Raw genomic sequence first — 281,489 nt, forward strand, 5'->3', positions numbered from 1 at the left:
TACTTCTGAGTTGTCTTGAACGTAAATTTATTTTCGATGCGAACTCGCGTTTCCACAGAGTTTGCGTTCAACCCCGTAATCTACGTAGCTGCAGGCAACACCATTGCGCAACAACTGCGGACTGGCTGCGTAGCTTGCGTAGAGTAGGCTATGAGTCAGGATCGCTTGTTCTATTCAGTTTTATTTAATTAATTCATCTGTAAAAGTCATCAATCCTACACTTTATTGATTGTTGTGTAAAAATACATTCAATTATAAAAGATTTCAATACAATTTAAACTGCTTATTTCTGATGTCTATGGAAACAAAGCAGTTCAAACCATGTGAACCACTGGCCTATGAGGGGGGAGGCGATTTTTAAATGGAAGTTGGCATCACTACATTTCACTGAAAATCAAACTGTTTGTCAGAAAATAAATGTCCATTAATTTACCTTTATAAGATACGTGGCTTTCCCTCTTTTAAAACTGCTGTTTGTTTTAAAACACTGAGATTATTATTTATATATATATATATATATCATATATTATATATTATATTATAAATATATTATTTTTCATTCGCACAGCCTGAAATGAACAGTCAGTTACCTGATTTGCAACGCGATGGCACCGTTCCCTGTTAATGTTCTGTTGAAATTAATTGTTTTCAAAGGCCTCCATAACGGAACCATTGTGACTTTTAAAGCTTAGATGTAATTTAAATTTATCATGAAACACATAACCAGCAGGCTGCTATTGGAGCACTCTGACAACGGCACACACACTCACACCAGCGGCGAGGAAACTTCAATACCGAGTGCAATGACGTCCCGCAGAGTGACGGCGGCTCTCTGTTTGCCGAAGGCAGGCTGACAGCCATTGTGCGGCGGCCGGTCGAGGACGTCGCTCACTCACGGAGTTCTCATTAAGCCTCTGTGTCGCTGCACCGCACGCTAAGCTAAGACACTGACGGCTGGGCAAACACTGACCTGAGGACCGTCCACAGGGCAAACACGATGAGTCAGTCAGTCAGTCAACTTCAGCAGGCGGAAGTGTTGATGATGATGATGATTGGCTGCTGGTGCTGCTGCTGCTGCTTTTGGTTCACCTGAAGCAGCAACTGTCAACTGAACTTGACTTAAACTCTCTCATCAAACATTTGGGTAGCCTCTCTGTTCCAAATGTCGTCTGCAGACCGTAGATTTGCAAGATTTTCAATGTTCAGTCAGTCTTGACTCATGCTTGGGAAAGAGGACATTCAAGCATATTCAAGGAATGATGAAAAAAAAGGTTGAATAACAATTGCTGCACACTGCTGAAAGAGTTTAGGGCCTCCATATGAGATGGATAGCTACAAGAAAATATTTTGCGACACTGATCTGGAGACAAGACCAAAAACTTGCTCAAGCCTCCATATTAAAAGCTCACTCCTAGAGGACTCATATTTTCAGATTTCAGTTTGCATCCTGTTTGTCGCTGTGGGGGCTTGAAATTTTCACCTGCCCTCCACATCCGGACGACACGGCCAAATTCTGAATGACGGGTGAAAGTGACCACGGCTGCGGGGAGGAGACACCTTTTTGTGTTTGCTCAGAGAGCTGGTGAGGCCGGTGACCCGCGTCCTCCTGCCTGCCGACGGGATCATCTGCCCGAGGGCTCGCCGCCTGCCTGCATCCTTAACACGCCCTCCAACCAGCACCTTAACGTGTCAGCCAACACCGCCCCCCCCGACTCCTGACGAGTTAGAGCCCTGAACTCTCCGCTCGATCTAATCTCCATCTGAACCACGTGTGTAGCAAACGGGATAAACAGCCTCACCTAAACGCCGCTCACCTGCTGGTAACACAAGGCCTCTGTTGTCTGTAACGCATCCCCAACAGACCAATCAAACAGCTGCGCAGCTCAGTCACAGCTCTCACAGCTCCTCATCAAATCTGCCGGTTTGATGGATCTGAATATCAGGGCTGAATATATCAGCACATGAGAAGGAGAGAAAGAAAGAAAAAGAGAATTAATTTAAATTTTTTACAACGTTACAACTTGACACTTTCACAAAATAACATGAAAATTATCACGAAATAACATGATAGTCTCACTTTAAAGCATGATTGATGATACTGAGCCCTGTTTTTTTTCTAGGGTGGCAGCAATGCGCTTCCGTATAGAAGAAAGGGAAACTTTGTTAAAGCAGAAAAGTAAATTCTGCATAAATATTTAGAATCTTAGACTCTCAGGCTCCAAATGACCTCATTTGACTTCTTATGGATGCAAAAGACCCCAGATGACCCTAACAGTCCGCAGACAAGAAGCAGAAGCTGGGCGCAGTGACCTACTTTCAAACATTCTACTGGCGCTTTTTAGCTGGATTGTCTGAAAGAAAAAAAAAGAAAAGAGAAAGAGAAAGTCTCCTCTTCATAAGAGCATCATCTCTGTCTGGCTCCCTGGTGGAGATCCTGGGAGAGTTCCTGTCAGGGCCACGTGTAGCTGAGGGAAGGGGAGGGCAGGAGGGCGGGAGGGGGACCCGGGTGACTTTCCGGGGTGTAAAATTCAATTAACCAGCGGGTGAGTGTGTCTGAGCGTGGCCGTTGTGATTGGTGGGTGGATGGCTGCCCGTTCCCAGCGTGCGACGGGGGAGGTTAAGGACCACAGAGTGGGCCTCCATTATCCCGAGTGAGAACGGCCCATGTGGCTGGCCGCGCTGCCTCCACGCTCATTCACTCACAGCCTGGCAGGCTCATTCTCCTTTCTCTGGCCTCACTCCTCCTCCTCCTCCTCCTCCTCCTCTACAGCAGAAAGAGCGGCCCGCTCTCCACAATGCGGCCCGCGAGGCTGAAGTGAATTCTTGGGCTCCCCTGCGGACGGCGCACATGTGGACAACATTCACGGGACGTCCGTGAACTCACCCATTAATCACCGGCGTCTCATGAACGCACAATTAAGAAGCGGAGCGGCTCTAAATGTTGATTATCATCTCTTAGCACCCCTGTGACTCCTCCTGTATAGCAATGCTCTGCAGTCGGTCCAACACGTGCAACTGTGCCTTTTCCCAAGAATCAGCCAGGAAAAAAATGAAGTTGCATAATCAAGAAAAAAGGGACTTTTATTACGCCAATGACAGCTGCAGTGAGCGAGAAAAAAAGAAAAGAAAAAGAAAAAGTTCAACACTCACAGAAAATGACTCGTATCTGGCTGATCATTAGTGCCAGAATGGATCTTCAGAGTGTGAATGGGGCCGAGGGCCCATGCAGAAGCCCATTGTGGACACACACACTGTACCACTTCTGCTGATAAATGAGCAATTGTCTCCGTCGCCATGAATTGCAGCAAAATGACGCAGTAGGGAGCACTCCATCCGCCGCACAAAGATTGGAGAGGACACTGAGGAACCTTCACGTCCCGGCGACAAATTCACTGACCGCCGCCTAGAGACGAGCAGACGACACATGAAGTGGCCCATTATGAGCGCTCTGCCGGGACAAAGCGTGCGCTCCAGCATGTTTGCGGGTATTCCAATTAGGACCGGCAGCGAGAAGGCAGAGCAACAAGTAGAATTCAACCTGATGTGCCTTAGGCAAAAAGATAGACAGTTCATCTACTGTGAAATAGATTAATGGAATTTTAAGACAGCGATAATTTGTTTATTTATGCTTATCAGGAGGAGGGAAATGAATTTTTTTGGCAGTCACATATTATTCAAGTTTACAAATTAAACCCTAGCTCACTCTCATTAAATGTCCTACATTTTTCCTTCACATGCTCGCTGCACCAGGTTTGTTGAGGTTGCGCATGATCAGTCCTACACTGCCCCCGTGTGGCACTTTTGGGTTCCACCCCTGCTTCGATGAAATTTTCTCCCTTCATCAAAAGGAAAACCGTGTGATTCTTTGAACGCGCGTTGTGACTCCCGTTAGTTCGCTTTGACGTTTTCACCCTTAGCAAACCAAAATTGACATGAAATTGTGTAATGAGCGTTTTATCAGTGGAACAATGTGCTTCGAGAATCATGTGAACTGCTTCTTCAGGTCACAATCCTTCAGTTTGCTCATCATCTGAACGACGTCCTTTAAAAACAGCAATGGAATACATTTGTAGTTGGATTATGCTGTTTGATAAGAAAACGATACAACGGGGGTGGGGGCGTGGGGGGGAAATAACAAATAACGTAAGGGAAAGGTGTTTAATTAGTAATGTCATAAATAATGTAATTATTGCGAAAATGTTTATCTAAAAATGTCTTGGGGTCAATTTACGTCATTATTTATGCACACTATGCAACAGCGAAAATGTTTGATTTTTCGTTAGCAGATTAAAGCAAATTCTGAACAGGACACTATTTTTATTTTTTTTTAATTTTTTTAATTTTTTTGTTAAACGGTGATTTGCTAACTTCGATCGAGCTTCGTGTGCTCCTCATGTGTGGGGTGGAAGGTAATGCTAATTGTTGTTTCCTACCTGAAGAACAAACCGACAAGATAACGAGCACTTCGGGGAATTGGCAGCTGGCGTGGGATTAACTACAGACTGACTAACAAGAGCTTCAATTAATAACTACGCCATAAGCAAACTCAGGAGCAAAAGCTTCCGGGGGTTAAAAACAAAAAGTCCGGTCGCTATGCCAAGCTATAACTTTCGAGAGGTAATTTTCTGCTTACGTCATTACATTATATAGTTATCAATCATATCAAATGTCATTTGCACACACTTCTTCCAAAGTTTGTGGGTTTGTTTTTGCACAGACGCCTTGTTGACTGCAGTCACATTATTATTTATGGATGTATTTTTTATTTTTATTTATTTATTTATTTATTTTTTAAAGCAGATGCCCGCCTTCTTTGGACCCCAAGCGGCTCCAGCTGCGTGTAACCAGAACCAGATGTGCCACGAGAATTGTGTTTCACAACAGCGGTCCCGTGACATACCGATGCAGACTAAAGTGTATGTGTCACGTGGTGGGACGTGCGGAGGTCCTTTTAAAGAGACGCGCGCCGGCGTACTGCACCGCAGACCCGCATCAGCGCGCAGGTAGAAACTTCACCTGGACGACAGCCGACCGACCGACCGACCAGAGCCGGGATGGACGCAGCGTACAAGACTGTGAATGGACAGCACCAGACCGAGGAGAAAAAGGAGGATCTCGGCCGCAGGGTAATCTTCACACCACGACCTGCACCAAAAATAATCATTATAATAATAATCATTAAAAAAAAAAAAAAAAAGAAAAAAAAAAGAAGCACGTTTTGATCTCAACAAGCTCTAAGCGAGAACCTGAAATCATTTTTGTTTTCAACTATATTGGGGGCCAAATGAGCAGGTTACCATGCGTGAAAGCCCAAAGCCGCCAGTTTATTTCAAGCGTGGCAGGAATATTCCAGGTAGTTCTGCTCACAAAGGCAGCAGCAAAGTTGAATAGAGCTGCTTGAACAGCTGATGTGCTGTCAGTTTGAGGGAGGGAAAGGGGAAGATGTGGGGGGAAAAGTGAGATTAAATACGAGCTTTTGATGATTTATTCTAAAATAATAAACCGTTGACATTGAATCGCATGACATTGAATATCATTTCCCTCTTTCAACGTTGCTTGGTCAAAACTGAAATAGGCATTGCAATGAACCACCTGTTTTGTGCACCGAAATCGAAGCAAAAGAAATAAGGAGCTTTGTTCAGGCTTGAAAAGGTTTGAATGAGGCAGAACGTATGCTTTTTGCACACTGTATTCTAACACGGCACAAGGCACATGTGCTTAGGTTTGTTTTTGAGAAAAAAAAAAATCTGCTCGGTGCGTTACGGTGGCAGAGGTCAGCAGATCAGAGGCGAGTCAGAAATGCGGAGAGTCACGGCTTTAAACTGGATTCCACACACATGTGGCTGCGTTTATACGCAGTCATAAATTGGGAGTCGTGATGAGCTGTGATCGGGGGATTTGAGGACGCCAGGTCAGGCACATGTTTGTGACTTTTGCACCATGTTCTGCCTGTGACGTCACGCGTTAAAGTCTTCAGCGTGTGTGTGTGTCTCGTGTGAACAGGGGAGACGGGGCTCCATGTACCTGGAGGAGGAGAGGTCGGAGGTCATCTCCTGCATCTTCTCCCTGAAGGAGGAGGTCGGCGCCCTGGCCAAGGCCTTGAGGCTCTTTGAGGTAACTCTCACATGGAACATCACACCTCCAGGGACACAACTCATTTTCAGTCATTTTCTGGTCGGATTTTACCCACACTCGCTGGCTCATCCGCCGCCACAGTTGTTCCAGTTAATGATTAACTTCAAGCAAAACAAGGCTGCAATTTCACCCCCCAACAAGCACCAAAATTCCAGCAACACCCAGGAATATTTAATAACAACATTATTATCAAATGTGATAAGACCAGTACGGCAGGCGACGTGGAGCAGGTCACAGCCAAATTCTAAACACTCGCAGTTCGCGGGAAGCTAAACAAACTCAGCTTATCTGGTGTTTGTGTATCATATGCCGGCAAACATCAGGGTTGGATCTTTGATCGACTAACACGCCACCTCCCTCACCTGCAATCGTGCAATAGTCAAACAGACCAAAGGGGGGTGGGGGGGGGATGAGGTGGGGGAGAGAAAAAAAATGTATTTCAATCAAAATCATCACACTTTTAAGCAACAATCTAGCTGATAGTTTTGCTGTCATTCACCAAAAGGGTCTTAAAATATTTTTTTTTGACTTGGAAATTCTCATTATCTCGTCGTCCGACTTTTGCAACCATTGTCATTGATTGATGCTGCGCTGCTGTTGATCTATTGATCAAAAACCTTGTGTGTGCGTGTGTGTGTGTGTGTGTGTACGTGATCTTTGCCACGAATTCTTCAACTTGACCCGCCTATGACAACTTTTTGTTTTTTTGTATTGTGGGAGGTCCTTTAATTGGACAGTCTGTTTGATTGGATAAAGATTTGTTGTGCGTTGATGGTCAGGATGTGACTAATAGTAAGACCATTGACGAGGACCCTCTGCGGACCTATGAGCAGGCACGTCCCTGATCCTCCCCCTGCTCCACCTCCTGCTCTCCTCCCAGCCTCTGTGTTGCACTGATTTTTTTTTTTTTTTTTTTTTTTTATCTTTCGCCAAGCCAAATAACCCGACCGTCTCCGAAACGTCACCCTTGATCCCGTTTTCTCCGCAGCCAATCGCGTTGCTTCTCTTTGAAAAAACTGACGGGCCGCTCGTTGTGTTCCGACTGCTGATACACGTTCAGCTCTTTAATCCCCTGAAAGAAAGAAAGAAAGAAAGAAAGAAGGGAAAAAAAAAACAGTGCACATGAAACAAACGCCACGCACGCTGCCCTTCAGCCGCCTCGCAGTCATGTGACGCAGCAGCGTGGCCGTCATGTGACGAATCGGAGCCTCCGTGAACTCGCCAATCACCTGGCTACTGTCGGTGCGATGGCTCAGAGGGGTACAGAAATCGGACCACAAGACCCCACACCCATGTGCTGCTGCTGCTGCTGCTGCTGCGTTGGGATTTAGGCTGGGCCATGTTAATCTGGACTAACAGGGTTTCTGTCGAGTTTGAATGCAGACACACAATTTACACACACGTTTTCTGGCTGTGCTAAATAATTTAGAAGAAATGTTATGAAAAAATGCACATAACCAACAGAAAAACATGTGTAAGCTGCCGCCGGGGGGAGGGTTTGCATGTGGACATGGCACCGTTGAAGGCCTTTAAATGCAGAATGGGATCCAGATGGAGGCCTCGCTGCATACGCCTCCCTCATCATCCTATAAGGATGGAGAGCAACACACTCCCTCTTCCGCCTCCCTCGAGGTTCACAAACCGCAACACATTTCTGAGGCATAGATCTTCTTTTTTTCTTTTTTTTTTTAAAGATAATTAAGGGCAGTCAAAGATTTTCTGGCAAGATGTTGTTGCCTCTTGGATTTTTAAATTTTGCAATTGCCAAGCAATTACTGTGTAACATTTTGTTTTTGAATGCTTTTCATTGTGAAAGTCCCGTGTGTGTGACTTCAACACCAACCTTGACCGCCAAACAGGACACTGACTACTGCGAGTGAGCTCGCAATGTTTTGCGTATTATCACCCTCTAGTGGTGCACCTTGCGCATTGCTGCATGCCTGCAGCAACAGGCAGTGGTTTCATTGCATGTGTGCTATAAAATGCAATAACCCAGTCTGGCCGCCTGGTTTCCATTTTTCCCCCTTCAGGAAAAGGGCATCAACCTCACCCACATCGAGTCCCGCACGGCGCGCACAAACCAGTCCCAGTACGAGTTCTTCATCAACGTGGACTCCACCTGCTCGCAGGCCCTGGACGAGGTCATCGACGGCCTGCGCACACAGATCAGTGGCCAAGTGCACGAGCTGTCACGCAACAAAGAGAAGAACACAGGTTTGTGTGCGCAAAAAAACTAAACAAAAAATCCGACCGCTTTAGAAAAACCATACCACCGGTTGGACCAAACAAATACATCCATCTATTCATATTCCTGAGCTCGGGGTTCTGCTGGAGCCTCTCCCAGCTGTCAAAGGGAGCCGGAGAACCCGGAGAGAACCCACGCAGACACAGGCAGAATAGGCAGACTCCACACAGAAAGGCCCCAGGCGTGGAATCGAACCTACAACCTTCTTGCTGTGAGGCGGCAGTGCTGACCGCTGCGCCACTGTGTCGCCCGTCAAACAAATCACAATTCGCGGGCGAGAGCCACACAGCCTGTGAGACCCAAAAATGCAATAACTTGACGATGAGCGATGTTGACAAGGCCCATTTATCACCAGTGCTGCTGCCAAGCCAGCCAGCCAGCCAGCCAGCCAGCCAGCCAGACAGACAGACAACGTCGCAGAGGAGACTGATGCTTCTCAGCCCCCTGGTTTTATTAGTTATTTCCACAATGACATCAGTTTAGTCACTGAGGGGCAACAGGCTTGGCGGGAACAGAGGTCCCCTGTGTCAGGGCCCCCAGGGGGCCCGGGGGGGATGAGGGGGGAAGGACACGTCAAGCAGAGACGGACGGGGCCACCGGGGATCCGACCCTGGTGTCCGCGCTGCAGCCCGCCGCTCTGGGTCAAGCGGACAGCGGGATATTTATGGGCTGTTTGGGAGCCTGTTTACGGAGGAGCCTGGCAGGGGGCCAGACGTCGAGCCACTGGGGAAGGGGGTGGGGAAGGTGGGAGGACCCTCGGGCTGGACCACACTGGGCAAATGTAGATTAATGATCAGGGCCTCCAGTGTTTCTGAGCTTCATGAATCAATATGATGATTCTGTTCAGAGTCACGGTGCCTCGGCGCTGAAAATAAAAGCTTTGACAGCAGCGACGGTGATTAAAGATGTTTTGCTCATTGAATGGGGGACGAAAAACAAATTGAGACAAAGGATAATACTTTACTTTTCAATAGTTAATAAATAAGTAAGTAAATGTGAAAATGAAAATTAATTCTATTAAATACAACAATTGCACTATTTAAATGATTCAAATATATAAAATTAAATGTACTCTTTTAGTTTGGAACCGTTATATATATAATATTGTTTCGTGACAGTTTTAGATGACAAATAAGGATTGATTTTTTTTTTTAAAACTGTCTAAACAGTTTCACTTCTAAGAATGAGTGGACCGGTCATCAGTCGAAAGCCAACTGACGGAATCGTAAAGTTATATTGGAGCATGTCATCGTCCTCGTTTGCCTATTTTGTTGTAATGTGCCGCGTCAATTTTTTTTCCTGCCAGTTAATCAACTTACCTCAGCTGAGGTTTGTTAATGTGACTTAATCTTGATAATACGCTGAGGCAAGCCTAATTCACAGTGCAGACAAGAGTACCAAGCCAAACGAAAATTAAATAAAAAAAATACAGATCAACACAATAAAATACAGTAAAAATACAGTGATGGAGATGATCAGAGAAAAAAACACGTACGATTGGAAGACAGGAGAGCAGCGATTAATGATTTAAAGTGAGCGAATGGGACGAGTGAATTTAACTTGCGAGTTTGCTGAAGGTGATTCCAAATGTACGGAATAAATAAAAAACATGTGGACGTCACGTCTTTGAGCTAAGGAGCTCCACCCTGCGAGACTACACACAGTATACAGGGATGAGTGGAATAGGCAGCTCCAGTGATAAATCCAAGGGCAGACTGGTAGATGGCATTCTAAAAGGTTTAAGAGGAGTAGTGGCAGAGACATGCATGTAAATGATGTCACCATAGTCTAGGACAGACATTAAAACAGCTTCCATTATTTTTTCTGCCACATAGAGGGAAATTAAATTTGTTTCGATAGAGGAAACCAATTTTTACGATCAAGTTTTTTTTTTTTAAGTTGATCAATATGGGAGCTGAATGTAAGTTTATTGCTGATCCAAATGCCAAGATATTTATATTTGGAGACTCTTTTGATTTTGGAACCATTTTTTTCAAATTTGAACATGTATTATCAGAATTTGAGAAGAGCGTCCATTTAATTTTCCGTGTGTTGAGGGTGAGTTTCAGATGAATAAACGCTGTCTGAAGAGTATCGAAAGAGGCTTGCTGGTTTGTTGCAGCATGACTGATTCATTCTTTTGAATTAGGAACTGAAAACGCACACTATTTGTCCTCGACAACTGTTGTCAACATTTTCATCATGATAATAATAATTCATTTATTACTACCACTCCTCCTCAGTGCCGTGGTTCCCCAACGACATCCAGGACCTGGACCGCTTTGCCAACCAGATCCTGAGCTACGGCTCTGAGCTGGAGGCCGACCACCCTGTAAGAACTGACTCACCTATGTGTACCTGTGTGTGTGTGTGTGAGAGTGTGCGCACGGGTGTAGATGCGCACTTGTGCGTGCCCACTCACGCCCCTGGTCGCCGTGGAGATGACGGGCCACACTCGGCCGACCATTGTGATGGAAAGTACGTCCGCGCACAAATTGATGTCAGCGCTTTAATCGAGTCCCCGGTAATTATAGATAATTGCTCCCTTTTGCCACCGCCATTAAAGCGAGACGTATTCGCGGTGAGAGCAGAGGCGTCGTCCTCTACAAAGGCCTCCTCTGAATATGGATCCGGACTGGATGCGCACTTTGATTCGCCACCCATGATGCACCGTACAAGCGGGCGGAGCCCCCGGCCCGCCAGGGTTTCCACACTTTGATTTAACGGCAAGGAGCCAACGTGAGCTCTCATATGGCCTCTTTGTGTGTGTGTGTGTGTGTGTGTGTGTGTGTGTGTCAGGGTTTTACAGATCCAGTGTACCGACTTCGCCGGAAGGAGTTTGCCGACATCGCTTACAACTACAGACAGTAACTGCCTCCCTCACATTTCTACTTGATGCATTCTATGTCCCTCTATGAAGTAAAAACAAACTCTCAAAAGGCAAATCTGCCTAATAATAAAAAAATAAATAAAAAAAACGCTGGGTGATTGAGTGGTAGTACAGCTGAGGTGACACCGACACTGGGGGTGGGACTAACAGAGAGGTCATGTGACCCAGTGGCCAGCCCATCCCGCGGGTGGAGTACACAGAGGAGGAGCGGGCCACGTGGGGGAAGGTGTTCACCGAGCTGAAGACCCTCTACCCGAGCCACGCCTGCCGCGAACACAACCGGGTCTTCCCCCTGCTGGAGAAGTACTGCGGCTACAAGTCGGACAACATCCCGCAGCTGGAGGACGTGTCCCGCTTCCTGCAGTGTAAGAGGCCGCTGACGTCACCCCCCTGGACGGGGCTAATGTCACATCTTCTCACCTGCTCCTCCTCCTCCTCCTTCTTCTTCTCCTCCTCCTCCTCTTCCTCACTGCAGCGTCCACAGGCTTCAGGCTCCGCCCCGTGGCCGGCCTCCTGTCCTCTCGTGACTTCCTGGCTGGGCTGGCCTTCCGCGTCTTCCATTCCACGCAGTACATCCGCCACAGCTCCCGGCCCACGTACACACCTGAGCCGTGAGTGTCGACCGTGATGGAGAAAAAAAAAGTTTGAAACTTTATCGTTCAGTCAACACAGGAACATTTTTTCCTTCTTCAAAATGTCTAATGTAGGGACATCTGCCACGAGCTGCTGGGACATGTTCCCCTGTTTGCCGATTCCAGTTTTGCCCAGTTCTCACAGGTACAATAAAGAAACAATTACACGATTATTCCTATAATAAAAACAAATTCTTACGTTATTTGTAATTACTGTTCAATTTCTTTGGTGTTTCATGTAATAAAGTGGAGACTAATTATGAATGTTCTGAAAACTAAATTCTCCCAGTGCCAAAAAAAAGTCCATGCTCTGAGTACCTAATGTGACTACTGAGAAAAAGGATGAGGGCCACAAGCAAAGAAAAAAACATTACAGGACGGAGTTTTCTTTTTGAGTTTTAAGTTGAAATTTCGTGAAAAAAGTCGATGTAAAAAAGATGAAATTTCGTGAATAATGTCGAAATTTTGCGAATAAAGTCAACATTAAAAAAAGACAAAATTTCAAAAAAAGTTGAAAGTGGAAATTGGCCAGTAAACTGGATGGATGGTGATTAACCCAGTTACCCACAGTTAAAACTGCCAAAAAAGTATCCCACAAATTTCACCCACAGTAACCAGGAAACTCGCAAAAATGGAAGCACTCCACTGGACTTGTGCGCAGAGCCTTTCGAATATTATTCTCGACATTTTTACTATCTTGACATTAATTGCAAAATTTTAACTTTATTCTCAAAATTTCAATTTTATTCTCAAAATTTCAATTTTATTCTCGAATTGGAAACTTAAAAAAAAATTCTTTCTTAATTTTTTTTCTCTTCTTGTGGCCCAGCGAATCAAAACACAAACTAATACAAAGGTTAATGTAGATTGTTTTTTGTAGTTTATTTTCCAAGTATCATGCGGAGACTGTGTTCTTTTGTAGGAAATCGGCCTGGCTTCCCTCGGAGCTCCTGACGAGTACATTGAGAAACTGGCCACAGTGAGTCGCGTTGGCTTCAGAAATTGACCGTTTTACCTGATTAATCCACCCCTCAGGTTGTGATTGTGTTTCTTTACGCCTCATGTCGATGCGTCTTCAGGTGTACTGGTTCACTGTGGAGTTCGGCCTTTGCAAGCAGGGCTCTGAGATCAAAGCTTACGGAGCCGGGCTCCTCTCATCTTTTGGGGAACTACAGGTAAGAGTGCGGGTTCGACTCCCTTGACAGGAAGGTGGGGGGACAAACTCCTTGCCTGCTTCTGGCTGCTCTGCTGCACAGCAGTGGTGGTGGTGGTGCAGGCAGTGGGTTAGTGGTTCACTGTGACTCAGGTTTAATGTGTCACTGGGGGAGTCGGCCTCTGTGGCCCAGCGGGGGGCGCCGGTAAAAAGGGTTCAGTGGGTAAGCAGAGGCGGCGGGAGGGATGAGCCGTCCTGTGATTAAGGTCACGAGTTACATGAGGGGAGGAAGTTCAGTCAATGAGGCTGCACTTCCTGCTTAGCGTTTGCAGCCGAGACGGTCATTGAAAAAAAAATCCTGTGTGGCTTTGCACGTCGCAAACTGTATTTTCTCGTATGAGAGGTACCATGCAAAAAAAAATAAACATTTGATCACTATTTTGTTTTTTTCCTTTCTTTCCTGACAGTACTGCCTGACAGACAAACCCCAAGTGCTGCCCTTTGACCCCAGCAAGACCAGCCTGCAGAAGTACCCAATCACAGAGTACCAACCCATCTACTTTGTGGCTGAGAGCTTTGAAGATGCCAAAGAGAAAGTGAGGTGAGAGCAGTCGGAAGCCCTCCCAGGAATGCCCACGCAGCCAACAATCCAATATTAAAATAAAATGTAAAAAAATAAATATAAAAAATGAATATAATTGTCTGTGCTGCAGGAAATTTGCAGCCACCATCCCCAGACCCTTCACGGTGCGCTACAACCCCTACACACAGAGCATCGAGGTGCTGGACAACACCCAGCAGCTGCGCAACCTGGCCGACAGCATCAACAGTACGTCTCATTTATCCTCCTCACCTATTTCACAACATGTTCATGTTAAGGCAAAAATGAGCAGATTTTTCATGCTTACCAATACGTTAAAATAAAATAAAAATCAATAAAATGCATCACAATTTATGTTTTAGGTAAATATTAAAAATAGCAGCAAGCAAAAAATACATCTGCACATTTCACTTCGCAAAAGAAGTAAAATAGCTAGGGCTGCGCAATTAATCGATTTTAAATCGAAATCCGATTTATTAGTCAAGAAGATGTAAAAAAAAAAAAGAAAAAAAAAGAAAAATCTTAATATTGGTTTTCCTATCGCATATGTCCGGACTGCATCAACAACAGTATCTTTCAGTAGCACTTCCATCCCAAAAGGGAAATTTGTTTGTTATTTTTCTTTAAAAATAATGCTAAAATATTTGAAATAATTTATTACATTGTCTTTTGTAGTCTTACTAAAAATCTTAATTGAAAATCGAGTTTTTAGAGAAAAAAAGAATCTGGATTTAATTTTTAATTTTAATTTTTTATTTTTTATCGCTCATCCCTAAAATTATCACAATTTAAAATTTCAGCCACAAGGCACAAATCTACCATTTTCCAAAACAATTCCCTCTTGTGAGCCAGTCTGGAGCTTTGGAGTCTTAGGTTACATCACGGTTAGATGGATCTTATGACACTGAGCTGCAGGGAGCTGCTGTTTTCAAAGGACAGCCCTGCTGCATGTTACGCAGCAGATTACGACGACGCAGCAACTCACGACAACAATTTCTCAAGTGTTTCTGTCATGTTACTCACTGTTAAACCACAGGAAAATTTGTAAATTTGATTTGATTTGCTAATTTGATTTCTCCCCTCTTATTCCAGGCGAGATGGGGAAACTGTGCGAAGCCCTGCGCAAGCTGGACTGAGCGCACGTGCGGAGGGATCCACAATCAAGCTTCCTTTGTTTTAAAAAGCAAATATATTAAAGGCCGAGGAGAAGATGTAGTTTAGCCTCCTTCGTAGGAAAGCTAACAGCGAAAACATTAGTTGGAATGCAGCAGCAGTAATGTGAACTCTTGCATGTACTTGCATATACGTGGAAAAACGTGGAGAAAGTCTTTTCAAAGTAAGAGCGTCTATTCTGCATCTTTCATGACTTCACAGATTCTCGACGTGTGTACGTTCAATTATATTGCTTCTTTATAGGTTTAATAAAATGTTTTTTTCTTTTCCTGCTTTTTAAAGCGCAAAATTGTGTCAAGAGATAGTTGCATTGTGTGTGCATTAAATATCTTAATACTAAAGGTTTCTCCCCTCTCCTTGTTGTTGCTCGCTCATGCTGCTCATTTTCAAACAAACAAACAAACAAACAAACTAATCCAAGAATGAAGAAAAAACTGGTAGCATGCCGACAATCAACACAACAGAACATAATTCTGCAGAGGACTGGCTTCACCGTGACGGATCTGAAACTACAATGAAACTGTGTTGCTGCCTGCTGTTAGAATTCAGTTATGAAAAAAAAAACATTACGTTGCTTTTTTTATTAGTTTCCACATTTTAAAGAAAGAAATTTGCAATCTGACATTTAAAGCCCTCAAAGCATCCAAAGTCTCTCTTCCCAAGGGGGGACTTTCATAATATGTTATATCACGTCACCTGGTTTGGTTGAGTGGGTTATTATTTTTTTTTAAAGGCTGATTTTAGAAGCAATGTGTTATTGTGCCCTTCAAAAAGATCTATTTTTGCACCGCAGACACAGGGAGGTATATCTTGACGTAAAAGGGGCCTTCAAAAAAAAAAGAGAGAAAAAAAGGGGGGGACGCCCTCTACGTATTTGCGCAACTCATCTCCATAACCGGCTCACACTAGAAGGTATTTAAGGCCGAGGTGGCGCTGACGCACCGACACACACTCCCCACTCTGTGTCTGAAACACACCTGCACGCACACACTTTGCCGCGGAAATGAAGACGGACAGCCCGGCGCAGGCGGCGCCGTTCGCCGGCAGGAAGCAGAGTCTGATCGAGGACGCACGGCGCGAGCGCAGCAGCGGCTCCTCGGGCTCCCCGGGGCCCTCCGGAGGCCCCCGGCACGGGGACTGCGTGGTGTTCGAGGAGAAGGACGGGCGAGTCACCCTGAACGTGCTGTTCACGCTCAGCGGCGGCAAGAACGCAGGATTCTTCAAAGCCGGAAAAATATTTGAGGTATATTTTTTTTCAAAGAAATTTCAAAATTTGAGTCAGAAGATTTGCATTGGCCAAATAAACAGTAAGTGCTACTGCTAAACATAAATAACAGCTGTGTTTTAATTTTGATGCGTCTTGGAGGCAACAGAAGAAGATATTTATTTTCCTCCACTTTTTGAGCAGTGCAGAATACGCAAGTTGGTGGCATTATAACCTCGAGAAATATATTAAAGACAAATAACAGTTACTGAAATTTTCTGAAAAAATGCCAGGCACTGGATCCAAATGACCAGAAAAATTAATTGTGATAAATAAATGTAGAAACCACCACAAACGGGGGAGATTGAATAAAATTGTCACAAAAAATAAAGACAAAATAATAGTTTGGACCAGGTTAATGTGAGCTTTATGTAAATGTGTGATCATGCTGCGCGGTAGCTTTGACTGAAACAAAAGCAAAAATAATCTGGCTTTCATATACAAAGAACTGAGCCAGCCGGTTTAAATTAGAATAGATTATGTGGGTTTCTTTGCCACTAAAACAAACAAACAAAACAAAAAAAAACACCCAAGCTATCAATAATAAACACTTGAAATGGTCATCGTACAGACCTTTGAGGCGAAACTCCTCCACATTGAGAGTCGTCTGGGGAGGAAGTCCAAGAACAGCGCCGCGGACCTGGAGTTCTTCATGAGGTGTGAAGTCCACAGCTCCGACCTGGACGTCTTCATCAACTCGCTCAAGAGGGTCGCCGACGACGTTCGTTCTGTTCCTGACGAAAAAGGCAAACAGACCCCCCCCCCACGCCCCTCTCTCTCTCTCTCTCTCTCACACACACACACACACACACACACACACACACACACACACACACACACACACACACACACACACACACACACACACACACACACACACACACACACACACACACACACACACACCCTGTCTGATGGCGCTTCGCGAGCAGAATTACGACAATTTGCATGCGCCGACAAAAGCAATAATTAGCTCCTTTCTCCCGTCCCCAGTTCCCTGGTTCCCCAGGCAGATAAAAGAGCTGGACAGATGCAACATGCTGATCACCAAATTTGATCCGGACATGGACCAGGAGCACCCAGTGAGTGTCTGCTGCCGAAATGATTTGATTAGTTGTTTAGTTAGTTTTGCGGTGCTCTGACGGCATCTTCTGCAGGGATACAGCGACCCGGAGTACAGGAAGAGGCGGGCCTTCATCTCCGAGCTGGCCTCCAGACACAAACAGTAGGTCTGGGACGATGTGCGTCTCTCGCTCCCACTGCACTGGGACTCATTTAAAGAGACTCTTCCCTGTGTAACAGGGGGGACCCGCTGCCCGTGGTGGAGTACACGGCGGAGGAGGTGTCCACATGGTGAGCGCCGCTGTCAAAGATGCAGGAAAGGCTGATGACGGGCAGGGTGGAGGTGGTGGCTGATTTTCTGTGTGTGTGTGTGGGCAGGAGGGAGGTCTACCGTCAGCTGAGGAGCATCTACCCCCATCTGGCCTGCAGGCAGTTCCTGGAGGCTCTGCAGCAGCTGGAGAAGGAGTGCGGCTACGGCGAGGAGCGCATCCCTCAGCTCCGGGAGGTGTCCGCCTTCCTCGGAGGTGAGGCTGTTTCTGCAGAGACAAGCACAGGAATCAGGTCGTCATTTCTGAGTGTCGGGGTTTTTGCATCGTCCTGCAGAGAGAACAGGTTTCCAGTTACGTCCGGTGTCCGGCTTGCTGTCGGCCAGAGACTTCCTCAGCAGTTTGGCCTTCCGGGTGTTTCAGTGCACGCAGTACATCCGCCACCCCTCTGCTCCCATGCACTCCCCCGAGCCGTAAGCCCCACAGTTTCTTCTTTCCTTGTTCCTTGATTCCAGAATGATTTTTTTTTTTTGGCCCGGCACTGACTCTGTTTACTGGACAGAGACTGCTGCCACGAGCTGCTGGGACACATTCCAATGCTGGCAGATAAAGAGTTTGCACAGTTCTCACAGGTAGGACACAACTCCATGGTCTGGTGTAAGTCACTACACTTGAGGGATATAACACAAAATGATCATCCACTCTGTTTCAGGAAATTGGACTTGCGTCTCTGGGAGCTTCAGAAGAAGACATTGAGAAACTGTCGACGGTAATTCAGATTCTACACATTAAATCAAACCGCTGGGTGGATATTTTTGAAACAAAAAAATTCCTTTCAACCTTTGGATGTGAAACTGCAACTTAAACAGTTCATTTAACCTCAGAGGGATGACTTCCGGCCTCCTTTGCTTTAGCGGATATTTCCCGCCACCTAGTGGCTGAACTTACTAACTACAAGCAATCCTTCTCCATGGTGACCAAGCTGTATGTCTCTGTGTGCAGTTGTACTGGTTCACTGTGGAGTTCGGCCTCTGCAAACAGAATGGGGCAGTGAAGGCCTACGGCGCCGGCTTGCTATCGTCTTATGGGGAACTTGTGGTGAGTCTGTGACTCCCTTTTTTGTTCACACATCAAAATGGGGCTGTTGGTAAATGTCTCGCCTGCTGATCTGTCTCCAGTACGCGCTGTCTAACCAGCCAGAGTACCGGCCGTTTGTTCCCGAAGAGTGTGCCGTGCAGCCGTACCAGGACCAAACCTACCAGCCCGTCTACTTTGTGTCCGAGAGCTTCGAGGACGCCAAGCTTAAGTTGAGGTATCACCTCAGTCGTTCACTGCGACAGTGGTGCTGAAACTGCTGCTGCCTACCTTCAGTTTTTTATTTTTTTATTTATTTTTTTTAACTCTACCAGGAGATACTCGGCGACCATTAAGCGGCCCTTTGCGGTCCGCTATGACCCCTTCACCTGCAGCGTGGAGGTTCTGGATCAGCCGAAGAAGATTCAGAATGCCTTGAGCCAGATGAGGGAAGAGCTGAAGACCCTTCACAGCGCCCTGGAGAAGCTCAGCTCATCCTGAGGACTGGAAAAGATTGTCTGAAAAAGGGAGGAGAGGCATTCATGTACAGAAAGCTGGCTATTATTATCATTCTATATTATTATGAAAAAAGAAAATAACCCTGTTAGTGTTTGCTTGGTTCAGCACTATAATGCTTTGAGCCAACATCACGTGAGGAAAATAAATGTCTATTTTCATGAAGGAACATCGTCAAAATTTTTCATTTTTAGAGGGGACAAGTAGATAGACTGGGACAAAACAAATACAAAGGCATTTTAACAGATTAAATGCCTGCAGTTCTTTAACTCCAAAACCCAATATTTCAATTTTGGGTGAAAAAAAACAAATCTTGCTTTACATGTGTTTAAAAGCAGAGGAAAGAAGCTAATTGTGAATGATTCAAGTATCGCGTTCCCTCGGTTGGACAGGGCCGGGGCCAATGCTGAGGCGAGGTGCCAGGTCAACGGGACCCGGCGGTTGACCGCAGCGTGGGCCGCAGGACAGCGGCGCTGACAGACGCTCTTCTAGCTTTATTTGTCTTTTGGCTCTCGGCGGACGTCCAAGGCTTTGATCACCGCACGGGCAATGAGGCGTGTCAGAGCCCCGTACGTCACAGTTTCTCCCCGGGGACGAAGCATCGTGGCCTGCAGGCCTCATCGAGAACCACCACCATCAACACGGTGGATGGCTCCCAAAGCCACCTTATGTAGTCTAAGCTTTCCCTTCTCATAATTCCACAGTGCAGTAAATCAAGCCCAGCTTAGGCTTTTCTTGAAAATAAACCCCCATGTTTGTGGAGCAGAAAGAAAAAAAAATAGTGTGCGAAAGCAGAACGACGGTGCAAGGGAAGGGAAAGAGTGATCTAGTGCCTGACAAGTGCGTAGGGACACGTCCTCACACACACTCCGAGTTCGAGTCAAACACGTTATATTTCCTTGTATCTCACTCCTGAGTCCAGTGCCCTTAAATCCCCCAAATCACCCGCTGCCAGAATCTAAGTCTGCTGAGCGTCAAACAAAAGCAGGTTGCCACAGAAACCAGGCGACCGGTCGGGAATGAGCCAGATTCTTGTATCATCTGCACTGCAGTTTTTCTGTGCTGATGTCAGAGCCTTCCCATTGCAGGGTTGGCTCCCTGGAAGGATTGGAAACAAAGGGTCACGAGGTTCACTCTGCCCTCGAGTCTGGGAACGCTACATGTGATAAACTACAGTTTCAGCGGTGTGCAGTGTATGATCTGTGTAGCACTGCTTCCAAGTACGTCGCGGTGTCCAGACACAACACAGTACAAACAACTGACGCTGGTAAATCAGATGCGACAGCACATTTGTTGTAGAGGCCAACGTGGAAAGAATGCACACACAGTGACATTTTCTTTTCTCTCGGAAAAACGAGAGCAAAATTTTGACAGCCAAAAATAATAACAATAGTGACTTAGCTTTAGATTGTGGGAAAACAAATTCTGGAGGAAGTGACGGACAAAATAGACAAATTGCTAGAAGATCACAGAGGCTGAAACTGGCGAGCCAACAACCAAAACTATATTTATTAGGGCGTGATTTGAACCCTTTAAACGTAACTTGGGAAAAAATAAAATAAAATAATAAATTATAAATTCCAATCCAGTCCTACAATTTTACCAAGGAACATGTGTTAAGAAAAAGTCAGCTCTTACCTTACCTGCCTGAAGAATGAAGAGAAAATGAACCGAGCTAGTCAACCACGCTAGCTAATTTGGTAGGGCGCGTTCATGTTTTAGTTGCTCTGGCTCTTTGTCAATTGTTATTTTTTTGCCAACATGAACAATCCTCGTCGTGACTGCTTTATTTAGCTATGTAGGTTGGATTAATTAATGGCGAGCTCCTCACTTTCTGGATGCGAACGTCGACTAAATGTAACTTCTCTATATGCAAACTCGTTATCAAGCTCGGAGTTCAGAATCAGGGGCTTGCGAATTCATGGAATAAGAGAGTTAATGAGAAGAAAAATAACTGAACTTTTTCCTCTGTGGCAGACGCTCATTTGTGGCTACACTTTGAATGCATAACCAAATCTACAGACTCCAACTGAACTCACCTTATTATCGAGATCAGCATAATTGCTCCGTTCTGAAGGAAACCCGACAAACCAGCCGTGAGATTAAATCAAACCCCAGCTTCAAAGGCCTCTAAATCTCTTCCGTCTCCCTCCTTCACATTTTGCTCGTTATCTTGACTTTTCCCTCGCTCCTCGTTGAGCGCAGGATTTAAGATTTGGAAGACACACAGAGGAGTTATCGAAGGCAGGAGATTAGATAAGAGCAGGACAGCGTTTTCTTCTTCTTCTTCTTCTTCTTCTTCTTCTTCTTCAGGCTATCAATCAATCCAATCTCTCTGCATCATTCTGACAGTTTATTTTCCCCCTGCTGCGGATGAGTTTAAAATGTTCACGATAGCATCAAAGGTGCCTCATGACAGATGGACTTGCAAGAATTAAACTGCTTAATTAATGAACAACATTTCCACGATGGATGTCATTTAGAGGCTTTCTTCTCATCGGCCACGAGATGGCAGCCGCAAGTCATTAGGCTTTGCAAAGCCAAGTCTCATGACTCATCCTTTAGAGAGGTGGTCCAGAGAAAAACCACAGTGAGTCTTCAACTTTAAATTTAAAATAAAATAAAATAATAATGATACAAATAATAAAATGAAAGTAAACTACCTCATCATCTTGTACTTTGCAATACAACATCTAAAATCCATCGAAAAGCATTACTGTACAAACAAGTTGGCCGCCTGTGAGACATTCAAGTTCAATGTCTCACAATCATATGAACAGAGCCTCACAACCATCTTTGTCTTCTCTGTCCCATTAATAAATGAAACCAGTGTAAACCAAATGTTCAAATTCCAGAATGTTTTCTTCTGTATCTCGTGGAGTTGACCTGAAATGATCCTTCGGTCCCCCCTCTGTTCCCAACATGTTTCCCAGTGTTACTATTCTTATTGTTATTAAATCAAAACCTTGACAGCTGCCTCCGACTGGGGCTGTGAAGCGGCTGGAGTGCAACCAGACCATTCTATTTCCCTCATCTCCACTTTCCTGCAACTTTTCTCCACGCCACAGCAGGTGGACGTGGCCTTCACTGGGTCATATTCACCGATACAAGTCTGGAGGTGAGCCACGGCTACAGAGAAAAACTGACAGAGAAACACCTGTGGCACGATGTTCATATTGAAAACAAATGGAATGTTGGCAGCAATCCCACATCGCTTTCCTCCAAACTGTGGCTCCCTTTGGCGAGAAGAAACAACAGCGCTAATGTACTTTCTGGCCACGTTTGTTTGCCTTCACTTGAAGGGGGAGTCGAAAGAGAAGTTATGGGGAAAACAAAACAAAACAAACTGCTCAGAAAAAAAACATTTTATTGAACAATCACACACATTCTACATTTCAGTCATCCAAAAGCAAAGTTTCCTGTCGCCGCCGATCACGCAAAGAGGCAGCGTCCGGTGCCAGCTGAGGCCGGAACCGACGGTGGCCGATCCCATCGTCACCGGCTGCAAAGACATCGGTGTGTGCATAAGTGTGTGGGTGTATGCGTGTGAGTGAGAAATCTGAGGCTGAGGGAGCTGTGGAGCTCATTAAGAGGGATCGTGTTCTGGAAGGTGGAAGAGAAAAGCCTGCTGACCTGTGGGTGGCCAAGATGGTGGATGAGGAGCTGACTGCAGATCTTCCCTGGACATCCGGTGGTGGCAAAGAGGTTTTCGTTTGCTCGGGACCACCTGAGGAAGAGGAAATGTCTCTTTGAATCTCGTCAAAACAAGTCAGAGGGCGTCAAATTCAAGTAAGACGCAAACAAGACCCTTACTTAAAGAACCGGGCTTTGTCGATGTGCGCTGGTCTTTTTTCCTGAGGGTAACTGCCGAGAACACAAAGAAACACAAGTGTCATCCAGCAACTGCTGCAGCATCAGCAACTTTGACGACACCCACAATCCCCTCTGCTCGCCTGGACCGGGTGATGTCCCAGATGAGCCAGTCGTTGCCAGCCACAGCGCCCACTTTGATGGTGTTGGTGAGGCACCAGTCGGCCGACATGAGCGGCGACTGGCCGCAGTCCAGCGACAGGATTGCCTGTTGCGTCAGCAGATCGTAGAAGCGGATGGTCCCCTTTTTCTCTGCCACCATCAACTGGGAGGAGACATCGGATAATCCAGAAATAAAAAAATGATAATAATTTTCAGTTTGCCATGTGTTTGCGACGGGCAGCTTGGCTTCGGCGAGGTAAAACAACCAGTGACTGTGAGTGATCTAGTGTTTTCTGTGATTCCAGACAAGCAGTGCCGGTGTTGAAGACTTAGAGAACACCACGGTCACCTTTAAAGCCTCCTCTGGGTGCCAGCACACGCTGATGCCTGGGGAGCGAAGTCTGAGAGTGACGCTTTCATTCCCGTCCAGATCCCAAACCCTGTTGGCCAGAGATCAAAAGGACAACATTTCAACATTGGACTCTCTCCTTTGCCAGTACATTGCAGAGATAAGGCATCACGTCCATAAAAACATTAAAATACAGAATTTAAGTAGATGTGCTTGCCTCTCTCCTCCACCTCTTGATTTTCTTAACATTTTTCCCCTTTATTTGACTATGAAAGTTTCAGACAAATTGCCTTGTGTACAACAGCTGGAGCTGGTTTCTCCCTGAAAAAGTCAGTGAAGTGACCCTGTTGTGAGGAAAAACAGCTCTCAGGTCGGAACTTGCAATCACCGCTCATTAGCAAAATCAGTTATGATCCGAGTCGATATGTGAACCTCCCCAACCCTCAAAAAAAAAAAAAGAGAGAGAAAATCCCAACCCAACTCCACTGCTTCCTAATTAACAACAACAACTGACAACAGGGTTTTTTAGGGCAGTTTCCCCAAAATAGCATCAGCTGCACTTGCATAATGTCTGGAGAAGCTCACCTTCACAAGGTTTATTTGCAAGCAAAAAGTGTTTGCTTGGTCACCAACGGGGCCTCAGTTTACGAGGCGTGCCGACACTTCGTCAATTGTATAGGGGGAAGATTCCATTTCCCACACACAGAGTCTCCCAGTGGCAGAACCCGAGTTTTCCAAGAGCCTACGGCTCGTAAAGAGACGAGTCACCGGGCTTTAATGGAACACAGCGTCGGGACATGATAGACAGCGTGCGTTTTCATCCAAGCTTTGCTCCCCGAACTCCGACCTCATTGGGGGGAAAATGCCAGCCTGGCATTACCCTCCACCCCGACTGCAACAATAGCGGACAGGGAGACGGAGGGGGAAAACATCATCCAGTGGACCCGGTCGGCGTCACGCTTCACTTGCATTACAGCCAAAGAGCTTCACCGTGGGCGGCGAGCCCCGGGCGTGGTACACGTCAGCTGAGGAAGACCAGCGCACTGGAGCTGAAGCGCATCCTGGTTGTTTTGTTTTTTTTGCACGCGAGCAAGAAGCCAACTCCTTGATGGAGGCCTGTGCGAGCACTGTGCCCAGTCCTCATTTCAATAATGGCTAAATTAGATCTTTGATAGCCAAAACAACGGGGAAAACGCTGAGGACGCGGTGGACCGTGACGAGAACGGCAAGTCCAAGACTCGGTTAACCACATCTGCACGGTTTTTTCTGAGCTGGACCAGAGAGGTGGGAATTGGCGTAATAGGGGTCTTTCTCAGAGTACTGAAAAGGAGCGACGTCAACGAGGCCTTTGGCCCAAGGGGACCGTGCGAAGGACGTGACGATCTGAAGAGAGGAGCGACCAGGTGCCAAGAGCTCAGTCTCAACTTTTGCTGCCCTGTCTCGCCTGCAGCAGGACCGAACCGCGTCTCAAGTCAGTCCACCTCCTCTCCTCTCTCACCCATGTGAAGATCCAGCCAGAGGCTCCACCAGCGAGGACGAGAGAGCAGAAAAAAAGAGGGGCGGTTGGTGGGTGGGGAGGGAGGAGGAGAGCGAGAACCTCCCGACCACAGCACGAAAACATGGATCCGAGCCGACTCCTTTAAACCGCCGGCCAAACAGCGCTCAGCTGCACGCTACGCCACCAGCGGCCAAACTGTGGTCAACCGCTCTGCCCTTCACACGGCGAGGGCCTGCTCCCTCACCAGGGGGGAAAAAGAAACACAACCCTTTCCAATCGGGGTCAAAGACGGACATGAAAGCCTGAGACCGCCTTTGATAAAACGCAGAGGAATTGCATAACACTGAGACGCAGGAATCGATTTACATGTCCGACCTCAGAAGTTCTACATGTTGCATTTTCTTTTCACCGGTAGAGCGAGCAGGAAGTGTCGAGACGTAGGTAGTAAATATTTCAAGGGAACTAATGGAGCAATCGGATTCACTTCACACCGACAGTTCAACATGTGAACTGCAATGATTGAAGACACTACTTTACTCAAATATTGAAGCACATTGTCAGCTACTTTTGACGGAAAAAAAAAAAGCAGCGGTCTGAATATGTGAAAACAGATATTTTGCCTTCAGGTCTTGTGGCGAATGGCTGAACTAAATGAAATAGGATGATATTTAATAAATGCCTGCAACAGATTGCTGGCACGTCTCGTTCTATCAACACTGGCTAATATAAGATAATGGCAAGTAACAGTGTGTAAATGGTTACGCAAGTGGCACAGTAATGAAGAGTAATGAAGTAGGGAAACGTTTTGCTGGGACAAAGGGTTCAGATGGCTCAAATAAATACAACAGAAAATAGAACTCTTATTCTTCCTAGAAAAAAAGCAGAAAAAAGGGAATAAACGGGTTGAAAAGAAATTACATTAATTTGAAAAATAAGAACACAATTTATCAGCAGGTTATCAGCATTGGAACATTTCTGATCAACAGAGTGAAACTTGATTTCTGGCTTTATTTGAACGGGCAGCTGGCAAGTTAAAAAAAAAAAAAAAAAAAAAAAAAAAAAAAAAACAGGCAAAAGAGGATCCGAGGCAGAGAGCAGGGGTGACGCATCAAGCCGTATTAATTTGCTTCCCCTCACACAGCGTTCAGAGTTTGAGAGAAACCCAAACGGATTATCACGAGGAACAGGACAAAATGATTTAAAGCAACATACATAACGAAGCAGGTGTGAGCCGTCCCTGGCCGAGTTCATCTGCGAACTCACTCAACCCCAAAGCGCCCCTCCCTCCTTCCTACCGAGTGCAGTGCGCACCGGCGGCCTACAGGTGGCACTTTTCCCCTCTGCAGATTGCAGGCCCTCCGCTGCACCCCATTGGGCCGTTTAGAGTGAGCTCCCGGGCCAAATGTGAGCTCCCTGGTGGCAGATAAGGAGGAGGAGGAGGAGGAGGAGGAGGAGGAAGAGGAAGAGGAAGAAGTGGTTCCCCACCTGGATGCCGCTGCATCGGGTTGCAGCGGCTGGTGTTTCCCGCCGCAGCAGGGGACCGCCATGACAAAGCTGAGCCAGCTCGTACTGGGGCTGGCGGCGCTGCCAAAGGCAACAGAGTGGCGGGCGGGGTCACGGGTCTATATACAGGCAGCCAAACACTTCCTCCCCGGTTGTCTGTGTGGGCCGACGGGAAGGTGCTCTCCCGTTAACTTGATCTCGCCCCGCGTTCCGCCCGCCCGCCCGTCCGTCCCTCAGTCCGTCCGTCCATCCTCCCCCCACGTACCATATTTTCTCAACATGACAGAATTTAAATCTTTCAACAGATGGAGCACTCGGCTGTTTTCTCTGGCCGGTCAGCAGAGGGCCTGGGGGAGGTGGAGCGTGGGGGAGGGGCAGGGGGGAGAGGAGGGGGAGGAGGGCGGGACTGGTTGCACCTCGGTGTGAGCTCGGGCCGGACGCTTCGCAAACCCCTTTTACATCCAGGAACCCTTTTTCACATGACAGCCAGCCCGGTTTGACCGAACCTGGCAACCCGAAAAGGTGGGAACGTTTCCCTGAACCCGCTGCATTCATTTCATCTTGTCCATCAGGGAGGGAGATCCCACGGGAAACTGTCAGGAGGAGCGGAATAAAACTCAGAAGGTGTCCGAGCAAACCTCTTCTGTGTGTTTTCTTCACCACGGACGGGAGCGGTGAAGCCTCCTGTTGGTGCCATGTGGCCACATGCGATGTGCTGAGAGAAACCTCTTGTTCCCTTTGCTGCTCTGATGCGCCATGAAGCCAGGAGCCATTGTTTACAAGCGCACCTTTTTTCTGACTTTTCTGTAGGTTGCGATCAGGGCCCCCAGACTCAATGACGGCGGCCCATTCATTTTAATGAAGTTCCTCACCCAGCGCACATGCCAAGGATAGAGTTTTGGACTTACGCATTAATGGACCCTTAGAGCATGGGCAGTGCTGTCACTTCCTATCGTGCCTCTGTGACTCACATGATCTATTTGGCCAATCAGAATGATCCTGGAGAAGGTCACTTACAGACACTAATCAGAACGAGCTGAGGCCCAACAGTACATATGGCGGTTCAGGTCACAGTCGTCCTGTCAGCCGTTTTGAAGGCGTTTATTTTTGTATTGCAGTCTATGGGAAAAATTACTTTTGGGCCCATGGGATTTTTTTGCTGCAGTACCTCAAGTGGCCACAGGGTTAAAAAAAAAATCGGCACGCCGCCTTATTGCTACTCCAGTGTCCAGTTCTTATAATACATCCATGGTTGTGATCTAAATCTCGTGAAAGCTCCTCCCTCTTTCTTCGCTTGGGGCACCAACAGGTGTTGAAATACGAGGATGCAGGATACAGTTCATCCCGCTCACTGAATGCATCAGGGATGGTGACAATGGCAACTGACAAAGTTTTTCCCTCCACCTGATTCCCTCCCCAGGAAAAGGAAAATCTCCCTCCACCAAGTCGGGTTTCCACATTCGACCAATTAGCTAGAATACCTGCAAAAGCAGCTCCCTTAAGGTCTGATTACACCACACATATACACACACACCTGCATGTGTGGTCGTCGCTGACAGAGGCAATCTGCTTCCCCTCCGTAGGCTCGAACACCAGGTGGTTGATGTAGCTGGTATGACCCTCCATCACCTCAGAGACAGGAAAGGAAAAGCACGTCACCAAAACAGCGAACCAGACGAAGCAGCGCTCCGCAGAGTTAATTCAACAGCCCATTCATCAGCCCAGTGCGACGTCACAAAGACACTGAGCTCATGACCAGCCAGGTGCTGGCTCCGCCCTCTAAGACCACCTTGTCAAACACGTGCGGACGGAAAGAAAAAACAAGTTTTAGCAGGACACTCAAAACTCAGCCATTTAGCTGGAGGCTGTAAACAGCGGGCTAAACATTGCCATTTCCCGCAGCTCCAGAGAAGATTTTTGGATGATAGAAATCATATGAAGCTGCACCACCTCCAGTCCGGGACGGGAAAAAACACTGGTTTAAAACCTTGTATAAAAACATGGGACCGGCTCAGCTCTTCAGAATTATTGCTAAAAACGCTCCAGATGTTGCTCTACCTTGACCTCGTGCTTATCCTGAAGATCGGAAGTCAGCAGGCGTAGCCGTCTGTCGGCGGCAGCGGTGCAGAACCTGCAGAGACGGCAGCAGGAAGTGGAGGAGAGACATGAAAACAAACGGCAGGGAGGGCATCAAAATACAGTGACGGAGGGAGAACCTCTCGGCCCCCCCGACGACACCTCAGCATCACAGTGTGTGTGTGTGTGTGCGTGCGTGTGCGTGTGTTGTGCTGCCAGGGGATTTCTAATTGCGAGCTAAGACAAATAAAGAGACGGAGGATTTGACCCCTCACACCATCCAGGCAGCGCCCAGGGAGGACTTTCCCTCTAATCAGGTGCACACCAGCACCTGCAATTATTCACACAATTACACTAAGTCACTTATGACAAGAAAAAACACACACACACATTAACACACAGATCGCAGAACAGCAGGATACAGACGGCGGTTCGCGGGCTGGTAGACGCAGGCGTCACGGGAGGAACCTGCAGCGGGACGGGCCGTTCAGAACTGGAGAATTCGTGTTGGACTTTGCAGTAAAAGCAGGCAAACTTTCTTTTTATGACGTATATTGAGAAAAAAATAAATCTTCTGCAACCTTGCGCAACACAATCAGAGTTTCAGATTTGAAAACTAAAAAACAAAAAAAAGGCTTGGAGCTCTGTGATTAGAATTTCAATGACATGGAAATGAGAGACAAGACTGTTGTTGGAAGGGCTGATGTGGCAGTAATATTGATATTTTCTCCCTCCTCCAGCTGCTTTTATCCAAGCGGCCAATCAAAACCTTCTGTTTTTTTTTTTTTACTGTACATATGGCCCGGTCACAGTCCACTCACTACGCACTCTGGTTTAAAACTAACAAGACTTTTTTTTTTTCTTTTTCACCCCCAAACCACTATTTTAAGTGAGGCGTCCATGTTGTTGCTCCGAATTACTATGAACAAGAACCCAGACACTTCCAATTAGCAGACGTCACATTCTCTTCCCACAAAAACTCATATTTACTTAGGTTTTTCCACTGTGTGCTGCGCCGACGGTGCTGTAAGAAACGTGGTTGTGGCGGTGTTGCTGTTGGATGTTGACATGTGTTTATTGCTACACGCAGAATTTCAACGTCTGGGTTTAATCCCGGGCTTTAAAGAGCACAGAGTCTCATTATTTCTCCCCATCCATTTTTTTTTTGCTCTTATTTTTCCCAAATAAAGGCTTTTTAATCATCACTCTGGTTCAGTTTTTTTTTCACTCTGGCCTTTTCCTCACAGTAAAGATTTGGTGGAAGCCTGGCGCTCTGGAGGTCTTTACAGGACTCATTAATCTTCACATTTTCGTGTTACGAGCCGCTGTGGCGGATGGTGGCAGCGCTGCAGTTCTGCCGCCGCTCTCTCCTCTCCACCTCCCCCATCGCCTTTCTCTCCCGCTCTCTCTCTCTCCCTGGACCTCGACATGAGGCAAGCCCGTGAGAAAGTTGTACTTTTCCTGGAAGGCTCGGCTACGTGCGGATCTGAGAGAGGGATGGAACCCGAGTCGGGAGTCATCAGCGCAATAACATGTGCGCACGTCACAGGGCTGGATGGAGGGGCCCCGTGGAGCCGACCACAGCGGGCCGGGAATTATCGCTGCCTTTCCCTTTCAATTACGGACAGCTTAAACACCTCCGGTGGGAGCTGTGAACCCTCCCGTCCACGGCTCCAATTAGGAGGAGAACTCGCTTGCTTTCTAACAATCTGCTCTCGGGCCACCTGAAACAACTTGGCTCGCCTTCGGGCAGCTGCAGAGTGACAACGAGCACGCAGTTTTTATTGTTGTTTCAACACGGCTAACCCGTTTGTTTGGGGCTAACCCGTTTGCTTTCCCGCCCCATCTCCCATCTCCTCTCTGTGTCTCCTACTAGTCTGCTCCAAGTTCTGGGTGGCAAAATACAGCACAGAATGGCATTCATTTGTCTGGTGACATTATGTTGAATCAAGGACGCCAAAACGCTGATGAGTTATTTCCACAAATCCTCAATAAAGGTCGCAAACGCAAGTTCAACTTTTCGTGTGCTTGAATCACAAAAAAGCAGAGGGGGTTTTTAGCCCACTAGATGGTGCTAAGTGCTCAAGCGTACATTGAGGAAAGTTGCGACTCCTGCCAGATCAGTCAGGTGTACCATAACACTCAGCATATTGCGATGACATCATTTTGTGAGCTTCATGTTTCATCATGGAATATGAAGCGCTCACGTCTGTTGGCTGCACGACAGTACTTTATTTAAATCAGGGTGGTACGATGCTGCCGATAAAGCAAATTTATAATTCTGGTGGTATTTATTTTTTTATATTCACGTTAACTCATCAAAATATTAGCATGTGTCAAAGGTGATGTTCTTTAGCTGCAGCTACCTGCACTGCACACGGAGTAGTCATGTGACCCTGCACTGCAGTAGTTTTGTCCTCCAAACAGAGAATGCACAGCTATTTACAGTAGGTGCCAGCCAAAAAATACATTTTTTAGGTTGTTGTTGATTTTTTTATTTACGTAAATCTGCATGCAGTCAATTGCTCTAAAACAACCGCCCAAGGTGACTTGCAGTTCGGGTTAACAGCACAGCACGAACACCAACACATGGTGCTTATTTCCCATTCTAAAATATGACGTACAAGTTATATGGGGTTTCCTTTCTTTCGTTGTGCAGGAGTTGATTTACAGCGTGAACAGCCTTTATGGGTCCAGCGGTCCGGCTTTTTTTTTTTTTTTTTTAATGACCTGCAGTGCCTGCCAAAGGGCGGCGGGGCGAACAGCTGGTGTGAAGAGGGTGTTAGCGGGCTTTTAGCGTGTTCGCCACTCTGGAGAGGCAGCACGTGTGGAGGATCTCCTCAGCCGAGGGCAGAGGGCAGCTGATCCTAATACTTGTGGTGCATTTATGAGCCTCTGAAGAGGCTTTTAGGACCGACGCCGAGCCGCTGACACACCACAACGCATGCTCTCCCACATTAAAGTGCTTTCTTTTCTCTCCATTCAGGGTGCTGCTCCATTAGTGCAGAAATCTGCAAAAACTGTTCTCTTTGAGAGGCCTTCGATGTCAGGTTGCTTTGGACGTACGTCCAGGAGAAAAATAGACAAGGTGACGATGAAGAAAGGGCCAAAGAGAAACACGTGTGATTTCGGCAAAGAGAAACACACGTGATTGTGCAGGATAGATTGTACTTGGACACCTGAAATGCAAAATATCACCTCACGACAAGCTGGAAACAAACACCCGTCCCTACCTGATCGTGGGAATCCGGTCCAGCCGGGACTCTGGGCTCCAGGCAAGAGCGTCAACGCGTAACTCATGATGGAAAGCTCGAAGGATGTTAAATTCGACTCCCTCGATCTCCATGTCCTCCTCCTGCGGTTGGACAAACAGGCATGATGAGTCCAAGAAGGGACAGGGAGTTTGATTCTTAATTCCAGTCAAGGTCGCAGTTGCTGCGTTTCTCACCTGGAACAGACAGGCGCCGACAACAACATACTGGTTCCCACCATAGGCCAGCAGAGAGGCGGGGGTGCCAGAGCTGAAGGGACTGAACTCCACCACATGGACGTAACCCTCACACGGCACCGTGTACGTGGGGCTGCGGCTCGAATCCTCCTGCATGCTGTGAACCCTTGGTGGACAGAGGAGGGGTTACGCCCGCCCAGTAGTTTGGAGTCACAAATAACCATTGGAGTCAAGTGTTTTTCTTTGTTGTTTGTAACAAGATTCAGATTGTGAAGTTGTAAAAGGGTCATTTAAGTTCTATTGATCACTATGAATGTAACATCATCATATGAATGACATATTGAAGTTGCATCAAGTTACGCATCAAATAAGATTTTTTTTTTCTGATCAGGTGTCCCAAAGGCATGATGGCTTCCTGCCTGCTGCACATCCTTTAAACAACAACCACAATGAACAACTTCTTTAGTTTTCAGTGAAAGGAGGACCAAACGTCATTCATTATTTAGTCAGTGATAGCTTGGATTCAGAAATGCACAGCTACCTGAGCACAGTTTTTCTAGTTCTGATTAAAAACAGTTGGTCTGCTCTTCTTCTAAAAGCATCACTCACACGGAGAACATTTTTTATCCCCCCCTCCCCCCGAGATAGAAAAATACACATAATTGAAATCAGAAACATCTGCAGCATTTAGCATACGACTCTGATTTTATAATTCACAACAACCTACATTGAATACACACGGGGATAAAAACAAAGTACCGGAGCGGCTTGCACATTTATAAAAACTAAACAAAACTAAGGCGCGACTTCGGTTTCTCCTGTGTTTAATTCACATATTTGTTACACATAACGGGGTCATGTGTCACCTGTCAGAGATTGAAACGTGTGCTGGCTGGCTAGCCAGTAAGCAGTTAGCAGGATCAAAGAAAAAAAATGAGTGAAACCACTGATTTAAGAAGGATTACGTGAACTGCTTGAATAAAAACATGTTGGGTCCGAGTCGACGTTTGGCTTCGGAATAAAATGCTGAGGTTTTTTGAGTTCCTACCGTGGCGTGAGAGGTCTGCAGAGTTGAATGGTGCGCGCCTTTGCAGGGTTTAGAGGCTATTTCCGGGTTCGACACGAACCGTACCATTTTCCCAAAATGCCGAGGGGGGGGAACTGGGTCTTACCAAATAAGACAACGCCCCCAAGGGCGTTAACATTTCAAATAAAGATCAAATATAATTGTCGATCACACAAGAAACATTAGCGCTAACTAAACAAAGCGTTGTATTTTAGCCTCACAATCCAAAATATAACGAACGTTGGAAAGAGGCATAAAACAAGCGAAATTGGTTTGTGCCGCTGCGACGTGATTGGTCAAAAACAGCGACGTCACCGGGAATTTAAAACATTCAAAACAACCGTTTCTTCTTGCCACCGGTGTCGCGCTGTGGTGGGAGAATTGTCGGCGCTTGCTACAATATTAAGACATTTGCCTTTCCGTAAGTATTGATTACGTGTCGTGTAAATACTTGTTGAGTTACCGTGTTATTACTGTGTCACCTTTCACGTGGAAATGTAGCGGTTTGATTGCGGTACAGGTTCAGCCGTTAACAGTTAAACTTAATTAACTCTTTTAAGCAAATACGTTATTTGCATTGTAATGTAACGTCCCCGTCCACACCCGAAACACGGCTCGGAAACGTCAGCCAGTGACTTATTGCTGAACTGTGAAACAGGCAACTGTGGGCTGTTGCCAGTACTAGTGATGATGGCAAGTGTGTTGCCTTCACGGACCAACGTTTACCAACACCATAACAACAATTAAAACAGAGGACAGGACATAACTCCGAGAACACAGTCCAGTCCAACCGACCGTCACAGTATAATCTTGTCTATACCTCAACATGTGTCATCCCACATTTTTGCAGGGAAATATGGAGCCCATGGTGGCGGAGCGCCTGAAGCTGATGGTCAAAATATTCAGGAGAGAATGCCACAGGGTCTTACCGTCCGAGAGGACCACCATCCATGGAGCAGACAGCATGCTGCGGGTGCTACAGCTGGCCATGGCTGAAGTCAACAAGCAGGTGATGAAGACTTCCGTTACAATGTTGCTAATGTGGCAGGTGGAAGGGGAAAAGTGTTGAAACCGACAACGCCACCTGGGGGATTTCGCCCCAAGGAGATATTGAGTTAAAGGAAGGTAATTAAATACTCTTAGACCAGATACAGGTAGACACAGTGCAGCGAGAACAATCAGAACACACACGGCACGTTAGTGGAAAGAAGAGGCAGCAGTGCACATTACTGCGCCTTACCCGTGTGCTGCAAGAAACAGCGTGCGCCCTTACGGCTGACAGGATGCTCCAGAGCCAGTGTGTATTTTGGCCGACACCCCAATAAGCAGTACGGCCACGACAGACACAACGGAACCAGGTGGAAGTGGACTCCTACATAGAGATGCGTTCCCTGCCCACCAATCAAGGCATCAGGAAACCACAGCGCAGGTGCAGAGGAGTAAGCCGTGCCCACTTGTGCACACTAAGAACAGTTACACTTGCACCTATCAAGGGATGTCACGTCAGAGTGGGCTTGTTTTGCTTTGTGAATTCTCTGTCTAATTGATGACAGAAAGAGAGTGAAGGCGGTGTCAATATTCTAAGGTGCGAGACTTGGATGCAAGAGTAGTTGGAGACAGGAGCAGCAGTACGCTCAAATGCCAAAACAACCAACCATAGTTAAAATTTGAGCTTCCGTGGCCATAATTTAGCTCCGACGCTGTGTGAGGGGTCTCCGTCCCCCTTCAGCAAAATCTCTTGTTCACTGCCTCACAAATAGCAAGCATAAATAAATAAAAGGTAGGGAAGTCATAACATACAGAACACATAACTCTCGCAGTGATTCATCCAGCAGCCTGAAAAACAAGGCCTACAGGAGCCCAGTTCACATCATCACAGGTCAATTGAACCATCAGGCTGACTGTCATCACCTCGGCAGCTGATGATATTAGCACAGACTCCCGGCTGCGACCGCTCATGCTGTGTTCTTTTCCTTCCCCCGATGGGGTCTGATTGGTTCCAGGCCCAATAATTATGGCCGCCTGCTGCTCTCTCTATTCCTTTTTTAAAATAACTGATTGATCTTTGCTCTGTGCACTGTTGACAGCACTGCGGAGAGTTCAAAGTGGCTCTGAGTGACGTCCTGATGGCCTGGAAGTACTTACTGAGGCACAGACTGTGCCTGCCGCACGACGGCCCCGCGCGGCCGGAGAACCATGACCTCATCGTGGAGACGTACGCCTCCTTCCTGGCGCGCTCCAACACTGTGGACGTGCTCGATGTCCTCTCCATGTACGCGCAGCTGAGACTGACCGACTCCGACCCTGGGGAGCAAGTCGACCCGGTGAGCTGCTGCTCAATAAAAACAGACTCGTGGCCGTAATGGCGAGGGATGATCAGATTGGCCGCTGATCTTATCGGCTTAAACACTTGGTTTTTATTCTTCCTTCTCTTCCAAGGTCCAGCTGTTTGACTTCTTATCTGCTAACGGTGAACTCTCAAAGCCACTGCAGTCCTCAGTCCCGTCGACTCCCTCCGGCAGGAGCAGGTCCTCCAACCCGCAGGTAGGCCAACACCTGCCCAAAGATCTCTCTGAAGTCGGCACAACTTAGCCCTCTGTTTGCATCCTTCCTGGTAAAACTGGACAGCTTTGCTGGATCTTCCACATGTTTGGAAAAGGGAACAAAAGCAATGGGGGTTTCGGAGCCAACACCCTGCCTGGGAGAGTGTATCACTGAACCTGGGAGTGGTATCAGTGCCCCTTTTGACATCACAGAGGGTGTTTCTGAAAAAGAGGGGCCTATGACGAGAGAACCAGTAGGATCTCAGACATTATGCACCGACATCCGCCCATGCACTCAGCCTACCAGTTCCACTGAAAAGACACAGCCCGCAGTTCTCGGACCTCTCGGTTCACTTTTCCCGTCAGGCCTCATGTGCAGTTTTTCCTCAGAAAAAACCAAAACGCTCCCTCTCACCCTGCTGGCAGCCGTCCCGCCGTTTACTTTCCCAGTCCTCGGCCGCGCTTGGGTTTCTGTCTGGAGTCCATCCTGCTCTCACTGACAGGAACTCTATATCACATCACTTAGACGGTGGAGCGCAGTGTGAATTCAATTACCGGACAGATGTTTAAAACACAACACGATGCCTTGGCCGGACAGGAGCGGCCCGCTGCTGTAAGCGAGCACCCTTCCCTTCCGCGGCTCGCACATTGCTTTGTTGAAATTTATGAGCTTTTAGTGGCAGCTCGTTTAGTGCAGCGCTACCGGCACAGTGATGTAATTTTTTGGGGGGGAGTTTAATTCGGGAGGCTGTCAGCTGCTGCCTTCAAGCGTTTTCTCTTTTTTTTTTTTTGTCTCCCTGTAAAGCTTGATGATATTTTTTTTCTCAGCTGTAGTTTAGACACAAAAACTTGGCCGAGCCTCCGTCTCAAAGCAAACGGAATTACTTTGGCGAAAACGCTCGTAATTCAGACGTGAAAACCGATATTCCTGACTGTCAAAAATTAAGATCAGCGCAAAGATTTAGACCCGGTTCCAACATCCAGACTGTCTCGGTCATAAAGTAACGATATTAGAAAAACATTTTTAGAAAAATATTGACGTTCTGCTTATAAAGTTCACATGATAATATCATCTTAGTGGTCCAGCACAGATGGTAGCCATCTTAGATTTTTTTTTTTCCACTGTCCATGTGGTTGCCTTTTCATCTCTTATTACCATCAACTGGTTGTTATGATTCCATGCTGTTATTGTCATCATTAATTCCCACCTCCCCAAAAAACAGGACAAAAAAAATAAAACATTAATATGTAAAAAAGAAAAAAAGAAAAAGAAAGATGCTTTCATGAATTTCCAAAGAATATTTTTTTGAATTTAACTTGAAGAAAAATAAATGTAAAATGTCATAAGACATAATGCCTCACCACCAGATATGCTTGAATGCACTTGTTCATGAATAAGCATCTGCAGCCTCCTATCCACAGTTTAAGATGGCGGTGAGAAAGGTTTTCTGCTCCTACCTGAACTTGCTGGTGAATGTGAAGGACGACCTGGCAGTAGCACTCACGCTTGATGTCCCCAGTCGAGCACTTGGCCGGCAGGCATTCACAGACCTGAAACGAGCCGCGCGCAACAGCAAAACTTCGCTCTTCTTGGTAACTGCCAAACACGTCATTGTTTTTTTTGTTTGTTTTTTTGTTTTTTTAAAAATGACAAATTAAGTCTTTTGCTTGTTCGAAAACCTAAAGACGCTAATTAGCTTTGGCGGGTTTTTTTTGTTGTTGTTGATTTCTGTAGGCTGCAACATCTTTCGTGAGGGCCATCCAGCTGGGTGGGAAGGGCTACGCTCCAGCCGAGTCGGACCCGCTGAGGAAACACATCAAAGGCCTGTCCGACTTTGTCCAGTTCCTGGACAACCTCGAGGAAATTCTGGGGGAGGTTCCTGACCCGTGGTACGCAGCCCAGTTGACGGCAGAATGTGTCAAAAGCAGTTTTTGTCTCCATTGAGGTGTTGAATGTTGAACGAAACTTTTTTTCTGATATCTGATTGAGTTTTTTGTGGAGTTTAATACAGCATGTGCAAGCTAAAAAAATAATCCACTGACAGGCAATGATTATCTTAGCAGCCACGATAACGAAGCTAACTCCGTTTTCTTTTTTGTTTAGTTTTAAATCAAAGCTCAACACCACACTTTGCTGTCCATTTGGTATAAAGCTGACCAGACCATTAGCTTGGCAGAAATCTAGACCGGAGCTCTGTCAATGACAGATTAACATGCAAATGTTATTCCCGTCATAAAGCAACAACATATTAGCCTTCCAAATGCAGATTAAGATGGGGCCTTTGAAATTTATTAGTTACACCATCTTAGTTGCCTGCGATGAATTATATATTTGTGACTGCTAATCCTGCGCATGCTAGCTCAAATAGCTTTCCACTGGAAAAATGCTCCATCATCACGAAAAGGCTGCCCTTTTATTTACCGCAGTCTCACCCCGTGCAAACAAACTGTAGCTCCCGAGAAATCTTACCAGGCAGATTATGGGAATTTGGGATTCCCAGAAAAGCAAAGAGCACTCGCGTACCTGGCACCAACCGAGGAGAAATTTACGACTCACTGGGCTTCTCTTGCTTCAGTTGCTTGACCTTTTCCAGTGCACAACAAAATCAGCTGAATTGAGACATGCCCCTGTCATGAAAAGTTCTGTCTCTGTGTTGGATGGACTATACTCCACACCCAAATAATGTTTCTGATGCCTGTGCCCTGAAAATCCACCTGCGATCATTAAAATCCACCTGTCTCGTGGCAGCCTGTTATTATTCCCCACCTTCCAAACCCCCCCCCCCCCCCCCAAAAAAAAAACAACAAAAAAAAACGACTTCTATCTAAGCATCTCATGATAACATTCGGATTGCTAAAGCATGTCGGTCTCAGCTCACTTCAAAGCCCCGCTTGGCTTAAATAACCTGCTCCCTCCTTGGAGCTTTTACTTTGGGGAATTAATATCAAAACAAAAAACACCCAACTCCATGAGCTCTGCTCTCTGATTGTCTGCGCTGTAACAGATTATTACGAATGTCAAAGAACTTGGCACCACAACACAAGTGTTTATCAGAAATGATTTAAGCCTCTTCAATTGTGTCAACATGGAGCTCTTGAGCCACTGACGGCATCCAGAGGAATCAGACGAACGAAAGCAGCCTGTCAGAATGTTTTCTGCAGGAGCGGACTTTAACAGGAGTTCTCACTCGCAGAGCAGGCTGACGATACTCTGGCAAAACTGGCCAATGTGTGTCTTTCAACAGGCAGTGCCTTTACTCTCTCAGCGAAGTACCATGTTTCTTCCCCAAAAATCTCCTGTGGAAGGCCCAGGCTACCTGTACAAGCCCACATCTGTTTTCCTAAATTCTGTTAGTGAGCTCCGTGCGGCTCGCACCAGACCAGGGTTGGACCACCACCTTGCCGCCATTCTGTGGGTCTTTTATTGCGAGCTTTGGTGCACCCTCAAAAACCCGACAAAGGTTATATGTGGCTATGATTTTTGGACAAGCAGGCCGGCCAGTGCATTAAAAATCCCCACCAGAGGAAAATCCTGGACTTTCTCCACTGACAGTCGGGGGACATGCCCAGTGGGGGCTATAACAGGGACTTGGAGCGCCCCTTGCCCCCAATTGTAAGCACTGGCAAAGTTGTTTTTGCAGTGCAATATCAGGCTCAAATATATGGTAAAAACCAAAACCAGTTCTGGTTCTCCCAAAGTTGTGGGAGCCGAGATCTGTTTTCTTGAGCTCGGGTCTGAGTCCAGGAAGTCCGGGCCCAATTTATAATTTATCAAATGTGGAACTGCCCTATATCTTTTAAAGACATTCAAGCAAAGGCTCCTGGCTTCTATGGGCTTTTTGATTTTCAGATGTGATGTTATTCATGTTGGCCGAACTCGTTGAGGAATAGGTGCTCTACAGAAGTACATGAGTTACTCGCCAAGACAAATCCTTATTTTCGGTGACCTTCCCCTCAGATCTGACTGTCACTGTGCTCTTAAATTCTCAGTGCTTGCGGGGCCCGACTGGTGGCCGCCATCAGGGCAGCGCTGGTTAAAGGACGCAGCAGTGGCGACGAGGTGTACGCCGCGGCAGACGAGTCGGCTCAGGAGCTGAAGGAGCAGATCCGCCGGCTCCACCAAAGCCAGAAGCAAACAGCCAGTGAAGGCAGGACAGGAATAAGCCCTGCCAGGGTAACGTACAGCAGCTTCAGCTTTCAGCCCCTCAGTTTGAGGGGCTTTGGACAGAATGTTCAAATGTCCAATTCTATCGATGTGTTGTGCAGTCCGCTGATTGGCATTCCCTGTTGCCCTCAAAGCCAAAGGCACACGCAATCAATCATGCCACCGCCTACGGAGGCCGGGACACCTTGAAGGTTCTGGTGGCCCTCCTGGATGAAGAAGCGCTGAGTCCATTGTGTCAGAACGTGGCAGACCTTCTCTCTGAGGACCAGCCTGTCCTCGGTGGAGAAGAGGGCACGTCTGTCTTCACAATGTTCAGGTAAAGTACCAGTGACACCCAGTTTGTTACCCGACTTTGACCTTTGTGTTACCCATCAGGGCTCGTGTCAATCATGATGGCATCACTAGTGGGGTCTGATACATGGGATCTTTGACTGTTCTTTTCAACAAGTGAGGATTGATATCTGCTTGAGCTCAGGTCTTGCTCTCGTGCCCATCCTGATATACCTCTAGGGCTTTTTAGGGTTTGTGTTCTAAAGTAACTCAAAGCAGAAGTTCAACTCTCGTTTATCCACACCGTTTTTTTCACGAGCCATCTTTTTTTTCTGTCATCTGTGGTGCTAATGTTGTGAGCAAGCTTCTGCTTCTTTAAACACGTGGAGCTTCAGGTGTTCTTCTTCCGTCTTCAGCGAGTAAACTTGGAGTGCTACACAAGGCCGGACATAAGTACGACATTGTTTTCAGTTGTTTCCGACATATCCGTGTAAGCGGCTTCGTGTAAACATTTATTTTTGAGTGTGGTTTCGAAAATGTGCGGTTTCAAAAAAATCTGTCTCCATGTAAACGGCCCCTTAGTATTTGAAGCTTCTAGATCAGACTAAATATGTAAAAAAATATTGCGATTAGCTATTGTGACATACATTTCCAAATTTTTATCGTGTCGTTTTTTTAACCTTCACCAAAAGCCAAAACACTGTAAATAACGATTAGCTTTCGGCACACAGCCCTTCCCTACGTGGCACTAGTTTTACTAATAGTAAATTCATATTATTTTACAATTTTTGTGCAGGAATTTCACTGCACTCTAAATTAGATTTGAGTATTTCCATGGCCACAGGATTGGGAAAGCCCCACATGACACTCCGCAAGTCTTTCCTGAAACCATATGGAGGAAAATCCTCCCACCACACTGGAACAATTCTTCTGGTCAAACATCTGAAATGAAAATACTGGTGTTAAAATAATAACGGAGTAGGGGGTGGCTGAGGGGAGAGGGGGAAGTCAGCCACTGGTTGTGGTCAGGGAGTGCATTATGCCTGAGGTGGATGACATTAAATGTTATCCAGCAGAGACATCGTTTGCATGTAGAGCAAGAAATTAGGCAGGAGGGTGTTTTTGGAAAGTGCTGTCACATGGCGAGAATCTAACTTGATAAACCTCACCTCACCTCACCTCCCTCCCTAGATCCCCTGAAGTGGCCACCGGATCTTCTCCAGAACCTCTGAGGAACCGAGTCCAGAGCCGGCTACACCTGCTTAAGCCCAAGGTAATGTCGGGGCCACCTTTCCTTTCAGAAGACCTCAGAATCCAGAAACTGTTGGATACCTCAAATTGAATCAGAAGAACAAACACTGGGAGGGAGGACAAAAAAAAAGTCTTTTACATCTTGTAATTTCTGCCTCAGTATTGTTTCATTTATTTCCTCACTTCGAGTGCACATCTCGACCGACTTCCACCGCGTTCCCCGTTTGCACAGCTGCGTCTCGGCTTCTCGCCGCCTCGGTTTTTGAGGCTGGCTGCAGCTCGGGGTGCCTGGAATTGTTCTACTGTAGGGGGATTCGAGTAGTCGCGCCACTCCATCCAGGCAGCCGTATCTTGCAAGTCAGAAAAGCCCAAAGCCCAGACTGGTGTCACGTCGAACACCTTGGAACGGCGCAGACAGGGCGTCGCATCCTTCTGCGCTCCACGACATTGAATAGAATACAGTAAAATAGAATGCCTTTATTTATCCCACATTGGGGAAATTGCATAATTACAGCAGCATATACAGTGCAAAGAGAAGAAGAAAAAATATACAAATTAAAAGGTAATGAAAATATTTATAGAGTAAGAAAGTTAAAAACAAACATTTACATCTATATGGACAGTTGCAGCATAGGTAATCAATAAAACCTTTGATAGGAGCACATCAGACGTTGTGACTTTGAATTTTGAGCAGCACTGCAGTCCTTTCACTGCTGCGCCCACCCAATAATCGCTTAGTCACAAAAAAGAAGAAGAAGGGGGAAAAAAACAACTCACAGCCGGCTTTGGCTGAGCAGGTAGGACTTGACCTTTTCACACGAGGAAGCTCCGCTCGGTGAACTCTCTCCCTCCCTCCCTCATGCTAAACACATTGGGGCGAAATGGCTCCTTTATTTGATTGCGCTAGCAGATGTCATTTCAGCTCCCCACAATCTGGCTGCCTTCCTGTGTGAGTACGCAGTAATGGTCCCTGGGCAGCTCACCGCTTCCTGAACTCCCGGGCGGAAGCTTTCTGCATCAGTTTTCACTTTGAAGATGCCATATCAGTCGACTGGCAGGGTAGAGGGCAGGAGGGGGAGGTGGGAGAAGGGGGAGGAGGAGGAGGAAGGAGGGGATAATGTGGGGGGGGGGGTGCTCGAAAGGTTATTGTTTCCTGTTGTTCCCTTGGAGCCAGGATCTCTGCGGCGGGCTCCATCGCGCAACTGACGTCAGCTGGCACGCATGCATGCAGACCGGCAGATTTAGTTTCTGCAGCTCCGGGGAGGGAGCCAGCTCTCCGTCCGAGTGCCACGGAAGCCGGGGAAGACTCGGTCAGCTCGTCTCCACTTGCACAATATGGAATGTTTGATCGCGTCGAGCTCGGCGGCGGTCGCTCTGGCACCTGTTAACACCCGCAAGGCCGGGCTGGGGATGGGGTGGGGGTGCAGTGCGTTTGCACCTGGCCGCCAGGGGGCGCCCTCCTTGCTCAGGTGCTGTGGGGTTATTCCGGGACAGGTCTTCTCGCCTGACGTAACTGGATTAGTTGCTTGAAGTTTGCCCCCCCCCCCCCCCCCCCCAGCTCACTCCCAGCGTCACTGCGCTTGTTTGCAGATGATGTTTTATTAGTGCGTGTATTTTTAGCTCGCCATTTCCGAGAGGGTCACTGATTTTTTTTTTTTTTTTTTTTTTTTGCGAGAAGTTCTCCTTGATGAGCACAAAGGCCTTGATCCACTGGCTTTGTTCCTCCCCGCTGTGGCCCACTGGCCCAAAGGGTGAAATCCTTGGATTTTGATAATCCCGTAGATCAAACGGCCGGATGAAAAGCCGCAGATCTGTGAGTAGGATTTGGGGGCTTGAGGATCGTTCACTTTGTTTTTTCACGAACCAAGTTGTCAGAAAAACTTTTTTTTTTCGTTGTAAGGAGGAAGAGCTGCTTGTTACAGTGCAAATATTGAGCCGGGCTATGATCGACCCACACCAAATATATTGGCCAGTCATGTGATCCACGATGGAAATAAGTTGTACGATCAAATTTTGCATAAGTATATCCAAAATTAACACAGTGACTGATTTGAGTTCTTACTTTTTCCTTTCTTGAGTGAATTCATTTTCCATCAACCATCACCATATTTAACCAAGGAAGGCAGTCAAAGTGCAGGTTTTACTTTAAAATAGTTCATTTAAAGATGAAAAACTAAAGGTTTTTCTGAAAGGGAAGCGCGGTAGCGAGAACAGGAAGTGCACTGACTAACTAAAGCAGGTGTGACGCAGGCTGGGGAACCTTCAAAATAAAAGGGGTAAGAATACACCGTGTGACCGACCAAACCCCCTTCCCCCGCCACCCCAAAAGACCACTGGGTAGGAAGGGGGCCGCTATCATGACCCTGGATGTGATCCCACAGGAGCCCAGCGGGGGGAACAGTGAGTACGCTGGCTTTGATGTCAAAGCTGGCTCCAAGTTCAACGCTTTTACTTGTTGGCCCGTCACGCCTAGGCCTCGACGGCTGCTCTCCTCCAGGGGTGCGGGAAGCACTCCTTGAACCCTGAGCCGCGATCGGTGTGAAAACAACAGCGGCGGCAGCGGTGGCGGCGGCGGCCAAGGAGTATAATCCAGGGGCCAAGGGCCTGACAGCACCTGCCGACGAGCTGTTGATACTGATCAGACACCGGCATCGCGTATCGCATCAAATTGGATTATAGAACTCTTCCAAATTTCTAACCCCTTCCCTCCTCCCTTCGTCCCCCCCGCAGGCCAAGGAGCCAGTCATCCGATCCCAGTTCTCCTGCACCTACGGCGACGAGGGGGCGGAGTCACCACTGAACCGTGTGCTGGACTTCCCCAGCCTCAGCCAGGTGCCCACCTGCGTGCACCCGGCACCCAAATGCCGCCAGGCAGAGGTGGCAGCGGTTGAAGAGGAGGAGAAGGAGGAGTCAGACAAAGGTACCAGTTCTACTTTTAGCCACGCCCCGTTCACAGAGGTGCCCGTAGGGGAGGAGTTGCACCGGCTGAGAGGAGAGAGAGAAAGGGGAGGGGGAAAGGAGAGAAAAAAAGCCCTCACCCTGCACACATGCGGTGTAGCGTTCACTTTCCGCTGGGACGGATCTCCGCTTCCTCTGACGCCACGCGCCTGGACGTAGGCCCGGCCACGCCCCTCCGCCTCCGGCCCTGAACCCGTCTTCGCAGCGCTCAGCGCCCCAGGACCCGCGCTCGCCATCAGCTGTTAAACGTATTCCCCCATCCATAAAACCTACTCACGCCCTCATCTGTAGTAAAAATCAAAATAAAAAAAAGCACACATGCTAGTACAGACATCCTGCCTTTTGTTCTGTGGGAACCCGGCTTGGGTTAGCTGACGCGACAGTTTCACCTCGGCAGCAGTATCGTCGGTATCGTTTTCTCTGTCTCTTTCCTTTTTCTTTTTTTTTTGTCCTCCCAGCTCATCACGTTTCACTTTATTTGATTTGTGATGTATATATTTTTTTCTTTCAGCCAAGTCTTCCTGTGGTCGCCCAAATGTCACGGAGCAGAGGGCAAAGCTGAGGCCCGAGAACGGCAACAGCATAAGTGACCGGGTGGGCGACGACAAGGACAAAAAGGACAAAAGCGGTGTTCAGATGCAGAACAAGAGCAAAAAGAGGAAGCAGGCCGACTGCAAGCAGCAGGGTGACCTGGAGAACCAGCCACCTCAGAAGAAAAGCATCTCGGCTAAAGGGCCCGAGAAGTCGCTCAGCAAGGGTGCGAGCAAGAAGAAGCTAATTGCCGGTCAGGGGAAGCTAACCAGCTTCTTCAGAGTGTAACAACTTATCCACGGCGGTGTGACAGACTTCCTGCCAAGTCGAGCGGCCGTTTGTCAAAGATAATGCATCTGGATGGAATAGACTTTTAACTCTGTTATTGATGAGCTTCATACTATCGTGCTAACTTGGCAACAAGAAGAATAAGCCTTTATTAATCCCACATTGGGGACATTTGCAGGTATCATTTCAGGTAAGAAATGATACCCTGTTTTGTCAAGTCAGGGCCTGGCTAACAGCTCTTAGCTTAGTTTAGCACAATCACGAACATGCTAAGAGAACCAGTTTTGAAGAGACACAGGTTTTTCAATCTAGCAAAAATATTTTTTTCCCCCCTAATACTAAGGTGAGCTAAATTGCGAACAAACTTGGTTCCGCATGGGTTGACTGTAATCACAAGTATTGTTCAGACATCAAACTAATTAACCACCTTTGGTTCCTCGTCTTTACCAAAACTGTTGGCCAAAATTTGAATAATGCTAATGCTAAATGGAAGGTAGCTCAAGCTACATGGGTGTGGCTAAAGACAGGCTGTTTTCATATTTTGTCCCTTTTTATTTTTCTGTATTATCAAGAGTACAGACAGTTCTTTATATTTAATAAACTTTTAAAGTTCTTCAGTGCTTCCATTTTTTTTTTTTTTTTTAATTTTCAAGAAAATGCATCTTGACTTGAAACATACATACTTTTTTTTTTTTTACAACACATCGAAGGACATCTTTTCCTCGCACACCAAATTACAAAAATAGACGAGACGCTGCGTAACCTGCAAACAACAAAGCACAATGCGACGCTGGTCGCTCTTTCCTCGTCTTCTTATGTTCAGGAGATGGACAGGCATTCTGATTGGCCGCCGGCAGAGCGCGGCGCCGTCAGGCCACGACCTCCCAGCAGGGTCGGTACACTCTTCCCACCATGCATCGCAGCACTGAAAAGACACACACACAAAAAGACAGTGTTAATGTGTTGCAGCGTAACGTGTCTCCGTCCAATCGCCGGGAATTTTCTCACTGTCCAGGTCGATGTTCCTGCGCTCCAGTTTCAGACTCCGCTCAGCCGGAGTCAACTGGCTCAGGTTCTGGTCGGCGAGCAGACTGGCGCCCCGGAGAAGAGCCGAGTTCAGGCCGTGAAAACCTCTGAGCCGCGTATCCTGAAACGACAGCAGCGTCGTCATCATCCTCATCATCATCATCATCATCGGGGATTAGACGCGTCCCAAAGGCGTGATGCCGAGCCGGTGGAGAGCTGCTGCTGCACAGGTGCTGGAACTGTCGGCCACCAGCTGGTCCAAGCCGCAGGAACCCCAGATGGAAGAAGTGTGCTTCCCAGTTTTTTTTTATTTTTTTTATTATCATTATTTTTTTTTTTTTTTTTTTTTTTACTGCGGACCAGTGGCCTGTTTCCTTCCACTGCACCGGTTCACCCATCTGGGTTTGTTCTCTCCAACCTCGCCGCCTGTTCCCCATTACCGCAGAGATAACCACCGCCGTCTTCACTGCACGTCCGAGACCCGCCTGTCGCATAATAAAAAAAAAAAGAACCCGGCAAAGCGTTCACCGTTCTTCCCGCTGTGAGTTCAATAAATCTTTATAGGTTTACGATTGTTTGACCTTTTTCGGCTAACGACGTTTTTGCTCGAGTGTGTGTATTATTTTTTTCCCCCCGACGTAGCTGCGAATAGCAAAATGCACAAAGTTCCACAACGCAAAGACGCATAAATGACGAGCAGGCTGAGAGTCAGGATTCTTTTGAATTTCGCATCTTTCTTCGGAATTATTTACAGCTGGAATAAAAACAAAGTTGCTCATATTGGTTGACCGGAGCGGCATTGAAATGCTCTGGATGTGCCGTAAAGCAAGTGAACAGCGTGTCCTGCTGCATGGTTGCACGCGACGGCTCAGTGAGTGGTTTTGGTTTTGGTTTTTTGGTTTTTCTTATTTTGTTTTTTTTCTTCCCTTGACCCCGATAGCTTGACGCCTGTGCCAGGGAGCAACAGCATCCAATCAGATTATTTATCACTCATCTGGTGAGGTCTTTCCAAAAACTGCGATTAATTATCTGCGCGCTCTGGCCCCGGACGCCCCCATTGTTTTTCCCGCGGACGTGGTGACGTGAAGGGGAGATTCTCCTCATGCAAGTCTGCCCCTGTCAGCGAGAGCCTCGCCGCCCTCTGCCTCCATCTGTGTGCCTGAGTAAATAATAATCCAGCGGCGCCGTCCAGCAGTTTGTGATTTTGTTTTTTTTTTATTTCTTGCTCCTGAGGATTCTTCACCCCTTGCACACATCAAAACTCGAGCCCCCCCGATTTATTACTTAGCTCAAAGTATTAAAGTACTGGATTCAAAAAATTAGGTAGCAAAAAAAAAAAAAAAGGAAAACGGAGCGTTTCCAGAAACAATCTCCCCATTATGTGTAATCCAGGGGCCTCACTATGAGCTGTTTTCACTGGAACCTCTGTCCATCTAATGCGTAGACCAAATGAAAACTGTTCACGGTGCACTCTGTGGATTAGGACATTGCATCTGGAAAGACATACTTTCACTTCTTAATGTAATTTTCCAATGCTGCCCCCAAGCTGCGGAGCACAAGTCTAGCCTTCGCGCTTATCTTGCAAAAAAAACTTCGACGGCCTCGACGTGCAGCGGTGTGTCATTTTGCCAGCTGATTCCGAGCTAAGAGCTAATTTGCTAGCGCTCTGGGCCGCGACCTTCGGACGTGACTTACCGACACGATGATGATTTTCGCCCTTTGGTCCTCATTCTTGAGGCTGTTGCTTCGTCTGTATGACAGCGGGGCCGCAGCGGCCTCGACCGCTGCCTCGTTTCCCAGGATCAACCCCAGACCGTCTTCCTCCATCGCTCCATCGTCGTTGGCGTCCTTCGTGGTGGGCATGGCCACGGTGAGCAGGTGGCCGCTCAGCTCGGAGAGCAGAACCAGGGTGGAGATGAAGGAACAGGCGGAGATCATGGTGCCTTTGGGACTCGAGTGGTCAATTTCTCTCCTGACTGGTGCAAGAGGACCACTGGCCATCGGCTATATATAGGGAGGGGGACACTTTGTTTAAAATACTAATTATTAAACTGTATTAGGAGGGTCCTTTATCCCCACAGGTGTGTGTCATCTTTTCAGGAGGTCGATTCCATCAGGAGATGAATGGCTCTATTTTGTCTCTTCTGACACGACGCCTCCAAATTAGATAAAGAGATGAAACTGGTCGCGCTGCCCGCATCCCACCGCGACACAGATTAGTGTGGAGAGGGCTCGCACGGGGTCAAAGGTCTCCAATTAAGTGCAGCCCTTCCCTCTTTAAAATCCAAAACAGCGGATATAAGGCCAGCGGGTGAGAGGACCAAGTCGTGGTGTTTTTCTGAATAGTGCTGACAGCTGAGTGAAAATCCATCTGCAGAGGTTGCGAACCTCCACGCGTCCATACAGGAGCTACTGACGACAGCGATTGTAGGAAAAGATTAAAAGTCTGCTCAATGGCAAAGCCCCTTTGAGAGCGTCTAAGCATGAAGGACTAAAGGAGTTAAGCAAACAAACTAGCTTGACGTCGTCTGACTAGAAAAAAAAACCTCCGGCCAGCAGCGCTGTTAACATATTAGCATGGTTTATATTCAACTCTTCTGCAGGCAGTCACGATTTCTGATCAAGAAGTCGCAGCCTAATTAAGTAGGAGTATTTGAAATTTGGAGATATTGTATAAAAAAAAAAATGTAGATGTAACGTTGCCAATTTTCATTCATTCATCTTCCATACCCGCTTCTTCCCCAGCTCAGGGTCACGGGGGTCTGCTGGAGCCTATCCCAGCTGTCACAGGACAAAGGCAGGGTGACACCCTGGACAAGTCACCAGTTCATCGCAGGGCCACATAGAAACAAACAACCATTCACACTCACATGCACACACCATTTTAGAGCGTTCGATTGACCTCACATGCATGTTTTTGGGCTGTGGGAGGAAGCCGGAGAACCCGGAGAGAACCCACGCAAACTCCACCCAGAAAGGCCCCAGGCCCAGAATCGAACCCACGACCTTCTTGCTGCGAGGCAGCAGTGCTAACCACTGCGCCACTGTGGTTGCCAACTTTCATTCAGAAAAATAAAGGACGTCTCCCGCAGTGCTTGGGGCCATCACAGGGCAGTGGTAAATCATAACTTAAAATAAGGTTTAAAAAAAAGTATATGGCTCACATAGTTTGAACTGCTTTGTTCCCAATAGACATTAGAAATAAGCTGAATGTTTTAATTGTATTGAAACCTTTTAATTAAACTTATTTTTACCCAACAATCAATAAAGTGCATGATTTATGGCTTTCACATCAATTTGAATAGAACAAACGATCCTGATCCTGATTCATAGCCTACGCTACACAAGCTACGCAGCCAGTACACAGTTGTTAATAATAATAATAATAATAATGGATTGGAATTATATAGTGCCTTTGAAGGACCCCTGAGCCACAGTCGCCCAATGTGAATGTGAATGTTGTGAATGGGTTGTGCAATGTAGATTACGCAATGTAGATTAAGCAAACTCTATCGAAACGAACCTGAGTTTGCATCGAAAATAAATCTGCAACCAAGACAAGTCAGAAATACAGGACAAATCCCATCCCGTAACAATTCAAAACAGGACTCACCATTTCATTGTCAAATACGGGACAATTTTGTATTTTAAGGGATGGTTGGCAACTCTAAATGACAGGAATAAATCACAGCCAAATTTGTTGTGGCTTCCTATCACATTTCCAAGACTAACATGCCGTCATTAGCACAGCTAATAGCCTGCTAAAAACAACACAAAAGTGCACTTAGTTAACATCGACATGTTCATTTGTCTGGCTGCTGGTATGTCAGCATTTAGCATTTCAAAGCTCCGAGTGTGACCTTTCACTATATCACCTCTAGCATGTTTTACCTAGCACTAGAGAAAACAGGCAGGCTTTGACTTGTGAACGAGGCATCTACGTAGTCCGTGCGTACGAGGACGGCATCAACCTTCCCACATAACTCTGAATAAGCAAGTAATCACTCGGAGGAGAACTCAATACTGTGTGTGATTAAGCGTGGGGAGTCTAGATGGACAAGGACACACACCGTGGTGGGAATCACCGTGTGATGCTAAAAGGCGGAGGCCGTCCGAAAAAACCAAAGCGCCTCGGTGTTGACACAGCTCCTCGTGGGCCTGCCTTATTAACATCACAGGAGCCGTTGCGTTGCAGCGGACCGAGGGGCCCCGGAATGGTGAATGATAGCTATTGAACTGGGCCGAAGTGATTTTGCTTGGAGCGGCAGCCTTTATTTTGTCGGTGTTATTGTTGGAGGGCGGGAGGACTTTCTGCCGACGGCCTCGGCTCCTCCGCAGGGGCCGCCGCCGTTCCAGCAGAAGCACAAGTGAACTTGTGAGCTCGGCCACTCTGTTGTCCTAACCTTTCTCTCTGCCTTTTCTCCCCTCTTGATAATCCTTCCACTCCCTTCTACACATAGCCCCCCGCCCCCTCCGCCAACCCCAACCCCAACCCACCCCACAAGAAACAGGCCGCACCAACGAAAAACCGACCCGCGCAAACCAGCCGACACGCTGCAAATCAGTACACCTGATCCGAGGCCTTGCGGCTCCCCTCTGCCTGACACCTGCCGGCGGGGCCAAGCAAAAACCCTCGGCGGTGGAAGTCTTTATCTTGTCACGGTGGGATTTCTAAGAAATCATTACCATAACAAAGAGCGTTAGCGATAAAAGCCAAATCAACTTTTATGAGGACCAGATGGTATCGAACACCGTGTTCTAAATCATCAAGTTCTGCACAACACAGTTTACGGTGTCCTTGGCCGGAGTCAGTGAGAAATCCACTCAACTTCTTCTTCTTCTTCTTTGTGTTGTTGTTGTTTACAATTGCTCGTGTTTGCAAAAGGGAAGCCAGGTTGGGGAATGGGGGGAGGGAGGGTGTGTGTGTGTGCTGGGGGGGTTGTTCCGTCCGCACTGGATTTGGCCTGGTGTTGTGGGGGCTGTTAAATGTCGAGAGAAGCTGCAGTGAGCTCGTTTTCATCGGCATCAGCTGCCAGTCGGCCCAAAAGCCAGTGGCGGCGGGATCAAAAAGAAGAAAAGCGCCCACCGCCAACTTGCTGTGCGTAAGACGACCTCAAGTCAGAAAGTCTCAAGGGCCCCCATGACATCAGCAAAAAAAGCGAGCGTTGCTTCACGACGGGGGCGACGTCTTGTTTCCTGGTCCCGTATTAACGCGCCGCCTTTCATCACTGACGCGATTAGAGAGCACAGAAGAAAGAAAGGAAAACAAACAGTGCGGTGGCGGCGGCGGCGGCGGGCGAGAGGCGCTTCCAGGGAAATGTGATGCACCCATGCTCCTCGGCCCAGCAGCTCAAAGTCCTTTTTGTATGTGTGTGTGTTGCGAGTCGGTGCCAGAGGCCAGTCGGTCGGGCGCAAAAAAGCCCCTTGGTGGGAGGGAGGTGGGGAAGACCACCACACCACTTTTTTCACTTTTTTTTTTTTTTTTTCAATTCAAGGGGTTTAGGTTGCCCAGAGAACAGACCATGGTTTCCTGGAACAATGCAGCTGATGAGAACGTCTCCAAGGAAAATAAGACTCTGACATCATGGGTTCTTAAAGTGCGCAGCTGAGCCAACAACTCCCGCCTGCTGCAATCAAGCCTCAGTGAATTTCCACTGCGAAAAGAAAAAGGAAGAGAATCTCTTTTCCGATTTTTTTATTTATTTTTTTTTTATTCCGCTAACGCGCTAGCCGAAGGGCGCACGTTTTTGGACGCCCACCGGTTAGCCAGGACTAGCCTGCCTCTCGAGGTATTTCTCGGGGGTAGTCGACTTTGACAAAAACCCAGCACGGCAAAGTCAAATCCTGGAAGAACTTTCGCTTTTTCTTCTCCCCCCGCCCCCCTCCCTGAAGCGGTGAAAGTACTTCTCCAATAAAACAAGCAGTCCCAATTTGCAACTTGCAAAAATCCGAGCGAGAATAGTAAAACGCACCGCAAGGTCGCTGAAAAAGACAATTGTGTGTTTAGCGCGAAGAGTACGAGGACTGGTGGGCGGATTGTGTTTCAAGGGCCCCCGGGGGCCCCACAGAGTTGGCGTCCTCGGATGAACCCGACCGCCCAAACACACGCAGATCAACGGGCGCAGGATCGGGTTCCTTCCAGGATCGTCCCGCTTCCTTCCTCCCGTCCGAAGGCGAAGGACGGCGGTGTTTTTGCAGGATTTTGTTTGTTCCTCATAACTACAAGTGGGTATATGTTTATTTTGTGCCGCTAGTGTGTTTAGTTTGATAACTGGGTTGTTCCTCGTGGTTGTGGATGGTGCCCAGACCTCCCTGCACCGCAACTCTCCTCTCCCAGAAAAAATGCCTGCAAGCAGAGCATCAGGGTGAGATGATTGATTCTGAATTAGAGCAACAAGTGAGGATGAAATAACAGCCCGACCGGCCTGGAGGACCTCGCCGACCTCTGCTGCTGATGCTGAGCTCCAGCTAGACACGTCAGTCACACAAACACGCCACCGGGCAGGCAGCTCCCGGCCTTTGGGGGGCGCACCACGGCCATCTCTGCTCAATGCTACGCTGGACACTTTCAGTATGCACGACTCGCAAACATCTTAGCTTCATTGTAAAGATTTGTGACCATTTGCATTTTCAACCTTTGCAGGACGACCAAATACTTTATGCATTTAATGCATTTATATATATGTAAATAAATAAATATATACATATCTAAAAAAGAGAAACTCCAGCCCTCGTTGTGATGTTGACAAGTGGTTTATTCAGCAGGAATAGTGAAAAATTTGTCAGTACATTTGTCTTTGTTTTCTACAGAAGGCAATCAAGCACCATAAATAACAGCGCTATAATCAGTTTCTTGGACCGTGAGCTTCGGAAGAACATCTCACTGACTCCCACGTTGACTTTTTCCCGGGTGAGACGTGTTTGTTTATTTGTGAATGTTCCCAGTGAAGTGAAGCCGACGCTGCTGCTGCGGGCGACGACGTCCGCCTGAAGGTTGTACTTGGGGAGAGGCTGGGGGGGAACCAGAGACAGCGTGCGGAGGGTTCTACTGTCGCTGTGGTGCAGTTCAAACCAGGATGACGTTGATGGATAATTAACGATGTGGGTTTGGGTTCATGATATAATAATGTCGACTGAGGCGTTGTTCTCATTAAAAAGTCTTTGGTTTTGCACTGTTAATCTGAGCATCTGGACTCAACGCCACTCTTCCTCTTTGAGCTTTTCAACAAAACAAATAATAAAGTTTTTCAGCCGCCGGGGTTGACTGATGTGTTTCTGGAAGGAACAGACTGCTAGGCTCACGTTCCACCTTTGAGACATGGATAATTACAATGATCGTTTGAAAAAAAAAAAAAAAAAATCAATCAAATTAATCATTTAAAACGGGCTTTAATCCAGAGAATGCATGGAAAAAAGTATTGAAATAAATTAAAGTTTTCATTTAGTTTAAACTGTGCAACATTTGGCAAACCGCAACCTTTAAAAATAAAAAATGCAATGAGTCACCACTCAGCATTAGCTTATACAAGCTAAAATCAACCATCAACATTTCCCAAAAATTGGACCTTTATCGCAAACAATTGAGTGCAAACATTGAAAAACGCTTCGATTTGGAGACGAAACAAAAAAGATTTTGGCTAAAAGTGTGCAGAGATACGCACCAGTCACCTGAATGGGATTGCGTCTTTAAAGTGTCTGGATAGAGCCAATAAAAACGATCTGATTCCTTTGCAGCTACCGCCTGCAGCCACAGGGGTTGCTGTTCAGTAAAGGTTGCACAGTCTGGCGGGCAGGAAGTGTTTTTAATCACAGATAGGTTGGTTTTCCAGTCAAGTGCATGTACACACACATTTCAGGAAAGAGAAAAGAACCACAAGCATGATTATTACTATTATTATTACTATCATTTTTGTTTTTACAAGTGGAAGAAATCGGACATCACAGTACTTCTGTCAAGTCATTTGGCATAAGGGATCTATGTTAAGGAAAATAATAATAAAAAAACAGTAGAAAAAATAGCATCTTTGCCTTTATCGAGACCGCAACACGATATTTTCTGATTTTTTCCTTGTTGTTTTTTTTCTGACTCCATGCATTCGCAGATTTCACACAGATACATGTACTCGCAGACTTTAACTATGTTGCAGAAACGGCTGAAAAACGAACGGAAACACTGTTACACCCATGTGGCCACTAGGCTGTGCAAAAGGGAAGCCCTCCGATTGTGAAGCCCTGCCAGCTGTCTGCGGGGGTCGATCTGCCTCGGCCGTCTCTTTTGCAAGTAACAAATACAAAATAGCACCATTATACAGTGGATAGGATTCTGAAACACGGTTCTTCGGCTTATATGAAACCGTCACGACGTACGATGAACGATAGCGATGCGTAGGTTAACATAAGTGGGAATACTGCTCGGTTATACGCAGGCAGGCAGTGCAGGCCGTGCAGGCAGGCGGGTGGGCAGAGGAGGGCGAGGAGGAGGAGGAGGAGGAGGAAGGAAGGAAGAGGAGGAGGGAGGAGGACGCGGAGCCAGAGGTGATATGTCTTGGGCAGGGGTTTTGAGATTCGAAAAGGGAAACAAGAAACAGGTCAAAATAAAAATGAAAGAGAGGGTGAGTCCAGTCAGCAGCAAACAGCCGTAACTTCCCAGAACTGTTGTTGATGATGTGCTTGATCCTTGCTCGCTGTTACACAACTCTCATTTACACTGGGTGAGTGTGTGTGCGCTTGGCATGTGGGTTTGTGTACTGTATCATGTGTGCGTTTGTGTGTATGCCCTACTTCATGCCCGGAGAGGGACATTTTTTTTTCTATTTTTTTTCAGGGGGCTGTCTTGCAAATCAGGGTGACCGTCTCGGAGATGGATGGAAGTTTGGTGTTCCCAACTACAGCTGAACCCCAGACCGATGGGTGGTGGGTGGGCGCGTACTTTCAAATTGGACGGTCACAGAGAGTAGAATAACTTTTTTTGTTTTTCGACTCGCTGCAGTTGAACCTGAACCTCGCCGACCTTGAGGCCTTTGATTTCGGCGGTTGGTGACATGTGAAAGCGAGGTCGACGGCAAACATTTTATGTTTGATTTTTATTCCGGTCGGTTGGAGCCAAGTGCACTTTGAATGAGCGGAGCGAGTGTCCTAATTGTGACAGACTGAAGTCCATCCAAATTGGAGGCCTGTTTTATCTATTTGTACAAAATTTTGGGGGCTAAAGCTGCTGAAGAAGTTTTCTCTTTTCTCTCCCTCTCGCAGTTTAATTTGCTCATCTGACACTTGATCTGCTGGTAAAGTGGAAGTTTAGGGTTGCAGATTTAAAACCTCAGCTTCTCAACGCTTCCTGATAGTTCACGGGTGGGGAACTCTCACAGCTTCGTGGGACTTTGGTGAGACGGCGAGAAATTGGGATTTTGAATTTTCGGGATTACGGCAAAATAAACAAACAAACAGCGACCAAAGCCAAAGAATGAACCCGAGTGATCTTTGTGCGTCGAAGCTCGTTGGATACGTCCACCTGGTGGACGTGCGGTGCGTGAAAACTATTTCTGAAGGTGGATGGAACCAGACTCTGATGTCACAGCTTAGACAGCCAATCCCGCCTAATCTATCAACCTCCTCTTGACAAAAAATAGAAAGTTCAAGGGACCACTCATTTGTGAATACAACCTGGAACTCTCTGATTAGCTTAAGCCCAGGTCTGCTCCCCTCCCGCCCCCAGTCACCATATATTCCCGGAGCCAGGGGGCGCCGCGGCTCACACACGGAGGTACAATGAAGCTCTTGTTCGTGTCTCAGCAGCTAAACTAGTCTCGCTACGTTGCGCTAGCGAAGGATCCCTCCCGATATGGAATGGTGCAGTGTATAAAAGTAAATCAATCGCAAGATCCCTCATCCCAAACCGGCAGCGCCACCCAGCTTCCGGGAGGGCCGCTGAACGCCTCTTGTTTTACAGTGAACCATTCCACAGGGGTACCGGGTAAGGCCAATCTCTTCTTCTCACGTCTCAAATCGCTGGCCGTCGGTCTGGTCGCTCGGCGCCGCCTACATCCTGTAGTTCCTGCCACCGGCGTTGCCTCGGCTGGAGTTCTTCTGATGCACCTCCTGCAACACAAGACAGAAAATGTGAATATTTGGACTTCAGCCACTCGGAGTATTTCTCTCTCTCTCTCTCTCTTTCTCTCTGTCTTTCTCTTCATTTTTTTGTGTTTCCTCTTCATCCCAACCACTCAGAGCAGATGGCTCCGCCCCCCCCAAAGTCCGGGGGTCTACTCTCTGTTTCTTCCAACTGGCAGTTTTCCCGCTCTGGAGGGATCAGCTGGTTCTCTCTCTGATTGTGCAAAGAGCTTTGAGACACCTTTGTATGTGATTTAGCGCTTTACAAATAAAAGTTAATTGATTGATTGATTGATTGACAGGACAAACACGAGCAGGCGGCCTTTAGGCCTTTTTACTTTACAAAGACAACAACTCTTTCCAGTTTCCAGCGCCCACCGCCGCCATGCGTGGCGGTTCATAATTGGACTAATTCAGCCGGCAGATGGCCGATGACGAAGCAAGTGCGCACGCAGCAGCGCCCGCTTAATCCCAGCGACTTTGCATGTGTCAGTCGGCCTGTGTGCTGCGCTGCCAGGGATCTCAGCACGTAATGCGCAGTGGCAGGAGTGGAGCTCCTGCCTGGGGAGAGGGAGTGCCACTGGGTTGACCACGAAAACCACTTAGTTCCATCTCCCGCTAATGGTTTCTTTTTTTTTTTCTCTCTCTCTCTCTTTTTTCAGAGTTGAAAGGAGAAAAAAAAAACTTAAAGAAAAAGGCACGTCCCCCTTCCCCTCCTCAGGCTTGTTGGCAAGTCAAGGATGAAAGAGTCAGGATTTAGAGCGTTCCAAAAGATTGAAGATGTCCGGGGGTGAGATAAGTGACGTAACGGTTGAAAACGAGGGATGTTCTGCAGCAAGTTTCAGACAGAACACAAGGAAAATTCAGGTGTCCGATGGCTAGCGTACCTTGAAGGAGGAATGACTGTGGCCGGGTGAAGTTCTCTGTGGGAGAAAAACAATGTCACTTCAGGTTGTCTTTGCGCCTGACAATAGGCCAATAAAAATGACATCTCAGGATTCAGTGCTCACCTTCTTGTTCTTTGTCTTGTCTTGCTGCTGCTGCTGCTGCTGCGACGTCCTGCGCTCGGTGCCCCGGTCAGCCCGGTGCCCTCCGCCGGCGTTGCCGCCCGCCTTGGTCACTCGTGGCACGTCGGTGTGCCGCTGGGCGCGCACCGAGCGTGCCGGTTTACTGGTTTTGGCGGGCGCGCAGTACATCTCCAGGCGCCTTAGCTCGCAGCTCTGGAAGCAGCACTCGTCCACGATGCCGCGCGACCGCCGCGCGCTCGAACCATAGCCTGGTTTACCTGTGTTGACGGTGCGAGAAGGAGGCAAGGTTCACAGAGGGGAAAAAAATGATACAATTGGCTAAATTTGACATGCGGCCGTCGGCTGAGCTTTACACCCTCAAAGACGTTCAAGGCCTTGAGACGTAATTAGCTGAATAAGGAAGCTGCAACCACGTTGCCTCTGATTGGCTTAAGTGAGGCCAATCAAATACAAGCAGGGTCATAGCTAAGTGGATACGGTCCTCTCAGCGTACACTTCCGCTTTAAGAGAACCAAACTCCTCCTGCTCTTGGTCCCCTTAAAGTGGACCAAGAGCAAACAGGAAAAGTCTGAGTTAGTCCGAGGCGTTGCAACGCCGATCTGCTAATTGAAACATCACGGAGGAGGAGATGTTATGTAAAGGTGTGGCACATGGAGCCGCGGTGACGCACTCCCTCCACCTCCACCCCTCAACCTCCTCCTCCCCCTAAAAACTAGCCCTCGTTTGGTGGCACTCGCCACTCCACCCCCCACCCACCCGCAGGCCTCCTGCTGCTTAGCCCTGATGGGCTTTTCCCAGTTACCAAATAAAATAATAATAATTTAATATGGCATTTACAAGGAGGAAATGCCTTTCCCTCTCACAGTTAATAGCTCTTGGCCGGGAGGCCCGCCAGCGCTGACAAAGTGCATTAACTTCGGCTCCCTTTGTCCTGATAATGTTGTTTTGGAGTGAGAGCGGCTTTCATTCAGAAACACAGGCTCAAACACATCTCACTCACTTCCACAGCACCCCCCACCCACCACCCCCACCCCCCGACTGGGGAAGGTGGTCAAGGTGTGAATGAAGAGGGAGACATGGTGGTGGGGGTGGGGGTGGGGGTGGGGAGGGCTGGTGGTGGAGAGGTTTTCGTGTTGCTCGTCAGGTGCAGCGATGCTAAAAATATGCGGCGCACCTGCATTATTCAAAGAGCGGAGGAGAGAGGAAGCCCGGGGACTCAAACCGCAACAAAAAAAAGAAAAAAGAACGTATTACAGAAAAAATGCATGCAAATTTAGCATTCGGAAATTTGTTTGGGTTTAAAACATGATTCTCAGTCGTCTGACTGCACCAGTGGCTGGCATGTCGTCCTCGCACCTGGCATCAGCACCCAACATGACATGAAGGCCTGCACGGCAGTTATATAAGGGCTGCTGAGAGCCAAAAACCTGAGGGCCATGTCTCTCTCTCTCTCTCTCTCTTTTTTCAATCTCTTCCAATAAAGTCTCTTGCAAGTTAACATCCGCTTTTACTCTGAAAATAGCTTGCAAACAGCTGGATGGGGGAGAGAAAAAAAGCAACTGGCACTGCTCGCAAACATGTGGGATAATCAGCTCTGGCGTGTTGGAGGGGAGGGGGGGTCCTGGTGGTGGGGGTGGTCGGTGGGGGTGCACACATGCAATAATCAGGTCTAAAAGCTTTTCGCTCCATGGATATCTGCCCTAATCCCTCGTAAATAAAGGGTCGTTTTCTCCCACTGTTGTTAAACAAACCAGGCTAAACAACGTTTCATGCCAGCGCGTCCTGACTGTTGACCTTCTGCAGATCTGATTTCAGGGATAGGGGGGAAAATCACGCACACTGATCGAGGTCAGATTAGAAAGCATGTGTCAGCACCTCGGTCCATCTGTCTGTCCGTACGTTGTCTGTCCGTCCTGTTTGTCGGCCGAGTCTTCTGCAGTGCGCTAATGGCCGATAATGGTCTGCCGCCATGTCAAGCTAGTTGGTGTTTTTTGGGGGTAGGGGTGGAGGGGTGGAGGGCTGCGAGACAATTCTCTTGTGTTTTATATATATTACACCTCCCTAAAGGTGGACTAAAGGAAAGGGGACTCAGCTCTTTATGCATTCACACTGTCAGCTCATCTGAAAGAGGTCTCAGTTCTCTTTCTGGTCCCCTTCAGCTCCCATTGGGGTCTCATTTCTGTTTCTGTTCACGCTACCATAGTTTTTCCAAGAACTCAAACCTTTGTGCTGTGGATTATGGGTAATTTTCTTTTCTGCTTTGTGAGGTAGCACGTCATCTATCCACAGCAAGCAAACAGGGCTAAAATACAATGGGCCAAAGGCGAATTGTACCTGGAGCACTTTGTGTTCACAATGCACAATTAAAGTAAAGCACAACAAAGAAAAGAGTTGGGTTTACTCCAGAGGGGTCCAAGTTGGGTTGGAGTGTTCACATATGCACAAAAAATGCTGAGTCATCAGTATGAGTTTGCTTTGAGGGCTGAAAGGGACCAAGTTTGATCTTGGTCAGAACAAACGGTGCGGTATGTTTTGGTCCTTGGCTGCTGCTGTACTTTGTCTTCCATGGGTTCAAGCAGGCCCCCGTCCCATTCAGAGATGAACTCAACAACTGTGCCAGTAAAGGACCACATGATCCAGCCACTCCATCCCCTGAGAGACTGAGGGTGAGTTTTGGTACCCGAGGCCCACGGTCCCTCCTCTGGGAAGACATCGTCCTCATTCCTTGGAGGATCGGCCCCCGGCTGGCTCCGTACGCTCCCAGAGTGGCGCAGAGAGCATCTGAGTTTTACAGCTCGGTCATGCTCAATAAAAGGCAGCGGATTCTTGGAGCCCGTGCGCTGAACTTCCTGCAGAGTGTCAGGCAGTTAATGGCTGCACCGGGACCATCAGGGCTGCTGAAGTACTGGAAACCGTGTCTTGATCGCTGGCACCACGGAGAGTTTACAGCCAGAGTGACGTGTTCGGCACCGTGTCGTTAAAATGTATCCATTTCACTGGAGCCATAATTGTGGCTTTAACTTTTTAGTTGTGTTTTTTTTTTTTAACATTAAAATTCTGGGGGGGATAATTGTTTTGGTAGTAGTTTCTATGGGACCTGATCTTCAACCCAAGATGTTGGGTATATTTACCAAAGCTGATCACAAACAATGTAGGTTGAGTGAGTGCTTCCAAAAACAAAAAAGTGTGATACAAAATATTTTTATTTTATTTTTAAGGGGGTTGCAAAAGTAGCGAGTCTGTAAATACTAGCAAGTTAGTCAAGATTAGTTAAGTGCAACAATGTTGCACTTGACATCCTGCACATTGTTGTTTTATGTCTGTTGGCAATGACGCTAAAGTCTTAAATGTGCAGGACTGGAATGGAGTTGATCAGCTGTTGAAACATTTGAATCTGCTCTGATATCACACTGCAGTACTGCAGTTGCCTTGATGGTACCTCAGACAGTTGGTACTTACATCACGCTCAGCTCGAGGCCAACTTGATGGAGTCCAAGACTCACAAAAATGGTTATGAAACGTGACAGGATGTTACCGATTCCCAAAGTAGGTTAAGCTCCCTCGCAGTAACTGGGGTATCAGTGAAGTAAGAACTCTTTGGCTGTTGACGGTGTTTAGGATTCTTTCAAAGTACTGTTGCCATGCCGAAGGATGAGGACGGCAAGAATACGCAAAACATTCAGAACAATGCAGACGATCCCTTGCTCTCGCTTGTCTTGTCTTTCGGTGATACATAATCACCCTTTGCATTGCCGCTTGACTAAACTCAACTAAACCAACCACAGAACATCGGCGTCTCAACCTCCTCTGCAAGAGGACGAGTACAATTCCTTTTTTCTTGAGAGGCCTCCTTTTCCTCATTGGCTGCTCGGTTTAAAAGAGGGTTGGTGACCTGAAGTTCAGGTCCGAGCGGGGGGAAAAAAATGACACTTCTTCAGGGATGCTGAGGACACTGGGGTGGGGGGGTGGAGGGGTCTTTCTTGGCCTCGGCTATGTGTTCAGTTCTGTTGTACAAAGAGGGAGGGAGGAGGGAGGGAGGGCCAGCGGTGTCCTGATCATCCTGTAATCCACATAATCCCCTGCTGCTGCTGCTGCTGCTGCTGCTGCTTCTGCTGCTGCTGCTGCTGCTGCTGCTGCTGTTGGACCAGGCCTGGCTGTGTGTGTGTGTGGCGTGCTGCTACTGGCACAGTCTACCTCTTTTCTCCAGCAAGTCTGGTTGAATGCTGCACAAAAAACCCTGCAATTTCCTCCTCGGTTTCACCATTAACACACCACATGATCAACCTAGCCATAAAACCACCCCTTGCAGAAATGCATTTCTGCAAAAGAAAAAGGATTTGAAATTGTGTAAATAATGGATTGTGGAGTCTTGGTAGAGCTGAACATCTATCACTGGGCAGGATCCAGCGGAGGGATCCCACACTTGCAGTAGAATAACTGTGAATATTTTAGGATGAACTGATAAAATATTCAATTCGGTTTAGGGAGCTGCTCACCGCTCACAGTTTAGCTCCCAACGCCAAAAAAAAGGAGTCCCACAATAGAGCTGATTCATGGAATGAACATGGCAGCGGAACCACCTCATGGTGTGACAAGTGAGGATTTCTAGGTCAGGCTAATAATTGGAAAAAGTGACTACGTTTGTGGATTCTTTTTCTTTTCTTTTTTTTTCTCTCTCCCTGTTTTATAGAAGCAGTTTGTTTCGCGGGCAGAATTTCCACCAGCAAGTACTCGGGATTTCTGTTGGGGTTGGAAATTTGTCGTCTTGAATTGCAAGTGTACTTTCTTTATTGGTGACATGCGTAAGGTGGATTGGCAAAAAAAAGAAGAAAAAAAAAGAAAAGAAAAACTTGAGGAACCAAACCGCAGCAAGCACAGAGATTCTTTTTTTTTTTTTTCTGGGCACACTATCAATCATGGGGCTGCCAAGGTCAACATGGCGAGAGGGGGAGCGGAGCCCCGATAGGTCGACTTAACGCACATGTGGTGACGAGCAAGAGCAAGAGAAGAAGTTTGGCATTTAGGGGGGAAGCGGAAGATGTCAGGGAGCAGCACATTTTCCGAACCCAAAGACTCAAACTTCATATTATTCTCCTCAAACCTGAAACGTGGCTTTACAATCGATGGATCCAATGCATACCTGCACGGTATACTGTAAGTTAGGTAGTTTGCATGTGAGTGCAAAGCCAGAGTCTTTGCATCGCAAAAAACTGTAACCTGTTCCAACTCGGGGAACAACGTGGGAGACTCTCGTTGACTTCCCTCTGCAGCAGAGCTGCTGTGCAGCAACCGGTAGCCAACACTTCCAATCTCTGGACACTCTCAGAACGTTGTCAAAATCTTTAACATTTCATCAGCTTCAGGCCGCAGCTGCAGACACTTCTGGGGAGTCTCTCTCTCGCTCTCTTTCTATCTCTCTCTGTCTCTCTCGAAAGGCAGGCCGAACCATGAATCACCCGCATGGAATTCACCCATGAGCTTGATTTAAAAAAAAAAGAAAAAGAAAAAGAAAAGAAAATTGCAATCACCTTCTGAGCAGAGGCTGCCAAGACCTTGTTAAAAGTTTACCCGCCCCCACCCGGCATCACACGGCGTGATTTCCTAGTAATCTGTTCCTGGTCATGCAGTTCAAATCTTTTCCCTCAAATTAGGAAAACAGGATCATTTGTACGAGTAAAGTGCCGTCACGGTGGTGATCCAAGAACTAAAAAAAAAAAAAAGTGTTAAATGGCAGAAAACTGGCGATTGAGCGGCGCTGTCATGAGCACTTGACGGCGTGCCGGCGCTGCCAGCAGCATCTGGACGGATGACGCTGGCAGCTTGTCTGGCTGCAGGCTAGTGTCTCTCCAGCAAAACTCTCTCTCTGGCAAAACAGAGGGACTAGAAGAAGAAGAAGAAGAAGAAGAAGAAGGTCCCCGGTGCAGAGCACCACGTGGAGCAGAGCACCCTGGAGAAGCAGCAAGAGCAGCAGCCACAGTAAGGTGCATGAAGGGACTCCACTGCCAGACACAATGTTAACATTGGGTGACTGTGCAAAAAGTGGGGGGAGGGGGGGGGGGAGCGTGGTTTTGGAACCCATGCTTGCTGTCGCTTTTCGTTTCGAGCTGCTGTTCAATATCTGAATCAGTGGGTGCCAGAACAGGTGGGGCCGCCGTCCGTCTGACCATCCGTCCGCCACTCCCAGGAAGTCACATCCTCAGCGGAGCGCACTGACAGAACTGTGAAGCTCTGCAACTGCGAATCGTTGATCCTGAATCCTCAACTTCCCCTGTTGATCTTTGGGCCTCTGGCCCGCGTCCCTCTCTTTGGTCGTTAACATCGCTGGGATAATGTAGCTTAAGCTAGGAGCTACAAAAGAAATTGAGCAAAACAATGTTGTACAAGGGGCGGCGCTGAAAGATCAACTCAACAAGTCACTACAAAGGGCCAGACGCTCCCGTTTTGAATTGGAGAAAGATTTTCTCAGTCACACGAATGCTTTTTTTTTTTTTTTTTTTTTTTAAATCAACTTCGGAAAAAAAGAGACATTTTCATTCACGTCCTCTTGTAGTTTGACATTCTCATTCTATTACAATAGTGAGCATCAATCGGAAGCCAATTAGCCACGAGACCGTTGGCTAGCTTAGTCAAGTATTACGTACTTTGTGTGTCCTATCATTTACACAAACAGCTGGCGCGTTATTGCACATGTAGAAAGTCTCTTGTGCGAGGTGGAGCCATAATAAAGTTTTTGTTATTACAGCGACAATCAGTTTGTTTAAGAAAAAAAAAAAAAAAAACAGGGAAAAGGCCGAAGAGTGGAGCCGATACGGGGGCTCCGTCGTTCACGTGCGGTTCGTGGAAATTGGCTTAACTGGTGGCCGGCGGCCAGAGACACGTTGAGTAATGAGGTTCCAAACCGCGGCTCTGTCAGCAGCGCGCCAGCTATACTCGCTAATGTACAGTCTGACAGCAGCGCCGTGTGCCGGGGAACTCTGGGAACTCTCCCCTCACCTTCACCAGCACCATATATCCTGCGTCGCTCTGGACTTTGTTTGTCCCCCAAATGGAAAAAAAATGGGGGAGATTTAAGTCCTTGATTCTCCCTGGAAGGTTTTCTTTGGGTCACGCCACCCCCCCACCCCTCTACCCACCCCGCCTCTGTTGGAAAAAAAAAAATGCCTAGCCCCCCGCCTCCTGATTTTGGAGATGTTTCCAGCTAGCTTCCACTTGGAGGGGAACCTCCCCTCATGTGATTCTGCAGAGGTAAAACTTTACTCCCTGGAGGTGCAGGCACAGAACTTGGGACGTGACAGCAGAGGGAATGAATGAAAGGATGGGAAAAGAAGGTGGTGGTGAGGGGGCATTAACGCGAGTCAAGACGAGATGTCAAACTGGCTGCTCTTTTATTTATGAGCGTCAGCCTGGAAGGTGGAGAGCTCTGGGATACCGGGATACAGCCAACCTTGATGAATAAATAAAGAGGTGCACTTACTGAAATAAAAGCCTCGGTCTCCACACACAAACTGCAGCGTGTCGACCAGCTCCGCCCCGCACAGCGTCTCTGGCCCCGCCCCTGTTGCCGTCGGAGTCAGGGTGAGGATGCACAGCAGTAGTGAGAGGGTGTGGCCACAGGAGATGCAGCACATCGCGCTCTGCAGCAGCACAGGGAGAGGCAGAGCGTCAGCATCATCATCACCATCATCATTGGGGCGCGCGCGCGCACACACACACACACACACACACACACACACACACACACACACACACACAGGGGTTGGCACGTAAGCACCGGCTGCTGCGATGTCAAAAGTGTGCTGAGCGGCAGCAACAGCACATTTCTGCATCACGGCGGCCGCCCGGTTTACGCAGCTCAAATTGGGAATGGATTAGAAATTAAAAGTGCGCGGCATCGGGAATATCGGGTTTTACACTTGCTTTAGGTAAATGTGGGAGAACAGATTCATTTAAGGTCATCACCAAAAGCATAAAGCAGGTTGAGGCTGAAACTCCGGAGCGCCTGTGCCCAAAAACAAACAAAACCCAAAGCGAACCGAGGAGCGCATCCAAGAGGAGAAAGTCGCGTACGTCAAAGTCACCAAACAACCACGACGGCTCGACTCATCTCCGGTTTAATCATTAACAGCGACCGACTGACGAAGCCACGGAGCTTTTCTCTCTCTCTCACCCCCGCCCCTCCCTCTAGCCTCTCGGTGCCAGTGAGCATTTGCCGGCGCGCTATTACGCACGCAGTTGCACCGAGAGCGCAGTTTAAAAAAATGAGAAAGGGAGAAGAAGAAGAAGAAGAAGAAGAAGAAGAAGAAGAAGAAGAAGAAGACGTTTTAAAGAAGCAGAATAAGAGATGCGGGCAGCGCCAGGGATCTTTCCCATCCCAACTGTGAGATGGAAAACGGATGGCCGGCCAAACACAGCCGGAGAAGCTGCGCGGGTCAAATGTACATAATAATAATAATAATAATAATAATAATAATAATAATAATAATAATAATATAATAAACACGAACACGCGACGGTATGCATTTCACCCTCTCCTCTGCAACCTCGCAGCACCGGGGGTTGATTTTTAGCTCTTCCCAATGCACACTCAGCAATAATTCTAAGTCTGAAAGTTGCTTTCGGACTTTCTGCTGTTGCCTGCAGAGGAGCAGAGCGTAGGGGGGCGACGGACTCATCCATCCGCGCGCTAAAACTCGCGCACAATTCAAGGAAAAGTCTATGAAATAGCCGACGTGAAGCGTGACAGGGCAAAAAAAAAAAAAAAAAGAAGAAGCACAAGTTAAAACAAATCACATAAGCAAGACATGCAGGCGAAAAGTGCACAAAATGGCGATAAAGGAATGGATAAATCAGCATCTCATGTATCCCAAAGCAGAAATGGAGGGGGAAAAAACTGCTAAAGAAAAAAAAAAAACTAAAAAAAGAAAAAAAGAAAAGGAGCTAGGAAAAATGCCCCCGCATCGTGTCCTCTGAAGCCGGGCAGGGATGCTGTGTGCAGGCGGGGAGCAAGTGGAGGCGATCATCTGCGAGGAGCGAGCGAGCGAGCGAGCGAGCCGGAGAGGAAATCAGGTAAGTTTACCTTGAAGGCATCACATAAATGCCGGTGGAAGGAGAGAGCGCCAGACATCCCCGCGGGTCTCCGCAAGACAAAATCCGGCGAAAAAGCAACTTGTTTGAAGTCATTAAAAACCGCGGGCGAAAGAAAGAAAGAGGACGAGATGCGGCCAATGTCACATCTCAATATTCCCACTTTGTTCCATTGCGCAGGCTCGTTTTGGAGAAGTGAGATTTAGCGAACAGGAGACGGATTTAGAGAGAAAATCCCTCACATTTATCTACATTACACAGACATTTTCAACAGGAAACAGCTGGGGCAGCATTTGCCTCCTACTCGTCCTAAGTTATTCATTAAGGATTTTGGGCACATATTCAAATAACGTCATTACACCCTTCTCTTTTTTTTTTTCTTTCTCCGAACGGGAATGAATTTTGATCTCTCTCTAAGACTTGGTTAGTAGTTCACATCAAGACAGGAGGGGGGAGGAGGAGCGCGCGAGCTGCTGCCTCACCAGCTGCAGCAGCAGCAGCAGCAGCAGCAACACGCACCGTGCGTGCACAGTGCTGTGTTTAATGCGCCAGAGGCTGATGGAGGAGAAGTTTACAGGCTGCTGGGACCGCCGCGCGTCCCCTGGCACCTGCCACAGCCTCACGCACCCGGAAGTGCACACTTGAGTCGACGTGTGCAATTTAGAAACAGCGGAAAAAGAAAAATCGACTAATAAGTAAAATAAATAGAACAAATAGGTGTGTGTGTGCGCGCGCGCGCAAAACTCAAAGAGCACCTAAACTTGCTGAATTTGCAGATTTTCACTGACTGCCTGGTTTTATGTGCACCTAACTTTGACAAATAAACATTTTCTTTTCTTTCTTTTCTTTTCTTTTCTTTTTTCTTTTTTAGTATTTCTGACCCCACTGGTGCAGCCTCATCCCTCTCAAAGCCAGAGTTCCCAGTGTGTCACCATGAGGAAGAACCAGTGCAGGGCGGCTTACAGAGCGGCTCGATGTCAGCCGGCATCATCAGCACCGCTGATCTCCTCACCGAGCACGAGAGATCAGTGCCGTGGCCCAATCACAAAACAGGACATCGCCCGCGCCCTGCAGCATCACCTTCCTCCTCCTCCTCCTCTTCCTCCTCCTCAGCCTCAGATCCCAGGACTGGCAGAAGACACGCAACAGTGTCGCACGGCTTGGTGGGACAAAGTGGGTCAAAACAGAAACACTGACGGCTACTAATGACCTGGGATGACACACAGGCTCAATCCACACCTCATCACCGGTGGCCAACATGAGGCCAGGGGTTTGCAAAGGGGGCCGGGCCGACGCTGACCAGGTTTTCTTGGATTCTTGGGGCAGCAAGACACGTCTTGGTTGAGTTTGCTGCGTCCTCAGTGAAACCGTCCCGTCCTCGTTGTTCTGCAACAGTGGCGTTTTTTTTTAAAGGGAGACTTTTCTTTACCTTTATTCCCTCCATTCTTCATTTAACGTCACAATGTTTGCTCTTCAATCATCTTCATTCTCATTAATTCTGACCTAACTCATTCCGAAACCATCTCTTGCTACTCCAACTTCCCCAAAAACAGTTGCAGACTCACAGGAAGTGAAAGGTTTCTCAACTTCTGTTCCGTGACACACTCCTGGTCTCAGGTGGGATCACACGGAGAGCGGCTGGTGGCTTAATTGATGCCTGATTGGCGACGACATTCACAGGGCGGGTCTGTACTTGCAGCGTCACAAAAGACTATTTGGGCCAAGATACTTAAATGAAATCCATTGAGAAAGTAAACGTGCTCTTTGTGCGGGAGTCTTGGGTCGATACGGCGCGTTATCGGCTAAAAAAAACTTTGGCATCGCGTCGTCGACAACGACAACCAGCTGCATCAGCAGCTGCTTCTTCAGATTTCCAGCCGCGGTTGTGGTGAAAGGGGATCTTGTTTTAATAAAGATCCGATTTCACGCAGCACGCACGGGGTGCGAGCAGGATTTTCCAGAAGCCAGCAGGACACAATCTGTTGGCATGAGTGCCCGAATGGGTGAGGGAGGGGTGATGGTGATGGTGGTGGTGGTGGTGGTGGGGGGGCTTTTAAGGTCATTCGGCCTTGGAGAGTTTGAGGCTGAACGCGGCGAAAAAAAACCAAACAAATTAAAAAAACAAAACCACACAATAAAGTTGCGATTCCTGGAGTGGCTGGTTGCCACCGGGTGGATCAGCTGCGCAGGTGCGAGGCTACGGATCCAAACCCGGTCCAGCAGGGCCAGGACTCGGGCCTGTGAACTCCGCCTCGTTGAGCGCGACGTGACGAAGCGTCGCTATCGATGTCGACACTCAACAGGCTGTCTCAGGCGACAACAAAGTGATGATGGCGGTCTCGCAAAAAAACAGCCGTCGGCACCCGATCAGAGCCAAGGAGCTGCGGTGGCGGAGGTCTGGCCGTATCGACCAGACGTTTGCTGATACAGTGCTATGAGGAGGACGAAGCGGGGGGAGGTGGATGTGGGCGGGGCTGACCTTCCCGTGTTCTCCCCCTCCGGTGCCCGCTGCTGCTCTGCACCGTCTGGGCGGTGCCAGGTTTCTGTCTCCCCCTCCGGCACTCCGTCTCTTTTCTCTTTGGCTTGAAGACTTTCAACACCCTCCCCCCCGCCCGACCCCTCCCACCCCCACCTCCCCAATAACCACCGCCCCTCCCATCCCCCTGGCCTGGCCCAAGGAGGCGTCCGCCCCGGTGAACTCATTGACCAGGACTTTGTTTGCACTCCGGTGCAGGAAGGAGAGAGCGTCCGCTGTAAAAAGTGAAAAAGTGTCCGTCCGTCTATCCTCTTCTCCTCCTCCCCGCCTCCCCCCTCACACACCCTCAGTGCGAGAGGCTGTGTGGACCCACCGCCGGGAGCTTTTCAAGTCACATTTTCCCTCCAAGGAGGCGTCATAAAGTCATGGCAGCAGGATTCGTCCCCGTGTTATTTTTTTTTTCTTTCCTTTAATGCGTTCACACTTTCTGAGGGTCTTTTTTTTCTTTCTTTCTTTCGTCTTTGAACTTGGGTGGGGGGCGGGGGGGGGGGTTCTGTGACGACTTGAGCAATCGCCCTGGTCAATATCACGAGTCGCACTTCCAGAAAAGGAAGATTTATGTGCCGTATCAGGTTGCGCCAGGAGCGATTTCAGCGCTTCGACCGTTTAAGGGGAGCGGTAACAACATGCATGAGGGACGAGGCCCGAGGAGCACAAAAATAATAATAACGAAAAAAAAAAGGAGAAAAAAGAAACACGTAAGAAAAAGTCTTTTTGCAGCGTTAGCAGCGTCCCGCCTGCCAAACAAACGTCTGAGTCAGAAAGATACACACATACGGACAAGCGTGCAGAATGCAAATGGATGAAGGCGAAGAGAGGAAGAAGTAGTGAGGGTGGATGAACGAGCCCAGATTAAGAGGGGGGTGGTGGGGGGCATGGGTTCAGAGGGGGACGTGGACACACGCACACACATTCACACTCATACATATTAACATGCAATTTACTCTCTTAAATAATCTCTCTGTGTTCCACATCTTGCCCGACATCAATCAGCGAGACGCCGCCGCCGACAGAACTGCTGCGTAAATGCAAAAGCAACACGAGCGCACTCGGAGCCGACGCTGTTATCAGAGCCTGCGGGCTGAAGGCAGTGGATGGAGGTGCGTCATGGAGCAAAAAAGCAAGAAAAGAAAAGCAAAAGAAAAAAGAAAAAAAAAAGTGGAGGGGCGCTTGTTTTCGAGCGGCGCCGTTTCCGTAGAAACTCGCAGGGGTCAGTGTGTTGGCCAGGACGGGCCAGGAAAATCCTGGAAAATCTGCTGTGCCTGCCTGCCTGACTGCCGACAATCAATTCCCAACTTACGTCTGTGGCACACTGGTCTCTCTCTGACTGGCTTTGTTCTTACAGCGGACGGCTGTGACCTGTTAACCTGCCAGGTGGAAGCCAAGAGGACGAGCTGGAGGCGCCGATGGTGCCCTTGAGGGTGAGCTACGCGAGTCTAATGTTGTGTTGCGAGTCGGCATTGAAGCACAGCATGGTGTTCGAACACAACACGCACGTACAGCAGCAACAACAAGGAGAGCAACGCTGCTGCACTCGGGGCTGGACGACGGCCTGCAGTAAGTGACTGCACGGCTCGTTAATGCCGTGACGAGGACGATGAGGAGTTTTGATTCTGCTGTGGGTTGAGGCTATCACCTGTCACGTATCAATCAATCAATCAAATATGACGGCCTAGAAATCCAAAACTGTGCTTTTCTCTGCAGACTTTGACCCAGGACGGGAGAAATCTGCCTGCAGAGGGGGCACGAGCAGGACCAGGAACGGGCCAATCAAGTGTCAGGTGGTGCTAAAGCAGCCAGTGGGAGAGCAGAGGACAGAAACAGCTTCCAATTCGCGCAGGATTTAAGTATATTGACTTTAGATCGCAGTATTTTAACAAAGTGGGATTAAACACAGGTGGAGGTTTCAGTTCTCACTCAGGACGTTTAACACAGACCGGCCACAAGGGGCCGTGCGGAACAGCTTCGAGAAATTCATCGCTACAATGCTGCCACCATGTGGTAGAAAAGGGGCAGTGTCACAATTCAAAAGCAATTCACCGAACTGACTTAAAAGAAAAACAACCCCAAACAAAACAAGGAAAACTCTTAATTATTATGGCCCGTTTGCAATTAAGAATTTTTTAAAGATTTATTTCATCTTCATTGTCAGAGAAACAACAGAATTATGTTTAGAGCATCGTCACTGCAAAGTTCATTAAACATAAATTGCCACAGGAGCCAGAGGATGTTGAGTTCTTAATTATCCTGCATTTAAAACATTTATTTTCACAGGTGTCATGTTTGTTTTAGCAGCAACGTCATGTGACAAAGCTGCCCTAGATTTGTGATTTTTTTTATTTCTGTGTTTTTCTTCTATTTAGAAATGCTTGAAGTGTGTGTTTCGGTTTCTGGCTGGAATCACCAATGTCTGTAAATTAGTCTGAGGGTGTTTGCTGATAAGAGACAGACAATCCATCACACACATATAACAGATACATATTTTTGGAGTTTCCAATTCAGAACCCGGGAGAGAACCCATGCAGACACGGGGAGATCAAGCAAACTCCACAAAGAAAGGTCCCAGGCCGGGAATTGAACCCACGACTTCTTGCTGTGAGGCGGCAGTGCTAACCACTGTACCACCATGCAGTCAGACAATAACCAACATTAACCTCGAGTACCTCGAATGATGTCCTACAGTCAAAACCCAAACAGATTTCCATTTGAGGAATATTTTATTTCCAAAGAGCCGAGCAAATGTGAGCGGAAGCAAATTCACTGGCCATGAGAAACAAAACCAGAATCACAAAGTCTTGGTGGCGTGCGGGACTTTCACAAGTTGGTCAAATCAAGAAGTCAATCAAAGTGAGTACCAAAAACAGAAATGGAAAAAAAAGGGAACTATTTTTTGGCAAACAGCTGATAAAACCCTGATGAGGATCCTTCCTGCTCCTCCTCCTGCTCCTCCTCCTCCTCCTGCTGCTCCTCCTACTGCTGCTCCTCCTACTGCTGCTCCTCCTACTGCTGCTCCTCCTACTGGAACTCCAGCTTGACTTCGTCCGGGAACGACGGCTCCACCTTCACGCAGTGCGTCAGTGCGTGCGTGCCCAGCAACTTCTTGCCCAGGAAGCCCAGGCCGCAGTCCTTGGAGTTGTAGGCCTTGGCGGTGGCACCTGCCGCTGCTGCCGTGGCAGCTGCCGCCGCCGCGTGCGTCCGCCGGTGCTTCTTCATGTGGTAGGAGAGGCGGAAGCCCTTGTCGCACACGTCGCACTTGAAGGGCTTCTCACCCGTGTGAATGCGCATGTGTGACTTGAGGTAGCCCGACTGGATGAAGGCCTTGCCGCACTGCTCGCACTTGTACGGCCGCTCGCCCGTGTGGTAGCGGTTGTGCAGCCGCAGCTCGTTGGCCGTGAGGAAGGTCTTGCCGCACACGGGGCACTGGTGCGGCCGCTCGCCCGTGTGCGTCAGCTGGTGCCGCTTGAGCGACGTCTCCTTCATGAACTGCTTGCCGCAGGCGCGGCACGGGTAGCGCACGCCCACGTGCACCTGCTCCACGTGGCTGCTCAGCTGCAGCTTGGTGCGGTAGGCGGCGGCGCACTGGCCGCACGCCCACGGCCGCGCCTCCGAGTGCGTGCCCACGTGCACCGTCAGCTCCGAGGCCGAGCGGTAGCGCTTGCCGCACTGCCAGCACAGGAAGGGCTTCTCGCCCGTGTGCTTGCGCAGGTGCACCTTCAGGCAGTTGGACGAGCGGAACTTGTCCGGGCACAGGTGGCAGCCGTAGGGGAAGTCGCCCTGGTGGATGCGCTGGTGCACGGCCAGGTAGGAGAGCTGCGCGAAGCGCTTGCCGCACTGGCCGCACGGGTACGGCCCGGCGAAGTCGTGCTGCCGCTGGTAGTGCTCGCGCAGGCGCCGCAGCAGCGTGAAGCTGCGGCCGCACATGCCGCACGCCATGGGCCGGTGCATCAGCTTGTGGCGCTCGAAGGCCGCCTCGCTGGCCAGGATCTTGCCGCACTCCTGGCAGTAGAGCGGGTCGTGGATGCGGCGGTGCACCTTGAGCAGCGTCACGCTCTTGAACTCCTTGCCGCAGTCGGTGCAGCACGGCGCCTCGCCGGCCGCCACCGCCTCCTCGCACGTCTCCTCCTGGTGCTGCTTGAGCGCAGACGGGCTCTCGAACTGCTGCCCGCAGTTGGAGCACCACACGGGGACCTTGGTCTGCACCCCCTGCTGGTCGTCGGCCGGGTCGACGGCGGCGGCGCCCGCCCTCCCCTCCCTCTTCCAGGGGAAGCGCGGCGCCTTCTTGTGGCAGACAGCGTAGATCTGGTGGCGCTTGAGGCCGTGCACGTGCTTGAAGCGCTTCTTGCAGTGGACGCAGTGGTATGGCCGCTCCTCCGTGTGGCACTGCACGTGGCGGTTGAGCGTCTTCACGCTGTCGAACGAGCGGGCGCACACCGGGCACACCTTGGGCCCCCTCCTGGGGGCGCTCTGGGCAGTTGACGGCGGCGAGGAGGAAGAGGAGGGCGGCTCCTCCTCCTCCGCCGCCGTCGCCGACTTGTTGGCATCTCCGCCGCTGCCGGCCTCGGCCAGGATCTGCTCCACCGTCTTGCTCTGCTCCTCCTTGACGCCCTCGTGGCCGTGGATGATCTGGTGCTTCTTCAGCGTGTCGCGGTACTTGAAGCCCTTCTCGCAGGCCAGGCAGACGAACGGCCGCTCCTCCGTGTGCGAGCGCAGGTGCTTGGCGATGTCGGCCGAGTACGGCAGCACACGGCTGCAGATGGGGCACACCTTGCCCTCTGCCGGGCCCTCGGAGTGAGGGTGGGGCTGCTGCTGCTGCTGCTGCTGCTGCTGCGACCCCGCCCCCGCCCCCTCCTTCCGCCCCGCCCTCTTCAGCTCGCGGCTCTTGCAGATCTCCTTCTGGTGCCTCTTGAGTACGTACAGGTTCTTGAACTTCTTCTGGCAGTAGGCGCAGCTGTACGGCCGCTCCTCCGAGTGCGACTTCATGTGCCGCTCCATGTCCATGTGGCGGGCGAAGTACTTCCCGCACAGGCAGCAGTTCTTGGTGTCCGCCGCCGCCTCCTCCTCGTCGGCGCCCCCTGCCGGCTCCTCTTCCTTGAAGCCGTTGTTGGCCTCGTCCTTCTCGTGGACGCGCATGTTGTGCCGCCTCATGTCGTAGTGGTCCCGGAAGCGCTTGTCGCAGTTCTCGCACTTGTACTTGAGGTCGCGGTTGGCCGAGTGCGTCTCCATGTGGCGCCGCATGGCCGCCGCCCGCAGGAAGGCCTTGCGGCACACGGGACACGTCTTGTCACCGGGGTATTTCTTGCGCTGCCTCTTGGGTTTGCACTCTTTCTCCTCCTCATCCTCCTCCTCCTCCTCCTCCTCCTCCTCTTCCTCCTCTGCCGCCGCCCCCCCAGCCTTCCTCTTCAGCTGCAGCCGCTTGCTCTGCTTCAACGGCTGGAACGCCGCCGGCTTCAGGGCGTCGTCATCGTCGTCCTCCTCGCCGCCGCTGCCGGCATCCTTCTCTTCGCCATTGAGCTCCTCGTGCTCCTCCGAGTCCAGCAGCGCCGACGGCTGCTCGATCTGAATGTAGTCCAGCAGCGTGACCGTCTCGCCCTCCACCTGCACGGCCACGCAGCCGTCCATCTGCTCGGCCGGCGGGTGCAGCTGCAGCTGCTCGGCGTGGATCACCAGCTTCTCCAGCTGGGGCAGTGACAGCGAGGAGAGGATGCAGTTCCCGAAGGAGGAGGGCAGGGTCTGGGTCTCATCTGCAGGGGAGACAACAACCCTGTTAGCAACCAGACCGGAACCATTTCACATCCGTGGGATTTATTCGAAACATCCGTGTGGGAAAGAGCCCTCAGACAGTGTTTTCAAAGGGAAAATTCCTTGGAAAAACACTTTGACTGAGGGAAAATCTGTTTTCTCTGCATGAGAGTGAGGCTTCCTCTCGGTGTGATGGGCGCCCGGCGGCGAGCGGCGAGGGAGGGCGGAGTTTAACCGTGTCCAAAGCCAGTCAGGAGTGGAGAAATGCTGGGAGTTCTTTACTCTTCTTCTAATGAGGAGATGTTGTCCAGTTGTGGCCAGACTCAAACAGACACTGTTTACATGCTTGCAGCAACTTCCTGTTTCCTCGTCACAGCTAAATCAGCCTCTTGCCGACTGGATCCGGTTACACAGCGAGCCAGCGGGAAATCATTCCGACTGCAGCTTTTCAAAATGTACCGACGAAAATGGAAAACATTTCAAAATGTAAAATCTCAGCGATGAGGCAGCGGGAACGACGGGACAGCGCACCTCTGCCTCCGACGAGCTGTACGCGTCTCAGAACAACACACACAAGACAGAAGCGGAGAAGACGGACTCACCGCTGAGGTCAAAGTGTCCCAGTGTGGTGTGGTAGGCGAGCACCGTCCTCAGGTGTGGCGGGTCAGGGACGGAGTGCACACACTCCTCCAGGGCTGCGGGGACAGCGCTGAGCAGGGACGCCGTCTGTGGTGGGGAAGTCAGAAAAAAACCAACAGATTGGGTTGCTGCAGGCCGAGAAGTTGCCTCAACGTGCGTGTGCTGTTTTGCAAAGTTGCTCCAGTACCTGCTGAATGTCTGGTACTGGGAGAAGCTTTTCCAGCCTGGACAAGAAATCCAGCATCAGCATCTGCAGAGCGCCGTCGTACTCGGGGCCAAAGTCGGTGGGAAAGACGTCCTTGAAAGAAAAGAGCCAATTAACATTCAGTTAAGTCAAGTGAGGCTCAGTTCATCTCTGGTTTTTGGACTGCGTTCGCTCACCTGGAAGTATCTCTCCTTCTCCTCCGGGTCCTTCAGCAACAACTCAACCTGATCCACAAAGGTGGATTCTGGAAACTCGACCTCGGCGAAACAGGGCTGAAGTGGAAATACGACGCAGACGTTGCGTAAGGAAACAAAACAAGACAGAAAAAAAGAAAAAAAGAATGTGCTAAAACTGCCAGGCATGTATCAGGGCAGCTCACCTGTGCTGCCCAGGTGGACACGAGGTTCCTGATCCGTTCCAGGTGCATGTCGACGGTCTCTCTGTCCATCACCTGCTTGGACCGACACAGCTCCAGCACCACCTGCAACAACACAGGGTTGGTGGGGGAAGTGAGAGTGAGGGTGAAGTGAACTCACACATCTTCGCCCGGCAGATTCAGCATCGAAACTTGATTCAACATCATCAATTTCCAACAGTGGCTATAAACTTGTTTCTCGCAGCTCAAATCCCCCTTATTTAAATTTTTGTAGGCTGACACGTATCGACTCCTACCCGCGCTCTGAGTCCCAGCAGGAGCTGAGCCTTCTGATCCGCATTCAGCAGCTCGGGAACCATCTCGGACACGGTGCTGACAAACTCCTCCACCATGCCGTAGTCCTGCACGCTGCCCCTCTGCACCACATGCCACATGGCCGCCGACACCAGGCGGAGGGGAGGGATGAAGAGGCGGAGAGCCGGCAGCAGGAGAGGAGAGTCTGTGGTGGTGGTGAGGGAGAGAAAAAGAAGAGAAATACATTGATGGTCAGAGTGGAAATCAGAATGGACGCACCTCATCCTGGCAGGTTGTTTAAGACGTGACTGTGATGTAGCCAGTGTGGCCCTTTGCAGTGACAGTAACTTAAAAAAATAAATAATAATAATTATGTAATTTTAGTAAGAAATATTGCTAGAGGAGCTTAGAAATAGATAAATTCATAGATAATCAAAAGAGACACGCAAATAAGCTACAGTCATCATGAAAACCAACAACAATTGTGTGTTAAAAACGCAATATACTTGTAATGTAAATACTGCACTTTTAACAAGCATTATTTTGGCACTACAAACAACTGCTTGACAACCGGCAACGCGTGCTGCCTTCAGGGACCGGCACCCGTGTCGTAATTTATCCAAAACACCGCACACACGAGCTGTCCCGGTAAACATGGCGGCGGGAGTCGTGACTTTTTTTCGGAGGCTAAACAAGTTGATCAAACCGGGAACTAAGCAGTTTTTGAGCGTGACATTCCCTCGTCCACCCAGCGGACGAAACACGCGTTGCCTTGTCTTTCTTTGCCGGGGATTCCTCCGCTAGTCAAGTCTGCAAAAAGAGTGCAATCCCGGTGTGTTTGTTTTTAGCTACCCAGTTAGCTCTACAGTCTACTCTGGTGCCAGAAGGCGGATATGACAGGCGTCACGGAGCTTGTCGTTTTATGGGTAACTAGCATTAGCATGTGATATGTCACACTCGGCTCCGGGAAAATATTTTGTGTCTTGTTTCTATACAGATAAGTAAATAAACAACAATAGTTGGCTCGGATAAGCTATCAAGCTTGTAGCCGCCGTAAAGCGGCTTCCGTTAGCACAAAGCCACCGCCATCACGGAGCGGGGTACGCCATGTTCGAAATCGGGCGCACACAATCCAAAATAAAACCCAATAAGTCGCGTTCAGCGCCACCGTTTGGCGTCTAACTTGCTCACCGTGTTCAACACGACTTGGGCTCTCCATGTCGGCCAACAGAATGTCCGGCGTAGGAGAAAAAGGAACTCGAGGTTGTTGTGAGACTACAACGGCTCGACCCTGCGGTGCTTGGCTGGCGGGGAGGAAGGGCGGCTCGAGTTCAGTGGAGAGGGTGCGCATGTGCAGTGGGAAGCGCGTGTAACCGGTGTCCCTTATAGGCTCGTTTCTTTGGAAAAATTGCCATTTTCCCTTCGACACTAATTTTGTTATTTGTGTTCAAGGAAAAATAAGATCCGTCTGATAAAATCTGAACAGCATCGCTTCTTCACTGTTTATGAAATAATCTTTTTAGTGCGAGGTTAATTCTCCTGCGGCCATTACTACCCTCTAGTGGTTGCTTATGGAAGTTGAGCAGATTTGATGATTCATTTAGTGATGTATGGAAATCAAGTAAAAACCCTGTCCAGCCAAAAATCTGAAGCACAACAAACACGTGAGCACACAAGAAGACACAGGACACATCGGCTTTAAACTCTGGTCGTTTATTGGTTGTCCACAAAAGCATGTCATGGAACCACATTAAGTGTAGCACGAGTGTAACATTCCTTTGCAGTTGTTAAACTCCATCACATCCCTGTCATCTCACACCATGTATAATTTATATTTCATATATATTTATATATTTTGTACAATATACATGTTCTCTTCAAAAGGAGTGGGGAAAAAATTATAGCAAAAAGTCTTCCCTCCCAGTTCCCTACCCATGCATGTTTACACTGCGGTTACGTCAGTTGGTGGTTTATTACTGGGGACAAAACACACAGGCAAAACATTTCGGGACGGAAAGCAGAGGGAGTCAAGTGTTTGTGGGACAAGAGCTGGTGTACGAAGCACATTCTCAGCGACGATAAACGAGAGGAGCCATGCAAAACCACTGCTCAGTCTCTGACTTCGGCCTCCAATCACAAACCAGCTGAAGTTAGACTAGCGTCTAGCCTAACAGCAAGCAAAGCTAACAAACAAAAAACCAAAACCCAACAGGCAGACGGTCTTTCGGCTCGCTCTGGAGCCTCGTCACGCTTTATCACAACACGACCACTAAAACTCAGTGAGGCTACAGTGACTCGGGCACCAGGCAGGTGCTTTGACATCATGGTGGGTCCGCTTTGCAGCACGGTTTGCATTGTTTGGCAGCATTTTCACCTTCACAACACCAAGTGCCTGTTTGAACAGAGGGCTTTTTAGTGTAGTGGAGGCAAATCCTGCTGCTAAACCATAAACTTCACATAGCAGTTGTGTTAAAATCAGCACTGGCAGCATGAAATGTAAAAATAATGATAAAAAAATCATTCAAATTTCATTTTTAAGTATGAATATTTCAGTTGTGTCTCCTCCTGCACACGTCTTTCATTTCACATTGTAAACTGAAGCGCTGCTTCCTGTTACTTTTGTTCACTGAATTCATACAAATGTATGTTAATATTGCTTAGTTTTTTCCACTTTAAATAGTCCTTTCTGCACAAACCCCCTTCCCCAACCTTTGTAACACAAAATAGCAGTGTAATGGAAAAATAATTGTGTATCTGATACTACGCGGCAAACTGGTATTAAAATAAAACGTAGGATAAACTCTGTGATCCGTCGTCTTCCCTCACTATTTACACAGCAGTCAAACTTTTTCTACACCTACCTCTGTCTTATAGCTTTGATTTTTGGTTGGAAAACAACAAAGAATTTTGAGCTACAATATACGGACATTTGATTTATGAGCAGAACACAACACAGACATTTGCATGGTACTTGTACTCGTGCATGTGTGTGTTTTTTCTTCTTCTTTTTTTTGGTTTGTTGCTGGACAACATTGTACGTCTTGCAAAATATTTTACATTGCGTCATTACATTCATGAGACACTCTGTCAATCCCGCTGTTCCCTTCTGCAGTCACACGTTACCTGTCGGAACAAGAGTTAAATATTGCTTACCTTCAAAAAGGTTAAACATACAATGTTTTAACGTTAGCAGCAAAAATATCTTTTTTCCTGGGATCATAAAGCGGATTTATGACATTCTGAGACCTCTGTGTGTAATTTGTATTTCACAAACTGTTGCAAAAAGTAACTTTAAATCAATACCAAACTATCTGGAAACTTGGATTGCTGGATGTTTGGGGATTCATTCATTTCTCAGCGATAGTTTTTGTGTGTGGGACAATTTTTTTGTGACATATCCGCTGTGACATATTTTTCTCCCTTTGTTTCTGTTGAATTAAACCTGCGGCTGTTTATTACCTGTGGTAGAATTCAACAGCGAGAGGTGACTTTGCTGCGTTTTTTAATCAACTTCAACTTGTAGAAACTCACATCTTCTTCTACTGTAGAAACATTTTGAATTTGGCTGTGGTGAAACTAAAAAAAATTAAACTTTAAAGATGCGTTAAAAAGCCCAAGTGCTTCCTTCAGCCGGGTCAGCTAAACTGCGGCCTACTGACTTACACAGAAAAGCACAGCAGAAGCCAAACTGAGACTTTGGACGAATCAAACATGCAAACACACACAAAGAGCAGGAACAAACTGGGAGAAAAACGTTCAGAGGAAACTGGTGTGCACAGCCAAGAGAGCATCGGGGGGGGGGACAGTACACAGGGTTTACCAAAAAACAGGAGGAAGGATCTGTGGGGAGTGGGGAGCGGAGGGGGTGATGATTCAGGGGCCGTATTTACATGATGACTTGAATATTTCTTCAAAGAGAGTCTGAGTCGGTGCAAATCCACCAGCAGGCCAGTCGCTTCTTTAGCGAACAACAGAGTTCTTCATCATGTTAATATCAATAATAGTACACAGCGTCTTCCCTTCCTCCACCACCAGAGGGAATTAATCTGTTAAGTCGTGCTCTGCGTAAAAAACAAAAACAAAAAAAACTAAGCGAATTGAGGGCAGCTCAGTTGAGAAGTTGTCATGCAAAACAACCAAAGAACGAAAGAAAGAAAGGAAAAGAAAAACAATGTATTATTGTTGTAGATAAAGTCACCAGTCGGAAGTCCGTTGGCATAGATTTCGCAGAGCGGCCCGTCGTTTTCCTGCGCTGGAAGTTTGCCCGTGATGCGTTTGGCCTCGGTCCGTGAACACAGTGGGTCGTGTCCGACGTACAGAATTAAAAAGTTCGGCAAAGAGGTCCCCCTACAGGCCGTCTCTTGGGATTGCTACTGGTGGGATAGAATATTTTGGTGAGTCAGTCTCGCACGCTTTTTACGTCTACGCTACCTACTTCTCGGTACTTTTAAGCGCCAGAACAGGTGCACAGAATGTATTTCATGCATGTGTTTATATATGAAATACAGTTTGCTTCAAAATCACAACTAGGTCTAAGCTATTCTGCGCTAGCGGGTCGGTTTTTACAGTGTTTACTTTGTTCCTAATCGGGTGTGATGTGGTCAGTGGGAGATAATCAGGACGGAATTAAAGGGCGTCCCATCACTCCCCTCACTACTACCAGCAGGAAGTGATGAGGGGGCGGGGCACAGGCAGGTGTGGGCGGGGCTCTACGCGTGACGTCACACCACGGAGCCCTTGGAGGTGGAGAGGTGGATGGAGCGGATGCGCACGGCCAGATTCTTCTCCAGCTCCTGCAGGATGTCCGTGTAGATGCCGGGGCTGGAGGCGGGACTCTCGGGGGGCGGGGCCTCGTACAGCAGCTGCTTGAAGCCGTCGAGTTCGATGAGCAGCACCATATTCTTCAGGAAGTAGCCCTCGATGAAGGCCGTCAGCTCCGAGGCACCCAGGAACTGCATCAAACAAAAGGCATCTCATTAGGCCCCCTAGTGGACAACTGCAGCAAATGTCACAAACCCCCCTCAAAAAAATTCTGAACAGGTACGTGAGCTGAACCAGAAACTGAATGTTGTCTGGTCGAAGGCCGTCGCCGTCCCACCTTGGCGTGTTTGTAGAGGTCCACGCAGGTTTCCGTGGTGATGTTCTTGGAGCAGATGATCTCACAGTGTCTCTGAAGGCCCTCCAACTGGAAGAACTTGGCTGCAGAAAGGAGCTACGGAGGAGACAGGGACAGAACCGGGGATCAGTGATGCCCGAGGCTCGCACCGGGCAGGATTTAGAGTCAGTCGGTCGGTTCACTCCTACCTCCATGACTTCAGTGTTGCGTATGTGCAGGGACTCGGTGCCGCCGCAGTACAGATACTGCATGACCAGCTGCAAAATAAAAGTCTTGTCTTAAGGATAGGATGGATTGCAGTTTGATTTGACCTTAACAATAGGTGGCACCTTGGTCAGAAGAAGAACCCCCCCCTCCACCCCAACCCCATATCTTACTTGGAAAATATTATATTTGACATGGCTGATCTCAATGCAGGTGTTCTCTGCCGCTGGTCTGTTCTGCAGCAGGGACTTGAACCTGGGTGAGACAGAAGGAATTGTGGGTATAGTTGTGGGGATTCTCCTTTATAATGAATAACAAGGAGTCAGCAGCAGTGGCTCCTCACCTGGTTGAAGCTGTAAACAGCAAAACTTTGTGTGCATAAAAGGGTTTTCCCTCCACCAGGAAGGTGACATCAGACATTTCCTTGTTGTTCAGGAAGTGGGGATCTGGAAAAAGAGGAGGAAAAAAAGAGAGATTGTAAAATCATCATTCACGTAACATCCTGTTAAAAACAGAACGGCAGCCAGCGGGAGGTCGAGAAGATGCCGCCATCAATCACCGCTGGGTCGATCGTCAACAACACCAGAGATTCACCCTTCAGTCCTGCTACGAACCGGCTGTCTTCATGTTTTAGCTCAACCTCCTTGAAAATGAATTAAGTCCATTCAGTTTTCGCCGTTCCCTTGTATCTAAAGCACTGAACCTGCGCGAAAAGGTTTGCAGTACTGTAAACCAACACTGGGTGGCACTCCAGCCTCGCGTCTGAGTCTCTTCCGGAGCCTCTCGGTCGGAAAGGAGCGGGGAAACACGAGGGTACCCATCAGACGCGTGACTTTTGAGTTCAAAAACAAAACAAAAACAACAACAACAAAAATAAGTCATAATTTAAAATTTTACAAACTGAGAGCAAATGGTTATTTAAAAAAAAGATGTTATGCTGCCCTGTATGTTACATATAGCGTAGGATTGACAATGATGCTAGCTTGAACCTTGGAACTTGATTGACCCACTGAAGGGACAATGAGAGTTTTTTTTTTTTTTTTTTTTATCAAGTTCGGCCGAGGTGGGTGACGTCACCGACGCCTGACTCACCTAAACGCGACGTCTGCTTCCTCTTGATCTCCGTCAGCTTGGGGATGGGAAACGGCCCATAGCAGTGGGTGAAGATGACCGACAGATGCTGGCTGATAGTCTCATTCTGCACACACACACACACACACACACACACACACACACACACACACACACACACACACACACACACACACACACACACACACACACACACACACACACACACACACACAAGGAAAAACATCAACTTTTTGCACACTTTGCACAACATCTGCAGCTGCATAACATTTCATGCAAATGTATGATAATTAGTTTTTTTCTTTTTTTTTTGGAGAGCTACTAAGCAGATGCAAATGTGAGTGTTAATGTCAACCGGGCGTGCAGACTGGGCCCTAGGACAGTCTGTGTTTCCAGAGTTTACAAAAAAAATCTGTTGTTTTGGCTGCGTGTTCTGATGTTTTTCCTTCCCCCTCGTCTAACAAAGCACTTTTTTTTTTCTTTCCCCATGAACCGCGGTGACCTTGCTGCTTCGCAGGATCTGGAACATGAGCGGCAGGCCGTGCGTGATGAGCTCCTCCGTGTACTCGTCCTCCTGGATGCAGCTGAAGTCCTTGAGCAGGCCCTGGATCAGCGGCCGGCGGTTCTGCACCGTGCAGGTGCGCAGGGACTCCAGCCAGGTGTGCAGCGTCCAGGGAACGCCTGGAGGGGGGGAAGAAAACCACCACGACACACAGTCAGAGCCAGAATACAGGCACTGGAGGGGTGGGAAGGGGAGGGGGCACGGTGCGACAGAGCCGACCATGTTCCACACATCGTGGCTGTGCGAGCAGCAGGCCAGTGAAAGGATGCGTGGACGGCAGTGCTGGGATTAGCGAGTGATTGGAAGATGGCGGCACAAGCGAGACTCTTTTAATGGGAACATGAATAATCAGCATGAACGGTGACATGACAGCAGCTCTGAGGATCAGTGCCGGAGAAAATTGGCCCGATTAAGATAAATAAACTCTCATCTTCAGCTTCGTCTTCTGGGGGGGCTTTCAGAGGCAAAACTGGCGATTAGAAACATCCAACGGGGGTTTGGGGAATGTTCCAAGGTCTTTTTTTAACCTAATTTCACTGAGTCGTTCATGGTTTTATTTTTTTGTTTAGCTCAAGCGCATCTTCCACTGAGGACGGAGAGATCAGAGTGAGACGGGTGGAGGAAGGACTCGCTGACAAGACAGGAAGCACACAGACAGGGACGAGAGATGAGCGACAGGAGGGGCAAGCGCACGACAGCCGTTAGATATCGACCTGAGGTGTGAAAGTCAAATCGATTCTGAGAGCCGCTCGGAGCGTAAGGATGCTAATGACCGAGACACCGACTCTTCTCCATCACACTTTTGGCTCCTGCTGAGATTTTAAAGTTATTCAGGCGACCTGATACGGTGAATGGCAGTCCAATCAAATCCAGCGACCAGTTTAGCGAACCTGATAGCTGTATTAATTCCTTTCACTTACGCTAAGCTAAACTAGGCTAACTGGTTACTACAGCTTCATAGAAAACACACAGGTATTAGAATGAGATCGATCCTCTCATTCAATTTACAGATTAGCCTCCGGTTTTAGCAGCAGCATCTCTGTGTACACTGTTACACGACGAGAAACGCCACCTGCTAGCAGGTTGCAGGATAATTGTTAATGAATGTGAAATGGCGGCCGGTGCCAGTTTCCTGTCCGACCCAATCGCGATCAGCCGGGCTCCAGGGGGGCAGCGGTAGGGGGCTCTGTCGCTTGCCTAGTTCGCACTTTTGTAGCCCAGCGATTAGCGCCTCGGCTATAAAAAGCCTTTGTTTCACGGCCGGGCGGGTCGATGGGCGGCTCCGGCTGCCGAGGGCGCGAACAGAGCGGACGGGACGGGACAGGACCACAGACATGAGCAAGCGCGACTCCAGGACAGCTGGAGGCGCCAGAGCAGGCGAGCTGGCGAGAGCTGTGTGTGCGTGCGTGCCAGCGGCGGGGGGGGAGGGGTCATGCATCAGTGGGTCTGACCTAAGCTGCGGATGTCTATGGTGATGTCCACATGGCCGTGCTCTGCGCTATGGTACATGGCCTCTCTCAGGGCCCTCAGCTTGGCCTTTCCTGTTCGCAGCGTCCCGCCGCCGTTGGCCGTGGGCAGCAGCCGCTTGTCGCCGGGCCCGTCTGAGCCCTCGGCCAGGATCTCCTCCAGGGAGAGCACGTCCCCCTTCTCCTTCTCCGACTGGGCCAGCAGCCTCCGGAACACGTTCCTGCAGGGAACAGGGGGAGACAGCAGCAGCAACTGGGTTACTGTGATGGTCAGCAGGGAGGAAAGAAAATGTAACCTGGATACACTGGAAGGCAGCTACATACACCAACCAAGTGTTTCAGTTCCATCGAAAACCTAGGGGTGGCAGTGTTGAGCACCTCTCGCTTTAATGTTTTGCATTCACCAAGGATGTTGTCCGTCCTTTACCGCTTTTGCTTTGTGATGTCACAAAGGGCACTGACACCAAGTGAGTGACAGGTGACAGCTTAGTGACTTTGTGATGTCACAAAGGGCACTGACAACATGTGAGCCTGTGGCAATGGTTGGCCCTGCCCTCAGGGATCCCCCCCTTTGTTTTGGCTCCCAGCCAAACATGTGGAAAGTCCAACAAGTTTCAGAAGGAGGCTGTAAACAGTGGGCTAAATATGATGGTGGTAAAAAAAAAGAAAGAAGCGATCCATCGATCAAATTTAGTCGAAAAGCAAAAAGAGAGACCACGCCATTCTCCGAACCTCTCATTCCCTCACAACGGCAAATTAGCTTAGCAACCAAAATCCTCTGCGCAACTGACACCTCCCGCCTGAAAGGTGGCACAGTTTGTGAGTTGGTGCACTGCCTGCAGGCCTGTTGTTTAATTCTTGTGCGTCATACAACGCCCACCACCAACCTCTGTCTGATTGCCCCACTCAGTTAAGCATTGAGCAGGATGTGGTTAAAACTCTTTCTTCTGACATCAAAGACTAATTAAATTGTTGTTTTGGTGTTTTTTTCTCTTTGCTCCCCTCTTTGGTTTAACAGCAGGTTGGTGAGAACTGCTCTCCCGCGCTGCGTCACGCTGTAATTGTCTTAATAACGTGCTGCGTTGCGTTGACGCTCCGTGTTCCTGACAGCTCTCGCCGGGGCTCAGCGTTAATGGAGCATTTTGGTTTTTTTTTTCTGTTTTTTTTCCTCGCTCAGCTGCTGCTGCGGCACCATGTCAACCTAAAGCCCTAAGAGCTGCTCAGGAGACCAGATCCCCATTCAAGCCTCCGGGTAGAAGCAGCAAGAGGTCCAGTGTGTAAATAGATCAATAACTGAGGTAATGGATTCATCTGTGGCTGGATGACAGTCTTGGTGTATGTGTGTGTGTGTGTGTGTGTGGTCTACCTGTGGCCGTGTGATGCCGCCAGGCTGAACGAGTTCATGTCGCCCAGCGGCGTCGACGAGATGCCGTTTCGACACATGGTCCCGATCATGGGGTCGGCGCCTCGCTCCAGGAGAAGACTCACCAGCTCAAAGTTCCCTGAAAACAGCAAAAAATATATGATTATACTCTGTCTCTCCCCATATATGTATATATATATATATATATATATATATATATATATATATATATATATATATATATATATATGCATATAATGTCACAAAGAGGAACTGACACCTATACTAGGCTAGTGACCACACCCTCATGTATGTGTTGGCTCTGCCCACTGAAACCGCTTTGTTTTTGACCCCTCCCAAACACATGGGAAGACCTGTTGAGCATTGATTTTGGCAGCAGACTGCAAAGACAGGGTTAAGTACGCTGCTGTCTGGAGGGAGGTTAGGGCTAACAAAAAAATTCAATAAATAAAACTGAAAAAAAATCACCTGCGGCAGCGGCCAGCTGCAGCGGCGTCTCTGTGTAGTTCTCCGCCCCATCCTGCAGGGCGCCTTCCACGTTGGCTCTGTTGTCCAGCAGCAGCTGTGAAGACGAAGAAGAAGAAATAAAAATACACAGGCAAAGAAGAGACGGAGGAGGAGGAGTGGTGGAAACACCTAAAGCAGCTCAGCCACACAGTCTAAACTCCCTCATTAGCTGCTTTCCTGTCACTGGCTGAAAATAAATAAATAAATAAATACATAAAAATTTAAATAACCCAATTCCTAAACCAGCCCGTCCTGAATAAAGTAGCCTGATTACAGTGGCGCAGATTAATAAAGGACCAGGAATCCCCGTAGGGGGCGACACTTTTTGCTGCCTCTTTAGCAGCCAGTGTTATGAAAAAAGCAAAAAAAACCAAAACAAAACAAAACAAGACAGCCTCATTTAGTTATTTTGCTCCTCCCGGCACTGCGACAGCAGCTTCTACAGAAAACACGATACCGTCTACCTCAGTCGTCTGCACACACTGGACACAAGAGGAGTGAAAAAATCAAATCATAATCTGATAACATTTTGCATGACACGGGGCACCACGACCGCACCCCAGATGGATGTCTTGGGTGTAAAGTGGGGGTCCGACAGGACAGGTGAGTGTTTGGGTTGGGCGTCACTACCTGCACCACAGGAACGTGTCCGTGCAACACGGCGAATGTGAGCGGCGTTCCCTGGCGCGTGTCGGGATAAACTGAGGGGTGCTTGTTTACTGTGCTGGGCACCTGGGAAGTCACAGGTCAAGTTCAGGGAGAGAGATATATATATATGTACTTATATTGATGTAGATTATAGATATATAGATATAGATATATGAATGTATATACAGCCAATATCATTCACAGCTCAGGGTGGAGGAGGAGGAGGGTGGGTGAAGGGGGAGGGAGTGAGGAGCAAAAGAAGGAGAAGAAGTAGAAGGAGGAGGAGAGTTGAAGCTTTAGGGTTTTGTTCTTCTTCCTTTTTAGGAGTTTGACAGGAAGTTGGAGCAGCTTCCTGCCATGTGACCAGCCGTAACCGTCAGTGGCGCCGTGGAAAGCTACGACCGCCGCTAATCAGTGTCCTTTGAGGTGCGGGAAGAGGCGGAGCTACAGCTAAAACATCGTGAAGACCAGCACTTTGGATCTTGTCACTGCTCGGTGCTGCCACCTCTGGTCGGGAGGAGTGTGTGCGTTGTGTCCCTGTCACCGATCTCACGTACCACACAACATTCTGACTTTTTTCAATCAAAAAGTCGGTCACAGTATGACCAGACCAATCAGCATCAAGAGGCGGAACTACAGCCATCGCTTAGCATTTATAGGGATATACACCCTCCTGGTCAACAACCAGTACTGCAGATTAAACAAAGAAAAACTAAATAAAAGAACCAAAAATAAAAACCTTGGTAAGCTTGCAGTAAACTTCTCACCCTATTTGATAGTGTTTCAACTCTGAGTGTCAATCATATGAATAAACCCCCTGCTGGTCGGCGTTGGAACTGTAAACACATGAAACACAACTGAGGAAACAAACACAGCAATGATGACGTCACTACGGAGGAGGAGGCGAGAACAGCAAGGAGGCGTTTCTGTTCTTCAGCAGTATCTCGCACACGCACAGACGCACACACACACAAACACGCACACACGCACACACACACACACACACACACAAACACACACGATGCAGATTGACGACAGGAGGTAACAAAGTTCATGCAGCACGTCACAAACTTGCTCTACTGATGATTCCTACACTGCAAAGAAAAATTAAATTGAAAACTCAAGCTCACATGAGCTGCTATTGGACGATAAATGTGCATCAGAGAGCCAAGAGGACAAACTATCGTCTCGCTGCTACAGTGACCGGAGACTTTCATGCAGGAAGCTGCCAGGAGGACAGAGAGCATGCAAGACAGCAGGGTGGGCGGGGCAGGAAGACAGAGAAGGAGGAGGGGGTGGGGGTGGGGAGGGCTCACAGGGAGGTAGGGAAGGGGGTCATTCAATTAAAAGGTGCACGAAAAAACAACAACAGTAACGACAATAACAACAAACGTGAAGGTTTTTTTGAGACACCGTGTGATGAGCCTGGTGGGCGGGGCTGAACTCTGACCTCACTATTGATGTCGGCGCCGGCGTCCAGCAGCATCTGCACCATGGCCTCGTCGCCACGCACGCAGGCGTACATGAGGGGCGTCATGCCCTGTGGGAGGGGGGAGGGGTTACAGGTAGACCAGTCAGCATGTTGTTGTTCTAGTGGGCAGGGCTTAAAGGCCCCGACGCCGCAGCCGGTAAAGGTTTTCCAAAAAAACCAAAAAACAGCCTGCCAGTGAACAAGAGAGAGTCCGTGACCTTTGTGATGTCACAAAGGGCTGGTGAAAAGAGACATGCAGAGGATTTTTTTTTTCTCAGGCCGATGATGATTAACATCGCTGCTTCAACAAAGTCTGAGCAGCTAGAAGAACTTCACACTATTCACCACAATATGTACTGTTTCTTTTTCTTTTTTTTAAATAGTGGCATGAAAAAAACGGCGAGCACTATTTATTGTCGTCTTCGGAGAAAATTATCCACAAGTATCCAGGCAACACTGGCAGGTGTGCAGAGGAGAGCAGAAAAGATGCCAAACATCGAAGTAAAAAAAATAAAAAAAATAAAAAATAGAAATTCCTTCCTAGGAGTTCCTGCATAGCAAAATAAAAACAAATTATTCAGCTGATTTATTTAATTACACATAAAACTATGAAAAATACATGCAAAGAGCTCAACTCAGCTGCTCCACAGTTATAGAAAATAAGCTATGAAAAAACTCCAGAGCTGGAGTCACTGAATTCACCATCATCACTTCTCGTCAACACATCTCGTGCAAAACACGTGACCCAAATCAATTCCAAACCTGAAACATTTCCATCATCGAGACCAGAATCATGAAGTGTTTCTGCGCAAGCTCCTCAGAAAAGCTCATTAGCTAATTACTATGCGCTGTTTGCAGCTCAGTTCGCAATAAAAAGCTGCCGCCGTCGTTGCCGCACTTGATTAGCGAACCCCTCCGGAGTTGTCTTCTTCTTCTGCTTCTAATGTCGCGTGATAAACGCAGAGTTTTAGCGTCGTTATGAAAAGGCCCCCGAGGAGATCATTAGCTGTTCAGCGCAGAGTCCCCGCGCTGCTGCGCCGGTTTGGTTCTACCGAGACGTTCCTTAGATCACAGGCTGTGTCTCAATTCAGCGTCTGCATCCTTCGAAGGAAGTGTCCTCCGTCGGAAGGAAGCGTCCTTCGAAGGACCCGGCCAAGAAGGACCAACCCAAACCTGCCTCCCCGGTTACCACATGGGACGGTCTAGCCTTCGGCGTATTACCTGGTTGCGTCACCGCCGTTCCCTACTGCTGGCCAACGGAAGTGACATTTTTATAGCATCAAGCTAACCAAGTAAAAACTGAATATTTGATGTGAAATTTCAATACTTAAATTTACACGTTGTGTCTTTGCCAGTAGATGCCGCTAATTTCAGCTGACTTCCCAGGATGCTTTGTAGCAGCATGCAAAGCATCCTGGGGATACAGAAGGACGCGGAGGATAGTAGCGGTGTATCCTTCGAATCGGCTAAAAGTAGGGCGCATTTCGGGGGCGCATTTGGAGCGTCCTTTGGATTTTTGGGAATTGGGACGAGCCTTCGCGCAGTGCTATGACGCTACTGTCCTTTAGATGCATGCTTCGAAGGATGCAGACCCTGAATTGAGACACAGAAACAGTTTAATTTTTTTAGCTCCCTTCACAACCACAGCCGCCTGAAGATCCATCGGCAGGCGCCTCCCACCACAGTTCCCATGGAAACTGCAATTTATTTACTCTTTGAAATCTACTACTCTACTCATTGAAATCGCAGAGACTCGCAGAGATTTACATCAGCTCATAGCGCCCCCATGAGGCCAAAACTCAAACATGGAAAAAAGATGCGGCGCTGCAGCAAATTCTTCCTACACACTAATGTGTTTAAAAAAAAACAAACACTGCTGTGGTTATAAGCACTCTCTGGTGTCACAAGGGGCTGGTTTTCAATTAGACCAAAGCTAAACATTCAGTGTTTTTAGCAGCAGGCTGTAAACTGAGCGCTAAATATGCTTTTTTCCAGACATCTAGGCATTTTTTTTCTCCATTATTTTCAATGTTGCCCCCCAAAAAAACTCTTTCAGCCTATGGACGTCCATCATGATGACACTATAAAAGGCAGTCACGACAAAGACAGACTTCCTCTCCACCGCGATGCAGCTTCGTGCAGCCTCTCTGCGTTTTTTGCAGGGGAATAAAAGCCTCACTTCCGCCTCATTCAAGCTGTTCACGGAGTGCGAGTGTCAGTTAACAGCTTTTTTTTTTTTTGGAGCAAAAATTCACTCATTGAATAAACCTCCAGGGAGCCCAGGTGGCTATATTTTTTAAAATTCAAATGGAGGCAAAAGAGAGAAAGAAAAGGTTAAACTAATGAGGTGGTCCATGAATAGACCCGCTCGGTGCAGAAAACCTGACGGCACCGTCGATGCATCGACGTCAGGAGGATTGAAATGTGCAAACGACAGCAGCACTTCTCGATATTGACCCGACGATCAGACACAAAGAGCATCAGAGACGAGTGAAAACACGGAGTCTCGAAAAACCTGCAACCGGATCTGATGCAGTTTTCTATTTTACTTTCCCACGCAAGAGAACTGACACAAATTGTTATTAACTTATTATAACTTATAACATATTGGATTGATTCACCCAAACTTGTGCGTGTGTGTGTTTTCAAGCTGCTACTGCTCTACAAATCTTTGTAGCCTTTTATTTAAAATCCCGATAAGTTGCAGCAGGTGGCATGTTTCTTTTAAATTAAGGTCAGAAGTCGTTACCACTGGTAGAACAGAAGGGGGCACTGTGATGGCGAGCGTTTTTTACACAGAGGAGCAGAAGAAGGAAATTCCTAAACAGCCTCATTTTGTTTTCTTCGCTGACATTCAATTTGAAGCTTCAAGGCAACTTTTTTTTATTTTTATCTTTCTCCGGCATTAAAGAAAAACACTTTTATTATTATCATTTTTTTTTTTAGGTATTTCCAGACATTTTCAAGCTGTTCAGCACAAATAAAACCAGCTTGATCGGAAACTCTGCCTCTCGCTTGACATTCTCACTCCATCACCCTCCCGTCCCCGAAACATAAAAACCTGGAAGTGAACGCTGCTGCGTGATCCACAGCCGGCAATAAAAACAAAAGTACCTTGAGACGACCGGCGGCCGCTTTGGAGACGTAAGAAGACAACATTTCTATGCAGATCAGGTGAGTTTAGTGCAGGGGTGTGCCAACTTTTTGACTTGTCGGGCCTGATTTAGTGTGTGTGTGTGTGTGTGCGCGCGCGGGCCGACCTGCTCGCTCATGCTGTTGATGCCGTCGGGCCCCAGCAGGTTGACGGCTTGCTTCACCAGGTCGGTGCGGCCGCAGTTGAGCATCCTGAAGCCCAGGTCCTGCAGGAACTTGGCTTCGGTGGAGGCGGCGTCCAGCTTCCGGGTGCCGCAGAAACAGTCCTCGGCTCTGCAGAGGGACGGACAGACGGAGGGAGGGAGCGAGGGAAGGACACATCCATTACTGTGATGAGGCCGAGGCGGCGGGCGGCGGGCGGGGAGAGAAAAGGCTTATCTGGGAAATTGATTTTTAAATCTCCAGATCTCCACAGGAAGGCGGGAGGAAAAACAGGCCTGGCCTTTTTTTCTAAACTTAAACACTTGGAACATTTGCATGCAGAGATGAGAGCACAACATGCTGCGTGTGGTCATGATTTTGTTTTTTGCCCCCCCCCCCACCCCCTGATAGCATGAATAAAAAAGAGATGATGTGTCTTATCGCTCAGATCTCCAGTCTGAATTCTGGCGCGGCCGCCTCGAAAAGCTCCCGGTCTGGATTGTTTTCAGCCTCTGATTTGTCCCAAGTTCACATGAAAAGTGATGTAACGAGTTGAAAGATCTAGAGCTAAACAGCGTCTGTGACAGCTGCAGTCTGATTGCAAACAGACAGGAAGTGGAAAGAACTGAGGGGACTTTCTTCAGCTTCTGATTGGCTCCTAGACATGCTGCAGTTCAACCATTCCGGACGTCTATACTACACCTCTCTGCCAGCAGGGGGAGATCGAGATTTTCCATTTTTCCACTGGTGGTTACAGAGGATTTAAATAAGCTTCCAGCACATGAGAGGACAGTTTTTTCTTTTTCACTTTTTCTAAAGCAGATTCTCTCTCTCTCTCTCTCTCTCTCTCTCTCTCTCTCTCTCTCTCTCTCTCTCTCAGGTGCTGTGACTCATTATAGCCATCACTCAGTCATGTTTTTTTCTTTCTGGAAAGCCTCTTAAAGCAGAGCTGCTTCCGCTGGGTCACAGAGCAGCTTTTTATGTTGTTGTTTTTTTTTTTTTGGTCTTGTCATTTTTGGGGGGGATTTCTTTTCTGTCCCCCGCCGTCACTGTGGTCCAAATACAGACAATTAAGTGCGTCGCGGCTGGAGAGGGAAATGATGCTAATTGGCAATTCACACCTCTGGAGCGTCTCCTCCCCACTTTGCTCACATCCCGGGCAGCCGCAGTAAGAAAACAGACCAGAAGGTCTGAAGCTCACAGATCCGAGTGTGCAAGAAAGAAAGAGCTCCAGTTTTTCTTCCCCCTTGCAGCAAAAAAAATAAAAAAAATAAATAAAAATACAACTAAACCCCCTCTGGATTACGTGGATACAACAGGGAGTGGCTTCATCCTGCTTTCAGCTGCAGGAAGTTCAAGATATTATAACTGGAGCAGCTGAGGGACTGATTTTCAGGGAGGCTGATGGAGGTCCTGCTTCGGCTACATCACTCACCCGTGGTCCGTAATGAGACGGACCTATTAGAGCAGGATGACGGCCGGGCCGAGCCATGAGGTGGAGCCGGACCCCCCAGTGATTCATGGCCACATCAAAGATGCAGGAAAACATTTATAAAGCTCCTGTCTGGCTCTTATGACACCCGGAGGATCATTTGTCTCAGTCGAACGGTGGATGGGATGGGGGGGCGGGGGGGTGAAGAGGGAAGGGCGGAGCTTACTTGATCTGTCGTGGCTCGCAGTCGACGCCGGGCAGCAGCAGCCGGGCCGCCTGCCGCACGTCGTCGCTGTCCACCGAGGAGCTGCGGCGGTGCTCGGTGTGCGCCACCGCCACCCGGATCCACTCCATCAGTGGAGGCAGTACCAGGAACGGCCTGCAGGAGGGAGCAAACACAGAACACAGAAACAAGTGGTTTATTTGACTTTTGACTTCTACGCAGAACAATCATTTTTGTTGCGACAGGGGACAAAAAAAAGAAGTTTGGTGTTTTTCACTTCTTCATTAGATCTCATTAGGCCACGCCTACTTTGTTCTAATTCAAGCTATTCAGCGTTAAAAAAAAAATACAACAAGTAAGCCATGAGAAAAATCGCATATTCAGAAAATGACCACAGAAGAGCAGCAGTTAGCCACGATCAAAAAGGTTTCTACAGGTCAGATCAATATAAATCACCATACAATCGACCAGATAATAGCATAGAATTCCCTTAAAGCACATGGCCAGGATTTTTAGAATTCTGTTTATGTTCCATCTAGGGTTTTTTTTGGAATGTTTATCTTCTTAAATAAAATCCCTCAATTTAGATTTTGGCCGCAGACCTTATGATTAGAGATGCTCCCAAAGACACTGCGAGACAGCAGCAGCAACATCTGATCAATATCCATAATTCACGACGCCACCGGTCCAGATCGAGGGGCTCGAGGTGCCGCGACCTCCTGGAATGCTGTTATTACCCCCTTTAATCAAAATCAGTAATGGGTCCCGCCTGGCTGACATGTTCATATTTCATCATTTATTCCCAGGACGAGTGTGCGTTTGGCTCTGTGCGTGTGTGTGTGTGTATGTGTGTGTGCTTGTGTGTGTGCTTGTGTGTGTGAGCGAGTGAAGTGTCAAACCGCAGCATCTAATCTGGCTCCTCCCGTTCAACAGCCGGTTGCTCCACCACACGGAGCAACAGGAGGGAGACTCGGATCATCCAATCGTGCTGCAGAGGGCTCATCGTGTTTTTCATGCAAAAGGATGGAAGCATTTTCCAGGTCACTGAACAAAACCACGTGTTCACACCAACGTGGATGGAAATTCTTAAAACAAGACCATCCATTTCTTAACAGCTTCCTTTTATCTCTCCAAATGACTGGAAATTAACTAAAGGCTATTAAATTCAGCCTATCTATCCAACAACTGCCTAATCCTTGATTAGCTCCGATGCTAAATTGCTAGAGAGCGGTTAGATTGGCCTGAACATGAGCTACAGTTCACCTCCTTCCTTTCTAAAAGTCACGGCATCACACTTCTGTCTTCATGTTTTATACATTTTTTGTTGCAAACAAGGAAACACATTTTCATCCCCCTGCAACAAAACGCCTCAAATTATGCGAAAGCGTGAAAAACGGTTAGAGAAAAACGGGGAATAATAACGACAGCGCAAAGAAAAGGAAACTACAGTCATTTCAAGCTTTCAAAAGCAGGAACGAGCCTCTGATGCGCCTTTGAAAACCTCATGGAGGTGAAAATTAAAGACGCTAATCGGGTGAAACAGCAGGTAAATAACATTATGAATCCATCAGAACGAGCTCCCTGCGGAGCAACTCCCAATCGAGTTCCAGGAGACATATGAGATATAAATAAATTCATTTAAAAAAATGAAAAGTGGAGCTGGCGAGCGAATCCTGTTGTGTGACTGTTGTGTTTGCCGCTTTTGTCCTCACGCCTCCAGTCTGCTAGGAAAAAAGCTTGACTCTGGCAAGACGTGAAGAATAAAGAGCAACCACGTCTGATTTTTTTTTTTAAGTCTTCCGTCCTTCAAATCAAGGGCTGACTCATGTGACGAGGCCGACCCCTCCCCACCCCCACCCCACCCCCACCCTTCACAAAGCTTGTTCTCTGCTGTTGGCTGCCTCTCCCAATGACACACACACACACACACACACACACACACGCGCGCGCGCACTGTGATGGACGAGGCCTGGAAGCAAAATGCTGAGGGGAGCAGGTCATCCATCCATACAGGAAACAGACAGCGATGCACAACCGTGAAAAAAAAAAAATACGACTGTGTGAGTTAAGTGGAGGTCCGGATCACAAAATATCACCTCAGCGGCCACTGACACTGAATCAAATCCCCGCAACATCTGCAGCTCACAGCTGGAAGCCTGACAGTAAAAAGTCGCAGCAGGAATTCAGAAAAACATTTGGTTCTCATCCCAGCTTGCAGCCGCTCCTCCCGACCTTCCCGCTGAATGCTAAACAGGGATTCCCTCCCCCACTTCCCACTCCCCACCCCCCCCGGGAAGGGAGGAACCCCGAAGTCTGTGCCTGCATGCCCGTCACTCCGCCTGTCATCCTGCGGTTGTCAGCAGGGAGCTTCAATCCCGGAAAGAACAAAAAAAAAGGGGGGAAAGATGGCGGAGCGGACGGACAGGAAGTGGGCCTCCCTCCACTTCCTGTCAATCTGCCCGATGCCTTGGAGGAGCGGCGGCGGCGCTCAGCAGTTGACCAAGCATCTTTGTCGTCGCTGGTAGTCGGACAACTCTTTTTTTTCATTTGGAGTTGCTCAATTTACATTGACATGTTGTGTTTTGGGTTGATGCACAAACACACTTTGTCACAAAAATTCTTAAGACATGCAGGTTTTAGGAGATCAAGAGAAACTAAACTACTTCAGGATGCCGGTTTGAGTAGTTGAAGAGCTATTAAACTACCACAGGATGCAGGTTTTAGATCTTTAATAGCCACTAAACTACTACAGGAAGCCGGTTTTAGGAGTTGAAGAGCTACTAAACTACCACAGGAAGCAGGTTTCAGGAGGTTAAGAGCCACTAAACTACTATAGGATACAAGTTTTAGGAGTTGAAGGGCCACTAAACTACTACAGGAAACAGTTTTTAGGAGTTCCAGGGCCACTGAACTACCGCTAGAGCCACTTTCCAGCGTACAGGACTCACCTCTCGTTCTGCAGCGTGACCTTGGACGGCTCCACGTTGGGGTTCTCCCACTCCATCTGTGGGCAGTGCATGAAGTAGCAGAGGGTGTAGAGGGCCTCGGGCTCCCAGTGCAGCGACCCGGCCCCTCCAACCCCAGCGGCGGCCGCCGCCGCTGAGTTGCTCTTCTGGTGGACCGGTGTCCCGTTGCTGGGGTTCTTGATGTGCAGCGGCTGGAGGTAGTGCATGGCCCGGGACACCAGGTCACCTGAGGAGCAGCCAGGAGAAAGCAGCGGTGAGAAGAAGCTCCTCCCCCATCGTCTCTCAGAACCGAGTGTTTTTCACGCCTCTTTCTTCGCAGTTCCTTAATGCCTGGTTTACATTAAGAGAGCCATTAAAGCGCCAAGCGGCCGTGCGTCATCTGCACCTGAACCATCGCACACTTCCTGCTCTTAGCTGATTATTGTAATTTTTTCTGTGACTCCAAGGAGGCTTCAAAGCTGCAGTAAGCAGATGTATTATATAGTGTTGTAGTACCGAGATTGGTCTTGGTCACAAGACCACTTTTTAAGGGTCTCAGTCTAGTCTCGGACTCGGACTGGACGGACTCGGGTTTTTGATCCAGGCCGGTCAAGCCAACATTGTAGTGACACAATAATAACAGAAAAAAATCCAGCTGCTTCTGTTTTACCCTCTGTTTGTGACACACAGAGTGACACAGCCCCTTATTCCTAGTTTTAATTTTATGAAGCAAAGCTGTTTTTTGAAAATGGTTCAAAATAGTTGGCAAAGCAGCAAAATGTTAAATAAAATTATTTAAATATACCTTGCTGAAAAGAGATATTGGTGTTCAATTTAGAAGCAAACTTGAATTTAAAAAAAGATACTGGTAATTTTTTCTGTTTTGTTGTTATTTTTCTTTTACATGCAAAGTCTTATTCTTGTGTCGATCTCGATACTCTCTGGTCTCGATAATATCTTGGTCTCGCTTTGTGTGGTCTTGACTACAACACTGGTATTTTATTTTGCTGTAAAGGTTACTAAATGGCTGATGTATGACGAGTCGTGCAGCTGATAAAAAATATGCTCAAACCTTCCAAAAACTGCAGCTGTTATTTGGCTTTCACATCACCAGAAGCACAGTTTCCACCATTTTCAGCTCAGTTTTTGTTCCCAAAATCCAGTTTGTGCAACACTTACATCAGCGTCATAATTCATCGGCGTTCTCACTTTCTGGCAAGTCGGCAGCAGATTATCGATGAGGTCATTAGAGACGCATTTAAGAGTAACAATTTTTTCCCCCCTCGCTCCGAGAGGAGAAACACAGCAGTGCCACAGCAGGGGAGGAAGAGGCGGGGGTGGGCATCTCTCAGAAAAATGAATATGGTCTTTGATCCAGTTATTTATGTGATTTGCTGCTGCAGTGCTGGAATTCAGGGAATTCACACACACACACACACACACAAATCAAACTCGGATTGGTTCCGCCAGACCTGAAACTGGTCTGGAGGTGGAGTCACTGCAGCAGGTAGCGGCAGTGCCCAGTGCAGATGCATGCTGGGATAGCTGCAGCCACTCGTCAGAGGAAGCAGGTCCGACTCATGCGACTCCAGCCATCACAGTGGTGCATGCTGGGAAAATGTTCGGTCAAGGCCACGGTGATGTTAGGAGAAGTCAAAGTGTGAAAAAATAAAAGATTTTTTTTTTTTATATAACTAATTTTGTTTATTGAACTCGGTCAGATCAAAACTCACCCAAACCCCTCGCCAGTGTCGGCAAGGGAGAAAGAGCTTATTGCAGGTTTATCGATTGTGCACTGACAACCTACTGGGCTCTGAACTGCTGAACAGACTTTTTGTGTTTTTTTTTTACAGTATTTTGTACAGAGAAGAAGAAGAAATAGAAAAAAGTAAATTGATGCATGAATCATTTAAGTCGTCAATAATTGATGCGTCTGCGGGAGACTTACAGATAGCTGTAGATGAACCGGGCGGCTTCATTCATTTTCAACTTGGGGCGCTTTTTCGCCGCCGTGCTACCGGCTTGAATATAAAGAGGATAAATGAGACATTAATAATGACGGCGATAAATCAAAAAAAAAAAAGAAGGGGGAGGGAGGTGGGCGTGGTGGTGGCGGTGGTGGTGTGGGGGGGGGCGGGTTCACATTCAGTCTGACAGCAACTTTAAGACGCACGTTGACGTCCTTCGTCCACACTGAAAACTTCACGGTTTAGAAACTTCAAGAAGAAGCTCATACCCCTGATGGTCTCAGAGGATGTGAAATTCTGTCATAAGCCGACACAAAAAAACCCAACAATTACTGTGTCCTGCCTCCGCTAAGTTCTGTTCACTGAGCTCACAATTGTCACAGAACAGGTCATTAAATTAAAGACGGAAGACAGGAAGAATTTTAACTTCTGCCGTCAGTAAAATAAAACTCGACGGCGATTGAAAGTTCGGGAACTTTTGACTTTAAGCAGGCTGGGAGCTAGAAGCTAATGCTGCTAAACGTTTAGGAGGCATTTGCTGCGCAAAAAAACCCCAAAAACAACAACAAAAAAACCCCAACAAATAGAAGAAGGAAGACTGGAAGAAAAAAAAACATGTCGGTCGTTCTGAGGAAAGACTAGAGGAGAAATTCTCAAAATTGGAAGGATGGGGGACACAACAGGGGATATTTAATCACTGGAGCTCCGCCTGCGGGGCAACATTAGCAACTATAGTGGTCGTCCATCAATCACGCTCAATTACTGGCAGCATCGTCATCGTCAACACAGTATGACATCCATATATATATTTGTAATGAGCTGGTGGGATTTAATTTTAATCAACGGCAGCAGCAGCCGGACTGGAGATGAGATTCATCGCCGGATCGATTGGCAGCAAACGTTGTGGTGTGGCTGCTCTCTAATCCAGCACTGGGCCGGTGTGAGGGGGGGTGATTATCATAAGATGATGTTTTAATCTTTTCTCTGGCCTTTTTTTTTCTGCTGGAAAACAGGCTCTTCAGTGTCGAAGGGAGGCGGCGCCGGTCGGTGGCCAGGGAACATTCTCCGTTTCGCCCTTTTAAACGCCTCGCGCCCTTAATGTAACAGGCTGTTTTCTGTCGGGGGTGAAGAAAAAAAAAACTCCGCCCGCTGAAGCAGCGGGGCACCATCTGCAAGGCAGAAATAACTCCAAACGAGCGAATGCCGGCTAATGTGTTTTTCTTTATAAAAAGCCGCACGGTGACTCTGCGGAAAGCCCGAGTGGTGCTGCAGCCTCAATCCACTGCAAATAGTAACATCGCTGTAAAAAAAAAAGCGAAAAAGCAAGTAAGCAAATAAACTTCCCGACAATTAATGGTGGAACCAAAGTTTGAAGAACCGGGTCAGCAAGTTGCCTGCAAAATAGACGTATTTCTTTGTTATACAAATTCATAAAGTGGGAAAATATGGTCGGTTGAGTTGTTTCTGCTACTGCATTGAGCAAAGACACGAACTCTACCTGCTTCTGATTGGGTTAGGAGTAGAGTCCATGAGTACAGGCCAATCAGGCAAGTAGGGGCAGTTGCACCTTCAACAACTGCATTCGCTAGCTGGATGGCAACGAAGTTAAAAAGAAAAGCTCCCTCTAGCGGAGGAATGGTTTCACATTTATCCCGACTAAAGGAACGATAAACAAATATATCAAATTTATACATAAAATTGACTGAATTTGTGAATGGGAAACAATAATAATTATTTCAAATAAAGGGGGTCTTCATGTTTTGTTTTGTTTTGTTTTTTAAAGTGTCAACAATTTTTGACGAAACACAGGCTTGCTTTGTGTTTGCCCCCTGGTGGCCAAGCAGAGATCGGCATTCCTTAGAAATGCACCAAATAAAACATGAACAATGTGCAGCTTCTCCCCAGGCGGCCGCCAACAAACACTTGGTGTGTGTGTGTGTGTGTGTGTGTGTGTGTGTGGAGGGGAGGCTGGAATGAAGAGTGAAGACCAGCAGGCAGCTGCTGTCTCACCCCGGGACCACAACACAGCACGAAACACAATCACAACATGTTGAAATATCTGGTCATGAATTATATACATATATATATATATATATATATATATATATATATATATATATATGTATATAAAAAGCCCTCCATGTCTCAAAGAGAGAGGAGAAGAACACAAAGAAGGAAACAATCTCATTGTAATTCCGTCTCCAGTGGACGCTGATGTTTATTCACAGCTTCGTGAGTTCCTCCTGCAGGGTCGAACGTCCAGTTCTGCTGCTGCTTTACCCCCTGCTGTCGTCCCACAAGGGCGTTTGACTCCATGTGGACGGAGGTCCAATGACGCAAGACGCTGCAAAACATCACAAAGTTTCTGTTTCTGCTTTTTCGCAAAAAACAGTGTTAGGAGGGCCAGGAGACGGCGGCTCATTGGCTACATCCTCGAGTTTCCGAGGACAAATTCCTTCATTGTTCGGCTGTTGCGACGCTTAAAAAAAGAATAGTCTTTGCGAGGATTTTCAGATATTTGTGTGCAGCAGGTTCCTCGAAGCATTGCTGCTGCTTGCTGGAGTGAGACTTCCAAGCGGAGGACACTTTATTCCCACTAATGGCTCTTTCAGCACCATTAATGGCTCTTTTGTGCAAATCTGCAGCATAAAATTACAATTAAAGGAAAAAAAAAAACCTGCAGACCTGATGAGATATATATTAATAATAATTATACAGACTGATATACAAGTGGACCGAGCAGCTCTTTTGTTCCGGCTGGTTACCTAGAGCTATACTTGAAAAAAATGAATATATAGTATATATTATACATATATGTCTTGCTATTAGGAGCACATGCTGAAACTGTGCATATAATCCATCCAGACAAGCTTGTGGAAGCAAGTAAATGGAATAAATGCCATGAGCAACCTCAACAGGTCTATTGCTCAGGACTGTATAACTTTGGTTGCCTGCCCGGCCCAACCTCTCCTTGTCTTCCTAAGACAGGCCTGCAGGAGGTGCTGTTTTGGCAACATGGGTGCCTGTTGCCCTGCAACAAGTCAATGTGAAAATTATTTTGCAGCAGTCATTTCAAAGCTCTGTGGCTTTAAATGCGGAGCGATAGTTCTCCCCCTGGTGGAGACTCTTGTTACTCTACAGAGACAAACCATCTGGGCTTTACTCCTTGGTAGAAAGCCAAAACTTTCTATCACCAAAAACCATCATTCTTGTTTTTCTTTCCTCCGTCTGTTCCTAAATTTCAAGAGAAAAACAACGTCGCTTCAAATTGTTTCTGATGCATTGACCGCCATCGTGTCGCCGGGGTCTCGACTCCTGACTACAGACTTCTGGTCGCCATCTGTGGCACTGCAGCCAAAAATAAAATCTTGATATCTTCCCCAAAGGTCACTCACTCTGCAAAACATACAAAGAGGAATCTGTCCAAGACTTAACTCAAAACATTCAAAACTTAACAAAAAAAAGGCTAATTTGATCAAAAGCTTTGAACCAGCAACAAGGTTGTTTTTTTTCCTCCTTGCAGAACGTCGTCTCCTCTGTGGAAGAGGATGTTGGCGAGAGTCGCTGCTCCTCGGAAGTGAGAGGGTTTAATAGCAGGGAGCGAAAGGAAGCAAAGGATCAGCGAGGCCGTGGAACTAGAAGCAGACGTGCGAGTGCAAAAGTTGAGCCCGGGTCGCCGCTTCTGATTGGCTGAGCGGGATCGGGCCAGTTTTAATAAGCTGGAGGTGAGAGGTTGCCTCCCCCTGCTCATCCTGACGACGGTCACCAAGCAGGAAGTTCAGACCGAGCGACTCGGTCTGAACTTCCCACGTGGTGCAGCTGAGCAATGAGCCTCTTTGCTTCTGAACATGTGTCCTGCCCCTCCCATCCCTCCTGCTCCCTCCTGCTCCTCCAGAAACCAGAGAGCCTCCTCTTCCATTCAACACCTTATTACCTCCAGACCTCCATCAGCAGCCCCCCCAAAAAAAGGCACAGCGGAGTGAACGCTGCAAACTTCTCTTTGCCGCCCCTCCAGGAGCCTTGGGTGTGGGTGGGGGTGAGGATGGGAGGTGGAGGTGGGGGTTGGGGGGTGGGGTCGGCCGCCCTGCGTCTTCGCCACTCACCTGCTAGCCTGATGATTATTAATGAGGAACATCTGCCTGCCGGGGCCCCGACCCTCTTCTGAGGAGGCGTCGGGGTGGCTGATGTCTAATTAGATGTGAGATCAGGTGTCAAAGCCTTCAGTGTGGGGAGAGGGGGAGGGGGAGGGGGGGACCTCAAACACGAGCCCGGAACAAAGTGGCGGCTAATAAATCTCAACGCAGCGACGTGTTGACAATGGTTCGTGTCCTGCAGGGAGGAACCGGACCGAGCCATGTCAGTCTTCCCCCTGCAGGGGGCAGCGCTGAGCATTAAAAAAAAAAACTTTGCAAAGAGGTTGAAACAATTTACTGCATTATCCATCCATCCATCCATTAGCAGTACCCATTTTCTATTGCACTCAGGGTGTCGGGGGTCTGCTGGAGCCTCTTCCAGCTGTCATAGGGTGAAGGCAGGGTGACACCCTGAACAAGTGGCCAGGCCATCGCAGGGCCACATAGAGACAAAGAATCATTCACACTCATCCATACACACACACACACACACCTACGGACAATTGAGAGTTCCCAGTTCACCTCACATGCATGTTTTTGGAGTGTGGGAGGAAGCTGGAGAACCCGGAGAGAACCCACGCAACATGCAAACTCAACACAGAAAGGTCCCAGGAGACCCCGGAATCGAACCCATGACCTTCAGCGCTGACCACTGTGCCACCGTGTCGCCCTCACTGCATAGATTTAAATAAATAAATAAATAAATAAAACTTTTCTGTTCCGCACAGCTGCTGCTGCAGTTTGGAGGATATTTTTCTTGCTCGTCGACATGGTCAGAGGTGACAACATAAGTCCGGAGCGTCGCACTGCACCGCTGACGGCTCTAATGCGACCGCTGACAGGATGCCAAACAAATCAGGGGGCTGCGGAGGTTCTGTTGCAGGGAGGGGGAGGGGCCACAGACTGCGAGGACCGCCGGCGTGATGCGAATAAATACAAATTTGTATTAAAAAAATAATAATAATACGAGTGGATATTATTGTGCAGCCCGCTTTATCCTCTGGCTGTCTCACTCCCTGCTTGTTTACTTCGCCGTGACGAGTCCTTGGCTCTCCTTCACTTTTTCCCACTCGCCAAGTCGCCTTGTGATGCCTCAGAGTTGGACGGCAGAGAGTTTTCACCAGCGTCCCTCCGTCTTGCATAAGCCGGCAGGAAATTAAGTCGATGCACTTTGGAGGACTAAAGAACGGCGAGCGTGTCCAAGGTGAACTCGTCCGGCAGAGCCCAACGGAAAAAAAAAACAAAAAAAAAACCTTGAGCTTTGAGCTTCGACTGCACAAACAGCACGAGTTTGAAAAACTCTGAGTGAAAACATTTCAAGGTCCCAGACATCAGGTCACGTGTTTGTTGTTGAGCAGTTTTGCATGATTACAGGCCAGATCTCCAGTAAACAAGAGTATTTAGCCCTCTGTTTGCAGCCTTGGTTTGTTTTTCTCACTTCGTCTATGCTTTTGCTTGAGCTTCTGCACGTTTGAAACGAGCGGTCAAAACAAAGTGACCATTCAGGGGGCGGAGCCAACACCTATCTGAGAGTTGTGGAATCAGCCCTTTGTGACATCACAGCGTGGCTGATTTCCCCAGAGTTGCGTGTTTTAGAAGACAGGAGGCGGTGAAGGACGTATCGTTCTCATTTCTGAGGGAGTTTTCAGACTTTTTGGGGTAAAAATGGCGGTAAAGTGAATTTTGGAAAATATGGAACCTTTTCAAAAGTTTCTGCACTTTGTGTCTTTGAATAATTTTTGAAGCAAAAACCTTCATAAAAAAATCTTTCAAGACTGACCTTAAAATGACCTAGAATTCTTCTTATCAGGGCGGAGATGGCGGTAAATTTTCAGCAGATAGAGACTGAAACTCATTGTGCAGGGAAAAAACGGTTTTCATATCTTCCTTTGAAGAGAGAGAGAGGGGGAGAGGGAGAGAGAGAGAGAGAGTGAGAGAGAGAGAGAGAGAGAGAGAGAGAGAGAGTAGTCGTGTGCGTGATTAATCTGGCGGCTCTTTAATCGATATATTTCTAATCTGTCTCGTCGAGGGACATTAAACCACCAGGCTACAGGGAATCCAGCACCGGGCTAATTAATGCAGCACGCAGCTCCGACAAGATTTCCCATCATGCATCCTTTTGTAAAGGGGAAGAAGATGAAGATGAAGAGCCAGGAGGTGGGACTCGAGCTACTGGACGAGCGAGCGAGCGGGAGGATTCTCTTCTGCAGGAGGACAAACAGGAAGTGACTGAATCACTCCTGGCCAGAAGTGGGTCAGGCTGCCGGAGATCAGCCAGGGAAGACGATGATGACGGCGTGATGATGATGACGATGATGATGATGATGATGATGATGATGGTGGAAAACCAGAATAGCTACAGCACCTCGCCGCCAGGCCGGGCCGGCCCATTATCTCCACCTCTCCTCCCGCTGGATAATGGAGGTGAGATGATGGGAAGGTAGTGAGTGAGTGAGTGAGTGAGTGAGTGAGTGAGTGAGTGAGGGAGTGAGTGAGTCACTACATTAATGGAATCTTCTTGAGATGAAGAAAAGGAAAAAAGGAAGGATTGATGCATCTTCTTTTTCGAAACCTCCGTTTCAATGGGTTGGAAAAAAAAGAGAAGCGGCGTCCAAACAACGCATGGTCTTTTCACGCCGTTCAGCGGCTGAAAAAAACATGCGGTGGAGGAGCAGGAGGAGGAGGAGGAGGAGGAGGAGAAGGCGGACGAGGACAAGGAGGAAGAGGTGGAGTAAGGGGAGGAGGAGGACCTGTGCGAGACGGAGCTGTTATTATTATTATCATATTTAGTATTTTCAGAGTTCAGTCTGTTCTTCATCCACTGGAAGATGGTAGAACTTTGAGTTTGGTTGTACTGAGGTTTCAGAGGTGCTGCTCTGCCGCCCCCCGAGGTGACGGTGTTTTTTTTCCCCCCGGTGGGCTGACCTCTGACCTCTGACCCCCCGACCTCCCCTCTGTCACACCTGTCCGCACCTTGTCGGCTGCACGCAAAGGAAAGCGGAGAAGGAGCGAGAGAGGGAGTGAAAACACCTCTGTGACACGCATGCACGCGCACACACATGCGCGCCCACGCACACACACGCGTGCAGATTCAGAAGATTCAGAAGAGATTCACTAGGCTGCCGTTTCTTTCTTTCCCCACCGAGACGTCTGAATTTAAATTTTACAGACACAATTTTATTATAATGGATGTGCAGCAGCAGCAGCAGCAGCAGCAGCGGGGGTGGAGGGCTACACTCGACTCACTCGCCTCACTTCAGCTCTTTAAACACCATTGAAAGTGAGCCAAGTGTCACGAGCAGCTCCGAGTCTCAGAGAACCAGGACGAAGGATAATGGACCTCGACGTATCCATGCAGTAAAACCTTGAACCTTCGTTGTTGTTGCGAAAAAAGTTTTAGCTCGTGCACACATTTTGGACTTTCTTTCACCCTGTGTATCAATCCTTGACAATACGAGAGACGGGAAAACATCACCGGGCTCATGCAAAGTCGGTGAGCTGGCGGCAGAACACAAGGGAAACAAGGGGCTGTTTCCCAGCGAAGTTCTTCTGAAGTTCCAGAAGCTGGGAAAGAAATGATGGCAGATGGCTGAAAATCAGCCAGTTCACGCAAACATTAATTAAACGGCGCGGCTCGCAGAGCATGACGCCAGGAGTAAGTCATGCCGCAAGATGATTGGATGAGGGATGGGTGGGGACAAAACACGCAGGACTGTGTGAGTGCAGCGGTCACGTCCTGCTCCCGCAGGTTTCGCGTTGCTTTCAAAGACGCAGCTGCAGCAGTCATCTAAAGAATAAATCAGTTTTGTTTCAATTAATATCCAATTATAACCAAACAAATGAGGGAGGGGGGTGGGGTTACTTTTAATTGGGCAATTAATTGTTACTGTTTCACTTTGGGAGTTTTCGGAGGCATGAATTGATTCAGTGCGATATATATTCAAATGTACTGCAACCAGCCACCAGGGGGCACTGGGGTCCGGTCCAGGGGTTAAACACATTAATGAAGGTTGTGTGTTTTCTCTTCTCATGCTGGTACACAGCAGGACAAACGGGGTGCTGCCTCCCCGTGGTCAGAAGACGATAAATACGCGCAATGATGCGTTCATCAGTCATGTTTAAAAGAGGACAATTTCAATGTTTAACGCAGGTGTTTTTCGAAACACACTTCCTGCTCAAGGGAAGGAGGAGCTAGAGGAGGCGTCGGAGTGGTCAGGGGACCACCGGGTCGGCCGACACGGACAGGGCGAGTCGCATTCCTTTGAAAAATAAAGATTGCATTGATCCAACGGAAGACAACAGCTGCACTGAGGGAGGAATGACCTTTTTCTCACTTTGAACAGTTCCGATCACAAGATGCCCAGAATTGGACGACGTTTAGATGTACACTATATATAGTGTGCGTCTGTGTGTGTATATATATACACACACACACGCACACATTTTTTTCTTAGCGATTGTTGGGCGAAAGAACAAAGTCGCAGAGGTTGATCTTTTCCACTAAACGTCACATCTTTTCCAGTCTACTCACTGAGCTCGGCGATGCTGCCCACCCTGGTGGCCAGCAGCGACTGCTCCAGCGTGCGCAGCTCAGCCTGGGTGTAGCCCGGACAGTCTCCGCCCCTCCCGGAGCGCTGCTGGTCGCGGTGCAGGTTGAGGCTCTCTGGCAGGCTGAGGGCACCTGTAGGGGGAGACAGAGAGTCGGGCTCAGCTTCACATTGCACACCGGGCACGAAAAGGAAGCAAACTTTCAGAATTTTTCACACACACGCGCGCGCACACACACACACACACACACACACACACACACACACACACACACACACACACGCGCACACACACACACACACATTGGCTCGGAAAGCTGCAGAAGAAGTTTTCCCTCCTCCCACTCCATGTCCAGCCCATTCTCCCCCCCCCCAAAAAAAAAATTCCCGAATTCCCTCGTCCGCTGTCTTCCCACAGCTTTCCCGCTGTCAGATTTTATTAGCAGTGTTCACATGGCAGTTTCTATTCCTGGTGGAGCATCAGTGGAGCAGCTGGACTTGGGGTGCGTCCCATTTCCAGCAAGAATCAAGCTCTGATATCGACAATTCTGCCCCCTGCTGGTGAATCAGGACACCTAAAGGGACACTTTCCACCCGAGCGCCTCGGTTTAAAAGAGTCATCTGCGTCATTTCCAAGTCGGTGGGTTGAACAAATTCAAGCTCATCAATCGGCATCAGAGTGCGTCTGATTCTGCTCAGTGACCGAATGATCCGCTCGTTTAATTAACATCAATCGGTGAGTGAAAACTGTCGGCGAGCGTGAAGGATTGAAAGTCCCAGAATTTCGCCTGCGATCACAGCGGGAAGCTGTTCAGACAGCAGCTCTGTCTGAAGCTCCAACCAGCAACATTTTAAATAAAAGAAAGACCCAGATTAAAAAAAATTTTTTTTTTTTCTAAAGAAAATGAATAGTTGCAGTTTCATCTTGTGAGCATAAATATACAGACTTGGACTCGGTTCCAACTCAGCAAAAACAGAGGCGGTGGCAGTGGCAGTACGAAGACTTTCAGCTCCAGCAGACAGAATAAAACGCGACGGCATGCAAAAAAAAAAAAAAAAAAAAAAAAAAAGGCTTGAGGAATTCCGGAATTCTTCACAACCTGAGGCGAGAGGGAAGCTGTCAGCCACTGTTCCTCCTTGCCACCACACACCAACCAATCACCACCAACCTACCTGTGTGTGTGTGTGTGTGTGTGTGTGTCTTATTCAGTGTTTACTTCCCGTCCCAGGTGACTGAATTCGCAATCAGCCACCGTCATCTCTACTATTTTATTTTAGAAAAGATATTTATTTTGGGTGGTGGTGGTGGGTGTGGTGGTGGTGGTGGTGGTGGGGGGGGCTATCATTTTGGACGTGATGCCGCGGCGCTGAATTATTCATCCCGTCACATCCAGACGCGTAAACACGCCGCCTCCCACCTCCTCACCTCCCCGTCTGCATGTTATCTCCTTCTAACACTCGGTCTCCCCCGGATGGGAGGTGGGAGGTGGAGGAGGAGGAGAAGGAGGAGCAGAAATAAAAAAAAATAAAAAAAATCTATTTGATCTGAGTTGCTGTTTGTGTAATAAAAACATCAGAGGTGAGACAGAAGTCAGCGCGGAGCTGCAGTGGAGGACCGACAGACGGATGGATGGATGGATGCATGGACGGATGGATGGATGGATGGATGGACAGACGGACGGACCGATGGACGGATGGATGGATGGATGAATGCATGGACGGATGACGGAGGATATCCTGCTTCACCTTGACGATAACGTTAGGAGGCAGCAACCGCATCGGTGCCAAACTCCCTCCGATCGAACTTCACCTTGCACCTGAAACGTGTCCAGCTCGTGAGAAAATGGACCAATCAGCTCAAGGAGGAGGCGGAGCGACTAACTAGGCTGTAGCTGTGGGAAGAAACAGGACACCGCTGCTAGCTTGTCAATGTGGATGCTGCAGCAGCAGCGTTCCTCACGCAGACAACACTTCCTCCTCGTATAGCTGCTATATATTAGACATTATATCGACTATCAGAAAACTCAAATCTGATTGGCCGAATGTTGAACCAATTCTCCAATCCTGACCTGTCTTCCTGTAGCCTCCGGGTTGAAATCATCCCCCTGGACGTGGTGTGAGACCTTCAACTATCTGCCGTCTGCATTTTCTATCTCCTCCTTTCTAACCTGTCGCCGCCGGCCAGATGACCCAGAGGGGGCGGGGTCACTGGAACTTTGATGCTCAAAGCAGAGCGTGGCGGCGGCAGCAGCGGCAGCAGCAGCAGCAGCAGCGTTTCCCCGCCGCCCTCTGCAGAAAAAAGCCACGGCCACCAACCCCTCAAGTCGCCATCAATTATTCGGAGAGCGTCGAGCCGCGCTGGCAGCGACAACTGGACGTCGTACAAAACAGTTTGGAAAATAAATCCTGCAGCCGAGTCGAAAGAAATAACGGCAGAGAGAAAAGCAATTAATGCGCGGCCTGAAACAAAGATCCCTCCCTTTGATACGGTTCCACTTGAAGCCCTGAGCCGCAGCCGCGCTGACGTAACGGCTCGTCGGGCAGAATTCTGATGCCGAGAACGGATTTGGGAGAAGCACAAATATTGTTTCTCTCCTCTCTTAGCGCCGGATTATGACCTGCAGCTGTTCCAGGAGTCGCAGAGCTTCAGAGGGAAGGAGAGGAAGGAAGAATGTTTTGGATTCATTTCACGAGTTCCAGAGACGCTGCAGCCATGTAAGAGTTGCTTTCAGGCGGAAGCTGAGGCCCAGGCCCAGTGCAGCGAGGCTAGCTAGTTAGCAGCACATTCAGCTGTAATCCAATCAGACAGCAGGGAATTAAAGGTGAAACTTTTTTGCAAGTGAAACATTGTGCAAACTAAGGCGGCACTGCAGAGCTGAAAGCAAAACAAAAAACGAGCAAAAAAACAAAAAATCGAAACAGCTGCTATCTGCGGCATTCACTACAATGCTAAGCTTATGTCTATTCTGACTAGTTAAATTTGTCATCGAGAGCTGAACAGGAAAACGTAGGCGATTTCCCCCCCCCCACAATTCCAAACATCCACAAGGTCAGAAGACTTTTTGCACTGCGACGTGACAAATCCTCTCTCTGTCTCGGTGTTTACTGAACCTCGGTGGGGGTGGTGATGAAATTTCGGCCGGACCTCCTCGATTCGTCCTTTCACATCAACCTACGGGTCAAGTTTCCGAAAACAAGCTGAAACTATCTGAAAAAACAAAACAAAAACAGGTTCAAATAGTTGTTGAGGAGGTTTTTCTGCAGGAAAAGCAAACGTGGCCCACCTCGACTTTTACATCGCTTGGCTGCTTTTCGACAGGCAACGGGCTAAAAGAATAATAATTACAACACACTTTCAATTGCAGTTCACTTGCCGGGTCTCGCTGTGCTTGCTTGTCTCTGCAGGGTGAAGGCAGGCAGAGTCAGCGTGCATTCCTAATATTTTGTCACACTATATACGTATGGGGAGGATATTTGGGAATTTTTCCACCCCGATATAACAACCTTCCCCCCTTTCCCGCGAGCCGTGCAAACAACTGCCCTGTGTGACATCACAGAGGGCCAATTTCCAGAAGCGCTGAAATTAACCGCCGATGGTTCCTTGCCGCATCTTCCGGGGTGGTCGAGGAAATTTTTCCCACCAGCCGCTCAGGTTCAAGTGTCGCACCTCAACAACCCCCTTACCGCCCCCCCCCCCCCCCCCCCCACCTCCCTTTTTTTCCCTGTCCGCAGGAACGTCCAATCAATTTATCCAGCAGCGAGCGGCGAGAAACGGCGGCGCTCTCGACCGGTCTGCCCCGAATATTAACAGGTAGTTGCCATGGCAACAGGCGACTGCTCCCCTGTGTCGTGTAGTGCGGCGATGCAACAAGCTGCACCTCCGCGACCACCACCACCACCGCCGCCGCCGCCGCCGCCGCCGTCCGGGAAAACCCATCACGAACGCAGGAGAGCTCGTCATCACGCACAAAACACATCAATTACTTAATGAAAGGATGAAAAGAATGAATGAATGAATGAATGAATATACTGCGGCCTTGAAAAAAGCTGAATGATTTAACGCAATAGGCCAAGCGGAGGAAGAGCGACGTCGCCAACAGTCGCAGGCAACGTTCTCCATCGCTCAAAAAATAATAATAATGATACTTTCAAGCTGAGTCCAAGTGTGTGTGTGTGTGTGTGTGTGTGTGTGTGTGTGTGTGTGTGTGTGTGTGTGTGTGAGTGTTTATAGCTTTCTGATGGTCTAATTAGCCGTAAACTTTTGAAATCCAGTCCGAGCTTTGAGGCTCCTGAGTCGATCACTGACTTTCATCTCATCCCAGAAGCGGCCCCACTGATGAATACGATGCGTTTCATGCATCAGCCAGCGCACACGCTGATGCAAACACTAAAGACCTATTTGTACGCCATTTAATTTACAACCACTGTGACAACAATTAAGTGGCATCTTTGCTTTTGATGACCACGTCTTTCAGAGTGAAGAGGGTGACCATAAAAACCTGCAGATGGCGATAAAATTACTTTATCCTCCAGGTAAACGGTCTTAGCTATACACTTTCTAAGGTGTGTAATAAAACAGTTATTCTACCTGAATGTGCAGATAGATTATTCGTCACTGTAGTTATAATGTGACTATACCACATAAAATAGTGACTGAAAAGCCGCTTCTGATTTCCCAAAAGTTTCTCTGACTAACTTTGACCACCAGACAGTAGCTAACTAGCTGAAGTTAGCTAGCCCTAGCAGACAGGAGTAACTGCTAGCTGCTACGGAAGTTAGCCAAATAGACAAATCAATGCACATCAGAGATGGGAAAACTTCCTCCAGCTGGAATGTAGAAGTTGAGACAACAAAGCTAACTGCAAAGAAGTTCGTTTAATGCTCCTTGAGTTTTGTGCAAGGCTAAAGAAAAGCGGTTAGCTCAGCTGCATCGGGGGCCAGATGGTTTCACAGAAGACAGAAAGTCAGGAAATGAAAGGCTCCAAACTGTGCACAGCGTGCTGCACAGCACATTATTTTAAGACGGTGTAACACTTAAAAATGGAAAATGAACACAAATTGAACGTGAAGGTGTCGTAAAAAAAGAAACTGACTGAGGTAAATGACGGCTAATGTTAGCAACCTAATGATGGACGCTGATGGAGCGGCCGGCTGAAACTGCTGAGTGTGCGGACCCTCGTAATGATGCCTCAGACTAATGAGAATCATGGGAAATTAAGAGAAATTCAGAATCTCCCTGTAAATGTCAACACAAAGCCCCACCGGAGGCAGCGTCTCTCTCTCTCTCTCTCTCTCTCTCTCTCTCTCTCTCTCTCTTCTCTCTCTCTCTCTCTCTCCTCTCTCTCTCTCTCTCTCTCTCTCTCTCTCTCTCTCTCTCTCGTTTAAATCGCCACCCTGGATGCCCGAGTGAGTTATTGCAGACATTGTGTGTGTTCAGATGTGGAGATTAGATTAGATTAGATTAGCCCCGTGGTGTGTGTCAGAAGTGTAAGCGGTAACACAACCTCACAGTTGTTTGGGACAAGGTAATAACTCGCGGCTGCGAGATAGCGACTCGCCACGGAATCCAGATCCAGGAGGGAAACTCTTTCTGGCTCAGACGGCAGCCAAACTGTTATTAAAAAATACACACTACTATACTATTGGCCAGAACGAGAAAAGCAGAAGGCGCTCGATTCCTCCACTTGCGAGGGTCGGCTAGGACGAAAAATATGACGTATAAAGGAGCAAAAAAGAGAAAGAAAGAGAAAGGAGGTTTTGCATGAAGGAGACAGCTGAGCCATTGCATTTAAGACTTAAGTCTTTTTGAGTTGCAGTTGCCCCAAAGGACTGGTTGAGGGGCTAAAACAGCTGCGTCAAAGCTGTTAGCTCGGGGCCTGTTTGTTCACCGGGGGTAATTCATCAAAAACATTAGGCTAGAGGCTAAAAAGTTCCACATCAGATTATAGGGGCGTTTGTGGCTATTTGGCTAATTGGCTAATTGCCGGACGAAATTTAAGCAATTTCAAAAAGCAGCAACAGCCAAAAACACAATATGTTTTTGGTTTAACTTCTATCGTTATTAGTGCAAACTTCTGCTTCTGATTTCTGACCATTGTAAGCGCCCCCTACTGGTTCCACCTAGATTTACCTTGAAGGAGACGCTGTAAAGTCTGAACATGCTGAATTTGTTGTTTACTTTTAACTTAAAAATAAATAACTCCGGCTGAACCTTCGGCCAACACGCAGATGCAACCGCCGCTGCTCGCTGACCACGACTCGTCTCTCCACCCACCCGCCCATTAGCATCCCAATTATTCTATTGTTTTCGCAATATACATTCCAACAAGGCGGTCGCTCCCTACGAGATCCTCATAACAACAAATAAAACAAATAGATTAGCACGGCCACAATAACAGAAGACGTTGGAATCGTGCGGCGCTCCACTAACCATCTGCTTCTTCTCCAGTGATATTAAACCTCATCCCTCAGAGTTTTCCTGCCAAAGAAGCAGCGACAAACTTCAGCCATGTATGGAACGTACGGCATCGGGGGAAAAAAGGTTCCCCAGTAAAGTACAGCTTTTGTAAGGAATCCCGGCTAAGATTACGATTCAAGTGCGGCTGGAAAGCGTAAATTAAGTCCAATGTGGTAAAGCAGCAATCAGCCTCCTGCACACAGGACTTTTCAATGCAAAAAATAATATATATATAATATATAATAATATATAATAAAAACCTCTTCAAATGATTGTGATCGACAGTTTCAAAAGGCTGTGTTTGACGAGTGAAAACAAGAGAGATTTCAGAGTGTGTCGTTATTTTACAGACCAAAATGAAAAACAAAAAAGCCTTTTTAACACATCAGCCTTTCTGTGGAAGTCACATCAACATTAATAGAAAAAAACAAATATGTAATAAATATGTTTTTTATCCCTTTTTAGCTAAATTACTATAATCAAAAAGTTCTTCTGGCAGCAGGTGGAGCTTTTAAGCTGCAATAAATATGGGAAAACAAATTGAACCTTCTGTTTTCACGCAGGTGTTACAGGAAGGAGAAAAGAATGCCCGGGGGTGGGGGTGGGGTGGGGTGGGGGGGTTGGTCACATGAGAAGCCTTTTAGATTATTGCTGTGAAGCTGCTGCACCAAAAAAAGATTTAAAACTGTGCATCTGTATATATATATATATATATATATATATATGTATATATATATATATATACATATATATATATATATGTATATATATATATATATATTTATATATATATATATATATATATGTATATATATATATATATACATATATATATATATATGTATATATATATATATATATTTATATATATATATATATATATATATATATATATATATATATATATGTATATATATATATATATATATACATATATATATATATATATACACACACACACTGTATATACACACAAACATGTAGGAACGGGTTGGTCCAACAGCCAAAAACAATATGAACATATTAATATTAATATATTGATATTGGTGCCTCCTGCACAGCTTCTGCACAGCTGCAGTCTTGAAGTGACCTGTGGGAGGATTAGCTCCGCCTCCTGTGTTCTGACATCCCCGCGACGGCCCAGATGGTCGCCATATGGCCGCCGCCCGCTGCCGACAGTGAGGCAGGGACGAACCGCACCGGACCGGCCAGGAGAGGACCGACCGGGTCAGTCAGTCATGTGACCCCCGGGCTGGAGCAAAATGATGTCTCAAAAATATTGTGTTGCCAGGTTCTAAAGAAGCGAGAGAGAGAAATTTGGTGGCCAAAAAGAAAAAAAAATGTTGGAAAATGGAAGATTTCTTTTTTTTTTTTTTTTACTTTTAACTAAAATCATAAACGTGAAGAACTACTCCTACCAATTTACTTTTAAAGGGCTAAATCCAGTGAGCAAGAAGCACATCATCACACTCTCACTGGTCTTCAGGGACTCAGGTGTGGCCAGAGTGTCTGTCAGTACGCCTGGCTTCCCTCGGCCGAGGTGTGTGTGTGTGTGTGCGTGTGCGCGTGTGTGTGCGTGTGCGGCGCTAAAAGTTCCCTGCTTCACGCTTCAAATACGTCCAATCACACTAATGCTGCTGCACATTGATGGAGTTTGACTTCCCCTTCGTCCTCAGTCTTCATGTTAGCCGCAGCTAAAGTGTTCACATTCCACCAAGCACACACAGACACACACACACACACTCCTGTATTGTATATATCCATCCCAGACTCCAATCAGCAGAGAGCAGCACATTTAGCCTGTTGTTTGCAGCCTCCTACTAAAACTGATGCTTGTTTGGAAACAAGATTGGTTGAGGGTGTGGTCACTAATCTCAGGAGAGGTATGGTGCCCTGCGTGATCATCTCAAAGGGCTTAGGAGTACTTTTCTCTTGAAGAAAGTGTGGCGTAACGGAGGGACTTTTTCCTTCTCTGGAGGAAGGAGGATGAGGAGGATGATGAGGATGAGGAGAAAGTATCACATGTCAGATTAGCGCCGCTGGATGACTGGTGGCTGCGAAGTCTGTGGCCCCTCCCACTCCCACACCGCGTGAAAAGCCGTCCTTGTGCGACCTTGAGGTGGCGCTCGCTCGCCTGTCGGGAGGAAGATAGTCGGACTGTCGGTCGACAGGGGGGATGAAGGAGGGATGAAGAGCTTAGTGTCGGCGGGAAGGGATCAGCCCTTCATGAACATGGCAGGAAGGGAGAGGAGCCATGTGGGAGCCTGGCCAGCAGGTGGCGAGCCGGGATGATGGCAGAGAGTGAAAAAAAACAAACCTCCACAGTCGCTGCTGTCAGAGGGAAGTGAGTCAGCTGATGTCACTTTTTTTTCCCTTAACCAAAGCACCTAGCAGTTAGCATCGTTAGCAACTGGCTCAGGAGAAGCTAAGCTAATAGCTACGACCACCTCGTTGCTGTTTCTGGAAGCCTGTCTGTCGCCTCTGACTGACAGCTGACAGGACTTGCAGGGCACCAGAACCCGGGTCACATTGGCGCACCACCACCTCCCGCCACTAGTTGCCAGCGCAGCCACACCTCAGGGCTTCTGAGTCGGCCTTCACCTCTTCTTGAGGCGGCAGGTGGGAGGACCGAGTCTGGACCAGACGCTAATCCCGTCACTAGCATTAGCCACATAAAAACGTCCCGACACGTACGTAGAGTTTGTTGTTTGTTGTTGTTGTTTGTTGGATTCGTCGAATCCTCACAAAGGCCGTCGTCTGTTATTTCCTCGGTTCGCTGTGCTTCCTGCAGTGCAGTGCGGCAAGTCGGGAGGAGGGGGGGGGCGGAGCTGAACCTGACAGAGACGCTCCGGTTTTACACCTCGCAGTCGCCGCCGCGTGAATTAAACATGAAGACGACTCCTTGAACTCCTCGCAATACGCACAAACAAGACAGGTAGCCAGGCGGGAGGCAGCGGGAGTGGGCGGGGTTTGGAGTGGGATGGGATGGGGGTGAGGTGGGGGGCATGCGAGGGGGAAGCTGTCAGCGCAGAAACAGCACAACATAGAACAGAGAGAGAAAGAGAGAACAAACAGAAAGTTTGCTGGAGCAAGAAGCGGAACTCATAAGCATTCATAACGCTGACCTCTGGTGGTGATCCCTGGCCCTGCCCCCTCCCCTGGGCTAATCTGTAAACACACTTCCTCTGGGGCTTTATTAGAAACAAGCGGATCAAGAAAAAGCAGCTGCTCGAATAAACAGAGAAAAACGAAGCGGCGACGCTAACAAGCATCATCGATTTTTTTAACGTGTGGTTGAAGTGTTGTTGTTGTTGATGTTTCTTGGTTTAGCTTTTTGTTTTTTTGCTCGGATGCCTAGCCAACCATCTCAGTGACCCAGTTCCGCCTCCTCGCCGGCAGCGCAGCGCGTGGCAGGCGTCCCGACTCCGTGGGAGTCCAGAAGAACCTGCTGCTGCTGCTGCTGCTGCTGCTGCGGCAGAATAGATGGAGGGTTTTCCTGCGATCTCAGAGAGAAAAAAACAAATAAAAAATTTACAAAAATAAAGATGGAAATCCACAACACCCCCCCCCCCCCCACCTCCCTTTCCCTAACCCAACATGTATGAGCCCCCCTTCCACTACAACCACCCCCATAGCCTGGTTGCCGTGACGGCAGAGAAGCCATCCTCCTCCTCCGCCTCCGTCCGCTGACACGTCTGTTGCCTGGTTACCTGGCGCTGCAGAGGAGCAGCAGCAAGGCATCGTGGGCCGGCGTGGGGACGACTCGGCTGTACCCACAACACGCCGTGTGTGCCGCATTCAGAGCGAGAGAGAGAGAGAGAGAGAGAGAGAGAGGGAGAGAGAGCGAGAGTGTTTCTTCTGACTTGCTCACAGATTAGACAGAAATGACAGAAATGGTTTCAGTTGTGCCTCCGCTAGTTTTGTTCCCACCGGGGGCTCCTCAGATCACTCTGATGGATATTTCTCCTCCGTAACGTTGCGCTCCATCAGCGCCGATTTACGGCGGAGTGATCAGAGCTTCGTAAAAAAGTTTTGAGCACCGCCTTGTTTAAATCTGCCGTAAATCCAACTTAAATCCAGGCCATGCCGTCAGAGTGTTTGATTGGATTGTTTCCGAGGAGCCGCTGATTCAGCTTTACGATCGTTGCGCAGCACATGCTTTACGGCACCGAGGCCTTTTATGTTCCCTCTGATGGTGGTGAGCGCGGCGACAACCCAGCGGGGACGGTTGCAGAGTCAGCGGGTTGTTTCCCAGCAACTCTGCCGGGAGGCTGCGTCTCTTGGTGTCGAGCATCCGTCTTGAAACGTTCCAGTCTAAATCATTTTTAAACACCAGACCGATCAGCAGGGGACTGAGGACGCCGGTCTGCTTCGGTTTAACCAAATCTTTGTGACTTCTAGAGAAAGCTGCGATTTCTAGTCAAAATTTTCTTTGATCCGTCTTGAAAAGCTCCAGTCTGGATCATTTATGAAGACTCCGACGGTGACCAGACCAATCAGCATGAGACTGAGAATGTCTTTGTGCGTCCACTTCACCAAATTTTAGCAGCAACTTCAAGAGGAACCTGTGATTTCTCATCTAAATTTTCTCAGATCCATCTTGAAAAGCTCCAGTCTGGATCATTTCAATGCCAGAAAGATGACCAGACCATTCAGCAGCTTTCTGTTTCAGTTTCACCAAATCTGAACAGCAAATGTTTAGCAGAAGCTGTGACTTTTTCTCAAATTTCTGTCAGATCTGTCTTGAAAATTTACAGTGTTAATTATTTTTATCTTGTTTTTGTCTTTTGTTCTTACTTTTTTTTCTTAAGCCTATTTATGGTATGAGTGAGCTGACCTAGGAATGTTTATGTATGAATGGATCTGTAAATGCGCCTGTGATGTCTCTGCACTGACACCAACGAAGTTCCTAACGGGAAAATAAAGTTTATTGAATTGAATTGAATTGGATTTTTATAGACCAGAACAATACGCAGGAGACTGACGATGGGTTTCTCTTCACCAAATTCGAGCAGCAATTTCTGGTTCTGCAGTGATTTCCAGTCTGAATTCTCTCAGATCCATCTTTAAAAGCTCCAGGCTGTCATTTGAGTATGACTGGACGAATGGACACACCCTTCAAGAAGAAAGAGGCGGAGCTTGGACTTAAGGCCCCTTTTCCAAGTATATTTTCTGAGGGCTTTCCCCTGAAATGGATGTGTGAATTAAACTCCTCAGGAAGCACTTGCGTGTGTGCTCAGGTTCCACTTTCTGGCATCAATCTCAGTGGAAACCTTTTCCAAGTAACACCTCAGATAATTACATCACTATTAATAACAACCAGGCGCCAACAGCTCCCAGAGGGTTTCATTACATCCCCCTTCCCCGCCCCGCTCGGTTTATCGTCCTCAGCTCTGCGACGACGGCTGTCTTCGCCGCAGTCGGCGTGACGATGGCGTTTCTCCCGGGGCTCCGTCCAGAAAAGGTCCCCATTGTCTCTCAGATGATTCGTTGCCGCCGCCAGCCGCAGATTGATTTCACGCTTCGTTCCTCGAGGACGCAAGCGAGACAGGAACACCTGCCGCATTCAACGGCGGGATTATCGCCGTCGAATGTGAAAAAAAAAACACTGGCAGGAAAAACAATGTGTATTGTTCCCAACACATCTCCAGTTCTGTCTGTCTGTCTCATCAATAATCCATCTCACGGGCGACATCTGTAGATGGAGACTGAAGAACGCAGACGCAGCAGAACTGCCGCCAAGGATTTCATTTTTTCCCCGTTTTCCAACAAAGCCATGAAAAAGTCAGAAAGACCAACAGCAGCAAATGCTAACGGCCAATTCAACCGTGATCATGATGGCAGATTTCGTCAATCTTTCAAAGTCCTTCAACCAAATGTGGGGAAGAAAGTGGTAGCAGCTTAGCACAACTGGCTGCTAGCACTAATGCTAGCAGCTAGTACAGCTGGTACTGTTATAAGTAGGACACATGTATGCTAATCTTTAAAGTTCTGAAAAGACCAAATTTTGGAGGAAAAAAGTGCTGACACCCAGGCAGCTCTGCACACAGAACGCAAGACAGCGAGCTGAACATCGAAGCTAACTGCGTCGACACGATAGCAACACTCGGTTATGCGTCCATATGAATGTATCACAACTGCGTTAAATCGCAATTACATGAGCGGAAGGCACTTTGTGTTAACAGATCGTCACGGCAAAAGGTTGTTGAGGTGAAAAACTTGGGCTCTCTGTGGACTCTTCTGCAGGTCCATCATTCCAGGGCCATCAAGGTGGTGCTCTACTCCGTCTCTGTCATTAAACCAAGGTGCCCTTTGGCTGCGCTGCCAAATTATTCTTATTTTTTCCCTCTTCTCTTTTTTCTTTACCGGTACCGTCTCGCTCTCGGCGGCCTCCGGATGAAAGGGATTCAGCGGCCGTGAAAACTGATGGCCTTTTTCACTCCCAATATTTCCGCACTAATGGACGAGTCGGCCGAGCTTGGTGAGAAAACAGTCGGGGCGAGAGAGCGAAGGGGACGCCGCCGGAAACCACTTCAGCTGAGCGTTGACAGGGTTTTTTCGGAGCATTTTTTTTGGCAGGAGAAGCAGATTCGGGGGTAGCCGAGAGGAACAATCGAGGATAATCTGGAGGGATTCCGCTGTAGCGCTTCCAAAAAAGGAAACCCAGCAAAATCTACAGTAGCAGCAACAAAATCTAAATTTAAATCCTCCACCGCTTCCTTTCGAAAAACCTCAGTTGTTTTTTTTCTTCTCCTTTTTTTTTGCTGTCCAGCTCGCAAAGTTCCCACTTCCTGGAGTTTTTTTCCCCTTCCAGACCCGTAAACACGTTTTGCAATCAGCCACCTTTTCTAATCCCTCCATCCATCTTCCTCCACCTTCCGGCTTCCTCTGGGCCATTTCTCACCTTTGTTGTTATTTATACATGATTGCCCTCGTCCCCCAACTCATCGCACAACTCAGCTGTGTGTGTGTGCGTGCGCGCGTGTGTTGTTTTTTTGTCCCCAGCGACTTCAAAGTTGCGTAACGGATTAAGATGCGGCTGTAAAACCCCCAGAATCCCCTGAGTAACAGGCTGCGGGAGTAATTGAACACTTACGAGGCTCCATCGACGTCCCCGCGAGCCGAAAAGCCTAAAAAGCTCCTTATTCTTGCTCCGCCACCTGCAGCTTTCCGGAACTTTCCGCGGCTTTTCTCCTGCTCAAAGCTCTTCCTTTGCCACTTCAAGGGGAAGAAAAAATAAATAAATAAGTGATGAACAAAAAGCAGCTTCCCCTATCGAGGTGAGGTTCGCCTGTAGGGAACAAAGACGAGGGTTCGGCAAAAACATTTTATGTTTTAAATGTGGAACAGAGACGGAAGAAGTTGGGTTTTTACGATTTTATGATTGAAAATTGCTGGTTGCTAAATCAAATTTCCGAAAATCCTGAAATGAATTGTGACCGTCTTGACTCTAACTCTGGTGCTCATGTTTTATTCCAAGTTCATGAAAGAAGAAAGGCAACGAAAAAAATGAATGCAAATAGTAGGATTTAACAGGGTTCGCCCACTGCACAATTGAATTGCCAGAATATCACCAAATCAATACCAGAGCACGTTGGCCAATAATGACACCAACATAATACAAATGCAATACAAACACCATAATGAGTCAAACGAAAATTGATATTGACATGGAAAAGTGTGACGCAGAGCTAAAATCGAAGACGATAGTGGGTTTTCTTGACAACAAAGAGCCGGGTCGGGATGAAACACTGATGATGCAGTGAGAGTGGTGATTACGGCGCCGCCGTCTCGTCCGTTTGCACTTCGCATAGCCGCCACTGACACTCTGTAATTCCCTCCCCTTTGTGTCGTTGTCACGGCCGCGGACGCGAGGGGGAAACAACGAGGTTAAAATGATGCAAATTAACGACAAAACGCTCCCCAGAGGTTTGACAATATGCTGTCAGGGCGCCACTTCCTGTTGGACCTCGTTCAATTATCAGCAAAGACAATAGAACCACAAACAAAGGCAACTGTGGAGCAGTGCGGCGGGAGGATTTCATCAAAGTCCATCTGCAGAAATCCTCTAAAAAACAAGGATGCGGCATTAAAAAGACAAAAAAAAACCCCAACTAACAACACTGATCCTCTGAGGGCGCCGCTGGCTTCCAATTAGATGAGAGACATAATCAGGCCTGACGCTCGGAAACACGGCAAGTTTTCTGTCTTTACAGACAAGTTGGTGTGTGTGTGTGAGGGGGGGGGGGGGACTCCACAATTTGTTTTGTTTTTACGCTCGGACTGAAAATCCTTGTTTCATCCCTGAAGATGGCACCGCCAATTAGGAAGCTAAAAGGCCAAATGGTGGTACATGTATATATATATATATATATATATATATATATATATATATGTATATATATATATATATATATATATATATATATATATATATATATATATATATGAATATATATATATAAATATACTGTATATGTATATATGCATGAATACTGTATATGTTTATTTTTAACTCGCTGCACTTTCTCAGCTAAACGGGTAAAAACCTCCAGACAGGAAGTCCCCTCACGCATGACCACACCCACTCTGTTAGAGCGATAAACATAGATCCTCTGTGAAGAGCAGGCAAAAGAGAGATTTTCTGAGTGGGAGGGAGGAGCAGGAGGAGGACGGAAAGGAGGAAAATAAAAAGGAGGAGGCAGAGGAGGGGGAAGATAGAAAAGAGGAGGAGGAGAAGGAGAGAGGAAGGACTCTGGTGCACACTGGATGTAGGTTAATAGTCTGCGTTTTTAAACTGGAAAATCTAAAAAAACAACAAAAACAAAGACAAAACTGATCCCCGACATGTTTGAACAGATTTTTGTTTGGCGAATGGACTAAAATGAACTTTTGTTGAAAACGATCAAAGAAATTACAATACTTGACGTTAGTGAATCCACATTCTGGATTCCATTATAGACATTTTTTTTTTTTCTTTTTTACATTTTGCCGTTAAATGTCGTGCAAATCGACTAATTAGTGTACCGTGCGTGAATATGTTGTCCTAAAGTGAGGCGACGACCTTCTTTTGTTTTTTAGTATGAATTGTTAATTGTTTGGATGCGGAGCGGAAAGCAGTCCAGTGGCTTCTTGTTTTGGGGCATTTGGGGAAGAGCAGAAATTATTAATTCAGAACCTCGCAGCTCCACTTTATTATTATTACAGATCAACATTTGACCCAGATGAATGTTTTTTTTTTTTTATATTTATTTACTTTTGCTCCAGAAAGATCCTCGCCGTCCTGGATCCATCTGCTATTACTGATCAGCGGCGGCGGTGTGGAAACTTTACGTAACTCTGTCTGTGGCACAAAAATAAAAAGTAATGTGTCTAAAGATGGAGCAGCTTCACTGGAAATAACCCTGCTGTCTGTTTGTAGTGTTGCAGAGTGAGAAGCTCTTTCCCTGCAGCGCGCACACAGTCGTAGGTGTTCTTATGTAAAAAAGAAAAAAAAGGTGAACCCCGGCGCTTCCTGTCAAAGCGCCGCCCACACTGCAGCGCCACCACAGTCTGGGGGAGGGATTGTTTCCCCGGAAACGGCTCCAGATTCTCCACACTCGCCGCTTCTTAATTCTCCCAGACGCTGAAATAATCCAATTTGTCTGCCTGACACTTTTAATGAATTTTAAAGTGGGCGTTAAAAAAAAAGAAGATGTTTCCCAGCAGCCTCTCTGTTTCTCATCCTGCAGGTATTTTCCCTGAGTGACGGCCGAGTTGTGCCGCATTGTCTTCATAAACAATCGCTCCCTCTGCTGAAAATAGATAACAAACTGCATGGTCTCACTACTCTATTGAGTTTAAAAGAAAGAGGCCATTTGGTCCATTTGGTTCCTATGTGTGTGTGTGTGTGTGTGTGTGTGTGTGTGTGCGTGCGTGCGTGCATGTGTGTGTGTGTGTATATATATGTGTATGTATATATATATATATACACATATATATATATAAATATATACATATGTGTGTATTTTCATACATATATATGTATGTAGCTATACTTATATAGACAACAGTCAAAGTGTTTCTTAAAAGCTCCCTCCTTAAATTTTTAATATTCATATTCGATACATACAGTATATGCTTCAGTGAAATGGCAAAGGAGCAAACTACTGCCGTTCAAAAATATAAAAGATCGAAAAATAGGAGCTGACATCAGTCCTCCCTGCCACTAGATGTCCCTGCAGCCGTTTTTCTCATGAATTCTTCAACTTTGGCAATTCTTTTTAGGCAACACAATCTATTTGTCCCATACTCTTAATGTGAAAAGATTATTATTATAATTATTATTATTATTATTATTATTATTATTATTATTATTATTATTATTATTATTATTATTATCATTATTATTATTATCAGTAGTAGTAGTAGTAGTAGTAGTAGTAGTCGTAGTATTTTTATTACCTTTCACTCAGCTTTTTATGAAGTAGTTTGCAACTTAAAAAGTATTTTTGTTCTTGTCCTGTCTGGGAAAAAAAACCCTCAGATGTAATTTCCCCTTTGTTATCAGTGGGGGAAAAAATCCCCGGCGCGAGAGAGTTTGTTTGGACGGACGCAGACACGCAGGCGGCGGAGAGATTAACGAAGCTAAAAAGTCAAAATCAATGCAGATTAGCAGGCGGCTGATTTAAAGCAATTAAAAGCCTCCAAGGTCCCCGGTGGAAGGAGAGACGGGAGGGAGGGAAGAGGCTTCGGTGTGAGGCTGCGCGTCATCCAGGACGACGCAAAGATTTTTTTTCACGCTCAGCGAGGCGCTTCAGTGATTCGTGGAAACACAACGCAGCCGTTGTGACCCACATCAGACAACAGCATATATATCTGAACGTCGCTTGTGAAGGTGAATTTTGATGATTCTCAACTGTGGTAGTTTCCCTGCAATTAAAAAAGAACATCTTACAACTCCCGCACAGACATGCGCTGCGCCGTGCACGAGCTGCTGTACAGTACGTGTCGCCACTGCACCACGCAAAATGTTATGTTACGCAGCCTGTGCGTGTTATGTGTGAACGCGGCCATATGTCCGTGTACATCTTGTGGTGCGTTTTCAATGTCAGACACACACGCACACACGCACACGCACACACACACACACACACACACACACACACACTGCGGCTTTTGAAAACAAACGGCAGGCTGCTACGTCAAGCTGCCAAAATTTAGCGGCGCATGATGGAAATGATGATGATGTGCTCGCCGTACTCGCTGCGCTCTGCGGCTATGCTAACCTCCTCCGACATCACTAAAGTTCCCTGCAAACTGCGGGACAGATGGAAAATTTGAAGGGGAAAATTCACCCTGACTCTATTTTTGTGTATTGGATCCCCCTGCTAAAGAGACAAGAAGTCGACCGACCAACTACTGGTACATCCAAAAGACCAAATAGCAACGGACCAAAAATACAATGTCATCTATGAAAAATACCGAGCAAGAAACAGGACCATCGTTCATAACCAGGAAGAAGGAACAGCAAGGAGATTCACACGGACACAGAAACAAACAGTGGAACAAGAAAACCTAAAATCAGCCATCACGGATCATTGCAGAAGAAACACCCACATCATGGACTGGGATAAGGGCAAAGTCATCACATCCGAGACGAGGCCATTGAGATCAGGAGGAGGGTGAGCTGCACCATCAACAGGCAGGAGGGGGCGTACACCCTCTCACAATCCTGGGATTCGCTCCTCCAGAGACCATCCAAAGTGGGGGAGGCACGCCTGACTCGACAGGCTCCGATAGGTCCGGCGAGTCGGCCCGCTGTTAAATGACGCGTCAGCAGCAGCAGGTCAGATGACGCCTCTGAGCAAGACTGGAGTCACAGTCGAAACTGTCAAGCAGGTAACATCCTTACATCTTCATTTGTCTGAACAAAAGAAATTAAGAGTAAACAAGTCAACCGTCCAAGCAAGCTAGTTAGCTGTGACTGTTGTGATATTTGCCGGGTGACAAATTCCAAATTTGCTAAACGTGACAGGTTAAAGTCCTCACAGAGCTAAACACGTCCTGCTGAGCGATACAAACAAAAAGATAAATAACTCTCTAATCTTGGCAAGGACATAAAAAGAAAAAAAAAAAAACAGACACACATCGCTGCAGAGAAGCTTTCATCTGAAAATTGAGGCCGGTGCCGTTGTGCTAAATCTAAATTAGCCCGCTGAAAGTTTTTGGCAAGTAGTGATGCGTGTTATTACATTACAGGACAAATCCCGAGTAGTCGGAGTCATATTCATTTGCCCAATTACAAAGGAAAGTTTCCCTCCTGCTCCGAGTGACGTCCGCCCGCTTCACTTCACCCATCAATTATTGGGATCCTCTAAAATGTTTGCCGTCGTCACACTCAGTCGCAGCCCAGAAAACAAGCAAAAAAAAAAAAAAAAAAAGAGCTTTGAGCTTCAAGGTCGACCAGAGGTCAACGTGTGATGGGGAGAATGTTTATGGCCGCGTGGAGAAAGAAGAAAAACAACAACCCCAAAGTGTCTTCGTCAGCAGATTCGGATCCCGGCCGAGTCGCAGCTCACAGCCGGCATCGCTTTTAATCACCGGCGCACATTCTTCCCGTCGGGGGAGGGGAACACGGCAGAGACATCGATCCGATGGCGACGGCGCGAACGATGTTTACTCAACTGGAGATGCTGGATACCGGCTGACTCGCGGCCTCACACGCCGGGGGGGGGAAAAGGAAGAACCGAGATCCAGAAGTCTGAAAGTCTTTATGAACGACGCCAGGCTCATAGAACCTCACACGAATGGCAGAAGCATCAACCCAAATATCGACAATATCAATAGCAATGGTGGTATCGGTATTGATTGATATTGGTGTCATGAGACTGATACTTCAGATTTGTATCTAGATATTGCATGTGTACATACAGAATACAAAAGACTTGCACATCAAGTAGGAATAAAATAGCTTTTGTTTTGTCGGATCGATACCAAACCTTGCAGCATCGCAAACCACGACCTCACACCCAGCGCCGCGATTCCGAACAAAACAACGTTCCGACGTCTGGCTGATTAAAATGTCAGGGCCGAGAATTAAAGCACCGCCGTTGCTTATTACAGATGACTCACAAACAAGTTGGCAGGTGGCGCCGCAACAGGGGAGCGAGAACGGCGCCACGTGACCCGCCGGGTCTCTTAATTCGCCGTGGAGAAATTTAAAGCAGCACTTGTGACATTTTTCTTGAAAAAGAAATCATTTTTTCACTAATCGCTGATATGAACTCGAGCTCGTGGAACGAGAGAGAACGCCAGCGCTGCCACACACACACACACACACACACACACACACACACACACACACACACACACACACACACACACACACACACACACACACACACACACACACACACCTGGCAACATTTAGGATTATACAACTCGGGTTGCGTTCCCGGCGCGTGTTGCTTGGCAATGCACAGCTAGCTTTACGATCGGCACAGAGGAGGGTGCTGTGCATGCAACCAAAGCTACATGGTCCGTTCTCCGGACAGGAGTGGGCGCAGTGTCAGTGGTTTTCTCCCTGTTACAAACAGTGGAGTGCAGTCAGATCCACTGCAAACTACACAGTTGTGCTTCCTCGTCCACACCACCAGTTAAACAAACACTGTAATTAACAGAGTTGGACTTTGGGAACGAAAAGAGGCACTTTCGGTTATTTGGAAAATTAAGAGTTTTTCGCAAGATGATCATCAAGATGATCTTTTTTTTCTCTGAGTAAATTGGCCGTTCAGTCCATTTTCTCTCTCTCTCTGGTTTTATGATTATCATGAGCCAAAATGATGCATTTTGTTGGATGTAAAACATGGTTGGATTGTTATTATTCTTCTTGTCTTGTGGGACGTGTTGAATCGCCGCTAGCGCCCTGAAGCAACGCATAACATAAGAATGAAGGCGTTTTTAATTTAAAGGTAGAGGTTTTTGTTTTGTTTTTACGAGAGGATGGGTTGTCATTTTAATTGGCTGAACCGATTTCCTTTTCCCCAAACTAGAGCGTCTATCACAGGGTGAGACGCAGGAACAACTTCCGACTGTCAGCAAAGTTTTGGTATTAGTTTCAGGCCTCAAAACAAGACAAACAAAAAAAAAGGCAACGTTTTGCCACACCGTCAGTCGGACCGTGTGTGTGCGTGTGTGCGCGCACTCAGCTCAAAGCCGTCTGTTAATTCTGAAACACAACAAACTGACAAAGCATTTTTAATAGACCATTGACTGGCACAGAAATCCTGCTAATTACCAAGCTCTGTTTGCAGCAGCACGCTTTTGTGTAATAATCCGATTAGGGGCACGCACATGTGCACACGCACAACACACACGTAAACACACACGCAGCCAGAGATTAGAGTCGTGTTGGCGTTAATTGTCAGATCTGGAGGCTCCGAGTCGGCTTGTTTTCTGCAAACGGCACTTCCCTCCGCCGACGCCGCAGTAGCAGCGGCGCGGGTGGCTGACTGGTCCGCTAATAAAGGCTGTTACCGGGAAGAAAAGAAAAAAACAGGAAGTAGTTTGAGGTGGATGTCAGAATATCAGGGAGTGTCCCCCCCCGCCCCCCTAATTAAAGAGCAAACAGATCAGTTACAACAGTAAAAATAACACAGCAGGGATCTTACTCCTTTTTGAAAAGCAAGAAGCCGGGCACTGAAGCAACAACTACGTTAAAGAAACAAACAAAGGCACAAAAATATCAGGGAAAAAACCTCAATCCCAGATTTCAGTTGCTTTTTTGGCCTTAGACATTATTCTGGGACTCTGAAGAAATGTGTAATTTGTTTCCTGAGCTTAATTAAATGGCCGTATCGTTGGGAGCTCACACTCAAGCTTTCAACTGGTAGCTTAACGAGTGTTTCTGCTGCTGTGAACAACAACTTCTTTTTAAAACAAAAAAAACAACAAAAAAGTTGTTTCCGTAGCAGGAAATGCTGAGCGTTCGATATTTCATTCCACTTTTGTGTGGATGAATGAAAAAATAAAATAAAATAAAATAAAATAACCAACAGATTCTGATTTTCTTCCACAGCAACAATGTAAAAGCTCAAGGCTGAAGGCCTCACATCAGTTGAAAGTCTCCAAAAAAAGATCATCTTCTCTTCTCCTCAAGCTTTATTGTTTTTGATGGTCCAATAATGAAGAAAACGTAGTTTGTTTGTAATGATGATGATGATGATGATGATGATGATGATGATGATGATGATGATGATGATGATCTGCTACGTCGGTCGATGGACGTGCTTTCCTGCGGGCAGCGTCCGCTCACACCGCTGGATGGACTCAATGATTTCTGCCGTGACCTCCCAATCAATAACTCGCTTATTGTCATCATCATCAACACTGCCGCCACTGCCACCGTGGTCATGTTTCACTGCTGATTATCAGGCTGCCGCCGGGCTCCACTCAGGTTGATTGCAGGCTGCAAGGTGATCATGAATAATCATGTTTTGCCGTATTTACAAAACAATGACGGCGCTCGGGGACACTGTTTGACAAACTAACTTGTGAAACAACAAATTAAAAAAAGTGTTAGCATGAACTGTGATCTACAGGGAAATACCGGAGGAGCTAGAGCGCCCCCCTCTGGCTGCAGTACACTGGGCTGACGTCATCACTTGATATTGCCCACAAAAAAACTGATTGTCCTCCTTCTTCAGCACCAGCAGCCACCTGCATGGGGCCAGATTGTTTTAGTTGAACATTCAGCTAAACATTAGGACATCTAGTGGTGAAAATGGTATTGCATCGAGCCGATTTCCGATAACCAAATGACATCTCATATAAAAACAAGTAAATAATGCCTACACTGGGATTTATGAGCAGATTTATTTTTTTGACAACCAATTAGATCTCTGCTAGCTGAGTCAGGATTGGTTGTGACAAACCAAGATTGTCAAGATGGACGAGTTGGATGTCAGAGTGCAAGTCTGAACAACCCTGCTGCTGTGGTGCAGGAGGTTACCACTTCCTGTCTGTATCATTTATTCTCAGGCTTTACTTCAGAGTTGGGGGATATTAGAGGGTAAAAGTTCAATCTGGTTGAATTTATAGCCAAAAAAAAAACTGTCATGGATTGCAATGAAATCGGCGACCTTTATCCAACGGCGCTGCGGCTTCTCCCCGCCCAAGAGAAATCTAGAAAGACGCGGTGGCAGTGGGTAGGCGGGGCCGTGGTGGGGTGATGGTGCTGTTGGCTCTCCGCCGCACAGCCTTACATGAGGTCAACAAATGGTGATATGTGTCTCCATATGAGCCCAGAAGGTCAAATAAGCCCAGTCAGGGATTGACTTTTTAAAGAAAAACGCCATTTTTCACTGTCACGGCCAAAACGGCAGCGTTTTCTCTCCTCATCAGAGCGAGAGCTCGGTGGGCCGTGATTCAATATCTTCGGGATAAAAAAAATAAATAATAAAAAAATGAATTCTCCCAGAAGCCCTTCCGTCTCTGGGGGTTTCCCTCCTTCTCTCTGCAGGGACGGCGCTAATCCGCTAGCAGAGCGCCGGCTACGTGGTGCCGACCTTGTGATTCAATTGCGGGAACCGATGGAGAGCCCGGCGGAGCCGAGGTGGGCCGGCGCCCCCTGATTAATACCCCAACCGGCCGCCTGATTGATCGCCACTGAGGAAACACACTTCTTTCTCGCTAGCGCGCAGAGAGGAGATTAGAGGAAATGAGCTCCCTCCAACATCGCTAACTTGATTTTTCTGAACCCACTTTCGCTCTAATTTCCTTCCAAATGTGCCTGAGAAGTGAAAGCGAGAGCATGGATTTGAAGGGAGACGGGAAGGGGGGATGGAGGGGAGAGGGAGGCAAGTCCAATTCGGCCCTTTTGTGGCGGCGCTTCGCTACGATCGATCTCTTGTACATCAGCTGCCTGATCCGCTGGATCACTTGTCTGAGGGGCCAAAAGAAGAAGAAGCGGCTGCTGCCCTGACAACAGAAGTCAATCAGAGGACTTGGACCCTGGTGGGAGGGAAGAATGAGGAGGGAGCAGAAAAAAAAACATCTGAACAAGAAGAAGAAGAAGTCTGCAAGGTGTTTCAGAAAAATGTCGATAAATCTGGTGCTGTTCCTTTATCCACGAGGTGCCGCAATGCTTGCAGCTTTGAGTTGGCTACATTTTTACTGCCCATGTTTAGTTAAGTGGCCTGTAAGGTATATTTCATTATACTTCATATCGCACAATCGTACCCCACAGGTGTAAAATTTCATGTTAAGGAATTCCGAAGAACATAAAAAAAAGGTTGACCATCTGGTGGCGAGTTAAATTTTGTCTATGTCACTTTATTGTGCAAAATACTATGTAGTGTCGGCTGACGAAGCAAGCAAGTCGAGCCCTTTATGACTCAACAATGACACTCAAAGCAACAAACTGCACTCTAAAGGTCCTCACACGCCGGGCAATAGGCGAAGCGACGCGTATAAACGAACGCGAGAATGCAAATTTTTCGCCAGTGAATTTTTCTTGTACACACCTAGCACGAGGCGAATATGCATATAAAATCTGCTAAGTGAATAAAGTTTGCCGCTGTTTCTTTCGCGCTGTAGGGGAAACAATGGAGTCGACTAGATCCTCAAGTGATGATGTCCTGGTGACGTTTCAATTCAAAAAGAAAAAGAATAGAAGTCTTTGGGTACACCCGATATTGTTCTTGAGAGAGGAGATGGGTGACTTCAACGATGATCCCGGAACTCAAATTCAACTTGAATTTTACCCAGTGAACTGTTGCCAGTACTTTAGAATGCCCGTTGGACAATTTGAAGGATTGCTCCGTCAAGTGGCTCCACGTTTGCAGAGGGAAAGAACAAATTACTGAGAGCCAATTGACCTGGAAAAGTGGCGAGCTACAAAGTCTGAGGTAAGGTCAGCATGTCATCGACATGCCGACATCATTTTTGATTGGTCAGAGGTCTTGAGAGAGAAGGGAGTTTCGCATCTGCGAAATTTGACATGAGTGAAAAAATAACAGCCGTTTTTCACTCCGTGGAAATTCGCTGTCGGCGTGGAAGGTTGCATTGACTTCAAGGTTTGAAAACCAAAAGGTTTTTTTTTTTGCCTTGACAATACGCTCCTGGTGTGTAAGGACCTTTAAAACGTGCTAGAAAAGGACACAGCAAACGGGGAAGAGGCTGACGTTTTTTTTCCCCAGCTGGCTGACAGAGCGCTGCTCTCTTGCTCGCCACTGGTCCGAGGAAACACTCAGTGAGGAGGGAACAGATCTCATCACGACACCACTGATTTTCGCCATCGTTTCTGGCCTTTTCTTTTGTTATTGGCCCCCTCGCCATGTTTGTGTTCCCGCCTGCGGCGATGGATATCTGATTATTGCACGCCAGGCTGTTAATTTCCTGGTGGGTGTCGAGAACAAGAGCGGAGATTGCGCACGATTTTTTCTTCACCCTCGACGTAGGGCTTTCTTTCACGAGGGGTTGAAGTTGCCTTGCGGGAGTTGTGTTTCTTTGGAACGTTTCCAAGCTTCAATATTTTTACTCCATGTCTCGATCAATTAAAGAAAGAAGAAGAAGGGGAAAAAAGTTTCCTGACAGTTCAGCTTCAAACTTCACACTTGTTTCAGCAAAACTGGAGCTTAAGTTGCAGGCAGTTGCAAACCAGAGTCAATACCCAGAGGCTAGATGGCTGCACTTGCCGGCGCTATAGGAGCACGTGGGCGGTGTTAGCTCCAATCACAATAAACCCATTGTCCGACTCGGAGCTTTGAAGTGTCACAGCAGCAGGACAGACAATGTTTTTTCAACTTACCGCTGGTAAAAGAAATTGAAAAAACACGGAGGCAAAATGACTCACGCTACGCGGACGCGATAACGACGGCCATTCAACCTCATTCATCTGCCAAGGCCCTCGTGGATGAAGAAGTGGGTCGGCGCTCAAGATGCAGAGATGAGTAACGACTCTGACCTTTTTCGGGAAGGTTGCTGCCAATTTCCATGGCGATACGAACCCGCAGACATCGAGACATTCCCGTCACCATGGAGCCAGGTTTTTTCTTTTTCTTTTTTACGAGATCACGACCCGCTAGCTGAGCCTCACAGAGGTGTTAGTTGAACATTAGCAGGTAATCGTCTGCGTCTCCTTTCAATCTGTTCATTCTTTTGCTCCAACAGAGGGATAAACAGCCATCCGACTGGATCCCAGTCATTAATGAGTTGACAGGAAGTGGTGGGAAAAGTGTTCAACGCATGTTTTAACAAACGTGTTTTGGCGGATTTATGGACATTTATGGGATAATGACGTTACTTTTTCTGCATCACTGCAACATTTTTCAGGGCGTCGGCTACGGCTCTTGGCGGTTGTACAACCACAGCGGTTATTCCTACTGTGGCTCCGCCTCCTTCTCCTCTGGGGATACTGACTGGTCTGACTGGAAAATGGTTCAGAGTGGAGCATTTCAAGACGGAGCTCCGGCATGAAGCTCTCCAGAGGCTTCACAAGAATTTTGTGTTCGGAAGCTGGATTCGCACAGAAAAAAGCAGATATAAATACTGAGCAGCGAGTGTAGAATGGAAAGTTTCCCTGAACAGCTTCACTGTGGACTTTAGGTGCACTTTGACTCTCTGGACTCTCTGCCTGAATCCTACACCAGGAATCAAGTCGAGTTTCGGCTTCTAGCGAGGAATTCAAGTAGACGTGACAAAAATAAGAAACAGAGAGAGGGGACTGGAGGAGGGGATGGGGGGGGGGGCGGGGGGGGGGGGGTCGAGGGGGGGGACACGACTTGTGTGTCCTGACTGGTTGATTCAGCCCGAAGGCTCGTCAGAGCGCCGCTGCCACCACCGCCGTTGCTGCTGCTGCTGCTGCCGCTGCTGAGGAGGAGACAGGAAGTGGCGACGCTACGCTGCTCAGGTCGGAGCTGCAGCTTTAAATATCAGCTCGCTTCCTCCCTATATGTGCTTACTTATGCGCGCACACACACACACACACACACACACACACACACACTCCCGCTGAGACGTACAGACAGTAGGTTGTCCGGTCGCGACCTCTCGGCTCACCCGGCTGACGGTGAGGAGGGCTGACAGCCCGTCCCAGTGCGGAGGGAAGAGGAGGGGGGCAGTGATGCCGCCAGAGGGGCATGCTGGGAAGTGACGGCCTCCTCCTTCCAGGGCACCGCCCATTAATCAGCACATAGAGGACCAGGGTTTCATTTTTCTTTCCCCTTTCTGTAAAAATCTTAAACAAGAACCCTGTCGCGCTTCAGTTTGAGGCCGACTGCGGGTGAGGAATTGAAGGTTCTAGGTAACCTGCTGATGAGGAACCGGGAACACAGGAACCATTTTACTGGACATCCACTGGGCAGGCATTCTTCTCTGGGAGCCAAAGAATGTGGAAAGTTGTTACTTTTTTTCAGTCAGCTTTAGGGAATCGACAGCCTCCGCCGCTTTTCATTCCCTGAACGTGAATCAGAGGGTGAGGGTTCTGATGGAGAAGACAGGTGATTGGCTGAGGCCACACCTGAAGGCAACAGCCCAGACAAAAAATCAATAATGATAATAATAGTAATAATGAGGTCCCTGAAGTGGCTGACAGGCTCACAAAAGACACTCTTACACGAAAGATTAGACCTTTTTTTCTCCTTGCGTTTCTCTGCAGCCTGACTTTCACCTTCAACCTCCGTCCTCACGTCCATCTCTCCATCCATCCGTCAGCTAGACTAACAGACAAACAGAGAGACAGAGGAGCAGAGCGGAGAGGAAGAGGAGCCACAGAGGAGCCTCGGCGGGTTGCATAAGAGCGTCTGCGAGCGGCGGAGCTGCACGGCGAGCTCCGGCTGCTGGGAAGAATCTGGGTCAGCAGGTTCAGAGAAGAGAGGGAGAAGCTTCCGGCAGCAGCAGGACTCAAAGATCTACAGCTAGACCAGAGCAGGTAGTCAGCAGACTTTCCAGTCGGTTAAAAGTAAAGTGACAAACATCTCGAGGGAGATGGCGGTGACTGTTTTTTGATTTGGATGGAGCATCCATCACCCTGACTCCTCCTTCTTCCCCGCCTCCTCCTCCTCCTCCTCCTCCTCCTCCCGGGGCCCCGACAGCTGGAGCAGGAATCCGCTCAGCCATCCGTCAGCCGCCGGCAGGTGAACCGGCAAATTTACCATCCAGAGAGCTTTTTTTTTCTCTCCCCACGTCGATTAAAAAGCTCCAAACGGAGAGAAACGAGTCGAGCCTCCATATGTTGTACTGCTGCCTCCAGACGCAGCTGCCTGTTATTTCTCACTCGGGTCTTTACATCCATTCAGTCTTACAGGCTCCTGTCATTGTGATTGTTGTTTCACTGTGATCTCAGCCGGCAGCCATGGAAAGAAAAAAGAAAAAACAAAAACAACCCCCCCCCCCCCAAAAAAAAAAAAACGCTACGGAAAAATAAAAGAAACCAAGAGATGAGACCTTTGGCACAGCGCCACTTTCCCCCACTGGGGGCAGACCTGGCGCAGGCCTCTGGAGCTCGACCGGTGTTCACCGGTGAGGGAGTGAGGGAGTGATCTGAGCAAAGGCCCAGCTCTCAGATCCCTTTTGAAAGTCACATGAAAGAAAATACAAAAAAAACAACAATCAGTGAGCCGCGTTAAAACGGCTGAGGGGGAATCCTGGCTAGAGAGCGAGAGAATTTCTCATTTGAATAAAAGGCACAAATCGAAAAAAGGCGTCATAGTTGTGATGGAACTCCATAAAGAAGAAGAAGAAGAAGAAGAAGATTTTTTTTTGATTTTTACAATCACATTTATTTACAAAGTACCGACTAAAAAATGATGCACCTTTTCCTAACTTAAAATACATTCATTCATTCATTTTCCATACCCGCTTAGTCCCGAGCTCAGGGTCACGGGGGTCTGCTGGAGCCTATCCCAGCTGTCTTAGGGCGAAGGCAGGGGACACCCTGGACAAGTCGCCAGTTCATCGCAGGGCCACTAACTTAAAATAAATGATTAAAAAAATATAATAATGAACAATAAACACAAAATCAAAACCAAGCCAAAAAAGATAAAGAAGAAGAAGAAGAAGAAGAAGAAGAAGAAGAAGAAGAAGAAGAAGAAGAAGAAGAAATATTTGAAATTTGTCCAGTATGTAAAAAAAAAAAATCACACAATGTTTGTAATTAGTGCACAGTTATATCAATCTGTATCAACCAATCAAGCATCAATCATGCAACGTAAAACCTATCTATGAACGTTCACTGCTGGTTAACATTTGTCCCATTCCGAGACGTTGTCAAACCTCTGCCCGTAGCCAATTGGCATTTAGAGGATGCCGATTGGTCCAGTCACCCTCTGACCGGCAGATCGGAGATTTTCAGAACAGATGTAAAACTAGGCTGAAATTTTGGCAGACGACCAGGAAAACAACCACAGGCTGCACAGTCAAGTCAGAGCCCGCCCCAACCTCTGACCTCTGACCCCTGTTGCTGATTGCAGCTACTTTAAAATGTCCACTACATGGATACAAGTGTGCAGACGTGGTGGAACTACACACACACGCACAAAAAAAAGTTGGAGTGAAAACACAGAGAGATCAGGGCCAAAAGGCTGCTGCTGCTAAGCTTTTCTTTTTCTCTCTCTCACTCACTCAGCGCTCCATTTAAATGTGCAGCAGTGTGAACGTGTTCACGAGGCAGAGAAGAAGAAGTTTAAAGAACAAGGGGCTAATGAGAGATCACACTTTTTCCTTGCATTAAATTGTTCAAAGGAGAAACACAGCAAGGCAATGGATCAACCGCAGGCTGCTAATGAGACCACACACACACACACACACACGCACCCACACATACACACACCGGAGTGTCTCTCTGCAGACTTCAATCTGTTACACAACATCACAAAAACAACATTTGGCTCCGGCGTGGCCAAAAACTTCGCAGAAAACACACACACACACACACACACACACACACACACACACACACACACACACACACACACACACACCAATTTCACAACTTGTTAGGCGGTCGAAGGTGGCTGTTCACGCCTGGCCACGTGTGACGCACAAACACACACACACACACACACACACACACACACACACACACACACACACACACACACAGATGAAGCAACAACAGGAGGCTTACCTGCAGTGGCGACATGGCGAGGAGATGAACGTCCGGCAGCGTGGAAAAAAGAAGAAGAGGAGGAAGAAGAGATGAGATTAGTGAGGATTACGACCCTAAACACAGATTACTGGGATTGAACATGTGGCAGGAATGTTCTCCTGCTCCCACCGTGGATCTTCAAGTGAATCTACTTTCACTTTACATCACAGAAGCCACTGGATTTGGTTCCGGTCCTCCTTTTATTAATATGAAATTGAACCCCCTTGCAGAATAAACAAGAGTTTGAGATCTGTTCATATGGTATCTAAAATGTCACTTTATGCTAAACTACATAAGGTCAAAGGTCGACATCCAGATTAATGTTGTGAATAAATCAGTGAGGAACGAGTGATAACAAGACGTACACGATCAAACATCCTCCTCCTGAACTTCCAAATGTCTGACCTACAGTACCGACCTTTGACCCCTGCCGAATGCCCCAAAGTGACGTTTATCATATTTCTAATATTCGTCAGCTCCAAATTCAAATCAGCCGTTTGACAGAAGAGGGTAGGAAGAGTCGGCAGCTTCGGACTGAGGGCAGAGAGAAAAAAAATCCGAATCATGATAATTCCTCGGCCGTGTCAGAGCCGGAAACTCCAGGTTCAGCAAACAGACGTGAACCTTTGAGTCGGGCTGTCAGGATGGAATCAACCTCCTCCATCCAGCCCCCCTCGCCCCTGTCCAATTATCTCACCGTGGGGGGAAAAAAAAATGACGTGCAGTCTGTAGACTCCCTGCGGGCGCATTAACACCCGCAGACAGGAGAGCCGAAGACCGAGGACAAATGGAGGCGGCGGGGAAAAGAGAACTGATTAATCAGCCGACGTCAGGGAGAGATTTTTAACCTCGGACAGGTTTGGTTTCAAGTGAGGAGGTCGACAGGAGGGTGAGGTGGAGGTGGAGGAGGAGGAGGAGGAGGAGGAGAGCTGCCGAGGTGTTAAAGTTGAGTTCACCTGAACAACCAAGACAAAAATGTAATGAAGGTTTGAAAAGGGAAAAAAAGGAAAATCTACCGAATAACTCACATTTTCTGCTTCTGATCTTGAAGGTTCAAGTCTCACAAGTGGAGCGGCAGCAAAGTCAACATCTTGGTTGATTTACATCAAATTTTTTGGTTTTATTCCCATAAATCAAGATTTGAGGTTATAACCAGGTTTTTAAGACCATCACGTCTAAAAACATGTTTTGCTACAAAAAATTATTGCGCATTCATCCCTCTTCACAATGCATTCTAGGCCATGGGCTTTTCTCAAGACTGCACAAGTTTATGTTCCCAATCTAAACCTAATAAAGTTGCCATTCTGAAAGTTCTGAAAAAAATAATGGACGTGTCAAGACTTTTGCGATACACCTCTATATGGATACGTCTGAAAAACCACCTCATGAGAGCGGCAAAACCTTTTAGCCACATTTGAGAGGTTTTTCCAAGTTTAGGTGTTTCCATGACCAGTTATTTATTGCCATATTTAGGTTTTACACAACGAGGGGTCATGGAAATGCAGCTAGTGAGGATGCTGACTGGTCCATTCATATCCAGGCTGGATGGGGAGCTTTTCAGCAGCCTCGCGAGTCGACCTCTTCTGTCCGTGGCCTCATGGCAGCGCTAAACAGCAGCCCACCCACCCCCACCCCCCATCCCTTCCACCCCCCTCCTCCCACCGCAGGCCTGACCAACTATTTGGCCGCTGCTGCCGCGGACACGTGCCGCCCGCCGCCGCCCAGAGGCTGTAACGTCGCTCTGCTTCGGCTCACATGGAGCATCGATCGGCTCAGTGATACAGTGGACACACCAGCTGCAGGGAGGAAGGGAGGGAGGAGGGGAAGGAGGGGTTAGGCGGGTATTTCTCCACCCCCTCTCTTTCTCTCTCTCGTCGTCTCTGCAATTCAAACAAATCACCACCTGCTCTCAGGTGCGACCGATGGAAGTGATTAAAGCTAAAGAGACTCAGCGGGAACTTCCTCATGTAGCTGAATTAGAGGAAAAGACTTTAATTCCTGCCAGTTAAAACCCAGCAGCAGGTTCAAGTATCCCAAAAAACTAAAATCAGTTACTCAAATGTGTCGGAACGAAGGTGGAAGCCCACACTGCTGGAAAACAGCAAACAGGGTTGTTTGGGGCGATAAAATGAAATAACGGCGTGAGGGGATGATTCCGAAGTGAAGTGGAGCGTCGACCAAAACAAACCGGGAAGTAATGTAGAAGAGCCGAGAGTCGGAGACCAGAAGTGCAAGCTGGATAAGCTGGTTGCAGCTGGCTCACCTTTGGAAACCGCGGCAGCAAAAACTAGAAAAAACAAGCCAAAACAAAACAAACACCTGCCGGGGAAAAAAGAAGGTCGAGACATAAAACATAAAACAGCCCACCCACACCAGAGGGTGACGCTGTTCTGGTGAGAGGAACTCAGAAGACTTGAAGTGAAATCTGAAAACAGGAAGTTCATGCAGCTTCACTTCTTCTTCTTCTTCTGTTTTTTTTTTCCAACTCAGCCGGGATATTTATTTTAGCGTCGTGGTTGAATCGGTTCGACTCAGGCGAGTCCAGACTCACGACTCACTCACTCACTCACTCACCAGCATAACGACTTGTATTCACAAATAGAGATTTAGTAGCGTGCCACCTAATTACCCACAATCCATCACTGCCAGCCGCTCATTAACACCACCGTGGGCCGTCACGTGCGCTGGGGCGTGCACGTCCGATCTGCCACATTAATCGCAGAATCTGGTTGGCTGCTCACTGTATGTGTGTGTGTGTGTGTGTGTGTGTGTGTGTGTGTGTGTGTGTGTGTTGAGGGAGAAATCAATTTCTAGAGCTACACTGATGTTTGGAATGCGGCCCGTCCTGCTCCCATGTTCAAGTTTAATTGCATGATGTAATGCGAAGTGATGAGTTGGCGTCCCGGGAAGGGACGGGTGTGTGTGTGTGTGTGTGTGTGTGTGTGTGTGTGTGTGTGTTCCTGCGGTCGCGGCAGCCGACAGAACATTTTGCTTCCTCAGAGGGACATTTATAGGGTTTGTCAAAGCAAACTTTAAACTCATTATAAGCAGGAAGGACGTTTTATTTTAAACACACTAGCCCGCCGCGCCGTCATCTATGCGGTTTCCTGTGTTTTTTTTTGTGTGTATGAACTACAATATTTGTCCCTTTTTAAAGCAGCGACGGCTGGGGAACTCCTCCCGCGGCCCCAAACTGGCCCCAAACTGGCCCAGAGCGTCCCACCATTCTATTTCTGTTTGGACGAGACGGGACTCTGTAGTGGACTTGAGCCGTCAGTGATTTTTTTTTTTAATGCATGTTTTGTTTTGAAAACAATAAAATGAATAAAAAATGAGAGGAATTCAGGCTCGACTTCCGCCGGCTGGTTTTGAGGGTAAACAGAGACCACCGAGGTCGGGATGGAGTAAACAAACCGTCATCGAAAGCAGATGGAGGGCTGGAACACACACACACACACACACGCACACGCACGCACACACACGCACACACACGCACACACACGCACACACACACACACACACACACACACACACACACACACACACACACACACACACCTCTGTGTCGAGGAAAAGCCAGCGATCAGACTTTGATTTTTCCAGCACGGTTGAAATTGATTCGCCGCGAGGTCGACAAACGAGAAATGAAGCCTGCAGTGGAGACAGACAGACAGACAGAGCTGCTGGTCACTGCATGATGTCAACCCGTCTCTCTCTCTTTCTCCCTCCATCACACACACACACTCACACACACGCAATGATTGTAGCTGCATGTGATCTTGCTGGAAACGTTTCTGCACCACTCGGCCTTTTATTTTGTGGAAACTCAAGTCAGTTTGTCCTGCAGATTAAAGTCTGCATAACTAAATAAACATCATCATGAAAACCATCTCATCTTTTCAGTGACACAAAATTTCCAGCTGATCAGAATATAACCAGACCAATCAGCTTCTTCTGGGGCAGCAGCAGCAGCAGCTCACTTGACTTTTCTGACTTTTCTAAACTGGCTGATTTTCAAGTGCAACAGTTTCAAAAAGTGTTTGAGACACAATTGAAGTTGCTCTTCCTGTTTGAGGCGGAGCCTGAGATAGATAAAAGGAAGTGAACGTCAATCTCTGTTCTGTAAAAAATAAACAAAAAACCCCCATCCGACCGCTGCCGTCCTGCTTTGATTACAACTTTTTCTTTCGCTTCGTTTGATTTTACTTTCACTTTCTCGCCGCCGCTACAGTGGTTATTTTTTTTCCCTAGCTGGAGAAGGGGGAGGAGCTAACCCATAGCCACACTTCCGCTTTTTTTTCTCTAAGCGTCCCCGTCCCTAATCAGATCATCATCAGATCCGCTGGTGGTGAAGCTGTGACTGATCTGGGTCTGATTTCCTGCTGGGCTGGACGGCACCCTGCTGGGGGCCCCCTTTAAAAATGCTGTGAAAGTAGGCGGAGCCCCGAGGATCTGGTCCATCGACTCTGGAGGAACTGGGAGGAAAAATATTTATTTTTTGTTGGGACCGAAAAACAATCTGATACCGACAACGATTGTGCAAGTTGTGCAAGGACAATACTTGTTTTCTCTTATTTCTCTCTAAATATCTCTCTTGATAGAGAGATAGAAACAAGAAATGTGCAGGTGAGGCCAGAAACCCGAAAGGCCTATCCAATGACCTCACCTTGTTCCAACAGCAATTATCAAACAATAACATGTTTACCATCAAACACATTTTTTTCAGCAAATGTTCACAAGCTAAATCATGAAAATGATGATAATTGATGTTTTGCACGACTTAAAGCAAATAATGCAGAACTCAGAGGAGCCTGAACAGTCGCCTAGACTTGTGCGTAACACACACACACACACACACACACACACACACACACACACACACACACACACACACACACACACACACACACACACACACACACCGCTGGAGGCCACAGCTGGGAGCCCCAGCTACCAGCCTGATGAACAAACACAAAGACGGTGGAGTGTTTAACTGTTGCACCGAAGCGTGCAGAAATACACGCCGCTGCGGCTGCCGCCACCACCACCGCAGAGCAGTAAATCTGAACGACGACTCGGCTGGCATGCAGATAGTTTCATTAGTGCCTGATTTAAGTCCGTTAGGCTAATGGTGTCACGGCAGGGTGACTTTGGGGACGGGGAGTGAAAGAGTTTGGAGGAGGAAAGAGGAAGTGAGAGAAGGTTATTAGAGCCTCCTGCAAAAACTGATGTCTGGTCGCACCTTCAGCCCGTTTGGAAGGAGAGGGACAACAAGGTTCTCAGAGGGGAGGAGCCAACACCTTGCTGGATACCAGTGCCCCTTGTGACATCACACAGGCACTGATTTCTTAAAACCTTTCTCCTTTCTGACTGGAGAAAAACTAGCTTTCTGCCTGATCTTGGGGCAGACGTGCTGGTTTTCTGTCTCATAGAGGTTAGTCGCAGCCGCAGGCAGAGGTGAAATTTTTTTTTAATGTTTTTTGCAAATGTTTATCTTTTTAACAGAGCGCACAAAAATCCCACCTGCACATTTGGAGCCGGCGCTCGTGGGCTCTGCTGTACCCGACCTGCGTGCCAGGAACATAATAATTTGGAGCAGATTCGCATAATCTGCCGGAGTTTTAGGCACAAGCCGCAGAGAAATGAAAACCACGCCGAGCCAAATAACAGTGTCGGTCGCCTGCCCAGACCCTCCCTCTCTCACCCCTCATACCCCCCTCCCCCCGGGCAGTTTTATTTCACATCCAAATGTCAGGCTGCTCCCGCCGGCGCTGAAGGTAACCTGCATGCTTAATCAGGTGTGAGTATCGGCCAACTAAAGGGAAAACATCATGTCCTGAACCAGCCCCGGGGCCCCTGGTCCCGCCTGCTCCGGTCAATTAGAGATTTACACAAGTGTCAGACCAGGTCCTTCCCGCCGCGCTCATTTATTTATGATGCTCCTGCGGCGGCACTCTGAGGCGAGGCTCTGCGGCTGGATTTTTTTTTTATTTTTTATGGCACCTCTGTGGGTTATGTGGGGGCCCCTGCTGGTCTGGAGGCTTTATTCTCCGAGGACAAAACTACTGGCCGCCGCTTTGTCCCCGACATTTTATTGGCCAGCGTGACTTTTGGAGCTCCAATCACCTGGGGGCCCAATGAGCATCCAGAATAGCATCCAAAGAGGGCCAATCACCTGTCACCTGAAGGCTTGTCTGCCAGCCAACAGCTTGCCAGCGGTGGCCATCAAAGCTTTTAGCCATCAAAGGCTAAAAGTCGGCCCTTCAAAATGAAATTTCTCCCCCTAAATTTACAGCACAGGCCTCTTACGCCACCGTGCCAACACCAATTGATCTCGATTTTTCTTTTCTAATGCTTCCAGCATATTATCAGCCCCAGAGTTTTTATCTTATTATCACTAGCGGAATATTACAAACCAGTTTGCCTCTGTTCTTGCAAAGCAAACAACACCGAATTAGCTCAAACCACTGCATGAGCTGCATAAGACATGCTGAATGTCTAGACAGCAATTTGTCCGACGACGCTTCAACGTGCTGCTTTTTTTTTCTACGTCGCAGAGGGAGCAGAAGTTACCTGGAAGCGTTTAGCATCTCCTGAAACTATTCCTGGCCCCTCCCACCCCTGAAGGAAAGCAGCCTCATCGCTGTATAATTCAGGACCCTACTTTTCAAAAGACGTGTCGCATGGGATGTGCACACACACGCACACACCCACTGCCAGCTAGAGACGAGATGCCGTGACTCATCGGTTCTGAACTGGAATATCTCCTCCCAGGTTGACGGTCGCACGGATCTCAGATGAAATTTGCGAAAATGATTTTTTTTTTCAACCCCTCGAAACAGAGAGCAATCACACACACGCACACACGCACACACGCACACACACACACACACGCACGCACACACACACACACACACACGCACACACACACACACACACACACACACACACACGCACACACACACTCCGCTGGAGGCCACAGCTGGGAGCCCCAGCTACCAGCCTGATGAACAAACACAAAGACGGTGGAGAAAAAAAACCTCCTCAAGGTGGTGCCGTGATTCTGTGGCTCCACCCCCTTTCAAGCCCCGGGCTCTATGACGCTTCGCCGGCGGACCTGCGGGAGGAAATACGACCTCCTCCCAGCGGTCGTTAAGGCTCTGCTCTCGCCTACCAACACCTGCGGCCGTCCGATCCCCGCCCACTCGCCGCACGCCGCCATCCATCAGCCTTGTCAGCGGGCGCCCAGTGGAAGTGTGCGTGTGTGTATGTGTGTGGTGGGGGGGGGGCGATGGTGGGGAAGGGTTGGTGGCAGAGGGTCTGCGTGGGACTCGCCTCATTGCCTCCGGCTCCCGACCGGCTCGGCGGGAACCGCAAGCATCACGTTGTTTGTTTGTTTGGGTGGCGGCGCCGCCGAAGGCCTGTGAGTGACTCCCAGAATGCACTGGTGCTCCCCCGAACCGGAGGGGGCTTTGCGACAGCTGGACCGGGATTCCCCTCCCCCGACCGCCGCTTCACCACAGAGGCCGTAAGCGGCACCCCCTAGCGGTTCAATCGGGCTCGCGCCGACGCCTCCGGGCAGAATTCCTCAATTTTAATATTCAAGAGGCGCCGCCAAAAAAACCTTTTGAGGATTTTTTTTTTCTTGAAGAGTCGAGGACGACGACATCGGTTTTTGTCAGAAAAGCCGCTGTGAGTTCAAACGAACTGTGAGTGCTAAACGTTTCCGGCCCACAGAGGGAATTTACTGACAGTGTGCAAATGGGCTGTTCAGTGTGCAACAATGCTGGTCCCAAAAGAGCTGCACTGAGATTTGTAGCGCCGACAGATTACTCGCGATTCGTGACTCGTTGCACGTCGTCCTCAATTCTTTTTTATTCTGTAGGTATTTTCTCCAGATTTTTGGAGACGAGGCTCCAACACGACCTCCCCACGAGGCGAACGAGTTCATCGAGTCGCACAATCGGAGGGCGACGATCCTCATGGATGTGCCGCAAGCCCCACCCCCGGCTCCGCCCCACTACTTTTCCTGCGGTCTGTCTCACTCCCTCCCCCCGTCCTCCCCACCAGGCGGCGCCGCTATTTTAAATGCCGCTGCGGTTTCACTCCCACCACATCATCACCTGTGAAAAGAGCCATCAATCACCCGCCGCCGTCCCGCCGCCACCTCCGCCTCCAGGATCCAGACTCCAGACTCCGGGGGGGGGGACGTGTCCTACATTTTACGGCCGATTATTCAAAGTGTTTCTCCATTTTTCAAAACGCAGCAAAATGTTTCATCTACTTGCAACGATTCTCGGGTCCCAAAGACAAAAAAGAAGAAAAAAACCCAAAATAAAACAAGGCAGGGTGGCTGATTTTCCATTTCTTTTTCTTGCTAAGTGGATTTCCGCAGCTCGGCGTCGGCCCGACAACCCCGGAGACGCCCGCAGGCTCCTCTCCTCACGCAGCCAGCGTGGAAGTTCATTTGGCACGGCCGCTCGCAGGCTGCAGCGCTGGCCTAGTTTTTAAAGTCTGCAACCACAACAACAAAACCATCAACTTGCCCCCCCCCCACCTCCTTCAAAGAAAGGAACTTCTTCCACTTCCTGTCCCGACCACCTGAGCAGGATCCACCGATGCCTTACAGCTCGTCACATGACAAAGATGACGAGGATGATTAAGATCGAGATGAAGTGGGTGCCGCGTGTTTCTACTGAACACTTGTTCAACGGCATCTGCACGCCACTGAAGATGGTTTCTTTTTGCTCTGTACATAGCAGATTATTCACTGACTCAACCTCTTTTTTTCCATGGGGGTAGGGGGGGTGAGGGGTTCCTTCACTGATAGGTTTACATCTGTATACTGTTAGTATATTGACTGGTTGGTATACAGTTACCTATATACATTAATTCTCGATCTTCTTGCACTATACAATTTTGCTGCTTAAATTATGCAAATTTTCCCCCCTGTGGGATCAATAAATGTCCTCTTCTTCTTAAACACTGAAAATAAAATCCATCATCTGCAGACCAACAACAACAGCAACAGCTTCAACTCTCTTGTATCTGCTGATATTTAACTGATGCTCAGCAGACACGTCGTGTTGTCCTTCAGCTGGATCGTCGATGCGCTTCAGAGGGAATAATTGCCGGCTCACCTGCCAACAAAGGCGGCGTGCGCACGGCGACCTGGCTGATGCGCACATGCGCCTGGCGAGGGCGGCCGAGTGGGCGTCGCCGCCCGCTTCTCTGCCCCGCTGCTGCTGTTTGCAGTCAGCCTGCAGCGCTGGCAGCACAGTTTTTCTGTTTTGTTTTTGTCTTGTTTTTTGTTTTTTTCGCATCCAGGGTTACGAGCCCTGAACGTTCATGGGACGCTACATCTGCAGCTGTGAACGCTACGCCGCCAGTGAACTCTTCCTGGCTGCGGAGACAAGCTGAATAAAGATGAGGGGGGAATTAAATTTGACGCGAAAAAAAAGAAGCAGCAGCTGTAGCCTGGAACATCTGGGCTGTCTGAGAAACAAACTGACTTTTTAAAAAAAGTAGAAACCGAAACAAAAGCAAAAATGTAATTATTCAAGGGTCTTTATGTAATACCATTCATCACCACTAGATGTCGTAGTTTTGCTCTGCACATGCACCACAACAAACTGGGTCCCTGCAGGTCCTCAGCAGCCTCCACAGTATTTTGTTGTTAAGTGTAAAAATGAAAAAGCACTGCAGTAGCAGCAGCCGCTCCTAGTCTCCTCCTCCTGCTCTTTGTCAGTATTTTATTTCCAGCAGCTCCATATTCCTCGTCAATTTATCTTTGAAGGAAGCCGACTACTTGTTATGGAATTCATGAATAATTGACACCAAATGAAAAACGGCTGTTTTTTTCGAGCCAGACAGATTTGCCAAGATTCCACGGATGAAATTTGGTTAGACTCCTGGTTCCTCTCGACAAATTAGTGCCAGTTTGAAGCTGTGTCAGTTCCAAACCATCTTCAAGCTCTGTCCAAAAAACGTAAATTAGGCTGTTTGTAAAAAAAATACATAACTACACAGAACCTGGAACGTAGCTAGCCACTATCGGACCCATTTCCATCACTTAGCTGCACCGCCGGTGGAGATTTAACCCACGATGCAACACAGCGCCACATGGTGGGCGGAGCAAACAGTTGAACAGCGGCCCGTTTTAAAGCTGCTGCTGTGGTTGGAGGCCCAGCAGTGTGTTTGGACGGTGGGAGGAAAAAAAAGTTTTAAAAAAAAGTGCAGCACGGAAGGAGTGAGACGAAGACAGAAACAAAAAACACACAAACACGGCCTGGCCGTGCGCAAGATGTTCCATTCAGTGTTGCTCAGAAAATTACATTCAAAGTAAATTTGAGATTTTCTTTTCCAAAGAAAAAAAAGGAAACATCTGTAATGAAAGAGAAAGGAGAAACCAGATGGTGGAAGCCAAGAAATTATCAACACCGTCATAATTTAGATCATTTAGTTTTTTTTCCAAAAATTGTTCAAACCTGACATTAACAAATTAGGTAAAATTAGATTTGTTTTTTTTTTTAATTCACGATGAATCAAAACCAATAAACCAGTGATAAACACTAAACCATGTCATTATGTTTTCATCGCTCAACAATCGGTGACACTTTGCTTCCTCTTCAGAAGAATGCGGCACACACACACACACACACACACACACACACACACACACACACACACACACACACACACACACACACACACACACACACACACACACAGCTGTAATTCAGAAAAGCATTGGCTTTTCTAACTTCCTCTTCCAGTCTGATGACCGGACCTGGTGGAAACGATCGAGAGACGCCACCTCGTCCCGCGTGTTACCACATGTGCAGATACAACAACAACAACAACCCCATGACAACAAAAGTCCACTCGTGGATGCTGGAAATAGAAAACGTCGCCTGGTGTGTCGGCAGCATCTTGTGATTCGTCGCGTGAATCTTCTGAGCTCCAGGAGAGACTTGACTAAGAGCTTCGAGGCGTCGCCGCCGAAAAAAAACCTTCAGCTTTTTGATGAAAAGAGTCCTCATTCGCTTCATCGCCGCCGGATAAATTATGAAAAATGTCCTTTTTAGCTTCCCCCGAAAACCAACAAAGCACCTTGGAAATGGCTTTTTGGTCTCAACAAACAGGCGACAGACTTCATGAATATTTGATCCAGTGATTTGGAACAGTGAAAAACACACACACACACACACACACACACACACACACACACACACACACACACACACACACACACACACACACACAGGCTCAGGAATAGCAGTTGCATGCTGGTTTATTGTCAGATTTTAAATAAGCAAAAACTAATGAGCCTCTGGATGTTCTTGATGGATGTGATGGGAGAGTTTTTCCTGCTTCAATGATCTGATGTCGCCGATGAAAGAGTAGAACTAAAAAGTCTCGTCGGAAGATCCCCGACTCGTCCTCGGAGGCGATCAGAGCACATTTCTCCGAGTTCTTTGTCATTTCCTTCCTCCGCACCAAAAGGATAAAAACGTGTTCATTTCCCCGAGTGGAGCCAACATCAGAGCGTACGCCTCGGTGAATAATGGCGTCAGCCCGCAAATCGACTGACAGAGCCGAATCTGCAAGGAGCCACACGTGAACGCACACAATGATCGCAATGACGGTAGCAGCGACAATAACGACGACAACAGTGACAAAAGCGATAAGGAAGAGCAGCAGCAAGAGAAAGAAAAGCAGAAATGGAGCCTGGATGACTGTAGAGATCTGCTCCTTCACACTTGACTTATCGTGGTGATAAAGTTCTAACAAAAAGCACAAACAAAAACAGAGAGTGGACTCTCGGGCCCTGAAGCATCGTCTCTCTTTCTCTGCTTCTAATTCACACCGTTCTGCTCCTGAATCCATCCCGCTGCCCTCTTCCTCCAGGAGGATTCTGGGATGTTTGCATCACTCCAGGCGGTCCTGGCAGCAGGGGGCGACAGAGCCCCAAGTGCCATCCAGGCTGCGGAGGAGGAAGAGGAGGAGGAGGAGGAGGTGCAGGGAAGATTTTGGGAGAAAATGGAGGTATGATTGATGTTTGCCGGGGCAATTTCACAGCGCTCGGCTTCCAGCCGCGGTGAGGAGCGGGAGGAGGACGAGCAGGAAGTCTGTGTGCGCGCGCACACACACACACACACACACACACACACACACACACACACACACACACACACACACACACACACACACACACACACACACACAAAAAGCGGAAAATAAGCCAGAAAATATGAGGTGAAGGTCGGCTGCAACTCCTGGAACTTGAAGTCAGTCAGTCACACAGACACGAGTCGAGCTCCCAGACCAGCAGCAACCCAGTGGAACCAGTCCAGAGTGTGTGATTTTAGTATTCAAAGCTAGTTCAAGCTAGCTATCGCTATCGCTATAACACGTGACTTCTGCGCTAAGCACAGAGTGAAGACGCACCGACAACAGTAGAAATCCCATGGGCCCAAAAAGCATTTTTCCCATAGACTGCAAAACAAAAACGCCTTTAAAACGGCTGACAGGACGACTGTGACCTGAGACGTGATTCATAGCAAATTTTTCTACTGTAGATACTTCACTTATGGTCTTTTAGTCGTTTAAAAAAAATGTTGAAGGCCAGAAAATCCCCAGAACGTCGTACGTGCCAGGACCATTCTGATTGGCCAAATAGATCATGTGAGTTACAGAGGCATGATGGGAAGTGGCACTACTGCGCATGCTCTATGGGCCCATTAATGCAAAAGTCAAAAGCTTTGTGGGCATATGCGCTTGGTGAGCAACTCCATTGATATGAGTGGGCCGCTTCTTGGAGTCTGGGGGTGTGGACGGGAACACACACCACAGCTAGCTGATGTTAGCATCTGCTAGCCGGTGGTTAGCGCAGCCGTCAGCATTGCATTTTAAAATTAAATAAAATCAAAAACTTTAAAAGGAGTAGAAGAAGAAGTGTGTCAATGATTAGCATGTTTAGCTAGCACATCAGCTAGTCTCGCATCTAAACAAGACGTGGGGCACCCCGTGGCAGCGGCGACCGGCAATCTGCAGCCGTGTTGTTTTCTTCTCCCCTTTGTTTTTCCAACATCTATCAAACAGCTTTGCAGGGTGATTAGACGGCCGCAACCGACCGCCGACTGGCTCTGATGTATGAATGCTGCAGGTGAAACGCTGAGCGCTCCGCTACGCTGAGTCATAACTATAAACACCTAACATCGTTCCTGGCTCATAAAAGAGACACACAAACAAACACAAGGGCAGAAAACAATCCATCGACAAGTGCGGCTCCGCTTTCTTTTCTTTCAAAAAAGGTCCATTATTATACCAATTATATATCTATAATATGTATATTTTTTTAAATCTGTCATTCCAGACTTCAACAAAGCAGTCCCTCATGAAAAAGCCTCCGCAATATATTTAGCCCTCTATTTGCGGCCTGCTCAAGAACTGATGCACTGTTGTATTCATATTGTTAGAAGAAAAAAAGGCAAGGTGGTAACAGAGAGCAGAGAGAGGTATCAACGCTCTTTGTGACATCACAGAGGGCTGTTTGACTTTTCTCATCTTTATGGGAACTGAGGGACGCTGTTGTTCTAATGATATTCTCCCAAAAAAATATTTGTAGGTCAGGCAGCGAGACAACAGCTCATCATTTCTCCTGCTGAAAGAAAGAAGGAAAGAAAGAAAGAATGAAGACACCCCGCATTATTTTCGCAGCCCAGTGTAGATTTTGTGCACACTCACATTGATTCAGTCTGACTCATGCGTTTCAACTGCACTCTCTCGCAGCAGAGAAATGCAGGTCAGGGAGAGAGAGACGCAAACGCCTCCTTCGATGATGCATTCATGGGCGCAACAGGAGGCAGGATTCAGCTGCGTGTTTGCCGCTGGGACATTATGATGGATTGTGGGTACAGAGGAGATGCGCGCGTGTGCGTGTGCTTATGACAGGGAGACATTCACAATCAAGCTGGAGGGTCTCACACACACAGAGACACAGGCCGATGCTTCTTCGTGTGTGTGTGTGTGTGTGTGTGTGTGTGTGTGTGTGTGTGTGGCCTCAGCAAAAGGTGAAGCAGATTTGGGTGGAAGACACTCAAACATAAACCACACACACACACACACACACACACACACACACACACACACACACACACACACACACACACACACACACACACAAACACACACACACAGCTCTCTTTATACGGTTTTCCTTCAGCACTGTGTTGTTGGTTTTCATTCCCCAACATTAGGTGCGTTTATTTTCTTCTGCGAGTGTGGGTGGACAAAATAAAAGGGATCGACCACGATGCTAATTAATGAATATGGAAATTTTTCCAGCCAGAAGATCCAGATTCATTCTGCTGAATCCAGACCATGCACGGATGGATGGATGAATGGATGGATGAATAGTCGGATAAGTAAAGAGATTATGTAAAAGCAAAAATATGATGTGGTCTCTTCACAAGTCCAAAAACAGCTGATTCATTGCAAGAAAACCCTTATGATTCGTTTGTTTGTTTGTTTGTTTTCTTTTCTTTATGAAAATGCTTCCACAGGTGCAGCCATTCAAACAGGCCACCGAGTGAAAACAACACCTGCCAGACTGTCCACGGAGTGACAGGACGAGCAGGTTGAGCAGGAGGATTATCTTAACGCCTGCTTCCACATCTCTCGGGAAAAGAAAAGCAGACGTGACTGGACGTGAGAAACGGAGAGAAAACAAAAAGCCCAATGACTGGAAACAAACGGGTTAATAAACGAGTTGAAACTGAGGCAGCCAGTCAGGATCCTCCTCCTCCTCCTCCTCCTCCCCCACTCCCTCATCCTCAGTTCGTGCAGTCGCACACAGTCTCCGTCACGTCGACTCTCGAGCTTCACATTCAGGTTTCCAAAGCCGCGCTCGTCTCTCGGCGGGTCGACGCTTCACAATGACAGAAAGTCCCCCACGCGCGCAGATAACGGGCTGTGACTCAGCGGAGCAGCGTCAGAGGACGGGACGAGTGCTGTTGTTGTTGGGTTTAAAAAAATATATAAATAAATAAATTAAAAAAAAAAAACGGGGCAACATCCTCATTCCCGAATTTCACGATTGGCCAACAGCAGCGTGACTCACAGGCTCTAAAGCAGCAACCGGCAGAGTTTTCTGATTCACTCAGACGGTCTTGGCTGGAGCTGCTGCTGAGCAACAGTGGATCCAGCGCAGTTACCGGTTTAGTGCATGTGCCAAAAAAAAATATATAGCATGTACGTCTATATTTCGCAATAAAAACCACAACAATAAAGCACACAGCCAATGGAGTGAACCGACGCGTTCGCTCAGCTGATGAGACAAACTGCAGCTGAGTGAGAAGTAGGACAGTGCAGTGGAACGAAGGCCAGTGGGATCCAGTGCACATCAACCAGGTTTCTATAAAACATTTTGCACTGGTCATTTTGTTTTTTTTGTTTGTTTGTTTTTACAGAGCAGAGGCACAATAAATAAGAGCTGTCACACTTTGGATTATTGCATATTTTAATGAGTGAAAAGTTCATTTCAGCCTCCTCACGACATCTCGGACTGGTCATCAATCCGGGGATTTTCAGATATATTGCGCCAAAATCATTCTGGCTGTGCAAAATTTTCTCCTGCAAACAGTCATTGATTTTGAAAGGGCGGCCCATAAATATTTCAACTTTTTATGTGCAGCGGGTGGAAAGAAAAGCAAAGGAGCAACATCTGGCTGAAGACGCAAGATCAAACATCTGTTTTTGAAGGGGCCGTTGGTAGGAATTAGTAAAAAAAAAAAAAAAACAAGTTTCACTGAGTTGGACACACACACACACACACACACACACACACACACACACACACACACAACCTCTGATCTGCGATCAAAAGTGAAACATTCGAGCCATCAACATCCAAGATGAGGCGGGGGGGAAAAAAACCTTTGAATCATCTTTTCAACCTGCTCACATCACGCTTGGCTTCAAGGAAAAGCACCTCTTAAAAAAAATCCCAAAAATAAAAATAAATAAATCTTTAAGTGAAGCCGGTGTCAAAGCAGCAGCAACGAAGCGACTCCCGACTCCCTGTGCGGCGAGATGCCGTCGAATTACGCTTGTGTACTGCCGTCAGATGGCATCAAGCGGCGGCGGCGCCCGCTGACACCCGCTGTCACACGGACGGCGTCGACATCAAAGCGGACGGCACGCACTTTCGGGGACGCGGCGTCGCCTCGTCTCAGCAGCACGTCAGACTGGCGCAGCAGCCGCTGAGGTTCTGCCGGCTTTTCGCTCCTGCTGCGCTGCAACGTCGTCGTACTGTTTGTGCTACTGGTGTAGGGGTCAAAGGTCAGCAGATGGAGCCACTGACGGTAGTGAGGCGCTGCCTTCACCAGTGTCAGACGCTGCGTTTCCATGAGCCTCAGAATTGCGCAAAACCTAAATATCGCAATAAAAAAAGTGGAAAAACCTCTCAAATATGGCTAAAAGGTTTTGACGCCCTGAAAAAAAAAACTATGAGGTGTTTTTTTTGGTTGCCTTTTTTTCCTCCTGATCAGCTGTAAAGCCGAAAGCATTGCCACTTTTTTTCCTCTCTCTTTCTCTTTCTTCATCTCAGGCTTCAGAAGGTCTGTATCATTCATTCATTCCTCTTCTATACCCGCTTATTCCTATTCAGGGTCACGGGGGTCTGCTGGAGCCTATCCCAGCTGTCATAGGGCGAAGGCAGGGGGACACCCTGGACAAGTTGCCAGTCCATCGCAGGGCCACATAGAGACAAACAACCATTCACACTCACATGCACACCTACGGACAATTTAGATTGTTCAATTGACCTCACAAGCATGTTTTTGGAGTGTGGGAGGAAGCCGGAGAACCCGGAGAGAACCCACGCAGACACAGGGAGAACATGCAAACTCCACACAGAAAGGTCCCAGGCCCGGGTCCCCGGAATCGAACCCACGACCTTCTTGCTGTGAGGCGGCAGCGCCAACCACTGCGCCACCGTGTCGCCAAGGTCTGTATCATTCAAAAAAAAAAAAATCTTACGCTGAATCTTTTCCATTTCTTTTTTTTTTTTTTTGGAACAAACCAGAGGAATTACACTCCTTTGTTATCCGCAGCTCGTCGCTAATTCCAAATCGTAATGACTGATCAGATAAACGCGAGTGTTGATTAAATAGAGCGGCATAATGACCTCGGTGAGGGAGCCGAGCCAGCGCCGCCTCCAGCTGACACTCCGGGGCTGCCGCCTGCTCCTCCTCCACTCCTCCCTCACAGCGTGAGGCATTCCTCCTCGCCCACCTCACTCTCTCACTCCCTCCCTCTCTCCTTCCCTCCAACCCCTCCTCCCACTTCGCCGCTCTCACGACTTACTGACAAACGTGACGGGGATCCACGCCGCTGTCACACGGAAGAAATGAAAATAAGAACCCACAAGAGGTCTGTCTAGTTTCATTTTCAGTTGTGATTTTTTTTTGGGTGTCGGGTGATGCTCCCTTCTTCTTCTTCTTTTTCTTCTTGGGAAATCACAGAGAAACACACCAAAATGAAAAGTCGGTGTTATTAAAGTGTGGAGGACAGAGGAGGAGGGAGGGGAAGCAAAACACTTCTTGTCATAACTTCACAGCAGCTGATCAGTTCCTGGAAACCCAGCGCGTTGTTGCGGCTTTTTGCCTTGTAAAATTACCACACACACACACACACACACACACACACACACACACACACACACACACACACACACACACACACACACACACACACACACACACACACGCCAATCTATCCCAAGCAGCTCGGCCAAGCGGATGCTCGTGTCCTCGCTAGGATAACTGCAATCTGTCAGCTCATTTGTGAGTCCAAGCCTGAGGAGGGAAGGCAGGGAAATAATAACACAACGGACGCACAACAACACAAAAAAGGTCTCTGACAAAAAAAAAACTAAAACGCGTGAATACCAGTTGAGCGTATTGACGAGAAGAAGGAGGGTAGGAGGAGGAAGAGGAGGAAGAATAAATATGCAAACACGACGCCCACCCCCGAGCAGAATACACACAAGCACACACACGCACACACACACACACAGGCAAAGCAAATGGAATGCGGCGTGAAAGACGAGATAGCGATGGAGGGATGTGAGAGGGAGGAGGGAAGAGCGACGCCCCGCTGCTGTTTTAATAAGCCGACCTGCTCCGTCACACTGTCATCATCGGCGCCACCTTGGGGAAGGTCGGAGCTGGCGACACACCGAAACGGACGCCATCAAGTCACTGGGGATCCCGGTTCTAAGCTGCGGCCACAGGCCTCAGCCAGCCGATCCAACGCGAGCCCTCTTTTCAAACGGGCCGGTCAGGGTGCGATCGCACCAATCGTCGTCCTCTGAGGAGAAAGAGGCGGAGCTACGGAATGGATTTAGCTGCGACAAGAAACTGCTGTTAGCTCCACACACACACACACACACACACACACACACACACACACACACACACACACACACACACACACACACTCCCGGCTTCATTACTTTCCTCTCAGGGCAGAACACTGGACGGGACCACTTGGACCCGCCTCCAACAGACCAGTTGGCTAACTGGTTTTTGACTTTGACAGACAATCGCCTTGCACGCTTCCTAAAGCTCTTCCGGCGGCTCTCACTCAGACGGATGCATTCAATTCAACTCCACTTCTGGAAGGATGACACAAGGATGGAAAACCTCGCCTACGCTCTGACACGAAGGTGCTTTCCTGTACAGGCCTGGTCACGCCCTCTTCCCCCTCCCTCCTCCTCTCACCCCCAACCACTTAACACTGTCTTCCTCCCCCTCCTCCTCCTCTTTCCACCACCACCGCATCATTTCCTGATGGTGCAGAGGAGGAAGCTGCAATTTGCAGCTACACTCAGTGCAGCGTGATGTCACCAAACGGCAGAACAGCAGAACAGCAGAACATCTGTGCGTGTGTGTGCGTGCATGTGCATGTGTGCATGTGTGCATGTGTGTGCACGTGTCCAACACTTCCTGAAGCTGCAGGTGTGACAGTCGGGGACCTGCCTCATCGTGCTGCTGCTACTGCTGCTGCTGCCGCAGCAACCTGTTATTAGAGACGAGGTGATTGGCCAGTTTTCACAGGGACATCTGGCCTCAGGTGATGTCACCAGTGACATCACACACGCCAGGGGGGGGGTGGATTTCCCTCGCAGCCGGAGGACGCCGAGACGCTTAATGCTTCCTTAATTAAGTCAACGATCGGAGCGAACGAGCGAGGCCGCAACGATTTCACACTCGGCTAATCACCCAAAGAGGCCACGGTGGGTCGTAACCAGAGCTCAAGGTCTTCTCCAGCCGGCTTCTTTTTTTTTTTTTAATTCAGCGTGTGCGATTGTGTGTCATCGACGAGATGATTATCTACTGTTGTGCAGGTGGAGGCTCCACGCATGAGTCCCCATATGAACTGCAGGCTGAATGGCTCCAGAGTAGATTTCAAGATCCGGAGATCATTTCATCATCTGCCGGCAAACAATCCATTAGCTGACACGACCGTCCGATCATTATCTGCAGAGAGAGATGTCTGCGCAGCCGGTGGCTGTCTGTCGCTCCCCCCTGCACGACTGGCAACCGGCTGATAGAATAAACATCTCGGAGGGATGGTGGTGGTGGCGGTGGTGGTGGTGGTGGGGGCCTTCTGCTCTCCACCACCAGGAGCCAACTCATTGAAGGGATTTTGGGTTTTGGAGGCTGCCACACCACTGACAGCTCACACCTTCTGCTCGCAGCACAATGTCAACACAACATCAGCAAAAGACCAACAACGGGAAGATCCACCAGCACCAGACCGCAGCTCCTCTCCAGTGGAGGCTCTGGGCCAGAAACAATCATTAGCATTCCTGTCTCTCATCGGTGACTGAGTGGATGAGGGGTGGTTGGAGGGGCTCATCTCATCTTCTCCGAGCACAAACAAACATCGGAGTCGTGCGCACGGCGCCGTGACACCCTGACAGCTGACCCAGAGGTCTGAGCCGATGCGGCCGGCGATGCATTCACAAAACTGTCACGTCCCCTCATTTATTTAGTCATTGATTTATTTGCTTTGTTTGGGAGCCACAGTCATAGCAGCCGGATGGATATGCTCCGCTTGTTGTCATTATCCAACACAACAGTATCTTTAAAATCCCATTATGAGAAGCAAGGGAAGAATGAAGCATCTCCAGAGTCAAGAAGATCGACTCAACTGTATAGAAAAGATTTGTCTTAGGTTTCACTGCCCATCACGTCTTCATTAAGCGTTTTGCACTTTTTAATACATTTTGGGGTGCAACACCAGCAGCCCCCCAACCCACATACACACCAAATGACCACACATTTCCCCACACCAAACCACTCCTACACACACACACACACACACACACACACACACACACACACACACACACACACACACACACACACACACACACCTTCCTCTTACCGCTGGAGTTCTTGCCACAGATGAGGTGCTGGTAGTTCTGCAGCAGCCCCCACAGCTCCGAGTCGCCGTTGATGGCCTGCTCCAGGCTCTCCACCGTCAGCCGCGGCACGCCGTCGTCCCGCTCCAGCTGGCTGCTGCGCATCGCGCGGGCCAGCACCTCGCGGAAGAGGCTCTCCACGCACGCCGTCAGGTAGATGGCCGCGTGCTCGTGGACGCGCAGCGCCACGCGGCTGTCCACCATCCAGCGGAAGAAGCGGCCGACGGAGAGGAGCAGTCCGCAGCGCGCCGACTTGCCTCGGCCGAGCCGGTCGGCCGCGCTCATGTTGTAGAGCGAGAGCGCGCTCACGGCCGCCGCCACGCAGTTGACCGAGACGGTCCACGAGAGCACCGCCTTGACGGCGCTCTGCACCTCGTGCTTGGTGCACCGGGCGTAGCGCAGGCTCAGCCGCTGCGCCTCGCGCGCCACGCGCACCAGCGCGCGGCCGACCAGCGCCGAGAGCCGCGCCACGACCTCCGGCGACGGCGGCGGCGGCGGCGGCATCCCTGCCTCCGCCAGCAGCTCGGCGTCCTTGGCCAGGGCGGCCTCCACCTCGCCCAAGCTCCACGGCACGTCGTCCAGTTCGGGCAGCTTGGCGCACTGGCCCGCGCACTCCAGGATGTCCGCGTCCTCCACCAGCACGGTGTTGACGGTGTCCAGGCTGTTCTGTCGGCTGTGCATTGATTCGGTCAGATGCCAGCAGTTGCCCCCATGCGTGACGGACTGGTGCGTGTCGGAGCAGCACAGCGACACGCTGGACGACCGGACCGAGTCCGCGGCACCACCATAACCAGAGTCGAGCGTGAGATCCTCCAGCGTCCTCGCCGCGGTCTTACCCTTGCCTGCCATGACTGCGCCGCATGCTGTTGGGTCTGCCTGGTCTGCTCTCCCAGCTGAACGCCACAAACTCGGTTCGCACCCCGCCAACCTCCACTGGCGCGTCCTCCCGCTCCGAGGACTCACTTGTATTTCCCAGCAGGAGGAGAAAAATTAAAGATAAGATAAGAGGTGAGCCACTATTACTAATTAATTCCTCCTCCTCTTCACGAGCGGATCTCTCGCCTCTCCGAACCTCTTCACCGTCCACAACTTCACGCACACATGCGTAACCCGAGAGCGCAGCAACAAACTGGCTCTATGAGCTCCGACCGCAACAAGGCGCAGAGCAGGGCGGAGCTCCAGCGTGGAGGTGGAGCCAGGCGACCAATCAGCTGGCTATGTCCGCGGTGATTGACGGACAACCTGGCTGCTACCTTTCAGCAGGGGATGGAGGGGGGCAACCTGCTGCTGCTGCTGCTGGAGCACAGCTGCAGAGTCACGCTGTTATTTACTGTCCAGTAGGCTGCAGAGTCGAGTTGATTGAGCCACTTGTAGAAGAAGAAGAAGAAGAAGAAGAAGAAGAAGAAGAAGAAACAACAAAAAATGACCACTTTTTTGCCCCCTTAGAATTCAGACATCGACCCGAGATGATGTAGATCAATCAGGTCAACGACTAAAATGTTTTGAACTAAACTAAATGTGTTTCAGCCATTGTCTGACAGGTGTGACAACGGCGTGGGCCTCCACTGCTGCGACCCACTGTTGATCTTTGCCTTGTCGTTACCATAGTTCCTGAATTTAATCTTAATTTCCAAGCAATGATGCGGCAACTGTAAAGAGCAACAAACATGTCAACAAGCATAACTAGAACTTTACAGCTAAAAGCTAAAAGTGATGCACCATCACCTGAGGTAAAACAAAATATATTTATACTTTTCTCAAGAGCAACTAACTCCAAATATGTTGCTGCAGGCAAAGACATTGGTGCAGACACTTTCAACCCAATAGAGAAGAACAAATATTCTGAGACCTGCAGTGCTTGCTTGTCCATCATGCGGCTAAACGACCTATTTCACCACATTATAAGGGCTATGAAAACTCAGAGTGTGACGGTGGAATTCTGGAAGCGACGCTGGGAGGAACATTTGGCCGGATGATGACTCACGCCTTCTCCAAGGTCTCCTCTTTGTATGTCTGACATGGAGAGGCCATCTGTCCACGCTGAGGACCTTCTCATGTTGTCTTAGCATGACGGCGGCCTCACCGTGGCCAGCGATGGCCTGCAGGGCGATGTTTGGGAGAAACAGCAGCCCATTGGCTGACTGATCTGGGAAACCAGAAGCAGGATCATTCTGCACGGTGGGACTCTGTGTTTATCTGCGGATTCCCCCACAAGAAACCACCAAGCTACAACTTTTTCTTTGATTAATATGCCCATTTTTGTTGACATTCCCGTCAAATGTTTTAAGTCGGCACAGAGCAGACTGTAATAGTAAAAAGGGGGATATTCTCACAGATATATGGTATATATTGTATATCTGACACCCTTCTGTATATTTTTAGTATATTTTTAGTATATTTGCTGCCCTCTTTTTGTTCTGCTGTCCTCTAAAGGACCAACCACACCACAGCAAATTCCTCGTAAGTGTTAAACCTACTTGGCAATAAACATGTTTCTGATTCTGATTCTGATTCTGATAAAAGAAAAACATCTTCAATACTTGATGATGTTCATGCACCAATGTCTCCGGATTCCAGACGCCGCCGTCAGTAAGCGTCGCCTGCAGCTTGTCTCCTCCAGCCTGCCTGGGCTCTTGATGCAATGCAGCACATCTTGCTGACTAACGAAGGTGAGAGCGCGGCAGAGGTGAGCAGCTGTCAGATGCTTCTCCACATGCACCATGGTCCTTCAAAGCTGGTCCTCACGCATCAAGCGCCGGTTGCCAGGGAACAGAAAAAATGAGCGTCATTTTTCCCAGAGAAAACTGCAGACAATTCTGTGTGTTTTGCCAGCATCAGAATAATCAAGATTACACGACTGCCGAGACTGGGTATCTATCTATCTAGCTATCTATCTATCTATCTATCTATCTATCTATCTATCTATCTATCTATCTATTTATCCATCCATCCATCCATCTATCTAGCTATCTATGAGGCTTTTCGTTCAAAAATATGCAATGCCATAATTGCTGTTTTATCATCATCATCATCATCATCATCATCATCATCATCATCATCATCATCATCATCATCATCATCATCATGTTGCCCACAATTCCACAACTTGTCCATGCAGATGGAATACCTCGTTAATGTTAGGTGACACTGCCGCCTACCGGCCAAAATGTGGTACTACTACTAGATGTCCATTGAAGGCTGTTTTTAGTGTCTTGCATAATTCCAAATCATTTTATGTAAGAACATCAAGCAGTCAAAAGTGTCGACCAACGTGATCACGCTTAAGTCTTTCAATCAGAATAAAGATTACAAAAAGGTTCGACACTCACTCACATATTTCAATCAGGGAATATTTATTAAATTACTGTGAATGGAGTAAAATACATACCGTGAGTGCAATAGACCAATTTTGCACAAACACTGAAACTAATTGTGGAAAAATGTCAAACTGTGGTCATAAAGCTTTTATTTCATTCAATCATTTCATTCAATTATTTAAAATATTTCATTTTCATTTTTTTAAATGTATAAGTGAACAGATACACAAAAGTGCGTCATGACAGACAAAAAGGCGCGCTCCCGCACACACTCACTCGGTGACGCGTAAGGGCCTCGCGCTCATGCCACAGTTCATGTGACCATCCGGGTCCTTTGACAGTAAACAAGCCCGCGGATTCGGAAGGCTTGAAGGAGACTCGAATTATTTCTAATACGTCCTTAAAGGAAAAATAGTACTTTAATACTTTAAAATCCATATACGTGTTCCGTCAATTATGATAATAAAAAAAATAATATAACAAAAAAAAATTGAGGGGGAAAAAAAAAAGTCTCCCCAAAAGTCTCCCAAACTCTGGATCACAACAACAGGTCCGTTAGCTCGGCTGGGTGTCCCCTAACACACACACACACACACACACACACACACACACACACACACACACACACACACACACACACACACACACATGGAGAGCGAGAAAGAGGGAGAGCACGCTGCAGAAACGTGACCACGCCGGGGAGCGCATTCGTCGCCGCGGACCAATCAGAGGGCTCACATCTACTTGCGTAGCGTGTGGGCGGAACCGAGGCAGTAGGTGCGGCGAGGAGGTTGAGCAGCCATTCGTGGACGTCTTGAAGGGAGACAGAGAGCCGTTCACATAGGCAAAATAAACGCACGGTAGTCCGGCGAAAACGATACCAGCGGCTTCGGAGAGGATTTCTGACAGCTAAGTAGCAATTTGTGTGACGCCAGGCCGAGGTTTTGGCGGAAAACGCGTAGCTCCGTGGTGTATTTACATAACCAGCTTTGGCGGCTTGACGGCAGCGGCACTTTGGCCGTCGTGTCTCTGGATCGTTAGCCTCGAATGTTAGGGGGTTGTGGGGGCAACAAACGGGTCCCGTCGGCTTTGGAAGTGAACCAGCAGTTTAATATCATTTCGGGGACATCGTTCAAGTAAATTGTGCGTCTAAATTTAACGCTCTATACGCGTTTTCATTATTCAGAAAAACAAGTTATACAACGAGGAACGCTAGCGCTCCGTCATAGCAGCCGGGTCCTAAAGCCCGCCGGGTTGCAGCTAGCCGTCACATTGCCGGGGAGCGCGCGCTGTCTCGTGCCCAAATGGTTCAGCAGTCGCTTGTTTCCAAATTCTTCGACATTATGGAAAAGGTTCTCTTAGAGCAAGGTTAATTGCACACAGCAGCACTGCGGAACTACTTCCCCCCCAAAGCTTGTATGCTAAAATAGCATACGGGCTATACCTGGAATTTTTGTTTTGTTTTGTTTTGTTTTTACGACTTTTTTGTGCATCATTTCTTGGATACCTTTTTGCCAGCAACGCGCTCGACTGAGTGGGACTGCTCGTGAAGCGCGCACCAACTAAAAGACTTTGATCACACCAGATTTTTTTATTATTATTTTTTTGATAAAAAGGGCAACCTAAAGGACTCGTCCAGTTGAGTAATGGTCATTAATACGATCCACTGGTTCAGGAAGGGCTTGCGGCTCCACGACAACCCGTCGCTCAAGGAATCTTTGCTGGGTGCGGACACCGTCCGCTGCGTCTACATCCTCGACCCCTGGTTCGCGGGATCGTCCAACGTGGGCATCAACAGGTGGAGGTGAGCAAAGCGCACACTCGCGGCGGCTGATGCTGCTGCTGTTGCGGCCATGCATGCGTCTCATCCGTGCCTGATTTGCATTCTGCAGGCGGGCTTCGCCGCACAGCACAGCACACGCTCAGTTTATGTAATGCAGCAGCCCAGTTTTATAACTTGGCTGCACGCGTTTGCAGCCGATCGTATGACGTGTTTGGATGCATTGCATGGTGTTAAATGCATTTATTGATTATCACGAAGCAATTCGAGGCACTTTTGGTGGGGGTCATTTTTCAATAATGGCCACGTCAGTTTTTTGTGCAGTGCAGGTATTTGGTTTTCAGAAATGATGTGCTATCCCCCCTATTCTAATTTCAATGCATATTTTTTTTTAGCTTCAGTGATGGAGATGCTAAAAATGAATGTTAGAAGCTGCATTCAGAGCCCTAAAAGGAAGAGGGTTTGGGTTTGTGAATCAGGCTCCTTCAGCCTGACGCAGTGTGTTTTCTTGTAATTTGCTAATTGGTTGGGTCAGTTAGTAGTAAATGTATTTCTTTGTCAGCATACCATGACTGAGGTGAGTCAACACACCAGGAACCAATATTTTGTACCAACAGTTTGGACAACTTGATTGATTTGAGATTGTTTTCCTAAAGGGTTACAATTCATTTATATTTAGGCCTAATATTAATTAGCCATCAATATGTATTAATTGTTTAAGTGACATTAAAAGTAAAACGTTTTAATTTAAAGATCTCTTATTTACTCTCACTGGAGAAAAAAAAAGAGTGATTATACCTATCAATTTGCAGACAAACATGGTTTTCTTCCCCTCGGCACATTTTAATTACTGATTACCTGGAGATCCAGTTATATAAGGCCAGAATGTAACCCTGTTTTTATCTCGGTCACATCATGGCAAGCACCTAAATGGTCGGGGTTTAGACCCCCAGTCAGCGAGATTCTGCGTCACCCTCCACTGAATGAGTCAAAACTTTCATTGTCTTGCAATTTAATTGTTTACTGAACATGGCAAGTGTCAATTATCAGTTGTATAATTTTGAGGGATAGCCCCTAGAATCCACCTCTGGGGTGCCAGTAGAGGCGCTGGCGCGCAGCATCATTCTCTGTACGCCAATGAATTTATTTCAGCCTGTGTATTATTCACCTGGCATTTAAAGAAGCGAAACGCAGAAAGCCGATGATTAAGGAAGAAAAGAAAAGGAATAATGCTGAGACGGCGCTCCGTTACATCATGAGATGCCGTGGGGAATAAAACTGTAATCATCCCCGCAACCAAACACCAATTATTCCCCCCCGGATAGGTGCTTAGAACAAGGCTAAATAAATATCGGCTGATGACATCACACATCGCTCACAGCGCCGCTTTCTTCCCATGCTCACCGGCTCAGTCGCAGCGCACGTCGGTAAACAGTGTTTTGGCGCCTTGACCTCCCTGCTAGACTGTCATTACTGCAGGAGAAGAAGGGGGAAAAAAGAGCGTTTGTTGCTGTTACGCCGATAGCAGGTTTATCGGGACGCGTCTGTGCAGCCGCAGCTGTGTCACCAGAATGTGGCGGCGGCGCAATAACATTCCTCCGCTGGGATTACACACTTAATCCCAAACCTCATCTCAGGAAATGTATACGGTCTAAAGTCATACAGAGGTAGCTGTGGCATAAAAAGTGGGACTTTGAATTGACTTCAATATAATTTATTCTGAGGCAGAAGTTCAGCATTTAACGTCAATTAGACTGCCGGTACGTTGAAGTTAAGTGATGATGCAGCGTAACTCATGTTTTCCTCCCTCACGTCCTCTTCCTGTGTGTGTGTGTGTGTGTGTGTGTGTGTGTGTGTGTGTGTGTGTGTGTGTGTGTGTGTGTGTGTGTGTGTGTGTGGACTCAAACAAGTGTGTTAAGTTTTAATTTTTTCTTCCTCGCCCATGATCATGTGACCTAAGAGATAAGAGCGAAGGCCGTTGTGGACGGTTTGACTAACTAACCGCAACTGCAATGCTGAAGGAATGTAGGGAGAAGTTTTTATCTCAGGGGCCCGTTGATCTCCTCTGGATTGTTTTAGTCTGACACACAGAGAGAAGCCGGATCAATAGTTTCAGTTGTTTTCTGAAGTAAAACCAAAAGGGCGACAAATGCAGCTGCTGGCCTCCTTAGCGGGAATTTAAAGCTTTCTAATCTTTGAATTTTAATCGACTAATTGGGTTCAGAAAAACCATAGGATATGACTCTGACAAAGGCCACCGTCTTTTGGGGGAAAATAAAAAATCGGTGTTAAAAACACGGAATCTTGTCATGGCGGCATTCTACAATCCCTTTCCACATCGACTGTGAACCACGACTGTCAAACTGTCGTCGCCGCTGCTGCTGAGTTAAAAAAAAAAAAGCGGTGCCGAGGCTCCTGCCAGGATGTTTTTCCTCTCCCGCTGTGCGCTCTGCTTTTAAACTGCGGTGCCGTGGCGTCACTGGAACAGTAGGGCAGCTATGGCGGGCGGCGGCGGTTGTAAAGGCGAGCCTGTTATGGAGCATCCGTGTTACACTGCCACGGTTATGCAACGGCCGCCCGGACCGACGCAGCGCTCGTGCGCAGTGCATTCGGTGGACGACAAAGCAACGTAAATATTACCAAATTAAAAGAAGTACTATTGTGTTTTTCTTTTGACAAAGACGTGTCCTCAGTGTTGCGTCGCACTCTCCAATGAAATGGTCTTCGCTTCGGCGAGGGCAATTGAGTTACTGCACCAGACTAAATGACCCGGCTCTATTACAGCACAATGTTTCATTTGGCATCATGTTTTATGACGGCGTCTGAACGACTCGGCTGTTAAATCAGTAACCCAGTAACCGAGGACCGCGATGTACACACACACACACGAAAAGAAAAAAAAAAGTTCACCACAAAAGGGAAAACATGATGCTGTTAGTATTATGACAATGAGGCTGGTGGCAGAATTGCACACCTTCATCAGGTGCAGGTCCAGTAAAGCAGCATCACTTTTTTTAGCAGGAGGTCGTAAACAGAGCGATAAAACCAGCTGTTTTCTCGAGAGAGGTTTTTTTTATTCTTTCATCCGTCAGCACCAAAGCTTAGTCAGTATCTCTCAGACTCGGCATCTTAAAATCATTGTGACAAAATTACACGCTGAAAACCTGAAGGATTGACTGCAGCCTCTGTAATTACCAGCGGCTCTGTTCTGCAAAGGAGGTTTGAGAGCGAGAGCGTGTGGGGGGGAGTTCTGTCAACATTGCTCAGGTGACATAATCACAATATAGTGGAGCCCCCCCCCCACCCTTCATCATGGGCCTGGAGGAAGTAGGTCAGTGTGCTGCAGCGCTGAAGTCTCCGCCCACTTTGACCTACTTCTGCTCCCCTGCAGCATCGGGCGAGAGACCCCGACTATCTCCTATCGCTTCAGTTAGCTGACCGAGGGGGCGCGCGTGACAAGTGGGATGCTGATAAAGCACACACACACACACACACACACACACACACACACACACACACACCATCCAAACATGTCGGATGAACGGGGATTATTTATTTGTCTCACGTCGGGTGGCCTCTGTTTCGCTGACTCAGCGGAGGCACTGCGCCGCGTCCAGTTCCCCCCTCCGGTCGACCCACCCAACAAACCGTCACATACGACCGGGCCCCTGCAGACCAGGTGGCAGCTGGAGAAGGAAGAGCTTATCAACCGTTCCTCTGCATAGCTTGTGCAGTTACACGGTCCTGCCAGAGGGGGGCTTCGACTCTGCAAACTCTGCAAAAAAACAAGCTCGTACCCAAATTAAATAACAAATTATAAAGTATTGATGGGTTTTCGCAATATTCGCTCATGACAATAGAGTCACATGACGCAGCGACAGCCGTCTCGGCCCCCTTAAACCAGATCCGGGAGCCCTTTGAACGACCCCGTTAGATCAGCGCAGAGAGTGTGAGCACACTGCAGCACACACAGATGGTGAGAGGGACGGTTGGTTGGTTGGTTGGTTGGTTGGTTGGTTGGTTCAGCCGGCCAGTCGGCCGGCCGCCACGGCAACACCCACCAGGCGGCCATCTCACCATTGGACCTGCCGCAGGAAACATCCACCTACGAACTTTCTGTAGCCATGGCAACGGCACAGGAAGCAGTGCACTGCTGCCACTCCTAGGCCCATGTGTGTGCGTATGTTTGAATGTTTGTGTGATTTGTTTTTGGTGTTTCTTCTTCTAAAAGTAAAGCAGAAAAAAGCAACAGCACCATGTTGATTTATGATATTCTTTGAAAATTCATTTGTTCAAGTACTAAAATGACTGTTGGGGTGTGTGTGCGTGTGTGTATGTTTGTATGTGTGACTCATGCACATCACTCATGCTGATGATTTAGATCAAATGCATGCAGGTTGTTTATAACCAACTGTGTCATTTGGCCTCATTCAGATCTGTGTCTCTATTAGCAATATTAGTTCAGTTCAGTGCCACTAAGTGAGTGATGCAATGAAGAATTAAATCAATCTTCTTCAAAGATAATTAAAAAGAAATTGTGCTTTAATTTAATTTTCCTCCGGAAAGAGAGAGGCCCTGAAGGGTCACAGCAGTGCTGTGATCACTGTAGTGCCTCCTCTACTGGACAAACTGTGCGCTGCTTCTAGTTGAATTAATAAATCCCAGTCAAAGATGTACGTAATTATTTTTCTTGAGTGAGCCTAATTTTCGAACAGAAATGGTGCTCTGATCATTGCAGACTCAGTGCTCCCTCTGCTGGACAAAACGGTGCACTGTCTCTAACTGTGCCGATTTCCTCCGTCCTTCAGATTCCTACTGCAGAGTCTCGAGGACTTGGACTCCAGCCTGCGGAAGCTGAACTCTCGGCTGTTTGTGATCCGAGGCCAGCCCACCGATGTCTTTCCCAGACTGTTCAAGGTGACGGCCGCCGCCCCGCCTCGAGCGCGCGCTTTTTCACTGCAGCTTCCAAACACATGACTCACCCCCTTCCTTTTCCCCCTCTCCCGCCTTTTCTGGTTTTGTCTCACTTTCTCCAGGAGTGGAACATTTCTCGTCTGTCCTACGAGTACGACTCAGAGCCCTTCGGGAAGGAGCGCGATGCAGCTATTAAAAAACTGGCCTCTGAGGCCGGAGTGGAGGTGACAGTTCGCATCTCCCACACGCTCTATGACCTCGACAAGTGAGTCTGCGTCGCCGGGCGCCAAGCAGTTCAATTTCAAAGAAGAAAAGCAGGCGTTGGTTAGTCTGTCGCACCCTTTGACCCCCATCCCTACTCCTTCTTGCGCCCCCTGCAGGATCATAGAGTTGAACGGGGGTCAGTCGCCGCTCACCTACAAGCGCTTCCAGACTCTGATCAGCCGCATGGAAGCGGTGGAGATGCCGGCCGAGTCCATCACAGGGGAGCTGATGGGGAAGTGCACGACGCCGCTGTCCGACGACCACGACGACAAGTTTGGTGTTCCCTCGCTGGAGGAGCTGGGTGAGCGTCACGTGATGATGATGATGATGATGATGATGATGATGATGATGATGATGATGATGATGATGTGTAGGCAGGCAACCAACCAGCAACCTGGGGCTTCAATATTGAACTATTTTATTGAATTGAATTGAAATTCTGTTTTGTAAATGGCGCAAGACAAGTACAATAATATAAAATATAAAATATATAAAAGGCAGTTTATAAAGAAAGATTCCAGCCAGTGCGCCCTCAGGCTGGAGGTATGTTGGGAACAGCTCAAAGTGGGTTTAGTGCCACAATGATAGATGGCATTCCCAGAATCAACCAGTTTTGTAAAAGGGCTTTGCATGTGCTCACTCCTATCTGGCTATCTGGCATTTGGCTGGCATTCTCCACTCTGGGTATTTTTAAAAGGGTGCGCATTGCATCATTGTAACTGCAACTTCTGCATGCTAGATTTTCTTTTATGGCTATAAATGGGCATTATAAAGCGGTGTGCAATATGCTTTGAGTGGCGCCACCGTCACTTGTGTTGAGCAGAAGCTGAACTTGCGTGCAATGGTGTTTGCCTGTGCGTATAATTTAAAGCATACAGCATTTATTTTATTTTAATTAATTAATTAATTAATTAATTAATTTATTTATTTTGGTGCAGGTTTTGACACTGAAGGCCTGTCGTCGGCCGTGTGGCCGGGCGGCGAGACGGAAGCCCTCACGCGGTTGGAGAGACACCTGGAGAGGAAGGTGAGTGGGCGGGACATTCTCTCATCTGATCACGAAAAGCTTTGAATTTTTTTGAAGCTCACATTTGGTGAAACTCTTACTCATCATGTGACTCCCCTCCTCTCCACCAGGCCTGGGTGGCCAACTTCGAGCGCCCCAGGATGAACGCCAACTCGCTGCTGGCCAGTCCCACTGGCCTCAGCCCCTACCTGCGCTTTGGCTGCCTCTCCTGCCGCCTCTTCTACTTCAAGCTCACCGACCTCTACAGGAAGGTGAGTTGGTCATCTGTCGCCGTGCACCTCAGGGACGCCCTCAGATGCTTAACGGACTCCCTGTATCCTCCTCATCCCCCTTCCTCCTCCTCCAGGTGAAGAAGAACAGCTCCCCGCCGCTGTCGCTCTACGGCCAGCTGCTGTGGCGCGAGTTCTTCTACACGGCGGCCACCAACAACCCCTGCTTCGACAAGATGGAGAACAACCCCATCTGCGTGCAGATCCCCTGGGACCGCAACCCCGAGGCGCTGGCTAAGTGGGCCGAGGGGCGCACCGGCTTCCCGTGGATCGACGCCATCATGACCCAGCTGAGGCAGGAGGGCTGGATCCACCACCTGGCCCGGCACGCCGTGGCCTGCTTCCTGACCCGGGGAGACCTGTGGATCGGCTGGGAGGAGGGCATGAAGGTAGGGCTGGTCCTGCTGCAGTGTCGGCACTTCTCCACTGACTAGAGGGAAAAGTTTGACCCAAAACTAAAACACCAACGTTTTTTTTTGGTCAATTGACTTAATTGAATTTAAAAAACACAAAGTAAAACATGTTATGCTCCTGTGTTCAAATCCAGGCTCCTGAATTGACCATAAAATTATTGTGCATGCTCATATTGCAGGTGTTTGAGGAGCTGCTGCTGGACGCCGACTGGAGCGTGAACGCCGGCAGCTGGATGTGGCTCTCCTGCAGCTCCTTCTTCCAGCAGTTCTTCCACTGTTATTGCCCCGTGGGCTTCGGCCGACGCACCGACCCCAACGGAGACTACATCCGGTACGCCAACTCCTCCCCCCTAATACCCTCCCACCCCCCCAGCATGCGTTGATTGACCTGCCCTCTCAACTCCTGAACCTCTCTCTCCCCCGCCAGACGCTACCTGCCCATCCTGCGCGGCTTCCCCGCCAAGTACATCTACGACCCCTGGAACGCGCCGGAGGGCGTGCAGAAGGCGGCCAAGTGCATCGTCGGCGTGCACTACCCCAAGCCCATGGTGCACCACGCCGAGGCCAGCCGCCTCAACATAGAGCGCATGAAGCAGATCTACCAGCAGCTCTCCTGCTACAGAGGCCTCGGTGAGCAGGAAGTCAGGCACATGGGTGCCAGAGCACAAAGATGATGTCTGACGCCAGCTGTAGACAGGCAGACAGTCATCACTAATAATCAATAACAATCCAATAATCATGATTCTTAGAATTAGATGATTTTTAATCTCAAAATCTAGACCTTTTACCTGCAGAAACTATGATTACTTCTGTTTGTGAAGCATCAACAGCGCCCTCTGCTGCTGACAACCTGGCAACTGGCAAGAGATGCTAAGCTTAGTAACTGTGTGTCTGCTCTCAGGTCTCCTGGCCACAGTTCCATCCAATGGCAACAGGAATAACGGCAGCAGCGAGATGGCGTACCCCGCCGAGACTCCGCACAACACTCCCACTTCGTCCGGTGAGAATTCCTGCCTGTCGTCCGACACTCCGGTGGTTGGGACGGGATGCACGTTTGATGATTGACCGAGGTTTTTTTTTTTTGTGCTGCAGGCTACCAGATGCCGGCCCACTCCCAGGGAGACTGGCAAAGTGGCGTCATGATGTACATGCAGGGAGACCCTCAGGTCGCCGTCAGCAGCCACCAGCAAGGTGAGCAGCCTCATTTCCTGTTGCTCGGTTCTCAATGATGTGTACTTGCAGGCAAAAGATTTGTTGAATCAGTGGTTTAAAAGTGAAAGCAGAACATTTTGGTGATTTTTCTGGTGTTTGCCTCCATTTCTGATCTTCTTCCTCCTCCCTGCAGCCTACAGCCAGGCCGGCCCCAGCTCCTCCACCATGTGCTACACTCAGAGCACGCGGCAGATCACCGCTGCCTCATTTCAGAAAGGTGAGAGCCCCGAACAACGTCACCGTCCGCTCCGACTGTACTAATGCTGTGCAACTTGTAAACACAAAATTGTTATCGTCGTCCTCCCCCTGCAGCACCTGAACACAGCGGGAAGCGGCACAACGAAGACTCTGGGAACGGAAAGAGCTCCAAAGTGCTGCGGCAGAGCAGCCACTAGAGTGGTGAGTGAGGAAATGACACAATGAACAAATCAGAGTTTGCGGCACGTCAAATGTTTTTTTTGTAATCCTTGCTGAAGAAGAAGATATTATTATATCTTTATCGGATATTCTTATATGTACATATCTGACATTGTAACAATATCACATCAGTCGAACTGAAGTTGTTTGGTTGAATTTATATAATTGAATGTATTCACTGAAATGACTCGCAGTGGTTCTGTTTGTGCGTCAGGATCGTCACACAGCCCGGCAGCCAGCGGACGGCCAATCTGATTTATTTTCCATTTTCGACACGACACTGTTGCATGAAGACACCGGCGGATGGAAAAGGAGGAGAAAGAGGAGGAGGTGTAGAAATCAAACCCACCGTTCGAAGCCACTGACACGCGTCTCCACCAGCAGGACTGTAATTTACCCAGCAGACTGTTCCATCTGATGTGGGCCGCCTGTTACACTGTGCTACTCACGTCTGGGTTGCCGGGACGACAAAGTATATTATGTAAAAAAAAAAAAAAAAAAAAAGTCCTTTTTTGTGTATATATAATTAATACTCACATACAACTTGTAAATATTTGGATATTGTATGTGTGTTTTATCTTTTTGTGTAGCCATAGACCCATTGATATATTTTTGATATGAGAAATCATTCGTGGATGGATCTTCTTTTTTCTTCTTCTTTTTTGGGAAACCTTTTTCGAAAAAAAAAAATGAAAAAAAAAATTTCATAGACCGTCCATTCCAAACATTTAAAAAAAATAATTAAATAAGGCGATGATAATCTCAGACGTTACTGTAAAACCACTGCTTGTCCTCATTTACTCTTCTCCAATATTCCTGTTTTCTTTCTCAAAAGTTTTTTTGAGCCATCCGATGTATTTAAACACAAGTGTTCTCTTCATCTGCTCCTCCCTATTTCTGTTCCTTACCGCTGTAGAGTATGTTAACTATCAAGTTATCGCAAGACTAAAATACAGAATCGTCATATCATGGTGTCCCTTCCTGCCTTCTCCCCTCCCTGCTGTATACCCCCCCCACCCCACCCCACCCCTTCCTTCCCCCCATCAATAAATGTACCACTGGAGAGAAAAGCTTCACCCGCTTCCTGTTTCTTCTCAATGTGCTTGTTTCATTAAACCTGGGTCAAGTGTAACAAAACTGTTTCCGCCTGTTCTTTATGTTGTTGGTGCATGAAGTTAGATTACATAAGACCGTTTTTGGAGTGTACCCCCCCCCCCTAGTGACAAGCTGCTGAACTGCAGTCTGTTTTCCAGAGACAGCTTAAAGCAGCTCTAGGTAACTTTCCGACCATAAAATTATGATTCCAAACTCAGTAAAGCAGTAGATAAACGATTAATAGGATCAATGGTGCCGCCTCGGCAGCGAGAGGGGGGTTGTGCCGGCTGTAACTACACTGTGTAACTTTCAAGCGCGACCCGACACGCCGGACGAACCACTTTACGGCAACGTCATGCGTTTATTTAGAGGCGGTCTTACATACCACTATTACAAATACATAAGATTGTAAAATTACGGAATGGAACCCAATAAGTAACCTCGATGAAAGACGAAGTAATAAAAGTGTTGAACGTTTGCTACAACGTTATTGTCGTAGCAAGCTCAAGTTACCTAGAGCTGCTTTAAGTTGTGTTTATTTTATCTAGACGTTTGTTTCCCTTTACTTTTTTTTTAATGGTGCTACATATAGTTTGACTTTGTATAACATGACCAACAGCGTCAGGTGGCAGTGAATTGATCAGGGGCCGGAGACAGGGTTGAGAAGATTAAATTGGAACTAAGAAGCATAATTTTTATGTGCTTGTCACTTCCAATTCCAACCCTACTACTGAGTGCCAAGCAGGCTTTGGTTTAAAGTCTTTGGTACCAGTCTCAGGGCAGACACTCTACCACTAGAACACTGAGCTATCAATCGATCCAGAATTACAGGTTTAAAAAAAATAAATAAATAAATAAAAAATATGTATATGTATATATATATATATATATATATATATATATATATATATATATATATATATATATATATAATAAAAGACATATCAAGGCAAAAAAACAGCTTTTTAATTAGCAGAATTAAAATTTTCAGGCAACACTTGGTATCTCATTATTTGCACAACACTAGTGTTGAGGAATTGATAACAGTGTTTGGCACGGTAAAAACTTCAGAACAGTTGTAGCTCCGCCTTAATTTAACTCATGTTTCCTCACAAACCCTCCCGATACAAAAACACCTTCTCAGTCTTCGGCACATCGGAGCGGCGCTACGGGGTTGAAGAGCGGCCGCTTGGGCCGCAGCTGCAGCCTGCTGTAGCTCATTTCAAAGTCCTTCTTGGTGCCCACGATGACGTCCAGGCTGCCAGAACGCACGTCGTAGCCGTAGGACGCCAGCTTGTGGATGCGGTAGAGCACGATCTGGGAGGTGAGCTCCAGGACGTTGGGGGTCTCCTTCACCTGCTCCACGCTCAGCCCGGCGTCCATCAGTCCCTGGAAGCGGCCAACCAGCATAGGCAGGGAGTAGTAGAGCAGGGCCGGGCAGCGGACCACCACGTCCCGGAGCTCCTCCCGGGTGCAGGAGAAGATCTCCCTGACGTAGGCCAGCGCCTGCTGCATGGTGGCCGGCTGCAGCTCGGCGATGGAGGCCCGCAGGTTGGACACCATGCTGAGCAGCTCCTCCGTGGTGAAGCCCTGCTCCCTCAAGAAGCCCAGGCTGTCCCGCCACGCTGCAGCCTGCCTCAGCAGGATGTAGGGGTTCTGGCTGAGGAGTTTCCGCAGCCACAGGCGCAGGTTGCCCTCGTCGCCGCCCAGGTCCAGGTATGTCTCCCTCAGCGTGTGGATGACCTCCCGGTTGAGCTCCACCGGCCGGCTGAAGCTCTGAGGCGCGCTGGCCATCAACTTGCAAATTATTCTCTTGCTGAGGCCGAGGCTCCGCAGGTAGAGGATGTTGCCGTGCTGGTTGTCGTGCTGGGTGGTGGTGAAGAATGAGGCTGGGAACTTCTCGATGATGCTCAACAGCTCCCCCTTGCCGGGACACACCGACTCCCAGAGCTGCCTCTGGTTTGCCGCGTCCTCCGGTCGGCACAGGACGGCCTCGGGGTGAGTCTCTAGGATCTGGGCGATGGCCGGCCCATCCGCCCCCATGTCCCTCAGCAGGTCGCCAATCTCCGACACGTAGGCCGCGTTCTCCGACAAAACCCAAGCCTTGAGCTTGCGGATCTTTCGGATGTCCACCGACAGCTCGTAGAGGGAGTCCACTGTGTGCTGGTTCTCTGGTTTTTTGTTACTGGAGGTAACCGTGAAGGAGGAGGAAGATGAGGAGGTGGTGGTGGTGGAGACAGAAGGAGGGAGGAGGAGTCTCATCCTCTGGCAGTGGGTGCACAGGGAGGCGGTGGTGATTCGGAGCATCGTTGATCTGCATGGAAGACAGATTTACAGAAATGGTACAACAGCGGATGGACACGAGTGTGTGTGGTGAAGTCCAGCTCACCAAAACAGATCTAAACTCCAACCCCGCCCCATTCTGTCGCAAAAACAACTCCCTTGTGCACTAGTCAATGCCTTCTTTGTTCATCACACCCATGGCAGCTACCACAAGACCAAATAGCAAACACAAATTGCAAACAGCTTTCTGTTTATGCAACAATTTGAGCCGCTGGGTCTTGATTTCTGATAGTATTTCCTGCATCATCTCCCAAATTCATTACCTAAAACTGAAGAAGAGGCGCTGGCCTGTATAAACTGGAAATGATGAAGTTTGAACTGCCATATTTCCATACAGTTGCCTAAAGTCGCACTGCACTAACCTTTGTGTGACTTACTGCACGGCAGGGGACACCGTGTTCCTCTGACTGCTCTCTGTGACGCTGGCATGTTACGTGCTGGTGAACATGCACGCGCAGCACGTTGGCCACTTAAAGGCTATGAGTGGCATTTAAAAAAACAACAACATGCTAGCTCAACGAAAGACCGACGGCACGAGATGAGCACGCAAGGGGTGCGCATTAATGTGTCATAAAAGGCAACAAAATGTGTGGTTTACCGGCGAGGTAGGTCCTACTAGGAGTGAGTTGGTCCCGCTGCTGGGCTTTCGTAACATGGGGGCGGAGCCACGGATCGCACATGACGGCAACGTGTTTGCCCTACGCTGCGTTCATAAACGCGTCGGAAATGTTGAGCTCATCTCAGTTGAGGCTTCCGAGTTCACAGTCAACGATTACAGACTGTGAACGCAGCACGAAGGTGAACCGTAGCGCACAGCGGCGGCGACGAGCCGCTTCATCATGATGTTCAACCTCGTTCGCTCATACAGCCGCCAGGTGCACTCTTATAACCCCCAACACACTCTCGAGTGATTCCCGAAGTAGGTGTCGATATGTCACAATGTTGTACTGATTAATAAACCCCACTGTCTTGAAGCTAAAACACGTCAAAGTGTTGCTGTTTCTAGTTTCCGGTTTTGGCCTGTTGGCTAAAGCTAGGCTTAACAAACACTTTAACAGCTTTCCGAACTGTTTTCGCTCAAAAACTCTTTTTGAGTACCTACAGTTGGAGGAATTCAGTGACATGAATTCCACAGCAAACGAATGAGCAAACAGCGCCACCTGGCCAATTTGCCTAATTGAATGCTAAATTAATCAATATTAGCAAGTAACGCTGAGCAGGTCAGTGTGCAAACTATACACAAAATAATTATTATTCTAGATATGCAGCAACGATATTGTTTCAGAATTGCATTTTTAAAAGTCTTCACTGTACTGTTCCATATTATGTGTCAATGTGTTTAATTTGTTTGCCTCCCATTATGGCGTTTTTACCTTAACATGTTTGCATGCAAGGTTTATAGCATCTATCAAACACATTAAAAGTGTCTGTGGGAGGCAATACACTTACAGTTGTGACAACAAAACCAAAATGAAGATGGAAACAAAAGTAAGCATTTTTCTTGTTATACAGCTGGAAAATGAAGAGATGCTGCTTGATGGAATGATTGGTACTGAAGTCCCGTCTCAGCTGACTGAGACGTGTACAGGGTAAGTCAAAACGTTTTGATTTTAAATAGCACATCAGTCATTTATGCATGTAATCTGAAATTATTTTGAGCACTAAAGCAATGCAAAGGTTTTTTTTTTTGTAATGCAGTGACCCTGTTTAGATTCAGTTCAACCACAAACTTAAAAAAAAACAAACAAACAAACAAACAAACAAAAAAAACTAATGGGAACCAACTTCATGCTGTGTCAGTGAGAAATGCACCGAACTTTGAACTAATTCTGGTATTATTATAATTATCTAACCACAGGTGAAAGTCATCTTATAATTTCAAAATTTCCATTTCTTAAAATACATTTTCATTTCAACTTAGAACCATCATGGCATTTTTGTCCTGGGACCTACAAGATTGCAGGACAAACCTCTGACCACAAGGTGTCAGTATGCACCAGTAGCAGCATGCTTATACTGAACATGTATTAACTGTTCATGAATGGCAGACTTCATGTGAAAGTCTGATTCTTTTGTTTCTGGAAGAAACACAAATGTGACGTGACTATTTCTAGAACCTGCTTATTTGTCCAAGACAAACTCTGACCTCTAACTACTCTCAATTTAGTTGTGACATCCAGAATTTCTTATTATTGCACCGCCGTGCTATATATTTTTTTTTTAGATTGCGTGTTGAATAACATGAAGTTGTTATTTATAGTTGTCATTTGCTGCCTCTCTGTGCTAATGGACACAGTTGTCCCCTGCCACCAGGCTGCCTCAGTAACTCCAGAGCCACCTGCTGCCCTGACGTCTAAAACAGTCGTGTTTCAGCAGAGCCCAGTCTGCTCTGGGATGAGACGCTCTCACAGGCACTTCAGATTTGTTTGTCTTTCTACGCTGTGGTCACAATTAGTCCAACGTCAGCGCTCCAGGAGGTTTATACGAGTGTAATCGAACCCCCCTGGAGATAATGTGTCGTCTGCCTCCATACGAGCGCGGCAGAGTCATCAGAAGCTTAAGAAGGCGCACGGAGCACTTTTAATTGGGATTCTCAGACGGTGCACAGCACCTGTCTCTCCCCATCAGCCTGCTCATCCTACTCTTAAAAAAATATTCAATTTGTTTTCCACGATAAGTCACGGCCCTGGAAACACTCAGTCGTGACATCAGCATTTAAATGTTGACGCGCAGGAACAATCAGACTTTAATCCCGTCCGTGCTGAGAGCAGGGCGCTCCCAATGGCAGGAATGTATTTAATTACATTCCACAGAGGAGACGAGCCAGCGGCGGAAAAAAATCTCTTCTTATATGTCTTTGTTCCTCCTAATGATGTCATTTTTTCCTGACAGGAACAATAATAGAAATTTGAATTTACCATCCTACTGCCTTCACCACAATGTGTAGGAATGAGATTGTGCTTTGCAGAGATAGAGTGAAGGCGCTGAAGATGACGTTCACTAATAAATCCTCAATACAACCTCCGTCAGGAAGGAATACATTTTATTTGACCACTTTTTCTTCACAGGGTTTTTTTGCTGAAAACGTGTAGTGCAGCGTGACAAACCCCTTCGCTGTTGTTGTTTTAATCCGTAATAGCTTCATTTCAAAGCCAAATTTGGATCAAGTTAATAGCTCCTTTTGGACACAACTATCCAGAAATGACTTGACTTCCCACAGGTAGAACTCTGTCGGGCTCTGACGAGCTGGAGGCAGCAGCTCCCTTAATCCTCCGTTTAACAGTTCTGTAACGTTCTACCAAAGCCCCCGCTGAGTCGCCCGCTCATATGTCGCGCTGCGGCACATTCTCCTCCCCTCTTCCTTCTCGCGTCTCCTGTGGCCCCTAAACAACCATGGACGCTATTTGTTCAGGACGATGGCGAGGACAAGTATGCGTGAGCATCTGTTGCGCCTCTGAAATAGTCTCTCATCTCGTCCCTACAAAGGAATGAGGAGCGCCGCAGGGTCATAGCACTTTGTGTGTGTGTGTGTGTGTGTGTGTGTGTGTGTGTGTGATGGGGGGTCTTTTGGGGATAAGTGTGTGTATGTGTGTGTTGGACAAGTCTTGGTGAGGAAAAAATAGATAAGTCCATCTGTCTCGAGCACCGCCCTGCTGCCGACCCGCACTCTGGAGACTCTGCTCACACTGTGGTCACATGGTTTCGAGGAGGAAGCTTAAAAAGCCGCCAGTCTGCTTGCCGGGGATCCTCACAGTCTGCCAGACACCAGCAGCCCTCAGCGTCCTTACTGCCTTCTCCTCCAAAGAAACAGTGCCATCATGTCGGACGAAGAGTACGTGGAGGAATACGAGCAGGAGGAAGAGGAAGAAGAGGTAGACGAAGAGGAGGAGGAGGTTGAAGACGAGGAGGAGGAGGTTGAAGACGAGGAGGAGGAGGAGGTGGAGAGGAAGGAGGAGACCGAGGAGGAGACGAGACGTCGACCCAAGGCCACCTACGTCCCCAACATGGCTCCTCCGAAGCTCCCAGACGGCGAGAAGGTGGACTTTGACGACCTGCACCGCAAGCGGGTGGAGAAGGACATCAACGACCTGCAGACGCTCATCGAGTCGCACTTCTCCACCCGCCAGAAGGAGGAGGAGGAGCTGGTGGCGCTGAGGAGCCGCATAGAGAGGCGGCGGGCCGACCGCGCCGAGCAGCAGCGCGTCCGCACCGAGCAGGAGCGCGAGCGGCAGACCCGCCTGGCCGAGGAGCGGGCGAGGCGCGAGGGGGAGGCGGCCAAGCTGCGCGCCGAGGAGGAGGCCAAGAAGAAGAAGATCTTCACCAACAAGTCCTTCGGCGGCTACCTGCAGAAGGTCGACCAGAAGAAGGGCAAGAAGCTGACGGCGCGCGAGGAGAAGAAGAAGGCGCTGCTTGAGCGGCGGCGGCCCCTGAACATCGAGCACCTCAACCAGGACAAGCTGGCCGAGAAGGCCCAGGACCTGTGGCAGTGGCTCCACCAGCTGCACGCCGAGAAGTTCGAGCTGGCCGAGAAGCTCAAGAAGCAGAAGTACGAGATCTACGTGCTGAGGAACCGGGTCAGCGACCACCAGAGGGGCTCCAAAGCTTCCAAGACGTCCCGAGGGGCCAAGGGCAAGTCTGGCTCCTGGAAGTGAGGGTTCAAAGACCTGCCTGCAAGACCCCGGTGGTCTCTGGACTAGACTGTCTGCAAGTCGGGTCGTTCAAAAAACATCCTCAGCCAGCTGCCTGTTTTTCTTTCCTGTGTGCGTTTGTCTGATTATAATTACAAAGTTGTTTTTTGTCAAGGAAGTCTGGAAGTCTTTACATTTCAATGTCTTTCGAATAAATCAAGGCTTATTTTAATATCATTTGCTGTCACTTTATCTTTTATAAAGATGTTGAATTCTAAATTCTGCTGATACTTTTTTCTTTCTGAAAGAGAAGGGGCTCTGGAGCTGGGTGTGGTCTTTTTGGTGTCGAGTCACCAACAGGTGTCGCTCAGCTGCCTTTTATAAGCCTCTAATTCAGCCCCCCTAAGATCCAGAGTAGCTGTTTGGTCCTGCTCAGTTTTTGGCCAGAATAAAAAAGAGCCAACCTGGAGAGGTCAGATGCCACGGTGACCTCAGAGAGTCAGCAGATTCACAAAGGTGTTTGATGCTTGACCTCAAATACCTTCAACTATTTTTTTTTCAACACGGTGGCGCAGTGGTTAGCGCTGCCGCCTCACAGCAAGAAGGTCGTGGGTTCGAATCTGGGGCCCGGGCCTGGGACCTTTCTGTGTGGAGTTTGCATGTTCTCTTCGGGTTCTCCGGCTTCCTCCCACACTCCAAAAACATGCATGTGAGGTCAATTGAACATTCTAAATTGTCCGTAGGTGTGCATGTGAGTGTGAATGGTTGTTTGTCTCTATGTGGCCCTGCGATGAACTGGCGACTTGTCCAGAGTGTCACCCTGCCTTCGCCCTAAGACAGCTGGGATAGGCTCCAGCAGACCCCCGTGACCCTGAATAGGAATAAGCGGGTATAGAAGATGAATGTATTTTTTTTTCCTTCACCAGTTTGCAATTGAATTGCAGTTATTTGAGTTTGACATGAATGAGAAAAAACAAAACACGTCAAGGACTAATATACGTTAAAAAAAAATCTAAAATAAAGTCATTTTCTTTCCCTATATCTTTAAGTTTGATAAGTTAAAGTATAATAAAGATGAGGGATTTTTTTTTCTAAATGGTTAGGGTTAGCATTCATCACCTTTATCACAACAACATTAACTGTAATTGCACTTTTGTGGCACTTTTCAAATTAATTTGATTTACTGAACCTACTAAAAACAAAATAGTGTGGGCAGTAAAAAATAACAAAAGTGCATAAAACATTTTATTGTGTGAAATAAAAATTTATCACATGAATGCAGACAATTAATCCAATTATATGTGGAACCATAATTGAATTCACCTCAATAAACCTGTTCAATTTTAATCTGTCTTGAAATATTACCTCTGGCCCATTAATGCACAAATGCTGTCCGTAGGAGATGTTGCTGTTTAAAAAAAAACAAAAAAAAAAAAAACTCATAAAAAAAACTTGTTTGTTGTGTCTGTTGGAGGGCTGCAGATGGCAGGCGGTGCCTCGGCCTCCGCTGACTTTATTTTTTCTTGATTGGTCTCCCAACCTCCATCCTGTTTGTGGTCAAATAAATGTCACTATCTTGGCCGCTAGGTGGCAGTAGAACGACTCCTGCCCTCCATGGTGGAAAAGTCGCATTACGTAATTGAATGTTTGATGCGCGCAGAACATTGTGGCAGTCATGTGGGAGAATTTTTATTTAGAATGGGATGTCTTTTCTTGCAGTAAGAGACATGCTGCACCTTTCTTCCCCAATGAAACCACCAGTGGCTGCCATTTAAGTAAGAGAGCCTGCGGAGGTCTCCGGGGTCTGCAGCCAGCCGACCCGTCAGACCTCGAAACCGCGGAATCATTTCACTTTCCCCTCCTGCGGGCTTTGATTGTCAGCCACTCTTGCTGTTGTGCTCTCACTGCGCTGACAAGCCATTAAACGGTTCCCAGACCCAGCAGAATGCCAACAGATTGCCATAGAGACTGCAATCAGGTCTTCAGAACCACGCACACACTCTCTTGCTCGCACTCCCTGCCCTCGAGCCTCAGCAGCACGTCCTGCCTCTTCAGCCCCAAGGTATGTCTCCATGGTCCATGTGGGTGATGGTGTGAGAAATATTTGAGGGGCGCTCCGCGAATGACTCCCTTACCCACGCTGCCCTGCTGCTGTAGCGCTGCGGTGTGCGCGTGGCCCGGCAGCTGCAAGCACTGTTGACTCATTAGCGCCCAGCAGAGACTGGAGCATGATGTATAGTTGCCACTTATTACTGTCTCACTCAGCTCTTGCATGTAGCCAAGTTCTTCCGTCCCGTTCTACTGTAACTCAGAGGATGGAGTTCATGGCCGGCTACACCACCAGAAAGGCCCTGTGGAGTGTTGAGATTTTGGGGCCAGAGAAACCCTGATGTCCCAAAGTGTAGAAATCAGTGAGGCTGAAGTGAAATTACTTTTTTTTTCCTTCAACATTTAAAACAAAACAAGAGCATAGTTCTTTTTCTGTTGCCATTTGGGGGTCTTTCTTGGTGTCCTATAACGTGATATTTTGGGAGGGATGATTTTGGATCATAAAAAAAGAAGAAACTTTCTTAAATGTCAAATTCCTAAAGGGTACAGACAGAAAGCTGAAGTCTCATTGGCTCAACATCGGCGCTGCTTCATTAACGCTTTTCTGCATCTGTAATACTCCATCTGTCCAAAAAAAAAAAAAAAAAAGGGTCGTGAAAACCTCTCCACGTTTTCAGATGCCAAAGAAGTTTGTGTCAATTCATTAAGTCCCAGTATGAAAATCTGCAAAATGCTTTCTTTTTTTGGCCCAGCAGCGGAAACGTTGGTCAGTACAGCCAAGCACCGAGCTGCTCCCACTATCCACATTCCCCTGAGCGCTTAAGTGTGTATTTAACTCTACTGGATCCTCTGTGATGGCCATTAAGGAGCCCGCATGGTGTCATTGCTCACGGTTCCTGTTAATTATTTACAACCTGACTTAATTGGAATTAAATGTGATTATGCCTGTTGGTAAACACCATGTGGAGTCATAAACCCATTATTTCCTCACCGACTCATCGGCTCGGTGCTCCCATTGTAACATTTCTGTTCCAGTCTTTTGCAAAACAATGAGACCCATTTAATAAAAATGTGGGGTGCACATATGTATTTATACATGTATACATGTAATATATATATATATATATATATATATATATATATATATATATATATATATGTGTATATATGTGTATATATGTATATATATATATATATATATATATATATATATATATGTGTGTATGTATATATATATACATGATGTATATATATATATGTACAGTATATACATACATACATACATATATTTATGCGTATACATATATACATACACACACACACACATATATATACATACAATATAGGATGTATATTTATATACATAACTGTTATTATAACTATTGCTGCTTATAATTCTTATATGAGAACCGTTCTAATGGTAGGAAAATTACTTTCATTGTACTGTGAGTATACAGTTTTATTAGTGTATTTATGGACAGTGTGATTATTTTTTTTTTACCAAAATAAAAATCATTAATCAAGCAAAATTTTATTCACTGAACCTCTATTATTACTGTATATATTTGTATATATATTTTGCACTGCATGTCTACCAGTTACTGCTACTAAAATGCCACACTACAGAGACAAAGAGATATTCAAGTAATAACCAGAAAAAAAAAAGGTACTAACCGCATGAGAAACACCTGAGACTACAAACAAGCTGATGAGGTGCGTTTGTGTCCAGTTGCGAACGCGAGCGCCAGCTCGGTGGGAAACGCTCAAGCCGAAGCTCTCCAGACACCTCCGGCCCCACCGATAAATGAGCCCGCCCCGAAGTTGGTGCTGTTCAGGCTTATCTACCAGCCTCGGCCAAATTGAGGAGGGACTGGGTGTCAGGCAGAGGTATAAAGGAGATTTAGCCGTGTGACAGGGCATTAATATCAGCAGCTCCTCGCCTCTGGCCCCGGCGTACAGATAAAGATTTCTATCTTGCAGTGCATCCTTTCAGGGCCTCGCTGCGACCGTTTGAGCGCTAATTTATTAGCGCGGAGGCTCAGTCCTCTGTGGCTGTAATGCCCCTATGAAAATAGCAACAAAATAACCACTGGACGCTTTACGAAAGTTTTTTTTTTTTTTGTTTGTTTTTTTTACGGTGGAACCTCAGCTGTCAGGAGGCTGGTAATCCGAAGATGTGACCCAGCTCGCTGACACATTCACTCTGCTGTTTTATGACAAAGTGAGGCATGAGGCAGGGAAATGGGCACCAGAAGTATTTTGTTTTTATACGAGCTCGGCTGTAAAACCCTTCAAAAGGCCTCCCTTGGAAAAGCTCCCGTGTCCAGGCTTCCTAGCTTAGCTCCATCATCCCTAAAGACAAATATGGAGATTCCCCATTGGGCCAGTTTTGCAAAAAAAAATGTTGAACTATTGCTTTAATAGAAAGATCTTCAGGCCATTTTTAAAGCGAGTAGGCCACTACGGACTTTGTGAACCTTCTTGTCTTCAGGAGCTCCAGTGTCAGCTCCTAAATCCAGACTGACGCCCTACTAATTCCTCCAGCCGGACTCTATTTTTTCGACATCACTTTAAGGAGTGGAAACTGCCGTTAACCCACCATCAGAGTGCGCTATGACTCACGCGTCTGTTTGTGTGCGTACGTCTGTGATCGGACATGCTCTTGTACCCGCCGCTAAAGGGGGAAACTATTAATAAAAAGCATGCTGGCCTTCTGGCGACAAACACTGAGGACAAAACTATGAGTCACCACCGTAGCTCAGCAGCTTGGCCGCTTCATTCATGGAAAAGGGCTCTAACACAGAGCTGACATCATGGATGTTCTTGCTGCTCTTCAATTGCACTTTTTTTTTTCATAACACATTTCTGATTACTCCAAGTGCGGTCATGTGTTCATCAAGGAATTTTGCCGCGTTAACTGGACTGTTAACGTCCATCGATAATTTGCATCTTTTATTAGTAGTGAACTTTTCCATTTAATATATATTCTATATTATAACATATATTCTGTATGAAATCCACTCTCCTCATATAGTTGATTACCTGTAAAAGCGTGTGGCCTTCTGATTTAGCCTTCTGCTTAAGTGATTTCGTTGGACCTTTCACATGTTTGTCCTTCCACAAAAACAAGGTGGTCCCTGTTGGCGGAGCCAACACCTGGCTGGGCACGCAAAAGTCTAAATCCAAATTGTATACTTTAACGTACAATTTCTTGCAACTTTTGCAACTGCAGAGAATAACAGAAGAATGTGATGGCCAGGGACACAGATTATTGTGTTTCTGTTGATAAATTTAATTTTGCATAATATGAGACCTTTGACATCAGGATAGATCAGGTGTCCAGTTGGATTAGACATCTTTAATTGGATTCCAGCTATGAATTGACGTTATGAGAGTGAGCTATACCTGTGATGGAATGAGCGGCGTGTTATTATTCCAGCTCACGTCCTCCGCTGTGCACTCTGTCCCTGGTGATTCATTGCGGCTCCTCCGCCTCTGCCTGCCATGTAAATCAGCCGAGCAGCTGGAGCGGCCTGTCACCCAGCAAACCCGCCATTACCTCGTCTCCCCGCCGTCCGTGACACCACCCACTGATTGTGGCGCTGCTTGCACCTGTTGCTTACGTTCTCTGACTCTGTTGGACTCGCATCTTCTTAATCACCACCTCAGACTAATTTCAAAACGGAACTCTGTGCATGCCTGAGTCATAGGGCATCGAGGGACGAAACGATAAGGAGGCTTTAATACGCCGTGATTATCTCAAAACCTTGTGAATGGTTATCTGTGTTTTGGAAACTCAGATGTGTGTTTTCGTTTTTTACACGTACCAGCTGTTGTTTTTGTATTTAATATGTAAGTATTTTGTATTAAAAATTATTTTGTCGCAAAAAATATTTGTTTCCCATTTAACAATGACAAATCGCCCCCTCTGCAGCCTGTGAAATAGAATATTGTTATCTGCTGCAAGATGCACAGAATTCCAATCTCATAAAAAAAAAGAAGTAGGGTAATAGTAGGGTATTAATATGAATTCACTACATTGAAATGCAGTCCAATAACATGAATGTGATTTATCAAATGCAACTGAAACTTCATTCCAATAAATTCCATGACAGCTAATACAAAACTGAACATGCCGTGAATTTCAATAGCAAGTATCTATTTGCTGTAGTAAGTACAAAAAAAAACTATTTATTGAATTACAAGGCACTGGTATGTCAAGTCACATGATGTTGAGGCTACTTTCCATAAATGAATGTGTTGTGTGCACGCATCTCTTTCAAGTCATACACCAATTATGACACAGTCTGACACATATGTCTAATCAAATAAAAAGAGGAGGCAGTGACATTTTATAAGCAAAAGGTCAGCTTTCAGTGGTAATGGTGGGAAGAAAAGGGGAGGCTGTGACCGGATCACACCTGATGCTATTCCTGGATTCCCATCTGAGATGGAAAGAAAATCTGATTGCACCACAGCGCTAATCTCTTGCATTCATCTCGTTCGAGTCAAAGGTTTAGTCTGTTGGGGAAGCAACACAAAGCTGCAGCTACAGTCTCTTTTGGGGATGTAACAGTTCATGTAGAAACAATTCTTGGTTTAATAGTTTATTTCATGCTTTAAATATGAATCCATGTTGAGGTTATTCATGTGTAGGGTGTTTCTGTCAAGACCAATCAATTGAAGCAAGGAGAGCAGTGAGAGAGGATCCCGCCGCTCGTATCCATGGGGTAAAACGTCTATTTATAGCTGCCCACATCAATATGTTTCCCCTCTGTGCCGCCTCTGTGCAACAATCTTTCATCTCTTCTTTGTTAGTTGAGGTGATGGTCAGTTCCTCTTGACACTTGGCAATTGTTCTCTTGGTATTTTGAAATTCTGGAGTGTGGAGTGTGAGAATCTCGTGGGGGTGTTTCTCCTGAAGATTACAGATGATTAAATCCATCAGATGGTGACTCAAACACCGCAGAACATCCTCAAACACCTAATAAGATGTAATAAGTCTCTCCTCAATGCCTTCAGGCAAACCCAAAGCAGTCGACTATTCCTCATTACTCACCATCTCCTCGAAAAAAGACCCATGAGAGGACTGCCAATGGTGGATCAGTGGCAGAGAAATAATGTGGCAGCCACAAATCTTCTGAATCTGGATGGATGTTCCAGGATATTAGGGTTCGAGGGGGTTTTATAGTCTCTGTGGGTAGATGACATTTATTGTGGAATACCTAATGCCTCTTGGCCTCCATTCCCGCCTTACCTCCCATAGCTCATGCCATATTCACACACCATTTGCGTGCATTCCCTGAAAATCTTTTATACCATAAATTTGAAGACCTTTAAATTATGCAATCCCACCAGGTCCACTCCAAGTATGAGGAGGTGTATCAAGAGTTGCCTTAATGGGGATACCCAAGGCCATTACATGACTCTTACCCTGTAATGAGTGACGGCATTACATAACCAACCCACAATATACCGGTTTACCTGTAATTGTTCTAAGAATAGAACCGGCCAGTGTTGCTTCTGCATTTCATGAGGTGGCCTGTGACCCTCCATGTTCCATTCGCCAGGGAAGATTGAGCATAGATCAGTCAGTGTCATCTTGCCTTCGATTGCTCTCCAGGAAAAGTGGTAATTACAGGCGCTGGAAAGATCTTACACGTAACAGCAGATTGAGCCTAACAACCTCTTCATTTTTACCCTCAGCCTTCACCCTTTGCCCTTGAAACCCAATCACAAAGTGGTAGAAGAAATGGAACAACCCTTCAAAAACTTGCCGTGGTACCAGTCGTCAGGAATGGTTTTACATAAGGAAACTTGCTGTGCTTTTGCTGGAGGTTTAACATGCTGTCCTCAGTTACACTTAATAAATCTCAATACATTTCCGGATATTTATTGTTATTGTTAACTAACAGAACTATTTATTTCCTGAAGCAAGACTTGTTCCTCCTCATTCTAGGCATAATATCCTTAAAATGATGACCATCCCCACTTGCATTGTTGAAGTTATCAGAGAGTCCAAATAAACAAGGAGATGAGCTCTGATCAAAGGCACCACCGCACAGAGCGATTAGGAGCCTGCTTGCCAAAGATACGAGACTCTTAATGCAGGTTTAACACACTATGAGTGGCTCGTATTCATTGCCAGGGAGACTGATGCGACATCCTTCCTCTTTGTCCGGCATTGTGGATCAAAAGGAAATCTTGGCGCCGCATGACAGATCAAAATGTCCTCTTCATGTTTCCCCATCAAACGCCTGGCTAGAGGAGAAAGAAGGAACCGCTGAGCTTTTTTCCCCCGTGTTTCAGGTCTTAAAAACGTTCAACAACTCCACCCTCTTGTATCACTGCATGGAGTGGTTATGGAACATTTTCTATTTGTTCTGGATTGAGGGTGGAGCCACTGCTAGACGGTTATGCTGAGCTACCACAGAGACAAAACAGCAAATATTTGGAGACGGTGCATAATTACTAAATCTGTGCAGTTCTGCTGCTGTCCCTTTTGTAAATCCCACTTCTTGTCATGCAGCTTGAAATGCTCCTATACAATACAGTGTTGAGTGTTTAGTCAGTGAACAGCCAAACCTATTATGTTATTGAAAAGCCAGACTGAACTCAAGGAATAGTGACAGAGCTGTAATTAACTGGCACTCACTGATTGACTGGCTGTGAGATCTGTCCAGTGTGTGCTGTACATAGGGCAGCAAGAACTACTTTCATCGCTCCCGCTGATTGTGGAGTGGACTCACACCACGCTTTATTTGGAACATAACCAATTTACCTTTGATTATTAGACTTATTAGACCCTAACCCTAACCACTTTGAGTGACCAAGAGTACCAATATCAGTACGCTTTGGATAGCGACATTTACACATTGCTTGCTTTGGAGTTGAACTTTGCCCGCGGTAAGAAACAAAACTAAAAACTAAAACTACCAAAACAACATTTTTTTCCTTAATACTAGCTCTTGTTAGGTACTTATTCTTACCCGTTATACCCAAATATGTATCCAATCAATGTAACCTGTGTATAAACAATTGAATTCATAATTCAACCAAGAAGTATCTTTTTTTTTTATTTTGTTAAAATACATATGAAACAAATACATGAAATTATATTCCAAATCTTTTACCTTAAATTGTTACAAAAGTTATCACAAACTGTACACATCATGACAGCGAACGCAGTTGTTCTTGCTCAATACAGATTGCACCAATGCAAACGATTACGGCTCGAAGCTCTAAACTCCTAAACATGAAATAAGTGGATAAGGTAGAGCTGAACTCACTGGGTCTCCACATTGACCTCTTTGTTCACAGTTAGCACAGGAACATACTGTATATAAGTGCCACTCAGTTATGAGTTGGAGATGCTCCTTTTGTCACCAAACGATATAAATACAGTATGATGTATTGTTTTCATAGGTTTACATCAAACTTCTTGAATTCCACTCTTCTTCATATACAAACAGTGCCATTGACAAGTTTACTGTACAAACAGACAGAGAAAACAGTTTTAAATCAGAAAATACTCTCACATATTCTTTTTTTACAATTACATTTTGCTAAGGGTTCTTTTTTAGAGTGGCAGAGGGCATGCTACAAGTTACAAAAACAACTCCTAAGGATATCACAGGGGAAATACGTACCGTTTTATGCATGTGCAAAAAAGGTTAACAGTACATAGCCTTGTTTTTCTGCTATTTGCTATGTTGGTTTCTTTTTCTTTTTTCTTATTACTCACATCAAAAAGCTGAGTCAGAGTGTTTGTCAGGTGCTTTAAACTTAGTTTGACATGGCTTGATGCAAAAAATAAATAGAAACTCTGTCAATACATGAATGTCCAAAATAACTATGAATCCCTGAATTTGTAATGTCAGTTATTTATAATGTTAAGTTTTATTACATTAAGATCTAATTACTAATCACATTTACTTTTAGTTAGGGCTGGTATACGGGAAAAACAAATAACAGATACATTTTTGAAGTGTTTGCTACATGTATCTGCTGATTTTCTCTGTGGACAAAACAAACTAACTACTACTGGCCTTTTTTTTATTTTTATTATTGGTTGTACTCATCTACAGCAGTCTCAATGGGAAGAATGTCTGAGCTTTACTTACCCAGCCCTTGTGTAAGTTGTGTGGATTTTTTTCTTTCCTAAAAAGCCTGATTATTTGCTGCAAGTTTTCACGGCAGAGCAACGCAGTCCTTCAGCTTTGTACAACTTAAAAGCAAAGCGTTAATGACCCCCCGCAAAAATGTGGGTCGGTGATTAAGTTGTAAGTAAAAAGAATGTTGAGTTTTTGCACCAAGGCCTACAATTCCTATTGTCCATTAAATAACGCATTTCTGAGGATTTTATCACATAAATATGACAAAAGAAAATACTGTTCGAGTGAATGATGTTAGGTGCTGTGCATAGCCAGCTCTCTAGAGCACTGGAACAACAAAAAGAAAACTCCTTTAAAGCAAACATTTAAGACGTGGAATGAGTTTCAATACAACATGCTCACTAAAGACTTGTTGCAACTTCCTAGACGGCGGTATTCTCCAGTGGAGGCGATGTCATTGCGTGAGCATCAAGGTGTCAGCGGAGGTTTGGGCGAAGGACAAGAACCTTGACTCTCAAAGCTTGCTGCTCTTCCCGGCCACTGCAAGGTGAAGCATCACAAACATGCCCAGCGTATTACAGGGGCTTCTATGTACAGTCGCAGTATCTTTGCAGACTATTACTACCTGAGGATGTACTATGATCATAGGCAAATAGGATGCATTGACCTAGCAGTGAGTTTGTAGTGGCAAAAAACACTAAGCATTGTTTTTTACATGTTTTGTGAGTTGTCGAGCTTCCCTGTAGCCCTTAATGTTCTGTTATCACAGAGATAGACTGTAAAGTGTTGTCAACAATGACATTGAACACTTTTGAATTCAGTTTTAAACTTGAATCTCAACTAATATTCATTTACATAACACATATACATTAATAGGAGGCATAAAATCTTCAGAGAATTAGCTTCTTTGCCTATGATTACAGTTCTCACCAATCACATGTAATAGTTTTGCCACTGAAAATTGGTAATCACCTGCCGTTTCCTATTGGGAAGATGAAAGAAAAAAAAAAGGAAAAACATTGATATCATTCAAATGATTAAATGCACCAAAGCCACTGGAAAACTCTCTCAAAGTAATACAGAAATGCACTCACTGGCCTAGCAAGGATTTAAAAGTCAGAATTTGATTTACATTATTTAACCCAGAATTGCACACCAAAAACACACTGCATAGCCTGCATGGATTTCAATATCCTCTGTCTTTGCATTTCTGTGCGTGAAGATATAACAGTATGTAAATGTCAAATTTCTCTGAAGAGGAAAGAGACAATTTTTAAAGACACTAAAGCATAAAAATGATCTTCTAGAACTTCTGCCATCAGCTCATTTTAAACGTGTGACAGAGAGTGGCTATATTAATGACTGAAGGACATGAAGGAAGCCAACGTGATTGTCAATAGAGAGCTTTCAAACAGATGTGTTTACCTCTCCCAGAGCGTGCCAGTGTGTGATGGGCTTCCGAGGGTAAGCCAGCATCTCGTTCCAATGGTCCCGTCCGAGACCCTCAGCGTCTGGCCCCGTGCGGCACACCCCGATTACCTCATTGTGTCCAACACTTCAAGAGGGAAGACGTACATACAAACAAATGCTAAAAACCAACCTGTGACACCTACGATAGCACATTAATATAATGTAGCCTACGTTAACAACAAGCTGCTCGGCTAACGCACCGATCGTAGTCCATCACCATGATGGACAGACTGACTTGTTCAACGTTCTCGGGCGGGATGTCAAAGACAATGGCCTCGTTGTATGATGGGTTGAGCGTGCTTTTCTTGGTGGTCGTCTTTCGTTTCTTCAACCTCCGTCCGGTGCAGATGAGGTAAACTTTTACATAAGGATCTGGAAGAAATGTTCAACGTCATTGGTTCCTATGGATATTACAAGGAAATGACCTACCGGCATGTTTCAGTCTTTCATGTACCAGAAACCCATCTTTAAGAGTCCAAGAGCTCTACCACTAATGCCTCTCTGTTAAAGGAAGTGTAATCTTTTCCATAATTTGTTTTTATTGGCCTCCCATTTACCCATCCTCATTCAAACTGGCCACCTGCCGTTCTGTTGCAGTTAAGATTGATGAATGGCCCAACGTGTGTTTGATGTGAGCCACATCTTCAGCAACTGGTTGGTTACCTGAGGAGCCTGTGATGTCCATGGCTTTGAGGTTTCTGCATTTGATGACTGTCAGGGTCATTCTGCCGGCCGTGGGTAGGTAGCACAACGAGTACATGATCTCTCCCAAGTCGATGCTTTCCTGAGACGACAACAGAACAGACAAGGTTTCTTTTACATATCTTCCCTTGGGTAAGTGCTGTGCAGCTAACATACATGAAAGATCATCATGTGAAGGTAGTTGCATTTTTGTTTTGCTGTTACTTCATGATCGATGAGCGCAACAGAGGCAACTTCTTGAAATTCCAGCGCAAACCCAACATGAATTGTCCCCATCCTAGGTTGTTTGTATTTTAAAAAATACTTAAATTATGCATTGACAAAGATGGATTTAGAACCTGGTGCGGTATTAGCAAAGATCTCCTAGGTTTCTGTTGTACTTTTTGTTAAGCTTGTGTTGAACTCAGTATTTTCCTTTGTGTACAATACTTTTTTCCCTCCTTGACTGATTACCAGTTTTCAAACAAATTAACTGCTTTAGTTGCTGAAGCACAAAAGCACTTCCATGGGTTTTGAGTGGCATCCACAATCAGGAACAAATGCCTGCGTAGTTAACCCCTAGTGGCACCTGTTATAGTTTGGAACAACTCACCGTAGTGGCAACATGGATATCCTTCCACACCACAGCCTCCCGAGACAGATCCGACAGTTCGAAGAGGTTGTCCACCACCACCTCTCCAATCATATCGTGGCTGGTGAAGCGGTCAAAGTCGTAGACGCTGAAGTGCAGCTTGCGGTTGCAGAGCTCGTCGTACGCCACGGGGAAACAGAAGGTCTCGTCAAAAGTCGGGTTGAGGTTTTTGCGGTGGACGCGCGTCTGGAACTTCTTCTTCCTCTCTGGTAGCAGGTAGATCTTCACGTAAGGGTCTGAGGTGCCTGTGAAGTCTTTGGCAGGCAGCTCCAAGGCCTTGAGAATTCGCACCACCAAAGCTTGCTCTTCGTGGTCGTAACGTAACGAGAAGCTGAGCTTCCCGCAGGTCTCCACCGGCTCCTTGGCCTCACCCTCAGAGTCCACAGACTTCTGCTTGTAGAGCTCGGGCTTGATTCGTCCAATGCTGGCTGTCGAAGACTGGCGGAGAGGCAGTGTGTCTATGCTGAAGTCGATGCTGGTGACATTCATCTGGCGGGGCAGGTGGCGGCGGAATGAATTGTGCCTGTTGAAAAGGGTAAAGGACGGTGGGTGAACCTCATGGTTCCACATGAGTGGAGGTTTTTTGATGGTATATTTGACATATTCCAGTGAGGGAATCCCGCAGTGCAAATGACCAATAAGTATTTCAGAAGCACGTCTCCAGCACTGAGACGGGAGCTATTATACAAATGACCTTAATGCTCCAAATTTCTATGAAGTTTTAATCTTTTTCAAAGAAAATTAAAATGCCCATGATTGACTGGCCAATTTTGTCACCTAGCAACCGGCCCTATTCTCTTCCCCAACCGTGAGACAGCCTCAGTCACCTGACAGTAACGGCAGAAGCGAGAATTAATGTGCCGTGAAATATATATCGGAGTGCTGGTTGATCAAGGTACAGAACAGGGGCAACAAAGTGTTCGGTCAACAAAGTGCAAGATGTTGTCTCCAAATGATTTACTGCTGTCTCTCGACTTTCATGCCTTTATTTAATCCACTGGTGATAACGGTGCCAGTTTTCTACATATTTCAGTTTTTCAAGATCATGAGAAGCACCATGTGGCATTTCCTCTAAATCTTCTGCCATACACACACACAGTGTTTAAATAGAATGGATTAATGACATAGCTGAAAAATGGAATTAGCTTTTTCTGTGCTTTGAAGAACTACAACCAGGGCCGTTAACAATTCTGATATATGATTGGACAAACTTGTCCAATTGCCTCCCATTAAAGCAAAGTGCAACAGTTTTGGATCGTTTTCGAACCTCCAAAAAGGAAGTTTGTGTACATTGCTTTGGGCTCTGAGAAATGGTGATGGGCATTTTTACAACTTTCCAACATTTTCTGCACTTCAACGCTAAATGGATATTTAAAACACATTTAGTTGCAGTCCTGCCTTAGGCTTAATTGATCTGTTGGTAAATGTAGCTTGTAGACAGCACATTAGGGCAACCATAATTTTCTTAAATGTCGTCCTGACGACCTCCTATTTAAAAATCATTTGTGGAAACAGGAGCTGTTGGCGTGTATCTCTGCTGAGTTATTTAGAGTTATTTAGATTCAGATTTAGCCAGAGTCAGTGATCCAGGTAAAAATAACAACATTCTCCCCAATAATTACAGAAAAGTCCCAACAAATGATTACAAAATAAATATATATATATGTAAATCAGTGTCCAACAAAGAGACACTGCCACCAGTGTTTCCACAGCTGCAACAGGTAGGAAGTGGCAATTCACCTTGTTTTTGAACAAAATGTACCCATCTTCATTGACTTAAAAACAATAAAGAAGGACACATTTTCCAAGATTTTGTAGCTAATTTATTATCATTATTATTATTGTTTGTTTGTTTGTTTTTTGGACTCGTCTTTTTTTTTAACATTTGGTTCTTCCACTAAGAAGTAATGAGTGAACGTGACTAATAGCTGACAGCAGATAGGTGGACGTGTCTACATGGCAGGGACACGTCTGGTGGGCGTGTAATTTATCAAGACTTCGGTCTGGGTATAGAACGCACACATATTAATTACAAGCCTAACAGGAGACAAAGGGAGGTTGTCAATAACGTCCTCCACGGTGACACGATGGAGCACAGCTGGCTGCTTGCGAGCCACCAGGAAGCCAGCGTCCACTCTGACAGCTCCCACCCCACAGCACTGCTAATTATGGACATTGTACATTCAACATAGTGCTGGGAAACAAAGAATGTGCGAGAGCGTGCTTGTTTAATTACCGGGGTCGCTTCCCCGCTGTCTCCAGCACAGCCTGAAACAAACGCCTTCAGGAGATTACAGGGTTTCCAATGATGTGCCACAGATGAGAACTGAAGAGTCTAATGGAAGGGCGTGGGGTAGGGGTGGAGGCGGGGGCGGGCCCAAAACTCTCAGATTAACATGTGCCTCAGCCTTTCAAGGGCGGCAGCCCCGTTCCCTGGAGCCTGACGTGACACGAGGTGAGATCGGTGCAAGGCCAGTGGCTGCAGTGTGACACACTGTCTGGACGGAGGCGACACTTTCTGTCTGGAATGCATGATCGTTTCAGACCAGACCAGTGGGATCATGACTGTGCTTCAAGTGACAGGCGATGAAGTGGGGGTGGTGGGGGTACCTGGAGGAGGAGGTGGGCTCAGTGGTCTGCCTCTGGATCTTGGCCTGCTGGCTCAGCTTCCCCCGCAGGGCCGTCTGCACCTCGGCGGGGATGTCCGGGGACGTCTGGCTGATCTTCATGGCCGCCTCCAGCAGCTTGACGGTGCTGCGTCCGTTGGCCTTCACCTCCAGCGGGTACTTCTTCTCCAGCTCGCCGGCGCCGCACTCGGTGGCCAGCGGCGAGCCGGCGGACGTAGCCACCTCGGGAAAGGCCACGCGGAGGCCATTCTCCACCGGAGCCGACAGAGTCTTGCTCCTCCAGACGGGCCAGCACAGCTTCCAAAAGACAAAGAGAGAGACTACCAAAAGGGCGAGCCCACAGAAACCTACAACCACGGCGAGGAGACTTATAGAGATGTCTACACGTAACCATGAAGAGACAAGGAGCGGCAGGGAGGGGGAAGAGAGGAAGGGGACGCAAAACACATGAGTGAAAAAGAGAAACAAGAGAAAGGAAGCAAAAGCAGAACGACAAAATGAGACATACAAACATGCAAAGGGAGAAAGAGAGAAAAGAGGGAGAGAAAGCCAGCGGTAAGAAAGAGGGGGCAGCATGTGCACCTGTTTGAAAGAGCAGGATCACATCTTTACTGTCTGGAAAACCTCACATCAACACAGTCAGTGACCAAAGTGGGATAAAAGATCCAAACTATCCCGATGACTTTTTTGCTTATACAGATCCAGAATCTAAGTTTGTACAGCAAATCTCCCGGCTGAAAAAAATCGAAGACAATCTACTGTTGTTGTGCTTGCATCTTCTCCACCTGCTGCTTGTTTAATCAGTCTGGACTGCGCTGCAGCAGCCGCAACAGGTAGACAGAGGCGCTGCGACAACAGGTGCAGCTGGATGCAGCAGCTGCAAAGTTCCAACGGGAGACTCAACAACGTCCCACTTGTCTGCGCCTTTGCTTCAAAACGCACAGGCCAGGGAAAATAGATAAATCAATAACTACAAAGAAAGTAGTAACTTCTATTTACCTGCGTTTCCTTTACCTGGTATGTTGCTTTCGAGCGGGAAAATGTCCGAGCATTTCTCCCGGTCCACGTGTCCCGTGAGGCAGAGCTCCGTCACGATCTGCAGCGCCCGCTGGCACAGGGTGATGCTGTCGTCCGTTCGGAAACTCATGTCTCTCCTGTTAAGCCATTGCACGCCGGAGGACCCAGGGGCGCGGCGGTTCATCTGGACGGCCGTTCGGGGTTGCGTGGTTATTACGCGCCGCGGAGTGCAGCCTGTCCGCGGCAGACGGCGGCGGTGCGCGCTGATGCGTCCTGATCCATGTCCGGCGCGCAACGGCTGGCAAAGGCGACTGGCGCGGCGGGTGCGCTCGGCGCGTCGCAATAACGAGGCTTCGAGGTGCCGGTGGCGGTGATGGTGAGCTGGAAGCGAATGGGGAGGGGCCGAGGTCCAGCCCTTCGCCGCGTCCAATAGCAGGGCGCCTCAGTTGGCGGGTGAGCCCCAGTCAGTCAGTCAGTTGCGCGCCACCGCAGAAGAGTGACTTTTTGCGCGCATCCCCACTGTTCGTCCAGAAGGAGCCCCCCCCCAGCAATCTAGAAACCTCTACAGGTGTCTTCGGCTCTGAGGAGTGTTGGCTCGGAGACGAGGGAGCATGCTGACAAATGTTCCCACGGAAAATAATTGACTTATTTCAAAAGGAAATCACGGTCAATTCAGGACAATTGCCCATGAAGCGCACTACTGGTGTAACTTATTGAACGCACTTGCACTATTTACCACAAATTATGCATTTAGTGCATTGTACCAGAATTTTTGTTTTTGTATGTTTTCTATTTAATTCACAATTTGCACATATTCAACACCTGCTGTATTTATTTAGTCCATACATCTAAATCAAGCCAGCATTTGACTGTTTTTTTTTAACACCCCCTAAATAATAATAAAACTTTATTACAGACCAAATGGTCCAGATAAAAGCAAGACAATACATTCAAACGATATAAAAGACACAACAAAAGAGCCATGCACAACATAATCACAATGCAATGTGTAAATTTGTACGTGTAAAGTTTTGTTCTTTTGTAAAGTGATAATATTTTGTTGCATCGGAGCCCATGATGCTCTCCTTTGTCCAGACGTCACCTGACCGAAACTATGAAATAACAACTTTAAGCCCAAAATTTACTTAAATGCCCCAAACTGAAAAAATGCATGAATGACAAAAGCAGGGCCTGTTGTATGCTGTTTGTCTAATTGCATATGTATTTATTCAAATGTGTTCTGTTTGTTTCTTGCATGGTGTGCAGTCGTGAAAAGACAGTGTTCTTGTTTCCTTTAAGGCCAGCACATCCACTAATTTTTGTCTGTTTGTTTGTCTTAAAATGACCCCACCCACTATGGAGCCGTACTGTATTTAAAATAGAGTCAAGAAAGTCTGCGGGTCTTTCATTGTCAACACAAAGACGACATTGTTGCCTGTAGGCAGGAGCACAACCCTCATCCAGCCTACTTTCCCTGGGTGCTTTCCCCCTCCCTTCGACTCAGTGCCTGCTGGGGGGCCACAAACTGTCGCCTGGGGAAGCAGAAAAAAATTGTCCTGGCATAAAAAAAGAACAAGAAGCGGTGAAATAAAGGCTTGACAATTGCAGCCGCGAGGTGCTCTGGATCCTCGGAGCCATGGTTACAGGAGGTAACCTGGCCAGATGGATTCAATTAAGCCTTTAATAAAGAAAATGCACGGACGCCAAGTGTAGCCATGCTGCTGTATGTGATGAAATCAGTTGGTTGAAATCCTGCCATATGCACATTAACTCCAGTTCAATCAGATATCTTTGTTTGGAAACACCGTTAAGAGTCCTGCAGGAGGCCTTGAGTGGTTTGAATTAAATACGGTGGCTGTTTCAAGTCCAGCTCCTCTCACCCTCCTGCCTGCAGCCTGCAGCGCTGCTCATGCGCTTCCCTTTTTTTTGCCCTTGTAATTCCTTCAGCTTCAGCATCAGCTCATGTACAGATGCCCTGAGGCGATGCAAACGGAATGGGGGCTCCGCACGGTGGTCTGGCATTGGGTTACCTCTCTGCTGAACGCTGGAGAAAAGAAAAAAAAAAAGAAGCGTACACAGCTGGAGTGCGATTGATACTTTTCACTCTGACGGCATTTTAGTCCACTTCACCAGTTCCTGTTCTCTGTTCTGCTTGGAATGTGCACTTCAGCTTTGCATCTGACTTTACAAATTCAACCATGACTTTGACTTAATGGATAGTTGGACAGGATAATTCAGTTAGTTGTCACTTGATCAGGAATTTTGTTTGCAGGCCTCCCCTCTAACCTATGATGTCTGATATACAGTGGTTTTAAACTCCCCCTCCCCCTCCCCCTCCCCCATCCATAGCATCGTGTCCTACCGTGCACTGTGTGATTACTGTGGGAGGTACGCCGCGCCAAAACCTTACATTAACCCGAGTCAAACACACTCGGTGCACCTCTTGGTTTGCTCAGTGTTTAATGCCACCCGGTGGTTTATTTCCAGCTGCAAGCCCCCTGACACCGTGCATTAATAATATGGGCCGTCCGCTGGCCCGGCGTGCAAATAGTGCCGGTAAACCGTGCAGGAAGATTGATTCCGTGTCCGGGTTTATGTCCTGGGCTTAATGAGCAGCGGGAAAATAAAATAAACGGGCCCGGCCAGAATGCTGGAGAATTAGCGCCACTTTAATATTGCTCTTTAAAGCGGCAGTTGCAGGTTACTAATTGGTGCTGGGAAAGGCGGGAGATGATGAAAGGTTAGGGTGGTGATTATGCTAATGCCGCCTTGTTGCGAAGACAAAAGCAATCGCACGGCGCACGCTGTCAGCACTGACATGCTGCCGTCCTGCTCCAGCCAAGAAAGAGTAGAATAAAAGAAAAGAAAAAGATCCCATCCACACCACCGGCTGAATCTCTTCGCACTTCCTTTCTTTCTCAGAGCTGATTCGCGTTGCAATCAGGGCTGCCTCACCTCACAGTCGAATCAAGCTTAGTGCAAGATGAATTATTATTTTGTTTGGTCGGAGCAGCGTGTCCCTGATTTGACTGGGACACACAAACCAAATGTCCTCACACCTGGTTGGAAGCTATGCGTTGCAGCCGCCAGTCCACAAATCTCAGACATTCCCTGGGGCTCCTCCACTCTCGGATGTGTGAGATTAATCCAAAGCACTTTGGAAAGTTTCCTTTGCTTGCAGCTATTTTGTTACACAGTTGAATGCAGGTTTAAACCTTTGTCCCAGTCTTGATTGTGTTTTCTTGGGATTTGTTACTCTGGGCACCCAGGCAGTGGATTTCAAATATTGTGGGTAATGTCAGCACAGTGGCTACTCAAATGCCCGCGTGTGTGTGTTTATATCTTGAGCGACAGGCACAAAGTGTTCCCAGCACAGCTGAGTTTCTCCAACTCACATCAAGCTGAGCAAACAAAAGAAATCTCTTTTTCCCCTGCTAGCATTAAATTAGAGAGGAAATCTGTTAGTCATTGTCATCTTCTCCGTCGCTGATGCTGTTTTGATATTTTTGGGCGAGGGCGGGCGTGCGGGTGGGCGCCGCTGAGCCTCGTGGCGACAGACACGCTGCAGGAACATGGCCTGTCACATTGGCTGACATTAAGGGAAGCAGCGAGCGAGAGATGATTTCATCATTAACATTCATGAGTGGGAACACGGGCGGCTTCCAGCCTGCTGCGGCGCCGCCACCACCGCTGTCGAAAAATACAAAGCACAGCCGGCCGCAAGACGAGAAAATACAGCGGCAATTAATTGTTTCAGAGGCGGCGAGGATCGTCACTGGGAGTTTCAGCTCGTCAGCGCAGCTCAGAGTCGCTCCTGGAGGGCGCACTCAGCTCGGAACAAGAAGGGGGAATCAAAGAGAAGCGGAGTGGATGATTGTTGGACGTCTTCTTGGTGTCGCCACCTCTCTTCCTCAAATTTTCTCCCCAATTGGCAAACAAGTGAGGCGCGACGTGCAAACTGCTTGATCAGTTTTGCCACTTGCCATTGTAGTGGCAACCCCAATGAAAAGACTGTTTGCCCTAATTATGTTCACAACACTCAAAGCCGTTGGGCTGATTTAAGAGGCTCTGGCGACACGATGGAGGATTATTTGGTTATGTTTACACACTCAGGAGGGGGCGGGGGGGGGGGGGGGCGGTGATTTCGAGCTCCATGTATTCATGAAGTGGGGAGAAAGCCATCTTCACAGAGTGGGGTGCAGAAACGCTTGGAGCAATACAGTAAAAGTGTGCAAAACAGATTCAACTTCAACTGAGTGGTGCATTGTTACCCTCAGAACTCCTTTGTGCAGTGTGCTGCAGCGGCAGAGGAGACTTAAACACAGCTGATCGGTCGCCATGCCATCCGTTGCAAAGTCACGCTATTGACAAATCATCGCTCCAGCAAGTAGCCTGCTTCATTACCAGTAGACTGCTGTCCTGTTGAGTGTGTGGGCGCTGTTCGCACCTGACTTGCATCTTAAACGTATAGAGGTCTGTTCCGGGCAGGTATCGACTTTTTGCCCCTTGTGCCATCCCTGCCGACATGCCTCAGGGCGCCGGTAATCAGTCTGAGGCAAGGACGCTCAGACGCGTCGGCCCTTCGCGGGTGGATGATGTAACCTGTTGAAATGTACCGCTGGAAGTTGGGAGTGTTGGGAAGCACATTTGGTCATTTTTCACCAAAGCGACGTCGCACTTGTGTGTTGAAGGATGCTGTAAGATGTATACTTGTATATATTTTATATTTTTATGTATATATAATGTATACTTGTTTATATATTTTTCCTTTGATTTTACCACAGAGTTGCACATTTGTTTACTTTTTTATTTTATTTTTTTTACTTTTGTTGACTTTCTTCTCATTTTGTTTCGTTTTTTTTAAGCTAAGAAGAGAGAACGAAGATAAACCGGACTTAAATTCCCTATTTGGCATGCACAGACTTGGCCAATAAAGTTGATTCTGATTCTGATGAAGGTGACTCTGTCCAGACAGACCTTGCAACCATGTGTCCACTACCTGTTTATTTCTGCTGATCATTACCTGTCATATTGTTGTTTAATCTGTGTTTTTAAAAAAAGACGCTTCTGGACTTTTGTCGAAAATTAGCACGTATGCTAAAAACAGAAAAGGAAAGCGTCTGATCTGTCCACTGCGACAGTGTGAGTTGCCATTTATGTCCCCAGCTTCAATGGTGTGTGTTTGCTCTTGTTCCCTGAGGAGAGATACACGTTAGTCAGACGTTCCGTCCTCTCTGCTAAACAACTCTGTCTGTGGAAAGTTCATGTGAAAAGGGTTCTTGGTTCTCAGCCCCGTAAAATGAGCCTCTTCATTGTTTTTACACCAATCCAAAGAGAGAAGAGTCAAAACCCCATCTCCAGTGCACCTGCTAGCTGATTCATTGTTATAAAGAAAAGTGGATGGATATGTCCGCTTCATGCCCCATTTCCCTGTTCACATGACAACCACCAAAGTCGCAAATTAGTCAACGCCCAGTCAAAGAAATCTGACCTGTTTTCCGTGGAAGCGCTGGAAAATGGCACCTTTTCATTCTCCCCGCGTGGAGCCGCTCGGATTTAATCACGGCTCTCCTAATGGCTCTGCGCTTTAATCAGGCCATTTAAAGGTTAACTGGCGGGTCGGCACCCGCATCCATGATGCTCGGACATCTTTCACCACCGCCCTCGCCCCGTTGCAACCCCAGCAGCATGTCTGACTGAGGAGCAATTCATATAAATACACTTCCCACTTCCCAACGTCATATTTGGTCGTACAATTACAATTTTCCCAGCATTTATTCGCTGTATGTCGCCTCCAGGCTCACTGCAGATTCTCCTCCTGTTCAGATTCACCACCGCACAGTGGAAGAGCAGCGGCCGAGTCCGACCGAGACTCATCTTACTGACTCTTAGCATTTTTAATCTTCTGTTCAGCTGTTTTGCTCTGATGACTGAAAGTGGATTTAGTGTAAGCAAATAGAGAGGAATTTGGCAAATCCTCCACAAAGAGCAGCGGCAAGCATGGAGGACTGTCTGTCCCGTCTCCTAAGGTAGGTAAACATTCAAAGACGAGCCGTTCCCTATACCTGGAGTCGGCGTTAGATTTGAGCTTCTATGCTGTCACTACACTCAATCAAAATCTGTTCAGATTTTCTGTTCCAAAATAGTCGAAATAAATCAAATAGTTTGATTTCATTAAAAAAACAAAAAAAACATGGTAAGATAAGCCCGTGATCGATCCCACGGAGAGAGCAGCTCACTGGGATGTTCAGCACTATTACCTCTGCTTGGCTGCCACCGTGGACCCCTCAGGTGAAGTCATTATCCTGACCAGGGGCTGCTCACCACACTCACGATTGATTAACGCGAGGCAGCAGAGCCTTGGCCACCGGCCCCTTTTGCTCGCAGGGCGCTGCTCAGACTCACTGCCGGGTGGCACCAGGTCCTCCAAAATTGGAACCTCGCTAAAATTAGGCGACTGCGCATGGTGGGGACTAGTACAGTAGTGACGGGAGGAGTGTTCAGAGTCCTCACTGCAAGTTGAAATGTGGCTAAAATAAAAACCCCAGCATCCTCTCTCCAGCTTGAAACCTATTTGCCTTTGATCATACAGTTTCTCTAACGCATCAGCTTGTCTACGGCCCTTTTGGTCGGGTTGATTTTCTGCTCATTCACGCTCATTAATTTTTCAGCACCAGTATCCATAGTCATCAGCATATAAACTGCTTATGCCGACCTCAAACCACTTATGGCAAAGCACTTTTTTTCTCAGTTCAGTTGCCATCCAGTCCCAGTTAAGTGGCTCCGGTTAGCGCGTGTTAAAAACAAAACAATTTATCCAGACAAGGATGCATTACAGGACAAGAGCTTCGCCGAAGCTCATTTAATGACTTTTTCCTCACAGGGACGTTTGGAACGACCTATAGATTAAAAAAAGAATCGAGCCGCAGGAGAAGGAGCTTTATTTCCAATTAATCCTTTAATTAAAACAAGCTTTTCAAGCACTGTGAGAAAGTTTGGATATCTTAAAAGTAACCACATGCTAACAGATACGACAGATGTAGCGAAGGGGAGAGAAAAACAACAAGAAAACAGCCATTATTACCTTTAGGATGGTTGTGCAGACACAAACAGAGTTCATATATAATGCATTCCCACGGCTGTGATCCCAACCAGTGATATTATCCTGTACCCTGCTCCTTCCCCTCCTCCTGAATTTTTAATACGCTGCACTGGAGATTTGGCAGCGGTGTTCCTCTCTAATTCTCCCAGCATGTAGAGGCCACCGCTGGCGAGCGCCGCAGCCTTTTATAGCACCTGTTCGCATCCAAGCAGGTGCCATAATGCCATCGTTATTGCAGCAGAATCGCCTCAATGCATTATGAATGAGAGTGGCCCGGTGGCGGCTCAGACTTGGGAGTGTTTAGGAGAGTCAGGAGGCGCGTAAAGCATCACTGGAGAGACGATGATGAGGTTCGCGCATTCACTCTCTGACATGTTGAGTCCACTGTTTATAAAAGTTGGAGGCAATGTGATTTGGCATCTTGAGAGCCACTTGTTGCATTTATGCACCAGAAAAAGTGAAAAAGTTCCGATACGTCTCAGATAAGACTTGACTTGGTGGCAGAAACAACCAGAACCTGCATCTACAACATTTTTTCAACAGGATGCCGATCCTCATGAAGATCTCCCCCTCTGGTTAAGATTCAGGATACAACCTTGACAAAAAAAAAAATTAGCAACAGAGACGGAGAGTCTCACTCCCTCTCAAGATGGTGCAGCGTCTTGCTGTCTGCCTGAGGGGCAAAATTGTTGTTGTGAGAGAGATGTTTTTTTTCCCCCCCGCAAATCGTACCGTGTAAAGCCGTGGCCTAGGTAGACATTTCATTTTTTGTGGGGGAGTTGGTAAAATTAAACAAACCCTTTTTACGCCTCCTGTCAGGCGCTTCAGCGTGCTCAAGGTTTTCCTTCTGCCTGACGGCGTGACGTCAGGAGCACTAAGGAGCTTTTAATTTGCCGAAATCGCCGACATTTTCTCGCGCGGCCGCGTCGGGCTGCACGTGCTTCGCCTCTAATGCGTGAATCGATGAGGAGGCGCATCGGTTGAGACGCAGCTGCATTCAAAAGCCAGCGTCGTTGTCAATTTTTAATGCATGATGTACCATATTGTCAAGCGCTCCCAGGTTTTCATGCTTGTTTGGCGAGACGCTTCCTCCATCTTCAGGTTATTTCCTCGCCGTCAGCCCCGAGACGAGTCGACGCTGTCATCTCTGATTGAGCTGTTCTCATGGAAACCGTGGAGATGTTCACCAGGAGAGACCCTTCCCTCGTCTCCTCTTCGCAGATATAATTAAGCGCAATTTTTGAGCAAACAGTGGCCGTCGTCCTTCTCGGGGGTCCACAAAGAAGCTTCAGGTTGAGGCCCGACAATAGGTGCCGAGTTCTCAGGCATTTTCTTTGAATCTTTTTGCTTTTGTAAGCTGTGATGGCCATGATGACAAAACAGCTCATCATTTTGACTTTTTTTCAGAGTCAGAACTGAAGCGATATTTAACCTGCAGTGTTTTTCGCCGTCCCTCATTCTTAAGAGAAACCATCCCGTTTCTCACCGTGAACGATCGGCTCAGATAATCCCCGACGTTGTGCACATTGACTTGCTCCTTCTGCTAAATAGCCAGAGACAAATCCCAGGAGAGCCGAGCTGATGAGACAGGAACACGTAATCCCTCGATAAAGTCAGGGGACTTTATTGAAGTGCTCAGGTGTCTGTTGGTTCACCCACGCATGAAAAAAACCCAAAACAAAACAAACACGTGCCTAAATTAGAACTGGGTGTTGTCTTTATCTCTTAAAAAGTCATTTCCAAGGTGATAAGAAATATCTCGGTGCTTCCTCAGTGGGGGGTCGTGTTGGTGGTTGGGGGGCTAGGAAAGGCGAGGAGTAGGGTGAGCCCCGGCGCTTACATAACGACAGACTGCTGCTGCTGCTGTTATGTTACCGCCACTGTGCAGCAGCACCTGCTGCGAGAGGCACACATCGTGCTGAAAAAAATGACCTTTTTCACTCATAAACAAAAGCCGATCGTTAAAAAGAAACGAAAAGAAAAGCAAGGCACTGCAGGTTCATGTTGGGTCTGGAGAATCTGCGTGGCAACTTTGCAGAGGGCCATCAGCGAAGGGAGAGAGGGGGAGCGGTGGTTTGACTGGAGAAAATCTAGGATAATTAAAGTGAAGAAACGTTTTAAAGGGAACATTCTCAATATATTATGATTGCCTTTTATTTAATCACTAGAAAAGTTTCAAAAATGTTTGTTCAAATGGCGTTTTGTTTTTTTTGTAAATTTCTCTTTTGTGTGATTTTTTTTTGTGAATGCACAATTCTGTTTGAAAAGGATTGTTTTTTTGAAAAAATAATTTTCGCACAATTTGACCCAGAGACTTACCGCTAAATTGTATCACTGCATCGCTTTTCTCTTTTTCAGTCAATTTCATCCGGGTGATGATTTCCTCTTGATTTCAATAGCTCTCCTGCCATGTGACGCCATTCAGCTTCTCACGCCTAATTTTCCTACCCCCAAAAAAAAAGAACCCTCTTTGTATGCCAACAACCTGTTGAAGGACGTGGACGAGATCGGCTCCATTGCTGCGCCCTGGGGGGGCTGCATGCGGCCGTTCGATAATATCTGCTTCCAGACGGCGGCCGCAGAGATAAGGCGGCGAAGCTCATCGGCACATCACTCGCGGACAAAAGAATCCCAACAGGAGGACAGCATCACACGGCGTGCTGTAAAAACAGACACGCTGCTTGGCTCCGGGGCCCCATCTAGGTCTTATCGGGCCGGGTCATCAGACGAGGGCTAATGGTTGGAGGAGACGGATTGTGAAAGCTGGCGGCCTGGATAGACTGGCTCCTTTTTTTTTTTTTTTTAATTGAAGGCTTCCGAGGCAGGAGAGATCGGAGACAAGGAGAGAACAAAAATATGAAGGACAGCGGAGGACAGTGAGGGGGCTGCGGGGGTGCTGATGGGTGCGCTCACGTCTGGACAAAGTGTTTTCTTTTTGTTTTTTGCAAACATCTAGAATTGCTTCAATCTCCTGTTGAATTTGGTGCCTGCTGAACTGCAAATCTGAAGGAAATGGAGCTGCTTTGCAGCAATAAGACTCATTTGAGCAGTGCGAGACTTCCTATTGGTGCAGGAGGTGACATTAACCTCACATGACCTTCCTTTGCTGCCTTTTTTGTTCTCTGTCAAAAAAGGCACGCCAAAATGAACCAACAGCAATTAACCAACAGTAGCATCGCTCGCTAATCTCTTTAGCAGTAGCTGCTACGTCTTCTTCCTGCTCTTCTTCTTCTCTGGTTCTTCTGGAGCAGCCTGTCGCTGCCGTTGCTTCCCCATTCCTACCTCCTACCTCTTTATCCGTTACGAAGCCGTGTTAAAGTTCTCTCTGTGGGCTGTTTGCAAGATGGATGAGTGAGATTGTTCAAGCTAAAATCCAGCTGCAATGTAAAGATTTCCATGTTTTCCAAGTCAACCCTTCAGTCAGTCGCCGGTCTTACTGTCTGTTGCTCCTTAAAGCAACTCTAGGTAACTTTTCGACCATAAAATTATGATTCCAAACTCGGTAAAGCGGTAGATAAACGATTAATAGGATCAACGGTGGCGCCTCGGCAGCGAGAGGGGGGTTGTGCCGGCTGTAACTGCACTGTGTAACTTTCACGCACGACCCGACACAGCTTCCTGTGTCGTCATTACAGGACGAACCACTTTACGGCAACGTCACAGGTTTATTTAGAGGCGGTCTTACATACTATCACAAATACATAAGATTGTAAAATGACGGAATGGAACCCAATAAGTAACCTCGATGAAAGATAAAGTAATAAAAGTGTTGAATGTTTGTCGGTGGACATATTTCCAAGCGATTCTTCAGTATGCCGGCTGTGTCAACAAACCCTGGTATTTTTCCTCTTTACGACACCGGCAAAGAGTATTTGCGGTTCTCAACCAGCAGGGAGTAGTAATGAGTCCAAGTGACCTAGAGCTGCTTTAAGTGCTGAGTCGAAGCTGAAGGGTTTTCTTCTCCTCCTCCGCTACGGCCCCCTCCGCCTGTCTGTCTCCTCTGAATAAAACCGTCCTCGGGCTGAAAGGTTTCTTGGAATTCCTTTAAGTACAAACCGCTTAATGCCTCAGAACTCGGGCGCGTTCCTGAACGCTCATTAAGCCGAAAAATAATAGCTTCAGATCGGCCCATTGGATTCATTTTAGGGGCCAGCACTTTGACATACTGGCTTCACACGGCACCGCGTGAACTGGAGCGGAGTGGCATTTGTGGGACTCCTCCGTCCATCGCGTTCATTAAATATCTCATTAAATATTTAAATAGGGTCCTGATGGTGCAGGTGGTCCTCAGAGGAGGGAAACTGTGACCAATTAGAGGGTTTTTTCTTTTCCTTTGGAATTCGGCAATTCATCGCTTGGTCTCATACGGTGAATAGTCAGAGACTAAAAAAATAAACAACAAAATTTGTGAGGTCTGCAGCGGGGCTGCTGGACGACCTCCAGCTTCAGGTCGTCCGTCCTTCAGCTTGGCAAGCAGGTCCAGTGCGGCCGAGACTCATCCAACTGTGGATGTTAATGAAAATGAAGCCGGCTGTCCGGAACATCTCAAGGACGCTCGTCTGAATGTTCCCCACAGGGTCAGAGTCCTCTGACGACTTTGTGCAGCCGATACGAAAACACTGTCTGCGGCTCAGTGTTTTCACTGATGGATGTCTTATGATCGTTTGGGTGCAGCCAAACCATCTCCTTTATTTAATCGCGGCCCTTTAAAAAAAAGAGAAATTGGCTGTTCTTGGCTGTTACACAAGCAGGTATTTTGCCACTGCATTTCAAAGAAAAAAAAAGTATTTATTAGTTTGAAGATTGTTCTGTTTTTTTTCTAGCTCAAGGCAGCTCAGCAAAACAGAAATAATCATGGACTTCTGTAAAAGCAGCACGGACCCGGACCCATTATCCATCAATGGGGAATGCGTTGACAGACTCCACTCCTTTAAATTCCTGGGGGTCCACATCACAGACAACCTGTCCTGGACTGTTAACTCCGCAGCGGCGGTGAAGAAAGCCCAGCAGAGACTCCACTTCCTGAGGGTGCTCAGGAGGAATAACCTGGAGAAGAAGCTGCTGGTGATGTTCCACAGAGCCACCGTGGAGGGCATCCTGACGTACTGTATCACAGTGTGGTACTCAGGGTGCACAGCAGCAGACAGGAGAGCCCTGCAGAGAGCAGTCAACACCGCCCAGAAGATCACCGGCTGCTCTCTGCCTTCACTGGACACCATCGCCAGCTCTCGCTATCTCAGCAGAGCTACCGACATCATCACGGACTGTTTCACCTGCTGCCCTCCGGTAGGCGCTACAGGACACACAGAACAAGGACCAATAGACTCAGGGACAGTTTTTTTCCCCAGAGCCATCTGTGCTCTCTACCAGACACGGAGGACCTGAAAGTAATAACTCACTGTTGAACTGTAATAACTCAAGTGCAATAACTCAAGTGCAATATGTATATATAGTTACAAACTATGCACTGTATCGCTGCCATCTGTACACAAAGTGCCTTTAATTGATAGTTCTTTATTTTTATTAATATTATGACAATGTTTATGTTTAACTGCTTTTATACGGTTTTAATATTATCAAACACCAAGTGGAGCAGCGCTCCTAATTTCGTTGTATGCACTGTCATATAATGACAACAAAGGCTTTTGATTTGATTTGATTTGATTTGATTTGAAATGATCCGATGACACGTCGCCCCCTCCCTGTGTCCTGGCTGTGGAATAACCAAATAAGAATGTTCCTCACCACTATTTTCTGCGATTTTTAGCTCATTTTTTTCCTCTCTCATGCTGTCACCTTTAGCATCAGTCTGCTAAGATACATCTTTCCAGAGGCGGCGGTTTTATCTCCCGCACTGTGCCCTTGTTTTTTAATGAAAAAAAAACCCCAAAAAACCTTGCTCCCATATTTGTGGCAGCTGTCGACACCGTGTTGAGTGACTCCGTGATTAAAGCATCTCAGGTTTCAAATATAGACAATTCTCAACGCCGGCTCATTAATTCGCTTCATTGTCTTGGATAAAAGGCAAAAACAAATCGGCGTGCATAGGTCCCAAGAAGCGCAAGGTGCCTCCCAGAATCCTTTGCCTCCATTTCCAGCGGATGTTTGTCCTCGCTGTGTTGTACAAGAGAAAAACCATTTCCAAGCTGTAATTCTCCATCCCCCCCCCCCCCACGATGAGTTCGAGACTGTGCAAGCGGCCGGCTTATTAAATATGTGGCCTTTTACTGTGTGCTTTAGTGCGGCCGCCCCGTCCTCACTCCCCCAGGATGAATAAGACAAATTAAATAAAAGAATGTAATAACCAACACAGGACAAACAGGGAGCTCTTCTTTTTTCTTTTCTTTTTTTTTTTATCAAATGCCGCGGAAATTGCTGCCGCACAATGCAGGCGCAGCCTCAAGCGCGGCTTCATTTCATATTGTTATACTGTTATAATATCCGTCCATGTTTAATAATTCACGAGTACAACTTTGACACTGATTATTGTTTTATCCTTCTTCTCTCGTTACGTGCTATAATTCCATGCGTTTGGAAAAGCAGGTTTTTGAATAATCTTCATTTCAAGTAAAAGCGACTTTATGTTTCAGAATATTGAGCTTGACGGTGAGAATGAACGTCCAGGAGGACAGGAAGCTGCTTTGGGTGCCACGAGTCCAACAAGTGAACCCCGGTACACCTGAGCTGTCGATGAGGCTGCATGGAGAGCTGGACTGCCATTTCCCAACACCCGAGCCCTTCCCATACACACACACACACACACAGGTCTCAGTCTAACCTTTAAACATACAGTCTTCCCTCACCTCTGGCTGGGCGGTCCTCCCTCTGCCTTAAAGGTTACTAGATTTCCCGCCCCTTTTTGTGCATCAACGCGCGACACTGCGCCGCTTCTGGTCGTGTCTTGTGAGCGTCACATGGGTCTCGCGTCTGTCGTGCACGAAACACAGAAGAGGGAATCTCGACTGTTTCGATCGAAGTCTTGATTGGGTCCTCTTCTTTTCCTCCGTCGATACTTTCTAATTTGTTCTTCTGTCATATTTCACTGGAATGCTTTCATCTTCGCTGAACGTTAAAAGCTAAAAGAAAACGGAGCAGGCAGTTTCGGCCCCCGCAGCAACTCTGAGCCGCTGTGGTGTGTGTGTTTTTTTATTTGTCTCCGAGCGCAAAGTTTCACAAAGGATGAGCCTCAAAGTCGGAGCAGCGTTTGCGGGTTCGTGGCGGCCGTGGAAGTTCTGGTCGTTTCCCCACTGTTCAGTTCACACTTCCTGAGAGGACACCTGTAAGGGAGAGAGGGAGAGAGGGAGAGAGGGAGAGAGAGAGGGAGAGGAAATTGTTGAGTGATGGGCAGTCAGAGGAGGTGGCAGTGGGCGGGGGGCCCCAAAGGCTCCGAGGGTATCAGCAAGCAGCGGCACCGCCGATGACCCCGCCTGGTTCGCCGCGTTACGTAAGTCTGGCCGCCGCTGCAGGGAGCGGCAGAAGTAAACAGGGTGTAATTGCCGACGTCAACAATTGGTTGTGACAGGGTCGGGGTGGGGGAGGGGTTGGAAACCAGAGGGGAGGGATGAGGAGGGAGAGAGGGATGAGGAGGGAGGGAGGGAGGGAGGGGGGTCACTTTGGGGAATCCAGTCGATCGTCGTGTTGCGACTGGCTCAGTGGACCAGTGGACCTGTTTCTAACTGGTCTGGGACCAGAGGGATTAAAGACCAGCTTTCACCAGAACGCAAATATTCCAATAATTAGGATAATGTCAGAGTCAGTACAAAAATATGTGCAATACGATGTGATACAAGGCATGTTATCCACCTTGTTGGAAAATAATTAGAAACTCCAAGTGCTGCAACAATTTTCTGCACTTTTCAGCAGAGTAAATGAAATAAATACAAAAAGAAAATACAGCCGGCACGTGCAAAATGCACACACCTGTTGCCAAAAAGACACAAAAACATGTGTTTCCATGTTGGCAGTAAAGCGCCATAATAATTTTATTGCACCAGCTGCTGCTTTTGCAACCTTGAGGTCTCGCAGTTCATCATTTTAAGGCAGCGAGCTAATTCCATTGCACTAAAAGGCTCAGAATCATTTTAAGGTACAACTACTTTCAGCTTGTCCGTGATGGACTTTTATTTCATTTCACTTTTTGTGCATTTTCAGTGAGTGATTGCCTTCAGTTCATAGTTGATTTCTGGAACCAACCTTGTTTGATCTCAGTCAAATTTAACTTTAGGGAATTGCACTTGGGAAAATGGTAAATCTGCCCTTTTCGCATGGAAATGAGACGTCAGTTGTGCCATCAGCTGTCGAGGCCGTCGAGCGGCGCGCTGGGCGTTGATTCATGTGAGTGCCGGCGCCCCTGATGACCATAATGCACTATTCTCCTCGCCGCCAATGCCACCAAGCCATTCATTAGCGTGCGGCGGCGGCAGACATCTCGGCTGAAGGCGCCGCTGATTAGATTCTCAGCTCGCTGCTTTCTTGCTGTTGTGTTCATGTTCATGAATTTGGAATAATCAATCAGGGGAAAGTCGGGTGGGCGGCGCTCGCTGGTAGCGAGACAGAAAGTACAAAAGAAGACTCTTAGCCTGGGAGCTGAACTGTCTTGCTGACATACTCGCAGGAATACTAAGGCTCTTATAGAAAACAAGGTAGTTGCAGGAAGTAATTTGCAATGTTTTTTCTGCTTGTTGCCATCAACGAGCAACAACAAATCCGTCAGTCCCTCCTAAGTAAAGCCAAAACTTAACTGTAAGCTGCTAACTTGAGCTAACAGCTTAGTCCAGAATCTCAGGTAAACCTTCACTGAGCTTCACTCGCAGCTTTCACCGCGGGCTTTTCCTTGCACCGACTGGCACGTTTTTAGCGCCGGCGTTGGCATGTGAGGAGAGCTCACGTTATCGCTCGCGCTCCGCTGGGGCTCCAACAAGTCGGAAAGCAGCTGCGCAGGTGAAGCTCGGCTCACAGGTTGGATTTGCAGTTCACCTTTTGCGTGTTTGCTGCTGGGAGGATGCGTTTGTTTATTTATTTAGAGTTCAGGTGTTGGCTCCGCCTCCCGGGACCGCCTTGTTTCTTTTCCCAACCAAAAGTGTGGAAGGTCCAACAAAGCTTCACTTATAGCAGGACGTTAAAACCCAGTGTTTTGAAGTCAAAGTCCCAGTGATTGTCACATCCCGAAGGATGCGAAATTTGTCCTCCGCATTTGACCCATCAACCCCTGAGGGAGCGGTGGGCAGCAGCGGTGCTGCACTGGGGAATCATTGAGTGACCTAACCCCCCCAGTTCAAACCCAGAATACTGAGTGCCAAGCAGGGCGGCAATGCTTACCATTTTTACAGTCTTTGGTATAACCCGGCCGGGAATTGAAGCCACAACCCTCCAGTCTCAAGGCGGGCACGACCACTGAGCTGGGGGGCTGCAAACAGGAGGCTAAATATGCTGTTTCCTGGAGATCTGAAGATAATTATAACTCGCTGCGTGAGGCTCCTCCGCTGGAGTCTGGGCCCGAAACGTAAAGAACTGGAAATGAGCAGACTAGTTTAGTAGCCATGGTAAACATGTGAAATAGAAACATGTGAAATAGAAATAGAAGCTTTATTGTCATTGTCAAGGTTGACAACGAAATTAAGTGCCAACCATCGGTGTAGTAGAACAAACTAAATAGACACTAAACATCAGCAATAAAACAGACTAATAAAAGCAACAATAAAAAACAATCTCCCATATGCATACACAACATGCACTCCTTAACACACATACTCCATCACCTCATGGTATATTGCGCATTTCCATTATTGCACAGATTATTATTGTAATTGTGTTGCAGAAAGAGAACACTGGGCATTGTCACATTTCAATATTCATATATATATATCAGTGGAAGTTGGCAGCATTTAACTGGATCACAGCAGTGGGATAAAAACTGTTCAGTCTACTGGTCTTCCATTTAATGGCCCTGTATCGCTTGCCTGATGGCAGCAGCTCAAATAAAGTGTGACCAGGGTGTGATGTGTCAGTCACTATTTTCACTGGCTTCTCGAGGCAGCGTGATCGATACAGTTCTTCCAGAATGGGAAGACGACAGCCAGTTATCCCCTGAGCGACCAAATGACCCTCTGGAGAGTGGGCCAAGGGACGGAGGTGTGCAGTTGGTTTGGAAGGCAAAAGTTGGAGGAGAGGTCACCTCCACGTTCTTCCTGTCGGCCAACGGCTCTCAGCTATCTGTCTGCCAACACAATTACTGGATGTCCGCTCCTTTTCACTCTCTTGCCCTCTTAAAAATCCATTACGGCCTCCGGCTGCCAAACCTTTCATCAGAGCTGAGAGCTGAACTTTGACGAACAGCGAGGCGGGCGGTCGGCGGCAGGGCTAATGAAGTGGCGGGCGCCCTCGCCCCGGCCGGCGGCCCTGTGAGGGTGAAATAATCAGGCGAGTCCTGACGGTGACCTGCGGCCGTTCTCGTCTCGACGAGGAACCGCCCACGACCCAACCTCGCTCGCCTCACGTGTTGACAAAGGAGCCACCGCGACGGTTGGCTGGCTGGAGGTTGGAGGTTAAGTGTTGGTAAAGTTCCTAGACAGCAGGAATCCCACTCACGTTAGCGAGCGACGACGTGTTTGAGACGAGGTTGTTGTCGTGATGAGTCATGTCAGCTCAGGAACTGAAAGGCCAATTCCAAAGACAAACAACCTTCTCAATGGGAAAATGTACAGCAGTTTAGTTCAGTCGTGTTATTGTAGCTCTGATGTTTCCCGTAAAAAGAGGATTGTTTATGTTTCTCCATTTTTCTCATCCTGGCACTGAAGCAATCTCATATGGCTCAGTGTGTGTGTGTGTGTGTGTGTGTGTGTGTGTGTGTGTGTGTGGCAACAATGTGTTGGTACTGAACTTTAAAGGTGTCTATTGAACGACCTTGGAATCAAAGTGGAGACTATTGCTGCTGCTGCTGCTGCTGCCGCTGCTGCTGCAGGATTCTGTCTGTCTGTCTTTCTGTCTGTCTGTCTCCCTCCGGTCTCTCCAGACAGACGAGGGGACGAGGCAGACGGGCCAAAGTGATACTAATTCACCGTCTCGCCTTGTCTCCTATTCTTCGTGCACCAGGCTGAGTGTAAATGTCAGTGAGGAGGTGGGTTATTATGATAATTTCAAGACACACACACAGTCACTGTTGTGATTCTTTTGCGCAGTTTAGGTGATATGATCATTATTTTGTAAGTTTCCTTTCTCTTTGTTTGCTTGTCAGCATAATTGAGAACCAGGAATGTCAGGATCTTCTCCGGCCCCCTGCTGCTGCTGCTGCTGCTGCTCGGAGGTCAGCAACAGGTCACACATCTATTTTTAGTGCAAAGGCATCAAAGCCGAGGTTGCCAGCTTCTGTTCAGACTGATGAAGGTGTCACCTCCACCTCCAGCAGGATGTGCGGCTGCTGCAGCCACTTTGTCTGCAGAAGTGCTGCAACTGTCGGTGGGTTCGCAGGAGTCGCCAAAGGGGGGCGCTGCTGCAGTCTTCCTGCAGGGTAGGAGATTCACAGCTTGGCTCTCCGTGCGAACGGGTCTGGTTTTAGCGGCACGGCAGACGGCTGACCTTTCAGCGGCTCTGCAGGCTCTCCAATTTTGGTATCATGTAATTTGACTGGTCACAAACTTTGACCTTTTTAGCCTCACGACAACGACGACAACATAGTCCAGAGTTGTGGACGCATCCTGGCTTTCCATTCTTTGTTTCCAAGACAACGAGCTGAGCTGAATGAATCTGATTCCCTGATAGATGAACCCCGGCGGCGCTTTTCTCTGCCGCCTGCAGAGTTTCTCTGAGGCAAAGTGCAGGTTTCACATCACTGAGAAGTCATTTACTAAAGCACAATTTGCAGTCGGCCTTTGAGGATTTAATGGTTTTTGATGACTGCACCACCATTCTGGAAGCTTCACAGCAGTAAAAAAAAAAAAGACAACTTTTTTTTTTTGTTTCACTATTATAATTATTACTTCACTTGTGCTTCACCTGTAAAGCCTTCATGGGCACCAGCCAATCACTAGTCTGATCCAAACAACTGTTGCTGCAGCTGCTTTTCCCTTGAAATGGTGTGACAGCAGCAGCAGAAGACGAAGTGTTTCTCCTCCCGCAGGAGGACGGCGCGCTGATGTGATTGCCTTTGATGAGGCGAGTGTGTGCGCGCACGCCTGTGCGTGCGTGTGTGTGGCCTAAGTAGCGGCATAATTGCATTTAAGAGAGAAAATGGCCACATCTCATGGTGTGGTGGAGCCGAGAGCGCGGTGGGGATATCACTTCATCCACTCACTGCTCGTTAGGCTGCACTTAATTGAATTAATTGGACGAGGCTTCAGTGCCGAGAGTCTAATCTCTTGCAAAAGCACTCCAGGTGACTTCATCTTCAAAAGTCTACTCTTCATGCCATTTGGTCATTTTATCCTTTAGAATTACAAAGCACATTTCAAAAAGAAATTTACGGCACCGGAAGATTTTCCCACCTTTATTCTTGGGGTTTTCTTTCCCTGTACGCTCAAATGTGTCGTTCCAGCAGCAGATTCAAGGACCGGATCAGTTTCTTTAATCACTTCTCCCTTTTCTTTCTCAGGATTCTCAGATCTCGGGACGTGTGGAAGGAGACAGTTTTATTGGCTGGCGAATGGAGGTGGAGTCAATGTCAGAGGTCAGGTCGGAACTTAGCTGATCTGAGGCAGCAGTTCAGTTTTTGGTCTGATTCAGCCCTCCTCATATTTACAGCTGAGAATTATTATTTTTTTCTTGCTTCCCAGCCTGAGATTTCCGAGTGTTCCTGAACCTCCCGTCCGATTTTTCAAAATGTAATTTCAAAACCATGACATTTTTCTTCCAAAACTTCATACTTTCCCGATGCCGTATCAAATTCCCATTCATTCCCCTGTGTAATGTGGTTGCCTCTGCGGCGATCAAACGTCCCTCCGGAGGTTTCCAGGTCACCGCTGTCCGGTGATCCTCTGCTGTGGAATCACACAGCGGCGTTTTGTTGTTTATCTGTTTCTGTGCAGCCGACGTTCACGAGCGTCTCGTCTCTTTAGTTCAATCAGTCGCGCCGCAGGAGAACCGTGAATCACAGGCAATCAAAAGATCTTTGAACGCAGCATGTCGGCCTCAGAAGCGCTGCCAAATCATCCGCCGCCTCTTTTTGCCTAAACAGAGTCGAATGTGTGTGTGCATCTGAGTGTGTGTGTGTGTGTGTGTGTGTGTGTGTGTGTGGGAATTGCAACAGCTTTCAGAGCGACAACAGGCCTTGCAGGTCAGTTCTGTCTTGGCTGATAATGACGTTCAGGTCATTAAGGTGGACACAGTGTGTCTTGCAGGACCGTGCCTATACATGCGTGTGTGTGTGTGTGTGTGTGTGTGCATGTGTGTGTGTGTGTGTGTGTGTGTCTCCAGAGCAGCTGGCCGTGCCTGTTGCTAGGTTTCCCTCGGCTCCACCTGATTGGCAGGGAACCTGATGGCCTGATGTTTTGAGCTCAGGAAAGCAGTGGTTATTGCAGCAAACACGCACATTAGCACGCTCCTCGGGACGTTCTCTCACTCAGAGGAGAAAAAGAAAAAGAGAAAACACCAGCGAGTCAGTCTGTCAGTCACGCACACACACTTCCCGGCCTTCTCTGAGACAGAAAATCTATCTGTTTGCCTCCCCTAAAACATGCTGTTTTGCCTCAAACCTGTCAGTCACACACAGTCACGTCAGATTATCTTCACTCTCAGGCCCTTGAAAGCACCGCCGCAGGTCCGTATGGCCCCGGTAGTTCCCACCCGGCCTGGTTGGAAGAACAATCTGTCCCTGAAGAAGTGACTTCAAAAATCGGAGTTCACGGTGACGTTGAAGGAGGTTTTCTTCCTCTTAGTCCTCACTGGTCTTTGAGCTGAGAATAAAAGTGTAAAAAACACCCGACAAGGAAATTAATGAGGGTTTTTCCTTCACATCGTCAGGTTTTTAAACCTTGTGACTTGTTAGTCCTGCCGCTGCTGCCTCACAAACGTCGGTGCCTTCATGGTGGCGGCCACTTAGCAGCCCAGACATCGAGACAGACAAGTGGCTGGAACATGCGTGTCTCCTCCTCCCACGCCGTGGCCAAAAAGACTCTCTAATGTTCTTTGAGCTGAAGTGCCGGGTCTGAGTGAGTTGTTCGGCTGCGGGGTCTCACCTCGTTGTGGCTGTAGGAAACAGACTTTCTGTGAGTGGTAGAAAACATCCCTACTGAAGACTGAAGGCCTTGGTAGCACTATGAGGTAAAGGGAAGGTGAAGGGAACCCTTAACCTTCCCCTCTATTTCTACTCTTACTCTTTGAGTTTGAGGTGCAACAAAAAATTATTTTTCGTTCGGGATGAATAAAGTAATTCTGATTTTGTTCTTCAAAATAACATCTGCTGAGATTGTCGTCGTGTCTTTTATAATCTCCATCTTTCTGCAGCTCCACCTCTTTTTTTTCCACCAACGCCGATTGGCCCAGTTGTGCTTTTTATGTGTCATTGGTGTGAAATTCTTGAAATACTGTAAAAACTGCCAATATCTAGACGATGTTCCAACAACATTTGTGAACTATCGCCAGACAGACACAAGCTGTTGTCCTTTTTTCTCCCTCTGACTCATCGATCTCCTCAACCTGATCACTGCTGATTGATGACCTGAAACCTTCAGTCACTGCTCAGTCAGCCGTCCGACTCCACGGTGTCAAGAGCTATTAGCATCCTGGCAGTCAGGGGAATAATTATGGGATGTCAGGAGGTTCTCGGCGACTAATGGAAGCGGCTATTTACGGCGTGTTCCTCGCTGTGCTCCTGTGCGAGTGACGGTGGAGAAGTTTCGCAAAAACTTGTGGCAGAAGTGGGTCTCCGCTGTTTGCGTCTGCCAGCAGCATGCAAATTGGACGTCGCATGAAATTAGCCGTGCAAAAGCCCACACGACTTTGTCGCACAAACGTGAGCCGGGGCTAATTCGCCCCCTATTGTTTCATTCGGGGGTTCGCAGATCGATAATGACGGGTGATGAAACGTCGTAATGGAGGAGGGGGTGAAGAAAAGCTTTCGCCAACACGTTAGCGGCCGTCGTGGTCCTCTCGTTAATTATCGCGCTGTCAGGTGGGTCACGACGCGTAAGACGTTTGACGGGTTTTCACAATGGAACGTGGCCTCATGGCCTCCTTCCTCTGTAGGTCCACACCGCCTCCTTCCACCACAATAGGAGGTATTGTCTTTTGCAAAAGCTAATTGGCTTGGCCTAAGAAACCAATGCAAGTGCAATTTTTGATTGCTTAATTTAATAAAATAATACCTTTTATGGCCTTTTATTTGTAAAGACCTTTACAGAAAACTCAAAGACACTTTGGGGGAATTTAAAATAATAAAATTAGTACATACAAAACCACAATTAAATCAAAAATGCAGGGGTACATAAAATTACAAGAAATCAAACAAATCTAAAAGAAATTGAAGACACTGAAGTGTAAGCATAACAGGACCGGCAACACAGGACAACTAATCAAATGTCAAAAGCAGTTCTAAAAAGGAGGGTTTTGAGATGGGATTTGAAGGTGGGTATAGGCCAGTACAGTCACCAATGTGTTTGGGGGGAGAGAGAGAAAGATTGTTAAGCGTTGACACTATCGTGTTGTTCTTATTTTTTGTTTTGTTCCGACAGCATAAGTTGATGTAATACCTTTCAATTTTATCCCTGGAGAGAAACATAGCCCTCTGAAGTGGAAGTAATAAGCCGGCGCAGGGAAAGAGCAGAGAGCTCCAGCCCGCAGCCAGGAGACAATTATGAACGGGTTGATATTTGGATTTTTATTGCGTGTCCTTGTAAAACCCTTGTTATTTTTTTTTTTGCTTGTTGTTAGACTTTCCTCCTCCTCCTCACCCTCCTCCTCCTCCGCCTGAGAACGGCCACAAACAAACCTCTCTCTTCTGCTGTTTGTTCTCAGCAAAACCTGGGGCAGTGCCGTGAGCACTTATCTGCAGACGTGGCATTTATTCAGCAGTAAGTCGCCCAGAGCGGTGAAAAAAAGACAGAAAATTAATAAGATTTCATTTTTTATTTTTTTCCCCCTGTGATTGCCAGACAGACACTTTGGATGATTTACCGGCGGTGAAACTCAGTGAGGCAATGAGAGCTGCAGAGGACAGAGAGGGATGGAGAGAGCTGGTCAGAACATCGTCTGTGGTGCCCCAACGACCCTCCGGGGTTATGGGATAGGTACAGGTACAGGTACAGAAGCCCTGGAAAACACTGCAGGATTTCTCTGTGCACGTTTTGCCCACGTTCTCGCTCATGGTTGGCGGGGAAAACATAATAATTGCCGCTGGTGGGGCCAGGCTTTCAGAGAAAAAAGAATGCTTCGAAGTGGTATTATAATCGAGTACTGATCATCAGGCTGCTCTCTGAAGGGTTGCAATCAAATACACTGCTGGAAGGTACTTGGCAGAGCCAGAACAGTACCTGTACCAGACGCGGAGCTTTTTAGTAGCTTTATTTTACAATAAGTGTCTTAAAAAAAAATGTTTCCATGGTTTGATTACAACCATGACTGCTGGATGGGTGCAGGCTGTGGGCACAGATCCATAAATGCTCCCATGGGGAAGCAGAGTTTGACCCTCTCTGTAGCCCCAATTTACCCAATAGTGTTGAAGACTGTATGTTTTTGTTCAGGTTTCTGACAGGGAGGGAAGAGTGAGTGCTGGACTGCTGGAAGTCCCGCTGTGAAAAGTGCTAATGGACATTTATTGCCGTGCTGCTACATGGCGAGGAGGGTTTCTGAGTCCAGAGAGGCTGCTGTTGCTGCAGGAGGCTCAGTCTGCACGTGCATGTGTGTGTGTGTGTGTGTATATACATACATATATATATATATATATATATATATATATATATATATATATATATATATATATACATAAAAGTCAGGCGTAATTTATGTGGTTGCACAAGGCAGAGTGGCCCTGGGGTCTGCAGCTTTATGTCTCTTTTTTTCTATTACTCTAGGTGAAGCGAATTTATGCATAAAGCACCTTTTCATTCAAACGATGCAGTGTTTCACAGAGACGTAAAAGCAAAATGTTTTCTCTAACAAAGGACTGAAATAGGATTCTTTTCATCTTATAATATAAAGCTTTTTGCTTTATTCCCGCATCATTCAGCTAAAACACCATAAGTGGTGGGACAATTATGTGATTAGTTCTCCTCCTCAGACTTTATGTTCTCATCAGGTTCTCTCAGTTATATCACGTCGAGGAGAACACCGAGGAAACACCTCCTGCTCCCCCTACTGGTCACACCGTTCCATGTTGTGATAATAAGAAATTCCTGTGGCTCGCAGCTTCTAAAAAGCGTCACGTGACAATTTTTAGGCAGCAGATCTGAAGTGGAACTATTGTATATAATATAATAGATACAATATGAAAACACACGTGTCTATAGGTAATTTGAATACAGATTGTAAGATTTATTTTTATGTTAACATTATTTTTGCTTGAGTAAATTACCTGCCAGTCAGATAAGATGTGGCTTCTGATCGTTACAGGCTCAGGATGATATTTATCCTGGTCAATTTTGCTACTTTTCTTTGTGTATTAATACCAGTACATTAATTTCAGGGACTATGATATTTGATCACACAATCCGGAAGACAACCCCTTCAATTTGTCTTTATTTTTGAAATATGCTGCTTTTATAAAGAACAATAAAGGATGATTTATTCAAACTCATATTTACTGGTTTTACAGTAAAATATAAAAGTATAATAGTAATAAAAATTATACACTGCTTTAATGAACACACAAAAAAAGAAGAAAACGTACCCGCTAGCAAGACTTTATTTTGAATGCCTCACTTCCGGTGACGTCGTTACCGCTTGAAAACAAAGTTGAATTGAATTCTGCGGGGGGCGGCGGCGGCGGCGGCGGAGGAAAGTCGGACGCCGACAGAAAGCCAGTCGGAGGAGCGACTTGAAGGCATGAAAGTGGTGTGAAAGGCGGCCTGACAGCTCGGAGAAACCGCCCGGTGGAGACCACGGAGGAACCCGAACATCCGACAGCGCCGAAAGAAAAATGTAAGTTTGAGTTCAAAGTTTTTACCCTGCTGTCGGTTGGACTGTCAGAGTTGGCTGGTAACTCGTTGGCTTGATTTAAGATCCCCATTCTATCCAAAGTCACAACAATTAATCGTATATCTTAATATATATATATATAGATCTATATTTTCCGCGCTTGTGTTGTCCAGAGTGTCTTTTAAGTGTTGTTGCTCCCTCATTTGGTTCGTTAAAATAAAATCTGTTGCTCCGCAATCAGAAGTCCAGTCTAACGGACCAGGTGCTGTGCTGGTTTTAATTATGACTGGCATCGGTTGGTAAATGGTAGAAAGACTAAAAATGTCTGTAGTTTGTGCTTTGGCTTAATAAAGACAAATAAACTGGTGCTTGTAGTGTTTAAATTTCTTCTGCGTGGATTTGTATAAAAATGTTTCAGCTGTAGATACAAAGGCATGTCAACAACACTGATTTATGTCAAAAGCAGCTCAAATGATAAGAGTGAAAGCTATTTCCCCCCCATGAATTTATAGTTCTCAGCTGGTGATTTATGCCCCTTCACCCTTTTTTCTCTCCTCCTCCTCCTCCTCCTCCTCCTCCTCCATGCATTCTAACCCGGGCCAGTCATCTCATCACATGGCCATAAAAGTGCGATCCAAGTCATAAGTCAGTGCAGCGGCTGTCCAGACTCACTGCTGGCTGCTCGGCTCCTGTCGCGGCTCACTGCTGTCCCGCTCCTTGCTGTCCCACACCGCTCGAGCCTTTGTTTGGGTGAAGCTCTGCAGCAGTCGCAGCTTCTCCCGAGGCTTCTTGGCTGCACCTCCTCAAATCACGACCAAAAGCATGACAAAGGATTTTCACTGTTTCCCTCCACTGACTTCATGGCCTTAATCCTTCCACTCTGCTGTGGCTAATTGCTGCACCGCCGCACAGTTTGTCTGCATTTTTACACCTCTGACCTCCTGCAGCAGTGTTGTTGTTGTTGTTGTTGTGGTACAGATGGCTCCGCTGTCGCTTCCTCGTTTGCAGCATTGCAACACATTTGAGCTCATATCCATCAATCGTGGGAAAACCTTTAAAATGCCAATCAACATCTGGAATTCCCAGCATTCCTCGCGCGTCGCGTTCTAAAACCAGGGGGTCGTTGTTGTTGCTTTAGACGATGGGAATGTTTTCAGCGCCGCTCAGATTGATTTCGAGCGTAAATCTAATCTGAGGTCTCTGTTTGGCAGGAGCGTGATTGACTCTCTGGCAAGTTAGAGTCTGGTGGACGTGAGCTGTGCGTGCAGTCGCTGTTGGGGTTTTCTTTTTTTCTTTAATTCCAAGCGGGGAGGAAGTTGCTGTTTCTGCTGAAGAGAAGAATCCCTTTTTCAGAATGTGACAGGAAGTGTTTCCTGACAGGACCCGCTGACGGTCTTCCTGAGTGCGGGGATGCCTCCCCCTCCCTTTTTCTTTTTTTCCTTTTCCTTTTTTTCCTTCCAAATTCAGAGCAGCCTCTGTGATATTATGCCCTAAATAAGACTTTGCCGCTCAGGTTGTGCAAGCAGAGGTAATAATAAGACGGTTTTTCTTGGCTGCTCTTCTGGCCTCTCTTCACTCCCTCCACCGTTGTATTTTTTTTTCTTTTTTTGGGAACTATGGTGCAGTTGGATCAGTGCTGTCATGTGAGTGGTTGAGGGACAAAGACTTGTTTGTGCACAAATGATGCACCAGTTAAAAGTTCTGCGTTGTGATTTTTTTTTTGAGGGGGGGGGGGTTGTTTTTTGATTTTTTTTTTTTTTTTTTTGTCGTCAGATGACCTCGGGCTAAAAGTCCAGCAGCGTCTGTTAAAGGGAAGTGCAAACAAAAGGCCTGGCCGGTGTTTGGGTTTCATGTGGGATCGACTTCCGTACGATCATGTCATGATTTAGTTCCATGCTAACCTGCAGCCACAACTAGTCTGTTTTTATGTCTATTATCTGTTGGAAAAAAATACCTCCTGCCTTGGTTTGATTAGTTTTTATTAGTTTGTCTACTGGGTCTGATATAGTGAACAGCTGAAGTGCCTCGTTCAAAAAGTCTCACATTCTACTCATTTAGCCCTCTGTTTGTAGCATATAGCATATAGCTGGGTAGGGTATGAGAGTGGGAGTGTCAGTGGTCTTTGTGACATCACAAAGGGATGGTTGAGTGTTTTGGCACACACTTGGCTATGCATTTTCAATCAGACATTACTCTTGTTCTAAGCGTGAATAGTGATATTTATTCAGTGCTAACCAGCGGCTAGCTGTGCACAAACTGCTGCTGCGCCGCCTTACTTTTAATTTCCAACACCCCGACTGGCTGCTACCGGACTGAGCCGAAGCTCAATGAGCTAATGCTGCAGATGCTACTAGAAGTCTGAGCCGCTCCACTTCTGAAATCCTCATGTGTCGCAGCTGCTCCTCTGCTGTCGGAACAAAACGTTTTTTTTTTCCGTGTGTGTGTGTGTGTGTGTGTGTGTGTGTGTGTGTGTGTGTGTGTGTGTGTGTGTGTGTGTGTGTGTGTGTGTGTGTGTGTGTGTCTCAGAGCCCAACCACTCACATCGGGTCAAGTAATCGCAGTCCTATTTTTCTTTCAGATGTGCCCCCGACCCCACCCCCGCCTTCCCCTCCATCTGGTTCATGTTAAAACCACCTTAAAGACTCAGACTGAAGAGTCTGTGTGCAGTAGTGGAGAAGTGTTGTGACTTCATTCTGCCCATTATTGCAGCAGTTGTGTCACATTTCAGTTTGAGAATATCACTACTTTTTTTTTTTTTAATACTGAATCATTTTTTTGCATTATTATTATTATGACTTTCCCATTTCAATCAAATCTAATTGGTGCATTTTGTTGCACTTGTCTTTTTTGCTGGATGTGTTTCCAGGACGTGCTCCTGACTCACAGGTTTGTTTTTTGTTTGTTTTTTTCTATCAGTGTTTTTTTAATCATACAATCTGTCATTAGTCCTGCAGCTTGATGATGAATTTGTCTCCGGCAGCAGAGGGAGGAAGGGTCAGAGGTCAGCGGCGATGATGGTACCAGGCGTCAGGGTTTTTAGTTTAGTTTAGTTTTTTTGAAGGAGGGTGAGGTTAACCTGCTGAGGAATGTGAGTGGTCCTCACTCCTCCGCTGGGGTGTCATCAATCACTGGACAAGACCCCGGACCGGTGGTCTCCCCTTCCCCCCTGGAAAATTCTTCATGGATGACCTGCTAGCACACAAACTAACAGAAGGTCTTATTTTGGAGGTCCCACACTAGTTGCCTTTCCATGACAGTTTTTGGCAAAATAAAAGCCATATTTCCGATATCGATATTGATTATTCCGTCTCCTCCTCCGTCCAAACGGAACGCGCCATTTTCACTTGAAGTGAACTGGTCATGTGACCCCCGTGCATCAGGTCCATCAGGTCCTGACGTGTAAATGCAAAAAAAGTGTTTCCATGACACTTTTGCGATATGCCTCAATATGGATACGTGTGAAAAACCACCTCATGAGAGCGTCCAGACCTTTTGGCCATATTTGAGAGGTTTTTCCGAAGTTGTTTCCACGATCAGTTTTTTATTGCTATATTCAGATTTTGCGCAATTCTTGGGGTCCTGGAAACACAGCTACTGCGTCTTCATCACCTTCCACGCTTTGGAAATGTCGGGACACTCTTTGGCCTTTGTATGTTTTTCCCTCAATCAACAGTCCAAAAGAAAATCTGTTTTTAATCAGAACCTGATGAATAAAAGCAGTAAAAAAAAAAAAAAAAATTCCCCCCATTCTGACCTTGAGTCAATGATCAAAATCAGTTTTCAAATCCAGCTGCTGATGACTGAACATCTGGATCCTCCACATGTCCTCGCTGACATTTGCAGGACAGCTGGAAAGAGGGCGGCACTTGCTCTCCTGGTGCCACCTGCTCTCAGCCCCGCCAGAGGAAATATTTTGGACTCTCCTGTCCCCTTTGTTTTGGAATGCCGTCCCCCTGCGCTGAAGCGACCAGCTGACCAAATACGTCCCCCCCTCTCCGCCCTGCCGTGTCCCCGCCACGCTGGAAAATACCTGCGGGGGAAAAAACAAACAGGTCGCTGGAGAGTGTCGGCCGCGGTCTGAGGTGTTTTGCAGCAGGTTCTTGCATTTTTGGCCAGTTTGCTGTTTGACAGGAGCCTTTGTGTGGCGGTTTGTTTCTTTATTTCTCTATTCAGATCCCCCATTAGCTTCTGCATGCTGTGGTCGCCAATCTTCCTGGGTGCGAATAGCATATATACAACATTACAGCAACATTTAAACATACATACATACACTACCAGTCAAAAGTTTGGACCCACCTGATGAATTGAATGTCTTTTCTTTCATTCTCGTGACTATTGACATTGCAGTTTCTCACTGAAGGCATCAAAACGACGTATGAACACACATGGAATCATGGAGGAAACAATAAAAGTGTCAAATTACTCAAACATTTTTATATTTAAATTCTTCCAAATAGCCACCTTTCATTCAAAGCATATTCATAGTTTTGTAACTTGTTTTTCTTTGCTGCATAATGACATATATCTTGCTCATACATTTGATGTCTTCAGCATCTATCCGCAGTGTTGAAAGTTGTAAAGATTAAAAAAGAAAAATTCACAAGAAGGTGTCCAAACTATAGACTGGTAGTGTACATACAGTGCAAAATGATGTTGCAGACGTCAGAAACACTGCATGTACATCACTTGAATACACTGCACAAGCGTCATTAACCTCTCAGTGAAAAGACCAAGTCGACTGCAAGAGAACAGTACGCAGTACATAATAACTGTACGAGTCTGTGAGCGCAGCATGGAGAGTCATTCAGTCGTTGTGGGAGTTTTTCCACTACGCGCGCACACACACACACACACACACACACACACACACACACACACACACACACACACACACACACACATACACACAAGGCCCCTTGTGTTGACAACTGAGGCCCTGCTTCTAATCATAATACAGCTTTAATTATGCAGTTAATGCCCATGTTTTTAGTCCTGCTGGCTGCCGCTGTGTGACCCCCAGAGTGGGAGGAAGTGACCACCCCCCCCCTCCACCCCTACTACCCCACTCCTCCACTGGAAGACAAGACCAGCCTCTGTTTTATTTTTTTGTTTTGCACCATCGCGGCCCTCCTCTCCTGAAATGTCATTATTTTGAAGTGATAAGCTGCGGGCGGACATGTGATCAGTGTTTGAGATGCCGGCCGACTCGGCCGACTGCCGCTGCCGCCGTGGAGGCCTGGGATGCCGAGCATGCCGACGCTTCCAGGGCCTGGGACCCCTGGGAGGAGAATGCTGCCATTATTCCAGATGGGAGGCGGCCCAGCAGCCCCCGTGATTCCCCCCCCTCCCTCCCCTCCCTCCTCCCACCTTAGCCCCCCCGCCCCCTGGTGCCGGAAATGCATGAGGCTGGGAAAAGAGCCGGAGACGAGCCTGTTGTGTGTCTGAGAGAGAGTGTGACGCAGCGACGCACAACCACAAGTCAATTATAACAAGTCTGTTATGAAAATATAATGACGCTCAGGCGCTCTTTGCTTTTTCTACTGTGGCCTCGTGCAGAAGCACGTCAGTGTCCTGTGACTGTTTACAGCTTTCAGGAGTTCATTTTTTTTTTTTTTTTTTTTAGCCGAAACACAATTCTGTGAGGTTTGTTTGTCTTTTTGCTTTTTCATGGAAAATATGAGAAGTGGAGCTTTTATTCTTTCATCGCGTGTTGCTTTTATTGAGCGGCAGCGTCTTTGTACTCGACTGTCGTTTGATCCTGGTCGGACCGGCGGATCCCTGCCAGGCTGAGCGCGAGTGCTCGGGCGGTGTCGTCACCACTGGCAGCCCACCGTCGACCTGATTAGTGGTTCTTCTGAAGCTGCAATCTGCCACTTTGGTTTTCCTCCCGCCGCCGTTAAAAAGTGCGCCTTTGGTTTTTTCCACGTTTTCAGGGATTATTAAAGTGCCCCAACTTTCCAACTGAACAATCACTGCACCCTTTTTATTTCTCTTTCGCTCATCTTAGATTCAACTCTGCACCAAAAAAAAAACCCCGCTCTGCAGTTGTCCAGGAAGCAGCGCACTTAGCCCCGTGTTTGCAGCCTCCTGCTGGGACTGATGCTGATTCTCTCTCATTTCAGAGCCGTCGAGGTGGGACAGGATGATGTCCGACGCCAGCGAGATGTTGGCCGCTGCCTTGGAGCAGATGGACGGCATCATAGCAGGTAAGCCGAGAGCTGCTGCTGCTTTAAGTGGGCGTGGCCCATCGCGGAGTCGGGCCACATCTGGAAGCTCTTACCCGTGGAAGTGGGAATTCTCCGTCCAAACAATGCTGCCCTCCTCCTCCTCCTCCTCCTCCCCCTCCGACCTGCAGTGGGACGCAGGCGCCGTGCTGCAGGACGTCTCTGTGCCGCCGCTCGCCCCTGAGAGAGTGGCGAGAAAGTTTCCACGCGTGATGGAAACGAATGATTGTTCGCTCGCGAGGAGCCGGCTTCTCAGAGTTTCCTACTTTTTCCGCTGATGTGTGTAATTATAGCGTTGACCTTTCCAATGGGGGCGAGGGCCACTCGTAAGTCACATGACACCCCGCCCCCTCCCCAACCACAGCCATCATCATCATCATCATCATCATCATCATCACCATCAGAACTGCTGCTTCTGCTGCTAAAAAGTCTTAAATTGTTTGCAAATCTGCTGATTTGCTTCAGTCTGTGGCAACTTCTGACACCTTCATTGTGGCCCCGCTGGGATCAGGCGAGAAGCTGCTGCTGCTGCCGCTGCTGCTGCTGCTTTATGTCATGCCAACCTTCAGTAGGAACACTTTCAAACCGAGCAGAAGGAGTCAAGGAAGCGAAGGAAGGCTGAGTGTTGTTGTTGTCGGCAGACTTGAACCTTCCTGCAGCTTCCAGACTGATGGAAAGTGAAAAACTGAGGCTGGCGCTTCAGCGTTTGGCCACTTGGGTAAACAGCCACTCTGATTGGTCACTGCGGCCTCGTGCGTCCCTCCTCCTCCACCCCCTCCTTGTGAGATGCAGGGCTGTGATTGGCTGAGATGGTTCTTGCTGTTGCGGTTCACCAGGTTGCCCTCCGGTGTGATGAGTTCAAGGCAATTTTACGAGAGGCAGAAGTAAATAAACAAAGCGCTGGAAAACCAAAACATGTGGCTCCGACTTCAGAGACCATGTGACCTCAGCCGGGCTCGGACCAGCCCCCCCACAGTCCAAGATGGCGGCCCACTCAGTTCAGTGAAGTTGCTCACCCAGCGCATACGCCCAAAAAGTGTTGCGCACCAGTGTCACTTCCCATCACGCCTCTGTAACTCACATGATCTATTTGGCCAATCAGAGCGACCCTGGAGAAGGTCAGAACGAGCTGAGACACAGCAGCACGTACGACGTGGTGACGTCACGCTGGGAATAAACTCTTTTCTGCTGATTTTCTGGCTTTTATCGTTTTTTAAAACGACTAAAAGACCAGAAGTGAAAAATCTACAATAGAAAGATTTGCTATGAATCACGGTTGAGGTCACAGTCGTCCTGTCAGCCGTTTTAAAGGCCTTTATTTTTGTATTGCGGTCTATGCTTTTCGGGCCCATGAGACTTTTCTGCTGCAGTACCATGGGTGGCCACTGGGAAGAATCGGCGCGCTGCCATATTGCCAGTCCGCTATCAAGTTCTTCTAATACACCCGTGGTTCTGCCCCCCCCCCCCTCTGTGTCCCCAGGCTCCAAGGCCATGGATTACTCCAACGGGCTGTTTGACTGCCAGTCGCCCACGTCGCCCTTCCTGGGCGGCCTGCGCGTGCTGCACCTGCTGGAGGACCTGCGGGGGGCGCTGGAGCTCATGGACAACGAGGAGCGGGACAACCTGCGGTGCCAGATCCCCGACTCCACCGCGGGGGGCCTGGCCGAGTGGCTGCACGGCCGCCTGGTGAGAGGAGAGCTCCTGTCACAATGTCACATGACCTCTTTGCCTCCGCGTCGGAGGAGATCATGTGACTTTCTTTTGTGTTGCTGCCCTCTTTTTGGTGTCTGCCTCGCGTCCTAATGAAATCGACATGATTTTTAACTCACTTTGGGGCTGCAAATGACTTCAATCCAATTCACTGCATGAAAATAAATGGCAGTCACATGACCTCTGTCTCACACTAGCAGGATCCATGGCTCGACTGGTGCAAAAACTTCTCACTGTGTCCAACTCCTTTTACTCTCCTCTACTCCTTCTCTTCCTCTCTTGTTCTTCTGCTCGTTTTCTTCCTCACCTCCTCTTTCTTGTTTCCTCTGCTCCTCTTCCTCTCCTCTCCTCCTCCTCCACTTCTTACTCTTTTTCTTTTACTCTTGCCCTCATTCTTTTCCTCTCCCTCTCTTCCCCTTCCTCTCCTGCTCTTCCACCCCTTTTCTTCCTCACCTACTCCTCCTCTTCCTCTCTTGTTCTTCCACTCATCTTCCTCACCTCCTCTTTCTCCTTTTCTTTTACTCTCTTCCCCTTCCTCTCCTGCTCTTCTGCTTCTTTTCTTTCCTTTTTCTCTGTCGCTGTTTATTGTAAAAAGCCGCTGTTATGACGTTGCTGCCAGACTGATGGAGCCTCTTTCAGAATCCTGCTGTGAATACTTTCCATCCTCCTCTCGTCCCTCTATTCTCCCTCTCTCTCTCTTTCACCGCCTCTCTGTGATCTGCAGTGTTTTTCATTCCACTTTTAAAAAAAAAAAAAAAGGAAAAAAAACTCCCCTCACGTGACGCTTCACTTCACTCCTGCCGCTCCTGCTAAACATTCTCTGCTGGAGAACCGCGTGAGGCCTTCGCCAGACAGTCTGAGCAGATGCATAAAAAAAAAAAAACGACAATGTGTTTTCATCCCGAGGCCGCCGGCGAACCTTCAGACCATCAACTAATCAGCTGCCGCTTGTGTTTGTGTTGCAGGCCAACGGCCACAGCGCGGAGGCCCTCTACCAGGAGCGTCTGTCCCGGCTGGAGAACGACAAGGAGTGTCTGATCCTGCAGGTGTGCCTTCAGACTGCTTCACTGCTCAAGTCCTTCGCAGACTGCGGGCGTCACTCTGACTCTTCACCAGTTGACGGTGCAGATGCTGCCCAGTGCAGCCAAATTTGGTCCGATCTCCTGGTCGGTATCGTTGGTTTTATTTTTAGGCCTGTGAAGCAGCAGCAGCAGCAGCAGGAGTCTCTTGTTTGGTTTTTCTGCTGTGTGTTTAGTTACACACACAAGCCGATGTTACACACGCTGCAAACGCAACCAAATATAGTGTCGTGAAATTTAGCTCCATCAGTCAACAGAGTCGCAATTCAAACGGAACAAGTCCAAGTTTAGTTTTTTTTAAGCTATAAAAAAAACATGTTTTTTTCTTTTTCTTTTTTCAGAGGCAAATTTTTCAGGACAAATTTGTGAATCGTTAATTTTTCCAGATTAGGACGGACAGCGTCATCATCACACTCTGCTTCTCTCTCTCACTCTCTCAATTTCCAGGTGAGTGTCCTGACAGACCAGGTGGAGGTTCAGGGTGAGAAGATCCGAGACCTGGACTCCAACCTGGAGCACCACCGGCAGAAGCTAGACACCACTGAGGGGCTGCTGCAGCAGGTGGGAGCTGCACCTCAGGAAGCACTCGTCTGATTGGTGCAGGTGCAGGCTGTGAAACTACAAACTACGCTTCCGGTCGGTGCTTTAACAACTGCTGGCTGCCACCTCAGGAGCTGCTGAACCGCTCGGCCCTGGAGACCCAGAAGCTGGAGCTGCTGACCGAGGTGTCCAGCCTGAAGCTGAAGTTGGCAGCGGTGGACCGGGACCACCGAGACGGCGAGGTAACCCTGACCCCCGCACCCCCCTCCGGCCCCCATCAACCCCCCTGCCTTTTCCTGTGTTGTGCGACTGGTTCCTGGCAGCCGCTCACTCTTTGTTTTGGAGTCGCGGAGGGTCCGTCGCACTCCGGCGGAGAGCAGCAGGAACCAGAAGAAGCTGAAGGAGCCTCCCGGCTTCCAGCAGCTGCTTCCTGCCTGCCGGGAACCATCTGGTTCTAGGAATACAATAAATATAGGACACCAGTTTCGCCGATATCGAGAGCAAATATTGGACCTGGGGGTGATTATCCAACCCTCTCTGTCTATTTTTGTAAAAAAAAAATATATATATTTATTTTAACAAGGTATTGATAAGAAAAGTAGCCCATGTGGATAAAACTCCTTTTTTTTCTTTCACAAACACGTGAACAGGGTGAAAAAATACAGCGGTGGGTTCAGATTTTGGACAAAAGCAACAAAAGTCTCAGTTTCCCTCCGGTGGGACGCAGATCAGATCAGTTCCGATGTTTCTGGCAGCCGATGTGCCTCTCCCCCCCACACACACAAACACACACACACACCCACTCCTCTGACCTCTGACCTCTGACTCTCCCCCACAGGGTCTGTACCAGGAAGTGACGGAGCTGCGGTTCAGGGTGACTGACGTGGAGAACGAGAGGGTGCAGAGTGAGAGGAAGCTCAAGGCCGCCCGAGTGAGTGTGTGTGTGTGTGTGTGTGTGTGTGTGTGTGTGTGTGTGTGTGTGTGTGTGTGTGTGTGTGTGTGTGTGTGTGTGTGTGTGAGAGGGACACAGCCGTAGTTGACAAACTACACTGGTATTTTTGCATTATATCTCAAATTCCCCTGCAAACCTGGCAACCCAGACGGTTCTTCTTCTTCTGGACAGACGAGTTGAGTTTTCAAGCAGGCCATTCTGAGTCTGCCAGCCTTGATTTCTCTCTCGCCGTCTCCCCCCTCCTCCCTGTCTTCCTCCCCTCGTCCTTTCTCCTCCCTTCTTCTCTCCCTCCCCTCCCGGTCTCCCCCCTCCTCACCCTGTCTTCCCCTCCCTGTCTCCCCCCTCCCGTCCCTGTCTCTCCCCTCCTCACCCTGTCTTCCCCTCCTCACCCTGTCTTCCCCTCCTCTCTTTGTCTCTCCCTCCCCTCCCTGTCTCTCCCCTCCCCTCCCTGTCTCTCCCCTCCTCACCCTGTCTTCCCCTCCTCTCCCTGTCTTCCCCTCCTCTCTTTGTCTCCCCCCTCCCCTCCCTGTCTCCCCCCTCCTCACCCTCTCCCTGGGACTTTTTCACATCTTCCTGCGACTCTCTAACCCTGCCAAGCGTCTGCAGCGGAGCTCTGGCCAGCTGACGGGAGTCGAGGTGAACCTGGGTTTCTCTCCTCCTCAGTAGACCCCCCCCCCCATCCCTTCGCCTCCCCCTCCTCTCCTTGCTGCTGCTCACCGCTTTCCTGCCTTTTTCAGCTCACTTGCTCTCAGTGCTTCCACCTGCTGGGCCTGCCCGGGACCTCCTCCTCCTCTCCTTCCTCCTCACGTTAGTGGTCACACACGTGTTCCTCCCTGAGAGTGTCGTGGCACCTTCCCCATGAGTCACCGCGTGGCTCCAGTCTCACTGTCTGTCCACCAGACGCTCGTCCTGAGTGAACACTTGAAGGTTTACGTGTTTTAGTTGCGCACAGACTGAAGAATTCTCGCTCCCTGTCGGGCCAACTGACGGCCGCTCTGCTTCTCCTCTCCTGGCAGGAGGAGCTGCTGCTCCTGCAGAGGCAGCTGGATGAGCAGGAGGCGGAGCTGGGCCGGCTGAGGGACGGCGGCAGGCCCAGGGCAGGAGGTGCAGATGGAGGTATGAGGAGGAGACGTCTGGCATTCCAGCCGCTGCACGACCTCTGACCTGGGCTCATTATTTCCGCAATGTCTCAAAGTCTTATCTGTCTGTCTGAAGAATCAGCAGCAGACAGAGGGCGGTGATTCGCTCCCTGCAGCTTACACACACACACACACACACACACACACACACACACACACACACACACAGTGGGAATTCATCAGTTGTGTCGATGCAACACCATGTTCTGATTGTGTCGCACCAGATTTTGAGAATCAGGGCTTTATTACACAAGTTCTCAATGAGTGTTTGCAAACTCTGTGTTGTTGTTGTCGGCCTCCTGCCGCTCGCAGTCAATCACGGCGCAGACACGCGGCGCTGCCGGCAGACAAACTGTGTCAGCTGTTAAAAGACGACGCGGTTGGTTGGCGGTTCTGGCGCAATTTAACGAGGCTGCAGTGAAACAGCAGCAGCCAGTCAGGCTCCCAGTTTGTTGTTCATTGGCGGCGGTAATTGAAAAGGCATGAACAGCCTCCGAGACCGTCATAGTAGTTTGAGTAACTCTATTACAAAAAATAATGGAGGAGTTTCATTGGCCCCGAGGCGTCGTTTCATGAAATTCAAAGCTGATGTTTCGCACGGACTGTTTTTAGCGTGACACAACGTGCTGAGCCTCTGTCTTTGCGCGTCAGAGCCGGAGGTGCTGCGGATGAAGAGGGCGCTGGAGTCGCTGGCGTCGGCCAATGACGATAAGGTAGGGCGAGTCGACTCCTCCCTCTTATAGCCCCACCCCTTCGCCCCCTCGCTGGCCGGGACTGACAGGTCCCGCCCACTCTGTGCAGGAGCAACGAATCAAGGAGCTGGAGGAGTCGCTGACCAGCTGCCAAAGGCTGCAGGAGCAGGTCAAAGGTCAGTGTCGCTACCTCTCTACCTAGCCTCGATGCTCTCCAGGAGCCTCCGTCCCTGAGAGCTCTGCCCCTGTGTGACCTCAGAGAGGGCCAAGGAAGACGACTACGCCGACATCCCAGACGATCCGTCCTCGTGTGTCGCTGCTGCGCCGCCGGAGGCAGGAAGGAGCTCCGCCGAGGTAAACACGCGGCCTCTGTCCAAACAATCGGCCCGCAGGATGGAGCTCAGCCTGCTGGCTTCCTGCACCAAAGCCCCTGAGCGGCTTCAGAATGCCTCTGCTCTGCTCTGCTCAACAAAAACACATCCAGCTCATTATTATGTTTTTTTGTCAAGTCTGCTGAGCTGCCTGACGACCAGGATGGAGATCAGCGCTGCCAGACGGCTGACGGGTAAACTGAGTTACAAAAAAAAAAAAAAAGAACTAAAACAAAGAAAAACAAGGATGTCAGCTGAATAGTTTTAACACTGAACCTCCTCAACTCTCTATTTCTTCAGCGGTCCAGACGTCCCACAGCAGAGCAGCAGCAGCAACGACCAGGTGAGTCCAGACCTCCTGGTCTGATCCTCTCACTTCCAGCAGCTTAAAGGTTAAGTGTGTAATATTGGCAGATCTTGAGAAGAATTTTTTTAGATATATGGTGGTGCGAGGTGGCAGCTAACTGAGAGCAAGGCCCTTTTTATTCTATGTACATTCTTATATTTATGAATAAGAACCGTTCTATGGGTACGAAAACCAGATTATGTTTACTGTACTGCAAGTATACACTGTTATCAATGTATTTATGGGCAGGATGTTAGGCTTTCACCAATATAAAAAATCATAAGTCAGGCCAATTCTACACACTGCACCTGTAAACACTTCTCAGTTTGACTTCTTGGACCGCTTCTTCTACTGCCCTGACACCTAGTGGTCAAACTGTGGAACTTGTGCCTCTGTGTTTCCCACAGGCCAGAGTGGGAGCCGCTCAGAGTCCCTCTTCCACCCTCAAAGCAAACACGAGCAGCGAGAGTTTCGGCTCCAAGAGGGTTCGATCATCCTTCGGCCGAGGCTTCTTCAAGCTGCGGGGAGGAAAACAGGCGGCCAGCACCCCCAACCTGAGTGAGGACCAATCAACTGCTCTCCACATGATCAGATTTGATTTCCCAAATTTTCAAAAACGTATTTAAGAAAAAATCGTTATATCATCTGTCTTAAAAGGTCCAGTGTGTAAAATTTTTAAGGAAGCCCGCCTGACTGTGCGTTTCGTATATTTGGGCCACTGTCAGGTGACTTCCTTAAAAAAGGGTTGGAAAACATTCATTAATGTACTTATGGGCAGTATGTTAGGTTTTTACGAATATAAAAATCATAAATCAAGCCAAATTTTATACACTGGCCCTCTAAGATATGTTTCCATTTTTCTTATTGTGTTTCCAGGTGAGACGGAGCGGAAAGGCACCGAGCACCTGGACTTGGCCGGCGTCCCTCAGAGGAAACCACACGATGGCGCTCCACCGCCACCGTCCTCCCCGGAGGCCAAGAAGAAGTCACGAGGCCTCAGGAAGTTCTTCGGCAGGTAACGTCACTCAACACGTTCAGCACGTCGCCACCGTGTGGAGGACTGTGCTCACTGCTGCTGCTGCAGGCTGAAGAGGAGCCACTCCACCACCCTCAACCTGGACGACCCAGCCGAGGGGGAGTTCCAGAGGGGCGGAGTCAGAGCCACGGCCGGCCCCCGTCTGGGCTGGTCGCCCGAACCCAAACGCAGGTGTGTGACACAGACTGATGCTGCTCCTCCTCCTCCTCCTCCTCCTCCTCTCCCTGCTGTGGTCAGCTGATCCGTCTCCTCTCCGGCCCCGGCAGCTCCGACGCTCCGTTCTCCCGCTGGAGTCGAGAGGAGGTGTGTGATTGGCTGCAGCAGCAGGGGCTGGGCCTGTACGTGGGCCACTGCAAGAACTGGGTCACGTCGGGACAAACGCTCCTGCAGGCGTCGCAACACGAGCTGGAGAAGGTGGGTCATGTGACAGGAAGCTGGAGCTGGTTTTGTTTTTGTTTTATTAAAACTATTTTATCAGTGCAGGTCAACTGGTTAAAGGTCCAGTGTGTAATATTATGGAGATTTTAAGAAGAAACAGCGACATCAAGTGGTCACATTTTGGATTGCAGCATCTTTCACTCACCCTCCATCTCCTGAGCTTGCCAGTGAACTACGGTGGCCTGCGCCCCCACCCTGGATACCTTGCCCACCATCTTCTTCGTTGGTTTATTTAAGGATGCCAGCATTCACCCTAATTACAAAATACACTGTCAGGCAGCTGGATTGTCCACACCAGGCTTCCTTAGAAATAATGCTTTGCAAGATAAATAACTGCAAGACCCTTGATGACTTTTATTGTACTGCGATTATACACTTCTATTAATGTTTTTACAGGCGGTTTGTTTGGCTTTTACCAATATAAGAATCATAAATCAGGCCAAATTTTACACACTGGACCTTAAAATTTAAGACATTTTATAAGAAGAAGAAACCGGATGTGCAACCGTTTATGTGCACTTGTGTTGTGTGTCGTCGTGGCTGCAGGAGTTGTGTATGAAGCAGCCGCTGCACAGGAAGAAGCTGCAGCTCGCCCTGCAGGCGTTAAGCGGCAGCGACGAGGACGACCTGAGAGGCAAACTGGACCACAACTGGGTGACCAGTGAGTACGACGCAACGCAACACAACACACACACACTAACTGAACAGAGGTCAGAGGTTGCGCTGCTGCGTTTCAGGGTGGCTGGACGACATCGGCCTGCCGCAGTACAAGAGTCACTTTGACGAGGCCCGAGTGGACGGACGGGTGCTGCACTTCCTGACGGTGGTGAGTCCCCACGGGGGGCGGAGCTAATTGTGTCTTGACCCGATTGGTTGTTTTTGTTTCCCAGGAGGACTTGCTGTCCCTGAAGGTGGGCAGCGTCCTGCACCACCTGAGTGTCAAGAGAGCCGTGCAGGTGCTTCGCCTCAATGCCTTCACACCAAACTGCCTGAGGAGGCGGCCGTCTGACGAGGTACCGCAGGAGCACCACCATCACCACCACAACCACCTTCCTCTGGTTGAGACTCTGCTCTCATCCTGTCTGTCTGTGTCCCCAGAACAACATCTCTCCAGCAGACATCTGCCAGTGGACCAACCACAGGGTGATGGAGTGGCTTCGCTCCGTCGACTTGGCTGAATACGCCCCCAACCTGCGAGGCAGCGGCGTCCACGGCGGTCTGATGGTGAGGAGAGGAGAAGGGAGGGCGGGTAGAAGGGAGGAGGCGGGGAATCACATGACCCAACGCCGCGGCGACCTCCCCACCGACTTGTCTGCCGCTCTGAACCCGCAGGTGCTGGAGCCGCGCTTCAACGTGGAGGCCCTGGCCCTGCTGCTCAACATCCCCCCCAGCAAGACGCTGCTGCGGCGCCACCTAGCCACGCACTTCCACCTGCTGGTGGGCGCCGAGGCCCAGCGGGAGAAGCAGGAGTGCCTGGAGAATCCCGACTACAGCGTGCTGACGGCCACCGCCAGGGTCAAGGTGAGGACACTGCGCCCCCTACAGGCTGCCGGTGTTAAAGGCCCAGTGTCAGATGGGCTTGCTTATGTGTAATGCCTGTCCTATGAATGTTCTTATGTATATGAGAACCATTCTGAGGGTAGCAAAGCCTCAGAACTTTTACTGTCCTGCGAGTACACACTTTTATGAATGTATTTATGGGCAATGTCATTAAAAATCATAATATAATAATAATAATAATAATAATAATAATAATAATAATCATAAATCAAGCCAAATTACACACGGGACCTTTAATGCTGCAGCTCTCTACAATTCTCTTCCTCCTCCCCTGCAGCCCAGACGTCTGTCCTTCGGCGGCTTCGGCACACTGAGGAAGAAGAGAAGCGACGACGGTGACGAGTACGTCTGCCCCATGAACGTGGCCACGCCCACCAGCTTCCAGAGGACCCGAGTCCAGAGCTACAAGGAGGAGGAGGAGCTGGAGCAGGTGAGAAGCTCCGCCCCCACCAGCAGTGGGCGAAGGTGGAGGTGGAGGTCTGACTGAGCGACTCTGTGCTGTGTTGCAGATGGACCACTCTGAAGGCACCGTGAGGCAGATCGGAGCTTTTTCTGAGGGCATCAACAACCTGACAGTGAGTTTCTGCTGCTGCTGGTGCTGGTGGTGCTGGCAACCCGGTCGTCACTGACTGGACCTCACTTGATTGTTTCCTTCACATCGTCTGTGCGTTTCAGAGCATGCTGAAAGACGACGGCTTCCTGCAGGAGCTCCCGGTCACGGAAAGTCGCGTCGTTTGAGGAGCAGAACAACACTTTTGTAAGGTGAGTTCAATTCTGTAACTTTTATTACTGTGTAGTTAATGAAAGTACGATTGAACATTTCTCTCCCCATCCTTCCACAACAGCACCACCCTCCCCTCCCTCCTGCCAACAAGAGGACGTGTGAACCAACCCCACTGAGACCTTTGACACTGAGGACACTTCTCGTAGTCCAGCATCCTCAGAAAAACAAAGCATTGCTGCCTTTACATATCTGACAATAAAAACAACAAATTACACCTGTTGAAGTAGTCGGGGTCTTTGTTTTTTTTGGACAGATGACACAGTGACATTCATGGCAGTTGACTTTACATTGCATAACATAACAGCTGTTGGCAGACACGTTACTGTTAGCCACGTCAAGAAACAAAGCCAATACTGATTTTCAGGGAAATAATCCCATTTACAGGCGCTTGCTGCGTTACTTCATGTTTCCATATAAGACAAAGTGTGTTTGCTACTGCACATTTTACAGACTTGGTAACTCTACTTGTCCTCACGTGCCATGTACTTAAGCTACAAACAATTTAGTCGAGCCAACAAGCTGAATTACAACTCCAGGAAATAGACAGTAACGTCTAATCTGGCGATTAATGAAGTGCAGTGATAATCACTTTGTCCTATATGGTAACGTGACAAATTAGCAGAGGTCGTCTCACAAATGCAGCTAAGTTTTAAATGAATTTAGAAGACGGTTGGACTGGTTTAAATATATAGCAAGACGTGTTTGGACATAAGGCACTCAGAAAAGGCGCAAAGCTGCCAATACTTGAAGCAAACTGAGTGACTGGAAAAGTGTAGCGTTGCAAAAATACAAGAGTCTGACACCTAGTGGTCAGTTTTACTTTTTAGACCTTCGCAGGCTGCAATTAGAAGGTGAATCTCTGGCCGCTGGCGTGGCCCACGCGGTCCAGGTTGGGATTGCAGGCAAACTGGATCATGGGAGGGGGTCCACACATCAGGATGAAGGTGTCCTCACCGGGCGGAGGCAGGTGTTCCCTCACCATGTCCTCACCGATGAAGCCCTGGCTGTAGTCCCAGTCTGAAGCACAAGGCAAATAGTGGCCATGTCAGGTTGAAGCCACTCACGTCTAATATCCACAAACCATGGCGACGAAGAAGAATGTTTCAGACGTGTTGAGATTTTATGCTCTTATTAACAATTTTACATTTGACCTGACAAATTCTTTCAGGTTTCAGGACCTTGATTTAAAAAAAAAAAAAAAGAAAGAAAATCAATAAATCATCTTTTATGAACTTCTGAGCTGAGATCAGCCAGAAACGCACTGAAACCAACGTCCAATGGTGACTTAGCATGAGACCGACCTTTTCCAAGCCAAATTGGACCATCAGAAAAAACAACATTTTTTCCCAAGTCCAAAATAATTCATAATATTTTAAACAGTCCAAAATGCACTGAAAGCAACGCCCTAGTTTAGCATGAGATGGACTGGCTGAGTGCAAAATCAACATGTCCAAAAATGGAAAAAAAAAAAAAAAAAAAAAAATCGACTTCCTACCCACAATTCTTTTTTTTTTGTGATGACTGTTGTATGAGAGCTTAGCATGCCAAAGGAGGAGAGAACAAAATCTCAACAAGTCTGAAATTTGACAGGGTAAAAAGTTATAACCAACATCTGTGACGTCAGATGTTTCCAACCATCCCACTCAGACCTTAATTCCAAAGACAAAGCTCAATACAGCGCGGTGTCGCTACCTTGTGGTGCTCGGTCCAGAGTGAACCACAGCTTGAAGCGATCGGGGTTGTTGACCTGGATCTCCTCCAGCTCCGGCCGCAGCAGGATGTCTTTCTCGCTCTGTGGACGCAGGACAGGAAGTGTCAACATCAAATCCTCCATCACCAGGAAAACTTGCGCAGTTGCGGTCGGCCCGGACGCACCTGGTTTGCGAACAGCAGGTGGCAGACCGTGGTGTCCTGGGGATCCTTCATCACAGCGCTGATGATCTGCAACATGGGGGTGATGCCTGCAGGAAAACACACGGAGGCCAATCACAGACGTGGAACTGCTGCTCAGCTTTCATAGATCCAGCTTTGTTGTTTTGCTTGTTTGCTTTCAACAAAATTAGAATCTTCACTGTACATGTTTTTTGTTTTTTTTGAAAGAAAAAAGTTTTTCCTAAAACTGTTTAATTTTCACATTAAAATATATTTCAGAGTGTTGATGTTCTTTTTATGATTGAAATGTTGAATGTTGATTTTTTTTTAATCTTAAGAATATACTCAACTTTGACTGGCCTTGCATCACACATAATGACAGTGCAACACTTTCATAGATTTGTCCACTTTCTGCCCCAAAAGAATAAATATCTAAAAAGATTAGTTTTTTTTTAGTTTTTTACTGTAACGCTATGGGACTTTTTTATTTTTTAACAAATATGTTTAGCTTTTCGCATTTTAAATCAATATATGCTTTTTTGTACCCTTACATCATTTTTCCACACTTGCAAGGCTGCTGTGGGAAAAGATGCCCGAGGGGGTCGTCTGACGACGGTTGGGTCACCGTTTTTTAATCCGCTTAAGGAGACCCAACAGGAACGCAGAGCACACGCCGTTTGTTTCCCCAGTGCGTGTGTGTTGTTCAAATAAAGTCACAGGAAGTTACACAACATTCACATACCATGCAACTGTTATGGTAATAGAGCATTAAGCAACCTTGTGGCGTTCAAGAGCTCCGTGCACCAATCAAAGGGACATGCGGACGAGACAGGTGCGAGTCTGTCCAGTCCATCCCATCTTCAAGGGCCAAATGGCTTCATTGCAGCAAAAGGACAAACACTCCTCAACTTTTCTGTTCCTGCTGCTTTAAATCACTTAGAACAAAGAGGTCCTGAAACAACTTGGTGTGTGTCGCTGCGTTTCCATGACAGTTTTTTCGCAAAAGAAAAGCAATATTTCAAAAATTTCGACAAAGTGCAATTTGTCGAAATTGCAATTTGCGATGCGAAGAGCATAAGCCGCAGTTCTCGTTAAATCTCATCCCGCGAGAACCCTCTTTGAGGAAGATGGAGGATCAAGACATTATGCGTTTTGGAACAGCTATTTGAAGTGAACTGGTCACATGACCCCGTACGTCACGTCCGGTAAATGCGAAAAAAGTGTTTCCATGATACTTTTGCCATATACCTAAATATGGATACGTCTGAAAAACCCAAACGTCAAAACCTTTATGCAATATTTGAGAGGTTCTTCGAAGTTGAGGTGTTTCCATTACCAGGTTTAAATCGAGATATTTAGGTTTTGTACAATTCCAGGGGTCATGGAGACGCAGGGAGAAGCTAAATTGCCTCCTCCTGAGCTTCTCTGTGATTTTGAAGCACTCTGCGTTAACTGCTCCTTCTTGCTAGAATAAACTCTGTGAGTTGACAGTGAGACTACTTCCTGGTTCTCACCTGTCCCTCCAGCGATCATGCCCAGGTGTTTGGCCGTCCTGGTCTCAGCTGGAGACTTTTTGTCAGCCTGCACTGCAAAAACACCTGCAGGAGGAACAAGGACGAGTGGAGGCATCAGAACCGACAGCAGTTCCAGACTGAACCTCTCTCACCTCTTCAACAGCACCAGCAGGTGGCGCTCACCTTTGCCCTTGTATACCAGCAGACCGCTGGGTCCCCTGAAGTCGATGACGTCGTTGATCTTGAGGCTCTCCAGGTACTGGCTCATCTTCCCGCCCTCGGGGAATTTGGGGTTGCTGTTTTTAAAGTAGACCTGCCAGCATGGGGCAGCGGTGTAAATGTGGTTACAAAAATAAGATTAGACACCGAGGAAGAACAAGAATGTGTCTGGTTTTACCTTGATCACCAAGTCAACGACGCCCTTGTCGTCATCGCTGGAGACTGGAGTGTATGGACGCACCACCAGTTTGCCGTCAATCTTGGCGGAGAGGTAGATGTGCTGGCCTGCAGGGGGCGGAAACATCACAGACAAATGCCTGTAAAAAATTAAATCTGCTAAAAAAAATTATTTTACTTTTTGTTGAGGGGTCAAAGTCACAATGCAACATATTGGAAGGGTAGGTTGAAAATCTTGTAGTTAAAGTCCAAATACAATTTCCCTCAATCTAATTTTAAAACAACAAAAACCTCAAAGCATCAGGTTCAATCCTCTCGCAAATTATTCACATTGGTTAGCAGGTGATACTATTTTTTTAAAACAAACAAAACAAACAAACAAACAAACAAACTCGCTTTTGATACGAGTATGTCTTGATGTGACGTCTGAATAATGAATTAATGTATTATCTTTATAAAAATAAAAAAGCTTAGTTGTATATAATCAGTGATCTGGAAGGTTCGAGTTTTAACAGTGATTCATTGAACCGTGGTATAAACGAATTAAAGACATCTTCGAGGGAAAAACTATTGATCTTCTTATCATCTTCACGCAAAATGCATGTTGTACTTTAAAGAACTACCTCCCTCCACTTATCTGGCGGCCTGACGCTGCACTGATAACAGCTTCTGCTTCGGGCACAGCTACCGGCTCGACACCGCTGCTGCTGCTGCTGCCGCTGCTGCTGCTGCTGCTGCTGCTGCTGCTGCTTCACTCACCGACTGGCAGACCCAGGACGTGTTCGGCGGAGGGCAGGGCGAAGCGGAACCTCCTGGTGTCGTGACTGACTATCTGCAGAGGTCAAAGGTGCGCAACAACTTCACCAACGAGAAGCACCTGCTGCGGTGGGTCCAAGCAGGGCTTCTGGGTCCCTGATTGGCAGAGGTCGGCAGTGGCGCGTGTTACCAACCTGTTTGTCCAGCAGCCGCAGTGCATACTTGATGTTCGGGTCCTCCAAGGTGATGGCAGGTCTCCTCTTGGAGAAGAACAGTCTGAAGATGAGGTTGATGATGTTGTCGAAGCCGCCTCGGATGAGCTGCGAGTTCAAACACAGTTAGGCAACCAAGCATTAGCCTGGATGGGCGGTGTCCCATTCCAGCCAACTCCGGATTTTTTTTTTTCTTCCTGCGTGTTTGTGTGTGTAATCCATAATAGGAGAAGTGAGTCAGTGATTCCTGTGGGCAGTGGCCCACTGGAGCTTCCCAAGTTAACTCGTTAGAACGGAAGCGCCTCTTTAAAGCTTAGCTTTGTTAGCCTTAGCTGGAGCAGCGGTTCGAGCTAACACATAAACACGATTGAGCTCGCGTATATACTCACGCCAATGATGTAGGACAACATTGCAACGCAGTCTGTCCAAAACTGCAAGGTCGTCTCGCTGCGTGTATGTGTGTGTGGCGCACACCTCGTCTGCGCCAAACCCGAGGGAGACGTCACGCGAAGGGAACCAACACTCACTTCCGGTGGCAGACTTTTAAAGATAAAGCACAGGCGGGGAACACAGCACATTATTATTATTATTATTATTATTATTATTATTATTATTATTATTATTATTATTATTATTATTATTTAAAATGGCACTTAAAAAGCTTAGTTTTCCCTTTGTTGTTTAACCACTATTTCTTCGAACGAACATCTGCACTGTCTCGGGCCCGCGAAGCGCTTCACCGAGCGTCGACTTTGATACTTCCGCTGAGCTCGCAGCTAAATACAGCTAGCTTGATGCGGTTGATGCTTTGACGTCACTTCCACGTGACAAATCCTTATTTTCAGCGTGCAAGAGACCCCGGAAGCGCGGAAGACGCAACAACCCAATATAATAACAACAACAATAATAATAATAATAATAATAATAATAATAATAATAATAATAATAATAATAATAATAATAATGATAATGATAATAATAATAATAATAATAATAATAATAATAATAATAATAATAATTATTATTATTATTATTATTATTCAGTTTTTTTTTTCCCTTCCTCGTTTTTTTCTACAGATTTATTCATCGATATGGTTTTTACTTAAAGCAGTTTGTTTTCACTTATCTATCCCATTTATCAGTTTGCAGTCTTATTACATAAAATGGGGATTAAATGTCCCGTGTGTGTGTCCAATAAATTCGTTGTTTTTTTTTCAGTTACGAACAGATGCGTAAATGGAGAAGAATGGGAAACGGACCTTTTCTTTCTTTCTTTCTTTCTTTTTTTTTTTTTTTAAGAAAAAATATATTTTACCCGCAGGTGTCATGATCCTCTTGTCCAATGGGTGGCAGCGACGACTTGTCGAAAGGACCCAAAGCTGTTGTCTCGCATGTGTACACAGATAAATGAAAGCGACGCGATACAATGAAAACAGGACATTGAACGCCTTGTATCAACAGGAAATAAAACATTTTTATTGATCATTTGTGTATATGAAGTTATATAACAACAGTCAGAAAACTCCACAGAGTGAATCACTACACAAAGTGAAACGGAATTGTAAAACACCTCGTCAAAAGAAAATAAAAAAATAAAATGAAGGTATACACTGCAAATATAACTTTCTGCGGCAGCACCGTCGCCGCGAGCGATTATGGCAGGAAAAAACACCCCAAAAAACAGTTCTACGAGAGTACAGAGGAAACTTCCACGCACAAAAACACTCAAGCAGGCAGTCGATATACACAAAGGCAACTAGGATCTTTCTACAGCATCAGATTCTAATACTTTACACAGCTTTGTTTAGTGGAAAAGGTCAGTTGTGGCTTGTCACCCCGAAGAGAATTTGGTTATACAGAGAGCTGGAAAAAGATTAATTGTTGTCAATGACAATTTATTTGTCTTTCCATTAGTCACGCAGGGAAATGTGAGCAAGGCGAGCCGCAGGTAAATGGCTTTTCACAATCCAATGAGTTCTGCAGAGCTGCCCCTCACTGAGCCACCTGCTAGTCCAGTTTATTCTACTTGATCAGTATTGTTTGTTGCACTAATAATAATAATGAATAAGCTCAGGCCATTTAAACAGAGCTTAAAACAAACAAACAAACAAGCACTAAATCCATTTTGCATTTTGATTTAAATCTGAAGCTGTATTGGAATTAATGGATCTTCACATGTGAAAGATGTCAAATAAATGAAATTAAAAAGTAAGTCCCTCGGCTTAGCCTGGGACTGGGAATGTATCTGAAGATAGAAGAAAAAAATTCATAGATTCTGGAAAGCCATCAGACATAGGAAGGGGATTTTAAACGCAAAAAGAGTTTAACAAAAAATCCGAAAATCTCACTGAAAGGAAAACAAACAAACAAAACAAAAATGACCAATTTACAACAAAAAGTGCAAAGAACATCTAATCTCAAGGTAGTCTACACCGACACAGTCCAATCTGTACATTCAGACTTTTTTCATCTCAAATATAAAACCAGAGGTTTTATTTTTTTAAGTAAAGCAGTTGATAAATTAAAATACAACCAATAATAATAATTGACATTATGCAACGATGATATGATAGAGAAATGCGGGATATCTGAATAATCATCTCTGCGTCACCTGTATAGTCATCTAGATATACAATTCTCACACAAATAAGTAAATATATATATACATGGAAAATTTTAAGGGATGTGTGTATGTATATGTATATATACTCAGATGTAGAATCTTATATTTTGTTTTGTTTTTTGAAGACTCCCTGAAATTTCTGATGCTGGAGCTGTGTGTGCACGAGAGAAGGGAAAACAAAGCAGCGCGAAGGGAAGTGCCCCGAACCGAGGTGTCCAAACTCCAACCTGGAGGCTGAATCTACGTGTGCTGTGTCCTAACCGTCTCACGGGATTGCCGCTTCTGACGCTTTTGCGATTTCTTTTTTCCCCCCTGCGATTCCCGCCGACAGCGCCACCCATGTTAACACTATGGGATGAACATACAAGTATTGCACAGTGCTCAACAAAATGCTGTGTGAAGCCGACCCCTCTTTTTCCGACTAGAACGTCTTCTTTTTTAAATCGATATATATTTTTCAATTCTACGTGACGCCTCTCTTTCTCGCTCTTTCTTTGCATGTAGAAGGAAAAATGGCATTTAAACGCTACGACATCACTAGAGAACATACTGGTTTATCGCTACCTACTGATAAGTCTACATCTCTAAGCACACACGGCAGTCACAGTGATACACAAAGCAGTCCTCAGGGACTCATATGGAATGACGAGTTAGTGTTTTGTTTTTTTTTCATAATAGTGCTATCCACTACACAAGAACATTGAAAACATTTAGAAAGTCATCCTGAAAGCTAGCGTCGAGTATATGCAAGATGTCCCTCTGAGATAAGGGACGTCGTAGTTTCTCATGGATCGAAACTTATTCTGTTGCTGATTGGACCCGTAGTAAAGGACGTGATGGACTGATCGGCTACGCAGACCATTAACTTTACGGTTATCTCTCCACCTCTTGGTGTTGCCTTGCGCCAACGAGAAAACAAAACTCATCAAAGTTCCGTCGGCTGAAAAGTGATTTGTCATCGTTGCTTTTCCTATTTTGTTTTTTTAAAAATTGCCATTTCTGGCCCCCCCTTCCAACCCCCCCAACCCCCACCCCCACCCGCCCAGAGTGTCCTGAAAGAAAGCCAGCCAACATCTACCACCCTGTCCCTCCCACCTCCCCAGACCCCTCCCCCCAAAAAAAATAAAAAAAATAAAAAGTCTTTTCAAAAGACGTTGACAAGCAAAAGTTCAAAAAGACATCCAGTGCAAAAACAGCAGCCACGTAAAAGGTAAAACTGGCAGTAAAACATGGCTAACTCTATTGTCACTGTGAGAAGGCAACACAAAGCAAAGACTGCGACCAGGGCCGCCACCGCAGCAGCCGAAGACATTGTTCCCAATAAACCGAAGCTACAGCCACTGAGCTAGTGGGAGTGTGCGCAAGGAGAGGGTCCAGACGTGACGTCACCTCTCGGACAATGGCAGTGTTTAGAAACTGGTTTCTCCCCCCTGCTGACGTCACCGAGTCAAGCCGAAGACGAAACGTCATAATCAGCCTTTGATTTGTTTCTTTTCTATTTTTTCCAACTCTTCTCCTCTGATTGAAGGCAAGGGGATCTGAAGATACTGCCCCCTGGTGTCAGTAGACCCCCCTCCCCACCTTCCCTCCCCTCCGAGGTAAAAAGAAAAAGAACCATGCAGTTTACAGAAAAATAGGCAAAGACGCTGGATTGCTCTAAAAAATAGTCGTCTTATAACCGCAGTCCCTCCTCAGAGGTCGGACCAACGGCCCTGAAATGTAATATACTCCCAACGACAACAACAATAACAATGCTGTTTAAAGTAAACGGTTAACAAAATCTTGTTAAACAAGCTTAAGGACACAGTGGCTACAGCTTGGTGCTTTTTTTTCCACATGGGGTCTGTTTCTGAAGGGCTGAGTGGTTTAGTTTTGTCTGCAAACTATACTGTGTATTTTTTCCCAAGTTTGGAAAAAAAGAACGCTAGCGGATGTGAAAAGACGAGAACCTATCTTTCTTTCGCTTGAAAGAAACTGCCCAGTATGGAGGGATTACAGGCTCGCAGGTTCTACTGTTTCTGCTTAGAGTGTGCAGCTGAACGTAAAGGTCCTCTCATTGAGAAATAAGTAGAAAAAGTTGTACGAAATCATGTGCTTGTATAATTTCCAGCAGCATAATATATATATATCTATTTATATATATATATATATATATATATATATATATATATATATATATATATATATATATATATATAATTTTTTCCACAGAACCATAGCAGTTAATGGCCTTGTATTTCGAAACTTGGTGTGTTTTGTCTGTCCGTCTTTCCCGTGCTGATCTCTTGCTGAACTTAAAGCCAGACGCCATCCTTTACAATGTGAATATACTTCCACTAGTGTACTGCGTGGAATCTCTCTTTGTCTTTTTTTTCTTAATCTGGAATGCGATAAGGTAATAAGGTAGAATTTTTAAATCCTGGGATAATATAATATTGGCTTTCCTCTATATCTGCATTTACATAATTTAAAATAGAACATCTTATTAAAAACATCAAGATATACACAGATTAGGAAACGGGTAACAACATACAAACACATTAACTAGAAAGAATTTCTGTCAGCATACTTATATATACAACTGTGGTACAATAAATTTCTTTCAGTCATGCGCTATCTATACAGATCATATTGCTTAAAAGAAGGTCAGGGTGCAGTTTAAGGGCTCACAGATGGAGGAGTTGACGATCAAAAACAAAAAGGAAGCCAGGGAAGTTTTGGGAACGTGATGGCCAAAGAAATGTGGGTGGGATGGATGGAGGGATGGTCGAACAATTCTGATGTCAGGGGGACAATAAAGCTGGAAGGGGGCAGGGTTTACATGGATGGACCCATATATCACTGAGGTATTTACACATACTGGCTAAAGAGTACTACAAGGCGGGCGCTGAAAGTCGGCCCGTCTATTTCTTGGTGGAGAGCTGAGCATCCACCTCTTCCTCGGGCTTCAGCACGTGCCACTGGGCGATGGGTCTCCTGGGGTTGGCCAGCATGTCGGACCAGTGGCGCAGCTCCGTCCCCGAGCTGTTGAGGCCCACAAAGACCTTGCCGATGGCATCGTTCTTGCCGATCTTGTCATAGTCCAGAACAGTTATAACAACTTGCACTTTCTGTGGAGCGAGGGAAGGAAAGCGAGGTATTGTCAAATTGGTGATATAGATCACAGTGTCATCGACGTAGTGATGGTGGTCACTGATTCTGAAAAGAGGCAGGTTCGTACAGTGGAGGGGGGGCGGGGGGGGGGGCTAATTTCTGGAAAGGTGGAACCTGTGAGCAAAGTTGTGCAGTATAGACTCTGAAGTCTTAAACTCTATAGACGAAGCTGCCTGATGATTCAAAGGATCTTCACGCCACCTGTTTGATTCTGTTGCCAACAGTGCTCCACCACAGACAAGAGCTACGCTTTTTGTCGAGATAAATAAGCTATTAAACAAAAACAAATGCAGAAATCTGGACAGCCTCCAAGGTGATAAACTTTGACTAAAAACATACGTGGCTTCCTAGCTCCTACGTAAAGTCCCCCAGTAACACAGCACACAAGGTGTTACTTCTGTCATTAATATTGATTAACACTGAGTGACATTCCAGACCGGGCCTGAGCTATTTTCAGAGCCAAACAGAATGTGCGATTACTCAGAGGTCTAGGACTTAGCATCAGCATGTGTTTGTTGAGGAGGAGTGACCCGGGCATCCATCTCTGGCAGAATATGAATTAGAGCAGCACAAAGATCAAGTTTCAATCTGCCGGCAGGCTGAGGCCTGGCTGCCTTTCACCTGACTGAGTCACTGCTGTAACAGGCAACACTTAACAGAGCCGACGGAAAAGTAAATTGAGTTTCCCAAATGGACTTTTGGGTTTGAAATATCTCTCACACACTGGTTTACTGCTTTCTGTGATTGGATAACTGTAGCTTCACCAACCAAGACAGTGATTTTGACTGACTGACTGAATTAATTCATTAATTAAAAAAAGGACTGATGAAACTGGCAAACGTTTTGAAAATAAGCCGATTAGCTTCGATTCTTTGGTAGAATTGAAAGCTAAATACCAATCTAATACAACGAAAGGCAGTTCACGCCCTTAAAGTGGGACAGGAAACCCCTTGCGGGGCTGATGAGCACAAACATAGTTTTCCAATTTAAGCAATGATGCCAAGTTTAATGAAAAAATAATGACTTTACACAAACCCGGCGTGTGAAATTAAACAGATTTCTTTCAGTTTCTGAAATGCGAGGGCTTAAACCAATTAACAGCATCATTTGTGAATCCCACATGGACTAAAACTTTGGATTAATTACACAAAGTCTTCCGAGGTCAAGCTTGAAAGCGGTTAAACTGCAGCCTTCTTTTATTTTGGCCGGCTTTAATGAAAAGGAGGAGGTAAAGGCGGAAAATAAAAATCAATGGACAAATTAAACAGTTTCCTCACAACGTCAAACAGACGCAGCACTGTGGAACTCAGACGCTGGAACAAGCCGATTCTGGTTTGACTTGTTTGACTTTCTCTTTGACTTTTTAAGGAGCATTCGATACACGTAACCGATGGTGTGTTTATGAGTCAATCAGTGGTCCTAATAGTTATTGAGTGAGGGAGCAGACAGCAAGCTGATGAGATAAGAAACATCAACGCTGCAAACATTTAGGTATCAGGCTGATTGGGAACCAACAGTCTAAATTGTATCTGAGGCCCGCGGACCAGAACCCATGATTGTTGAGTCTTGTCTGAGGCAACGATGACGTTGCTGGTGCAGACATTTCTTTTTCTTGAACATTTGGTCAGGTTTGATGCAGTTGAATTTGCTGTATTTATATTTGAGACTTACCTTTAGAACTAGTGCAACTATCGTTAGCCTGCCAAGACAAAGTATCTTAAACTATCCTGCAGAGCTTCTTGGTGAGTCTACACAGCCCTGTCACTGCATCAAGCAGCACAGAGAACAGCTTTTGGCTGAGCAACAGGCTTGTTAAATAGGCTGAACAAAAGCTGATTGAAACTCAAGTGCTTTTGATTATTCTGCAATAACGAAAACGCCTCCAAACTGATTGCTTGGTAAATGCGCTCCTTCTTATAAACTGTTTACACACAAAATAAACATTTGCCTGCGGTTCGAGAACAATTTTCCAATCCTGCCCTCTCTATGAGGAAAAGTAGAATGTTTTTTTTGTATAACAGATAGGTTGTGGACTGTACCTGGATTTGTTCAAAGGGGACTTCAAAGCTAAAGGACTCGTTGTAGTAAGGGTTGAGGGTGTTCTTCTTGATTGTCGTCTTCTTCTTCTTCAGCCTCTTGCCATTTTGCATCAGGTGGATCTTGGCGTACGGATCTGCAGGGAGGAGGGGCGATAAAACGAAGACAAAGCACTGAAGCCTGCATTCTGCAAAACATTGCAAATCTTCTGTTGTCTTCCACCAGTGATCTGCCTTTTCACAGATTATACAGAACAAGTTGTTAACAAGTCTGACATTTCGCCACTTTGCAAAAGCTCTGATGGGATCTTGAGCAGAAAGTGTTCAGTTTGAGGGAGTAAAACCTCCTTTAAAAAAACTCTAGTATTATTTTCAATGCGGTATTATTGTTGACATCCGAACACCTCCGGGCCGTCAGCAGAGACAAACTTTGGCAGACGGGATTGGTCAGCTGATTGCTGTGTGTTTACCCCAAACGCTGTCCGTTCACTTGTAAAGAGCCTTGTTTTCGTCCGGCTGAATGCGGCTCGAGAGGCAGCCACATCAGCTGCAATCATGCAGAGTGGATGTCCCACTTTGAGGCGCGACGCTTCTCCCTCAGGTTTGTTTATCGTGTCTTGGAGCGCGTCCGAGTGCAGAATCCAGCCCCGTATTTGGGCTTTAATTGGTGAATTCAAAAGGGAGGCGGCGGCAGCGTCGCTCATTAGCACATTTAAAGGGTGCAAATGTGTGCTGAAAAATGTTGAATTGTGATGTGACAGCGGGATCAAAGGGCCGGAGAAGGATTCATTAATTACCCATGACTGATGGACGACACACTCTTTGCTATTCCTTTGTCACTGAACACAATCCAGAGCAGCAGCCGGTCGCACTTCATCAATAAACCTCATTTAAAACGTCCAGGTTTCTTGGAAAAAATCCAAAGCAGGACGCGGTTGGGTTGCAGTTGAACCGTCGACCACTGGAGGACGCGCTAGAGCCACGAACCGTGTGTGCACACAGGCGGAGTCTCAAAAAACAAAGCCAAGGCTGCAGCGTCAAAAACATCGACGTGACATTGAGTCATTTGGCCAGCGGGGGGAGACAAATCTAGTTGGAAAAATGACAAAACCATCAAATCAACGTTGGGGTTTTTTTTTTTTTTTTTCTTCTTATCTACAATTCAGAAGAATAAAAGAAGCGCCAGTGGCCGAGCCGTGCGTAAGAATGAACTTGGACTGAGACCTCCAATCTTATAATTAGCTGCCGAAACATGGCACACTCCGATAATCTGGGTTTATCTCGGCGCCCCCCAGTGCACAAAGCCGTAATACCAGCTCATGTTTGCCGAAGCTGCGCCGAAAAACAAAAATATCTGAGGCGCTCCGGCAACAGCGACTCAACTCTGCTAATCTGTGACTCGCTGCTGCTGCAGTATGACGGTGTGAGCGTGTGTGTGCGATCAGATGACAGGGCTGTGAGTGAAAAAGATGAACGGGCCCTCAAAGGAGCAGGTCTCCATCATCACTCTCCTGCTGAGAAGAAGAGCTGATTGAGAACCAGCCGAGCTGCATCCAAGCCGTTCCGAGCGGACGGATCTCAGGTTGACAAATCTCTGAATTCCCCGCGATTTACTGCGCTGAACTGCCCTACCGAGAGGACTTTGGTGGGTTTTATTTAGTTTCTCCTTCCCTGAAGCTAATCTGCTGCGGCCAGAGCTCGGCCTCGTCTGGGTCGCAGCTATCTGTGGGAGAAATCCTGGAAGAAGGCCTGAAAAATGACAAAGGCTCAACGGCGTCTGGGGAGGAGGTTTCGCGCTCGCGGCGTTTGTTTTTCGAAACACCAGTTTTTCTCCCTCTGGAACTCTAGATCGGCGTCATCCATCCTCTCACACTGGCAACTGCGCTTGAACACACACACACGCACACGCACACACACACGTACACAACGACAGCTGAATGGGATTATGCAGATAAGTGTATGTCAGGCTGAGGAGGAGGGAGGGAAGGGGGGGAGGGGGGGGGGGGGGGATGGGGGAATAGGAAAGCACACCTGTGGCGCCAGGCCGTCACTGCTACCCAGAGGGCTCTTATCAGGGCGGTGTGCAGATCAGAGTGATGGAGGCGTCGCTGGGTTCGGGGAGGCTCGTCGTACCTCATATCCGGCCCATTTTACCATCTTATCCCAGACGGCTCTAATCTTTCCCATTTCATGGATGGTTGCCAATGGCGCTGATGCAGGAGCGTGTCCCACTTACGCGCAAGTGTGTGTGTGTGTGTGTGTGTGTGTGTGTGTGACTGCCGCCCGTCCTGAGACTCGCATGTTTACCCCCCAAAAACATCAGCGGCTGAGCTGCGAGCTGAAGCTTACTTACACTTGGGCCGATGCGGTAGCGGTGATATAAAGACAGAAGATAAAATGAAAGGCCAACTGGTGCAACCAGGTTGGATTTTTTTGTGTGGGTGGCGTCTCCTAGAAGTAAGACGACGGTAAAAGAAAAAAAAAAAAAGAAGAGTTTGCCGTGTTTTGCAACATTTCACCAGTGTTTGGCAGGGAAACAAGCGCGGTTAAATATAGTTCGGCTGTCATCTCGGCTTTCCTCCCATTGGTTTGGATCTGCAGCGGTGGTGGGCTGCAGCCTGGGGTGGGAGTGAGAGGGTTAGGGGGGGCGGTGGGATGAGAGGGAGTGGGGGGGGGGCTGTCACGTCAGTTTTACACGCACAGTTTGGCGGTGGACGACAGACGTGGCGCGTGAGCACGAGCCGTCCTGTTTGATCAGAGGGAGTCTTGACGGTCGCAGCAGCGAAGGGACATCCTGGAATTCTCTGGAGGTGTGTGTGTGTGTGTGGTGTGTGTGTGTGTGTGTGTGTGTGTGTGTGTGCGTGTGCACAGCAACGTATTTCCTTTGCTTAATAGAAGCCAAGAAGCACTTTTCAAACGTGGGGACAAGAGCTGAATGAACATCCCTTATTTCCTTCCTTCCTTCCCTCTTTCCTTCCTACCTTCCTTCCCTCCCTTTCCTCTCTCTATCCATCCATTCTGTCCTCCATCCCTTCCTTCCACCCCCTCCTTTCCTCCATTTCCTTCCATCCTTCCTTCTTTCCCTCCCCTTCCTTCCTTCCTACCTTCCTTCCCTCCCTTTCCTCTCTCTATCCATCCATTCTATCCTCCATCCCTTCCTTCCATCCCCTCCTTTCCTCCATTTCCTTCCATCCTTCCTTTGTACCTTCCTTCTTTCCCTCCCCTTCCTTCCTTCGTACCTTCCTTCCTTCCTTCCCTCTTTCCTTCCTACCTTCCTTCCCTCCCTTTCCTCTCTCTATCCATCCCTTCCTTCCACCCCCTCCTTTCCTCCATTTCCTTCCATCCTTCCTTTGTACCTACCTTCCTTCCCTCCCCTTCCTTCGTACCGTCCTTCTTTCGCTCCTCTTCCTTCCTTCGTACCTTTCTTCCTTCCTTCCCTCCCTTCTTGCCTTCCTCTCTTCCTTCCTTCCTCCCCAGACCTGCTCTGCTCTCTCAGGGCTGTTTATCATCAGAGCAATCTCTCCGGTCGGCTGCTTCACTCACAGGGAGAGGAACCTCTCACAAACAGAACAAATAAACCCGTTAAAGAGCGCCGGCTCGGCCGCTTTGGGTTCATTACCGGCGACACGGCAGCCCTGTGTGCTCTGATAACCTCCCTCGCTGAGTGCCATTACCTCCCCCTCCTCCCCCCCTCCCCCGCCCAGCGAAGGTCTCTGAGGGAGGCGTGGCTACAAAATGGGTTTCACTCTCCGCTGCCTTTGGGAAAAGCAGCGAAAGCAAAAGCCTCCCCCTTCGGAGGGAGGAGACACCTTCCTGCAGGGGGCGCCGGAGCTCGGCTCAAGCTGCGAAAAGCGTGATTATTTCGAGGCGACAGCTGACGGTGGTGACGCGGCGGAGCTTGGTCACGAGCGCGTCTACGTCTCCCTGGTCGGGGAAGTTGCGCGAGGAGGACACGATCAAAAAGAGTTTTTAGTGATTACACACTCGACTAATGAAAACAGCCACATCTCCCTCTGCCAGCCATAATTAGCAGCGGCAAACAGGACGACAATAGAAGCCAAGGCTGATCCTGGCCATCCATTACTTTTCGTCGACGTCCTCCTCCTCCTCCTCTTCAGGCTCTGGCTGAGCTGCTGTGTGGATGGAGGCTAATTATTGTTATTACGGACCTGCCTGCCCATTATTTCATCCGTCCCGCTGCTCTTCTGAGCCCGTTCCGGGAGGAGAAGAAGAAGAAGAAAGGCATGTCACCAAACAGTGAAAAACTCACAATTTGGACAATACTCCGCATCGTGCGCCGCTACAAATATTGATTTGGCTGCTGGTCTGCGCCGCTCAGCAGAGGAGAAAACAGATAAAACCCTCACTAATTAGTGGTGACACACAGAGCGCCGTGTCAAGTTGTCCAACCTCCGCTGGCGACACGGAAACACGCTCTCTGAGGCGGCAGGGCTGGAGGTGTCGCAGCATTTTCCTCCAACCACACCACACCTCTGACAGATGAAAGGGATTCTGGGAGCTATTTTATGTCTTCCTGTTTAGCAGGAGTGGAGTCAGGTGTCGCGTAGTTGCAGTGCAGAGAAGAGAAGTGGAGCGCCCCCTGCGGATAGCAGCGAGGTGAGGAAGCGGTTACGCACCGGCTAAATGTGAGTTTGTATGAAAACCTCCTGTTTGGAAGCCAAGCTCAGTCCACACCGAGTGTGTACGTTTATGGGAGAAATTAGTTCAATTAAAATATTTCAATACAATTTAAACATTCAGCTTATTTCTAATGTCTATTGGGAACAAAGCAGTTCAAACTATGTGAATTATACTTTTTTGAAACCCTATTTTAAGTTATGATTTACCACCACTGGCGAGCCACTGGCCTGTGACGGTCATGGCACCGAGCACTGCAGGAGACCTCCTTTAGTTTTCTGGATGAAAGTTGGCAACACTACTGGTGTTTTTAACCAACTTTCAGACCTGCAGCAGCCTAGAAGCATATTTAGCCCTCTGTTGACAGCCTCCTGATAAAATTGATGCTTGCCCAGGGCCAACACCTGGCTTGGGATGGGGTTGAGAGGGGACCGACAAGCATAATCATCCTTTCTCTTGGTGACATCACAAATGGCCGAAGTGAGTTTGTAATATGTGTTGCATATTATGGGACCTTTAATTATGTTATCTCATCTTCAACAGTTGCTAAAATAAAATTGACATTTAAAACAGTTTATGACATCAGTATTGGCACACAACTGTTGCTCTGTTTATCGTTTTCTCTTATTCATCTTCAGCCGGTAAAATTCCACTGCTGTCATTTTAATTTTTTTAGGGGTGAGTGGGTACGGGGGGGGGGGGGGGGGTGGAATGCGGGCAAAATGTTTGGCTGAGCGGTGAAGTGTGAGTGGCTGCCACAGTTTGTGCAGCAGCACATGTATAATTACAGACAAAGGGCCTGTCAGGGGGTAAAGTCAGTGGGCACAAACAAAACACACACACACACACTAGCGCCCCCCCTCCTCTACCTGACAGGCCTCCCACGTCCATCTTCTTCAGGTTCTTGGCCTCCAGGATGACGACGGTCAGCTTGCCGGCGGTGGGGACGTATCGCAGCGAGAAGCAGATGTCGCCCAGCTTCTCTTGCTGTAGTGGGGGAGTGTGGGAGGAGGGTGGGAAGGGGTGTGGGGGGGGAGGGGAGATGGCGACGAGGTGGTGAGACAAAAAAAAGAAAAGAATAAAACGACTAGAGCTCAGCGCACCGCGTCACGTGACCACGGCAGATGCTCACGAGAGGCCGGTTGAGTGTGCGTGTTGAAATTATTTCCTCTCCGAAGCAGAAACAGAAATTGTTCATTCGACCAAATCAGCGGTTAGCATATTTTTTACTTAATTCATTGATTTTAAAAGAGTAGCAGAGATTTGTTGGTGTTTACTCTGCCATCAAACTGAGAGGAAGCTGCTGCTGCTGCTGCTGTAGCTGCTGCGTCGACAGCTTGTAGTAATAATTCTCCAAGTTCAAACACTAGAAGACGACGGAGGCTCCTGTACAGCGGACAAAGTGGTTATTCATGCATTCACAAACTCAGATAATAAACTTTCATAGGTTTCTGAGCAGATTTGTGCTATAAATGCTTATTTTTTTAACCACATAGAAATTACAGCAATGTATTTCCTTGTTTTTTCAAATGCTTCCAGTTTCTACCTTTCAACTCCACTCATTTTACCAGGATTTGACGGTTTTACTGCCGCCTTTTGCTGCCTTTCCCGAAGCCCCCTGAGCCGCATTCAATATTCAGAAAGTTTGCGGCTTCCAGGGGAGGCGGCGGCCGTCTGCAGGTGCAGCAGCGTGAGACGCAGCGAGCGAGGAGCCGCTGCCCTTCAACTCCTGCTGCCTCCAGCAGACATTCGACACCGTGACAATTAACCTTCAAAATCAAAGCGCCGGGCTCCTTAATGCTAAAAACTGCAGTTGCCGTGGCAACGTTGCGCCACGTGCCGTGACATTTACCGTGAAAATTGAATCTCCTGAACCGCCGCCTGGGAAGTCACGCTCCTATTAATTGCGGGGGGACGTGCGGCCATCAGATTAAGCGACATTTCCAGGAGAGATGGAATCTTGATGGACGTCACGTCGCCAACGTAAACATAAGCAAACAGGCCGTTTGAAGGGCGGCGCCCACCTTCCCCTCCCCTCCCTCAGCGTACCTCCTCCTTCTCGGCGCTCTGCAGGTCCCGCCACTCCTCCGTTATGTGGCTGAAGTCCACCTTGTTCATGGGCACCTTGATGTCGCCGATGGCGTCGTGCTTGGAGAAGCGGTCGAAGTCGTAGACGGTCATCACCAGCGTCTTGCCGCCCAGCTCCACGTAGGGCACCTGCGGACGGCAGGACAGCGAAGCTCAGCGTGGAGAAGGTGACACAGGGAGTTCAACTCAGTAAAGTTTATTAAATTAAAGGTGAAGTGTGTGATATTTGGATATTTTTAAGAAGAAACTGCGACATCAGGTGGTTACATTTTAGATTGCATCGTTCTAAGTCCTAAGTTCGCTTAGGGACTCCTTATCCTTCTTCTCCCGAGCTTGCCGGTGAACTACGGTGGCCTGCGAGCACAAACCTGGATACCTCTTATTCATTCTTCTTTGTTTTTTTTGTTTTTTTGAGGACGCGAGCGGTCGCCCTAATTATGAAACGCGCGAATCAGGCAGCTGGATTGTCCACACTGGGCTTCCTTAGAAACATGTCAGTGCAGCTAACTGCAAGCAAGACTCTTACTGCTCTACTCATGTATACATATAAGAACCGTTCTAAGGACATGAAAACCAAATTACTTTTATTGTACTGTGAGTAAAGACTTTTATTAATGTATTTATGGGCTGTACGTTAAGCTTTTATCAATATAAAAATCATAAGTTTCGCCAAATTTTACACACTGGACCTATTAATGTCTATGCTCTGGGTTGGCCCTTGGTACAATGTGTGGAGGTTGTTTTCACATACTGGAAACCAAAACATTTGAGCAGTTTTGGGAAATGTTAAAACTAGCTGACCAAGAACAACTGATCTTTAGGCTGAACAACAGACAGGAGGTGTTTATGAAGACGTTAGGTTCCTACATGGCCAGTGTGTGATCTCCTGTGAATGAGAAATCATTTTATGACAAAGCATGTTGCCAAATCGAAGAGTTGACTGTCTTGGGTAACCATGGACATGCAAGTTTATTATTTAGTTATTTGTTTGCTTCTATGTTTGTTTTGGATTCGTTTTATTTGTGTCTTTCCATGATAGTAGTGCGGTTTCGTTGCTTGTTTTGTTTTCAGATTTGTATTGTAGCAGATTTTGTATTGTTAAAGTGCATTGACATGTCGCTTCTTTCGTTGCACTGTTAAAAAAAAGAGCGATAAAACGTGAATTAACAGACAAATGGCTATATTGTTGTCACTAAATCCCCCCCAAAAAAATGCACTAACAATGTGATATTATGCACATCATATATCAGCCTTTTTGAATATCTGTCTACTGACACTGCAATAGCCGGCCAATGACACATTCAGCTGTAATCTACCACAAACTGAATGGGGCCAATGGGAACATTACAGGATTTATGGAGACGTTCCATCGTTTAAGAACCTTTACAAGCGTCTGCAGCTGCATCGAGCTGAAAGGATTCACGGCACGCCTGGGTTTGTCCGTGTGACGCGTGATGCCATGCAATCCGCCTCTGCAGTTTAGCCGAGGGGGGTTTCACTTTTAAATAATTACTGTCAAAAGTTTTTTCTTGTTCTTGTTTTTTTTTGCCAGGTTTCATATTCAGATTCAATATTCAATTCAATATTGGCAGCCGGGGCTCCGTCGCAGCTCCGGGATGTTTCTGCTGGATTTAATTAGACGTCAGGAGAAGTGAGACGTTTGTGTGTGTGTGTGTGTGTGTGTGTGTGTGTGTGTGTGTGTGTGTGTGTGTGTGTGTGTGTGTGTGTGTGTTCAGAGTAGCCGGATGTTGCAGATGATTCTCTTTCAAATGAAGTCAGTGTGTTTTTCCGCCCCGACAGATGGAGCTCTCCTCTGGCCGGCTGGCAGGCAGGTGTACAGCGAGGAAGGGGGGCGGGGGGGTTGGACCTTCGAAACTGCTACTGATCATTTTTTTTTTGGTCAAAACCCATTAAAGTGGCTTGTTAGAAGGCAAAAGGAGAAGGAGACGCACCCCCCTCCCCCGCTTCGTCCTCTACATTATCTTGAAAACTCATCTGCTCGTGACAAACCAGTCCTGGCTGCTAACTCAAGTGCAGAGGAAGGGAAAAAAAAAAGAAAAACAACAACAACAACATGACGCACAAATAATGGCAATATTCAGATGGAAGTCGTGGCCCATTACGCTCGGCTCTCGCCAAACACCTGCGCTCTCGCTTCACTCTCCAATAAATAACACAACTTTTTACACCTCCCGTTGAGCAACGGCTACACATCTATCACGGGCTGCCTGCAGTAATCTAGTACGTGTGTGTGTGTGTGTGTGTACGTGTGGGTGTGTGTGTCAGGAGCTTGTTAATGTGCCAGCTGGTTGCCATCTCTCCACAACCTTTCCCAGCGTTCACGGCTGCATGCAAATCACACAGTCGGCGGAACCAGAAGACGTTGGATTGCAAGAAAAGGACAAATTAAAAGGAAAAAAAAGAAAAGAAAGAGAGATGGGAAGTAACGGCTGTGGCGTACCTTGAAGGTGAACTGCTCGTTGAAGGTGGGGTTGAGGGTCTTCCTGTGGACTTTGGTCTCAAACTTCTTCTTCTTGTCGGGCAGCAGGTAGACCTTGACGTAGGGGTCGGAGGTGCCGCCCATGTCCATGGCGGGCAGCTCTGCGGCCTGGATGATCCCCACCATGAGCTACAGTAGGAGGAAGAAGATCAAAGGTCAACAAAACGGAGACGAACCCAAAGGAAGACGACTGGGAGGAGGTTAGCAGAGTTGTGGACAAGGCCACTGACGCTCTAGCGATTCTAGAGAACCCAGACGGCCCTCTACGTAGTCTGATTGGTCCAATCAGCTTTCACTGATTTGGATCCCCATCGCGAACCGCTTTTTAACAGATTTTTTTTTACATGAAGCTAAAAGGGTTTAACAAATGTTCCATCAGGCAGCCAGTCTGAGCCGGTCTGAAGCAGTTTTCTCAGCAGCCATCGGCTGGTTAAAAAGAAAGAACAAAAATTAGTCACTCTGATGGCAGCGGAGGCACAAAAATGAAAAAAGCCCCGCTGCCGGCGGACGCAGAGATGCTGAAAAGGTCGGAATGTGTCGGAGCCGGAATGAGGCAAATGTTTCTTTTCACACGGCGGCGATAATTGATAACCGCGGTTGGGTCGGGGGTTGGGGGGCAGTGCATGTGGGTTGAGGGGGGTGGGTTGGTGGATTCCGCGGTGGCTGATTGACCTGCCAGTCAGGGCCCCCCGAGAGTCAGAGGGCCTCTGAGGAGCCCCAGACAGCCAGTCAATCAGCCTCCCATCAACCGCCATCAAGCAGCAATCTGGAGGCCGACCAGGGTGCTCGGCCATGAAGCTGTACAGCTGTCAGGGGCTGCAGCCACACACACACACACACACACACACACACACAGACAGACTTCTGCTGGGAACAACAACAACCAATAGCCGGGCAGGTTGAAGAGACACAGACGCATCAGAAGCTGCGTTTGCATGACCACTGGAATTGCGCAAAACCTAAACATTGCAATAAAATCCTGGTCACGGAAACACCTAAACTTGGAAAAACCAAGCAAATCTGGCTAAAAGGTTTTGACGCTGTCATGAGGTGGTTTTTCAGACGCATAGATATAGAGGTATATCGCAAAAGTGTCATGGAAACACTTTCGCATTTACATGTCAGCGGACAAAATTTTTAGAAATATCACTTTTATTTTGTATAAAACTGTCATGGAAACACAGCCAATATGTAAGCCCATGATCCTGACCGTCTCAAAATTCTCAGTCAAAAAGAAACGACTGTTGATTTAGCAATCAGTCAATAAACTTTTATCTGTAGATCACTAAATGGTGTCAGTCCAAGCGTGGAAGTGCTTGATACTCCAGCAGGGTACAGAGCAGAGGGACCGTACTTCAGGGCTCAAACGCGCTTGGCTGCGGTACAGATTGTCTGGTGTGAGTGTGTCCTCAGTGTGTATTAATGCAGTGTTAAACCTACTCTGGAGCGTGAAGCTGACTTTGTGTCGTTTTAAACACCTGCACCGCAGCGCAAGCGTGAATCGATGACGACCAGAGGCTGTCGGAACCCTCGGCGTCTGATCAGATACGCAGATGAAACTGTTCTCTACCGTCTAAAAGCATCCAAAAAACGCTGCTGAGGCCAGCGGTTTTCCACACCAGAGGCTTTTAATCAGCAGGTCGGTGACTCCTCCAGCACTGACACACAACTCTGGGCCGTCACACCGCACTGTGTTTGAACATCTGTGTGTGTTTGAGAGAGGATTCGGTGGGATTTTAAGCTCTCCCTGTCAGTGTGTGTCTGACTATCCAGCCCAGTGAGCTGAAGACCGACCACAGCAGGATCAGCACAGCGCGCGTGCGCCCACACACACAAACACACACAGAACCACACACTTTGACTTGTCTTCAGTGGCTCTGAAACTAATTTAAGAGGAATGTTTGAACAATTCCTTTGTTAAGGTTCTGAGTTTTATTTTATTCTGACTAAATGTGGCGCTAAAAGGCTCCTGGCCGTCGACGAGGAGAGTGATGAAAATGCAAATGATGTTGGAAGTGGGACTGACACTATAATTCTCTGCGCTTCATTTGCCGTGTTTGGCCCCACGTTTCCGCTCCGCAACTTCAGACCCTTTTTGTTTTTTTTTCCTTTTAACAAAACCTTTTTCGCCTCATTAGTGGAGGAAAAACACGGGAACCACCGCAGCAGGGAAGCCGGCCGGCAGGCCTGTCGTCCATCTGCAGAAACTCGAGGTGAGAGAACAAGAACGGCGTCAAGGTTTTAGCGGCAAACCGATTCATCCATCACGGCAAAGTTTTCCGAGTGGATGGCAAGTTCTATTCTCACTCAGCTGTGTTTGCTTTTGTATTTTCATGTTTGCAGCTTTTTGGTGAGATGCTCTAAGATTTGAGAGCACATCAACTACTAACAGCACTTGGGGCTACCTGGTGCTTTCTTTCTTTTCTTTTCTTTTTTTTAACAAGCTGTTGACTTTAATTTGCATCATCTTTGATTTTACAGCTTGAGGGCTATAGAAGTTGTAAAAAGGTCCTTAACCTGTAAAGACGCTAATTATTCCCCTAGTTTATTTTCCTATTCTTATCCCATCTATTGCACTTTCTTACATTTAATCATCTGAGTTTTTCGAGTGCAGCCCTTTAAAAGCAAAGTTCTCTGATGTTGCAAAACTTCCTGTGAGAGGCTGCATCTCCAGAGCGACTCGGCTACTGAGCCAAATAAAACGGGCCAGATGAGCAGCAGCCTCCCTCAGGTTTTCAGTCTGTCTTTAGCAACTTTTTTTTCATTTTTTTTTTCAGCTGGAGAGGCAGCTGGTCTGGACCTGAGCCCAGATTCTGACTTCTCTGAGGTCAGAGAGACAAAAAAAAAAAAAGTGGAATTTATTTATGAGCCTTGTGAATGAAGGAAACTTTGGTGACAGCCACAACAGAGTGAGTGTCAGCGACGCTGATACAGTCCTGAGTTTCAGCCGCTGCTGGGACGTACAGTTGCAGGAGGCGGTGAATGTTGCTCATCCACCGCGTCCATTAGCTGTCGCGCAACATCTGGCAGCAGGAAGTTGATACGCCTCGCCGTCCTGCTCCTTTAAAAAAACAAAAACAAACCTCCCGTCACGGCTAAACGGAAAATAAAGCAGATGGATATCAGCAGGGGGCCGTTTCTCCATGAAGTAGAAAGAAGGGAACCAATTTAGAGAGGCGGCAAATCCCAACAGAGCTTTTTTATTTTTTGTCTTTCGAGCCAAGTGGCTGCCGCCACGCGCAGCGGTGCCACCATCAGGCTTCAGTGGCCATGACGCGTTTGCTTCTGTCTAATCTCTGCAGAGCTGTAAAGTTGATACCTGGGAGGAAGTTTGCTGGCTCCGTACTTTATATAAAGAGTCAGCCAAAATATTGTAAACACACCAGGAAAAGAACAAAAGATGCATAAATATACATTCATCCATCTTCAAAGCCGCTTCTTCCTGCACTCAGGCTTCTCCCAGCTGTCGTAGGGCGAAGGCAGGGTGACACCCTGGACTTACCAGTTCATCGCAGGGCCACATAGAGAGAAACAACCACTCGTACTCACACACACACCTATGGACAATTTACAGTTTCCAATTCGCCTCACATGCATGTTTTTGGAGTGTGGGAGGAAGCCGGAGGACCCGGAGAGAACCCGGCCAGAACACAATTGAGTCCACAACCTTCTTCCTGTGAGGCGGCAGCCTATTGAAATAAATATTTCAATACCAAATTCAGTAACTAATGAAGTAAGTCATTACTTATACAATGTGCAGGTTTTTCTTTTCCTGATGTGTGAATGCATTATTTCTGGCTGACTCTGTACACACACACACACACGCACGCAGATCCTTACCGTGTTCTCGGTGAAATTGTAATCCAGTGAGTATTGCAATTTGCCCAGTTTCTGGTCCTCCTTGGGCTCTGCCTCTTTCTCCGTTTCCGTCAGGCCTGTCTCCGCATCCTCCTCATCCTTCAAGGCCTGAAGGAGACACCCACCAAGAGTCAGTGTCGCCCGCTTGGCCGCCGGCGTTTGCACCCGGCCAGCCGCTATTCCCCCAGCGGACCGACTCCTGCAAGAGCTGCCACTTGTTTTCCACCATGTAAAAAAGGGGAGGGGGGGAGAAGGAAAGGGGCGGGGAGGGGGGAGGAGGAGCAAGCACTAGAAACATAGCAGTTAACACCAGGACATGCTCTGTGATGCACTAAAACCCCCAGGCCCTGGTCCCCTGATGATGCGCTCTATCCATCATTCATTGGGCTTTTCTTTTTGTTACTTTTCTTTTTTTTCTGTCTGAAGCGAAGGAGGAGAGATCAGAAGGGGCGGAGCCAGAGGAAGAGAGAGGGATGAGGGCGGACAGAGGAGAGACAGGCAGAGAGCGAGAGAGAGAGAGAGAGAGAAGGAGGAAGATGCTCCCGCAGAACAAAAAGATCACAGTCAGACAGTTTGGTTGACGTCATTTCAGGCACATAGCATCTCGTATCAACTGGGGGGAAAAAAGGCTGCGCTGGCTGTGAGTAAGGAGGGGGAGAGGGGGTGAGGAGGGCCTTGGTCGCTAGCCTGGCACCGAGGTGGGGGAGGGTGGAGGTGGCAGGTAGGGGAGGGGGTCAGAACATGCGATTGAAGCTCTGGTTTCATTCACTCGGCGTCAGAGAGGCTCGTTGTCCTAGAGCTCAGCGCTCGTTTCTCCGCTCTGCTCGTCGGGCATGCACAGCATTCTCCGTCGCAACACACCGGTGCGCTCAGGGTGACTCCCGAGCCCCGCCCTACATTCCTTCAAACAGTCTGCTCACGCCACACCCCCACCCACTGCAAGACAATCAAGATGCCGCCATGACCCCCCTTAAAACCCCCGTCGTAAGTGCTCAGTCGTTGTCCCGATGGTAGCTACAAGCGTCATGCTGGCAGTGGGTGAGTGCCGCCAATCGGAGAGGCCGTTACGTCTGTCAGGGGTCTGATCCTAGCCGCCTCTGTCCAAAGTTGCTCGTGTGAAAGCAGAAAGGCTGAACAACACTGATTGGTTGAATTAAATAGAAATTGGAAACAAGGAGAGAGAAGAATAGAATGGAAACAAAGGGATCCAGATCGTATTTGGTCTCGTTTTGAAACAAATCCATCCCGAGTGGTCTTTAGGATTTTGTTTGAGGTTAAAAAAAAAGAAAAATAAATATTAAGTAGAGCAGGTAAAATGATTGAGGAAAATCAAAGAATTTAAGTGCAACACGATGGAATAATCCACCTTGGGCGCTCCGGGAGAGGGTTTATTTCACAGGGCTGACAGATGTGAGTGCGTACGTCCAAAGCTTCCTTTTCATCAGCATGTTTCAAAAGAACATTTCACTCGTGGGGGCCCCTCAATCATTCTACATTTGCCCGCCGCCGCTCGTTTGAAACGTCGGATCAAAGATTCAAAGGGCTGGAGACTTTAACCCGGCGGGAGAATCGAAACAAAACAAAAAGAATCAGCATTGTTCAGCCTTGTCAATGCGCCCGGTGCTTCTGTCCTACATATATATGTGCATATGCCGGTGCTATGCACATATATACAGTGGATGTATAAATATATATATATATATATATATATACCTGAACTGTGTGCATAGTTACATATATCTGGGGTTTCTATGGAAGTAAGTTGTTGTCGAGAGGCTACGAAAAAGAAAGAAAACATCAGAGCAGCAGGCTTAAGAAGATCCAACAGCAATTGGGAACCTACCGCCAGTGAACCATCCCGAACAGTCATCAGACACAACACAGATAAGGAGGACATAAAAGGAAGAAACACAAATTAAAACAACCACACACAGGAAGTCAACATGCCAGAGTCTGGGGCTCACCGGGAGAAATGACAGCCTAGCCAACAGGCTAACTAGCCTACGGGACTAGCTGTGCGCTAACCACAGATTTTAATAATTGGCACCATGTCGACTGAGTGGTGACGTTCTCTGCTCGACGCAATGCAACCGGACTTTATCTCAGTATGGCAACTTTTAAAAAAGTATCTTTATTATTATGTTGACTTTGTTTTTAATTTTGTTTGATTTTGTTTGTATTATGTGTGTATAGTGTATGTGGTAGGTAGGTTTGGGATGGGTGCAATGCTGTTACACAACAGTTGGTGACGCTATGGCTAACGATGTATTGTTTAGTGTGTTTTAAATAAACATTTAAATAAATAAATGAATAGAAAAACAATTTGCATGTATACTGTTCCTCTTATTATTCTCCCTGTTTGAAAGCCGAGAGACTCGTCAAAACTTTGTTATGCCGGCATAATGACAATAAAGATCTTGAATCTTGAATTGTGGGTGTACAGTAAAGTGTAACGTATTATACTGTTACAGCTTGATTCGGCACCTTTTCCCATTTCCTGTGCAGCTCATCAGTCATTCTTCAGTCATGTGGAGGAGAAAACGTCACCAGGGTTTCAGTCGACATGCTGTGAGCGGGAAGTGAAATGTGAAATTCATTTTAAATCCTCTGGCTGCTCCCTCTCAGTTAATTTGTTTTCCACCAGTAAGAAAGTCAAATTAAAGTGTAGCAACACACTTGGCCGTATTTTTTTTTTTTTTTTTTTCAAAGATTGGTCTCTGACAGCCGCTCAACCTCTCTTGTGTGATGTCATTTCTCTGGGTGGGAACCACTTCATAGCACGGCAAAACGTTACTCACACTCTCCAACGAGTGAGCGGGTCCTCGTTGGACAAAATCAAACAACTCGACAGGAACCGAAAGTAGGAGAGAGCGCGAGAGAGCGACAGACTCTCCGGTCAATGTGAAGCCGCATTACTGGCTTCCACTACACTCTCCTGCGATTGGACTGAAGTCTGATCAAATTATCAAGGCGAGAAATAATGCAGGATGGAAATACATCAAAAACGGCAAATAAGTTTTGGTTTTTTTGAGCAGCAGTTCATTGTCAAGGTGTCTTTTGGGAAGCCATATTTGCAGCGAGGCCATTTATCAGATTGAGAAAAATAAAACAAGACTGCAGGGTGGAATAAATAGAAAGCAAACAATTAAATCCACATTATGTAAAGTCTAAACATGAGTGAATGCATAGAGAGATATTTGCGTGACTCGTCATGCACGGAGGTTACCAACAAAAACGCGTTAGCGGTGAGATTCAAGCAGAACATGAGCACGCTTTAGCGCGTAGCTGCTGCATCTCCTACTGCACGTCGACTTGGCCGAAAGCCTTTACCTCCGTTTTGGCCCCGTCCATCACGTCCTTCATGTTGATGGCATTCTTGCCCTTGTCTTTGCCCTTCTTTTTGTTCTTCTTCTTGAATATCCACTTTTTGCAGACGCAGAAGCAGCAGGCGAGCACCAGTATGATGGCCACGAAGGCGATGGAGACGATGGCCCATGACGGCACTGCGGGACAAACAGGAAGGGTGAGGTAGGTGAGGTGGGTGGGGGAGTATGGGAGCTGGGTGTTGTGTGATTGATCAAAAGTTGCAGGGGGGAAGAAAACAGCTTTTGGAGGGAGCGGGCCAAAGCATCTTCCCGTCCAACGTCGGAAAAAGTGATTACACCACCTGACAGGTGAGATAAAGCTGGAGGTGTGTGTGTGTGTGTGTGTGTGTGTGTGTGTGTGTGTTTGCCTCAGGGCTTGGCGCAGTGGCAAACACACACACACACACACACACGCAGTGGCAAACACACACACACACACACACACACACACACACACACACTGCGATGCCAGTGGCCACGGTCCAATCAAGACGTGGCAGACTCCTAACGATTGGTCCCGACGAGCAGCGGCAGCAGCAGCGGCGGCAGCGGCGGCGGCGGCGGTGGAAGTAACAGATGTTGGCATTTCCCACTTGCCATTTAAACGGAGGCTTCGGCGACTTTGGAGCGGCGATGGCCGAGGTTGGAGCGTGACGGGCGGCGATGCGCGGTAAACGGCTTCACGGGGATTTGACGGCGCAGCAGCCGCTATGAAATTAGCCCCTTTGTGTTGAGATTTAAGGCTGAGAAAATGAGGAGGGAGACACAAAAAAGAAAGAAAAAGCCTTTCACAGATCCTCCTCCTCCTCCTCCTCCTCCTCCTGCACCCACATAAAAGCCGAATCTGCATTAAATTAAAGGAGGAACACTCCGAGGTCAGAAGGGTGGAAAACTTACAGGATGACGGGAGGGAGGACGGAAAGGAAGGAAGGAAGGAGTGAAGGGAGAGATTTTCTGCGTGTGACATTTTTAAACGGTGAGGCCTCTGTGATGGATGGACTCGGTTTAGATCCAGACGAAGAGCGGAAGACAAGCCGAGAGAATCAGAAGAAGAAGAAGAAGAAGAAGAAGAGCGGAGCTTTGATTATGTCTGAGCTTCTGGAAGGAGTTGAACAACCTGAGAAATCTGCAGGAAAAACAGAGAAGTATCATCCCCACCTGGAGACTTGATGGGAGGAATAAACTCCAAACAGACCCATCAAAACATGAAAGTGCATTAGTGGTTGTCACCTCTGGGGCCAGGCTCAAAGGCTCAGTGGCGTTTCTTTCTTTCTTTCTTTTATTTTTGTTTTAACCGAGGAGGGAAGAGAGAGAGAGAAGAGGAGGAGGGGAAAAAAAAAAATCGATATTCTGCTGACAAAATCAATAGGCACTCTCCTCCGAGGAAAAACAGCCAGCGATGCTCTGAAATAACGGCGGGGATCCAGGGCGTGGGCGTCGCCTCGGGTGCTACGGATCCGCCAGTCGACTCTTTGAGAAAACATGAGACCATCAGGTGGATGAACGAACGGGTCGGTCGGCGCCCGCCGGCTGTGTTTGTACGAGAGGGAATCTGTGTGAGTCACTAACCGCGGGAGACACTGAGACAAAACACACAACTTCACTCACTCAGTCTGGGGGCTTTACATTTTTTCTCATTGTTTTTGGCGGTGCATGAGAAAAATGATCCGGCCAAGTCGAGTCGAGGAAGAAATTCGCGATTTGTAGCTTTAGATTAGATTTAGATTCAGATTTCCAGATTTCATCCAACGCGCTTAAATCTGGGCTGCTTTTATGGCAAAAATACATATTGTGACATCAATCCCCAAATCCCCCCAATGGAAGTTGACGGAACACGATGGAGCGACTCGCTCGGCCGCTGTCTGATCCGTCACGCGTGACGCGGCGTCCTCGGCTGGAAGCCAATTCCGTGTTCCGTTAATTAAAGGAACCTGGAGTCCCAGGAAGCAGTGAAAGAAAGCGTCCCCTAATTAACGGCAACGGCGGCGGCGGCAAGAGCGTCGTCCCTCCACAGGGAAACAGAGCGAGGAGGAGGAGGAGAGGGAGGGAGGGAGGGAGAGAGGGAGAGAGAGAGAGAGAGAGAGAGAGAGAGAAAGAGGGAGAGAGAGAGAGAGAGAGAGAGAGAGAGAGAGAGAGAGAGAGAGAGAGAGTGGGGGCACTTCAACTCACTTATCTGTTGTCGCGGTGAACGAGCGAGCGAGGCGATGCGGAAAATGGAGTTTCTCTAATGGCTGTGTGTGTGTGTGTGTGTGTGTGTGTGTGTGTGTGTGTGTGTGTGTGTGTGTGTGCCCGCACGCGCGCGCACGCGTGTGCTGCGTGTCCCCATGATGAAACCCGTGTTTGCTGTTCCGCCAGCCGCCAATCACTTTTCAACGCTTCCCCGAAACGCCGTTGCAAGGGAAACAACGGAGCGTCCTCGCTGTGGCGCCACCTTCAGGTTCAGATTCGGGACATTTTTCATGCGGCCGCCGCTTCCTGGGACGGACGGTCAAGTTGGAAGAAGTTGGGTTTTGTTCATTATGTCTTCAGTTTTCATAGGTTTGTGTCTTCCTTTTTTTCTTCGTTTTCATCGGAAATTAGCGAATTAGCAATTAGCTCCCTATCTCTGTTTACGGCTTCACTGGGAACGTTTTGGTCATTTCGGCCTTTAGTTGGGTAAACAGGAAGACAAACAAAACAACACATCAGAGGCGGAATATTACTGCAAAGCGACACATTATCACAACTACGCACAGACAACATATGCATCCAATGAAATCGATCGATCTTCACCAGTTATCGTTGGGGTTTGTTTTTTACACATGGTTGAATCTTTGACTTCAGGTTTTATTGACTATATCCCACTTCATGGTTCATGGGTTTGTGTCTTTTTTTTGGTCCAGACAAGGGTTCTGTTTGTCCGACCTTGACATGTTTTGGCGGATGATAACCGATGAAGATCGATCAATTTTATTGGATTTCTATGTTGTCTACATGTAGCTGTGATAATGTGTAACTACGCAGTATTATTCCACTTCTAACGTGCTGTTTTGTTTGTCTTCCAAAATGCACAAAACGTTCCCAGCAAAGCCACAAACAGAGACGAGGAGCTAATCGCTAATTTGCGAATTCTCCATGAAATGTCTCCTGTCTCTGCTGTCTCCAGCCAATCCGGAGGCGCTGGCAGCCGCCTATCAGACAGACCGCCGCCGCGTTTCTGAGGTTAATTGTTATCGGGGAGGAAGGAAAATAAAAGTCCTTCAAAGATTTACTGACAAATTCAATATGCTGCCTTTTGCCTCCCAGATCTCCTCCGACAAGCTGCAATATGGTGCAGCACGATTACCAGCGGAGGCTCAGATGGTGCGTGTGTGTGTGTGTGAGCGTGTGTGATTTACAAACGGACTCTGGGAGATGTATTTTTTGCCATCTTAAATTGAATAATTGAGCGTATTTTGGTGCAATCATCATCTGTTTTCATTTCCACCTCAATTTCCTCCGGCGGCCGTGATGGCCGTGATGGTTATCTTTGCACCTTCTACCATTCCGTCAACCTTCTTCCTGTTCAGCTTGAACCAGCACCGGGGGCGCACAGTGGACACTTTTATTTTTATATACACTACCAGTCAAGAGTTTGGACACATCCTATGAATTGAATGTCTTTTCTTTCATACTCATCACTATGTACATTGCAGTTTCTCACTGAAGGCATCAATACTGCGTATGAACACACATGGAATTATGTAGGAAACAATGAAAGTGTCAAATAACTCAAACACACTTTATATTTAAATTCTTCAAAATAGCCACCTTTCATAAAAAGCTTATCTACGCTCATTTACGTTGTTTTTCTTTGCTGCAAAATTACATATACCTATATATTTGTTGGATATTTTTGATGTCTTCAATATGCACCTGCAATGTAAAAAGGGGTAAAGATACTGTATGTATATATATTTTTTTCTTTACTTCGACTATTTTCTCATTTCGTCCAGGCAGGCAGATCCTGAACCAGGTCACAGAAGCTGCGCGTCGAGCTTCTCGCCCCCCACCGACTCCCACCAGACGGTATCGATATTCTGCAGAGTAAACAAGTCCCAGGACATCCATCAGCGGGGCTGGCAGCGCCGGGGCAGACTGTCCCTCTGATGGAGGGAGAGCCAACGCTCGTTTTAAATCTGAATGAGAGACGACTGGGTTTTTTTTTTTTTTTTCATTATTGTGATCTCTGAACATTTTTTTTTCTGCCTGCAGTGCAGAAAAAAAAAAACATTCATTTCTGCCCATTGTTGAAGGGGGGCGGGGACAAGCTGAAGGTCTTCAAGGTCTCCATTCAAGGGACAGTTCAGCCCAAAATGAAGACGTTTCTGTCTAATAACGGTGAAAGTGCTCAGAGATCGCCGCCGTTTTCAAGTCTGGAGGGTTTCTTTGTTGTGCTGAGCGAAGGGAAAAAAAAAAAAAAAAAACGAGCGAGCGTGACAGCAAAGACGAAGAAAGTGAAAAAATGTAATAAATTGCCAAACTGCTGGCACGCGCAATTTGGCAATTTATGAAGCTGAATCGCCACCGCTGTCGCCAGATGTGGATTTTTTTTCGCTGCGCGAGTCGCCGCGTCTGTCACAATTCAATCAGCAGCTGGGATAAAAAGGAACAAAGACAGAAAGCAAAAAGAACAACGTAGTTTTCACCTGACTGGTGGGAGGATGTCGTCAGCGGCCGCTGCCGCCGCCACTGCCGCCGCCACTGCTTTTCGCACTCTCAGAGGTTCTCGTGCGTCAAAGATTGTTCACCGCCGCCGCGGCTGAATCATTTTGTTTTTTTGAGTCAGGGACGTTTTGTCTCACGGCGAACGAGAGGGAGTCGTAATTGAAACAGGAAGCCGCTCGTGGCTGCCGAGTGCTGCAGGCGCACCTGTGGTCGCACAACCAAGTGGCTGACGCGCACACGCACGCACACGCACACACATACGCACACACAGGATGACTCCTCTGAAACATCTTTTCACGTCGATGTTGTCGCGTTTCATTGAGAACAAGAGAAATAAAATTAAACCTCTGTGGCAGCAGCAGCAGCAGGCTGAGTGACGGGTGAAAGGACAGAGGAGGGGGAGGAGGAGGAGGAAGGAGGAAGAGGAAGAGGTGAAGGATGAGAAGGAGAAGAGGGAGGAGGAAAAGGAGGAGGAGGAGAAGGTGATGATGGAGTAGGAGGAAGAAGAGGAGGAGGAGGAAAAGTACGATGTTGAGGAGGAGGAGAAGGAGGAAGATGAAGAGGAAGAGGTAGAGGAGGGGAAGGAGGAGGAAAAGGAGGATGAGGAAGATGAAGAGGTAGAGGAGGGGAGGAGGAGGAAAAGGAGTGGGAAGAAGAGGAGGAGGAACAGGAGTAGGACTATGCGGCAGAGAAGGAAGAAAAGGAGGAGGAGGAAGAGGAGGAGGAGAAAGGAGTAGAGGGAGGAAGAAAAGGAGGAAGAGGAGGAGGAGAAAGGAGTAGAGGGAGGAAGAAAAGGAGGAAGAGGAGGAGGAGAAAGGAGGAGGAGAAAGGAGTAGAGGGAGGAAGAAAAGGAGGAAGAGGAGGAGGAGAAAGGAGTAGAGGGAGGAAGAGGAGGGGGTGAAGCGCCACTGACCAACCAATCAGCCTCCTTGTTTACAGAGGGAAGGCCGCTCTGACTGTGTCAACAGGAGACGACACACAGCGTGTTGCGCAGCGACACAAACAGGCGGCTGTGACCCGACGAGAGTCACTGAGGTTCAAAGGAGTGATGGAAACCTGGTCATGTGACTGTTCTGCTGTCCCGCTGCGACTCAAAGCGCAAGAACACAAAGAAAAGAAGAATCTATCTATCTATCCATCTATCTATCTATCTATCTATCTATCTATCTGTCTATCACACTGAAGACAGAGAGCGACAACAAGTCCTGTTTTTTGCAGTTTTTTTGGCAGCTGAAGGACACACACACAAAAAAAAGGAAAATAACTCACGTGGGATTTTGGTGAGCTTGTTCATGAACTTGTCCTTCAGCTTGGAGAAGGCCTCGTCATTCTCGCCACTGCCGCCAGGGCCCGACACGCTGGTGGCGTTGGAGCCGGCGGCGGCGGCGGCGGAGGAGGCGGTGGTGGGCTCGGGCGCCGCCAGCGCTTCCCTTCGACTCTCACTCATGGCGGGAGGTCGGTGGTGGGGGGCCTGGGGGGGAGCTGCAGGCGGAGGAGGGGGGAGGGGGGAGGGGTTGGGGGGACACAAGCGGGGGAGACAGTGAGACACTTTGATCTCATCTCTGAAGGTCCAGATTTGCATCAGAGAGCACAACAAGTGAGTTTTAATGATCGAAATAAACGCAAACCAACACACCTTCACTCTAAAAAATGTACATTGAACCAACACCAGACCATCACCGATCCCTCGCAGTAATGCGGATATATCTCTTGCTTTGAATAGCTTTGTAAAAATGGCCCGGCTCTCCGACGCTGATGGAGAAACAATCAGAGGTTTGATGTGCGCCGGTGAAAAACCTTGAAGAAACACCGCAGGGCCTTGACACTGCGGCAAAACCAAATCTCCAACTAGTCTCGTGTGATAGAACCTTCAAGGACGAAATGGAGAACAAACAGGGAGAGCAGCCGGTAAAATGAAACGTGGATTTGTTGCAAAAAATTATTTTAAAAAAGGCAGCGGGGACGTTGAGCCTGGATCAAAACTGGCGTCTCAAATGGCTGCACAAACCGCCCAGGAATCCAACGCCATGTGCGCTCACGTCCCGGCAGCAGGTGGAGCGGTGAAGAGTGAAAGGAGGCGGAGCCGCTGCTGAATGACTGAGATCATGTGAGCGGGAAAAGTTCTGAGGCCTGCCAAACAACAAATATTCCCGAAATTGGTCCGACGTGACGCCTTGTGTTGAGGTGGTGATTTGTTCCAGAGAGAGAGGTGTGTGTGTGTGTGTGTGTGTGTGTGTGTGTGTGTGTGTGTGTGTGTGTGTGTGTGTTTGTGTGAGAGAGAGAGAGTGAGAGTGAGAGTGTGAGCGTGTGAGATCCAGGTGGCTTTGCCAGAATACTTTGGCAGAAATATATATATGATAAAAAAAGATTGTTCAAATTCAGCAAAAACAGGAGACGAGTATTCATCTGAAAGTATAAAGGCACAGCTAGGGGGCGCTATGAAGAGTTATAGCCACTGAATTCTGGCACAGCAACTAAACCAACATCTGACTCCACTTCATTAATTAGCACTAAAAAAAAAAAAGCCTTCCTTCAAGGCGACGTGAGACACTCATTGAGTCAGCGGACTGTGAGCTGACTGTGTCTCCACTCGCTGTGTGAGGATCTGCAGTCGGGGTTTAAACACATCGCTAACACCTGTGTGTCACACACACACACACACACACACACACACACACACACACACACACACACACACACACACACACACACACACACACACAGGCTTCCTAAATGAAGCCCAGCAGACGACCAAGGAAGAACGTCAAAGATGTTTCAGGTGCAGAACAGCAAGAGGAAGAATTCACCTGGTACGGGGCAACAACACTGGGCTAACATCAGCAGCGTCATGTGACGCGTGACATCACGGCGGCTGCACGCAAATACATGATCCATGTAATTAATTCCACTGCCGGTTCAGTGAGCACCACACACAGGAGAGAGAAGGCAGGGGACAACGGAGAGTGTTTCACACAACATTTCACCTTTCGATGGTTTCAGAATGTTGGAGGAAGTTTTTAAGTTTAAGTATCAGCCAAACATCTTCCCCATCTGCTGAAAACAGCACAGTTAGCCCTCTGTTTATGGCTTCCTGCTAAAACCGGATGTATTTTTGCTTCCACGAGTCAAAAGACTGGGAAAGGGTTCAATGTAAAGAGCTTTGAGTACCTAGAAAAGTGCTATATGAATCCATCATTATTATTATTATTATTATCAATGATAATAATTATTTAAAGCACAGGAGTGTTTTAGAGCTCATGGACATCAGCGACCAGACTCACTGTGTCTGTCAGGAGGTTGGATGGTTTAAGTCTGAACACAGCAGGCAGCTCCTCACCTCCCCAACTCCTCACCTCCTCACCTCCTCCCCCCTAATAGTGGAGGTGTGGCGCTCAGGTGTGAAAGTCCAACCCAATTATAGTGCGTCCAGATGGCCCAGCGGCTCCCTGAGAGCTTCCTGGCTCCACCTCCCGCTCACCCTCCACCCACCCTGCTGCTCTAACTGGGTCAGCCACTCCCCTTCTGCCCTCCACCCTCCTCCTCCTCACCCCTCACCTCTCCCTCATCATCATCCTCACCTCCCTCACCCGCTCCGTGCCCCCTTCATCGTCCTCCTTTTCCTTATCATCACCCCTCCATCTTCCTCCTCACCCTCTCATCATCATCATCATCCTCACCCCTTCCATCTTCCTCATCACCCCCTCCATCTTCCTCCTCGCCCCTTTCTTCCTCCTCCTCCTCTCCATCTCCTCCTTCTCCTGACCCCCCCCCCTCACCCCAATCTTCCTCCTTACCCCCTTCTTCCTCCTCCTGCTCATCTCCTCCTCTATCTTCCTCCTCACCCTTCGATCATCATCTTTTTGGTCAGTGGACTGGATGAGGAGATGAAGAAGACGTTTGTTTCCAGGATCTTCACGCGCCCCCACCCCCCCGGGATGGCGGGACGTTCTCCCACGAGCTCCTGTTTTTGGCCCTCTCTCCCAGCATGCCGAGCGTCAGCTGTCGTGCAGTTGGAGGAGGTGACGGAGCTGCCAAAGTCAGAGCGAGGACCGGCGCTCCAGGGCCCGTCACCAAAAACTCGGCGTGTTCCTCAGATTCCTCAGGAGGGAGGAAGAGGAGGCAGCCAGGAGCAGCGTGCTTTTCCTGGGCTTCACCAGTTAATCAGCCAGTAAATCACCAATTAAAGCCGGTTGACCGACAATCGTTGGCCGATCGTCGCAGGATGATCTGGCAGCTGTGATATGTCGGCCTCATTTAGACCAATCGGCTGCTGCATTTGTTCCGACACGCCCACACAGTCGTGGACGGATCTCAGGGAGACGACTGAACGAGCGTCTGCATTAATTGGGATTGTTGAGCCATCTTTTTTTTTTATTATTAGCCTGAAGCTTATTAAAATTGGGATCAAAGAGAAGCTTGTTTAAAAGCTTCCTGTGTAATTAAAGATTGGTTTTTAAAAACCGGCTGCACCGGAGAACCAGTCCGTTATTTAACGGAGAACCGCAAAATTAGAAATAAATAATAACCTGAAAAATAAAATATCAGAACCTGAAAAGTCTCACTTCTGCCGGCTGCGCCTCGGCTCCTCTTGATGACACAAAGCTCCCAGGTTGGTGGCCACGCCCCCTGCAGGGCAGGCGTTGGCTCGGCCCACTGAGGAAGCTCGGTCCTTTATCGACGGGAGGACGGCTATTAGAGCGCCGCAAAAGGTGTAAACGTTTTCTCCCGCAGACGTGCAAAACACAGCGAACTCGCACCAGATCAATGAGCAGCATCGACCGTTAAGTGCTTCTGACTGAACCTCCTCTCCTCTCCGGCCACCAGAACCCAACTTCAGGCTGAAGTCGTTTAATGAAGCCCCGCCTGCTACTATATATAACAAAAAAAACAAACAAAAGTGTTCAGAGGGTCCAGGCGGGGGCGTCGGGAGAACACTCGGTGTGAGACTCAACCGATTGGGAAGCAACTCATAATCAGGAGAAGAGGGATGCTAGGCCGGATCCGAGGGGAGCGCTAATAGTCTAATTACGATGAACGACAGAGAAAATAAAAAGGCGCTCTTAAAGCTAATTAAAGCTCGCGTCGCGCATGCATAACAAAGCGCGCATCAAAACAATTAACCGCGTTAAGGTGGAAGCGGGGGAGACGACCGGCGGCTGGATCGGAGTTTTTAAACTAATTCCGCGCTTTATGGCCCATTTAATTATCCGCCAGTTGCGACTCGTCTCTATTACACTGCTTTGCGTTTTCTTCAGGCGCCGGGGTTTTGTCGTCCAGATCTGGTTTCCATCAGCGCTGATGAGGTTTAGCACTATGCTATTACCCCAGAGTTTGGATATAACTTGGTTTGAGCCAGAGCGCCTGGAAGATAAAAGAAACTACTGCCATAATGATTTATTTGATTGTTTTGATGCTTTGGGCCTTTTTTTTTTTTTTTTTTTTTAAACGTTACTTTACCCGGCGTGCACAAATTGATGCTTTCAGTCTAACAGACATGTTTTCTCGGTCTCGCAAGGAATAAAAGGACATTTTTACCTGTGGAAGAAACAACAATGAGCGGCCCAGACTGAAAATACACGGAAAAAATTATACGGTTGAGTCAATTTGTTTGTTTGTTCGGAGGTTTTCAGAAGAGAACCAGAAGGAGGAGGCTCCGGGTAAAAACAGGGGGCTGAGCCAGAGAGCTGGACGTCTCTGGTGCACATGCGCGGAACTAACGGGTCTGTTGGGTCGTTCCGGTAGAAGGAGCAACTCGTGCGTGACTCCTCAAGCTGGACCTCGGACGAACTCCAGAATCCTGCAGTGCCGCCGCTGCCGCCGCCCTCTGTCACGCTTTGCTGCCCCCCTCCGAAGAAAAGCACGATGGTGTCAACCCAGTTTGAGTGTCAGGGTGAGTTTACTTCTCCTTTATTTGAAATAAGAAATTCTGGCAAAACCAAAAAGGCAATTAAAAGGGAATTAGCCTGAGACTCGCTAAGGGGCAGCACTTACAATGCACGACAGTATGATTAGAGCAGGGGGGGCGGTGACCAGCAAGCACTTCCTCCCTGTCCGGCGGAGCCTCTTTACCCAGCTGCAGCCAATCTCAGGAGGTAATGGAAGTGGGAAAAGTTATTAACCCTGCTCCGGATCCAGGGCGACAACAGCTCCATTAAGCCGGCCGCACAAAGATTCCTCCACTTTCAATTACTGGTGCTAAAGTGGCGCGGAAGGTTTAGGAGAAGAAAGCCGCCTCGTGGTGGACGTAGAGGTTCCCTGCAGAGGCCTGACACACTGACCAGGTTCCCGTCTGCTTGTATGACAACACGCCTTAAAAAACAGGTCCGACAGCATGCGGCTAAATGAGAAGCAGTGGGAGCAGGAAGCAGGTGGAAGTGCCGAGGAAAACCACAGCGAGGGCGTTTATTCAGTGCGGCTGGATGCTCTTCAGGTGTTTCTGAATCAATACCGGGACGCTCGAAAAAGTCCCAAAGAGCCCTCCGGGGGCAGCGAAGAGCCAGCAGGCTGTTTTTCACTCAGTAGATCTCTGATTGGTCTATGATGGAGATCCGGTAGGGGTTGGGGGGCGGTGAGGATGAAACCTTCTGCCTTCCTGTCGATACCAGCTGAATAACGAGCGGCTGGAGCGGCTGGAGCGGCTGACGTCTAAATACAAAGCCCTCAATACGCTTCACAAAGACTTTGGATCCCGCGTAATGAAATATAATTGGCGGTGAGACATCATTGGCGCGCACCTGATGGATTCGCATCAGCGATGAATTCGACGCGTGTCGCTGATGTAAAGGCGGCTCTGTCGATATTTTCAGTCTTCCGCCGCGCAGACGGAGCCGCCAAAAACACAGTAATTAATTAGTAGCTTTTAATACCGGCGCTTGGTTGGTTGAGTTTATATTATTTACAGAGATATTCAGTCCATAATAATTAATGAACCTTCTGCTCCCACATGAGACATTGGATGAGAAATTAAAATAAAGCAAACTATTTAGTGGCATGTTTGGCTAATCAGAACAGCTAAATGTGGTGGAGTTTAATTTCGATTTCTTTTTAGATCAATTTAAGTGAACTTAATTTTCTTCTGTGAACGCATGTTTGATCAAGGAGTTGAGGATACAAAAGAGTGTAGAATGTGATTAAGAGTGTAAACGTGTTGATTTCTAGAACCTGCTACTCCACTACCGGCTCAATGTTTTAGCCGACGCCCGGCCACCAGACTTCCATTACTCACATATAAACTGCCCCACTCACCCCTCAAACCTCCCCGCCTCCCCCTCAGCGCACACTGGGGACTCGCTTTGCTATCTAATACGCCCCGCAGTTCGAAGGAGCACGGAAAAGACAACAACAAAAAAAACTTGTCTCCCACATTTAGCGACCCCTTAACCCTGGTGGCGTGCTACGCCGACTGTGAGGGGAGACAGGAAGGCAGGCAGGGAGGGCGGGGCCGCTGCGGCGGTGGCACCTGGGGGGGGCGCTGTGTCTGCTGGAATCAGTCTCGGCGAGGCCACGGGCCGCGATGCTGCTGGTAGGAGGTGACTCACGCAGATAAATGCCCAGCCATTTGCTCCACCGCCTCTCGCCTCCCGGGTCGAAAACCCTCCGGGGGCAAATCTGCCTGGCAACCGGTTGCCGGCGGGGCCGTGTGACACACCTCGGCAGAGTTGGAGATGATGGAGCGAGCGAGAAAAAAAACAAAAAACGCCAGCCTCCTTCTCCTTCCTCGGAGTTCAAAAAGATGCTGATTGGGTTGATTGGCGCCAGCGTGAGGCTAGTTAGCAGTAGCCCCGGGAGCCAATTAGCTTGGCGCTACAGGGTGATAACGCCCCGCCGCGCCGCGCCATCGCTGAAAGTTGAGGGCTGTAAACACGCCGGCTGTTGTGCACCTACAGGCGCCTACGTGAGACGACTTCCAGAGGAGGGACCATGGCAATGGGAGCCTGTTAGCACCACTAGTCGCCAGCAGGGGGAGCAGGGGTAACCAGAATGGAGAAGAGGCTGTATTTGAAAAAAAGCTAATTTTTTATACTATTTGTTTGATTATTCTGCATTTATTGCAGCCTGTTGAAGTCTGTCGTCTAATATGGAGATCTTTAACGTCTGACTACCTTGTGAATATTAAATATTTGGAAACATCTCTGCCTTCTTTGAACTCTTACTTCTTTCTCGCTCCATTTCCAGTTCTTCTGTAAACAGCACATTTTGAAAATAGATGTTTTTTCGCCGTGACTGTGAAAAGCTGGACGCCAACTGTTATGACTCGCAGCGCTGCGGCTCGATGGGGGAGCAGCATGAAACAGACCCCCCGCGGCTGTGATTTTATTTAGCCTCCACCCTGCGGTGGCTCCACCTCTCCCCCACCTCCTCGGCCCACCTACTCCTACATACACCCCCTCACCGCCTTGATATCGCAGCTGACAGCAGATCATAGTGGGGAGAATGTTGAGTCCTTGCATTTTCAAACAGGAACAATCATCTCGACTCCCCCTCCCTCCTGCAGGTGACGCAGCAGACTGCCAGCTCCAGGGGGCGCCGGAGCCGTAATTGTCCTTAAACAGACGGCCGTGTCAAGAGCTCTTTCCAGGAACTTGGCAGGCTGACCTTTTAATTCTGTTCCGAGTGTCAGCTGCCTGCCGCCACCTCGGATTGTCTCCAGCCAGAAGTGGTCGGCAAGTGAAGAGGCGGCGTCTCGTTTGATTGGTTCACTTGACAGAGCCACGCACAAAGTGTGCAGAGGGAAGAGGAGGATGAGGAGGAAGTGGGCTGGTGCCCTTCATCTGATATTCTGCTCATGAAAAATATTTGGATTGTTTGAGTCCAAGTACATACATAAAAAAGTTTACGACATCGGGGCCCGAGTTTTCACGACAGCCTGGAGAAGTTAAATCAACCCTGACAAGCGATTCTGCAAGCTGAGAGGCAGCTTTAAATCTAACGGCCGCCCAACAGATGGAAGTGATTTCACACCTGAGTCGCAAGAAGCACAGGTACGAGGAGCCGCTGACGCAGGTGACGGCTGAGTCACATGACCGGGACAGGAGGTGACGGGTAATTAAACCACCGACGTGTGAGAGTTCAAGTGTTGTAGACGGCTGAAATAATTACTTTTTTGAAAAGTTTATTTTCTGATGGGGAGCTTCATCTCCGGCCGGAAATTAAGCTTATCCCTTATCCAAAAAAATAATTCCCTTTGTGACATCACAGAGGGCTCTCCTAGATTAAAGGCAACACCTCCAACTTGGTCTTCTGCTTCATTTTTTTGTGTCTTTCCTTCCAAACCTGTGGAAGGTCAACAAAAACAACAGTTTTAAGTAGGAGGCTATAAACATAGGGCTAAAAAAAAACACATGCTTTTCTGGAGCTATGCAAACATCCTGCTTTGTTTTGTTTTTTTATTATGATTTTCTTCCAAACCTGTGAAAGGTCAACCAATGCATCAATTTTAAGCTGGAGGCTGTAAAAACACGGCTAAAAAAAAAAAATATGCTGCTTTTCTGGAGTTCAGAGCTTTTTCTCCCTTTTTTGAGATAAGTCATGCAAAATTGCTCCGCTGGAGTGGTGAAAATGGTAAAAATGGCTGTAAGGAGGGAGTTTTTTTATTTCTTTTTTTTTTTTTCAGTTTTGGACTAAATGGCGACATTTAGACGCTGAAAAGCCCGACAGACTGCAGAATGACCTTTTTAAAAAAAAAAGGAGTGGCGTGGAGGAGTCGGTGGGGAAAATAGAAGAGGCTATCCGTCCTCCGTCTTTATCTCTCCCCTCCTCCCCCCACTTTACTGGAGTGAGCCGTCAGATGATATCTGGCTGGCACTATCATTTAGCAAAGCGGCCGCCGCTAAATCATCCTCGGCGGCTGGAGGAGAACAGATTGAAGCCCATCGACAGCCCTGATAGATAACACTGTCGGGGTGACATTGACGCAAACAGCTGCAGCTGCAGCCACCGTCTCGCGGCCCTCGCCATCAGCGTTAGCATTAGCATTACCCCCACCCTTCCCCGCCGCCGCTTTTTTCAGAGAGCGGCTCTCGTTTAACTGCGTTATAGCGGTGACCTCAGGTTGCGGGAGGCGGCGGAGAGACGGAGCGGAAGGGAAAACGGAGAGCAGGCAGATGTGATGGCGCTCTGCTTTAAGCACGGCTCAACGAGTGCGCCGAGGCTGTGACGTGGATGTCAACACGGCTGAGGAGCGGCGGAGGCGGGAAAAGACGGTCAAAAGTTGTGGCTCACGTTCCGGGGAAAATTAATAAATAAGTAAGGAAACGATGGGACAAACAGGAAAAAAATGTATTTGTGTTATCAGGACGCTGTCACATGACACGCACTTGACAGGCGGAGCCGGACGCCCCTGGGATGGATTTCTGACTCAGTTTGGATCTGGAGATTGGGATCAGCCTGCCGCCGCCGCCGCCGTATCGAGACAGCCCATGAAATTGAGGT

General features: G+C 47.6%; 15 protein-coding genes and 1 long non-coding RNA gene across 21 annotated transcripts; 7 read left to right on the plus strand and 9 right to left on the minus strand.

Moving 5' to 3' along the window:
• The first annotated feature begins 4,970 nt into the window (after positions 1–4,970).
• pah (phenylalanine hydroxylase) lies at positions 4,971–16,148 on the plus strand. Of its 2 annotated transcripts, XM_076029943.1 has the most exons (14): positions 4,972–5,126; positions 6,004–6,114; positions 8,166–8,349; positions 10,624–10,712; positions 11,180–11,247; positions 11,439–11,635; positions 11,746–11,881; positions 11,978–12,047; positions 12,825–12,881; positions 12,982–13,077; positions 13,523–13,656; positions 13,769–13,884; positions 14,749–14,840; positions 14,989–15,165. In XM_076029943.1, the coding sequence occupies exons 1-13, from the start codon at positions 5,055–5,057 to the stop codon at positions 14,790–14,792; spliced, it is 1,374 nt and encodes a 457-aa protein (XP_075886058.1). In that variant the 5' UTR covers positions 4,972–5,054; the 3' UTR covers positions 14,793–14,840; positions 14,989–15,165. The 2 variants fall into 2 exon arrangements, with proteins under 2 accessions (XP_075886059.1, XP_075886058.1); XM_076029944.1 differs by lacking the exons at positions 13,769–13,884; positions 14,749–14,840; positions 14,989–15,165 and adding an exon at positions 16,112–16,148 and having other exon boundaries at positions 4,971–5,126.
• On the plus strand, positions 15,293–19,176 carry th2 (tyrosine hydroxylase 2). Its single transcript, XM_076029942.1, has 12 exons — positions 15,293–16,072; positions 16,665–16,839; positions 17,087–17,175; positions 17,251–17,318; positions 17,396–17,446; positions 17,534–17,679; positions 17,759–17,894; positions 17,984–18,053; positions 18,134–18,190; positions 18,424–18,519; positions 18,600–18,733; positions 18,831–19,176. Exons 1-12 carry the CDS (start codon positions 15,833–15,835, stop codon positions 18,994–18,996), a joined length of 1,428 nt encoding a protein of 475 aa, XP_075886057.1. The 5' UTR covers positions 15,293–15,832; the 3' UTR covers positions 18,997–19,176.
• A 3,188-nt stretch (positions 19,177–22,364) lies between these two features.
• On the minus strand, positions 22,365–32,048 carry nup37 (nucleoporin 37). Its single transcript, XM_076029971.1, has 9 exons — positions 31,858–32,048; positions 31,643–31,764; positions 28,392–28,464; positions 27,868–27,962; positions 23,333–23,423; positions 22,965–23,146; positions 22,825–22,875; positions 22,645–22,738; positions 22,365–22,513 (listed from the first exon to the last, which is right to left on the minus strand). The coding sequence occupies exons 1-9, from the start codon at positions 32,011–32,013 to the stop codon at positions 22,400–22,402; spliced, it is 978 nt and encodes a 325-aa protein (XP_075886086.1). The 5' UTR covers positions 32,014–32,048; the 3' UTR covers positions 22,365–22,399.
• A 1,145-nt stretch (positions 32,049–33,193) lies between these two features.
• On the plus strand, positions 33,194–45,449 carry parpbp (PARP1 binding protein). 2 transcript variants are annotated; one of them, XM_076029945.1, is made up of 11 exons: positions 33,194–33,344; positions 33,774–33,932; positions 35,011–35,247; positions 35,363–35,467; positions 36,889–37,059; positions 37,202–37,356; positions 39,457–39,640; positions 39,766–39,947; positions 41,093–41,174; positions 43,883–44,072; positions 44,622–45,449. In XM_076029945.1, exons 2-11 carry the CDS (start codon positions 33,780–33,782, stop codon positions 44,927–44,929), a joined length of 1,767 nt encoding a protein of 588 aa, XP_075886060.1. In that variant the 5' UTR covers positions 33,194–33,344; positions 33,774–33,779; the 3' UTR covers positions 44,930–45,449. The 2 variants fall into 2 exon arrangements, with proteins under 2 accessions (XP_075886060.1, XP_075886061.1); XM_076029946.1 differs by having other exon boundaries at positions 35,369–35,467.
• Positions 45,450–45,457: 8 nt separating this feature from the next.
• Positions 45,458–48,701, minus strand: pmch (pro-melanin-concentrating hormone). Its single transcript, XM_076029947.1, has 3 exons — positions 47,651–48,701; positions 45,938–46,076; positions 45,458–45,854 (listed from the first exon to the last, which is right to left on the minus strand). Exons 1-3 carry the CDS (start codon positions 47,954–47,956, stop codon positions 45,799–45,801), a joined length of 501 nt encoding a protein of 166 aa, XP_075886062.1. The 5' UTR covers positions 47,957–48,701; the 3' UTR covers positions 45,458–45,798.
• Positions 48,702–52,689: 3,988 nt separating this feature from the next.
• On the minus strand, positions 52,690–66,531 carry igf1 (insulin-like growth factor 1). The gene is made up of 5 exons (XM_076029973.1): positions 66,167–66,531; positions 64,565–64,724; positions 57,073–57,347; positions 56,950–56,985; positions 52,690–56,050 (listed from the first exon to the last, which is right to left on the minus strand). Exons 1-5 carry the CDS (start codon positions 66,212–66,214, stop codon positions 55,991–55,993), a joined length of 579 nt encoding a protein of 192 aa, XP_075886088.1. The 5' UTR covers positions 66,215–66,531; the 3' UTR covers positions 52,690–55,990.
• A 4,877-nt stretch (positions 66,532–71,408) lies between these two features.
• On the minus strand, positions 71,409–77,315 carry LOC142890720 (uncharacterized). Its single transcript, XM_076029949.1, has 7 exons — positions 77,155–77,315; positions 75,966–76,168; positions 75,673–75,774; positions 75,470–75,565; positions 75,276–75,386; positions 75,052–75,175; positions 71,409–74,451 (listed from the first exon to the last, which is right to left on the minus strand). The coding sequence occupies exons 1-7, from the start codon at positions 77,312–77,314 to the stop codon at positions 71,726–71,728; spliced, it is 3,522 nt and encodes a 1,173-aa protein (XP_075886064.1). The 5' UTR covers position 77,315; the 3' UTR covers positions 71,409–71,725.
• A 345-nt stretch (positions 77,316–77,660) lies between these two features.
• Positions 77,661–158,449, minus strand: btbd11a (BTB (POZ) domain containing 11a). 2 transcript variants are annotated; one of them, XM_076029961.1, is made up of 17 exons: positions 157,000–158,449; positions 106,939–107,088; positions 96,311–96,554; positions 93,366–93,518; positions 91,674–91,839; positions 88,393–88,482; positions 86,925–87,026; positions 86,256–86,349; positions 85,770–85,905; positions 84,389–84,624; positions 82,878–83,056; positions 82,376–82,481; positions 81,627–81,729; positions 81,457–81,538; positions 81,268–81,336; positions 81,062–81,175; positions 77,661–80,915 (listed from the first exon to the last, which is right to left on the minus strand). In XM_076029961.1, exons 1-17 carry the CDS (start codon positions 157,883–157,885, stop codon positions 80,685–80,687), a joined length of 3,141 nt encoding a protein of 1,046 aa, XP_075886076.1. In that variant the 5' UTR covers positions 157,886–158,449; the 3' UTR covers positions 77,661–80,684. The 2 variants fall into 2 exon arrangements, with proteins under 2 accessions (XP_075886076.1, XP_075886077.1); XM_076029962.1 differs by lacking the exon at positions 86,925–87,026.
• Positions 158,450–161,123: 2,674 nt separating this feature from the next.
• cry1a (cryptochrome circadian regulator 1a) lies at positions 161,124–171,182 on the plus strand. The gene is made up of 14 exons (XM_076029963.1): positions 161,124–162,157; positions 166,942–167,050; positions 167,170–167,312; positions 167,428–167,612; positions 168,250–168,338; positions 168,449–168,589; positions 168,685–168,996; positions 169,200–169,351; positions 169,448–169,650; positions 169,922–170,020; positions 170,113–170,211; positions 170,366–170,449; positions 170,545–170,631; positions 170,864–171,182. The coding sequence occupies exons 1-13, from the start codon at positions 162,000–162,002 to the stop codon at positions 170,625–170,627; spliced, it is 1,857 nt and encodes a 618-aa protein (XP_075886078.1). The 5' UTR covers positions 161,124–161,999; the 3' UTR covers positions 170,628–170,631; positions 170,864–171,182.
• Positions 171,183–172,758: 1,576 nt separating this feature from the next.
• On the minus strand, positions 172,759–174,821 carry LOC142890736 (transcription termination factor 2, mitochondrial-like). Its single transcript, XM_076029969.1, has 2 exons — positions 174,686–174,821; positions 172,759–174,058 (listed from the first exon to the last, which is right to left on the minus strand). The coding sequence occupies exon 2, from the start codon at positions 174,049–174,051 to the stop codon at positions 172,885–172,887; it is 1,167 nt and encodes a 388-aa protein (XP_075886084.1). The 5' UTR covers positions 174,052–174,058; positions 174,686–174,821; the 3' UTR covers positions 172,759–172,884.
• A 2,468-nt stretch (positions 174,822–177,289) lies between these two features.
• On the plus strand, positions 177,290–178,994 carry tnnt2c (troponin T2c, cardiac). The gene has a single exon (XM_076029972.1). The coding sequence runs from the start codon at positions 177,906–177,908 to the stop codon at positions 178,737–178,739; it is 834 nt and encodes a 277-aa protein (XP_075886087.1). The 5' UTR covers positions 177,290–177,905; the 3' UTR covers positions 178,740–178,994.
• Positions 178,995–187,813: 8,819 nt separating this feature from the next.
• On the minus strand, positions 187,814–195,703 carry syt10 (synaptotagmin X). Its single transcript, XM_076029950.1, has 7 exons — positions 195,308–195,703; positions 194,292–194,688; positions 191,643–192,204; positions 191,012–191,132; positions 190,549–190,720; positions 190,304–190,433; positions 187,814–189,418 (listed from the first exon to the last, which is right to left on the minus strand). The coding sequence occupies exons 1-7, from the start codon at positions 195,507–195,509 to the stop codon at positions 189,347–189,349; spliced, it is 1,656 nt and encodes a 551-aa protein (XP_075886065.1). The 5' UTR covers positions 195,510–195,703; the 3' UTR covers positions 187,814–189,346.
• Positions 195,704–220,344: 24,641 nt separating this feature from the next.
• LOC142890722 (liprin-beta-1-like) lies at positions 220,345–237,580 on the plus strand. Of its 2 annotated transcripts, XM_076029951.1 has the most exons (27): positions 220,345–220,493; positions 226,613–226,696; positions 228,195–228,400; positions 229,390–229,470; positions 229,951–230,064; positions 230,175–230,285; positions 230,882–230,974; positions 231,593–231,631; positions 232,012–232,111; positions 232,786–232,847; positions 232,936–233,002; positions 233,086–233,180; positions 233,336–233,391; positions 233,498–233,540; positions 233,951–234,101; positions 234,420–234,558; positions 234,628–234,750; positions 234,846–234,993; positions 235,564–235,678; positions 235,755–235,843; positions 235,908–236,030; positions 236,116–236,241; positions 236,350–236,538; positions 236,855–237,007; positions 237,087–237,152; positions 237,253–237,339; positions 237,423–237,580. In XM_076029951.1, exons 2-26 carry the CDS (start codon positions 226,633–226,635, stop codon positions 237,313–237,315), a joined length of 2,616 nt encoding a protein of 871 aa, XP_075886066.1. In that variant the 5' UTR covers positions 220,345–220,493; positions 226,613–226,632; the 3' UTR covers positions 237,316–237,339; positions 237,423–237,580. The 2 variants fall into 2 exon arrangements, with proteins under 2 accessions (XP_075886066.1, XP_075886067.1); XM_076029952.1 differs by lacking the exon at positions 231,593–231,631.
• On the plus strand, positions 227,347–227,920 carry LOC142890724 (uncharacterized). The gene is made up of 2 exons (XR_012927113.1): positions 227,347–227,711; positions 227,817–227,920. It is a non-coding gene; the product is annotated as an uncharacterized LOC142890724 (long non-coding RNA).
• cyb5r3 (cytochrome b5 reductase 3) lies at positions 237,580–242,647 on the minus strand. The gene is made up of 9 exons (XM_076029953.1): positions 242,501–242,647; positions 242,094–242,219; positions 241,903–241,975; positions 241,145–241,251; positions 240,931–241,060; positions 240,748–240,831; positions 239,237–239,322; positions 239,054–239,153; positions 237,580–238,378 (listed from the first exon to the last, which is right to left on the minus strand). Exons 1-9 carry the CDS (start codon positions 242,519–242,521, stop codon positions 238,206–238,208), a joined length of 900 nt encoding a protein of 299 aa, XP_075886068.1. The 5' UTR covers positions 242,522–242,647; the 3' UTR covers positions 237,580–238,205.
• A 4,508-nt stretch (positions 242,648–247,155) lies between these two features.
• Positions 247,156–272,561, minus strand: syt1a (synaptotagmin Ia). Of its 2 annotated transcripts, none has more exons than XM_076029968.1 (8): positions 272,328–272,561; positions 266,338–266,510; positions 262,990–263,106; positions 259,111–259,278; positions 256,611–256,778; positions 255,431–255,548; positions 249,927–250,060; positions 247,156–247,844 (listed from the first exon to the last, which is right to left on the minus strand). In XM_076029968.1, the coding sequence occupies exons 1-8, from the start codon at positions 272,503–272,505 to the stop codon at positions 247,638–247,640; spliced, it is 1,263 nt and encodes a 420-aa protein (XP_075886083.1). In that variant the 5' UTR covers positions 272,506–272,561; the 3' UTR covers positions 247,156–247,637. The 2 variants fall into 2 exon arrangements, with proteins under 2 accessions (XP_075886083.1, XP_075886082.1); XM_076029967.1 differs by having other exon boundaries at positions 262,990–263,115.
• Between the last annotated feature and the right edge of the window lie 8,928 nt (positions 272,562–281,489).

Source organism: Nelusetta ayraudi, unplaced genomic scaffold (assembly GCF_046127955.1).
Source record: "Nelusetta ayraudi isolate G7.1 ecotype Tasmania unplaced genomic scaffold, CSIRO-AGI_Nayr_v1 ptg000027l, whole genome shotgun sequence".
NCBI classification, from domain to species: domain Eukaryota; kingdom Metazoa; phylum Chordata; class Actinopteri; order Tetraodontiformes; family Monacanthidae; genus Nelusetta; species Nelusetta ayraudi.

Coding starts and splice junctions, on each gene's coding strand:
- pah (XM_076029943.1), top strand. CDS start 5,055: ATGGACGCAGCGTACAAGACTGTGAATGGACAGCACCAGACCGAGGAG. Junction 12,882..12,981: donor ACATTGAGAAACTGGCCACA/GTGAGTCGCGTT, acceptor ATGCGTCTTCAG/GTGTACTGGTTCACTGTGGA. Junction 13,078..13,522: donor CATCTTTTGGGGAACTACAG/GTAAGAGTGCGG, acceptor CTTTCCTGACAG/TACTGCCTGACAGACAAACC.
- th2 (XM_076029942.1), top strand. CDS start 15,833: ATGAAGACGGACAGCCCGGCGCAGGCGGCGCCGTTCGCCGGCAGGAAG. Junction 16,073..16,664: donor AAGCCGGAAAAATATTTGAG/GTATATTTTTTT, acceptor GTCATCGTACAG/ACCTTTGAGGCGAAACTCCT. Junction 17,176..17,250: donor ACATGGACCAGGAGCACCCA/GTGAGTGTCTGC, acceptor CATCTTCTGCAG/GGATACAGCGACCCGGAGTA.
- nup37 (XM_076029971.1), bottom strand. CDS start 32,013: ATGCAGGAGGATTCGAGCCGCAGCCCCACGTACACGGTGCCGTGTGAG. Junction 27,963..28,391: donor AGGATAAGCACGAGGTCAAG/GTAGAGCAACAT, acceptor CCTGTCTCTGAG/GTGATGGAGGGTCATACCAG. Junction 23,424..27,867: donor AGCGACGACCACACATGCAG/GTGTGTGTGTAT, acceptor TCTGGCCAACAG/GGTTTGGGATCTGGACGGGA.
- parpbp (XM_076029945.1), top strand. CDS start 33,780: ATGGAGCCCATGGTGGCGGAGCGCCTGAAGCTGATGGTCAAAATATTC. Junction 35,248..35,362: donor CTGGGGAGCAAGTCGACCCG/GTGAGCTGCTGC, acceptor TTCTCTTCCAAG/GTCCAGCTGTTTGACTTCTT. Junction 39,641..39,765: donor CAGGAATAAGCCCTGCCAGG/GTAACGTACAGC, acceptor TTGCCCTCAAAG/CCAAAGGCACACGCAATCAA.
- pmch (XM_076029947.1), bottom strand. CDS start 47,956: ATGGCCAGTGGTCCTCTTGCACCAGTCAGGAGAGAAATTGACCACTCG. Junction 46,077..47,650: donor CGAAAATCATCATCGTGTCG/GTAAGTCACGTC, acceptor CTGTCGTTTCAG/GATACGCGGCTCAGAGGTTT. Junction 45,855..45,937: donor CAGGAACATCGACCTGGACA/GTGAGAAAATTC, acceptor GTGTCTTTTCAG/TGCTGCGATGCATGGTGGGA.
- igf1 (XM_076029973.1), bottom strand. CDS start 66,214: ATGTCTGGCGCTCTCTCCTTCCACCGGCATTTATGTGATGCCTTCAAG. Junction 64,725..66,166: donor ATTTATGTGATGCCTTCAAG/GTAAACTTACCT, acceptor GTGCTGCTGCAG/AGCGCGATGTGCTGCATCTC. Junction 56,986..57,072: donor ACAAGACAAAGAACAAGAAG/GTGAGCACTGAA, acceptor TTTCTCCCACAG/AGAACTTCACCCGGCCACAG.
- LOC142890720 (XM_076029949.1), bottom strand. CDS start 77,314: ATGCGCACCCTCTCCACTGAACTCGAGCCGCCCTTCCTCCCCGCCAGC. Junction 75,566..75,672: donor TGTCCACCTGGGCAGCACAG/GTGAGCTGCCCT, acceptor TTTCCACTTCAG/CCCTGTTTCGCCGAGGTCGA. Junction 74,452..75,051: donor GGGACACTTTGACCTCAGCG/GTGAGTCCGTCT, acceptor TCTCCCCTGCAG/ATGAGACCCAGACCCTGCCC.
- btbd11a (XM_076029961.1), bottom strand. CDS start 157,885: ATGGCAGGCAAGGGTAAGACCGCGGCGAGGACGCTGGAGGATCTCACG. Junction 87,027..88,392: donor GCGCCGACATCAATAGTGAG/GTCAGAGTTCAG, acceptor GTGACTTCCCAG/GTGCCCAGCACAGTAAACAA. Junction 82,482..82,877: donor AGATCCTGCGAAGCAGCAAG/GTCACCGCGGTT, acceptor GTGTGTGTGCAG/AATGAGACTATCAGCCAGCA.
- cry1a (XM_076029963.1), top strand. CDS start 162,000: ATGGTCATTAATACGATCCACTGGTTCAGGAAGGGCTTGCGGCTCCAC. Junction 169,352..169,447: donor CCCAACGGAGACTACATCCG/GTACGCCAACTC, acceptor CTCCCCCGCCAG/ACGCTACCTGCCCATCCTGC. Junction 170,212..170,365: donor CGTCAGCAGCCACCAGCAAG/GTGAGCAGCCTC, acceptor TCCTCCCTGCAG/CCTACAGCCAGGCCGGCCCC.
- LOC142890736 (XM_076029969.1), bottom strand. CDS start 174,051: ATGCTCCGAATCACCACCGCCTCCCTGTGCACCCACTGCCAGAGGATG.
- tnnt2c (XM_076029972.1), top strand. CDS start 177,906: ATGTCGGACGAAGAGTACGTGGAGGAATACGAGCAGGAGGAAGAGGAA.
- syt10 (XM_076029950.1), bottom strand. CDS start 195,509: ATGAACCGCCGCGCCCCTGGGTCCTCCGGCGTGCAATGGCTTAACAGG. Junction 192,205..194,291: donor GAGCCCACCTCCTCCTCCAG/GTACCCCCACCA, acceptor CCTTTTCAACAG/GCACAATTCATTCCGCCGCC. Junction 190,721..191,011: donor GGACATCACAGGCTCCTCAG/GTAACCAACCAG, acceptor CATTTCTTCCAG/ATCCTTATGTAAAAGTTTAC.
- LOC142890722 (XM_076029951.1), top strand. CDS start 226,633: ATGATGTCCGACGCCAGCGAGATGTTGGCCGCTGCCTTGGAGCAGATG. Junction 232,112..232,785: donor GGCAGGAGGTGCAGATGGAG/GTATGAGGAGGA, acceptor TTTGCGCGTCAG/AGCCGGAGGTGCTGCGGATG. Junction 237,153..237,252: donor AGGGCATCAACAACCTGACA/GTGAGTTTCTGC, acceptor TGTGCGTTTCAG/AGCATGCTGAAAGACGACGG.
- cyb5r3 (XM_076029953.1), bottom strand. CDS start 242,521: ATGTTGTCCTACATCATTGGC. Junction 242,220..242,500: donor TGTTGTCCTACATCATTGGC/GTGAGTATATAC, acceptor TTGAACTCGCAG/CTCATCCGAGGCGGCTTCGA. Junction 239,154..239,236: donor ACCTGCTGTTCGCAAACCAG/GTGCGTCCGGGC, acceptor CTGCGTCCACAG/AGCGAGAAAGACATCCTGCT.
- syt1a (XM_076029967.1), bottom strand. CDS start 272,505: ATGAGTGAGAGTCGAAGGGAAGCGCTGGCGGCGCCCGAGCCCACCACC. Junction 259,279..262,989: donor ACAATTTCACCGAGAACACG/GTAAGGATCTGC, acceptor CTCCTACTGTAG/CTCATGGTGGGGATCATCCA. Junction 256,779..259,110: donor ACGAGCAGTTCACCTTCAAG/GTACGCCACAGC, acceptor TGCCGTCCGCAG/GTGCCCTACGTGGAGCTGGG.